Below are 233,537 nucleotides of genomic sequence, written 5' to 3' on the forward strand. Positions count from 1 at the left end.
CTGCTGATGAGGCGGCAAATTTGGTTCTTGCACCCGGGCGGCAGAAACTCTAGGCTCGGCCCTGGCTGTTTATAGTCAAAGTCTTACAACTCAAGCGTCTATTAAAAGGTTTCGCGTTTCGCTTAATAGACTTAATGATTTCTGAGACTTTGAGTACTTATACTTTCTCTTCCTTTGCTCATATATCTAAGTCTCTTTGAGAATAATGGATGATTATTTCAAATACAATCATATGAAACCAAAATGTTCTATTTATCACAATTAAACGAAGAGCTTTGATGTTTCTGTTTGCCCCGAATGAGGCCTAATATAAGGCGAAACATTGGCAATTAAACAAAAAAATTCGAAAAGCTTGGATTTCTTTCTTTTGACCATTTATCCAACTAAAGCCTTAAAAATTACAAAAAAATAATAAAAAATTGGGGTCCAGAGATGATGATCACAGCCCAGGGGGGCGGGAGGGAGGCGCAATCGCAATCTTCTCTGGAGCGTCGCGGTGCCGGTGCCAAAATGCCGACGCCGCTCAGTCTGTTAACGGACGCCAACCAAGGTCTCGTATTAACGGGGGCGTCGCTACGCTCTACACCATCAGCTCAAACGACGCTCAATCTCGCTGAATAAACATTTTTTTTTTCGGTCCGTTCGAGCGTTTCTCGTCTTTGATCGAGGGTTTTTTTTTTTTTAGTGTTTTTTATGACTTTTGAGGGATTTTAAACGAGATATATGTATTTTTTTTCTTTCAGTGTTACGTGTTTGGTAATGTTCGCGCGATGTTAGTTTTTGAGGTAGAAATTGTTTTTATTACGTAAGTATCGAAGAATGTATAAGAGAGTTTGGAGTTACAATGTAGCGCAAATATGAATTTATTTTGTTAAAAGAGGATCGAATTTATCGAATTAAATGGGTATTTATGAGTGAAGTTCTCTTATAAGGTTAAGTTTTGGTAGTCTCCTCGCCACTCTTCCCATTCATCAACCAATCCGAAGGAATGTTTTTAAATAGCACTAACGATAATAATAATATAAATGTCTTTATTAAGAAAAATGCAATATCAAGAGGAAAAGTATATTTTTCTCAAAAGGCGAAGCCTAGCTGACTTTAAGACCAGCTACTCAACATTAACCCTTAAATTTCATATAACATAATAAATTAAATATAAAACAATACTATATTAAGATTTCTTAAATTAACTAGATTAATATATAAATTTTATTTAACAATTTTTTAAATAAACATTAATAAATACGATATTATCTAATAGCATATTAACAGGCTATACCTCAACAATGTTTTGCTAAGAATTAAAGAGAGTATTATTGAGAGTATTTCTTGAATTTTTTTGTGAAATGTAAGTAAAGATTTTTTAAACTAAAATGTTTGATATACTTAGTATACAATGATACTATATTATATGTAAAACAACGTTGAAAAATTGCCTTGTGATGATTCGGCATAGAAAGAGTATAAGAAAGAGTATCTAATGGGTACTATATGAACATCTTGTTGAAACAATAATTTAGGACTTAAATACTGCGTAACACATGTTTTTACGAAAAAGAAACATTAAGCCACTGTAGCTGATTAATTTTGTAAGAAATGTGATCGAATTTATTTAAGTTGTAAATAAATCTACCGCAATTCTTTTGGATTATTTGCAATCGTTGTCTATCTACAAAACTTGGATAATATAAAATTAGGCAATAGTATACTTTGAATAAAACTCTTTGTTCGCATACAGTACCTTTAGCGACAAGTAGCAGGCCTTGCATAAGTTATATACGGGGTGTTCGAAAAATAGACGGGGATATTTCAATGGGTGATTTCTTGTAAAAATGTATTTTTAAATTCTTAATCAAACAGAAAATATTAAAGTTAAAAAAAGGCAGTGGTGTACATTTTTTTGCCAATAATATTTGCTAAGATGTCCCCCGGGATGCCACTGGACCTTATAATTTTAATCTAATTTGGACTAAATTAGCCTCTTAATACAACAAGTAATACTGCCAAATTTCAAAAGAATCAAGTAAATATTTTTTTTATTAATAATAAAAAAATAATATAAAAAAAAATTATTACCCTGTATCTTGAAAACTGTGCGTAAAGTCTGCTAAATTTTATAAAAAAAAATATTTTTTTATTCTAAAACTTCGACAAAATGTACATAATTCAAAAATTTGATCAGCTTTAGTTTTGAAAATTTGTACACATATTCTATGGAGAATTTCATTGGACACCTATTTCAGCGTTTTTCAAAATTTGTACAAGATTTTGAGAAAATTTATATAAAAAAAATTAAATTTTTTATAAATAGAATTGTTTATTCTGAAAATTCGACAAAATGTGCATAACTCAAAAATTTGATCAGCGTTAGTTTTGAAAATTTGTACACATATTCTATGGAGAATTTCATTGGACACCTATTTCAGCGTTTTTCAAAATTTGTACAAGATTTTGAGAAAATTTATATAAAAAAAATTAATTTTTTTATAAATAGAATTGTTTATTCTGAAAATTCGACAAAATGTGCATAACTCAAAAATTTGATCAGCGTTAGTCTTGAAAATTTGTACACATATTCTATGGACAATTTCATTGGACATCTACTTCAGCGTTTTTCAAAATTTGTACAAGATTTTGAGAAAAAAATATTTTTATAAAAAAAATAATTTTTTATTCTAAAAATTCGACAAAATGTGCATAACTTAAAAATTTGATCAGCTTTAGTCTTGAAAATTTGTACACATATTCTATGGATAATTTCATTGGACACCTATTTCAGCGTTTTTCAAAATTTATACAAGATTTTGAGAAAAAAATTATTTTATAAAAAAAAATAATTTTTTATTCTAAAAATTAGACAAAATGTGCATAACTCAAAAATTTGATCAGCTTTAGCTTTGAAAATTTGTACACATATTCTATGGATAATTTCATTGGACACCTATTTGAGCGTTTTTCAAAATTTATACAAGATTTTGAGAAAAAAATATTTTTATAAAAAAAAATAATTTTTTATTCTAAAAATTCGACAAAATGTGCATAACTCAAAAATTTGATCAGCTTTAGTTTTGAAAATTTGCACACATATTCTATGGAGAATTTCATTGGACACCTATTTTAGCGTTTTTCAAAATTTGTACAAGATTTTGAGAAAAAAATATTTTTATAAAAAAAAATAATTTTTTATTCTAAAAATTCGACAAAATGCGCATAACTCAAAAATTTGATCAGCTTTAGTCTTGAAAATTTTTACACATATTCTATGGAGAATTTCATTGTATACCTATTTCAGCGTTATTTAAAATTTGTACAAGATTTTGAAAAAAAAAATATTTTTCTAAAAAAAAATAATTTTTAATTCTAAAAATTTGACAAAATGTGCATAACTCAAAAATTTGATCAGCTTTAGTCTTGAAAATTTTCACACATATTCTATGGAGAATTTCATTGTATACCTATTTCAGCGTTTTTCAAAATTTGTACAAGATTTTGAGAAAAAAATAATTTTATAAAAAAAATAATTTTTTATTCCAAAAATTTGACAAAATGTGCATAACTCAAAAATTTGATCAGCTTGAGTCTTGAAAATTTTCACACATATTCTATGGACAATTTCATTGTATACCTATTTCAGCGTTTTTCAAAATTTGTACAAGATTTTGAGAAAAAAATATTTTTATAAAAAAAATAATTTTTTATTCTAAAAATTCGACAAAATGTGCATAACTCAAAAATTTGATAGCTTTAGTCTTGAAAATTTGTACACATATTCTATGGAGAATTTCATTGGATACCTATTTCAGTGTTTTTCAAAATTTGTACAAGATTTGGAGAAAAAAATATTTTTATAAAAAAAATAATTTTTTATTCTAAAAATTTGACAAAATGTGCATAACTCAAAAATTTTATCAGCTTTAGTTTTGAAAAATTGTACACATATTCTATGGAGAATTTCATTGTATACCTATTTCAGCGTTATTTAAAATTTGTACAAGATTTTGAAAAAAAAAATATTTTTCTAAAAAAAATAATTTTTAATTCTAAAAATTTGACAAAATGTGCATAACTCAAAAATTTGATCAGCTTTAGCCTTGAAAATTTGCACACATATTCTATGGACAATTTCATTGGACACCTATTTCAGCGTTTTTCAAAATTTGTACAAGATTTTGAGAAAAAAATATTTTTATAAAAAAAAAATTTTTTATTCTAAAAATTTGACAAAATGTGCATAACTCAAAAATTTGATCAGCTTTAGCTTTGAAAATTTGTACACATATTCTTTGGACAATTTCATTGGAAACCTATTTTAGCGTTTTTCAAAATTTGTTCAAGATTTTGAGAAAAAAATATTTTTATAAAAAAAAATAATTTTTTATTCTAAAAATTCGACAAAATGTGCATAACTCAAAAGTTTGATCAGATTTAGTTTTAAAAATTTGTACGCATATTCTATGGAGAATTTCATTGGACACCTATTTTAGCGTTTTTCAAAATTTGTTCAAGATTTTAAGAAAAAAAATATTTTTATAAAAAAAAATAATTTTTTATTCTAAAAATTCGACAAAATGTGCATAACTTAAAAATTTGATCAGCTTTAGTCTTGAAAATTTGTACACATATTCTATGGACAATTTCATTGGACACCTATTTCAGCGTTTTTCAAAATTTATACAAGATTTTAAGAAAAAAATATTTTTATAAAAAAAAAAATTTTTTATTCTAAAAATTTGACAAAATGTGCATAACTCAAAAATTTGATCAGCTTTAGCTTTGAAAATTTGTACACATATTCTTTGGACAATTTCATTGGAAACCTATTTTAGCGTTTTTCAAAATTTGTTCAAGATTTTGAGAAAAAAATATTTTTATAAAAAAAAATAATTTTTTATTCTAAAAATTCGACAAAATGTGCATAACTCAAAAGTTTGATCAGATTTAGTTTTAAAAATTTGTACACATATTCTATGGAGAATTTCATTGGACACCTATTTTAGCGTTTTTCAAAATTTGTTCAAGATTTTGAGAAAAAAAATATTTTTATAAAAAAAAATAATTTTTTATTCTAAAAATTCGACAAAATGTGCATAACTTAAAAATTTGATCAGCTTTAGTCTTGAAAATTTGTACACATATTCTATGGACAATTTCATTGGACACCTATTTCAGCGTTTTTCAAAATTTGTACAAGATTTTAAGAAAAAAATATTTTTATAAAAAAAAAAATTTTTTATTCTAAAAATTTGACAAAATGTGCATAACTCAAAAATTTGATCAGCTTTAGCTTTGAAAATTTGTACACATATTCTTTGGACAATTTCATTGGAAACCTATTTTAGCGTTTTTCAAAATTTGTTCAAGATTTTGAGAAAAAAAATATTTTTATAAAAAAAAATAATTTTTTATTCTAAAAATTCGACAAAATGTGCATAACTTAAAAATTTGATCAGCTTTAGTCTTGAAAATTTGTACACATATTCTATGGACAATTTCATTGGATACCTATTTCAGCGTTTTTCAAAATTTGTACAAGATTTTAAGAAAAAAATATTTTTATAAAAAAAATAATTTTTTATTCTTAAAATTTGACAAAATGTGCATAACTCAAAAATTTGATCAGCTTTAGCTTTGAAAATTTGTACACATATTCTATGGATAATTTCATTGGACATCTATTTCACCGTTTTTCAAAATTTATACAAGATTTTGAGAAAAAAATAATTTTATAAAAAAAAATAATTTTTTATTCTAAAAATTTGACAAAATGTGCATAATTCAAAAATTTGATCAGCTTTAGTTTTGAAAATTTGTACACATATTCTATGGACAATTTCATTGGACACCTATTTCAGCGTTTTTCAAAATTTGTTTAAGATTTTGAGAAAAAAATTATTTTATAAAAAAAATTTTTTTTTATTCTAAAAATTCGACAAAATGTGCATAACTCAAAAGTTTGATCAGCTTTAGTTTTAAAAATTTCTTCACATATTCTATGGATAATTTCATTGGACACCTATTTCAGCATTTTTTAAAATTTGTTCAAGATTTTGAGAAAAAAATATTTTTATAAAAAAAAATAATTTTTTATTCTAAAAATTCGACAAAATGTGCATAACTCAAAAATTTGATCAGCTTTAGTCTTGAAAATTTGTACACATATTCTATGGACAATTTTATTGGACACCTATTTTAGCGTTTTTTAAAATTTGTTTAAAATTTTAAGAAAAAAACATTTTTATAAAAAAAAATAATTTTTTATTCTAAAAATTTGACAAAATGTGCATAACTCAAAAATTTTATCAGCTTTAGTTTTGAAAAATTGTACACATATTCTATGGAGAATTTCATTGTATACCTATTTCAGCGTTATTTAAAATTTGTACAAGATTTTGAAAAAAAAATATTTTTCTAAAAAAAATAATTTTTAATTCTAAAAATTTGACAAAATGTGCATAACTCAAAAATTTGATCAGCTTTAGTCTTGAAAATTTGCACACATATTCTATGGACAATTTCATTGGACACCTATTTCAGCGTTTTTCAAAATTTGTACAAGATTTTGAGAAAAAAATATTTTTATAAAAAAAAAATTTTTTATTCTAATAATTTGACAAAATGTGCATAACTCAAAAATTTGATCAGCTTTAGCTTTGAAAATTTGTACACATATTCTTTGGACAATTTCATTGGAAACCTATTTTAGCGTTTTTCAAAATTTGTTCAAGATTTTGAGAAAAAAATATTTTTATAAAAAAAAATAATTTTTTATTCTAAAAATTCGACAAAATGTGCATAACTCAAAAGTTTGATCAGATTTAGTTTTAAAAATTTGTACGCATATTCTATGGAGAATTTCATTGGACACCTATTTTAGCGTTTTTCAAAATTTGTACAAGATTTTGAGAAAAAAATATTTTTATAAAAAAAAATAATTTTTTATTCTAAAAATTCGACAAAATGCGCATAACTCAAAAATTTGATCAGCTTTAGTCTTGAAAATTTTTACACATATTCTATGGAGAATTTCATTGTATACCTATTTCAGCGTTATTTAAAATTTGTACAAGATTTTGAAAAAAAAAATATTTTTCTAAAAAAAAATAATTTTTAATTCTAAAAATTTGACAAAATGTGCATAACTCAAAAATTTGATCAGCTTTAGTCTTGAAAATTTTCACACATATTCTATGGAGAATTTCATTGTATACCTATTTCAGCGTTTTTCAAAATTTGTACAAGATTTTGAGAAAAAAATAATTTTATAAAAAAAATAATTTTTTATTCCAAAAATTTGACAAAATGTGCATAACTCAAAAATTTGATCAGCTTGAGTCTTGAAAATTTTCACACATATTCTATGGACAATTTCATTGGACACCTATTTCAACGTTTTTCAAAATTTGTACAAGATTTTGAGAAAAAAATATTTTTATAAAAAAAATAATTTTTTATTCTAAAAATTCGACAAAATGTGCATAACTCAAAAATTTGATAGCTTTAGTCTTGAAAATTTGTACACATATTCTATGGAGAATTTCATTGGATACCTATTTCAGTGTTTTTCAAAATTTGTACAAGATTTGGAGAAAAAAATATTTTTATAAAAAAAATAATTTTTTATTCTAAAAATTTGACAAAATGTGCATAACTCAAAAATTTTATCAGCTTTAGTTTTGAAAAATTGTACACATATTCTATGGAGAATTTCATTGTATACCTATTTCAGCGTTATTTAAAATTTGTACAAGATTTTGAAAAAAAAAATATTTTTCTAAAAAAAATAATTTTTAATTCTAAAAATTTGACAAAATGTGCATAACTCAAAAATTTGATCAGCTTTAGCCTTGAAAATTTGCACACATATTCTATGGACAATTTCATTGGACACCTATTTCAGCGTTTTTCAAAATTTGTACAAGATTTTGAGAAAAAAATATTTTTATAAAAAAAAAATTTTTTATTCTAAAAATTTGACAAAATGTGCATAACTCAAAAATTTGATCAGCTTTAGCTTTGAAAATTTGTACACATATTCTTTGGACAATTTCATTGGAAACCTATTTTAGCGTTTTTCAAAATTTGTTCAAGATTTTGAGAAAAAAATATTTTTATAAAAAAAAATAATTTTTTATTCTAAAAATTCGACAAAATGTGCATAACTCAAAAGTTTGATCAGATTTAGTTTTAAAAATTTGTACGCATATTCTATGGAGAATTTCATTGGACACCTATTTTAGCGTTTTTCAAAATTTGTTCAAGATTTTGAGAAAAAAAATATTTTTATAAAAAAAAATAATTTTTTATTCTAAAAATTCGACAAAATGTGCATAACTTAAAAATTTGATCAGCTTTAGTCTTGAAAATTTGTACACATATTCTATGGACAATTTCATTGGACACCTATTTCAGCGTTTTTCAAAATTTGTACAAGATTTTAAGAAAAAAATATTTTTATAAAAAAAAAAATTTTTTATTCTAAAAATTTGACAAAATGTGCATAACTCAAAAATTTGATCAGCTTTAGCTTTGAAAATTTGTACACATATTCTTTGGACAATTTCATTGGAAACCTATTTTAGCGTTTTTCAAAATTTGTTCAAGATTTTGAGAAAAAAAATATTTTTATAAAAAAAAATAATTTTTTATTCTAAAAATTCGACAAAATGTGCATAACTTAAAAATTTGATCAGCTTTAGTCTTGAAAATTTGTACACATATTCTATGGACAATTTCATTGGACACCTATTTCAGCGTTTTTCAAAATTTGTACAAGATTTTAAGAAAAAAATATTTTTATAAAAAAAATAATTTTTTATTCTTAAAATTTGACAAAATGTGCATAACTCAAAAATTTGATCAGCTTTAGCTTTGAAAATTTGTACACATATTCTATGGATAATTTCATTGGACATCTATTTCACCGTTTTTCAAAATTTATACAAGATTTTGAGAAAAAAATAATTTTATAAAAAAAAATAATTTTTTATTCTAAAAATTTGACAAAATGTGCATAATTCAAAAATTTGATCAGCTTTAGTTTTGAAAATTTGTACACATATTCTATGGACAATTTCATTGGACACCTATTTCAGCGTTTTTCAAAATTTGTTTAAGATTTTGAGAAAAAAATTATTTTATAAAAAAAATTTTTTTTTATTCTAAAAATTCGACAAAATGTGCATAACTCAAAAGTTTGATCAGCTTTAGTTTTAAAAATTTCTTCACATATTCTATGGATAATTTCATTGGACACCTATTTCAGCATTTTTTAAAATTTGTTCAAGATTTTGAGAAAAAAATATTTTTATAAAAAAAAATAATTTTTTATTCTAAAAATTCGACAAAATGTGCATAACTCAAAAATTTGATCAGCTTTAGTCTTGAAAATTTGTACACATATTCTATGGACAATTTTATTGGACACCTATTTTAGCGTTTTTTAAAATTTGTTTAAAATTTTAAGAAAAAAACATTTTTATAAAAAAAAATAATTTTTTATTCTAAAAATTTGACAAAATGTGCATAACTCAAAAATTTTATCAGCTTTAGTTTTGAAAAATTGTACACATATTCTATGGAGAATTTCATTGTATACCTATTTCAGCGTTATTTAAAATTTGTACAAGATTTTGAAAAAAAAATATTTTTCTAAAAAAAATAATTTTTAATTCTAAAAATTTGACAAAATGTGCATAACTCAAAAATTTGATCAGCTTTAGTCTTGAAAATTTGCACACATATTCTATGGACAATTTCATTGGACACCTATTTCAGCGTTTTTCAAAATTTGTACAAGATTTTGAGAAAAAAATATTTTTATAAAAAAAAAAATTTTTTATTCTAAAAATTTGACAAAATGTGCATAACTCAAAAATTTGATCAGCTTTAGCTTTGAAAATTTGTACACATATTCTTTGGACAATTTCATTGGAAACCTATTTTAGCGTTTTTCAAAATTTGTTCAAGATTTTGAGAAAAAAATATTTTTATAAAAAAAAATAATTTTTTATTCTAAAAATTCGACAAAATGTGCATAACTCAAAAGTTTGATCAGATTTAGTTTTAAAAATTTGTACACATATTCTATGGAGAATTTCATTGGACACCTATTTTAGCGTTTTTCAAAATTTGTTCAAGATTTTGAGAAAAAAAATATTTTTATAAAAAAAAATAATTTTTTATTCTAAAAATTCGACAAAATGTGCATAACTTAAAAATTTGATCAGCTTTAGTCTTGAAAATTTGTACACATATTCTATGGACAATTTCATTGGACACCTATTTCAGCGTTTTTCAAAATTTGTACAAGATTTTAAGAAAAAAATATTTTTATAAAAAAAATAATTTTTTATTCTTAAAATTTGACAAAATGTGCATAACTCAAAAATTTGATCAGCTTTAGCTTTGAAAATTTGTACACATATTCTATGGATAATTTCATTGGACATCTATTTCAGCGTTTTTCAAAATTTATACAAGATTTTGAGAAAAAAATAATTTTATAAAAAAAAATAATTTTTTATTCTAAAAATTCGACAAAATGTGCATAACTCAAAAATTTGATCAGCTTTAGTCTTGAAAATTTGTACACATATTCTATGGACAATTTCATTGGACACCTATTTTAGCGTTTTTTTTTATTTGTTCAAAATTTTAAGGAAAAAACATTTTTATAAAAAAAAATAATTTTTTATTCTAAAAATTCGACAAAATGTGCATAACTCAAAAGTTTGATCAGCTTTACTTTTAAAAATTTGTACACATATTCTATGGATAATTTTATTGGACAACTATTTCAGCATTTTTTAAAATTTGTTCAAGATTTTGAGAAAAAAATATTTTTATAAAAAAAAATAATTTTTTATTCTAAAAATTCGACGAAATGTGCATAACTCAAAAATTTGATCAGCTTTAGATTTGAAAATTTGTACACATATTCTATGGATAATTTCATTGTACACCTATTTTAGCGTTTTTCAAAATTTGTACAAGATTTTGAGAAAAAAATAATTTTATAAAAAAAAATAATTTTTTATTCTAAAAATTCGACAAAATGTGCATAACTCAAAAATTTGATCAGCTTTAGCTTTGAAAATTTGTACACATATTCTATGGACAATTTCATTGGATACCTGTTTCAGCGTTTTTCAAAATTTATACAAGATTTTGAGAAAAAAATATTTTTATAAAAAAAAATAATTTTTTATTCTGAAAATTTGACAAAATGTGCATAACTCAAAAATTTGATCAGCTTTAGTTTTGAAAATTTGTACACATATTCTATGGAGAATTTCATTGGACACCTATTTTAGCGTTTTTCAAAATTTGTTCAAGATTTTGAGAAAAAAATATTTTTATAAAAAAAAATAATTTTTTATTCTAAAAATTCGACAAAATGTGCATAACTCAAAAATTTGATTAGCTTTAGTTTTGAAAATTTGCACACATATTCTATGGATAATTTCATTGGACACCTATTTTAGCGTTTTTCAAAATTTGTTCAAGATTTTGAGAAAAAAATATTTTTATAAAAAAAAATAATTTTTTATTCTAAAAATTTGACAAAATGTGCATAACTCAAAAATTTGATCAGCTTTAGTTTTGAAAATTTGCACACATATTCTATGGAGAATTTTATTGGACACCTATTTCAGCGTTTTTCAAAATTTGTACAAGATTTTGAGAAAAAAATAATTTTTAATTCTAAAAATTCGAAAAAGTGTGCATGTGAACAACTTGATATGAAACGTTTTGCTGATAAATTCGTTCGTTTTTATTCCAGATATTTGAAATCTTTCATATTTTTTGGAAATTTTAAAAAGAAATTATTGTAAAGTCAAAAATTAAATTTTTATTTTTCCAAAAGTTTATCGTAAAGTACGTTATTTCTGTATTCTTTGAGAATTCGCGTTCCTGATCCTCTTATAAAATGACGATTACACCGGTTAAAATTGGAAAATATATTCTTTTGCGCAGTTCTTTGTAAACTGTCACTATCACTGGTCATCTGTCAAAAATTATTGCAAAGTTTCACGTCAAACTCGTTTGTTCTAAAAATAAGGTTCATATATAGGTATTAGGAATTTGATGTAATTTTTTCGCCATTTTGGACTAATTTTCATTGACGTAACTTTTGGCGATTTTTTTTTATTTTTAATAAAGAATTATTATAAATTTAATATAATTATTAAAAAAAATTTGTAATTTTCAAATTGTCTTTAATATTTCAAGTTAAACATATCAAGATTCTTTGGCTTCTGTCCAACATTTTTGCGACTTTTGCAAAAATTTATCATAATAAATAATGATCTTTGCGAGTAATTTAATGTCACCAAAAAATCCGGCTCAAAGGAGCGCTCATGTTAAGGGCTTTCTAATTTTTAAAAAATTTCAATAATATTTGCAATGAAGCTTTCTTTAATTATCCAAGAGTTTCTTTCAATGTATTTTGAATTTTTTAGAAGATCTTCCAATTTTTAAGGATAATTAAAATAAAATGGTTTTGGAAACCTTAAGTTATTTCTTTCGTCCAAGCATTTAAAGTAATTTTTATGGATAAAAAGCGTCAATGTTTACGTATTCAGTTTTTTTATTTCAAAAATACCTAGAAGACTAAAATAATGTTTTTCTTCCAGGCATTTTTATGTAATAATGTTTTTTTATTTCATCAACGCCTGGACTAGTCGGGCTTTTACTGAAAAGACGTTTTTTCAAAAAATTATAATTTTAATACTTGTTCCGCAAATATCCGCTCTGAGGACCGAATATACTACAAATTTCTCAATTTGGAAAAAAAAGAGCCTAAAATGGACTCGAACTTTTGCATTACTTCAATTATAACCCAATCACAGTACAACAATTTCAAATTTCCCTCCAAACCTAAACTACTCACCGTCGAATTACAGTCAAAACATTTACGAGTCATTTGATTTGTAGGAATCCGTTAACGCCATTTATTAGGAATGATGACTATCTTGTAATAAAATAAATGGAGAGGTGATGAGGAAGAGACATAGTACCATCATATGATTGAAGTTTTTAATTTTGTTTTTTTTTAATAAAAAAATGTTCAAATCGATTTTCCCCGGGTAATTTAATCAATAATGAGTCTGAAAACCCGAATCTTTTTTAATTCCTTCTATTTTCATCATAAATAATCGACTTTTAAACAGAAATTTGAACAATTCAACAACGTGTAAGCTTCGTTCATATTTTCAATTAAACTTTCTTCAATTATCCAAGAGCTCTTTTCAACTCTCCGGAAGAATTGAACATTTTTATATTTACATTTACTCAAAAATTCGGCTCCCATTATGCAAATAATAGTCACTTTCAAACGGAACATTTCCTCTTCCTATTCAATGAAAAAGTAACCATAAACCGATTAAACAGATCCAAAGCTGAAGAATATTCTCTAACAACTTAAAAATCCTTAATCAATTCCAAATATTTTACATCAAAGTTCCTCTAAAGTTACTTAAAACTCGTGAGTTTCCTTTAGTGAAGTTTCCGGGGCGCGGTAATTAAATCAACTTAGAAACAACCTGCCCACCTCCCCGCTACATCTGTAACATCATAAATCTGCTTTCTAACTCATTTAATTACGGTAACCGAGAAGTTTTCTCCAAGTATTAAATACTTTTACTACTATTTTGGATGTTTTAGTTAAAATTCTGTGCTTACTTGAGAGCACAGGGATTATTTTATGATTTAATTAATTTTTAGTTTGTTACGATTCGTGCACAGGGTATTAATAGATCAATAAAACTCTATCAGGTGCTACTAATGTAAATGTATCAAAATCTACTACTTTAATTAACTTTAGCATAATACGGAACAGACGGAGTCAGGAGTTGCCCAAAGCGTAATTTGTTATTCAGGCATCTGTAGTACATGTTGCCTTGATCCAGTAGGAATGTGTTTGCGAAGTTAACATGTATGTTCAAGTTTACTGCATATGTTTCTGCTGCCCCATTACCAAAGTTATCAGGCAACAAAAAAAGAGATTTTTAAAGGAAACTTATTAAGGTTCAGCTCTTAGAGTCGGTCAGTTATCCGGTCCTTTGTTCGATCTTTCCACTTATAGGCTTAAGGGATTTACGTATGATACAAAAGGAGGCATATAGGAGCTATTTATATATAGGGAGGTTTTCGATCTTAAGAAGGTATTTTTTCTAATGTAAGCTACTTTTATTGGCCCAAGAATCTTGACTCTACTACAGTAATATATTTTGAAAACCCAATAGAGGTTTTGAGAGAATTTTTTCGGTTTGAGTAGAAAAGGGTCAAATAGGCAATTTCTATTCATGAACCGAGCGAGTTTCTATTTATTAAAACATCGAAACCGTCGTTTTTAAAGAAGCAAATACTGCAGTTAAACGATATTGAAATGCTCGAGATGGCTGCGTCTATTGTTCGAACTCGGAATACAGACAGACCGACCTTGTATGCTAAAAGTCCGGCTCAGTTTATCCTTCAGAGAAAGTATATTTATAGTTATTTTATATGTTTAGGGTGAGAGGAAAAAATGGAAATTCTTCTCAACAGATTATCCAAACTTAAAGACACACATAACGGTGAATGGAAAAAAATTGAATTATGTTTTCAAACTAAAGAGACTGAAACATTACGTGTATACACATGGTCCTTCGAACCGCTAATAAAGTTTAAAAGAATATAGGTGCGGTGTCTTAAGGGAATATGGTGTCTACGAATATAAATTTATGAATATAATCTATGAATATAATGGTGTCTTCTCCAAGAATATTTGGGAATAACTAACTGTCTAAGAAATTACGAGTATAGAATAATATAGTTTTTTTTTAATTTCATATACATAAAAAAGGCCTAAAGGGTTTGGAAATTATGTTAAACATTTACTCCTGAAAGTCTGAAGAAAAAATGTCATTAAAAACATGGAAAAAAAATTTTGGTTTTATTAGAGGAAATTTTAAATGCCTGGAATAAAACAAAAAATTAATTCAAATGCCTATTTGCAGTTCATGGAAGACATCCAATGCCTGGAAAAACAAAAATTACTTCTTGTTAAAAAATATCAAAATATCTATTTAAAAATCAAAAATTTACTTTAAATCCCTAAAAGATATGAGAAATTATGAATGAATGAAGAAAATATAAAAAGCTACTCCAAAAGTCTGGAAAAAGGTGCAAAAGTATTTCGAATCCTTATGTAAGAAAAAATTACATCAAACGTATGTAAGATAGAAAATTGCTCAAAAACCTGGAAAACATTTTAAAAACTTGTTAAGTGGAATAAAAAAACCAATGGCTACAAATGCCTGGCAGAAAATAATAAATTTATTTAAAATCCTGGAATCATTTTAGAAAAACATGTAATTTCCTGGAATAAAATAGTAAATAGTCATTTAGGACGAAAAATAATCTACCATTCCTGGAAAGCCTGTAAAATGAAAAATTATTACTATAGAAGTATGGAAAATCATAAAAAACTTCTTCAAGTGCCTGAAATAAAACAAACAATAACTTCAAATGCCTAAACAATATGAAGAACTATTTTGAATTTATGCATGAATGATATTAAATGTTTGGGACGAAACAACAAATTTATTTGACATTCTTAAAAAAATAATTTCTTTTCATAAAAAATACCTGAAAATAGAAAATTACTGGTATATCTATTTATTTTAAAGGAGTGCACGTTTATGTGGTTGTAAGGTCATGTCGGTTTGTTTATGTACATATTTTTTCTAACGTATCCCTTCTGTTGTGACTCAAAAGTCCCTATGTTGTGCCGATATCTATGTTTAAGCCTGTGATGTCTTTTTCTTTAATAACGCAAGAAAACTATAATTTCGATTTATATTTTGTGATCTAAAGCTCTATGACCTATAGAACTTATTTATTTTTTTATATTTGTTTGTTATGGATTGTCTTCCTATGATTTTTACGAATGAAAATGTTGAGATGTGCATTAATTTTGACACTCAGTGTAATTTATATTTTTATTTTAAATGTTATATCTCTACTACACTTTGAGGTATTTTTTTTCTTCACATTTAAATTTACCTATCTATATTAACTTATTGTTTAGTCGATGTCTCTTTTTTTACTTTTGTTACTTTTGTCCAAAAATTACCATCTTCTTTTATCCTATTGCAGAGCCCTGAGGATGAATTAAGTATAATTCGAAACGTTGGCCTAGAAAAAAAAATGTTTTCTTTGGTCTGTGACCAATAAACCTACAACTACGTCATTTACTTATAGAAAATTACTTTACATGCGTAATCCTCTAACTTAAATCCCATCGAGCAAGTTTGGGATATATTGAAAATATATTTATAATTAATGTTCTGCATTGTATCGGAAATATTGAGAACAAATTATGTTAAATGCCTGGAATATCATTTCTAAATAACATACAAAAAAACTTGCCTAAACTAAAAATTCCTGGAATATTACTTTAACTGCTTAAAAAATTTGTAGTTTATGGAAAATATCAAATGTATGCAAAAAAATGATTTTGTTGAAATGCCTGGAAAATATTTAAAAAAATACTCCAAATGCCCTGAAAATGCAAGCAAAAATTCATGTCAATGGAGAATTACTTCAAAATGTTGGAAAATATTTCCAACTAGAAAACAAACAAGATTTCATCACAGGCTTGGAATAAAAGAAAATAATACTTTAAATGTCTAAAATATACGGACAATTATTTCCAATTCATAAAACTTCTTTTACTTCTTCTACTAGTGCTTATCGTCTTGGGATGTTAGCGATCACGTTAGTCCCGAATATCTTGTTGCAGTGCATAAATAATGTATAGAATACATGAAACTTATTAAAAAATAACCCAATTTCTAGGAAAGTTGTAAAGAACTCTTGGAAAGTAAAAAGAATCTTGATGAGAGCATCTTGAAAACCAAAGAATCCTAATCCAGAAAAATTCCGTATTAATATTTGGAAAACACTTAAATAAAATGGTCCTTCGAGTCTAGTTTTTTTTATAAAATAATTTAGTGAAACTCGTTAAAACTAGAAATTCGTCTATTTAATATTAATGTCTATTTTTTCCTGGAATTTGGAAAATTGTTGAAAATCCTGTGGTTGCAAAACATTAATTTTCCTTTTTACCTTGATAAATTACTTGAAAGCATCATGAAAATTGAAGAAAATTCGTCGAAAATTTGCAAAATTCTTTTTGAAATTCGTGAAAAAAATCTTAATATTTGTTAACATAGTTGGCGGTTTGAACGGGTTCTGAGTAAGGAATTTTGAAAAAATTACAGAACAAAAAAATAATTTAATTATCTTTAAAAAAATGGAAAAGGACAAATAGGAAGGATTATAAGACAGGCTTCTAGGGTTGTAAACTGTTTTAACCTTGTAACTATTCAAACCTTGATAACTCAGAAAGCTATTATCCTAGAGTCACAAGTTTCATATCAAAATACTCAAAAAAAAGCATGTTCCAACTCTTGTTATCTAATCAGGAAGGTCTAAGCAGAAACTTCTGAGTTATTACTTTCATTTATATAAGACTTTATTTACATATTCCTTATTTATATAAGGAATATGAACTCTTTTAAGCTGAGTTATCTCAGAAGGTTGTTATCCTATATGCACATGTTTAGTACTCAAAAGAAAGTACTGTGCCATTTTTATTCTATACTCAGAAAGATTTGGCAAAAGGTTTCTGAGTCATCAAGGGTCTTACGTGGCTTTTCATTTTAATAAGATTAAGTCTTCCAGGGATCTGAAGTATAAGTTAACTTAAAAAGTTGTTATTCTAGAATTATAAATTTAGTATCAAAGTGCTCAGAAGACAGTACTGTGCAACTTTTTTTATTTACTCAGAAAGCTTTGGTAAGAAGGCTTCTGAATTATCAAGGGACTTACTTGACTTTTCGTTAATAAGATTATGTTTTCCTGGCTTGCGGACTCCTTTAATCTAAGTAAACTCGGAAAGTTAAAATTCTATGGCAACAAGTTTAGTACCAAAGTACTCAGAAGAAAATATTTTGCAATTCTTCTTATATACTCAAAAAGCTTTGATCAGAAACTTCTGAGTTATCAATGGTCTTCAACCGTCTTTCATACACTGTGAATTTTAATGTGTCCTCCTTTTAACCAGATTTTCTTAGAAAGTTAATGTCAAATATATACAAATTTTATACTAAATTACTCAGGAGAATACAAACTTTCATTTCTATAAATTACTCAGGGCGCTTCGATCAGAAATTTCTCAGTTATCAATTGATTTTCACCAACGTTTACTTTAAAAACATACTGACATCCAATGGAGTGACCCTTTTTTAAAGTAGATTTCAGTTAGAAAGTTATTGCCAGTTTTATGGAAATTTAGTACTAAAATGCTCAGAAGAATACAATTTTATAAAATTTCAATTAGAAATATCTGAGTTATCACTGGTCTTACACCGATAATATTCACTTTAAAAAATGTTGCCTTCCAATGATGTGCCCTCCTTTAAAATAAATTTTCTCAAAAAGTTATTGTCAAATATAATGAAATTAAGTACTCAAACCTGATAAGAATATAAGCTTTAATTATTATATAATACTGAGAAAGTTCCGCTCAGAAATTTCTGAGCTATTCAATGATGCTTTTCACTTTATCAAAGGTCTTACCTTTGTCGCAGGATGCAAACTCCTTTAAGCTATATTATCTCAGAAACTTGTAAACCCATAGATACCAAGTTAGCACCAAAATACTCAGAAAAAAGGACTGTTCAGTTTTTCTCGCATACTCAGAATGTTCTGAAGAGCAGTTTCTGAGTTAGCAAGGGTCACACATAGATTTTCATTTTAATAAAACTAAGTCTGCCAGAGATGTGAAATCTTTTAATCTAAGTTTACTAAAAAAGTTTTCATCCTACAGTAAAATGTTTAGTACTGAAATACTCAGAAGTATTATTTAGCATTTTTACATACTCAGAAATTTTTGAAAGAAGAATTTTCTTAGAGTTATTAAAAGACTTACGTGGCTTTTTATTATTATAAGACTTCTAGGGCTGTAAACTATTTTAACCTTGTAACTATTTAAATCTTGATAACTCAGAATGCTATTAACCTAGAGTTACAAATTTCATATCAAATTTCATATTAAAATCCATTTAAAAAATTCTTTATTATATAAAACAGCATTAAAAAACATCAAAATTTTTATACCAAACATGTTAATTCTAATTCAAAATATTAATCTTTTTTAGTATAAAATTAATAAAAAAGTCCTTATTTTTATCCTCGAGGGTCTTTATATTGTGACATAGAGGCCAACGAGGGTGCAAACACTTGACTTCTTAGATTCATTATTACTTTTAAAATAAATAATTAAAATATAAAATTTAATACACGGTAAAGTGGATAAAATTTGATGTCAAAAGGAGTGCTTGAATTATTGACCCAATTAATAAAAATAGTTAATTATAAGATAGCTCTATTTATTTTGAATTTGAAGAAGTAGTCCATTCTTGCAGTGGAGTTAATAGGTCAATGGATAACTAAAGATACTTCGGTCAACCTCCACTGAATTTATTTAAAAAATGTTAATTCGGCATGTTTCAGATATATAACATCATCAGGGATAACAAATTAATGGGTTCCGTCAATACATCTTATAGATCTAGTGCCTCAGACAAGGTTCAAACGAATTAAAATACATGAGAATGGGACCAAAAGTTTTTGTAAATCCATGTTTGGTCCCATTCTCTTGTATCACGAAACATGTCGGATTAATATTCTTTAAATAAATGTAGTGGAGGATGACCGAAGTATCTTTAGTTACCCATTGATTTATTTATTTTGTTAATACTAAATCATGAACGTCCTCCGACATGTATATGTAACGTTCGGCCTAAAATATGATGTGATTTGTCGTTTATTCAAAGCGATAAGGGTCACGAATCGGTTATTGTGAGCAATTTCGAGTAAAATTGTATCGATTCCGGCGCATATTTACAAAACAGATTGAAAAACATATTTTTAAAAAGGTTTTTTCTTATCCATTTAATCGCGTATCGATATTATCGCGAGCAAACAAATTTCCCCTATGGACCAGGAAAGTTTCTTTGAAATAAAATGGCCACAAAAGTTTTCCAAGAAGTTTTTCCGATTCGCTCCGGTGAATAAGTCTGGGAAATTCCTTGTGGTGTTTGAGGCGTCCACGACATCCGTCGGTCCATTAGGAAATTAGGAAACTCTGGAAAAGTTTCTTACTGCCCCCTCCCTATTATGATCTTATAACTTTAGCCGTATATATAGAAACAGTTTCCTTTATATACCAGATTTGTCTTCCATTTTCGGTTCAAGATTCAAGATGGCGTGCAATAACAATGGTTTCACAATCATTATGGTAAAGTATAAGTAAAGGGAATAAGGATGATTGCTTATAACATATTAATTGTGATGAACCAGAAAGTGAGGTTACGATCGAGACTATTAAAGCAAGGTGCCATATCCTTGGTGTTCCAGAAACACAGTGTCCAATATTTTTAGGTAAATTAAAATAAGTTAAGGCAATAGGAGCAAGGTGAAAAAATTATAACTCTGAATGCTCAACTAATATTAGTAAAATAAAATAATATGATCGGCAATCTGAATTCTCTTGTAGTATGCTTAACTGAAGCCTATAGAAGTAATGTAATATAGGATTCAGAGTTGTTAAATTTCTCAATTTAATTAATAAGAAATGATCGTCAAAATCTTAGGGGTGGTGGTATTGTTGCCTATGTCCGGAATGGTTTATCATATGAAATTATTTTATCTGAAAGTCATGATTTTTTTGAAAGTTTATGGGTAAAAATTTTTATTAGTAAGGAGCCATACATTTTCGGCATAGTCTATAGGCCTCCAAGTTCAAATATTCAGAGTTTTTTTTTAACTTTAGAGGAAACACTAATTGACATTTTTTCAAATTTTAATAATATAACGTGTCTAGGTGATTTTAACATTGATATATCTAAATTAAATTACAGTCATGCAACTCAGCTTATTTCTTTGTGTGAAACTTTCGATTTGAAGCAACTTATAACCGAGCATACTCGTATGACCAACAACACTAGTTCAATTATAGATCTTATTTTTACAAATCATGTTGGCATTTTGAAATCTGGCATAATAAGCTCTACATTTTCTGACCATTTTGGCGTTTTTTGTGAATTTAATGTGACGGAGTCTATTGTACAACCGCACATTGTATCTTATAGATCCTTAAAAGATATAAACCTAAACAACTTTCAAGAGGATTTGGAGGCTGTTCCATTTCATTTAATATATGAATTCGAATCCATAGATGATAAGATACATTTTTTAAACAATAATTTACTCAAATTATTCGACAAGCATGCTCCTATTAAAACTATAGTTGTTCGAAAAAAAAAAGATTCTCCGTGGCTGACAGATAATATTAAACTATTGCAAAAATTAGGAAATAAGGCATTAAAGGATTTTAAAACAACTAAACTGCCAGCTAAATGGAATTATTACAAACAGCTTAGAAACTATACAACAACAGCGATTAGAGCGGAAAAAAGGGCTTTTTATAGTGATAAATTTGAGAATTGTACATACAAGGACAAGTGGCGTGAACTAAGAAAAATATTGCCATCAAAGCAGAAGCAAATTCCTAAATCTTTTGTAAATACCAACAATTTTAATTCATATTTTATAGATAGTACAAGAGTGACAAATATTGATAATTGTGATGAGTTAATTAATTTTTATGATCAGAATGCATTACCAACCTTAAATAAGTTTTCTTTTCATCCCACTGATTATAATACTATTTCTCCAATTATATTACGTATTAAGTCTAAAGCATTCGGGGTGGATAATCTTAATATTACGTTAATTCAACTATGCTGTCCTTTTATTATACCATTTATTTTACATATTGTTAACGAGTGTATTAATAAAAACTACTTTCCCAAATGCTGGAAAGAAGCCTTTGTGTTGCCATTGCCGAAAGTGCATAATCCAACTGATTTTAGTCAATTTAGGTCTATTAGTATTTTACCAACGTTTTCAAAAATTCTCGAACGCATTCTAGACTCTCAAATTCGTAGTTTTCTTAATAATAATGATATTTTACCACCTAAGCAATCTGGATTTAGAACAAATTATAGTTGTACTTCGGCTATGGCGGACGTTATTGATGACGTAATTCGGGCTAGGGATGAGGGTAAGATTTCTGCTCTGGTGTTGTTGGATTATACTAAAGCTTTTGATTTCGTTAGCCACTCAATTTTAAAGTCTTTGTTTCATTATATTGGCTTTTCTGATGCTGCTATTAATTTAATTGCCTCTTATTTAAATAATAGGATTCAACGTGTTAAAATAGATAACGACATATCTGATCCTTTGGAAGTTGAAAGTGGTGTGCCTCAGGCTAGTATTTTAGGACCCTTGTTTTTTATCATTTACACGTCTAGATTTTATCTTTAATTAAAGCATTGTGCCCATCATTTTTACGCAGACGACACGCAGTTATATTATTCATTTTTACCAGGAGATTTTAAAATGGCTGAGTTTAAAATTAATCAAGATTTACAAGCTATTTGTGATGTTTCTTCAAAGCATTTATTAAAATTAAATCCTTCGAAGTCATCTATAATGTTCATAGGTAATCGAACTAATGTAAATAATATTTTAAATGGTATAAACATTAAATTGGGGGATGAAAGAATTCCAGTTGTTGACAAATGTAAGAGTTTGGGCCTTATAGTAGATAATAATATTCGTTTTAAACATCACGTGTCTAATATTCTTAAAAAGGCATATCTTGCTTTGAAATTAATTTATTTGCATAGACACTATTTAAGTAAAGATATTAAGAAGCTTTTATGTGATTCATTGGTCCTTTCACAATGTAATTACTGTGATGTAGTGTATGGCTGGTGTCTTGATTATGAGGATAGGGGTAGACTGCAAAAGCTCCAAAACTCTTGCATTCGACTAATATTTGGCATTCGTAGGAGAAACCGCATTTCCCATAAACTTCACGAACTTGGATGGCTTAATATGCATAATCGAAGAATTGCTCATTCTTTAACATTTTTTTATAAAATTTTAATATATCGTAGTCCGCCCTATCTCTATCAAAAAATAACTTTTAGAAATGATGTACACCATTTAAATTTAAGAAGAAATACTATTCTCATTCCGAGACATAAAACACAGTTATTTAGACGATCATTTTCTTACAATTTTGCTTATCAAATAAATTCTTTAAATTTGGATCCGGACCAATTATTAATTTCTTGTAATACTTTTCGTAGGAGGATGATTGTAAATCTAATGAATCAGCAGGGTATATAATTTAAGTTCTTTTTTTTTAACTTTTTGAATGGTTGTTTTCTTGAGTAATTTATTACAATTTTTGGTATTGGGATCATTTTATTTATTTATTAATTGTCTGCAATAATTTTTCTATTTTTTGTTATTTAACAAAAAATTTAATCTGTTTTTTGGGTATTTGCAGTGTGTATTGTTTTGCTTGATGTTAAACTGTCAAATTTAGAATTTAGAACTCTTATATGTAGGTTTATTAGGTATATGATTAAAGAAAAAGCTGTATTTAATCAGTTATTAGTTAAGCGTTACTGTTAATGAGCGTTACTGAAATTACCATTTTTTTTTAATGAAGTGTGGGGCCACAATGTTAAAGACCAGAATCTGCCATGGCAGAATTCTGAATTTGTAGGCCTTTTATTTGCCTAAATTTATTGCTAGATTTTGTAAACTTGTATTTTTTTTTGTTTCTTCTATGCAAATAAAAAATATTTATTATTATTATTATTAATATAGTAAGAATAGACTTAGAGAGTATATAAAAAAATTAAATAGCTTCTACAATAACTATACAGGGTGTTTTTTATATATTGCGACAAAATTCAGGAACGTGTTCTTTGTACAAAAATTCGTAAAAAAGTTCCTATAAACATAGGTCCTAAACCTTTTAGATTTTGAGCTACAGGGTGGTAAAGTTTTAGCAAAAAAATTATTTTTTTTCGATAACTCAAATACCCCTGTAAATATTTTTCCAAAGATTGGTATGCAGGATCTGTGTATCCAGAGCCATTTACCAACATACTTTTAACATTTTTATGTTCTCCAGTGGCGTGTGTGCGGGTTTTCCGCTGAATACTTTTATAAAGAAAAATGGTACGCCACTGGTTTTTCTTGTATTAAAAAATATTCTTAAATTCCCCGTATTATTTGCAACATTTTTGATCCCTTGGATTTTGTCCGTTAGATGCACAGTTTTCGCACAAAAAATTAAAAACCATGGACATGTTGCTCAGATTTGATTAGACTTTCTTTATTCTAGTAATTATTCGTTTTTATTAGTTTATTGCAATTTTAATAATAAATAATAAAATTTTTATTAATTAATTTAGTACCAATAAAAGCCAGCCCAATTTAATTAAATTGTAATTGAGGATTTAAAACTTTTGCTTCAACAATCTTTAATTTAAAATACAAGTTTTTAAGTGATAAAAAAATATTTCATTTTTTATTATTTATTTAAGTAATATGATTATTTTTACAAAAATTGTGCAAAGTGTGCTCCTCCAACATCAATACAAGCATCTAATCAATGTCGTATTAATTGGCGGACACGTTCAAAAATTCCTGGTGTCTGCCGAATTATGTCACAAGACGTTATCATGCGATTACGCAATTCCTCCACTTTATCAATTGGATTTCTATAAAAAAAAATCCAGCGGATTTAAGTCGGGAGACCGCGGGGGCCAATACTTCTCCGGACCTATCCAACGATTTGGATACGTAATATCCAAATACTGCCGAGCCACTAAACTAAAATGGGCTGGAGCACCGTCATGTAGAAAAGAACATTTGCTGTCTCAGCTGAATGGGGACATCTTCTAGCATCGCTGGTAATTCATTTTCAAGAAATTCTTGATACACTTGTCCAGTCGACCTTGCTGGTAAAAAAAATGGACCGATAAGAAAGTTTTCAATAATGCCGACCCATACATTAAGTGAAAACTGGTGCTGATGACGGTTTTATGCCACAACATGTGGGTTGTCATAATGCCATACGTGGTTATTGTGGAAGTTCATAATTGTGTCCCTGAAGAAATTAGCCTCATTGGTAAAAAACGGCGCATCTTGCCTTATGAGTTCTTGCATCCAACGACATAAAGCCGTTCTCTTCGGAAAATCGCCTGGCAAAAGTGCCTGCACCCGCTAAATATGATACGGGGTGTCCCATGGTTTAACAATAGGGTTAAAAAAGCTTAAAAAAATAAATCCATAGTTACGATGCATGTAACATTTTAAATATGCCTGAATTATGGTAACATTATAAAACTTTGCAGAATTAGGCTTAAGTGTATATTAAGCGAGCAAGAAAAGCTTTTTGATGAACAAAAAAATTGACTGCGTTAAAAAAATGTGGAAGACTCTTAAATCCTTAATAAATGATAGCAGTCCTGAATATAAAAAATTGTCTCTATTTGAATAACATTCAGGACATAGTCCACTCAGTAGACTCTATATTGTTTAATAATAATTCAGTTAAACTTTGATCAGTTTTGTGACATCAACACTTACATAAATGACACGACTATGAGCAGATGAATTTGTCAGATTTGAGAAAATTAGTGCGGTTAATAAGTTAAGTTTTGATCAAATGGACTTCATTTTTCTTAAACTTAATTGTTGAATCTTATACACTCAATTTTGAAAGTTGGTAAAATGCCAAAAGATCTAGAAGTGCTTAAAAGCATTTCAAAGGGAGGCGTTTAAAGAAATTGACACGGGATTGGCTTATTTTATTGGGTATTATGTCACTTATAGCAAAAATCAATTTAGAAAATACTATCACACCCTCAAAATTTTTTGAGTTTTTGATTTTAATTTTAATAAAAGCCTTTTTCGACATATTATGGTTTCGGCAGCTCGTTTAAAATCGAAGAACACAACTCCAATGGTCTCACTATTTTCCCTTATGTGGTTCCAAGTATGCAAAAGCAGCCATGTATGCCAGGCTCATATGAATGATAACTTCTAAATCCAGATTTTTAGTATAGAATTCTATTAGCTGTTCATAAATAATTAATTTAATTAATTTTTCAATTGCTAGAAGTATGATTATTGGGCGATCATGTTGCGGTTCCCTAGAGTTGTGTATTTAGTAATCGAATTTAAAAACTAGAATAAAAAAAACTGAATTTTTACTTATCTCAAATAAGTTTATTTATTTATAAAATAGAGAAATAGTAAACCTAATAAAGTAAACTTACTAAACATCGTCTAATTCCATCAGAACTCTTGCTAGAAGGACCATATATGTTACAAATATAAAAGTTGAATTGTTTTTTCTTATAAACAATTTTTTAAATAAATATTTTCAGCTTTCCAGAATAATTCAATGAATAAGAGTCCCGAAATATCGATTTTTTTTTTAAATTTTTTATTAATTACTTTGAGCACCTTTTAAATTAATTATTAATTATTATTATTTATTATTTAGTATTTTTTAACGTTATCCAATAATTTTTTTTTCCTTAGTTTTTAATAAAGTTATTTATTTTTTAATTTTGATAAAATGGTGCCTTTTGGGAAAAAGATGCAGGATACCTTTTTTTCTGTTAAATAAACCAAGGATTCTTAAAATTTTTGATTATCAGTGGCGTACTATTTTTTTTTATTAACAAATTACTCTAATGTGTATCTGATCTACGCCACTGGTTGAAACTAAAACATTTACTTTTTACATTTAAAGCATCTTTATTAGGTAGCTTTATTGAGAAGATTTGACACCGATAACTTAAACAGTCAAAAAACTAAAAATTAATTTCTTAATTTTTTTAAAAAATTTAACCCCTTGTATTTTGCTTCTGAGGCATTTCCGACCCATAGTGTCTTATATTAAAAGTTATATTTGAACGTCCCCTATCATCCCCCAAAAGCATGCACCTTCTTACAAAAATCACCCTGTATAATTATGTCAAATTTAAATTAACAAAAAGTGTTATTAGATTAGATATTATTGACCAAACCAGCTGTTATTTATGCGTATTATTTTGGAAAACAATGATTTTTGAAAATAAGTTCTTACTGATAAGTTGTGTGGGGTGGGTGGGGGGTAAGGGTAGGGTTAATGAAAAACGAGTTTTTTGCAAAAAATTCTTGCCTTAGAGAAGAAACTTTGTAATTTACTAAAAAATTCAAAAAAATACCATTTAAAATATTAATTTAATAAAAACTATACAGAGCTTTCCATGCTGTGTATAAGTGCTTAGAAGTAAAGAATAATATAAATTATAGTAAATTTTCTGTAACCTGAGACACTAAATTATTTAATAAATTAATTTTTTTTAGACAATAATTTTATGCAATAAAAACGTTTTTTATTAACACTACCCTTACACCCCCCACCCACCCCAAACAACTTACCAGTAAAAAATTCTTCTGTAAAATCCCTATTTTTCAACGTGATACGTATGGACCAGAGAAGTTCTTATTTTATGTTATACTACTATATTTGTTTCATACAATAAATTTTAATGTAATTTTGCCTGTACGTTTTAAATTTTAATAAGTAAATAACCTCCTTAAAATAAGTCTGTGCAAGTAAACCAGCTGTTTATTCATGCGTAATATTTTGGAAAACGATGATTTTTGAAAACAATTTCTTACTGGTAAGTTGTGTGGGGTTGGTGGGGGGGGGGATAAGGGTAGAGTTAATGAAAAACTATTATTTTTTGCAAAAAGTAATTGCCTGAGAAAAAAATGCTTTTAAAAAAAATTATATTTATAAAAAAATCTACACTTTTTGTATTTATACTTTTCTCACAATACTTTAAGGTTTTCCAGTGAAACATAAAAAAACTCCATTTTATTTATCAAAAGCAAAGCATATCGCTATGAAAATTACAGCAAAATAAGTAAAAATTTTTTTTTAAAGTACAATAAACATTCAAGACCCTCACCTCAACTACAATATGCCGGCAAACCACAAAGAAATTGGCTTTTCCATACAATAACAACAAAAAAAAAACTTTCACATGATAAATATATGAGACCCGCTGCTGGAAAAACTTTTCTCCGGCTAACTTGGCGTGGAACGCGACTTTTCCCGGTTACTTTAACGGTGAAACTTTCGGGCGTGAAACTCCTGTGAAAATAAATAATATTTTCTATGCCGGTGTGTGTGTGTATTACAATAGTGAGCAGGGGAGCGAGCGAGCGCTTAATGCAAATCTCTTGTAATGCAGAAGTTTAAAGAGTGTGAAAAAAATTCAATAATTCAACGTAACAAGTTCAGAGTCTCGATTTCAAGAAACCATTGTAGTAGTAAAAATCGTTTATTTGGAAAAATATTATTAATACAAAATTTGATAAGAAGAACAATCCTCAATTAATTTTAATAACATAATATAATAAGGCCTAGATAAATTGTTATACAGTATGGATTTTAAAGAATTTCATATTGGAAATATATTAGACTTTGGTAGTAATAAACATAAAGCAACAAAACCTACACAAAGGTACTACCAAGATTATGATCATCGTTTGTGTAGACTTACAAACACTCTATATGGCATAAAATTTGATTCGTTCTTATTTTTACAGGTTTATGCTGAAAATGTCGGTCGCATACAATTTCAATATGGCCGATGGGTGCCATCTTAGACCAGTTTAAATTTCGCCTTCCTTAGAAACAGCCCAAGAATTTAAATAAATATCAGAAAGATTTTTTTTTATTACAAGCTGTTCATTGGTTACAACTTGATCAAACTTTAAATCATTTAAAGAATTACAGGTTTATGTGCCTAAAGGTGGCCAGATAGTGTTATGTTTGTATTATTTACATAATCAGGAAATGTACCTCTATTTTCAGCTATTTTTAACATTTTTAATTGCGTAACTCAAATGCCTAGAAGACATCCAAACGAGTTCAAAAGCTGTGAATAAAATTAAAAATTGTATCGAGTGCCTGGAAGAGTGAAATAATTATTCCAAATGGCTGGAACGTAAAAAAATGACTGCAGTAGCTTGAAATAGAGGTAGACAAGGCCTGGATTGTGTCAAAAATTAATTCAAACCTCTAGAAGGTTAAAAAAATTAACCAAAGAAGTCTGGAATAAAATAAAAAATTGATGCCCAGAATGTGAACTTAACCAGCCGTAAATTGAGAAAACTTAGAGAAAATAGTTGCCTTGACTGCTTTGCATCCCCTAATAACAGTTCAAAGGCATTATTTTCTCAATTTAATTAGTTTGAATTTTTTAAGTTTAGTGGTTTTTGAGATATTGGAGTTTAATTAGATAGTTGCTCCATGAAGAAACTCATAAAAATTATTGCAGAAGTCTGAAATTTAGTCAAACACTTTTGAATACCTGGAATAATGTGAAAATTATTTAACATGCCTGAAAGGGTAAAAGAAAGAAAAAATTTGATGACATTCTTCTGGAAAATTACTGTTTTTTGTCCATATTATTCAACCTTATAACGCTGTTTTTATATTATATAGGGTGTTTGGCGGAGGGTTAGCCAAACTTGGTGGGCATATAGATAGGCTCAGATAGAAGATATTTTCTTAATAAACTTGGGTTCTAAAAGTCTCGGGTTTTTTTATATCATTGATTTCGTGTTATTTTCAGGATTTTCAAAAAATTATGCCTTTTGACATCTTTAAATTTTTTCAGCATAATTTTCACGTTTTTTTTACATTTGTATTTAGTCTGTAATGTATCCTGAATCTAAAAAAATCAATATCAAGTACAAATAATACCGGAATAATTCGTTTTGAGCTCAAAAAGTAAAGTAGCAAAAAAGTTATGAAAGGTAACTTTACTTGACGCAAAAAAAAAACTAAAATCTATCAAGATGTTCAGGTAGTTTTAAAAACATTTCCAGCTAATACTCTTTTCAATGATATACGATGTGTAACACAAAGCCGACTAACTTGCCACGATTCATGACTTTAAAGGAAAATAAAGTAAAAAAAAATAAATTTTTTAAATTTGATGTATTTATTTCAAAATTACAAATTTTTTTGAAACTGCGCTCCACTGGCTCTTATACATGCCCTACATCGCCGTCGCATTTCTACTGTCGTAAGGCGCAGTCGCATCTCTTCTCTGACGGTTAGAAAAACAACATTGATTCTTTGAATTAGGTGGTCTAGATTGTCAATTTCCACCTCGTACACGAGTTCTTTCGCACGTCCCTATGCGTAAAAATCGAGAGGGGTTAAATCAGGGGACCGTGAAGGCCATGCGATGGGAACTGTTCTTCCGATCCACGAATTGGGAAAAGTATTGTCCAGAAATTCTGTCACGCCGACCCGATAGTGTGCAGGACGCCCGTCATTCTGGAAGACGATTGGCCCTCATTGGGTTGGATTGGTCTTCATTAAATATGGGTATGACAGGATTTTTCTTGCATTTCTTGCAATACCAACAGCGTCTTTCCAGACTGGTGCAGCATACAGAATTATTGACTGCACTGCTTATGCCATAATTTTTGTTTAATCTGCCGACGGTCCACCAATGTTTGGTAAAAGTGCTTTTGCAGTTTTCTTTGCTTTTTCCACTGTTTCATTTATATGGTTCGAGAATCCAAGGCAGTAGTTCAGTATCACATATTTCACGGTTTTCTCGGGGACAATAGCATGTCTTTCTAATCTGAAACGAATGTTTCTTCGATGGATGTAACTCCTTGAGAAAACTATAGCTGCTGTTTTTTCAGGAGCTATGTTTAGTTTATTTCTTTTCATCCAATCATTTATGTTTTTCAGCGTTTTATTGCCAAGTTCTATAGTTTGTTGAATTGTTTTTGTTCGTATGAGAACAGCCAAGTCGTCCGCATAGCAAATTAGTTCTACTTTGTTTGAGGGTGAGGTAGTCATGACGTCGTCATACATGAAGTTCCATAGCGTTGGCCCCAGAACCGAGCCTTAGGGGACTCGACCTTCTACTTCAAGATTGTGGTCTCTGTCTAATTGTATTCGTCTATTTTGGAAGTATGATAGAATCATGTTGATTAGGTATTTCTCTATTCCTTTGTTTCGTAGCTTTTCGATGATGATTTGCCAAGACGCGGTATTAAATGCATTCTTTACATCAATACAGATAAGTGATACAATTTCCCTTGGAGTTTTTTGGACAGTTTTTATTATTTTTATTATGGGGTCAACCGTACTTTTATGTTTTGTAAAACCAAACTGATTTTCATTTAGTCCTCCCATCTTAGAAATGTCGGTTTTTAGGCGTTCATTGATTATCGTCTCCAATGTTTTTCCTAGGATGTTGAGAAGGCAGATCGGTCTAAATTTCCTTATGTCGTCCTGTCCTTTTGCTGGCTTTTCTAGCAGAATTAATTTAGCGGTTTTCCACTTTTCTGGAAAGTATGTCGATCTTAAGCATTTTGTATGAAGCTCACAGAATACGCGTTTGTGTTGCATTATCATGTCCTTTGTATGTTCAGGAAGCATCCTGTCCGGACCCGGCGCTTTTCGTAATTTTATTCGCCCGATAGCGAACTCTAGTTCTTCCTGTTTTTTCTTCCAACCCAACCCAACCCAAACCAAACCAACCCTTTTTTTTTATAGAGGTTTGGGAAAATCTGCAATCAGACGACCCTCTGAGCATTACTGTTCTATCGCCCAGAGGAGTGTGGGGTTGGAGCTCACTTAGACCCACTAAGAACCCTATCCTCTCTAGCTGATACAATATTACCAGGAACTGTCATGGAGTTGACTAAACATCTGATAATATCTAGCTTTGCCTTTTATCCTTCGTTGTTTCTTTCAATCTGTAGTTCGTACTCTATCTTAGTTTGCATGATTTTCGACAAGTGTCCATTTTTTCTTTGAGCTTAAAATTTTTTTAATTAGATTTTCTGGGTTAATTGTCCCAATGTTATTTATCAAAGTAGTCCTCATTTGTGTAAACTTTGTGCATGTAAATATCGTGTGCTCTGCGCTGTCTTCTTGTTCACAAAAGAAGCACAGTGCATCTTGTTTCTTTTTTATTTATTTTAGATAATTGCCGAAGGTGCCATGACCCGTGAAGCATTGTGTCAAGTGGTAGTTTAATTTCCCCCATTTTCTATGGATCCATGTCATAATATTTCTTATAAGTCTTCGTGTCCATTGGCCATTTGTCGAAATGTCCCATTCTTGTTGCTCTTGTTGCTCTTCAGTCGCCTTTTCGGCAGCTGTGGTTGTTCTTCCATATCGGAAAAGTCTGGCTCTCTCTTCAGCCAAGAGATGGAGTGGGGGTAATCCTGCCAGTACCAAATTAGAGTCTGTAGAAACGGTGCAATAGGCGCTGCATACTCTGAGAGCCATAGGCCTTTGTATAGTTTTTGTTGCCCTGACTATTCTTTGACTTGCTAATGATGCGCGCCATATTGGTGCCCCGTACAAGATCACGGACTATACAGCCATTGCCAATATTTTTCTTTTTTGGTCTGTCGACCCTCCAATATTAGGGAGAACAGCATTTAGTGCCCTTATTACTTTTTTGGCCTTGTTGCATGTGACCTCAATGTGCTTGCCGAATTGCAGTCGTCTATCGAGGATTATTCCTGGGTACTTTACCTGCTTTTGTGGTGTGACATTCTCTCTTCCTAGTCTGAAGTATATATCAATTTGCCATTTATGTCCCAGAAGAATAGCTTCTGCTTTTTCAGGCGCAATTTGAAGCTTGTTTGCCATCATCCACATCTCTATTGTGTGGAGAGCTTCATTTGCTTTCCACATCAGTTTATTTTTATTTTTGGACGAGATCATCACTGCAATATCGTCGGCATAACAGATAAGCTGCACATTTTCGGGCACAGCAATTCTCATTATGCTATCATAAAGGACATTCCACAGTGTGGGACCGAGGACCGATCTCTGTGGTACTCCTCCTCCGACTTCTTCTTCACAGTTTTTGTCTATAACTATTGTCCTGTCGCTTAGATAAGATTCTATTATTTTAATTAGATAATCACTAATATATAGTTCTCTTAATTTTTTTATAATAATTTCCCAGGAAGCAGTGTTAAAGGCGTTTTTAATGTCCATCGAATCGTTGTATTTTTTCTATTGCATAGACTGTACATTTGCCTTTAACAAAGCCATACTGTGTCTCACTAAAACCTCCTATTTCTTCTATTTCTCTTAGTAGAAATAGTCGTGATTTTATTAGATGTTCCATTACTTTTGCCACAGTATTAATGAGACATATTGGTCTGTATTTTGTGGATTCTGTTAGAGTTTTCTTTGGCTTTTCTATAAGTATAAGTTTTGCTTGCTTCCATTCTCTTGGGAATGTACCAGAGCGCAGTAGTTGGTTAAATAGTTCCCTGTAGTATTCAGTATTGTGTTTAACAAGATGCTTTATCAGCTCCGGAGATATCCCGTTTGGGCCCGGGGCTTTTTTAGGCTTCAGTTTTCCCGCTGCTTCTAAAATTTCATTGGTATCGAAAATATCACAGTCATTAACGCTATCACCCATAGCTTCGTTATCACAGTTATTCTTTTCAAGGGGTAAACCTGTTTCTTTTTCAGGGAGTATAAAGAGCTCTTTAAAGATTAATAGTTTCTCGATTGCGGTTAGCATTGTCTTGGAAATATGCTGCTTCAGTTGACTCATTACTATTTTATACGCCTGCCCAAATATGTCGCCATCACATAATTTCTTCCATGAACGCTTCTTTGCCTTATTGATTGCTTTCCTTAGCTCCTCCAACCCAACCCAACCCAACCCAACCCAACGCAACCCAACCCAACCCAACCCAACCCAACCCAACCCAACCCAACCCAACCCAACCCAACCCAACCTAACCCAACCTCCCAACGGGGAGCGTAAGCGGCGAATTACATCGTATCATTCTGCCACCTAATTTTTTTTGGGTAAAATTAGGCCTTTAAAAAAATTGTAAAAATACGAAAAATTTGATGAGCGGTGCTTGAGCAATTTAAGAACCAACCCAACCTAAACCAAACCAAACACAGTTTTTCGTTCGTTATATCCAATCTAATAGCACTATTTTTGTATTAAATATTTATTAATAGACATATATATAATTATACCAAATTTAAACAGAAAAAAACTGTGTTATTATATATTAACGATAAAATCTATTATTCATGCATATTAATTTGGAAAACGATGATTTTTTAATAATTGCCTGAGGGAAAAATGCTTTATAAGGAAATTATAGGGAAAAAATTTATAGTTTTGGTATCCATACTTTTCTCACATAACCTTAAAGTTTTCAAGTAAAACGTGAAAAAAATTATTTCTCGAAAGCAAAGCGTATATTTATGATTGCAGTAGTTATGCTTATTTTGGTTCTTTTGGTTCTTGAGAACTTTTCATTATTTAGGTTCAAAAATACAGTTTTTAACTTAAAACTATTGGTATTTTTATTAACCTTATATGATTAAGGTATATTTATTAAACTGTAGAATATACGTAGATCATATACGATTCTGTGTACAAAAGGGGGAAAATTTCGGAATTTAAATAATTGACAAGGTTTTTACATAGATAGCCTTTACACACGGTCACTACATTTCAAATATTGAATAAAATGACCTCGATATCACATATATGCCACTATGTAGAATACAAAATACTTTTTATCATACCTTTTAGTGTGATAATAATGAAATATCATATACAAAGAAAAAAATAGAAAATGCATTAATTTGTATGAAATAATAATTATACCAAATAAGATACAAATAAAAAAATCTTAAAACTAAACAAGGATTTAAAAATTAAATTTATTTTAGAAAAATGCAGTGGTGTACTTTTTTTTTTGGTTAAATAATGTTTAAGATAAATCCCTTATGGACGCTATTGCTAAAAATTAATTTTTTTCGTTGTACGTCGAAAAATGCCCCCTGATGGATAAAACACATCTGCAAATTAAAAAAAAAAAAAGCATTTTATAAGCGTCTTTAAATAGTATACATTATACCACACTTTAACTTTTATAACATAATAATTGTATACGCGGATATTTATAGTAAAAGTTCAACCAAAAATTAATAATATCTGGCGAAAGCCAAAAATAAACGTTAATTTAACTGTCGTGTGTTGCTTGGGCCATATGCAATCAACAATTTTATTTACGTTTTTTTTTAAAAATACATTTTTTTGTTTAGAGAACCAAAAGCAAACTAGATACCGCAAAAATACAAACCAAAAAAAAGAAGGTAAACTTACACACGAGACATCGACCATTCGCCCTTCGGCCATCGGTTCCTCGGTAAAAGGAATTCCAAATTGTGTATCGTTTAAATAAGACGAGCATCCCTTCGAGCAAATTGATCCCTTGTTCTTTTGTACGCGCTTATATGAATTACGAGAATTACTTAAGCCTTCTCTTTATGGGGCTTTTTTTTTTGGAAGAGAATATTATATTTTTACTTTAAGTTGCAATAAAAATAAATTTTGGATGGACTCTCCTTAAATGAATTTCTTATATTAAAACGTCTTTTTACAGCTTCGACGGTGCATAAAACACTTCCTGACAATGTATTTTTAAAGAGGCAAGATTAAACTTTAGGACGTAATGAAAAAGCTTCATTTCTCGCTTACTTTCTTGAGATATTACTTAACTCATGTAGTTTGTAGCCTTTATTTGGTTGTTTTATGAACTAAACAAATTTATATGTTTTAACTAAGTGAGCTTACTTAAAAGCATTATTAAATCTATTTATACAATTTAATTAATTAATATTATTAGAATGAAAGGGACATTTCTTAAGAAACCATGGCAAGGGTTCTTAAATGTTGTAAAAACAAGGAATTTCATAAAATTAAATAACGTCTTTGAAAAAGATTATTTAAGATAAAAATATAAGTATTGAACGTATGTAAAGTCTGTGAACAGGAAGTTTTTGATGCCAAAAAACCATTTTCTTTACAACTTGATACAAAGGAACTCTTTAATGGAAGCTAAAATTAATGAGTTAAAAAATGGGGAGGTGCAGACAAATAAGGAATTAATAACAATATGATCATGTTTCGGTTTTCTAAGGTTGTGCATTTAGTAATCGAGTTTAAAAACAATTTTTTTCCCTTTTGCAAACAAAATCGTATATTCTACAGTTTAATAAATATACCTTGAAGATGTATGTTTGATCAATATACCATTGGTTTTAAAAACTGTATTTTTAAAACTAGATAATGAAAAGTTGTCTAGAATAAAAAAAACTGATTTTTTTTCAAAACTTATTTAAAAAAAAACTGAAAACTGAATAAGTTTATTTATTTATAAAATAAAGCATGGTCTTCTACCTTCATATTGCAGAAAAAAATATTGAAATTCATAGTTATCAGATATCAGATGACTTAAAATTGATTTGTTTGAAAAAAAAAACACAAAAATGATTTAAAAAAAACTTACTGAATTTGCAATAGTTATTATCTCAGTTACGTTAACAAATTGTTGCTGTTGAATGATTATTATTTATACTGGTGTAAACACTATTAAAGAGAGAAAACATAGCATCATTTGTGCACTCGTTACTCAAGAATCCAAATTGGTGAGGAGTAAGAATTTTATATTTAAACAGAAACGATAAGAGCCTTTTTTTAAACAATCGTTCAATGATCTTTGATAAAGTGGGAAGGAGTGCGATTGGGCGATAGTTTGAAGCTTGTTGTTTATCTCCTCCCTTATGCAAAGGAATAATTATTGCAGTCTTAAGGCAGGTAGGAAAGACTCCATTTTGGAATGACTTGTTAATTAAGTTTGTTAGATGGATTAAGGTGCAATTTGGCAGATTGGAAAATATTTTGAGAGTGGGCCCATCTGTACCAGATGATGATTTGTTTTTTATTTCATTAATTGTAGTTTGAAGCGCTCTGTTGATACAATGGGGGTAAAAAAGAAGCTGTGTAAATTTTCATTTGGGAGATATGAACGAGGATCGTGAGAAGGTGTTACATTAACAAAGTAGTGATTAAAGTCCTCAGGTGAAGTAGGCATAGTGCTAGATGAAGAAGTCTTATTTCTTAATTAATTTACAATAGACCATGTTTCTTTGACAACATTACTTGATTCGATCATCCTTTTATTATAATAAGTTTTATTATAAGTTTTAAATTTTATAGTCTTATGGTACATTTTTCTATAAAGCTTGACATAGTTATGAAAAAATACGCTGTCTGTAAATTTTTTCAGGTGTGATAATGAGCGCATGTTTTTTGCAGAAACACGTAAGCCTTTAGTGGTCCATGGCTTATGATGTTTAATTTTGATAGGTCTAAGAGGAAACGACTTATCTGCAATACTTGATGAAGACTTTATAAAACTAGAAAATTCACTATCTATATCGTCAGTAAGAAAATCCCAATCAGCCGTTTGGCATAAGTTCTTGAATTGTAAGAATTGTTATTTTTGCCAAAAACACGGCTTAATTTACGTAACGTGTTTTTGCCTTTAGAATTTATGGAAAATTTAGTTAGTGCAGCTTCATGATCAGAAAATCCGGAATTAAAAACCGTACAATCTACGAGTTCAGGAGCAAAAGATGATACGACATAGTCGATGGTACTAGAACTATTTCTAGTTATTCTGGTAGGAAAGTTAATATGCATTACTATACCCATTGAGACGAAAATAGAGTGAAGAGATTCTTGAGCAGCACACACACTGAATAAATCAATATTAAGGTCGCCACACAAAATTAATTTACCTTTTAAGGGCAAGGATCCTAGCAAGCTTAGTAGTTTTTGAAGGAAAGTCTGTAAGTATAACAAAAGTAATAAACAGTACATTAAAATTCAACAATAGATAAATCCTGGCCTAAGTTTCAAAATCAGTTATATCCACAGCATTTTTTTAAATAAGTGTTTCAAATTAAGAAAAAAATCATTAATTCTTTGCTATATTTTATTAAGAACCCATCACCTTTCGGTTGGTCCAATATTAGACCAATAATATTGTTTATAAATAAATGGCAGTTTTTTGCAATTATGTCAGTTTTATTACAAAGTGATATATCTGGTTTGCATCTAGAGGACTTAATTTAACTCTGATATCTCAAAAACACTAAAATTAAGAAATTTAAACTAATCTTATTAGATTGAAAAAATATTGCCCTTGAAAAGTTATTAGGGGATGCAAAGCAGCCAAGGCAACTATTTTCTCTAAGTTTTCTCAATTTACGTCTGGTTAAGTTCACATTCTGGGCAACAACAATTTTTGATTTCATTCCAGACTTCTTTGGTAATTTTTTTAACCTTCCAGAGGTTTGAATTAATTTTTGACACAATTCAGGCCTTGTCTGCCTCTATTTCAAGCTGCTGCAGTCATTTTTTGATGTTTCAGGCATCTGGAATAATTATTTCACTCTTCCAGGCACTTAAAAATAATTTTTAATTTTATCCACAGCTTTTGAAGTCGTTTGGATGTCTTCCAGGCATTTGAGTTACGCATATAAAAATATTAAAAATAGCTGAAAATAGAGGTAAACTTCCTGATTCTGTAAATAATACATCGAATACCATTTAATCCATTCTACAAACATACACTATTTGGCAACCTTTAGATACAGAAACCTGTAATTTTTCAAATTATTAAAAAAGTTTGATCAAGTGACCAATGAACAGCTTGTAATGAAAAAAAAATCTTTCTGATATTTATTTAAATTCTTTGGTTGTTTCTAAGGAAAGCGACGTCTAAGATGGCACCCATCCGCCATATTGAAATTGTATGCAACCGTCATTTTCAGCATAAACCTGTAAAAATAAGAACGAATCAAATTTTATGCTATATAGAGTGTTTTTTTTTGTTTTAATCAATTAAACTTTAAAAGTCTTTATTTTTATTCTTCGACGGTCTCTAGGCTGTTGCTTGTATCATAGACAAGCCGCACTAATACATTTATATAAGATACAGACCAACAAGGATGCAACCAATTAACTTTTAGATTTATCTAAAAATAGAAAGAAATAAACTAATAAATTTTGTACTATAAATTAATTTGTGTACAAGACCAAAAAAGGCCTTGAAAAAAAATTATTTCTTTATATTTTTAAACAACAATACTTTTAAAAATTTAGAGGTTAGGTCCGTAATTAAAGCTTCGTCTAAGCTAATAAATTCCCATTAACTAACATTGTCCTGTACTAATTTAACCCTTAAAATCAATCCTTGTAAACAGGGCTGTACTAAAGCGAATGCACCATAATTATTTAAAAAAAAAATACTTTTTTAAATCTGTGGGTTAAATTAATAATTTTTAAAATATAAAACTTTTTGAATTATTTTTGATCCAAAATCTAAAAGAAAAATGATGCCCACGCTCCCATTTTGCTCGTCAAAGACAGTAAAAGAATTTTTTATGGACATATCCCATTAAATCATAATTAAAATGTGATTAAGGGCTAAATAAACAAACGCCCGACTTTATCACGCGTTTAATCCTAAAAAAAAAAATGTTTTTTTTTTAATGGTTTTTAGATGCTTTTCATCGCTAAAACTGAATTATATTTAATTTAAAAGGATGTAAAGCGCGATGAGGCTTTTAAACTTCGTCTTTTATTAAATACAAAAGCGGCAATAGCTTGTGGCAATACGAAGGGAGGATGGGGGAAGGACTTTTTTCTTTACTTGACTTATTTTATCGTGTTTGGATAAAGGACGGGTTACCACTTTCCCAAACAGCACAGATACGTAATACTAGTATAGTACCTAATAGTACTAAATATAATAATAGTATAGTAGTATATACAAATATAGTAATAGTACTAAAGACGTACACAGTATGTACCCCAAAAGACGTATTACGTACGATTCTACGTCATATGTATGTATAGGACATAATTTGACGTATCTAGGATGTTCACTCTACTCCTTTTATCCTGTAGTAAAATATATTTGTGAGAAACAACTCATTTATAAAAAAAGAGTATAAAAAAATATAAAAACAAAAAATGAACGTCTAAGAAAAAAAAATCATTTGCTCTATTGTGAATTTCAAAGTCTTCAAGTGCTTCCAATCTCTGCTTGTAGTGCTGCACCTTATTATATTTTAAAATAAGCAAATTATCAAATAAGTAATTCATTACTACTAAAATATATTCGTTTACCGTGAATTGGGCTTGATCGTAGTAGATCTTTCCTGTTACTAAGTCAACATTAAAACTTAATTGAAATGTAATAAAAACATTTTATTATTTTTAATGTTGTTAATTTACAGGAGTGTAAATTTAAGGGACAACCCACCTTAAGACGCTTGACCTAAACACTGTTAACAGTGTCAACTCCCTCATGTTGCCAGTTATTTATTTGATCGTCAGTGGGGCCAAACAGGCACCGTTTGCGAACGATTTTCTGTTTTTAGCTGTTTTAAGAATCCTATTCCTAATTACTTTTCGATCAGATCAACATGTAAATTAACTCGATTTGAGGGAATCTCGATTTGACAATTGTAATTTATCTAAATTCCTTGACATTTTCTATCAAAGCGAAGAAGAATAAAAATGGAGTTTTTTTCTGTTTACCCTACTGAAATGAGAAATATTGGAAATAAAACTAAGTAAAGTATTTAAAAATACGTATATTTATAAAAAAATTGCTTTCCTGGCATAGTTTTGTATATTAACAAACATTTATATGTTTTTTTTATTCTTGTATAATCTATAGATGATTCTATATAATCTATAAAACACTTTCTAAGCATTTATATCGAAAAGTACATCGGTACTAAATACGTTATTTTTATAACAATGAACGTATGTATATGACATAAAAATTATTCTTTAAAACTGTTTGTGCTTAGGTTAGTGTTTTTCAATTAATAATTTGTCCCTTGTCAAGATCAGTAGTACGCCGAAATTATCATTATTAATTGAGAGAAAGCGCTTCAAAGTGACCGCGTATCATCATTAGAAACTGTGGCACTATCCAACTGATAAAGTGAGTCATAATGGTGTTGTGGCCAAGCCATACAAACGGCATCAGTCAGTCACTCCAGTCGACCGATATATTATGCACAATGTGCTTCGGCCGCATTTATACTTGAAACAATAGGACCGAGTACAAAGGGTAATTGATCGGAGAATAAGCTGTCAATTTCCGTCATTGTCCTCGTGCCGTATGTGAACCGTATCGAAAAATCAATGGATCCACTCAATCCAGAATCGGGATCCTTTGGTCTGTTTGTCTTACGCTTGGATTTAGTTGGAAGTTAGTGCAGTAAAAGTGTTCTTATTGAACTTCGGTGAAAAAATCTCAAAAAAATTACAAAATTAGCTTCTTTTATTAATGAATGTAATATTTCAAATATTTATTTTTAAAATAAAAATAAATCTAAAAGTCAAGTTTTTGCGCCCTCGTTGGTCGCTATGATATAATTAAAAAAAACAGTGACCATGGAGGGATGAAAGTAAAACTTTAAAAGAATTGATTAGTGGGTCCAATCCAATTTATAAGTCAAGTTTTTGGACCCTCGTTAGTCTCGATGTAAAAAAAAGGTCCATTAAGGAACAATTGTGATCGACGAGGGATAAAAATAAAGACCTCAATGAATTAATTAAAAAAAAGCAGAAATTTAACCCTAATTAAATTTATTAAAAAAAAACACTTTAACCAGTTTAATGACAATAATAATAATAAAAAAATATTACATTGTGAAAAGTCAAATTTTTTACTCTCCTGTGTATGTTATAAGTGGAACAAGAATTAATTATTAAAAAAAAAATTAAAAGTTCCAATTATTTATTTTTAAAATAAAAGTAAATCTAAAGGTCAGGTTTTTGTACCCTCGTTGGTCGCTATGATATAATTAAAAAAAAACAATGACCATGGAGGGATGAAAGTATGAACCTTTAAAGAATTGATTAGTGAGTCCAATCCAATTTATAAGTCAAGTTTTTGGACTCTCGTTGGTCTCGATGTTATGTAAAAAAGGTCCATTAAGGAACAATAGTAATCGACGAGAAATAAAAATAAAGACCTTAATGAATTAATTTAAAAAAAACAGAAATTTAACCCTAATTAAATTTATTAAAAAAAAACACTTCAACCAATTTAATGACAATAATAATAATAATAATAATAAAAAAATATTACATTGTAAAGAGTCAAATTTTTTACTCTCCTGTGTATGTTATAAGTGGAACAAGAATTAATTATTAAAAAAAAAATTAAAAGTTCCAATTATTTATTTTTAAAATAAAAGTTAATCTAAAAGTCAGGTTTTTGTACCCTCGTTGGTCGCTATGATATAATTAAAAAAAAACAATGACCATGGAGGGATGAAAGTATGAACCTTTAAAGAATTGATTAGTGAGTCCAATCCAATTTATAAGTCAAGTTTTTGGACTCTCGTTGGTCTCGATGTTAGGTAAAAAAGGTCCATTAAGGAACAATAGTAATCGACGAGAAATAAAAATAAAGACCTTAATGAATTAATTTAAAAAAAAAAACAGAAATTTAACCCTAATTAAATTTATTAAAAAAAAAACACTTCAACCAATTTAATGACAATAATAATAATAATAATAAAAAAATATTACATTGTAAAGAGTCAAATTTTTTACTCTCCTGTGTATGTTATAAGTGGAACAAGAATTAATTATTAAAAAAAAAATTAAAAGTTCCAATTATTTATTTTTAAAATAAAAGTAAATCTAAAAGTCAGGTTTTTGTACCCTCGTTAGTCGCTATGATATAATTAAAAAAAAACAATGACCATGGAGGGATGAAAGTATGAACCTTTAAAGAATTGATTAGTGAGTCCAATCCAATTTATAAGTCAAGTTTTTGGACTCTCGTTGGTCTCGATGTTAGATAAAAAAGGTCCATTAAGGAACAATAGTAATCGACGAGAAATAAAAATAAAGACCTTAATGAATTAATTTAAAAAAAAACAGAAATTTAACCCTAATTAAATTTAAAAAAAAAACACTTCAACCGATTTAATGACAATAATAATAATAAAAAAATATTACATTGTAAAAAGTCAAATTTTTTACTCTCCTGTGTATGTTATAAGTGGAACAAGAATTAATTATTAAAAAAAAAATTAAAAGTTCCAATTATTTATTTTTAAAATAAAAGTAAATCTAAAAGTCAAGTTTTTGTACCCTCGTTGGTCGCTATGATATAATTAAAAAAAAAAAAACAATGACCATGGAGGGATGAAAGTTTGAACCTTTAAAGAATTGATTAGTGAGTCCAATCCAATTTGTAAGTCAAATTTTTGGACTCTCGTTGGTCTCGATGTTAGGTAAAAAAGGTCCATTAAGGAACAATAGTAATCGACGAGAAATAAAAATAAAGACCTTAATGAATTAATTTTAAAAAAAACAGAAATTTAACACTAATTAAATTTATAAAAAAAAAACACTTCAACCGATTTAATGACAATAATAATAATAAAAAAATATTACATTGTAAAAAGTCAAATTTTTTACTCTCCTGTGTATGTTATAAGTGGAACAAGAATTAATTATTAAAAAAAATTAAAAGTTCCAATTATTTATTTTTAAAATAAAAGTTAATCTAAAAGTCAGGTTTTTGTACCCTCGTTGGTCGCTATGATATAATTAAAAAAAAAAAACAATGACCATGGAGGGATGAAAGTTTGAACCTTTAAAGAATTGATTAGTGAGTCCAATCCAATTTATAAGTCAAGTTTTTGGACCCTCGTTGGTCTCGATGTTATGTAAAAAAAGTCCATTAAGGAACAATAGTAATCGACGAGAAATAAAAATAAAGACCTTAATGAATTAATTTAAAAAAAAAAAACAGAAATTTAATCCTAATTAAATTTATTAAAAAAAAACACTTCAACCAATTTAATTACAATAATAATAATAAAAAAATATTACATTGTAAAAAGTCAAATTTTTTACTCTCCTCTGTATGTTATAAGTGGAACAAGAATTAATTATTAAAAAAAAAATCAAAAGTTCCAATTATTTATTTTTAAAATAAAAGTTAATCTAAAAGTCAGGTTTTTGTACCCTCGTTGGTCGCTATGATATAATTAAAAAAAAAAAACAATGACCATGGAGGGATGAAAGTTTGAACCTTTAAAGAATTGATTAGTGAGTCCAATCCAATTTATAAGTCAAGTTTTTGGACCCTCGTTGGTCTCGATGTTATGTAAAAAAAGTCCATTAAGGAACAATAGTAATCGATGAGAAATAAAAATAAAGACCTTAATGAATTAATTTAAAAAAAAAAAACAGAAATTTAATCCTAATTAAATTTATTAAAAAAAAACACTTCAACCAATTTAATTACAATAATAATAATAAAAAAATATTACATTGTAAAAAGTCAAATTTTTTACTCTCCTCTGTATGTTATAAGTGGAACAAGAATTAATTATTAAAAAAAAAATCAAAAGTTCCAATTATTTATTTTTAAAATAAAAGTTAATCTAAAAGTCAAGTTTTTGTACCCTCGTTGGTCGCTATGATATAATAAAAAAAAAACAATAACCATGGAGGGATGAAAGTATGAACCTTTAAAGAATTGATTAGTTGGTCCAATTCAATTTATAAGTCAAGTTTTTGGACTCTCGTTGGTCTCGATGTTATGTAAAAAAGGTCCATTAAGGAACAATAGTAATCGACGAGAAATAAAAATAAAGACCTTAATGAATTAATTTAAAAAAAAAAACAGAAATTTAATCCTAATTAAATTTATTAAAAAAAAAACACTTAAACCGATTTAATGACAATAATAATAATAATAATAAAAAAATATTACATTGTAAAGAGTCAAATTTTTTACCCTCCTGTGTATGTTATAAGTCCAATTTAAATAGCGAGAAACAATTCATAATTAAGAAATTAATAATAAATGTCCTCATATTGGACAAAATTATATTTATTATTTATTTTTATAATTAGGTACTATGTTCTTTTTTCTTATGTTCGTTGTTACCGTTATCTTTTACAAAAATAATTGTTTGTCAAGGAGTCAATATTGAAATGCATTTATTTACTCAAAAATTATAATATTTCATTTTATACAAACCTTCAATTTAAATTAGCAATGTATTCTGAATAAATAAAATACAAAGATAACACACGTGTAATTCAAAAGATTGATAACAAGAAATTCATATTGGAATTAATTCTTAATTTTATACGCAGGTAATAGTGACACTATTACCATTTAATTTTTTCAATATTGAGAAAGAGTACTGCAGTATTGTAAATTTCCATAATTCTTCAATTAACCCCAGTATAGTGTATCAAGTAACAATCGGGGAATATCTTAATATGTAATTTCATAGCTTTTGTCCTCATTTATTCTGTAAATAATTTAGGCAATTAATTGTTCTTGAATTTAAGTTATCCATTTGTTCTATTTTTCATGCATTTTTCACGTTTGAGGAAATACTTTTGGTACGTACCTGACGTTTACTGAAACCATATGAGGAATATCTGATTGGAAGTCGGACTGGGTAATATAAGAACTCATTTTATTTATTTCCCATACAAAACAATGTGCAAATTATAGTTGCTCCAAATATAATCAGTCCGTAATGCAAAAATGACTAAACCTCGAAATATTTATTATTTAAATAAAAATTAATATAAATACCTAAATGTTAATCGATCAGATCGATGGTATTCTTTGTATAATTATGAAAACAAAGTCAGCAGGAAAAACGCATTAAAAATCCTGGAAAGAAGAATCCTTATGAACTAAGGTGCCCTCTGTAATGACCCTGGGATAATTATTACAAAAAAAACAAGCTTTTGAATTTTCGGGAAAATTTAGCATACACCCATGTAATCCTCCAACTGATTGAAAAGGGTTCATTATATCGAGACGAATGTTATTATTTTACACAAAACAGAACTCTCCCTCCGGCTACAATACGTAATTCTCATAGTAAAATGGACTCTATGCATGTATTTTGCGTATGAATTAAATCCATATCCAGGGTGTTACACTGTGTGACTGGGGATGATAAATACCTTTTAATATGCCTCCGACCCACTGTGCGGATGTTTAATGGAAGCGAAATTCCATTTACAAGGTTGTGTAGCAACCTTTTGTGCGTATATTAATTAATTTTCAGATAAATAATTGGAAACGGTTCTCAGGGCCGGCATCGGACCTCATATACCAAAATCCGTAAAACGGATTTTTTTTTAATAAGATAAAGAGGCATAAAATTGCTGTTTTTGGAAAATAACTTAAGCCAGTCAGGTCAAGGCAAAATATGCTTTATTATTTGAAGACTATACAAAATTCTTTACGTATTATAATATCTACTAGACAAAATAATGCTTAAATGTAATAGAGAGAACAAAATATAAATGGAGAACGATAAATGCAATATGTACAGGTTTAAAATTTTGAAGAATATGGTATGTTTACAAGTAAAATCATTATATTCAAAACTTTTAGAATTAAGAGCATTCTTTATGCATTCAACATGAAGCATTATCATAGATCCCCCATGTAAATGCTTATTTCTGCGAAATTTTGAAATAATACGATAATTAGGGACACGAATAAGTTCCACCATAGTTCTGTAAATGAAGCGCTAGGGGCAACAAGGTAGATAAGCCACATTCAGTCACTTTTGAGAAAAACGACTTTGAAGGTGGTAAAATAAAACTACACTTTTTGTTACTAATAAAATACATTCAAAAATGATAGTCGGTAACTCTTAGCAAAAGAAGTTTTATAAATTCTTTATTAAGCATATTTTTATATATCAATAGTTTTAAAAAATAGTAATCGTGGCGAACAAATGTATGAAAACATTTTTATAATTTAAACAAAAAAAAACTACTTTCTAATTTGGTTTTCCCAGTAGGGTCAAAAATTCTTTATAGGGTTCAAATCAGGTGATCGGGAAGGAAGTTCGATCGAATCCAATTTTTTCAGGTGGCAACAAGTTTCTCTCCAATATGTATATAATATTAGCTGCTTCTAAGTTAATTTTTTTTTAAAAATTGGTTATTGGACACCAAAATAAATCTTTTTTGAGATTTTTTAAGACACAATTTTGTTTGGTTATCGTTATTTTAGATTCAGGTAGTCATTTAAGGTCACTATCAGTTGGATAATAATCGCCATGGCCCATAAATTTTAGATTTCGATACTGCACACCAAAAGTTCAGCTTAGAAGAATCTCTTTCAAATTCGTTATACACTCGTGGATTTTCATCTCCCCAAATTCGGCAGTTATGCTTATTTACCCGACCACTGATGTGAAATGTTGCTTCATCAGACCAATTTTTTATATGATTTAGTCAGCAGTAGGTAAATATTAGTATAATTTTATGTTTGCAGGCTACTGAACTCATTATTTACCTAATAATTAAAAAACTGGAGTACTGGTGAGAGAGATTCATGGTGTCAAATTTCTGTCAAAATTTATTAATTGCGTCCTAAATAAACTTCAAATACCATATTTCAACCCAATCTGATCTTTAAATACTATTAATTTTTTACTCTATTTCTTATTTCATACAAAAAGATATTTGGTACATTAATTTGAGTTGTTCAAAAAAATGTAGAAAAAAGAGCTCTTTTGTTAATTTACTCAAGCTTACCTAATTTTTTTAATAAAAAAAAACAAGCAAAGTAATAAAATAAAAAAAATAATAAAGAAATTAAACAAGAAAATCGAGAAACCTAAAAATATTTAACAAAAATCCTTAATAAAACCGGAAATAATACTCGTAGAGCAACGCTTTTGACTCCTTTTTTTACTTTATTCTCGATTTTAAAAAGTTATTTTGTTTTTACCTTCAATTGGCTGGAGTAGCTCAAAAATATTAATTTCTTTAATAAAAAGAAATGCTTGGGTGAGATAAATAGATCTGGAAATCTTCAAAAAATGGTCTTAATTCCCTGGAAAAAACTCGCTTTAACTGCAAGAAAATTAAAAAATATAACAAAAAAATGAACTTACCTAAAAGTGCCTAGAATTTTCTTAAATGCTTGGAGAAATTACAAATATAGATTTATATATCTCCAGAAGTAAGGAAAAAAGTACAAATATTTCCTGAACTATAGAAATATAAATTTTAGAATTAAAAAAAATCTAAAATTGAAATTTTAATAATTTAAAAAAAAATAAATTTAATAATTTTAAAAATTGTCTTTTATCAATTTAATAAAAATTTTTACGATCGCCCGGGAATGTTAAGCTTTTCCTACTAGGTATACAATATTTTTTTTTTTTATATTTGAAGAACAAAAACATGTATTTATATGCATGAGCAAAAAATTTCTTGGATGCCTCAAATTCAAGAAAAAAACGAATTTTTAAAAACAATTTTCCTCTTACAGACAATTAGATTTATATTTTTAGTTATTATCATTTGGCAACAAAGGCCAATTTTTTTCCAAGCCAAATTTCCTTTAGACATTTTTTCTTTTAATATTATTTGTTTTCCAGACAATTATGTGAGTTTCAGAAATTTTTAATGTAAGTTTTCACTTGCAGAGAACTGAAATAGAAAACGTATAATCATATCTACTTAAGTTATGCTTAAAATTATATTTTTTATAATCCTTAACAGGTTTTTATTGTTATATGACTCTTCTAGGCATTCAAATGCCTAGGATTTGATTTTTTTGATAATATAAAGTAACACAGATCGTATCCGATATTTCAAAGTGTGTCCAGTGTTTGATGATGAAAACAAGACGCTGATATAGTAGTCCAAAATCGAAAAAAAATCAATTATAGTGACAATATATGTATATAGCAATAAACTATACTCAGTTGAACTAAAATGACTATCAAACAAATTGTCCGAACGCTTTGTTGTTGACTGAAAATATCCAATATATTCTGCATAGGCAGGAAAGTAATTTGAGTTCTTATTAAATTACTTTGAAAATGGCTCGTGACCTCCTAAGTCCAGTTAAATGATTGGGGGCCTTTTGCGTTAATGAAAAACGGTTTTTTTTAGCAAATAATTTCCTGAAAGAAAAATGCTTTATAAGGAAATAGTTTATATATGTATTAGCGAGATAGCTTACTATGTTATTGAAAGACCGAAAATGTTGAATCGGCAAAATGCTATATGTAGTGAAGATTAAATTTAGGAGCCCGTGTTTTTACAGTTAGTCTTTGTATAACCTTTTACTGTAACGTTCGTATATGAATAAATGTTTTTACAAATTAAATCGTGTACGTGATTAATAAATTCACCTGCTCACAACGACCAAATCGCAACAGGTTATGGGCCTAGGTGCGTCGTGTCCGTCGACGTCGGTGTGAGTAAAGTGCGTGAATAAGTGACGCGAGTTATTCGGGAAACATGGAATCCGATAAAAACAAAGATTGAAAAGTTGCGTGACACGGATAATTGATTACAGTGGGTATTTTGCTGGATAGTGACAGTGCCTTAGAAGTCTGTACTGGTGCGTTTGCAAAACCAACCCAGCAATCTACACAGTATGAGAGTGAACTAAAGAGATAGACAAAGGCCAACAAAGCAGCGAAGAAGCTGATTGTCACAACATTAGAGGCTTCTTATGAATTGTGAGACAGCTCAGGAGATTTGGACAAAATTTCATAGTGTCTACGATATGAAGTCAGACGAGAGTTTGTAATTAATACAGAAGCAGTTCTTTGACTTCAAGTGGGATCCAGCTAGTAACAATTCTCAACATATTTCCAAGTCCAAAGACGCGCGCGACGAATCGAGCAATAAAATCAAGTTTTTCTGCTGTAAAACAAAGCAAACAAGTGCCATAATTTGTGTCCAGTGTGGGAGAGTGTACCATAAATCCTGTGCATACCGGGATTGGGCTGAAAAAATACGTTTCTTAGATGAAACGCAAGTTGAGTTCCTAGAACATGACCTAACGTCAACAGAGGTAAATAAACAAAGGAATAATAATTTTTTTTTTCAAGCAGAAATTTTACTTTTAAAAGAACTTATATGCGAATTAAAGAGCAAAAATGAAATTCTTTGTGAAAACAATGGCCTCTTAAGAGAGAAAGTTGAATTTCTTGAGGGAAAAATAAACAAAAACAATGAAGCAATAAACAAAGGCCCCAGCACCTCAGCTGGGGTAGAAGAGGTCCACAAACCAGCTAAGAATTTGAAGCAACATCAGATCCAGCTGAGTAAGAGCCCGAAACAGGAAAAGACAAACAAGGCCACCAAAGAAAATATAACAACATTTTTTTTTTTAATTTATAACATCATATTTATAGTTACACAGTTATAATAAGTTATTACAATATCAAAATAATGCAGTTATATTCCCCTAGATGCAAGCATCTGTATGGGAAGTAATAAATGAACAGTGTACAATAAACATTTTTTTTCTGTTCAACTTATTTAAAGAAAAAATATATACATTAATATGAGCTCCTAAGTATATTTATAAAATAATAACAGTGAGGTAATAAAGTACCTAAACAATTTAACAAGGAAAGGCATCTACTAATATTAGGATACAACAGACTTAAACTTATTAAGATTGTTTACAATATAAAATACAATACAAAATTTTTTATTTTTGATGTTTCTAATATGTTTAGGCAATAAATTGTACAGTTTTGGTCCTATAAATTTAATGGATCTCTTTCCGAACTCACTATAGCATACAAGAAAAATTAGTTGATTATCTTCATTAGATCTAGTGTTTTGGTTATGGTTTATTGGATATCTAATATTTTCACGATTGTGTATGAAGCAACAAATAGTTATACAGAATAAAGTTCTTATGTTTATATAGGTTTCATTATAAATTTCTTTAGTAGGGTATAAGAATGGTTTTTTAAGGATTATTTTTAATATTTCATTCTGCATTATCTGAAGAGGATTCAAAGAATTGTAATGCATACTGCCCCAGAGTAATATTCCATATCTTAGTATTGATTCCACTAAACTTTGGTATATGGTTATTGGAGCAATTGGCTAAAAAAATGAAGGCGCTTGGTGGTAAAATTCCTGACTCCATGCTTATCACTAGGATTTTGTCAACTTTGCCATCGAGGTTTAATTATTTCCATAGTGCCTGGGATTCGATGGATTTATCAAAAAGATCCTTGGATTGTTTGACAATAAGACTGATGACAGAAGAGCTGCGTTTACAAAAACAAGAAAGTGAGCCAGAAAGTTCAGTAGTGGCGTTACTTTCTAAGATAAAGGAATCAACCAAACAAAAGAGTAAGGTAACGTGCGCTACGTGTGGAAGGTATAACCATCTTAGAAAAGACTGTCGTGGTTGTTATTCGTGTGGATCGAAAGATCACTTAATGAAGAAAGGTCCAAAAATGGTAAATTTTCAAAGATACCGTGAAAATAAACCATCTAATGAACAACAGCATGCATTTATCGGGACTATAAGCAAAGTATATAGATTTCAACATCAATATTATATAGTTAGACTGTGCTATAAGTGATAATAAATATAAAGACGTATGGCTTATCGACTCCGGCGCTAAATGGGAACCCGGTATGATATATGATGTATTGTATGTATCCGAAATAGCTGGGTAACTAAGAATAATTTTCTCTTAAAATATCGACGTGACTTAACCTAAAAAAAAATTGCTGCTTTAATGCTGAAACTCTTATTCGAAGTCCAGGCCTAATTTAAATGAATAAAATTGTCCAAATTTATCCTATAATACTATAATATCCTATATTAATTCCGTACACGTAGTTAGATTTGGAACCTAAACGCTCTATAAATCGTTACCTTCGTGCATGTACGAAGCCCGTATATCGATATAAAAGCGGGAACTTCACCCGCACATAAATAGCTAATGGCTTTTCTAAATATATCCACAGATTTGCGTGGGATTTACGATCAACGCGACGGGGTAGATGAAGAAAAACTCCACTACTTTCGATTACCATCGGTGTAAAATCTATAAGAGTTTAAATGGAATTAAATAGGGAGAAACCTTCAACGTACGAAGGACGAAGACTTTGACCTTCGTATAATTTATTGAAAAAATGAACTTAATGGTGTCATGCATAATTTATAAACACCCTTGTGCTGTTTGACCTACATTAGGGTCATTTATAGACGGTATTTGGACAAAGGTTAAATAGACACAGGAAAAGGGATTTTTGGAGAAAAATTCGATTGAGGGTAGAATGACCCTTTGACTGTTGTATTTATATCAGTTCATAGATGAAACTTGGATTTTGTACAAACGTAAGGAAAACAGTCATGTCTCTCAATTAATTTTTATAACAAACATTATTTATATATAAATGAGTTGACGACAACAAATTATGACTTTTATAATAGGGTTACATTTTGGCGCCCAACGTGAGAACTATAAATAATGGCTACGTTTATAACGCGTGTACCAAATATTAATTAATACTTGGATCAAATGACGTCACGAGGGCTATTTTTTTGGTATAAATGGCAGCGCACTAAAATTTGGAACACAAATTTGATTCTTCGCAAACAAGGTAGATTAAATTTATTTTTTTTAACGCCTATTTTGAAGTACCAAAATGACTAGTTTGTCATTTTATTGGATGTTAGCTTACGAGGTTTTTATTTTTGCACACAAAAATAAAGAAGAGGAAGAGAAAGACAAGCCTAAGCTTAAACTTTAACTATAAATATCGAATAAAATATCCGCGTATACAATTATTATATTATAAAAGTTAAAAACTATATTTTTGAACCTAGATAATGAAAAATTTTAGAACCAAAAAAAAAACTTGAATTTTTTCAAAACTTAATGAATTATCTTAAAAAAAATTGAATGTTCACTAATTTGCAATAAAAAATAGTACAACTGCTGTAATTTTTATAGATATACACCTTGCTTTCGAGAAATAACTTTTTTCAAGTTTTACTCAAAAACCTTAAGGTTATCTAAGAAAGGTATGGATACAAAAACTATAGGTTTTTTAATCAGCTATAATTTTTTTAAAAATCATTTTTTTCTCAGACTATTATTTTCTGCAAATACACCGTTTTTCAATAATCCTACCCTTACCCCCCCACCCACCCCACACACCTTACCAGTAAGAAATTGTTTTCAAAAATCATCGTTTTCCAAAAAAATACGCATGACTAAGAGCTGGTTTTGTTGTTATTATCTAATCAAATAACAGAGTTTGCTTATTTAAATTTGATATAATTATATATATGTATATTAATAAATATTTAATACAAAAACAGTGCTATTGAATAGGATTTTACAGATGAAAAACGGTGATTTTTCAAAAGAAGTTCTTACTGGAAAAATGTTTGGGGTGGGTGGGGGGGGTAAGGGTAGCGTTGATAAAAAACAATGTTTTTGCAGAAAATATATATTCAATATTTAATTTAATAACACTGTTTATTTAAATTTAATATAATTTTATATATAAATATTTAGTATAAAAACAGAAGAGAGATTGAATAATATGGACGAAAAACAGTGATTTTTCAGAAGAATTTAATCAAATATTTGAGGTGTAGTAATCAAGTTTAAAAACTGGATTTGTAAATCATTTATTATTATATATTTAGTAAATTATTTAAATGTAATTTTACATTTTAATAATTTAAATTCTACAGTTAAATAAATATACATTGACCATATACGGTAGAAAAATAATATACCATAACCAAGAATTTACTAAAAAATCTAATAATAATATATGATGTGTTACTTGGAAAGAAAAGATAAATTATTTTGTTTCTTACAGGCACTCCTGGACTAAGAATTCCATTATCTTGACCCTTTGTGAATGGATTTTAGTGATTTTTTCAAGAAATCCTTTGGAATATAAGATAGATATAGTATGACTATAGATAGATATAGATTATATTTTAGTTTTATTTTAATTAATAATATACAGGGTATCAAAATGTTTCTATAGACTTATTTTAAGCAGGTTATCTACCTATTAAAATTTAAAACGTTCAGTCAAATTTACATTAAAATTTATTGTATGAAACAAATATACTGTATAACATAAAACAAGAACTTCTCTGGTCCATGCGTATCATGTTGAAAAACAGGGTTTTTGCAGATGAATTTTTTACTGGTAAGTTGTTTGGGGTGGGTGGGGGGTGTAAGGGTAGTGTTAATGAAAAACGTTGTTATTGCATAAAATTATTGCCTTAAAAGAAAAAATTTAATTTAATAAATAATTTATCATGTGTCTCAGGTTACAGAAAATTAACTATAATAAAGCGTCATTATTATAATTTTTTTTTTCACAAATGTTTAATAACAAAGATACAGGGTGTTAAAGATAAGAATAATTATTTGTTTATTTATCGTAACTTTTAAACTATCAACTCAATTTTAATTAAATTTTCATGCTGGTTATTGTACTGAATTGTCAATTACTGATGAAGCCAATTTAAAAAAAAATCGCCAATGACGTAACATACGGACGGATTTGGTCCTTTTTTGTCTCAAATTTGTGAGGCGATAAAATATTTTTTATAAGAATTCAACTGTTCTCCATTAATAGATTCTCCATTTAATTTGGAGAAAAAAGTTACTCTTGCAAAATTATAATTTAAGGCACTATTTTTAAAATATCTTAATTTAATTGTTCAGAAATACTTGCTAAAATGTTGCAAAAATTTATAAAAAAAGGAAATCGGGCGTAAATTTGTAAAAAAGTTGAATATAAATAATGATTAAAAGTTACCTTAAGTCATTAATTAATTTGACAGGTTTGATTTAAGATTCAAGCCTAATTTTCTTTCTTTTTCAAAGTTTTTGTAGCATTTTAACTGGCGTTTCTCTACAATTAAACTAAGATATTTTAAAAACAGTGCCTTAAATCGAAATTTTGCAAAAATAACTTTTTCTCCAAATTAAATGGAGAATCTGACAGTTGACTTCTTATTAAAAAATATTTTATGGCCTCACAAATTTGAGACAAAAAAGGACCGAAAATTATGTCGTTGACATAACATTTATCCAGTGCCCTGTTTAGGCACATTTTATCATGCATCTTAATATGCCCTTTTTGTTTATTGTTAGTAATTTTAACCTTTGACCTTGCCAGAAGCACTGTGGTTTTTTTATGTGTTGTGATGAAAACCCTCATTGTATATCCCTTAGTTACCCTTTGATTTAAAATTAAGTTAGTAGTTTAAAAGTTATGATAAATAAATAAATAATTATTCTTAACTTTAACACCCTGTATCTTTGTTATTAAACATTTCTAAGAAAAATGTTATAATGAAAGTCTATTTCTTTTTAAATTCTCTACCACATATTAGAATTAATGACATTTAAACCGGACCACCCTGTATATTATTCTTTATTTCTAATCGCTTATACACAGCATGGAAGGCATTGAATAGTTTTTATTAAATCAATCTTTCTAAATGGTCTTTTTTTGAATTTCCTTAGTAAATTACAAAGTTTTTTCTTTAAGGCAATAATTATTTGTTGCAAAAAACACGTTTTTCATTAATCCTACCCTTACCCCCCCCCCCACCCACCCCACACAACTTACCAGTAAGAAATTGATTTCAAAAATCAATGTTTTCCAAAACAATACGCATGCTGGTTTCGTCATTAACATCTAATCTAATAACACAATTTGTTTATTTAAATTTCATATATGTATATTAATGAATATTTAATACAAACATATTGCTATTACATTATGGACGAAAAACACGGATTTTTCAAAAGAATTTCTTACTGGGCAAAGGTTTGGGGTGGGTGGGGGGGGTAAGGGTTGTGTCAATAAAAAACAATGTTTTTGCATAAAATATATATTCAATATATACATTAATAACACTATTTATTTAAATTTAATATAACCTTACATATAAATAGTTAATTTAAAAACAGTGTGACTAGATTGGATAATGTGGACGGAAAACAGTGATTTCTCAGAGGAATTTAATTAAATATTTGAGGTGTAGTAATCGAGTTTAAAACCTAAATAAGTAAATCCCGTGTCACTTTTTTTAATACCGAAATTTTCTCCCTTTTGTAAAGAAACCAGTATATAATATACGTATATTCTATAGTTTAATAAACATATATTTAACGATAATAATATATGAAGTGTTGCTTGGGACGTTTGTATTAGGTCTATAAATTTTTAGACTATTTGCAGACCATAATATACAGTGCGTCGGTCTTCCATAAAGCCTAAAAAAATAAGGTTAAAAATTTCTAACCTTTAAAACAATGGAATGCCATTCTTTTTATTTTATTTTTAAGACCGCCTTAGGCTACTTAGTATATGAGCTAAATATGGCTGCCTTGTCATGCGCAGTTTGACTGCAATAATTTTTTTTATAAAAAAATCTAAAAATCATCATTTAATTTCATTTTGATACTAGAAATGTTAATTCAATATCAATATTGGACTTAAAGGGATTCTAGAAGAATGGAGAATTACTTTGACTTAAATTGTTTCCTTCTGTCATATACAGGGTGTTCGTAGTTAGCAATGATATTTTACCAAGTTCAAAGCTCCATTTCTCGCTTTTTTTTAAATGGAACACCCTGTTTATTTTTTATCCATTTAATGAAGATTTAATACATAAACATTTTTTATTATGTAAACGTATTAGCTATCTTTAGTCGTTTTTAAAATATTCACGATAATAATTAAACAAGCATATTAAAAATATTTATCATTTTATTATTATTACATTAAGTGTTCAATATGCCTCCGTTTTGTTCAAAACATAAATTAATACGTTCCTGAAAACTTCTTTCTACTTCATGTAGTATTTATGGAGTTACTTGAGCAAACGCATCCCGTATTCTCTGCTCCATATCTACTGCCGTTGTACGTGGATTTCTACTATAAACAATTTCTTTTACAAAACCCCATAAAAAAATCTAATTTTGTTAGATCCGGTGATCTGACTGGCCAATTAATAGGTCCATTCCTTCCAATCCATTTTTCTTCAAAGGTTACATTTAAATGTTCAGTGACATTTCGAGAAAAATGTGGAGAAGCTCCGTCCTGTTGAAACCACATTCGGCCTCTAGTAATTAATGGAACATCTGCAAGTAATCTAGGCAGTTCATTTTGTAAAAATTGAAGGTACATTTCTTCATTGAGATTACCATTAAAAAAATAGGGACCGATGATGGTGCTTCCAATAATTCCACCCCACACATTTAATGACCACCTATGGTAGTCGATCTGCCGCATAAAATGGGGGTTTTCGGATGAATAATAATGAAAGTTATGTCTATTTAATAATAATAATAATAATAATAATAATAATAATCGTCTTTTATTCAAAAAAAAACAATAGATTGACAAATATTACAAATGGAAAAAAAAGGCGAAGTCTAGCCTAAGGCTACTCAAAACTTAACCCTAATAAATAATAAATAAATTTCGGTAATCATACATAATAATAATAAGAAAAATAATATAAAGATGAAATATTATAAAGAAACAATTGTTCACACCAAAAAAATACTTATACCCAACACGGAGGAGATATAAAACTCACAACCTGCACCAAAACAAGACTGTACACAAACAAATACCTCTGTATGCAATCGTAGAGAACCATCATATTACCTCTGGAGCACACCATACTAGTGAGTTAAAGAATAGGAGCTCAACTGTTCTCTAAACAAATACAACCTAAATCCTGACTTAAACTTAGTAAAATTATAAAGTAGTAAATCATTGTTTGGCAAGGAATTACATGTTTTAATCGCATTATAAGTAAAAGACTTCTTGTATGTTCTTGTATTATGTCGAGGAATAATATATTTAAATTTATTTCTGGTATTTATATCATAGACGCTCAAATTGGTTTTAAATTTATTTTTAGAGATTTAGATATGAATTTTGAATTAGTAATTAAACCATGCATAAAAAGACCTAAATGTTGAGTTCTACGATTTGACATATTTAACCAGTTCAACTCATTAATTTTATGTGATACGTGATCTGACTTTCTTAAATTAAAAATTAGACGAATACATGTATTCTGCACCTTTTGAATACGATATTGTTCCGCTTGACGAAGACAAGGGCCATAAATAAAATCAGCATAGTTAAAGTGAGAAAGTACGAGAGTTTCACATAACATTGCCATTAACTTGGTACCTAAAAGGTTTCTATTGGAATATAGTTGCTTAAGCGATGTAAATGACCTTTGTAGAAGTAACTTAATATGATCGGAGAAATTAAGCTGACAATCAAGTATAACACCTAGATTACGAGCAGAATTACAAAATGGTAATATTTGGTCATCTATTTTGATTTTAATATTATTTTTTAAATATTCGTTTTGATTTCTTTTGCCAAACAGCATAAGTTTTGATTTAGATGGATTTAGTTGAAGGCCATGTTTTTTAGAGAGATCTTTTAGGTTGTTTAGTTCATGATTGATAGTTTCGTTACAAGTAACAAAGTCTTTTGAAGAGAAGTGATAGTACAACTGGGTATCGTCAGCAAAAGCTTGTATCTTTCCGACATGAAGAGAGCTTATAAGTTCAGAAGTGTAAATAATAAAGAAAAGGGGGCCAAGGATAGAGCCCTGAGGTACTCCTGATAGTATGACACTAGACTCCGAGTACACACCATTAACAAACACTTTTTGTGATCTGTTAGAGAAGTATGATGCGATGAGTGACAGTGAGTCGACGTCGAAACCGTAATATCTTAGCTTTGCCAACAAGAGTCGATGATTTATAGTGTCAAATGCCTTGGAGTAATCTAATAGTATAAGAATACTTTCAAGTCCATGATCCAGTGCCTCAATTATATCATCAGTTACCACAGCCAAGGCGGAGGATGTGGAATACCCCTTACGAAACCCGTTTTGCAATTCTGAGATCATACCATTATCATTTAAATATGAGTACATCTGGCTGTATAAAATTTTCTCCATTATTTTAGAAATGGCAGGTAAAATTGCTATAATGCGTAAGTCATTGAAGGTCTCTGGCTTTTTTGATTTTGGTAAAGGTATTCCTATTGCAGTTTTCCAACTTTGAGGAAAATAATTTTGTTCTATGCAACTGTTAATAATATTAGTTATGTACGGATCAATAAATGGACTGCAATATTTTAACATAGATGATGTGATTTTATCTGTGCCGCAAGCAGTAGTTTTCATGTTTTGAATAATTTTATGAACATCTTCTATAGAACACATGGAAAGCTTAAATTTTTTCGATGCGCTGAATTTGTTGTTTTCGTAAAATTCTATAGTTTCATCACAGTCGTTAGATCTGTTATTAAAAAATTGAGAAAAATGCTGGTTTATTAAGTTTGGATCTGTTAAATTAGGTGATAACTTGCTATCACTTGAGCTTAGGACATTTAACGATCTTAGTGCTGACCATGTTTTTTTTATGTTTTTTTGTCTAGAAATAAAATTGAGATAGGCCTTTTTTTCGGATCTCAGTACAGAAACTGTAAAATTACGTAGTTCTTTGTACCAGTCCCAATCTTGAGGTTCTTTAGTACGCTTAAATTTTTGTAAGGCTTTATCTCGCTCCTTCATGACAGCCTTCAAATTTTCTGTTAGCCACGGAGCATGAGGTTTTGTCACTCTAGATTCTTTAAAGGGAGCATGAATATCAAAAAGTCTGTTTAAAAAATTAGTAAAAAGAAGTAATTTTTTGTCTATATCGTTCTCATAAACAATGTCCATCCAAGGCAAATTGTAGAGATCAGACAAAAAATCATTTAAAACAAAACCTTTAAAACAACGATACGTAACAAGTTTTGATAAAGGTTTATTAGATTTTAGTTTTAAGTCAACAAAAACGAGTCTGTGATCAGAGATTGTATCGGCAGAGAGTGTACCAGAGGATGCAACTAATGTGGTATCACTGATAAAAATTGGATCTATAAGCTTGCTTGAATTTTGAGTTATCCGAGTTGGTTCGTTAAGTATCTGAACAAGATTATATGAGTCAAAACAGTTAAGGACAACATTATTAAAATCAAAAAAATTAATATTAAAGTCTCCTAAACATAATACCACATCAAAATTTGGAACAACTTCAGATAAAATGTTATCAAAATCTTTCAAAAGAGGACCTATGTTTATATTTGGGGGGCGATAAAAATTACCAATGGCAATAGAAGAAGATTTTAGCTTTATTTTTAAAAAGATATATTCAAGTTCTTTAGTTATTGGGAAATCAAATATAATTAAGTCTACATCTAAGTGATCTTTAACATAGGCACCCACACCGCCTCCTCTACCATCTCTGTTTTTCATATAAAAATTATAGCCCGGCATTTTGAAAACAGATACATCCTGACCATTAGAAAGCCAAGTTTCTGTGACTAAAATAACATCAAAGTTATTTGAATTTACAATCAAAGTCTGAAAGTCATTGAAAGCTGTGTTTATTGAGCGTAAATTAATATGCGCTACTTTCATTTTCACGCCATAAAAATTAAAAAAAAATAAATAAAATAACTGTACTTAAACAAAGAACTCCTTTAAACTAAATATTAACGTAACAAATAACATCATTACATAATAAAGATGGCTCCAGAAGTATCTACCAATCATACGATATACAAAAATATATCAAGAAAATAATAAATCACCCCCAAGTACAGTTTAACAATTATGAATAAAAAATATTTATAAATTGATTATGATTGTATCTGGGCAATAGAAATATGCAGGTTGAGTAATTAACAATTTAAATTTTAAGTGGGTGCAGGTTTTAAGTAATATATGATAAATCCAAATAATAAACACAATTAATGTGAAGAAAATATAAATCTACGCCCTAGTACCTGCTCATATTGATAAATAATATATATTATAACTTTTAATTTACTGATCCGGTTTTATGAAATGTTGCCTCATCCGTAAATAGGACATTATTAAAAAACGTGGGGTCGTTTTGTAATTTATTTCTGCTCAAAGTACAAAATTCAAGTCGGTTTTGTATATCCCTATCAAAAAGTGATTGATGTTCATGGATGTGGTATGGATGAAAATAATTTCTTTTTAAAATTCGTTGCACTGATCTTTCACTTATTCCAACTGCTGCTCCGATATTTGACTGACTTAGGTGAGGATCTTCGATTCTGTACAAACCAGTTGAAATTATTGCTTATTTAATATTCCAGGCAGTTGAAACCAGTTCAATTTTCAGACTATTTTTTACACAGTTAATTATTAATTAATAATAATAATAATAATAATAATAATAAGTGCTCTAATTTCCTTCTTTAATTCCTCTTTACCTAGTTGAGATTCCTTTTGAATAGCCTCATTTTGTTTTTTAATACATGGCGTCAAATTATAATAATCTTATAACATTTTCATACATATTAAGTAGCCCTGGTATTTTAAAATCTGCTGATGATGAATGCGGCTCTGTATTAATGTCAGGCTAATAATGAAATATCTCGATTCTCGTTAATTAAATTGGAAAAATTATAATAAGCAATGATCTAGAAGAATGATTCCTATAATTTATCATGTCAAATAAACCATTTTCGAGAAAATTAATCTCAAACAAGAAAAAACTCAACTTTATATGCCAGAAAAATCATCAAATGTCTCGAATATCGTTGTTTCAATCTTAAAATTTATAAGGACCAACATTGTTAATTAAACCATGATCTCCATCAATAATTGTTATAATTTTTCACGTATAATTAACCACATTTTGGGAATGCGGAGTCAAACATTTTTCAAGGAAAAAACATGCTTATTTTCAATTAATTACCTCGATTTTTGTTGGTTATCAAAATTATTACTTAATTTAATATTTACAAGAATAAATCTTATTATTTTTCACGTAAAACCAACCGTTTTAACAATTTTTCAAGGAAAAATCAACATTTTCAAGAAGCAAATTATTTAAATCATTATTTACAAGAATGATTCAGTCCTATCGGCAACGAAAACTGTTGTAACTAACTTGACAGTTTGACGTGCCTAATTGGACCAATCAAAATGGTAGAAATTGTGGCTAAATTAAGGCGCGAAAATCAAATTTCATTTATTAAAAAATCTCATAGTTTTGTTATGTAATCGCATAGCGCCTTTTTGATTAGGTGTTAGGATAAGATATAGATTTTTTGAGCTTTATTTTATATATTATCTAAATGAGTTATTATACTCAGTTAACAATCGTATACCACGTATCACCAATTTGACATAAAACAAAACCAAGAAAATTGAAATAAAACAATGTTTTTCTTTAATACATTTATTATTTATTTTTCTTTAAAAGTAATTACTTAAGATTATACACATATAATATACAATAATTTATTATAACAGACATTATAAAAATTAAAATTAATTTAAAAATGTTTAAACGCCAACCCAAACAAATTAGAAAAAATCGTTTATTGCTGATTATCAGAACCTTTTAAAGTGTAGATACTACTAATGGATATTTACAGAAAAAAATTATATATATGAAAAATTACATAAAATTTTGTATAGGCAATTTTGTTATATGCATTTATAATGATCAAATGAAAAATTAAATATTTGAAAGCTAAAACGTCTTAATTGAAACCAATTAAACTTGATTTTATTAAAAGCTAAAAATTGATAATGCAAACACTGATAAATAAAATCACATTTCCTTTTGAAACATTATACTTGACACATAACAGTCCCATCAGTCAATGTCAAGAACGTCAATACATGTGGTTCTGAGTCATTATATCAGAAGTGCCACGGCGGGAAATTTGAATTTATCTTTAGGAGATATTCCTTAACTTAAAATAGCTCCAGCCCTTGTAATTTCTTACGTCTGTTTGCGAATGATGACGTAATAAAGAAAAAGCCGCAAAACGTAAAAGAAATATATGAATGGTCGTTTTTAAGATGGCATCTCGTCAGCGAAAATAGGTTTTTCATTTTCTTTTTTCCCTGAAATGTAATTTGGCCATTTGTCATTTTGACGATGTAATACGCGGTTTTTTTTTAAGGCAAATCGTTCATTTATTTTTAATATAGGCGATATTTCTAAAAGGGTCTCTAAAATATGGTAGCTACAGGAAAGAAATTCATTAGGTTTGTATATTTATAATTGAAAAAAAAATCAACGATCCAGCCAAATACGTCAAACGTTTTCGCATAAAATTGGGTATTTTATGAGATACGGGCCTCACGGGTGCAGTTTGCACTCGCATTGTTTTCAATATTTATTGCTTATGTTGCGCGAATCCTTTTTATTTTGCCCGGATCGCTGCAGTTTATGTTTCGTATTTGCATGGAAAGGGTATTTCTGTTTTCCTTTTCTATACAGGGTATCTGGTTGGGTTTAAGGTATTCTATAAGGAATTTAGATTTAAAAAAAGGCACGAAATATCTATAGTACGAATTTAATGTTACATTATTACTAATCAATTTTGTCAAACCAGTTTATATTGCTAAGACGATGAATATAACTAGCAAAAAAAAAATCAAATGTATATGTCAGTACCATCAAATCATTGATATAGTAAATGTCATAGATGATCAGCAATGGTCTATATAAACCCTTATTTCTGCACAAATAAATGAGAGGGTATTTTTCGGAACAATTCAAGTGCTCCGCCCGTAATAAAGCCCGTGCTTCAGAACAAATATAGTGTTTACAATTTCACGTTTTAAAAAAAAAAATAATGAAAACAAAAGGGGGCGTTTCAGTTTGTAAATGGCTTTGTTAGTGCCCGAGTAGCAGGAGCAGGCCACGTAAAATTCACGTAAATTTCGTTGTGAGAAAAGGGAGAATCTGGGTCAGAAGCGCAGCTGGTGCACACACGCCCATGTTGTATTTAATATGCCTCGCCTGGGCGAACCTCGCCAAATAGACAATTCGGGTTAATCCCTTTAGGTAATATTATTAATTAATATATGCGGTATTAGGTTTACTAATGATCTATATTTTGGCAAAACTTTTCAAATTACCCTCGTAACAAATTGTCACGCCCTCTACTCTTGACACAGGCCACGTGATCGAGTGCATATTTATAAAGCAAAGGTCACGTGGCGATCCAAGATGGCCGCCAAAAATGACATACGGGGGTGAAACAAGAAGTCATTAGGCATCAACTTTATTGATGTTTCATGTCACTAGTTATCAATTATTGTTATTAAAAGTTTTAAGCTTTATTAACTTATAAACCGTCTTTGAATATAATATTATGAGTGCCTAAAATTAAGTAATTATTTTTTTTTCCTGACAGCTGAACTAATCCAATTAATACCTGGAAGTAATTAAAATGTTCTTTGTTAATCCAAAATCGGTCCAAAAAATCCTTTTTACGCGAGTTCCACTAAATTAACCCGAAAACTAAATGATAAATCTTTTAAATTACCCTCGTAATAAATATAATTGAAGTCACGCCCTTTACTCTTGACACAGGCCACGTGATCGAGTGCGTATTTATAAAGCAACGGTCACGTGACCGATCTGTCAAGGCTAAGCTCCTCCCAAAATTTCACGTGGCGATCCAAGATGGCCGCCGAAAATGGCATACCGGGGTGAGACAAGAAGTCATTAAGCATCAACTTTATTGATGTTTCATGTCACTAGTTATCAATTATTGTAATTAAAAGTTGCTTTATTAAGTTCTTAACCGCTTTTCAACTTAATATGATGAGTGCCTATAATAAAGTAATTATTTATTTTTTCTTGACAGTTGAACTAAACCAATTAATGCCTGGAAGTAATTAAAATGTCCTGTGTTAATCCCAAATCGACTTAGAACATCTTTTTCACTCCAGCGTCACTAAATTAACCTGAAAATGTACACAAATTCAAAAAAGAAGTCCATTTTTCCCAAAGAGACCTCTTAATAATAAAAATTCAGAGATTGGAGGGCAAAAAAGAGTCCTGTACTGTCTTGTGTGAATGATGTTTTTACCTTTGAACCGCATTTAATTTTTAACAATATTTATCACGACCTGGATAGCACGTAAGTTTAGCGCTTGCCTACGGACCCGATGGTCGCTGGTTCATTTCTCGACCATATTTCACTTTTTATTTTATTTTTTGCTTTACTTTCGTTCTCCCGTTCAACTTAACCTCATTCTGCTTGTTTTGTTTACTTTTATTTTATTTAGTTTTGACACCAGTTTTTGTCATGCAATGCGAACGTCAGCATTATTTTTTATTTTTTATGTATTTATTTTTGTTTTAACTTAAATGTTTGTGTGTGTTAATCCATTGGCTTAACCGGTAAGTTATATCTCAACATTGTAATTTATGTCTATGCATTGTTGTTTTTATCCTAGGGTTGCTTTCTATTTTAGATCTGACGATGCCTTAAGGCGAAACACGTGTAATCGTTTTTTAAAAAATAAACATAATTTTAAACCATTGACCTCTGAATTTTTAAAATGTACACAATGAACTTTTAAAATTACCCTCGTAATTAATAAAATTAAAGTCCCGCCCCCTATTCTTGACACAGGCCACGTGATCGAGTGTGTATTCGTAAAGCAACGGTCACGTGTCAAGGCTAAACTCCTCCCAAAGTTTTACGTAGCGATCCAAGATGGCCGCCGAAATTGATTTAGCAGGGCGAGACAAAAAGTAAAGAGTGCCTATAATAAAGTAATTATTTATTTCTTCTTGGCAGTTAAACGCATTGAATTAGTGCCTAGAAGTAATCAAAATGTCCTTTGCCTATCCAAAATCAGTCTAAAACTTTCCAGCATCACCAAATTAACCTGAAATGTACACAATGAACCTTTTAAATTACTCTCGTAATAAATATAATTGAAGTCACGCCTTCTACTCTTGACACACGCCACGTGATCGAGCGTGTATTTATGAAGCAAAGGTCACGTGACCGATCTGTCAAGGCTAAGCTCCTCCCAAAATTTCACGTGGCGATCCAAGATGGCCGCCGAAAATGACATACCGGGGTGAGACAAGATGTCATTAGGCATCAATTTTATTGATGTTTCATGTCACTAGTTATCAATTATTGTTATTAAAAGTTGTTTTATTAACTTATAAACCTCTGAATATAATATTATGAGTACCTAGAATAAAGTAAATATTTATTTTTTCCTCACAGTTGAACTAATCCAATTAATGCTTGGAAGAAATTAAAATGTTATTTGTTAATCTAAAATTGGTTTAAAACATCTTTTTCACACTAGCGTTTTTAAATTAAGCTAAAATGTACACAATGAACTTTTCAAATTGCCCTCGTAATAAATAAAGTCCCGCCCTCTACTAGCCACGTGATAGAGTGTGTATTCGTAAAGCAAGGGTCACGTGTCAAGGCTAAGCTCCTCCCAGTAAGTTTTACGTAGCGATCCAAGATGGTCGCCGAAATTGATTTAGCAGGGTGAGACAAAAAGTACTTATGCAATGTTTGTTATTAAAAGTTCCTTTATTAAGTTCTTAACCGCTTCTCAATTTGATATCAGGAGTGCCTATAGTAAAGTAATTATTTATTGTTTCTTGGCAGTTGAACGAATTGAATTAGTGCCTTGAAGTAATCAAAATGTCCCTTGCCTATCCAAAATCAGTCTAAAACTTTCCAGCAACACCAAATTAACCTAAAATGTACACAATGAACTCTTCAAATTATCCTCGTAGTAAATAAAATTGAAGTCACGCCCTCTGGTCTTGATACAGGCCACGTGATCGGGCGTGAATCTTTAAAGCAACGGTCACGTGACTGATCTGTCAAGGCTAAGCTCCTCCCAAAATTTCACGTGGCGATCCAAGATGGCCGCCGACAATCATATACCGGGGTGAGACAAGAAGTCATTAGGTATCAATTTTATTAGTATCATTAAGGGTTGCGTTAGTGACCACTAAAGATTGAATATAAATTATTATTAGTGCCTAGAATAAGATAATTATTTATTTCTTCTAGGCAGTTGAACGAATTGAATTAGTGCCTGGAAGTAATTAAAATGTCCCTTGATCCAAAATCGGTTTAAAACATCTTTTTCACGATAGTTTTACCAAATTACCCTGAAAAGTACACCATTAAACCTTTCAAATTACCCTCGTAATAAATAAAATTGAAGCCACGCCCTCTAACACAGGCCACGTGATCGAGTGTGTATTCATTCATAAAGAAACAGTCACGTGTCAAGGATAAACTCCTCCCAAAATTTGACGCAGCAATCTAAGATGGCCGCCAAAAATTACATATCAGGATCACACAGAGTTATCAAGTAACAATTTAATTATTGTTATTAAAAGTTGCTTTATTAACCTCTAAACCGCCTTTGAACATAATATTATGAGTGCCTAGAATAAAATAATTATTTATTTTTTCCTGACGGTTGAACTAATCCAATTAATGCCTGGAAGTAATCAAAATGTCCATTGTTAATCCAAAATCGGTTTTAATGAACCTTTCAAATTACCCCCGTAATAAATAAAATTGAAGTCACGCCCTCTACCTTTGAGTTAGGCCACGTGATTGAGCGTTTATTGGTAAATCAACGGTCACGTGACTGATCTGTCAAGGCTAAGGTCCTCCCAAAATTTTACGTGGCGATCTAAGATGGCCGTCGAAAATAACATACCAGGATGAGACAAAAAGTAACAATTTAACTATTGTTATTAAAAGTTGCTTTTTTATCACTTTTGAACTTTATGATATGAGTGCTTAGAATAAGGTTTTTTAATTATATTCTTCCTGGCAGTTGAACGAATTGAATGAATGCTCGTTGAATGAATGTTCTTTTTGATCCAAAATTGGTCTAAAACATCATTTTCGCACCAGCATCACCAAATTAGCTTGAAATGTCATTGTTTAACGACCCTTTCAAATTACCCTCGTAATAAATAACATTAAAGTCACGCCCTCTATTCTTGACGTAGACCACGTGATCTGGCATATATTCGTAGAGCAACGATCACGTGACTAATCTGTCAAGGCAAAGTTTTACGAAGCGATCCAAAATGGCCGCTAAACAGTAAGAGTTGCTTTATTAACTTCTCTTGAAGATAATATTATGAGTGCCTGGAATAAATAAATGATTTACTTCTTCCTGGCGGTCCAGTAAACTGAATTAGTGGTTGCAAGAAGTAAAACAGTACTTTGTTGATCCAAAATCGGTCTAAAACATCTTTTTCGCTGAACAGGTTAATTTAAACCAAGCACTTTAAATTAACCTGACATAAACCTTTTAAATTTCCCTTGTAATAAACAAAATCGGAGTTACGCCTTCTATGTGTGACGTTCGCCACGTGATCGAGCGTGTATTTATAAAGCAACTATCACGTGACTGATCTGTTAAGTCTCCAAGATGGCCGTCGAAATTAAAAAACAAACCGGAGTAAGCCAATGAGTCATTAGACAACAATTTAACTATTAAGGGTCGCTTTATCAACCTCTAAACCTCTTTTGAACATATTATTATAGCCTGAATGAGTGCCTAGAATAAATAAATAATTTATGTCTTCCTGGCAGTTGAGCGCATTTAATTATCAGTGTCAAAAAGTCCTAAAGGTTTAACTAAATTGAACAGTGGACCTTTCAAATTATCCACGTAATAGATCACATTAAAGTCACTTCACGAACTAATAAATATAATAAACAAAAATAACCGCTGCCTGGTGGAGGCCATTTTTATTGTAGTTGTGGCTTTTTGATGTTGGTCACTCTGAACATTGTCAGTGTTGCCAACAAAAGATATATTAAATAAAGGTAATGCAGTTGACGACGCTGACGTTTGACATGTGATCTGTCATGGGTATAAAAAGTCGTGACGCGTACAGTGTTGTGCACTTTCCTCACTCATAAAAAAGTACCTGAAATTTATATCTTTAAAATATGACTTTTAAGGAGGATATTGTCCATGTTCTGGAAACCTTTCCTCTAAGGAGTATTTGCCAGTAAATAGAAGTTTTGAAACATCTATACCATTTTTTTCTATACCTTTTCCCTGTCCATTCCAGTTGAGTTGTTTAATTTATCTGTAGATATTTTTTTTTAATTTTAAAAATGTTAATCAAGAACATTGAAGTTACAATTATCCCTGTAAGTTAATTGAAACTTCGTAAATTTTAACGAGACTCTTAAATCCAAATCCAACTATCTTAAATTCTTAAACAAGTAGGTGGAACAACGAGGAACATAACCTCGCAAAAACTTCAATTCTTTTGTTTCCCCACAATTGGCACTACTGAAATTTGTCAGAGTGACCTTTATCGAAAAGACACAATAACCCAAAATGGCGGCCACCTATAGTGCAGGTATATTTATTAATAGTTCATTACCCCCCTCCCCCTTTTACTCCTGACACAGATCATGTGATCAAGGCTGTTATTTATATAGCAACAGTCATGTGACTTATCTGTCAACCAAGATGGCCGCCGAAAATGACGTACCGGGGAAAGAATAAAAAATAATTATTTTTTTTTATTTACTAGTGCGTATTTTACATACTGATTCTTAAGCTAAAAATAAAATTTCACTCAAAAGGCTTATTCTCCTTGAAGGATTCGAAAATGTAACGATATTATTTGAATAAAGCACGGTATTGTGCCGAGTTTACCTCGATATAATAATTCGGTCGCGTATTATTGATCTTTCTCTATTTAATGCGAAAGGAGAGTGACACACAAAGCTGCGCCTCTCCATTATTTATTAACGTGAACGAAAAGTGACAGATGAATGACAAGCCAATCGGTTACGAGAAAAATTATATACAGGGTCACAAACTTTTGGGACTAGTTAAACATACTTAGGCATTGTTGCTTTTTACAAATTGTAAAAAAAATTCAAAGTAAAAAATTATTCAGTAGGTGGCGTCAAGTTTTCATTCACATCAATAAAAGCGACGTTATTAGAGGCGCCTGGAAAAGTTTCCGACGTGACCGCGTCGAAGTAGTGCATCCAGGTTTTAAAATAACCCTCATTTCCTACTCCCTCCACCTCCCCGATGACCCTCGGCGAAATCAAGGAGGTAAAGTGATCCAGGTAACTGCGGCAAAGGATAAAAGAGTGCCTCGTTTCCTGGATTTACCGGGATGGATCCGGGTCCATTTCTTTATGCCGCCAGCGACTGGATTAGATAACATCTGCCCCTCGAAATGGGAAGTATTTATTTTCAGGAAATTCTTCGAAATTCGACATTTTTTTTTCTCGGGGCTCTTTTTTAAGATTTTCTGCTTATTCGTCTTTTGATTTTTTTAATTAGGGTAAAGAGAAATTTATTAGTCCTCTTTTAGTCTATACCCAGACCTTGTTCGATTCATTCAAAATACCCTCGTAATAGTAGTATCACCTCTAAACAACTATGTTGTAATCTATAGACGGTGGTAGTATACAGTAGCAGGAACAGCAAAAATTGAACTTATATATTTATTAGTCTTACCGATTTAAATAAAAGCTTGCTTGTTAAAATGCATAACAAAACCATATACGGTTGTCTAGTACTTAGGAATATTAATCGATGAACATCTTAGTTGGTCTTATCATGTACAGGGTGAGTTTTTCAAAGCGCGGAGTAGTATTATGCATTGATGATATTATTTATCGATGACGTGCTCCTGGACTATTATTTGGTTAAGCATTCTTCACATTTTAAAAATATTTTGGACTATACAGGGTGTTCCGAAAAAGCAGGGCACTACAAAAGTTAATTTTTTTAAATGGAACACCCTGTATTGCAAAACATTTTTGAATTCTTTGCGTAATTACCAATCTTTTTTGATAATGGTTTAATAAGCCAAAAATTAATAGTTTAGGAGATAAATCAAATTTTGTTAAAAATTTAGAATTTGCACGCATCTCTTTAATATTAAAATTTAGCACCTAAATTTTGAATACAGACTTAATTTTTATCATCAGAAGTAAAATAAAGTTACTTTGATATGCGTGCTATGTAAAATTATTCATTTTGTTATACAGGGTGTTTTTTTTGAAAGGCCAAACTTGCCCAACTTTAAATATAAAAATCTCTCTTATTTTAAACGAAACACCCTGTATATTTTCATGTCATCTAATAGCTTACTTAAGAGCCTATAAATTTTATTAATAATGTCCTATCTCTATATCTAACAGTTTTTGAGATATCATGGATTTTTCTGTTTTTCTCCTGTAAAAACTGACAATGCCGACTTAAAGTTTTGAAGCACCTCGTATTTTTTATGTATCCATCAAGGCGCCGTGGAAACAAATAAAAAAAATCTCAATAACAAAAAGACAGTTACATTAGTTAATTAGAGATTAATAGTTAGATTTGTTTTAAGGTGTTTTTTAGATATTTGTTTTCAATATTAAAAATGAATTATTTAAGAAATGAATTTATTGATATGATTTTTGTTTTGGGTGAAGCAAATAAAAATTGTCTGCTAGCTCAAAGGCTATATAGAGAAAAATATCCTCAACGGCGCACACCCGATTCCCGCAGTTTTCGCGTTGTTATGGACCGATTTATGACGACTGGTAGCGTGGATCTGCCAAAACGTAATGTTGCTAATAGGGTGGCAAATGAAGGTAAAGAACTTGAAATTCTTTTACAAATTGAGGAGGATCTCCACATTGGTAGACGTAGGTTAGACTTACTTTCTGATGTTTCGCAGACAACGGTAAACCGGACAACACGGAAATATAAATACCACCCATATCACATTAAGTTGCATCAAGAACTTCACAATCAAGATTTTCAGCTACGTGTAACTTTTTGTGAATGGTTACTTCGCAAAATTGAAATTAATCCAAATTTTGTTAACTATATTATGTATTCCGACGAGGCGACATTTAAAAGCAATGGTGCTGTCAATAGGCATAATATGCACTATTATGCAACAGAGAACCCTCATTGGGTACGTCAGGTTCAGCACCAGAATCATTGGTCCCTTAATGTATGGTGCGGCATCCATAATAACCGTATAATTGGACCATATTTTTTTAATGAACCTTTGAATGGGCATTCATATCGAGTATTTTTACAGCAGCAATTGCCTGAATTATTAGAAGAAGTCAATCTCCAGGAACGGCAAAGTATGTGGTTTCAACAAGATGGTGCGCCTCCCCATTTTCATCGTGCAGTAAGGGAATATTTGGATCAAGAATATCCTCAAAGATGGATTTGTTGCATGGCCGCCAAGGTCTTGCGATCTTACGCCGCTAGATTTCTTTCTGTGGGGTTATCTCAAAGATAAAGTCTATGCAATGCAACAAAACCAACTACAAGGGAGGATATGATTATTAGAATTAGGGATGCCTGTCAAACCGTAACACCAGGAATGTTATACCATGTTCGACAAAATATAATTAAAAGAATTAATATTTGTATCGAACAAGGAGGACATATCTTTGAACATTTGTTGAACAGAAATTACCTTTTATTATATAAAAATAAGTGAATTTAATAAAAAGAAACGTCCATAAATTTGTTTCATTTTATAAGAAAAAAATAACACGAAATGAAGAAATATAAGTATATTTCAAAAACTATTAGAGATAGGGATAGAATATTATTAATAAAATTTATAGGCTCTTAAGTAAGCTATTAGATGACATGAAAATATACAGGGTGTTTCGTTCAAAATAAGAGAGATTTTTATATTTAAAGTTGGGCAAGTTTGGCCTTTCAAAAAAAACACCCTGTATAACAAAATGAATAATTTTACATAGCACGCATATCAAAGTAACTTTATTTTACTTCTGATGATAAAAATTAAGTCTGTATTCAAAATGTAGGTGCTAAATTTTAATATTAAAGAGATGCGTGCAAATTCTAAATTTTTAACAAAATTTGATTTATCTCCTAAACTATTAGTTTTTGGCATATTAAACCATTATCAAAAAAGATTGGTAATTACGCAAAGAATTCAAAAATGTTTTGCAATACAGGGTGTTCCATTTAAAAAAATTAACTTTTGTAGTGCCCTGCTTTTTCGGAACACCCTGTATAGTCCAAAATATTTTTAAAATGTGAAGAATGCTTAACCAAATAATAGTCCAGGAGCACGTCATCGATAAATAATATCATCAATGCATAATACTACTCCGCGCTTTGAAAAACTCACCCTGTAGATATGGTTTTAAAGAAATTATCAATTTATGCCCTTGTGATCTGGCAGTTATTTATGTTGGGGTAAGTAACTAGAAGTGGTGAAATTTTACGGCCCAGAAAAAAATAATTAGAACTATTTTATTTGAACCTTTGAGAACACTCTTTCCAGACTTGAAAATTATGCCATTTCCTTGCCTATTTATTTTCAAATCGGCCTGACTACTCTTTGTCTAGAGGTACTCATTATGAACTCAGGGTTAATTTAAATTTAGATTTACCCAAACATAAATTAACCAAAATGGCAAACAGCCCAGTAGTTTTAGCATTTAAATTATACAATAATTCTATTAAAATAAAAAAAAATTGAGAAGATTAATAATTTCAAAGCTTCATTGAAAAGAATTTTAATCAAAAATTCCTTTTATACGGTAACAGAATATTTAAATTGCAGCGTCTCATCCTTACTCCCATAATTCGTATTTGTTTGTTTGTTAAAAGCTGTAGTTTTCTTATATTCTTATTCTTTAGTTAATTGTAGATTTTTTATTGTTTTTTTCTTTTAAAAGTTGTATGTTTAGGTCTTATAGTTTTATTTTTTAACATTATCCGATACTTATTTGTACGAGTCTATGGAAATAAATATTTGAGTATTGAGGATTGAATAGACAAACATAAAGTCACACCCTTTGTAATCAAATTTCATTCGAAAAAATTAATTAATAGTCCCATTGACACCCGTATGCATCTTTTTAAAATTTTAACCTAGTTATCGGATGGCCCTTGTATAAATTTTCTCCCTTTGTAATTTACCTGTCAATTGTCAAAAACTACATTAAAATAATGAAAGTCAACGTCAAGTTTATTGAAAAGCATCATTTGCTGTACAATTAACATAATAAAGTCCTAGTCCTAGATTACTAACAAAGAAATAAATATTTATAAATAAACACAATCAAATAAATAAGACTTAGATGCCTAAAATATAACATATAGAAAGAACATATACATATAGCAACCTTAGTACTACTTTTTGGTTCCTAGCTCATTTTGTAAAATGGCGACGGGACGCCATTTTGAAAATAATAAGTGCTTAGAGATATATACAGATATAGTTTATAAAGAATCTGATTTTTTTGACCCCTACTATGAATTTTCATTACTATCATATAATTTTGTAATGTAATTATTGACTTTCAAAAATGCTTGTTAAAATTAAGATTGAAATTATACATACATATACAGGGTGTTCGAAAAATAGGCGGATATATTTCAATGGGTGATTCCTTGTAAAAAAATATGAGAAAAAGTTTCTATGAACATGGGTCCGGAAATGCACAGTTTTCAAGATACAGGGTGATACATTTTTTAAAAATAATAAATGTTTATGCTTAATGAAACAACAAATATTAAAGTTGAAAAAAAGGCAGTGGCAAATTTATATGGTAAGTGTTTATACTTTAAAATACTCTGTTTATGGTACATATCTTACTTAATAGCCCAATCATGCAGGCTTTCCTAACCCCTCTTGAGTTCCCTATATGATTATTTATGATATTTTTTAGTATCTGGATTAATATAGAATTTAGTGGAATCAAAGCAAACGATCCCCATATGGTTTTTCACCTGGAAATCGTACATCATGTAAAAATAAAAAAGTGTCATTCATATCCATTTCAATTATGCCTTAAGGATTGAAAAACATAATTTTAGCTCAAAATTTAAAATACATATATTACTTTTAAAATGTAAAGTTTAAACTTTAGCAATGTCTGAAAATAAGTACAATTAAGACAGTACACACTATCAATTAAAATAACGAAAACTTTATATAAATATTATTTACACATTAAATACATTTTTTTGCTTAGAACTTATGTATTTTTTACTCCAACTGTTTTGTGAACTGTCTCCAACCAGTTTGCCAGGTATCGTCTTTTTCAACTTCATGATCTTCTAATGCAGATTCCTCTATGTCTATGGGATTGCCTGAAACATACTTACCATCGTTTTTTTTTTTTTTATTTTTTAGAGAGGTTAAAAAAATCTGCTAACAGACACCCCGGGCCGGCCCGGGGTAGTGTGGGGTTAAGGCCTTTTTCAGCCCCGACCCACTAAAAACCATTCCTCTAAGTCAATTTTTCAAGGGAATAAATAGCACGCTGGTTACACGCTTTGTCAATTTTTCAAGGGAATAAACTTTCAAGGGAATAAATAGCACGCTGGTTACACTCTTGGCCAATTTTTCAAGGGAATGAGTTTTCCAGGGAATAAATAACACGCTGGTTACACGTTTGGTCAATTTTTTAAGGGAATAAGTTTTCAAGGGAATAAATAGCACGCTGGTTACACGCTTGGTCAATTTTTCAAGGGAATGAGTTTTCAAGGGAATAAATAGCACGCTGGTTACACGCTTGGTCAATTTTTCAACGGAATGAGTTTTCAAGGGAATAAATAGCACGCTGGTTACACGCTTGGTCAATTTTTCAAGGGAATGAGTTTTCAAGGGAATAAATAGCACGCTGGTTACACGTTTGGTCAATTTTTTAAGGGAATAAGTTTTCAAGGGAATAAATAGCACGCTGGTTACACGCTTGGTCAATTTTTCAAGGGAATGAGTTTTCAAGGGAATAAATAGCACGCTGGTTACACGCTTGGTCAATTTTTCAAGGGAATGAGTTTTCAAGGGAATAAATAGCACGCTGGTTACACGTTTGGTCAATTTTTTTAAGGGAATAAGTTTTCAAGGGAATAAATAGCACACTCATACATGATTTGTCAATTTTATTCAAGGAAGTACACTGATACATGCTTGGTCAATTAATTTTTCAAGGGAAAGTAGCACACTGATACATGTTTTGTCAATTTTATTCAGGGAAGCACACTGATACATGTTTTGTCAATTTTTCAAGGGAAAATAGCACACTGATACATGATTTGTCAATTTTATTCACAGAAGCACACTGATACATGCTTGGTCAATTTTTCAAGGGAAAATAGCACACTGATACATGATTTGTCAATTTTTTAAGGGAAAAAATAGCACACTGGTTACATGATTTGTCAATTTTATTCAAGGAAGCACACTGATACATGCTTGGTCAATTTTTCAAGGGAAAATAGCACACTGATACATGATTTGTCAATTTTATTCAAGGAAGCACACTGATACATGCTTGGTCAATTTTTCAAGGGAAAATAGCAAGCTGATTACACGCTTTGTCAATTTTTCAAGGGAATAAATTTTCAAGGGAATAAATAGCACGCTGGTTACACGCTTGGTCAATTTTTCAAGGGAATAAATTTTCAAGGGAATAAATAGCACACTCATACATGATTTGTCAATTTTATTCAAGGAAGTACACTGATACATGCTTGGTCAATTAATTTTTCAAGGGAAAATAGCACACTGATACATGTTTTGTCAATTTTTCAAGGGAAAATAGCACACTGATACATGATTTGTCAATTTTATTCACGGAAGCACACTGATACATGCTTGGTCAATTTTTCAAGGGAAAATAGCACACTGATACATGATTTATCAATTTGTTTCAGGGAAGCACACTGATACATGCTTTGTCAATTTTTCAAGGGAAAATAGCACACTGATACATGATTTGTCAATTTTATTCAAGGAAGCACACTGATACATGCTTGGTCAATTTTTCAAGGGAAAATAGCACACTGATACATGATTTGTCAATTTTATTCACGGAAGCACACTGATACATGCTTGGTCAATTTTTCAAGGGAAAATAGCACACTGATACATGATTTGTCAATTTTATTCAAGGAAGCACACTGATACATGCTTTGTCAATTTTTCAAGGGAAAATAGCACACTGATACATGATTTGTCAATTTTATTCAAGGAAGCACACTGATACATGCTTTGTCAATTTTTCAAGGGAAAATAGCACACTGATACATGATTTGTCAATTTTATTCAAGGAAGCACACTGATACATGCTTGGTCAATTTTTCAAGGGAAAATAGCACACTGATACATGATTTGTCAATTTTATTCAAGGAAGCACACTGATACATGCTTTGTCAATTTTTCAAGGGAAAATAGCACACTGATACATGATTTGTCAATTTTATTCAAGGAAGCACACTGATACATGCTTGGTCAATTTTTCAAGGGAAAATAGCACACTGATACATGATTTGTCAATTTTATTCACGGAAGCACACTGATACATGCTTGGTCAATTTTTCAAGGGAAAATAGCACACTGATACATGATTTATCAATTTGTTTCAGGGAAGCACACTGATACATGCTTTGTCAATTTTTCAAGGGAAAATAGCACACTGATACATGATTTGTCAATTTTATTCAAGGAAGCACACTGATACATGCTTGGTCAATTTTTCAAGGGAAAATAGCACACTGATACATGATTTGTCAATTTTATTCACGGAAGCACACTGATACATGCTTGGTCAATTTTTCAAGGGAAAATAGCACACTGATACATGATTTGTCAATTTTATTCAAGGAAGCACACTGATACATGCTTTGTCAATTTTTCAAGGGAAAATAGCACACTGATACATGATTTGTCAATTTTATTCAAGGAAGCACACTGATACATGCTTTGTCAATTTTTCAAGGGAAAATAGCACACTGATACATGATTTGTCAATTTTATTCAAGGAAGCACACTGATACATGCTTGGTCAATTTTTCAAGGGAAAATAGCACACTGATACATGATTTGTCAATTTTATTCAAGGAAGCACACTGATACATGCTTTGTCAATTTTTCAAGGGAAAATAGCACACTGATACATGATTTGTCAATTTTATTCAAGGAAGCACACTGATACATGCTTGGTCAATTTTTCAAGGGAAAATAGCACACTGATACATGATTTGTCAATTTTATTCAAGGAAGCACACTGATACATGCTTTGTCAATTTTTCAAGGGAAAATAGCACACTGATACATGATTTGTCAATTTTATTCAAGGAAGCACACTGATACATGCTTGGTCAATTTTTCAAGGGAAAATAGCACACTGATACATGATTTGTCAATTTTATTCAAGGAAGCACACTGATACATGCTTTGTCAATTTTTCAAGGGAAAATAGCACACTGATACATGATTTATCAATTTGTTTCAGGGAAGCACACTGATACATGCTTTGTCAATTTTTCAAGGGAAAATAGCACACTGATACATGATTTGTCAATTTTATTCAAGGAAGCACACTGATACATGCTTGGTCAATTTTTCAAGGGAAAATAGCACACTGATACATGATTTGTCAATTTTATTCAAGGAAGCACACTGATACATGCTTTGTCAATTTTTCAAGGGAAAATAGCACACTGATACATGATTTGTCAATTTTATTCAAGGAAGTACACTGATACATGCTTGGTCAATTTTTCAAGGGAAAAAATAGCATACTGGTTACATGCTTTGTCAATATTATTAGTTAAGTACAGTCAAGTTAGGTCTTTGTTCATTTTTGTAATTTTAATTAAAATTACAAAAATGAACGTTTGAAACAAAATTGATACATTATAAATGCATATGCTGCTTATCTACGATTGGATATTAGTTTATTTAGATCCCATGTAGTTGTAGTTATAAAAACTTTTATTTCAATTATATTATAAAAAGAAAGCAATTTTAATAAGGAAATTTAACGAATAAATTCCTTACAGAAAACCTCCAAGAGTTTAATAAATTCTAAATCCCTTTTTTATAAAATTAGTTTGAAGTGCAAATTTAGCGAATAAATCTGCCAATAAATATTTTGTTCATTATTTTTTAGAACCCCTCATAATAATGTTTGACTATTATGATCTTTATGTCAGGTTTAGCTTATAAGTGAGGTAAATTTTAATAAAGAGGAAATTTAGCGAATAAATTTCCTTAAGTTTTCAGAAAATTTTGAAAAAATATTAGAGTGTATTAAAATCCTTATTTGTATATAACCCCTTAGTGTTTTAGTGTAGAAGTGAATTTAGCGAATAAATTCACACAAGACATTTTTGAGAAAAAATATGAAAGTGTTTTAAAGAAAATGTTTCACTGTTTTAAAAGGTGGAAATTTAACGAATAAACTTCCTTAAGTTTTCAGAAAATTTTGAAAAAATATTAGAGTGTATTAAAATCCCTATTTGTATATAGCCCCTTAGTGATTTAGTGTAGATGTGAATTTAGCGAATAAATTCACAGAAGACATTTTTGAGAAAAAATATTAAAGTGTTTTACTGTTTTAAAAGTTGGAAATTTAACGAATAAATTTCCTTAAGTTTTCAGAAAATTTTGAAAAAATATTAGAGTGTATTGAAATCCTTATTTGTATATAACCCCTTAGTGATTTAGTGTAGAGGTATATTTAGCGAATAAATTCACAGAAGACATTTTTGAGAAAAAATATTAAAGTGTTTTACTGTTTTAAAAGTTGGAAATTTAACGAATAAATTTCCTTAAGTTTTCAGAAAATTTTGAAAAAATATTAGAGTGTATTGAAATCCTTATTTGTATATAACCCCTTAGTGATTTAGTGTAGAGGTATATTTAGCGAATAAATTCACAGAAGACATTTTTGAGAAAAAATATTAAAGTGTTTCAAAGAAAATGTTTTACTGTTTTAAAAGTTGGAAATTTAACGAATAAATTTCCTTAAATTTTCAGAAAATTTTGAAAAAATATTAGAGTGTATTGAAATCCTTATTTGTATATAACCCCTTAGTGATTTAGTGTAGAGGTGAATTTAGCGAATAAATTCACACAAGACATTTTTGAGAAAAAATATGAAAGTGTTTTAAAGAGAGTATTTCACTGTTTTAAATGAAGGAAATTTAGCGAATAAATTTCCCTTTTTCAGAAAATTTCGAAAAAATATTAGAGTGTATTAAAATCCTTATTTGTATATAACCCCTTAGTGATTTAGTGTAGATGTGAATTTAGCGAATAAATTCACACAAGACACTTTTGAGAAAAAATATTAAAGTGTTTTAAAGGAAATGTTTTACTGTTTGAAAAGGTGGAAATTTAACGAATAAATTTCCTTAAGTTTTCAGAAAATTTTGAAAAAATATTAGAGTGTATTAAAATCCCTATTTGTATATAACCCCTTAGTGATTTAGTGTAGAAGTGAATTTAGCGAATAAATTCACACAAGACATTTTTGAGAAAAAATATTAAAGTATTTTAAAGAGAGTGTTTCACTGTTTTAAAAGGTGGAAATTTAACGAATAAATTTCCTTAAGTTTTCAGAAAATTTTGAATAACTATTAGAGTGTATTAAAATCTCTATTTGTATATAACCCCTTAGTGACTTAGTGTAGATGTGAATTTAGCGAATAAATTCACACAAGACATTTTTGAGAAAAAATATTAAAGTATTTTAAAGAGAGTGTTTCACTGTTTTAAAGATGGAAATTTAACGAATAAATTTCCTTAAGTTTTCAGAAAATTTTGAAAAAATATTAGAGTGTATTAAAATCCCTATTTGTATATAACCCCTTAGTGATTTAGTGTAGAAGTGAATTTAGCGAATAAATTCACACAAGACATTTTTGAGAAAAAATATTAAAGTGTTTCAAAGAAAATGTTTCACTGTTTTAAAGGTGGAAATTTAACGAATAAATTTCCTTAAGTTTTCAGAAAATTTTGAAAAAATATTAGAGTGTATTAAATTCCTTATTTGTATAAAACCCCTTAGTGATTTAGTGTGGATGTGAATTTAGCGAATAAATTCACCGAAATATTTGAAAAAAAAAATATTTATTTATATGGTAACCCCTTTATTGATTTTATTTAAATGTGAATTTAGCGAATAAATTCACAAGACACTTTTGAGAAAAAAAATTAGAATTTATTAAACTCCGTATTTGTATTATAACCCCTTAGTGATTTCATGTAAATGTGAATTTAGCGAATAAATTCACATAATTTGTTTTATTTTTTCATGTAAACTAACGCGAATCCAATATCCAATCGTAAATAAACATGCTAAAAAAATCATCACTAACAAGAATTACACAGAATTGGATATGCACTAATAAAAATAAAATAGTAATTTACTTCAGTTTTGTTCTTTAAATATGAATTTAGCCAATATTTAAATTTAATATTAATTAATTCATTCAAAAGCATCTATAATTCAAAATAAATTGCATGCAATTGTAAAAAAAAATCAGTACTTACCGTTTACTCCAACATTGCAGGAACCACATAAAAAACACACACTCACAAAACACTGACACTGTACCACTATAAGAACCACTAATGTTTATATGTTAACCCTGTTATATGTTTTACTGTTTTAAAAGGTGGAAATTTAGCGAATAAATTTCCTTCAATTTTCAGAAAATTTTGAAAAAAATTAGAGTGTATTAAAATCCGCATTTGTATTTAACCCCTTAGTGATTTCATGTAGATGTGAATTTAGCGAATAAATTCACCCAAGACATTTTTGAGAAAAAATATTAAAGTGTTTCAAAGAAAATTTTTCACTGTTTTAAAAGGTGGAAATTTAACGAATAAATTTCCCTTTTCAGAAAATTTTGAAAAAAATATTAGACTTTATTAAATTCCGTATTTTTATTCTAACCCTTTAGTAAACGTGAATTTAGCGAATAAATTCACATAATTTGTTTTATTTCTTCATGCAAATCCAATCGTAAATAAACATACTAAATTGCTACTAATAAAACGATTTTTGCCTCTGTATTAAGCAACTATAATTCAAAATAGCATTGCATGCAATTGTAAAAAAAAATCAGTACTTACCTTTAACTCCAACTTGGCAGGAACCACATAAAAAACAACAACTACAAACGAACCACTTATTTCCAACCTACTCCTACCGATGCCGGAACAAGACTGACTGTAGTAGAATGAAGTACCTTCCAAATGCAGCGTTCCCCCACCCCCGAAAGACTCCACGCTGTCAGTAGACAGCGTGGGGGTAGACAGGGGCGTGCGCGCGTCTTTACTTTCACTTTTCGTGCGTATTTCTTAGTCCAGTAAAATTAGAAATTAAATTTAAAATAAGTTTAAAAAATTATACTTTAGTACAATTTTTTTAATTTACTACACCTATAATCAAAGCAGCTTTTTTAATTTATGAGTACATCTTATATTTTGGGGAAATTCTATTATGCATTTTTGACGCTTGATATATAGGGTCATTTAATTCCATATAAATTCTAACTACTACCCAGTAGATATAATTTTTTTAAAGAGCATAATAATTATGCAGGTACATTTTTATTAAAAAAAAATTATTTACATTGGATTACATGAATAAAAATTTAAACTTTCAACGCATGAAATTTATGGTACTCTATTTCAAAATTTAAAATTTCAAAGTTAAAAAAATTGGTAATTTTAAATAAACATTAGTCACCCTGTCTGTATAAATTATAGCGTTAAGGTTGATACGTTGTTTTATTTGGAAAGAATGCAGGTTTATTTATTATAAATAACTTTTTTTTAAATTTTGCACCATAGAGATTTTACACAGATGAAAAAATGCTTTTTTGATTTTTCTCCCAAGAAATTTTTTTTTTTTTATTAAACCTCAATAAGAACTGTGTCATTATTTTCGCAAAGATACGATTTAGCCGTCAGGGGGCCTGGAATATCACAAGTTCCTTTAATTTTCTTAACACCTGAACTCGAATCGACCCATTATATTTCATGAGATCCAAAAAATTATTATCACAATAAATTTTAAAAAAATGAATTAATAGTCCCACTGATACCCATATGCATCGTTTTAAAATTTAAATCTAGTTATCGGATCGCCCTTATATGAATTTTCTGCCTTTGTAATTTACCTGTTAGTTGCTACAAATTATATCAAAATTATCAAAGTCAACGTCAAATTTATTGAAAAGCATCATCAAGTACAATTGACATAGTAAAGTCTTAGTCCTGGATTACTAAACAAAGAAATAAATATTTACAAAAAAAACACATCAGGATATAAAGACACATAAAAATACATACAGTAGTGGAAAAATGTAGAGCAGCATTTAATAAGTTGCTAAAATAAAATATTAGATGATGACTTTTAGCATAAAATTTCTGTAGATAAAAACAAATGGTACTTATAAATGGTATGCCAATAAAAACTGTTAATTCTTATCTCGTTTTACCAAGGGACACAAAAAAGAATACTTCAGAGTGGAAAAAAGTAAAGCAACATTTTTGAAATATTTCTCAAATCATGCAAAATATTTTACTTAGTGTTAGTTTAAAATGATAAGTTGACGGTATTTGGCTGCTTAAGAGGCCTCGCGGTAAACATTTATCTGTCGATATTAAAAATAGAATTGTTGATTTATACAAAAGTGGTCAAAAGCAGATTGCTATTGCAAAGACATTTAGGTTACATAGTTCTATCGTGTCTCGTATAATTAAGCAGTTTCATGTAAATAGAGATTTATCTGTTAAGAAAAAGTCAGGCAGACCACTCCATACACCGATAAACAATTATCAAAATTTCTAAAAATGAGCCTTTTCTGGGATCCAATAAGATAAAGCACCGCATATCCGAAGAGCTTGGAGTAAATGTGACTTTGAGGACGGTGAGAAATAGACTATTAGAGGCCAAGTTCTTTGCCAGAAGACCTGCCAAAAAACTGCTGCTATCAAAAAAAAATAGACATTCCCGTTTAAGTTTTGCCAAAACGCATCTACATTATACAGAGCATGATTGGAAAAAGGTAATCTGGAGCGATGAATCCAAGTTTTGTTTGTTCAAAAGTGATTATGAATTGTGTATGTTAGACGCCCTGTCAATGAAAAACTCATCCCCAAGTATACCTGTCCAACAGTGAAACATGGTGGTGGACCAGTAATGGTTTAGGGATGCTTTTCGGGCTAGGGTATGGGCCCCCTGTATAAAATAGAAGGTATAATGGACCGGTTTCAATATAAGGACATATTAGAGAGCCAAATGATTTCATATGCTGATGATACTATGCCTTTAAGACATTTATTTTAATAGGACAACGATCCCAAGCGTTCTTCTCGGTTCGTAAAAACTTGGTTCAGAAAGGAAAACATTAATGTAATGGAATGGCCTTCACAATCCCCGGATCTCAATCCAATTGAGAATCTGTGGGACATTTTAGATTCCAAAATCAGAGGAAAATCTTATAAAAATCAGCAAGAATTGTTTGAAGCATTGAAGAAAACATGGGTGAATATGGATCCAGGGATTATTTCTAAGCTAATAAGATCTATGCCAAAACGTTGTGACGATGTAATTAAGAATAACGGGTACTTTACAAAATACTAACTTATGTTTTTTTTTTTATTTATTAAAAGTGAAATAAAAACGAATATTAAAAAACGTTGCTTTACTTCTTTCCACCTAAAAAATAATTTTTTAATACAAAAATACTAAGGACAAGGAAACAGTGTTTTTTTTTCTTAACATTGAATTGCTTGTGTAATAATAAATTACTGGAATTAATTTTACTTCTGGTTTACATTCACTGCTTGAAAAAATAAAGTATTTTCAAATGTTGCTCTACTTTTTTCTACTACTGTACATAAATAGGACTTAGATGCCTAAAATATAACATATAAACAGAACATATACATATAGCAACCTTAGTACTACTTTTTGGTCCCTAGCTCATTTTGTAAAATGGCGACGGGACGCCATTTTGAAAATAATAAATGCTTAGAGATATATAACAGATATAGTTTATAAAGAATCAGTATTTTGATTTTTTTGACCCCTACTATGAATTTTCATTTCTAAATGCATACATATACCGGGTGTTCGAAAAATAGACCGAGATATTTTCATGGGTGATTCCTTGGGAAAAAATATGAAAAAAAGTTTCCATAAACATGGGTCCGGAAATTTACAGTTTTTAAGATACAGGGTGATACATTTTTTAAAAAAATATTATTTGTTTATTAATAATAATTATTTTTATAGGAAAACTGACACTTGTCAATGTCAAACCTCCATGCAGAAATGTTTATTTTTTTACCAAAAATTAATCCAGTGGCATGCAATAAAAGGGTATTTATTTTTTTTGTCGTAAACGAAATGAGATACGAAAAACATAAAAAAGGCAAAAAAGTAGTATTTTTAAATGCTTAATTAAACAACAAATATTAAAGTTGCCAATAATATTTGCTAAGATGTCCCCCGCGACGCCACTGGACCTTATAATTTCAATCTTATTACGGTTAAATTAGCCTCTTAATACAACAAGTAAAACTGCCAAATTTCAAAAGAATCGAATAAATATTTTTTTTATTATTAATAAACAAATTATATTAAAAAAAAATTTATCATTCTGTATCTTGAAAACTGTGCATTTCTGGACCCACGTTTATAGAAACTTTTTGTCATGTTTTTTACAAGGAATCACCCATATGGAATATCTCCGTCTATTTTTCGAACACCCTGTATATTAGTGCTTAATATATGAACTGTTCTTTTCAAATCTATTATAATTTTTCTTAATAACTTATGTATTTTTTATATTACAATCGTTAAGTGCTTTGGAATTATATCAAGTAGTTCCAGTCCAGGCAGTCAAAGGTTCCTCAACTACCTATGAAAGAAGAATTCTTAATGCAACAAGTAAAAGTGTTTAAACTGTAAATGTCTCCAACCAGTTTGTCAGGTATGTCGTCTTTTTCACTTCATTATCCTCTAATGCAGATTCCTCTATGTCTATGGGATTGCCTGAAACATACTTACCATCGTTTTTTTTTTTTTTATTTTTTAGAGAGGTTAAAAAAATCTGCTAACAGACACCCCGGGCCGGCCCGGGGTAGTGTGGGGTTAAGGCCTTTTTCAGCCCCGACCCACTAAAAACCATTCCTCTAAGTCAATTTTTCAAGGGAATAAATAGCACGCTGGTTACACGCTTTGTCAATTTTTCAAGGGAATAAACTTTCAAGGGAATAAATAGCACGCTGGTTACACTCTTGGCCAATTTTTCAAGGGAATGAGTTTTCCAGGGAATAAATAACACGCTGGTTACACGTTTGGTCAATTTTTTAAGGGAATAAGTTTTCAAGGGAATAAATAGCACGCTGGTTACACGCTTTGTCAATTTTTCAAGGGAATAAACTTTCAAGGGAATAAATAGCACGCTGGTTACACTCTTGGCCAATTTTTCAAGGGAATGAGTTTTCCAGGGAATAAATAACACGCTGGTTACACGTTTGGTCAATTTTTTAAGGGAATAAGTTTTCAAGGGAATAAATAGCACGCTGGTTACACGCTTGGTCAATTTTTCAAGGGAATGAGTTTTCAAGGGAATAAATAGCACGCTGGTTACACGCTTGGTCAATTTTTCAAGGGAATGAGTTTTCAAGGGAATAAATAGCACGCTGGTTACACGTTTGGTCAATTTTTTTAAGGGAATAAGTTTTCAAGGGAATAAATAGCACGCTGGTTACACGCTTGGTCAATTTTTTAAGGGAATAAATTTTCTAGGGAATAAATAGCACACTCATACATGATTTGTCAATTTTATTCAAGGAAGTACACTGATACATGCTTGGTCAATTAATTTTTCAAGGGAAAATAGCACACTGATACATGTTTTGTCAATTTTATTCAGGGAAGCACACTGATACATGTTTTGTCAATTTTTCAAGGGAAAATAGCACACTGATACATGATTTGTCAATTTTATTCACAGAAGCACACTGATACATGCTTGGTCAATTTTTCAAGGGAAAATAGCACACTGATACATGATTTGTCAATTTTATTCAAGGAAGCACACTGATACATGCTTGGTCAATTTTTCAAGGGAAAATAGCAAGCTGATTACACGCTTTGTCAATTTTTCAAGGGAATAAACTTTCAAGGGAATAAATAGCACGCTGGTTACACGCTTGGTCAATTTTTCAAGGGAATAAATTTTCAAGGGAATAAATAGCACGCTGGTTACACGCTTGGTCAATTTTTCAAGGGAATAAATTTTCAAGGGAATAAATAGCACACTCATACATGATTTGTCAATTTTATTCAAGGAAGTACACTGATACATGCTTGGTCAATTAATTTTTCAAGGGAAAATAGCACACTGATACATGTTTTGTCAATTTTTCAAGGGAAAATAGCACACTGATACATGATTTGTCAATTTTATTCACGGAAGCACACTGATACATGCTTGGTCAATTTTTCAAGGGAAAATAGCACACTGATACATGATTTATCAATTTGTTTCAGGGAAGCACACTGATACATGCTTTGTCAATTTTTCAAGGGAAAATAGCACACTGATACATGATTTGTCAATTTTATTCACGGAAGCACACTGATACATGCTTTGTCAATTTTTCAAGGGAATAAACTTTCAAGGGAATAAATAGCACGCTGGTTACACGCTTGGTCAATTTTTCAAGGGAATAAATTTTCAAGGGAATAAATAGCACACTCATACATGATTTGTCAATTTTATTCAAGGAAGTACACTGATACATGTTTTGTCAATTTTTCAAGGGAAAATAGCACACTGATACATGATTTGTCAATTTTATTCACGGAAGCACACTGATACATGCTTGGTCAATTTTTCAAGGGAAAATAGCACACTGATACATGATTTGTCAATTTTATTCAAGGAAGCACACTGATACATGCTTGGTCAATTTTTCAAGGGAAAATAGCACACTGATACATGATTTGTCAATTTTATTCACGGAAGCACACTGATACATGCTTGGTCAATTTTTCAAGGGAAAATAGCACACTCATACATGATTTGTCAATTTTATTCAAGGAAGTACACTGATACATGCTTGGTCAATTAATTTTTCAAGGGAAAATAGCACACTGATACATGTTTTGTCAATTTTTCAAGGGAAAATAGCACACTGATACATGATTTGTCAATTTTATTCACGGAAGCACACTGATACATGCTTGGTCAATTTTTCAAGGGAAAATAGCACACTCATACATGATTTGTCAATTTTATTCAAGGAAGTACACTGATACATGCTTGGTCAATTAATTTTTCAAGGGAAAATAGCACACTGATACATGTTTTGTCAATTTTTCAAGGGAAAATAGCACACTGATACATGATTTGTCAATTTTATTCACGGAAGCACACTGATACATGCTTGGTCAATTTTTCAAGGGAAAATAGCACACTGATACATGATTTGTCAATTTTATTCACGGAAGCACACTGATACATGCTTGGTCAATTTTTCAAGGGAAAATAGCACACTGATACATGATTTATCAATTTGTTTCAGGGAAGCACACTGATACATGCTTTGTCAATTTTTCAAGGGAAAATAGCACACTGATACATGATTTGTCAATTTTATTCAAGGAAGCACACTGATACATGCTTGGTCAATTTTTCAAGGGAAAATAGCACACTGATACATGATTTGTCAATTTTATTCACGGAAGCACACTGATACATGCTTTGTCAATTTTTCAAGGGAATAAACTTTCAAGGGAATAAATAGCACGCTGGTTACACGCTTGGTCAATTTTTCAAGGGAATAAATTTTCAAGGGAATAAATAGCACACTCATACATGATTTGTCAATTTTATTCAAGGAAGCACACTGATACATGCTTGGTCAATTAATTTTTCAAGGGAAAATAGCACACTGATACATGTTTTGTCAATTTTTCAAGGGAAAATAGCACACTGATACATGATTTGTCAATTTTATTCACGGAAGCACACTGATACATGCTTGGTCAATTTTTCAAGGGAAAATAGCACACTGATACATGATTTGTCAATTTTATTCACGGAAGCACACTGATACATGCTTGGTCAATTTTTCAAGGGAAAATAGCACACTGATACATGATTTATCAATTTGTTTCAGGGAAGCACACTGATACATGCTTTGTCAATTTTTCAAGGGAAAATAGCACACTGATACATGATTTGTCAATTTTATTCACGGAAGCACACTGATACATGCTTGGTCAATTTTTCAAGGGAAAATAGCACACTGATACATGATTTATCAATTTGTTTCAGGGAAGCACACTGATACATGCTTTGTCAATTTTTCAAGGGAAAATAGCACACTGATACATGATTTGTCAATTTTATTCAAGGAAGCACACTGATACATGCTTGGTCAATTTTTCAAGGGAAAATAGCACACTGATACATGATTTGTCAATTTTATTCACGGAAGCACACTGATACATGCTTGGTCAATTTTTCAAGGGAAAATAGCACACTGATACATGATTTGTCAATTTTATTCAAGGAAGTACACTGATACATGCTTGGTCAATTTTTCAAGGGAAAAAATAGCATACTGGTTACATGCTTTGTCAATATTATTAGTTAAGTACAGTCAAGTTAGGTCTTTGTTCATTTTTGTAATTTTAATTAAAATTACAAAAATGAACGTTTGAAACAAAATTGATACATTATAAATGCATATGCTGCTTATCTACGATTGGATATTAGTTTATTTAGATCCCATGTACTTGTAGTTATAAAAACTTTTATTTCAATTATATTATAAAAAGAAAGCAATTTTAATAAGGAAATTTAACGAATAAATTCCTTACAGAAAACCTCCAAGAGTTTAATAAATTCTAAATCCCTTTTTTATAAAATTAGCTTGAAGTGCAAATTTAGCGAATAAATCTGCCAATAAATATTTTGTTCGTTGTTTTTTAGAACCCCTCATAATAATGTTTGACTATTATGATCTTTATGTCAGGTTTAGCTTATAAGTGAGGTAAATTTTAATAAAGAGGAAATTTAGCGAATAAATTTCCTTAAGTTTTCAGAAAATTTTAAAAAAATATTAGAGTGTATTAAAATCCTTATTTGTATATAACCCCTTAGTGTTTTAGTGTAGAAGTGAATTTAGCGAATAAATTCACACAAGACATTTTTGAGAAAAAATATTAAAGTGTTTCAAAGAAAATGTTTCACTGTTTTAAAAAGTGGAAATTTAACGAATAAATTTCCTTAAGTTTTCAGAAAATTTTGAAAAAATATTAGAGTGTATTAAAATCCCTATTTGTATATAACCCCTTAGTAATTTAGTGTAGATGTGAATTTAGCGAATAAATTCACACAAGACATTTTTGAGAAAAAATATGAAAGTGTTTTAAAGAAAATGTTTTACTGTTTTAAAAGGTGGAAATTTAACGAATAAATTTCCTTAAGTTTTCAGAAAATTTTGAAAAAATATTAGAGTGTATTAAAATCCCTATTTGTATATAACCCCTTAGTGATTTAGTGTAGATGTGAATTTAGCGAATAAATTCACACAAGACATTTTTGAGAAAAAATATTAAAGTATTTTAAAGAGAGTGTTTTACTGTTTTAAAGATGGAAATTTAACGAATAAATTTCCTTAAGTTTTCAGAAAATTTTGAAAAAAAATTAGAGTGTATTAAAATCGTTAATTGTATATAACCCCTTAGTGATTTAGTGTAGATGTGAATTTAGCGAATAAATTCACACAAGACATTTTTGAGAAAAAATATTAAAGTGTTTCAAAGAGAGTGTTTCACTGTTTTAAAAGGTGGAAATTTAACGAATAAATTTCCTTAAGTTTTCAGAAAATTTTGAAAAAAAATTAGAGTGTATTAAAATCGTTAATTGTATATAACCCCTTAGTGATTTAGTGTAGATGTGAATTTAGCGAATAAATTCACACAAGACATTTTTGAGAAAAAATATTAAAGTGTTTCAAAGAGAGTGTTTCACTGTTTTAAAAGGTGGAAATTTAACGAATAAATTTCCTTAAGTTTTCAGAAAATTTTGAAAAAAAATTAGAGTGTATTAAAATCGTTAATTGTATATAACCCCTTAGTGATTTAGTGTAGATGTGAATTTAGCGAATAAATTCACACAAGACATTTTTGAGAAAAAATATTAAAGTATTTTAAAGAGAGTGTTTTACTGTTTTAAAGATGGAAATTTAACGAATAAATTTCCTTAAGTTTTCAGAAAATTTTGAAAAAATATTAGAGTGTATTAAAATCCCTATTTGTATATAACCCCTTAGTGATTTAGTGTAGATGTGAATTTAGCGAATAAATTCACACAAGACATTTTTGAGAAAAAATATTAAAGTATTTTAAAGAGAGTGTTTTACTGTTTTAAAGATGGAAATTTAACGAATAAATTTCCTTAAGTTTTCAGAAAATTTTGAAAAAATATTAGAGTGTATTAAAATCCCTATTTGTATATAACCCCTTAGTAATTTAGTGTAGATGTGAATTTAGCGAATAAATTCACACAAGACATTTTTGAGAAAAAATATGAAAGTGTTTTAAAGAAAATGTTTTACTGTTTTAAAAGGTGGAAATTTAACGAATAAATTTCCTTAAGTTTTCAGAAAATTTTGAAAAAATATTAGAGTGTATTAAAATCCCTATTTGTATATAACCCCTTAGTGATTTAGTGTAGATGTGAATTTAGCGAATAAATTCACACAAGACATTTTTGAGAAAAAATATGAAAGTGTTTCAAAGAAAATGTTTCATTGTTTTAAAGGTGGAAATTTAACGAATAAATTTCCTTAAGTTTTCAGAAAATGTTGAAAAAATATTAGAGTGTATTAAAATCCCTATTTGTATATAACCCCTTAGTGATTTAGTGTAGATGTGAATTTAGCGAATAAATTCACACAAGACATTTTTGAGAAAAAATATTAAAGTGTTTCAAAGAGAGTGTTTTACTGTTTTAAAAGGTGGAAATTTAACGAATAAATTCCCTTAAGTTTTCAGAAAATTTTGAAAAAATATTAGAGTGTATTAAAATCCCTATTTGTATATAACCCCTTAGTGATTTAGTGTAGATGTGAATTTAGCGAATAAATTCACACAAGACATTTTTGAGAAAAAATATGAAAGTGTTTCAAAGAAAATGTTTCACTGTTTTAAAGGTGGAAATTTAACGAATAAATTCCCTTAAGTTTTCAGAAAATTTTGAAAAAATATTAGAGTGTATTAAAATCCCTATTTGTATATAACCCCTTAGTGATTTAGTGTAGATGTGAATTTAGCGAATAAATTCACACAAGACATTTTTGAGAAAAAATATGAAAGTGTTTCAAAGAAAATGTTTCACTGTTTTAAAGGTGGAAATTTAACGAATAAATTCCCTTAAGTTTTCAGAAAATGTTGAAAAAATATTAAGTGTATTAAAATCCCTATTTGTATATAACCCCTTAGTGATTTAGTGTAGATGTGAATTTAGCGAATAAATTCACACAAGACATTTTTGAGAAAAAATATGAAAGTGTTTCAAAGAAAATGTTTCACTGTTTTAAAGGTGGAAATTTAACGAATAAATTCCCTTAAGTTTTCAGAAAATTTTGAAAAAATATTAGAGTGTATTAAAATCCCTATTTGTATATAACCCCTTAGTGATTTAGTGTAGATGTGAATTTAGCGAATAAATTCACACAAGACATTTTTGAGAAAAAATATTAAAGTATTTTAAAGAGAGTGTTTCACTGTTTTAAAGATGGAAATTTAACGAATAAATTTCCTTAAGTTTTCAGAAAATTTTGAAAAAATATTAGAGTGTATTAAAATCCCTATTTGTATATAACCCCTTAGTGATTTAGTGTAGATGTGAATTTAGCGAATAAATTCACACAAGACATTTTTGAGAAAAAATATTAAAGTGTTTCAAAGAAAATGTTTCACTGTTTTAAAAGTTGGAAATTTAACGAATAAATTTCCTTAAGTTTTCAGAAAATTTTGAAAAAATATTAGAGTGTATTAAAATCTTTATTTGTATATAACCCCTTAGTGATTTAGTGTAGATGTGAATTTAGCGAATAAATTCACACAAGACATTTTTGAGAAAAAATATGAAAGTGTTTTAAAGAAAATGTTTCACTGTTTTAAAAGTTGGAAATTTAACGAATAAATTTCCTTAAGTTTTCAGAAAATTTTGAAAAAATATTAGAGTGTATTGAAATCCTTATTTGTATAAAACCCCTTAGTGATTTAGTGTGGATGTGAATTTAGCGAATAAATTCACAGGAATGTTTCGAAAAAAATTTTTTATTGATATGGTAACCCCCTTATTGATTTTATTTAAATGTGAATTTAGCGAATAAATTCACAAGACACTTTTGAGAAAAAAAATTAGAATTTATTAAACTCTGTATTTGTATTATAACCCCTTAGTGATTTCATGTAAATGTGAATTTAACGAATAAATTCACATAATTTGTTTTATTTCTTCATGCAAAGCAAGGCGAATTTAATATCCAATCGTAAATAAGCAAGCTAAAAAAATCATCACTAACAAGAATTACCCAGAATTGGATATGCACTAATAAAAATAAAATAGTAATTCACTTCAGTTTTGTTCTTTAAATATGAGTTTAGCCAATAATTAAATTTAATATTAATTAATTCATTCAAAAGCATCTATAATTCAAAATAAATTGCATGCAATTGTAAAAAAAAATCAGTACTTACCGTTTACTCCAACATTGCAGGAACCACATAAAAAACACACACTCACAAAACACTGACACTGTACCACCATAAGAACCACAAATGTTTATTTGTTAACCCCCTAATTAATTTTATTTAAATATGGATTTAACAAATAAACGCACACGAGACGTTTTTGAGAAAAAAATATTAAAGTGTTTTCAAGAAAATGTTTTACTGTTTTAAAAAATGGAAATTTAACGAATAAATTTCCTTATTAAGTTTTTAGAAAATTAAAAAAAAATTAGAGTGTATTAGAATCCGCATTTGTATTTAACCCCTTAGTGATTTTATGTAGATGTGAATTTAGCGAATAAATTCACCGGAATATTTTAAAAAGAGAAATTTTTATTGATAAGTTAACCCCCTTATTAATTTTATTTAAATGTGAATTTAGCGAATAAATCCACAAGAAACAATATCAAAATATGTTTGACTATTTTTAAAAGATGGAAATTTAGCGAATAAATTTCCCTTAAGTTTTCAGAAAATTTTGAAAAAAATATTAGACTTTATTAAATTCCGTATTTGTATTCTAACCCTTTAGTAAACGTGAATTTAGCGAATAAATTCACATAATTTGTTTTATTTCTTCATGCAAATCCAATCGTAAATAAACATACTAAATTGCTACTAATAAAACGATTTTTGCCTCTGTATTAAGCAACTATAATTCAAAATAAATTGCATGCAATTGTAAAAAAAAATCAGTACTTACCTTTAACTCCAACTTGGCAGGAACCACATAAAAAACAACAACTACAAACGAACCACTTATTTCCAACCTACTTCTACCGATGCCGGAACAAGACTGACTGTAGTAGAATGAAGTACCTTCCAAATGCACCGTTCCCCCACCCCCGAAAGACTCCACGCTGTCAGTAGACAGCGTGGGGGTAGACAGGGGCGTGCGCGCGTCTTTACTTTCACTTTTCGTGCGTATTTCTTAGTCCAGTAAAATTAGAAATTAAATTCAAAATAAGTTTAAAAAATTATACTTTAGTTCAATTTTTTTAATTTACTACACCTATAATTAAAGCAGCTTTTTTAATTTATTTGTACATCTCATATTTTCGGGAATTTATATTATACATTTTTGACGCTTGATAGATAGGGTCATTAAATTCCATATTGATTCTAACTACTACCCAGTAGATATAATTTTTTTATAGGGCATAATAATTATATAGGTACATTTTTATTAAAAAATAAATATATTTACATTGGATTACATGAATAAAAATTTAAACTTTCAACGCATGAAATGTATGGTACTCTATTTCAAAATTTAAAATTTCAAAGTTAAAAAAATTGGTAATTTTGGAAAAACGCTAAAATGGGTGTCCAATGAAATTGTCCTTGGAATATGTGTACAAATTTTCAAAACAATATCTAGTCAATTTTTTGAGTTATGACATTTGTGTCGAATAAATAGAAAAAAAATCGATATTTTCGAAAAAAGTTTTTTTTCTCAAATTCTTGTACAAATTTGGAAAAACGCTGAAATAGGTGTCCAACAAAATTGTCCTTGGAATATGTGTACAAATTTTCAAAGCGATATCCAGTCAATTTTTTGAGTTATGATTTTTGTGTCGAATAAATATAAAAAAAATCGATATTTTCGAAAAAAAAAATTTTTTCTCAAATTCTTGTACAAATTTGAAAAAACGCTGAAATAGGTGTATAACGAAATTGTCCTTGGAATATGTGTACAAATTTTCAAAACGATATCTAGTCAATTTTTTGAGTTATGAACTTTGTGTCGAATAAATAGAAAAAAAAATCAATATTTTCGAAAAAAAATTTAATTTCTCAAATTCTTGTACAAATTTGGAAAAACGCTGAAATAGGTGTCCAACGAAATTGTCCTTGCAATATGTGTACAAATTTTCAAAACGATATCTAGTCAGTTTTTTGAGTTATGATTTTTGTGTCGAATAAATAGAAAAAAAATCGATATTTTCGAAAAAAAAATTTTTTTCTCAAATTCTTGTACAAATTTGAAAAAACGCTGAAATAAATGTACAACGAAATTGTCCTTGGAATATGTGTACAAATTTTCAAAACGATATCTAGTCAATTTTTTGAGTTATGAACTTTGTGTCGAATAAATAGAAAAAAAAATCGATATTTCCGAAAAAACTCGGTTTTTGCCTTGTCGTGTGTTTAAGTTCAATTTTCTCGAAAATTGTTGATTCTACATAAAAAATCATTAGAATCATTCTTGTAAAATATGACTTGGTTAATAATTTTGCTTCTTGGTTTCGTACCTGACCAACGAAACTTGAAATGATTTATCTGGCATTCAAAAAAAAAATTAATTCACTTCACTTTTCTCAAAATAGGCTCAAAAATTCTAGGAGCAACATTATTAGAATCGTTTTTGTAGACCACGAATTTATTAGTCTAACTTTCTAGAAAATGGTTTACTTTACATAAAAAATTATTAACATCATTCTTGTATTTATAATTTTTTTCTATTTGTTAAATAAAAATCGAGATATTTTATAATTTGTTTGAGGTATTGAGCAATAAGAAAGATTTTTTCTTGAAAAATGTTTGAGTCCAATTTTCTCAAAAATGGTTGATTGTACATGAAAAATTAGTAAAATAATTTTTGTAGACCATGAATTAATTAACAATTTTCCTATTTATAAATTTTCCATTTAACCAACGAACATCGAGATATTTCATGGTTTGTCTAGCATTAACCAATAAAGTTGATTTTATCCTTAAAAATTTTTTGACTCCAATTTTCATGATATTGGTTAATTCTACATGAAAAAATATAAAAACTATTTTTGTAGGCCATTATGTATGTTACAGTTTTGCTTCCTATACATTTTTCCACTTGACCAACATAAATCGAGATATTTGGTGATTTCTTCAATGTACACCATTGGAACTTTCATCTCCTTGTTGAAATTGTTAAGATTCCTCTATTTTATAAATTATAACTGGTGTACATGGCCTGCAAACTAATGCCTAGTCTAGAAGACCTACTATTATTACTTGTATTTACTCTAATTTTGCATTATTAATGTGTAAAAAAAAAGAAATTTAAAAAATATAAAAGTTATCAATAATTACAATATTTTATCTCTATTTTACTCAGACCAGTATTTTGTAATTAATTTATTACTTCTTAGCGATTTATAACAGAATTTTTTAAAACTGACTTGATTAGCAACCCAAATATTTTCTTTTAGCCATTAGTTACGATGCTCCTTTTAGTTATTTATTGACTTAAAAATCAATTTCTGCAACATAACAGAAAAATCTCATATAACGCAATCCTTGCTGCTATCAAACCCAAGTCCCGTAAACGTGCTCCGGAAATCCCCCGTTACACCCCCCAAAAGATAATAAAGCGAAATTCAAACGTTTTTATCTGATCTCTTTTATTGACTGACCACGTCTATCAGGGAGAGAACGAGAAAAAAAAACCGAATTAAAAGTTCAACCGTGGAAAAGCAGACGGGGGGCGCGTTTTTCATTTTCATCCCTATCTCCGCCCGTTTCACCCCTCGCCCAGATCGTATTCGGCATCACTAATGAACACCGGTCGGATTTTAATCAAAATGTGGCGGCGCACAGTTCGGTAGTCCAATTTTGTGTGAAAACATCACGTTGAATATTGAGAATCAGTTTTTTTTCATATAAATATGTTTCGGAATTCGTGACCCCAATCGGCTTATAAATAAATTATTTACATATTAAATATAAATTCCGAAAAGGAGAAATCTTATTTCGTTACACGTCCCGTATGTCACGGGGGCATGAAATACGCTTATAGCGAAAAATAAGAAACGGAAGAATGGGGGACGAAGGGGTGAATTTGTCAAAAAGACGACGGCATCGCACTCCCTTAAGTTTGAAATGGGATTAAGAGATGACAAACTGTTGGTGGTGTAAGACGTACGTACATGGGGACTCGGATTTAATCGGATTTGAGTTGCTCAGGGATGAGAAACTGTTTGTTAGGGTTACACAATTAAGGTATCCAGGTCATAAAACATTTAAAGAAACAAGAGGAAACCGTTCAAAATCGCTATATTTAATGATTTGTCTAGGGTAGACCTGTGAAGGTTAGGTCTATCTTTCTCAAAAATGGTTGAGTCTAGAGAGAAAATAAAAAGAAACATTCTTATAAAAAATAAATCATTTAACAATTTTACTATCTAGACATTCAAAATCGAGATATTTGATGCTTTCTCTGGAAAAAGTTTGAGCCCAAATTCCTCGGAAATAGTTGAATTTACTAAGAAAATAAAAAGAATCATTCTTGTACACCATGACTTATTCCACAATTATGCTTTTTAATGATTTTTCTATTTGACCAATATAAATTGAGAAAATTCCAAAAACTATCCAGGGCTATATATACCAATAAAGAATTTAAATATGGTAACATGTTTAGAATCTAGAAGAACTATGACAGCAACTCAAGCATCTGAAAGAACCATATATATATCCATCCTTCCATAAACAATCCTCTATAACTTTGCCAACGATTAGCATACATCAAACGTTTAGATTTTACACTAGATGAAGAAGACTTTTTCAGGATTTTTTAAAGTGCTCTCATTCCCTTAGTTCTGCTCGGATCCTGTTATAACCCAGTGTTGGTATACTTAGTTTGATTTCGAAAAAAATCAATTTTTGGTGAAAAAATTCGATACGGGGGGTACACCCGAAAAGTGAAAAAACCTAAACTTTGAAGGTCTATATCTCGGCTTCTATGGGAGCTATCGGGAAAATTCCAACGGTTTTGTCTTAGTTTCGTCATTCTGAATCCAACAAGACCATCCGCAAGGTCGTAGCTTTTCTAATAGCTGAGATATGGCATTTTTGATGCCCATTTTTGGCCTCAAAAACGGACGTCGAAAACGACTTTTTCAGGATTTTCAAAGTGCTCTCATTCCCTTAGTTCTGCTCGGATCCTGTTATAACCCGGTGTTTTCGTGATCTAGGTGATCAGAATAAAACGTTGGTATACTTAGTTTGATTTCGAAAAAAATCTATTTTTGGTGAAAAAAATCGATACGGAGGGGTATACCCGAAAAGTGAAAAAACCCAAACTTTGAAGGTCGATATCTCGGCTTCTATAGGAGCTATCGGGAAAATTCCAACAATTTTGTCTTAGTTTCGTCATTCTGAATCCAACAGGACTATCCACAAGGTCGTAGCTCTTCTAATAGTTGAGATATGGCATTTTTGATGCCCATTTTTGGCCTCAAAAACGGACGTCGAAAACGACTTTTTCAGGATTTTCAAAGTGGTCTCATTCCCTTAGTTCTGCTCGGATCCTGTTATAACCCGGTGTTTTCGTGATCTAGGTGATCAGAAGAAGACGTTGGTATACTTAGTTTGATTTCGAAAAAAATCTATTTTTGGTGAAAAAATTCGATACGGGGGGGTATACCCGAAAAGTGAAAAAACCCAAACTTTGGAGGTCTATATCTGGGCTTCTATGGGAGCTATCGGGAAAATTCCAACGGTTTTGTCTTAGTTTCGTCATTCTGAATCCAACAAGACCATCCGCAAGGTCGTAGCTTTTCTAATAGCTGAGATATGGCATTTTTGATGCCCATTTTTGGCCTCAAAAACGGACGTCGTAAACGACTTTTTCAGGATTTTCAAAGTGCTCTCATTCCTTTAGTTCTGCTCGGATCCTGTTATAACCCGGTGTTTTCGTGATCTAGGTGATCAGAATAAGACGTTGGTATACTTAGTTTGATTTCGAAAAAAATCTCTTTTTGGTGAAAAAAATCGATACGGAGGGGTATACCCGAAAAGTGAAAAAACCCAAACTTTGAAGGTCGATATCTCGGCTTCTATGGGAGCTATCGGGAAAATTCCAACGGTTTTGTCTTAGTTTCGTCATTCTGAATCCAACAAGACCATCCGCAAGGTCGTAGCTTTTCTAATAGCTGAGATATGGCATTTTTGATGCCCATTTTTGGCCTCAAAAACGGACGTCGAAAACGACTTTTTCAGGATTTTCAAAGTGCTCTCATTCCCTTAGTTCTGCTCGGATCCTGTTATAACCCGGTGTTTTCGTGATCTAGGTGATCAGAATAAAACGTTGGTATACTTAGTTTGATTTCGAAAAAAATCTATTTTTGGTGAAAAAAATCGATACGGAGGGGTATACCCGAAAAGTGAAAAAACCCAAACTTTGAAGGTCGATATCTCGGCTTCTATAGGAGCTATCGGGAAAATTCCAACAATTTTGTCTTAGTTTCGTCATTCTGAATCCAACAGGACTATCCACAAGGTCGTAGCTCTTCTAATAGTTGAGATATGGCATTTTTGATGCCCATTTTTGGCCTCAAAAACGGACGTCGAAAACGACTTTTTCAGGATTTTCAAAGTGGTCTCATTCCCTTAGTTCTGCTCGGATCCTGTTATAACCCGGTGTTTTCGTGATCTAGGTGATCAGAAGAAGACGTTGGTATACTTAGTTTGATTTCGAAAAAAATCTATTTTTGGTGAAAAAATTCGATACGGGGGGGTATACCCGAAAAGTGAAAAAACCCAAACTTTGGAGGTCTATATCTGGGCTTCTATGGGAGCTATCGGGAAAATTCCAACGGTTTTGTCTTAGTTTCGTCATTCTGAATCCAACAAGACCATCCGCAAGGTCGTAGCTTTTCTAATAGCTGAGATATGGCATTTTTGATGCCCATTTTTGGCCTCAAAAACGGACGTCGTAAACGACTTTTTCAGGATTTTCAAAGTGCTCTCATTCCTTTAGTTCTGCTCGGATCCTGTTATAACCCGGTGTTTTCGTGATCTAGGTGATCAGAATAAGACGTTGGTATACTTAGTTTGATTTCGAAAAAAATCTCTTTTTGGTGAAAAAAATCGATACGGAGGGGTATACCCGAAAAGTGAAAAAACCCAAACTTTGAAGGTCGATATCTCGGCTTCTATGGTAGCTATCGGGAAAATTCCAACGGTTTTGTCTTAGTTTCGTCATTCTGAATCCAACGAGACTATCCGCAAGGTCGTAGCTCTTCTAATAGCTGAGATATGGCATTTTTGATGCCCATTTTTGGCCTCAAAAAGGGACGTCGAAAACGACTTTTTCAGGATTTTCAAAGTGCTCTCATTCCCTTAGTTCTGCTCGGATCCTGTTAGAACCCGGTGTTTTCGTGATCTAGGTGATCAGAATAAGACGTTGGTATACTTAGTTTGATTTCGAAAAAAATCTATTTTTGGTGAAAAAATTCGATACGGGGGGGTATACCCGAAAAGTGAAAAAACCCAAACTTTGAAGGTCGATATCTCGGCTTCTATGGGAGCTATCGGGAAAATTCCAACGGTTTTGTCTTAGTTTCGTCGTTCTGAATCCAACGAGACAGAGGTTTTAAGGATGTTATTTTAAATTCGTGACTTTTTTTCTAAAAAGTTCTCTTTCAATATTGGGAGTAGTCTCTTTCAATATGTATGTTTTCATTGATTTGCAGCAAGCAATTCCAGGTTTCTGGCAAGAAAATCTGATTTTATTTATTACTATTATGTTTTTGTATTGTCAATCTTTAGTCTTTAATAAAATCAAATTCAGTTGATTTCAATGAAGAAGTTTCACTAGTCAAGTATTTAATTTTTAACTTGATTATTATAAATACATATTACAAAATGTTTGGCCTCTCATTTTCTATTCCACATTTTACTGTTGCAAATAAAAAACATGATCATCGGCGAATTTTGGATGGAGCCGCTCAAGTTGAAGTTCATTAGGCTGTTCACACAGGTACCAAACTTCATAAATTTCATCCATTCAAAATGAAAATATTGCAAGAGTTAACCGAAGATGATTTCGATAAGCGAGTTGAGTTTTGTGAAAAAATTACTGAAGCGATTAATGATAATACTATTCATGTAAAGAATATCTGCTTCAGCGATTAATGCACATTTTATCTAAATGGATTTGTTAATAAGCATAACTGTAGATATTGGAGCAATGAAAATCATCATGCATTTGTAGAAGGGCATACCCATCTTACTATAACGCAAAATTCCCCGCGAATAAGACAAACAAAACCGCCCGTCCAAAAACGCACTAAACACCCATAAAGTTACTATTTACATTAAATAACTAAATAAAATCACATATCGCATATTCATTCCAGACGAGTGACTCACCATCATCAAGCAAAAACCTTAAACCTACATAAAATTATCTCTGAAACAATAATGCTAATAGATTGGCGAAGGCGTATAATTATTTCAACGCGACAAAACCGCATCTAAGATGCTATTTAAAATAATCGTAAACGAGTTGGCGAAAGTGCCGGGCATATTTTAGATATTTCGATTATTTCAAATTGGCTCGGACCCCCGTTTAAGGATTTGCCGAGAATTATTTGCTGTAAACCGTGAAACCGGCGATAACGTTGCCAATAGAACCGCATTCTTCAATAATCCAATTATTTTTCACGGTATTTCTAGTGTGTTTTTAATAATCTTATATTTAATGAATGTGTGATGCGGCAACATTGCATTCCGGCGCTTGATAGTGTGTATGAGAGTTTATTATACACTATACAGGATGATTGACGACCGACGGTACGTTAGCTGTATATGGAAAACGGAACGTAGCATTTTTCTGAAAATTTGGAATCCATAGTAACAGACAACGCTCTATCTGTATAAAATATTTTCAGCACTGTAGCGTTGCCGCTTATATAGAAAAATGGCAACACCTTTGATTTTTTAAATGGAACACCCTATATATTTTTAGATATTTTGAGTTCCTACTTCATTTTAAGTTTTTTTTAATCATACCTCCTTATACGTATCTCTAGCGGTTTTCAAGAAAAAAAATTATTTTGCGTGTTTTTGCTTAAAAACCAAGGTAGAGTCCCTAAAAACTCAAATTTTAAATATCACTTTAAAAAACCATCTTAATCAACCTTCCATAGGCTGATTTACTCAGCATTATACCGGGTCGTCGAAAATTAACTTACTATCTTTCATTTACTATAATGGCGAAAAGTGCATTTTTTAAATTATACTACTAGTAATACCTTTAATTTAATATAACATATTTATATACTTAATAAATCGCGTTTTAGAAACAAATACATATTTCCATTAAATTTGATGACAATTTTAAACATTTTAATTTTATAAAATCCTTCTTTCTCCTTTGTGTGTACTAGGACTATCTCTTTTCTCAATCACCACATCCCAACCATTGGGGGTTGAAATAGCAGTACCAGTTGGTGGGTGGAGGTTCTTTCGACGTCTGGTTGGAGGTGTGGGGGCAGGTTTAAAACGAAGCAGGAAAGTAACTTCATCCTCATCTTCAGAAGAGGAAGGTGAGCGATGGAGATGAGCCATTTTGCAAATCTACACGGTCATGATTAATTCCACGACACAAATCGGCCCAGACACGAAAAGACTAATCGGTACAAATGTTATACACAGCGCACAGTACGTTTTCCGTAGTAATTTGTTTTTACTTTTAAACATGGCCTCATCATCGTCAGATAAGGATGATATTTTATTAGATTCAAACTTAACAAAGTGGTATTTAATTAAAAATAAATAAACCAAGGATGTCAGTACACCCTTTAAATAAAAAAAGTTACTTTGGAGAATGCCATCACCTTTATGGACGTCGAAAACGACTTTTTCAGGATTTTCAAAGTGCTCTTATTCCCTTAGTTCTACTCGGATCCTGTTATAACCCGGTGTTTTCGTGATCTAGGTGATCAGAATAAGACGTTGGTATACTTAGTTTGATTTCGAAAAAAATCAATTTTTGGTGAAAAAAATCGATACGGAGGGGTATACCCGAAAAGTGAAAAAACCCAAACTTTGAAGGTCGATATCTCGGCTTCTATGGGAGCTATCGGGAAAATTCCAACGGTTTTGTCTTAGTTTCGTCATTCTGAATCCAACGAGACCATCCGCAAGGTCGTAGCTCTTTTAATAGCTGAGATATGGCATTTTTGATGCCCATTTTTGGCCTCAAAAACGGACGTCGAAAACGACTTTTTCAGGATTTTCAAAGTGCTCTCATTCCTTTAGTTCTGCTCGGATCCTGTTATAACCCGGTGTTTTCGTGATCTAGGTGATCAGAATAAGACGTTGGTATACTTAGTTTGATTTCGAAAAAAATCAATTTTTGGTGAAAAAATTCGATACGGGGGGGTATACCCGAAAAGTGAAAAAACCCAAACTTTGAAGGTCGATATCTCGGCTTCTATGGGAGCTATCGGGAAAATTCCAACGGTTTTGTCTTAGTTTCGTCATTATGAATCCAACGAGACCATCCGCAAGGTCGTAGCTCTTTTAATAGCTGAGATATGGCATTTTTGATGCCCATTTTTGGCCTCAAAAACGGACGTCGAAAACGACTTTTTCGGGATTTTCAAAGTGCTCTCATTCCCTTAGTTCTGCTCGGATCCTGTTATAACCCGGTGTTTTCGTAATCTAGGTGACCCAAATAAGACGCTGGTATACTTAGTTTGATTTCGAAAAAAATCAATTTTTGGTGAAAAAATTCGATACGGGGGGGTATACCCGAAAAGTGAAAAAACCCAAACTTTGAAGGTTGATATCTCGGCTTCTATAGGAGCTATCGGAAAAATTCCAACGGTTTTGTCTTAGTTTCGTCATTATGAGTCCAACGAGACCATCCGCAAGGTCGTAGCTCTTTTAATAGCTGAGATATGACTTTTTTGATGCCCATTTTTGGCCTCAAAAACGGACGTCGAAAACGACTTTTTCAGGATTTTCAAAGTGCTCTCATTCCCTTAGTTCTGCTCGGATCCTGTTATAACCCGGTGTTTTCGTGATCTAGGTGATCAGAATAAGACGTTGGTATACTTAGTTTGATTTCGAAAAAAATCAATTTTTGGTGAAAAAATTCGATACGGGGGGGTATACCCGAAAAGTGAAAAAACCCAAACTTTGAAGGTCGATATCTCGGCTTCTATGGGAGCTATCGGGAAAATTCCAACGGTTTTGTCTTAGTTTCGTCATTATGAGTCCAACGAGACCATCCGCAAGGTCGTAGCTCTTTTAATAGCTGAGATATGACTTTTTTGATGCCCATTTTTGGCCTCAAAAACGGACGTCGAAAACGACTTTTTCAGGATTTTCAAAGTGCTCTCATTCCCTTAGTTCTGCTCGGATCCTGTTATAACCCGGTGTTTTCGTGATCTAGGTGATCAGAATAAGACGTTGGTATACTTAGTTTGATTTCGAAAAAAATCAATTTTTGGTGAAAAAATTCGATACGGGGGGGTATACCCGAAAAGTGAAAAAACCCAAACTTTGAAGGTCGATATCTCGGCTTCTATGGGAGCTATCGGGAAAATTCCAACGGTTTTGTCTTAGTTTCGTCATTATGAATCCAACGAGACCATCCGCAAGGTCGTAGCTCTTTTAATAGCTGAGATATGACTTTTTTGATGCCCATTTTTGGCCTCAAAAACGGACGTCGAAAACGACTTTTTCAGGATTTTCAAAGTGCTCTCATTCCCTTAGTTCTGCTCGGATCCTATTATAACCCGGTGTTTTCGTGATCTAGGTGATCAGAATAAGACGTTGGTATACTTAGTTTGATTTCGAAAAAAATAAATCAATTTTTGGTGAAAAAATTCGATACGGGGGGGTATACCCGAAAAGTGAAAAAACCCAAACTTTGAAGGTCGATATCTCGGCTTCTATGGGAGCTATCGGGAAAATTCCAACGGTTTTGTCTTAGTTTCGTCATTATGAATCCAACGAGACCATCCGCAAGGTCGTAGCTCTTTTAATAGCTGAGATATGGCATTTTTGATGCCCATTTTTGGCCTCAAAAACGGACGTCGAAAACGACTTTTTCAGGATTTTCAAAGTGCTCTCATTCCCTTAGTTCTGCTCGGATCCTGTTATAACCCGGTGTTTTCGTGATCTAGGTGATCAGAATAAGACGTTGGTATACTTAGTTTGATTTCGAAAAAAATCAATTTTTGGTGAAAAAATTCGATACGGGGGGGTATACCCGAAAAGTGAAAAAACCCAAACTTTGAAGGTCGATATCTCGGCTTCTATGTGAGCTATCGGTAAAATTCCAACGGTTTTGTCTTAGTTTCGTCATTATGAATCCAACAAGACCATCCGCAAGGTCGTAGCTCTTTTAGTAGCTGAGATATGGCATTTTTGATGCCCATTTTTGGCCTCAAAAACGGACGTCGAAAACGACTTTTTCAGGATTTTCAAAGTGCTCTCATTCCCTTAGTTCTGCTCGGATCCTGTTATAACCCGGTGTTTTCGTGATCTAGGTAATCAGAATAAGACGTTGGTATACTTAGTTTGATTTCGAAAAAAATCAATTTTTTGTGAAAAAATTCGATACGGGGGGGTATACCCGAAAAGTGAAAAAACCCAAATTTTGAAGGTCGATATCTCGGCTTCTATGGGAGCTATCGGGAAAATTCCAACGGTTTTGTCTTAGTTTCGTCATTATGAATCCAACGAGACCATCCGCAAGGTCGTAGCTCTTTTAATAGCTGAGATATGGCATTTTTGATGCCCATTTTTGGCCTCAAAAACGGACGTCGAAAACGACTTTTTCGGGATTTTCAAAGTGCTCTCATTCCCTTAGTTCTGCTCGGATCCTGTTATAACCCGGTGTTTTCGTAATCTAGGTGACCCAAATAAGACGCTGGTATACTTAGTTTGATTTCGAAAAAAATCAATTTTTGGTGAAAAAATTCGATACGGGGGGGTATACCCGAAAAGTGAAAAAACCCAAACTTTGAAGGTCGATATCTCGGCTTCTATAGGAGCTATCGGAAAAATTCCAACGGTTTTGTCTTAGTTTCGTCATTATGAGTCCAACGAGACCATCCGCAAGGTCGTAGCTCTTTTAATAGCTGAGATATGACTTTTTTGATGCCCATTTTTGGCCTCAAAAACGGACGTCGAAAACGACTTTTTCAGGATTTTCAAAGTGCTCTCATTCCCTTAGTTCTGCTCGGATCCTATTATAACCCGGTGTTTTCGTGATCTAGGTGATCAGAATAAGACGTTGGTATACTTAGTTTGATTTCGAAAAAAATAAATCAATTTTTGGTGAAAAAATTCGATACGGGGGGGTATACCCGAAAAGTGAAAAAACCCAAACTTTGAAGGTCGATATCTCGGCTTCTATGGGAGCTATCGGGAAAATTCCAACGGTTTTGTCTTAGTTTCGTCATTATGAATCCAACGAGACCATCCGCAAGGTCGTAGCTCTTTTAATAGCTGAGATATGGCATTTTTGATGCCCATTTTTGGCCTCAAAAACGGACGTCGAAAACGACTTTTTCAGGATTTTCAAAGTGCTCTCATTCCCTTAGTTCTGCTCGGATCCTGTTATAACCCGGTGTTTTCGTGATCTAGGTGATCAGAATAAGACGTTGGTATACTTAGTTTGATTTCGAAAAAAATCAATTTTTGGTGAAAAAAATCGATACGGAGGGGTATACCCGAAAAGTGAAAAAACCCAAACTTTGAAGGTCGATATCTCGGCTTCTATGGGAGCTATCGGTAAAATTCCAACGGTTTTGTCTTAGTTTCGTCATTATGAATCCAACGAGACCATCCGCAAGGTCGTAGCTCTTTTAATAGCTGAGATATGGCATTTTTGATGCCCATTTTTGGCCTCAAAAACGGACGTCGAAAACGACTTTTTCAGGATTTTCAAAGTGCTCTCATTCCCTTAGTTCTGCTCGGATCCTATTATAACCCGGTGTTTTCGTGATCTAGGTGATCAGAATAAGACGTTGGTATACTTAGTTTGATTTCGAAAAAAATCAATTTTTGGTGAAAAAATTCGATACGGGGGGGTATACCCGAAAAGTGAAAAAACCCAAACTTTGAAGGTCGATATCTCGGCTTCTATGGGAGCTATCGGGAAAATTCCAACAGTTTTGTCTTAGTTTCGTCATTATGAATCCAACGAGACCATCCGCAAGGTCGTAGCTCTTTTAATAGCTGAGATATGACTTTTTTGATGCCCATTTTTGGCCTCAAAAACGGACGTCGAAAACGACTTTTTCAGGATTTTCAAAGTGCTCTCATTCCCTTAGTTCTGCTCGGATCCTGTTATAACCCGGTGTTTTCGTAATCTAGGTGACCCAAATAAGACGCTGGTATACTTAGTTTGATTTCGAAAAAAATCAATTTTTGGTGAAAAAAATCGATACGGAGGGGTATACCCGAAAAGTGAAAAAACCCAAACTTTGAAGGTCGATATCTCGGCTTCTATGGGAGCTATCGGTAAAATTCCAACGGTTTTGTCTTAGTTTCGTCATTATGAATCCAACGAGACCATCCGCAAGGTCGTAGCTCTTTTAATAGCTGAGATATGGCATTTTTGATGCCCATTTTTGGCCTCAAAAACGGACGTCGAAAACGACTTTTTCAGGATTTTCAAAGTGCTCTCATTCCCTTAGTTCTGCTCGGATCCTATTATAACCCGGTGTTTTCGTGATCTAGGTGATCAGAATAAGACGTTGGTATACTTAGTTTGATTTCGAAAAAAATAAATCAATTTTTGGTGAAAAAATTCGATACGGGGGGGTATACCCGAAAAGTGAAAAAACCCAAACTTTGAAGGTTGATATCTCGGCTTCTATAGGAGCTATCGGGAAAATTCCAACGGTTTTGTCTTAGTTTCGTCATTATGAATCCAACGAGACCATCCGCAAGGTCGTAGCTCTTTTAATAGCTGAGATATGGCATTTTTGATGCCCATTTTTGGCCTCAAAAACGGACGTCGAAAACGACTTTTTCAGGATTTTCAAAGTGCTCTCATTCCCTTAGTTCTGCTCGGATCCTGTTATAACCCGGTGTTTTCGTGATCTAGGTGATCAGAATAAGACGTTGGTATACTTAGTTTGATTTCGAAAAAAATCAATTTTTGGTGAAAAAATTCGATACGGGGGGGTATACCCGAAAAGTGAAAAAACCCAAACTTTGAAGGTCGATATCTCGGCTTCTATGGGAGCTATCGGGAAAATTCCAACGGTTTTGTCTTAGTTTCGTCATTATGAATCCAACGAGACCAACGGCAAGGTCGTAGCTCTTTTAATAGCTGAGATATGGCATTTTTGATGCCCATTTTTGGCCTCAAAAACGGACGTCGAAAACGACTTTTTCAGGATTTTCAAAGTGCTCTCATTCCCTTAGTTCTGCTCGGATCCTGTTATAACCCGGTGTTTTCGTGATCTAGGCGATCAGTATAAGACGTTGGTATACTTAGTTTGATTTCGAAAAAAATCAATTTTTGGTGAAAAAATTCGATACGGGGGGGTATACCCGAAAAGTGAAAAAACCCAAACTTTGAAGGTCGATATCTCGGCTTCTATGGGAGCTATCGGTAAAATTCCAACGGTTTTGTCTTAGTTTCGTCATTATGAATCCAACGAGACCATCCGCAAGGTCGTAGCTCTTTTAATAGCTGAGATATGGCATTTTTGATGCCCATTTTTGGCCTCAAAAACGGACGTCGAAAACGACTTTTTCAGGATTTTCAAAGTGATCTCATTCCCTTAGTTCTGCTCGGATCCTATTATAACCCAGTGTTTTCGTGATCTAGGTGATCAGAATAAGACGTTGGTATACTTAGTTTGATTTCGAAAAAAATAAATCAATTTTTGGTGAAAAAATTCGATACGGGGGGGTATACCCGAAAAGTGAAAAAACCCAAACTTTGAAGGTCGATATCTCGGCTTCTATGGGAGCTATCGGGAAAATTCCAACGGTTTTGTCTTAGTTTCGTCATTATGAATCCAACGAGACCATCCGCAAGGTCGTAGCTCTTTTAATAGCTGAGATATGGCATTTTTGATGCCCATTTTTGGCCTCAAAAACGGACGTCGAAAACGACTTTTTCAGGATTTTCAAAGTGCTCTCATTCCCTTAGTTCTGCTCGGATCCTGTTATAACCCGGTGTTTTCGTAATCTAGGTGACCCAAATAAGACGCTGGTATACTTAGTTTGATTTCGAAAAAAATCAATTTTTGGTGAAAAAAATCGATACGGAGGGGTATACCCGAAAAGTGAAAAAACCCAAACTTTGAAGGTCGATATCTCGGCTTCTATGGGAGCTATCGGGAAAATTCCAACGGTTTTGTCTTAGTTTCGTCATTATGAATCCAACGAGACCATCCGCAAGGTCGTAGCTCTTTTAATAGCTGAGATATGGCATTTTTGATGCCCATTTTTGGCCTCAAAAACGGACGTCGAAAACGACTTTTTCAGGATTTTCAAAGTGCTCTCATTCCCTTAGTTCTGCTCGGATCCTGTTATAACCCGGTGTTTTCGTGATCTAGGCGATCAGTATAAGACGTTGGTATACTTAGTTTGATTTCGAAAAAAATCAATTTTTGGTGAAAAAATTCGATACGGGGGGGTATACCCGAAAAGTGAAAAAACCCAAACTTTGAAGGTTGATATCTCGGCTTCTATAGGAGCTATCGGGAAAATTCCAACGGTTTTGTCTTAGTTTCGTCATTATGAATCCAACGAGACCATCCGCAAGGTCGTAGCTCTTTTAATAGCTGAGATATGGCATTTTTGATGCCCATTTTTGGCCTCAAAAACGGACGTCGAAAACGACTTTTTCAGGATTTTCAATGTGCTCTCATTCCCTTAGTTCTGCTCGGATCCTATTATAACCCGGTGTTTTCGTGATCTAGGTGATCAGAATAAGACGTTGGTATACTTAGTTTGATTTCGAAAAAAATCAATTTTTGGTGAAAAAATTCGATACGGGGGGGTATACCCGAAAAGTGAAAAAACCCAAACTTTGAAGGTCGATATCTCGGCTTCTATGGGAGCTATCGGTAAAATTCCAACGGTTTTGTCTTAGTTTCGTCATTATGAATCCAACGAGACCATCCGCAAGGTCGTAGCTCTTTTAATAGCTGAGATATGGCATTTTTGATGCCCATTTTTGGCCTCAAAAACGGACGTCGAAAACGACTTTTTCAGGATTTTCAAAGTGCTCTCATTCCCTTAGTTCTGCTCGGATCCTGTTATAACCCGGTGTTTTCGTGATCTAGGCGATCAGTATAAGACGTTGGTATACTTAGTTTGATTTCGAAAAAAATCAATTTTTGGTGAAAAAATTCGATACGGGGGGGTATACCCGAAAAGTGAAAAAACCCAAACTTTGAAGGTTGATATCTCGGCTTCTATAGGAGCTATCGGGAAAATTCCAACGGTTTTGTCTTAGTTTCGTCATTATGAATCCAACGAGACCATCCGCAAGGTCGTAGCTCTTTTAATAGCTGAGATATGGCATTTTTGATGCCCATTTTTGGCCTCAAAAACGGACGTCGAAAACGACTTTTTCAGGATTTTCAATGTGCTCTCATTCCCTTAGTTCTGCTCGGATCCTATTATAACCCGGTGTTTTCGTGATCTAGGTGATCAGAATAAGACGTTGGTATACTTAGTTTGATTTCGAAAAAAATCAATTTTTGGTGAAAAAATTCGATACGGGGGGGTATACCCGAAAAGTGAAAAAACCCAAACTTTGAAGGTCGATATCTCGGCTTCTATGGGAGCTATCGGGAAAATTCCAACGGTTTTGTCTTAGTTTCGTCATTATGAATCCAACGAGACCATCCGCAAGATCGTAGCTCTTTTAATAGCTGAGATATGGCATTTTTGATGCCCATTTTTGGCCTCAAAAACGGACGTCGAAAACGACTTTTTCAGGATTTTCAAAGTGCTCTCATTCCCTTAGTTCTGCTCGGATCCTATTATAACCCGGTGTTTTCGTGATCTAGGTGATCAGAATAAGACGTTGGTATACTTAGTTTGATTTCGAAAAAAATCAATTTTTGGTGAAAAAATTCGATACGGGGGGGTATACCCGAAAAGTGAAAAAACCCAAACTTTGAAGGTTGATATCTCGGCTTCTATAGGAGCTATCGGGAAAATTCCAACGGTTTTGTCTTAGTTTCGTCATTATGAATCCAACGAGACCATCCGCAAGGTCGTAGCTCTTTTAATAGCTGAGATATGGCATTTTTGATGCCCATTTTTGGCCTCAAAAACGGACGTCGAAAACGACTTTTTCAGGATTTTCAAAGTGCTCTCATTCCCTTAGTTCTGCTCGGATCCTATTATAACCTGGTGTTTTCGTGATCTAGGTGATCAGAATAAGACGTTGGTATACTTAGTTTGATTTCGAAAAAAATCAATTTTTGGTGAAAAAATTCGATACGGGGGGGTATACCCGAAAAGTGAAAAAACCCAAACTTTGAAGGTCGATATCTCGGCTTCTATGGGAGCTATCGGGAAAATTCCAACGGTTTTGTCTTAGTTTCGTCATTATGAATCCAACGAGACCATCCGCAAGATCGTAGCTCTTTTAATAGCTGAGATATGGCATTTTTGATGCCCATTTTTGGCCTCAAAAACGGACGTCGAAAACGACTTTTTCAGGATTTTCAAAGTGCTCTCATTCCCTTAGTTCTGCTCGGATTCTGTTATAACCCGGTGTTTTCGTGATCTAGGTGACCAGAATAAGACGTTGGTATACTTAGTTTGATTTCGAAAAAAATCAATTTTTGGTGAAAAAATTCGATACGGGGGGGTATACCCGAAAAGTGAAAAAACCCAAACTTTGAAGGTCGATATCTCGGCTTCTATGGGAGCTATCGGGAAAATTCTAACGGTTTTGTCTTAGTTTCGTCATTCTGAATCCAACGAGACCATCCGCAAGGTCGTAGCTCTTCTAATAGCTGAGATATGGCATTTTTGATGCCCATTTTTGGCCTCAAAAACGGACGTCGAAAACGATTTTTTCAGGATTTTCAAAGTGCTCTCATTCCCTTAGTTCTGCTCAAATCCTGTTATAACCCGGTGTTTTCGTGATCTAGGTGATTAGAATAAGACGTTGGTATACTTAGTTTGATTTCGAAAAAAATCAATTTTTGGTGAAAAAAATCGATACGGAGGGGTATACCCGAAAAGTGAAAAAACCCAAACTTTGAAGGTCGATATCTCGGCTTCTATGGGAGCTATCGGGAAAATTCCAACGGTTTTGTCTTAGTTTCGTCGTTCTGAATCCAACGAGACCATCCGCAAGATCGTAGGTCTTCTAATAGCTGTGATATGGCATATTTGATGCCCATTTTTGGCCTCAAAAACGGACGAAAAAGTTTTGTCTGCGCAGATTCCGGACCGTTTGTGCATTGGTCAAACTTCTGCTAGAACAAACCTAATGTGTAAGATGCTTGGATTTTAGTCCGCGGTCAATTTTTTAATATTATATTCTTTCTAAACATGGACATTTTCGAATGAAAAATAAAAAATAGTGTAAAACATGGGGTCTTACGTATGTTTGTAATGATTTCATAGATAAACTATATAAAATTTTACCATTGAAACATGTATATCATGCGACATAGGCGCACGCACTATTTAGTGCGGCATCTGCGACACATCAAAGATTTCAATAGTTCTCTAAACTGGACTTTACTTGTACATTTATATATTTAATTAATTCTCCCGTAACTGGCCATTTGTAACCAGTTGGAAATAAACCTTATTATTATTATAATCTCGTCTTATTTTTTAGATTTGCACGACGTCTCACTACAACAACAACAACTGCGACTAAACCAGTGCGGCCTCCGACCCAATTGATTCACCACCATTCACCATGATCGTCAACCCTATGGCGTCACACTCAGCCACCATAGCGTCCATAATTCCACACATCGCGACACTGGGTCTCGTGCAAAACATCAGCTCCAATCACAGCAACAACGTGACCAGCTTGGAAGCTTTCAAGCCCCATTGGACCGAACTGTTGCTTCTCATAGTAAAAGGATTCATTTTTTCCACAATAATATCGGGCGCGATCCTGGGAAACGCTCTGGTGATCATCAGCGTGCATAGACATAGAAAATTGAGGGTGATCACCAACTATTATGTGGTGAGTTTAGCGATGGCCGATATGTTGGTCGCCTTGTGTGCGATGACTTTTAACGCAAGCGTAGAACTAACCGGCGCTTGGATGTTTGGAACGGTGATGTGCGACGTGTGGAACAGTTTCGACGTGTATTTTTCCACCGCGAGCATTTTGCACTTGTGTTGTATCAGCGTGGATCGGTACTATGCCATAGTGCGCCCATTGGAGTACCCGATCACCATGACGCATCGTACTGTGTCTTTTATGTTGGCTAACGTGTGGCTGTTACCCGGTTTGATCAGTTTTATGCCGATTTTTCTTGGGTGGTACACCACTGAGGACCATTTGGTCGAGAAGGAGAAGCATCCCGAAATATGCGTTTTCGTTGTAAATAAATATTATGCCATAATATCGAGTTCGATTAGTTTCTGGATCCCTGGCACCTTAATGGTTATAATGTACTGTCGTATATATAAGGAGGCCATAAGGCAACGTAAGGCCTTATCGCGCACTTCGTCTAATATTATATTGAACTCTATCCACCAGCATAGAACCTCGTATAGGGAGAGGTACAGTGATAGATATAGTGATCAGTATTTGAATCCCGATAGTGAAATGACCACGGTGGGGCAGGTGAATGGTGGGGCGAGGAGGAGTACCAGTGCCGGTTCGGCGATTTCTTATGGTACCACCATAACTGAGTTTAATACCATGATGAATAGTCGGGATCCCGCTAAGGCCGCCACTGAATTAAATTTGAACGGTGAGTAGCCATTTTGACTTGCATTTTGAATGCTTTTTTTAATTATGAAATAAATGATTTCCTGATGATTGATGAAAAAATGACTACCCAGGTTGGTCCTTTCTCATCTTTACAAAAATTAAATGGTTTTGAATTTTAAAAATTATTTAAATATTAACGAACCAAATTAGAGTCAAAGTTTCGCACCCTCGTTGGTCTTTCTACTATGGGAATAAATATATGGTATCTATCGTATTCACAAGAAGGTATAACCAACGAATGATGAAAATAAAGACCTATGATTGAACTAATTATTAAGAACCAAATTAATTATTAAATTTAAATTGAGTTTCAAAATAAGTAAAAAAAAACAGGCTGACATTTATTTTTTATTTTACAATAATTAAATTAATTGTGGGTCAAAATTTTGCACCCTCGTTAGTCATTTTATTATAAAAATTATATATTTGTATATAAAGGTGAACCACCTATAATCTTCATAAGACTGCTTATAAACAACGAAGAAGAAAAGTAAAGACCTGTGACCGCTAAATTAAATAAAATAAAAAAAATAAATTGTTAACTTGATCTGCGGCATCTGTAGGTAATCAGTTATCATCTGTAAAGTTTGGACTGTGTATAATTTGTGTTTTATGCTTAGGATTTTAATGGATGATAGATATTTATATAGAAAAATTTAAATCGGTTTAGGCTATTTATATCGTTTCTAGCACCTGTTTTATACTTATTTGCTCAGAATATTGAGTAGAAGATCTAATGTTAAGAGCAGTAGAGTTAGTTTGTTAAAAAATAAATTTTAATTTTAATAAAGAAGGAGCTTATCCAGGTAATTTGGAATAGTAAATAGTCTGGAAAGGTGTATAAATGGCATATTTAGGAAATCGTTCTAGCTGAAATGCGAGTAGTGTTTACTTGCAATTAATCTTTGCTGCTCATTAATTTCATTTTTATTTTCATTTACAAATGATAAATTTTGTAGATCATTAGAGCTGAAATGAGAATAGTGTTCACGTGCAATCAACCTTTGCTGCTGATTTACTTCAATGATCTTTTCTAACATAAATGGGAACACATAATGTACTAAGAGTGCTAATAAGTGAGAAATTTCCACAATGTTCTCAGCAACAAATCGAATAATGCGAATAATGCTCAATTGCAAGACCATGAAGGAAAAATAGCTTTGTAGGTTAAAGGAGTTGGATGTGTATGAAAGATTTAAAGTAAAGGACGGTAGAGTCAGTTTGTTGAAAAAGAAATTTCAATTTTAATGGAGAAGAGCCTTATCCAGAGAATTTAGAATACCGAATAGCCTGGAAAGGTGTGTAAATAGCATATTTTGGAGATCATTATACCTGAAAGGTAAGTGGTGTTCAGCTGCAAGCAATCTTTGCTGCTAATTTACTTTAACGGTGACACTCCTCAGAAGGATGATCTTTGGTTTTCTAACATAAGTGGCAAACGCACAAGGTAATCTCGAGAGGCCAATATGTGGAACAACTCTAAGATGATTTTTGTAGAAAAACCCATAATATTCAATTGCAAAGCCATGAAGGAAAAATAGCTTTGTTTGTTGAAAGAGTTAAATGTGTATGAAAGATTGAATCTTAAGAGAGGTAGAGTCAGTTTTATGAAAAATAAATTTTAATTTTAATGGGGAAAAGCCTTATCCAGAGAATTTAGAATTCTGAATAGTCTGGAAAGGTTTGTAAATCGCATATGTTGGAGATCATTGTAGCTGAAATGAGAAAAGTGTTCACCTACAATCAACCTTTGCTGCTGATTTACTTCAAATACGACTCTCCTTGGAAGGATGATTTTTTCTAACATAAATGGGAACACAAAATGTACTGAGAATGCCAATAAGTGAGAAATGTCTGCAATGTTCTCAGTAACAAATCGAATAATGCTCAATTGCAAGACCATGAAGGAAACATTGCTTTGTTGGTTAAAGGAGTTGGATGTGTCTGAAAGAATAAAAGTAAGCAACGGTAGAGTCGGTTTGTTGAAAAAGAAATTTCAATTTTAATGGACAAGAGCCTTATCCAGAGAATTTAGAATACCTAATAGTCTGGAAAGGTGTATAAATAGCATATTTTGGAGATCATTATAGCTGAAAGGGAAGTAGTGTTCACTTGCAATTAATCTTTGCTGCTAATTTACTTTAATGGTGACACTCCTTAGAAGGATGATCTTTGGTTTTCTAACATAAATGGCAAACGTACAAAATAATCTGGAAAGGCCATTAGGTGGAACAATTCTAAGATGATTTTTGTAGCAAATCCCATAATATTCAATTGCCAAAACATGAAGGAAAAATAGCTTTAAGCTTAAATTTAAGTGCGAAAAGTCTACAATACTCTCAGTAAAAAATCGAATAATGCTCAATTGCAAGCCCATGAAGGAAAAATAGCTTTGTAGGTTAAAGGAGTTGGATGTGTATGAAAGATTAAAGTGGGCGACGGCAGAGTCAGTTTGTTGAAAAAGAAATTTCAATTTTAATGGAGAAGAGCCTTATCCAGAGAATTTAGAATACCGAATAGCCTGGAAAGGTGTGTAAATGGCATATTTTGGAGATCATTATACCTGAAAGGGAAGTGGTGTTCAGCTGCAATTAATCTTTGCTGCTAATTTACTTTAATGGTGACACTCCTTAGAAGGATGATCTTTGGTTTTCTAACATAAATGGTAAACGCACAAAGTAATCTGGAAAGGCCAATAGGCGGAACAATTCTAAGATGATTTTAGTAGGAAATGGAATAATGTTCAATTGCAAAGCCATGAATGAAAAATAGCTTTGTTGGTTGGACCAGTTGAATATGTGTGAAAGATTAAAGGGACAAGAAAGGTCTAAAAAATACATATCTTAGAGATCATCGTAGCTGAAATGGAGGTAATGTTCAGCCACAAACAATCTTCGCTAATAATTATAAAAAAGGGGCTAAAATAAGGGGCTTGTCCAGGTAATTTGGAATACTGAATAGTCTGGAAAACCCTATAAATGATATATCTTATCGTTCATTGTAGCTGAAATAGGAGTAGTGTACACCTGTAAATAATCTTCTCTGCTAATTCACTTCAAATATTAAACTCCTTAGAAGGATGATTTTCCAACATAAGTGAGAAAACAACATATTCTGGGAAGGGCAATAAGTGGAATATTTTTAAAATGATCCCAGCAATAAATCGAATAATGCTCAAATGCAAAACTATAACGGAAAAATAATTAGTTGGTTGGAGGAGTTGGATGTGTGTGAAAGATTAAATGTTACCAGCGGTAAATTCAGTTTTCTGAATAAAAAATTTTAATTTTAATTAAGAAGGGGCTTATCCAGGGAATTTGGAATACTGAATAATCTGGAAAGGTCTGTGAATGACAAACCTTGGGGATTATCGTAGCTGAAATGGAAGGAGTGTTTACCTGCAAACAGTCTTTACTGCTGATTTACTTCAATTGTGAAATTCCCTAGAAGGATGATCTTTTTTTATATAAATGGGAACACAAAATGATGTGGAAATGCTAATACAATAGCTTTATTGGATGTGTTTGAATGAGTAAAATTTAACAGCAGTAAAATCATTAAAGCCTCATAATATTAATTAAAAAATTATTTAATTAAAGTTGAGTTTTAAAATATAGGAACAATTTATTAATTTAAATTATAAAAAAATAGGTTTATCGGGATACTCCGTAAGACGTGCTACCTTTAATGTTTTGAAACTATATCGACTCGGGTTAAGGTAGTATCACACAGAGAGCTTATGCTTCCTTAGTGTGGATGCTGTATTTTTGCTCCAAAACCGGAGTTAATGGAGCTGATTATACAAATTCGTTGTTTGCTCCTGTTCGTAATCCCTTATATTTTTTTTTTAGTTTTTCCTTTGATTCTCTGGTTGCCCTGCCTTGATGAAGCCAAAAAGCAAAAACACGTGTAGACAGGTATATATAGAATATCCCGACAAACCTATTCTTCTGCTATTTAACTCTCCGTACAATCTTTAATTTTTTTAATTATAAAATTAAATAGTCAAACCTTTGAACCATCGTTGGTCCCTAGGTTGTGTGTAAATAGGTGATTGATTATTTATGACCAACGAAGGTGAAAAATAAAGACTCTTTCGAATTTAATTGATTAAAAAAAGGATATTGAACGAGGGCTAAAGACAAAGACTTTAATTTAATAAAATCTTTGTCGCTAGCTTATATACATATTTTGAGACAAATGTTATTTATTTTATGTTCATATATACATATCGTACATAAGTTCAATTATTGACTTAACTCTGTAAGGAAATAAAATGACGCATGTGTGTATATGCAAACTAAGGTGTCTAATATATATCGATATATGAAAAGAAAGAAAATATGAAAATTTTCACTACTTTTTGAATATATCACTAGGACCGCTACCGTTTACTTAAATTAAAACTTTAAATGCCAATTTTGATCCAAAATAAGAATGTTTTTTCCGGTTGTAATTAAAAAAACCCAAATTTGCATTTTATTTTCATTTAAACCCCGAGAAAACGACGAGCACTTTGGCAAATGAAAACGCCGACTGCTCTTCACTTTTATTCAGCTGTTGTTATTGTTGTTTTGTTAAATGTTGGTATTTAAGAAAATTAATTTATATAGAGCAGAGTTTTTTTGCGGAAAATGGACGAGGCATATTTGTTTGAGATGCCTATTTTAATTACAGTTTAAAAAAAGAAAAAACTTCCATTCCAGAGGCAAAAACCTCAAACATCCTCCCACGCGCACCCTCAAGCAAAATTACCCTCCGATTCCGACTAAAACCCTAAGGTCATGCCACCGAAAGGGCAATATTTAACCCTTTTAACGAGATATAAATACAACGGTCGAGGTGTCTGCTGATTTATTTAGCCCTCTTCGTCGCCGTAAGGCATTTAATTTATCCGGCTTACAGTCAATTTAATTAATTGTTATCCCACCTAAAATAATAAGCCCTTTTGGGTTCGGATATTTATCTATGTAAAACCCCACTCTTCAAGGCGTAATCTAGTTTAGTACTTAATGGGGAAAATGAGGTTTTAATTAGGGTGCGGAAAATTGCGTTTTGATGAGTCTATAGAGGCACTTTTTGATATTTTTAGCTATTTAAAATATAACGAGCCCCTACTTATTTTAAGATGAACTCCTACATACTTTTTCATTTCATGAAGTGCAACGAACTTTTATGCTTAATTTATTATGCAGCTAGACGTACTCCAACTCGTCGTCATCATCATTATGTCTGAACAATAATGTTTTTCCGCATTTCACTTCTTTATTACTAAATGAATCTTTTTAAAATTCAGTTTTTATTACGGGAATTAACTCAATTTTTACTGCAAGATTTTATGAGTTTCAATAAAACTTGGATCTGTCGCTAAATTGTGTTTAAATTTTATCCTTCGTAGGGAAATGAATGAATGTGGAAAATTAAGTTTTTTTCAATTTTTAGATCACATTACTTGTTGTAATGTTTAGTCTTTAACACATTTTTGTTTATTAAAAATATGTATTTTCTTCACGTAATTACTGGTTTATTTTTGTGTGATTTTATTTTTTTTTTGTTAAGTGTGTATACAAATATTCAAATTGTTATGGTGAGTAGGTTCTGAGTTATAGATATTTTGTGGAATTTTTGGAAATATTTCCAAAAAAATAATTTTTTTATAAACACCCTGTACACTTTTTTAAAGAAACTTAAATAGGTGTCCAATTAAATTATATAGAGAGTGCGTATACGGATTTTCAAATTTTTATTTAGAGTAGTTTTTTAATTATGGAAATTTTATGAAATTTTTAAAAAAAAATTCTCTACACTAAGAATTGATTTTTTTTTCAAAAATTTGTGTAGTTTTTGAAAATTGCTGAATTACGTGCCCAATTAAATTATATAGAGAGTGCATATACGAATTTTCAAATTTTTATTTGGAGTAGTTTTTGAATTATGGGCAGTTTATTAAATATTTGAAAAAAAAATCTCTACTCTAAAAATTAATTTTTTTCAAAAATTCGTGTCATTTTTGAAAATTGCTGAAATACGTGTCTATAATTAAAAAATAATTATAATTAAATTATATAGAGAGTGCATATACGGATTTTCAAATTTTTATTTAGAGTAGTTTTTGAATTATGGATAGTTCATTAAATATTTGAAAAAAAAATCTCTACTCTAAAAATTGATTTTTTTCAAAAATTCGTGTAATTTTTGGAAATTGCTAAAATACGTGTTCAATTAAATTATATAGAGAGTGCATATACGAATTTTCAAACTTTTATTTAGAGTAGTTTTTGAGTTATGGGCATTTTATGAAATATTTGAAAAAAAAATTCTCTACACTAAAAATTAATTTTTTTCAAAAATTCGTGTAATTTTTGAAAATTGCTGAAATACGTGTCTAATTAAATTATATAGAGAGTGCATACACGGATTTTCACATTTTTAATTAGAGTAGTTTTTTAATTATGGGCATTTTATGAAATATTTGAAAAAAAAATTTCTTCTCTAAAAATTTATTTTTTTTCAAAAATTCGTGTAATTTTTATAAATTGCTAAAATACGTGTCTAATTAAATTATATAGAGAGTGCATATATGGATTTTCAAATTTTTATTTAGAGTAGTTTTTGAGTTATGGGCATTTTATGAAATATTTGAAAAAAAATTCTCTACACTAAAAATTATTTTTTTTTCAAAAATTCGTGTAATTTTTGAAAATTGCTGAAATACGTAGTTTAGTTAAATTATATAGAGAGTGCATATATGAATTTTCAAATTTTTATTTAGAGTAGTTTTTGATTTATGGGCAGTTTATTAAATATTTGAAAAAACAATTATCTACTCCAAAAATTGATTATTTTTTCAAATATTCGTGTAATTTTTGGAAATTGCTGAATTACGTGTCCAATTAAATTATATAGAGAGTGCATACACGGATTTTCAAATTTTTAATTAGAGTAGTTTTTTAATTATGGGCATTTTATGACATTTTTGAAAAAAAAATCTCTACTCTAAAAATTGATTTTTTTCAAAAATTCCTATAATTTTTGGAAATTGCTAAAATACGTGTTCAATTAAATTATATAGAAAGTGCATATACGAATTTTAAATTTTTTTTTTAAGTAGTATTTGAGTTATATGCATTCTATGAAATTATTGACAAAAAAATCCTTTTTCCCAAAAATCTCTTTTTCTTGACACCCTATACTCAAAAAAACACTGAAATAGTCAAATCATTTGAGAAACTTGAGAAACGTACACGAAATTTTCAATTTTTTATTTAATTCACAAAAGTCAATTCTTTAGACCTTCTTTGGTCTTTTTAATTATCCTTTTCTCAGGTAAGTTTTATCAACGAGGTAAAAAAAAATGACTTTATTAAAATTCCTTTACCTCGTTGAATTAAAAATTACTTATTTAGTCTTAGATAAAAAGAAAAGAATATAACTTTTTACAATTAATAAACTAATTGACCGTAAAAAAAATTTACATCCTCATTGGTCCTGCTACTAGGGGACTTTACTATAAATAATGAAAGTTGTCAACCTATTGTTCTATTAGAAAGTTAAAGCCAACGAAGGCCAAATATGAATCGAAGATTCTAAATAATATTAAACAAAATAATTATTAAATGTTAATGGAGATTCAAAATAAGAAAAGACAATTTTTTTTTGTAATATTTAAATTAATTGAGAGTCAACATTTGGACCCTCGTTGGTCCTTCTAGTATGGGAACTTATTATACGCAGTGCGATTATGTTTATCAGAGGTTAAAGTCAACAAAGGTAAAAAATAAAGACCTATGACTAACTATAATTTTTTTTTTAATTTAACAATTTTTTAAATCTCATAATAATAAAAACAAGATTCATTTTTAATACAGGAAAAGAATGGGCCAACTTTTGATTTTTTTATAATTAATAAAAAAATTAAGAGTCAAGATTTTTCGCCCTCATTGGTCCTTCTACTATGAGTATATGTAATGACTAGTCTACCTATAATCTTACCATCTTTATTTTTTGATTTTACCATCTTTACAAGAAGGTTATAACCAACGAAGGCAAAAAATGAAGACCCCCGATTAAAAAAAAAGCAAAAATGTATTTTATTTAATTTTCTTAAATTATTAAATTGTATTGAGTCAAATTGTTGAACCGTCGTTGGTGCTGTTATTTTGTGTAATGATTATGACCAACGAAAGTGAAAAATATAGACTTTTTAGAATTTAATTAACAAAAGCGTGACTAGAGAAAATTGTCTTAAAATTGTATATTTATTACATAAACTGACCTAAATAATTATATAAGTTTTCTTGTTTTATACAAAACAACTAAAAATTAATCATTAATAGGCATTACATTTTTTTTTAGTATATAAAGGATCAGGTAAATTGGTTTGCTCAATTATGGCTTAAAGCCCCATTTTTTCGCTTTCTAAAGACATGCCTAAAAGTAATACATAAAATGAGCTGCTTTTAAAAGAATAATTACAAATTTTGGGAATTTTCTTCCATCAATGTTAATATACTTAAAATTATTCAAGCGCGATAGACTCCTAGTTATTTTAAATCGATCTCCATTTTTTCCAAATTTATCCAATTTTTTCAGCTATCCCTATCTCATGAAAAATATACTCAAAATAAATAAGCTCAAACATAATATAATGTATATTCTTTACAAGTGGTAGCTGAATAGTTTCTTTGAACAAGACAACAATGTTTCACCACATACATCGGACAATGGGAAACTAGTCATACAGTAAAATCCTGGAATATGGTCTCAAAGATTTACCATTCAATTCAGGATTCAACAATTGAGTTCCCAAGTTGAGAGTTCAGGGAGATTCACACTCAAAGCAATCGGGTTCTCACTTTTCCTATATTCTAATCTCTCTAACCTTTAATCACTCAAAACACCTCTCACATCACCTTATTAATGTAAGGGTAACCGAAACCCCGGCAGACCCAATCAAAGCACCCCCACCCCCCTCTTAACTCGCTATAACCAGTTCTAACAAGTTATTAACTGCTTAATTTCCGGTATTAAAAGAAGTCGGCGTTTACTTCCGACATGATACCCGACCCGAACTAAGTCGGGTTCATCAATCAAACAATTCTCGCTCGTAGATACGCGCTCTGGCTGCCTCTGGCGGTTTTATAAGACGTGCGATAAATTAACTTTATAGAGGCTTTATAGTCATTAATTTTGTTCATGGGAACTGCTAGGATTACGGCTTTAATCTTTTTACTAATCTGATTTTGGCACGCTTGTGACGTCCGATTCGGTTGCATAAGATCACGTGTGTATATCGACCAATAATGTCTCATGTAAGAACGGTCTGGTCATATCTCCAAGGCGTTATTATATGAAGAGTTGACATCATGTATATATATACTTAATTGAGGTTCTATAATGAACTCATGGAGTTTTTTTAAGTTTATTTCCTACAGGAATTAAAGTCTAATTGTTCCAAGCAAATCTGCTCAGACGATAATCTTAGGGAAATTCATGAAAACTTCACAATTTAACCAAAAATCAGCAATGTTCATTATATTGCAGCAATAATTCTTTTCATAAATTGCTTCACTACTGTTGACTGAGCACACTATTGTTGTAATATTGTTTACATAAAATTCCAACAATATTTCATTTCAATTTATATTTTAATATTTCAACTGCAATATTGCGTATATACTGTTAACTTTATTTGCACCTATGTTGCACCTGCAATACTTTTGCAATATTTAATAACCGTCACAAATGCGATATATATATCAACGAAATTCGATGTGTAATATGGCAGCCATATGGCTTATGTAAGACATTTAATGATTGATTATATAGCTGATTAATTTCACAGGTATCTGCTAAATTTAGCAGAATAAAAAAAAATATATATTTATATATATATATATATTAAACAAAAAACGCAATTACACAATTTACAAGCTTTATTCCTAAATTAATTGATAATATTCTAATTGGCACTCATACAACTTAATTCATGTGTGAAGAATGGGAAAAGTGACGTAAGTAATAAATGACTTTATCCCAATATATAATATATCCTTTAACTTATTCATTACCTTTCATCAATAATATTATTAATAAGAATGAAATATTAAAATAAATAAATAAATAAATAAATATGCCTTTTATTTTTAAAATTACATAAACATAGCTGAGAAAAAAAAAACATTATTAAAAAGCTGAAAAAAAAACATTATTAAAAAAAAAGTAGCATAAACCACTGGCGCAGTCTAGTTTTGAAGAGCTACTCTACTGAACCAGAAGCTATACTTTACCATCAGTAAATAAATTAGGTAGTTAAAAAAAAAAATTATCTTAGGCAAATTAATTAGTAAATTACAATAAATTATTAATTAAATATTACAATTAGAAGAAACTAGAAGAAACTTGCATAACAAACATTAAATTTGCCAGAAAAATTGCACAAATAACAAAAGCCACTAAAAAAAATCTCCATTGGCTTGCAAATTAAATAGATGTTCCTTGAATTTTATTTTAAAAGATTGAATTGATAAAATAATTAGGTTTGTTCGTACTTTATTAAAAATATTTGCTGCATTATAAGAATATGACCTCTGAAACATGGCACTATGATGAAGTGGAACCGTAATTCTTTTAGAAAACCTTATATTTAAACCATGAACAGTGTCCCGAAAAATTAGTCTTTCTTTAAGGGAGACCGGGGAAGTTTTATTAATTTTGTTATATTTTATCAATATTGCAAATTCAATAGAAAATTAATATAAAATATAGCATCAATATAAATGAAAGATATATATATAAATTACTACAATACAGCACATACATTAATGCAATATTACAGTAAAATACCTCATGAAATATTGCCATAATGTGTTTCAGCAATGTTGCGGATGCAGTGAAAAAATTGCTGCAATATGACTGTAATAAACTAGTAATATATGTGCGCAATATTGGTGCAAGACGCAATATTGCAGATGTAATATTCCTGCAATATAATTTGCCGGCGGGGTGAGGAATTTATGAATTTTTGTGTATTCCAGGCATTTAGGATGAAAATCTATTCATTCTTCTCGGATACATAGCCCTTTCCTTTCTATACCTTTCGGGTTAGACTTTCTTTAATCGCAAATAGAGGCGACAGTTTAAGTAATATTTTCAAATTCTACATAAAATTCTGAAAATGTTGATAGGTCTTATAACCTATTTCAAATGGATAGTTTTCGAGATATAAGCAATTTAACTTGTCTTACAAGTCTGGATTTATGCTTTCTTTCAGGCAGTTAACATTGACTTTGATTTCTTTTAAATATTTCAAGACTTCTTCCAGGTATTTAAAGTAAATATTGACATTTGTCGAGACATGGTGGTTGAAATGTCTTCAAGTGCCTGGAAGAAATTCAGGAATGCCTTGAAATATTTGAAAGAAACCAAGAGTCAATGTTAACTGCCTGGAAGGAAGCATACATCCAGACCTGCAAGATAAGTTTTTCTCTTTTTTAACATTTAAATCGCTTATAACTCAAAAACTATCAATTTGAACTAGGTTATGAGACCCATTAAAATATTCAGATTTTTATGTAGAATTTAAAAATATTACTTAAACTGCCGCGTCTATTTGCGGTTAAAGAAACCCGAACCCCAAAGGTATCATGGGTTATGTATCCGAAAATAATGAATAGATTTTCATCCCAAATGCCTGGAATACACAAAAATTAATCAATACCTTAACTACCCTCAGTGCGACCTTAGTATTAAAGACTTCTACATTATTCTCTAAATGATCCACTATAAACTATTTACTTTCCACTTCTATTTCTCTTGCTATATTGGGTCTCTGATCAACTGATCTTTCATTTGCTCCAAATTCGTTGACACCTCTCACATTTTCCTTGTCAAGTGATTCTCCAGCTGGCTAATTTATCCGTCACGTTCTTCATTAATTTTCTTTTAAAGATGATTGTTACGAAATTTGAATTTACTAGCTCCATCAGGCATCATATCGATCTTCTTGTCCATAATGTCTTTATCAGTGTTCGATCTCACTTTCACTAGTTAATCATGATGTAGTAAGGTCCTTATATAATGCTGGGCAAGGTGTTGGCCATAGATCTTCTGGACAAAAATTTGGTTAAATTTTCAAGTTCTTATGAATTTTCCTGAATCACTATTTTCACGTATTATTCTTATGCAGGGTCAGTCTAAATTGGATTGACGCTTAGTTAGTTTAAAATCTTTATATGTCGCTTATTATAATTTTTTTGGTGAAAACCATAGAGACAAAGTAATTGAGATATAACAGATTTTACAATATTGTTATGGAAAATGTAATTATTTTCATAGTTTCTGTAATATTTCGCTCGTATCTTGTAGTTTAAGCTGATTAATTAGGTTTATTTAGGGTTCTACTTACGGGCCTCATTTAGGTTATATTATTATAAATTTTAGGTAGTTTTTACCTTGGAAACCATTAAACGACAGTCAACGCAAGTTAGGTTAAGGACTTTTTGAGGTTGCCAATAAATGTGTGTTTGCTCTTGAATTTCGTTACAATATTGTGGGTTTAATTAATTGCAGCTTAATAATTTGTTCACTTCTTGGCAGTATTTATTTATACTGCAGCTGAATTTTCAATTATCGGTGAGAACTTCACTTTTGTTACATAAAACTCGAGTTGAATTCAGGCAGTCAAACCCACCAGCCTGGAAGAAGAAAAAAGACAATTCGACTTAGTCGAAATCAATTTTGTACTTAAGGTAAGTGGAATTTTGTTTTTAGGAGCAGTTTATCGTGAAAAACTCTTACTCGACAAGGAACTTTTAATGCCTTCAACTGCCTGGAAGATTTTTTTAAATTTAACCTTAAACCCAAAGAGTCATCAGAAATAATGCCTCCAAAAAAAATTACAAAAAGAGAAGGAAGAAGAATGATGAGTCACTCCTGAATTTCTTCCTGGCAATTAAAGACGTTTCAGTCACTATGCCTCGACAAATGTCAATATTTACTTTAAATACCTGAAAGAAATCAGGAATGACTTGAAATATTTGAAAGAAACCAAGATTCAATGTTAACTGCCTGGAAGAAAGCATACATCCGGACATGCAAGATAAGTTTTTCTCTTTTTTAAAATTTAAATCGCTTATAACTCAAAAACTATCAATTTGAACTAGGTTATGAGACCCATTAAAATATTCAGATTTTTATGTAGAATTTGAAAATATTACTTAAACTGCCGCGTCTATTTGCGGTTAAAGAAACCCGAACCCCAAAGGTATCATGGGTTATGTATCCGAAAAGAATTAATAGATTTTCGTCCCAAATGCCTGGAATACACAAAAATTAATCAATACCTTAACTACCCTCAGTGCGACCTTAGTATCGAAGACTTCTACATTATTCTCTAAATGATCCACTATAAACTATTTACTTTCCACTTTTATTTCTCTTGCTAAATTGGGTCTCCAACTGATCTTTCATTTGCTCCAAATTCGTTGACACCTCTCACATTTTCCTTGTCAAGTGGTTCTCCAGCTGGCTAATTTATCCGTCACGTTCTTCATTAATTTTCTTTTAAAGATGATTGTTACGAAATTTGAATTTACTAGCTCCATCAGGCATCATATCGATCTTCTTGTCCATTATGTCTTCATCAGTGTTCGATCTCACTTTCACTAGTTAATCATGATGTAGTAATGTCCTTGTATAATGCTGGGCAAGGTGTTGGCCATAGACCTTCTGGACAAAAATTTGGTTAAATTTTCAAGTTCTTATGAATTTTCCTGAATATCAAACGTATTATTCTTATGCAGGGTCAGTCTAAATTGGATTGACGCTTAGTTAGTTTAAAATCTTTATATGTCGCTTATTATAATTTTTTTGGTGAAAACCATAGAGACAAAGTAATTGAGATATAACAGATTTTACAATATTGTTATGGAAAATGTAATTATTTTCATAGTTTCTGTAATATTTCGCTCGTATCTTGTAGTTTAAGCTGATTAATTAGGTTTATTTAGGGTTCTACTTACGGGCCTCATTTAGGTTATATTATTATAAATTTTAGGTAGTTTTTACCTTGGAAACCATTAAACGACAGTCAATGCAAGTTAGGTTAAGGACTTTTTGAGGTTGCCAATAAATGTGTGTTTGCTCTTGAATTTCGTTACAATATAGTGGGTTTAATTAATTGCAGCTTAATAATTTGTTCACTTCTTGGCAGTATTTATTTATACTGCAGCTGAATTTTCAATTATCGGTGAGAACTTCACTTTTGTTACATAAAACTCGAGTTGAATTCAGGCAGTCAAACCCACCAGCCTGGAAGAAGAAAAAAGACAATTCGACTTAGTCGAAGTCAATTTTGTACTTAAGGTAAGTGGAATTTTGTTTTTTTCCAGGCAATTTAGGAGCAGTTTATCGTGAAAAACTCTTACTCGACAAGGAACTTTTAATGCCTTCAACTGCCTGGAAGATTTTTTTTAAATTTAACCTTAAACCCAAAGAGTCATCAGAAATAATGCCTCCAAAAAAAATTACAAAAAGAGAAGGAAGAAGAATGATGAGTCACTCCTGAATTTCTTCCTGGCAATTAAAGACGTTTCAGTCACTATGCCTCGACAAATGTCAATATTTACTTTAAATACCTGAAAGAAATCAGGAATGACTTGAAATATTTGAAAGAAACCAGAGTCAATGTTAACTGCCTGAAGGAACACATAAATCTGACCTGCAAGACAAGTTTTTCTCTTTTTTTAAATTTCAATTGCTTGTATCTGGAAAACTATCAATTTGAAAGTGTGTAACTCTCAGCGATAAATACTTCAATTTACTAAACTAGTAATATTCTAAAATCTATTAAAGATAAAAAATAACTTTTATAGTCTTATAGAGAATCTTATACTCAATCATTTTTGTCTTCACCAAAAAAATAATAATAAGCGACATATAAAGATTTTAAACTAACTAAGCGTCAATCCAATTTAGACTGACCCTGCATAAGAATAATACATGAAAATAACAATAAAACCCGACGCATTCGTCAATTTATAAGAGCTACTTCAAATCGTACTGAAGGTACGTTTAGGTTTCTCAATTTCTGTTGTCTAACTCGCTTGGAACGCGGTGACGTAATTTTATTCACGAGAGTTTTACATATTTCAGTGGGATTTAGTATAATAATTACATAATAGTAAAGTGAACATGACGTAAGGTGTTTTTGTGTAAAACGGTGAGTAATTCGTACTGAGTATGTTTAGGAAGTAAGTTAGTTAAATTCAAATATTAGACTTTTCTTAAAATACCATTAGTGTTCACGGATTTTAGAAAAATGTTAATTTATTTCTTACTAATAACGCGTGAAAAATAAATACCCTTACTTCTAGATATTATATTCATTCATTGATATTACAGGATTTTTAAAAAAATATCACTGCCTTTCATATCTCGATGTACAATAAGTTATTCCTCCCTATACATTGAGTAATCACAACTTTTTTGACATGGCCTTTGAAGACGTGGAAGTATGTGTTTGTTCCCCTAAGAAAAAAACACCATGTTTACAAATTCCCTTACTTTTCACTACAAGGTATAAATTGCTTTTAATAATACATAACTAAGTGGAGACGCATAGTTTTCAACTCATTATAACTTTCAGTTTTACGCTTGATAGAAATCCGTTACAGAAAATCGTAATTACAAGAAGAAACTTCTCGACAACTCCACAAGGCACGAAATACTTTAATTAGAAGCTCCCTGGTGTTTTTTTTTTGCTAATTATAAAAGTTTACATAAAAGTCTATGATGGAGTTAAAAAATGGTGGAAATTGATCCCTAGCGGTTTTCTTGGGGAAAAATGGGTTTTTTTGACTAATGGTTCAGTTTTTACAATATCTCTAGTTTAGTAGAATTGGATATTCAATACAAATTAATAATGCAAAACAGGTGTATCCGTTTAGAATATTTAAAGCATGCCAAACTGGAAATTCTGGAATTCACTGAAATATTTCTGTAAGGAGTTTTTAGTGCAATACAATATATATCTATAATATCGTCCTTAGCCTCCTTTTATTAAATTATCGATATTTTGCTTTAGAATTTAAAAACTAAGAAGACTAAAAGTAACTAAGTTTACTTTAGCAAATTGAATTTTTCTCTATTCGGTCTTTGTCTTTAGCCCTTATTGGTCATGATTTTTCAATCAATTGAAGTCTATATTTTTCATCTTCGTTGGTCATAACCTGGTAGGCGAACGTCAATACAAATAAAACAAGGGACCAACGACGCTCAAAAATTTCAAGACTCTATACTATTTAATAATTTAGGAAAATTAAAAGTTGACCCGTAGTTTTCTTGTTTTAAAACTCTAATTTAAATTTAAATATTTATTTTGTTAAATAATATTTTGAATTAAAAATTATGTATTTTTAGTTGGAAATATAGGTCTTTATTTTAAGCCTTCGTTGGTCCTAAGTAACACAGTAGGCAAAGTTAATGAAGAGACCAATGACAGTTGAAAATTTTGACTCAATAAATTTTACTAATGTAAGAAAATCAACAAAAGTTGACCTATTATTTTCTTATTTTAAAATCAAATAATTAGTTTGTTCAATATAATGAGAACGCATCATTTTTATCATTTTTAAATTAAATAATATTTTTTTTAGTTGGAGCTATGGGTCTTCGTTTTTTGCCTTCATTGATTACGAGTTTTCATATATTTAATCCGTTGGTAGAAGGACCAACGAGGGTGCAAAATGATGACTCCTAATTAATTTATTAGTAAAAGCAAATATATTTCTGGATTCTGGAGTTACGTAGAAATTGAGCACTAGCGTTAATTTTTTAGGAAAAAAATTAGTTTATCCCGTTTTCGCCAGTCATTGATTGAGTTCTTACGATATATCCATAAATCTGAAATTGATAATTGGAAATTCCCAATTTCCAAAGATGCTCCAGTATTTTATCCGCCATTTATCTATTTCAATTATCTCGGCTTCTAGCTATAGCCCGGAGAAATTCAATCCAGATATAAACTTAACATTTTCCAGAGAGAAGGTTTAACGATGGTTGAACGGCACGTTTTTCCCGAAGAAAAACTGCTACATTTTCGGGTTTATATAAGGTTCAAGAGCAATTATTATACAAAATAAATAGTACAAAATAAGCAAGTTCTTCCAATTTGTACAATTTTTGCATTTCAATTGAGACACACAAACTTCTAGCCTAAGGTATATTTAGTACAATCGTCAATAAAAAAACTGAATTTCCATTTATTTGCAATAAAAAATTGCTACAATTTTTAGTGTTAAAAACTGTAGATTTTTAATCAACTATAATTTTCTTAAAAAAGCGTTTTTTTCAGGCAACTATTATCTGCAAAAAAACAGTTTTTCATTAACCCTACCCTTACCCCCCCACCCACCCCACACAGCTTACCAGTAAGAAATTGTCTTCAAAAATAATTGTTTTCCAAAATAACACGCATGAAATAACACGGTTTATTTATTTAAATTTAATATAATTTTATACATGTATATTAATAAACATTAATACAAAAACAGTGTTATTAGGTTGGATATTATGGATGCAACATGGTGATTTTTCAAAAGAATTTCTTACTGGATAAACGTTTGGGGTGGGTGGGGGGGAGTAAGGGTTGCATTGATAAAAAACAATGGTATTGCAGTAAATATATTATATTCAATATTTAATGTAATAACACTGTTTATTTAAATTTGACATAATTTTATATATATAAATATTTTAAATAAAAACAGCATTATGAAATTAGATAATATTATGATTTGAACAAGATTATATAGGTTGCCTATCCAGATATTTCTACTTGAATACCATAGGTTCAAAGTTCCAGATAGATTTTTGTTACTAACCTTGAAACCGTGACTTTCTTTCTTTTTTTCATTATAATTATGATGCTACCAAACCAAAACACGTCACAAATCTTCTATCGCCTATTTCTTTAATTACCTCCATCTCTTTTTTCATATTTTATTCTTATTCAAAGATTCCTTGAATGCCCACAAAACAAGTAATAATAACTCATCAAATTTTATTGATTGAATGATTTTTTTAGTAGTAGTAGTAGTATCGTTTCGGAGCAGAACGTGGTGGTGCGTGTGCAAGAATGACCGAAATATTGGGTGGCCATTGACGTGAATTTTATTTTGCCGTCGTTTAAGGTGATCAGTAAGAAAAAAAACGAAGAAGAAAACCAAACAACATGTGAAGAATCATTTGGATTGTTTAATCCAGATTTATTAGGGTCACTAAGCACACAAAAATCTCGTTTAATTATTTAAAAAGTCAAACGTTTGTACCCTCGTTGGTCTCTTTATTGTGGAAATATGTTATATGTAAAATTGGTTGCCTAGGGTTTTTCTAATAAGAAACATTTGATTAGTGATAAAAAATTATATATATAATACAGAATATTAAAGAAGAATATAATCATTTAGTTTTCGAATAACAAAAAGTCAAATTCTTGCAGCCTCGTTGGTCTCTATGTCCCGATATGAAAATTCATTGTTAGTTGCCTATGATAAATATAATGAAGATAGAGGCCCTTGAGGGATAGAAATAAAGCCTTTAAAACAATTGGAGTATGAGTAAAAACTTCCAAAATAAGAATGCATGTTTTATTTCAAAATAGAAATGAATGTAGAAAGTCAACTTCTTGCACCCTCGTTGATCTACAATTCTTTATTTTGTATTACAAGTTGCTTATAATACACATAATAACAGCATAGGGATCCTTGAGGGCTAAAAACAAAGACTTTTAAAAAATTATTGCAGATTGCTTAAGATATAGGTTATGTCATTTAATTCTCAAGACTCGACTTGAATTAACTTAATAAGTCAAAATTTATTTAATTTAAGAATTTGAAAACTCATTATTAATATATTAAATACTCAATCTGCAACTTTTATCACAGTGAAAATTAATTGAGAGAATTAAACATTTTCCAGAGAGAAGAATTAATAATGGTTGAACGGCACGTTTTTTCCGAAGAAAAACTGATACATTTTCGGGTTTATATAAGGTTTAAGAGCAATTAGTATACAAAATAAATAGTACAAAATAAGCAAGTTCTTCTAATTTGTACAATTTTTGCATTTCAATTGAGACACACAAACTTCTAGCCTAAGGTATATTTAGTACAATCGTCAATAAAAAAACTGAATTTCCATTTATTTGCAATAAAAAATTGCTACAATTTTTTTAAATTTAATTATAAGTGTTAAAAACTATAGATTTCTTATCAACGATAATTTTCTTAAAAAAGCGTTTTTTTTCAAGTAACTATTATCTGCAAAAAAAACAGTTTTTCAATAACCCTACCCTTACCCCCCCACCCACCCCACACAGCTTACCAGTAAGAAATTGTCTTCAAAAATAATTATTTTCCAAAATAACACGCATGAAATAACACGGTTTATTTATTTAAATTTGATATAATTTTATACATGTATATTAATAAACATTAATACAAAAACAGTGTTATTAGGTTGGATATTATGGATGCAACATGGTGATTTTTCAAAAGAATTTCTTACTGGATAAACGTTTGGGGTGGGTGGGGGGAGTAAGGGTTGCATTGATAAAAAACAATGTTATTGCAGTAAATATATTATATTCAATATTTAATGTAATAACACTGTTTATTTAAATTTGACATAATTTTATATATATAAATATTTTAAGATATAGGTTATGTCATATTTAATTCTCAAGACTCGACCTGCGTCAACTTAATAAGTCAAAATTTATTTAATTTAAGAATTTGAAAACTCGTTATTAATATATTAAATACTCAATCTGCAACTTTTATCACAGTGAAAATTAATTGGAGCAGAGACTCGTTGGCTCAAATTAACTGCTTTAATTGGTAATTTTTAATCAATTAGAGTGACTTAATTTTGACAGCTAGCTTAACAATATAATACAACAAGGCTTCTCTATACTTAAAATGGCCTATTTTTATTTTAGTTAATTCCTAATTTAAAAGTCCTCCTTTAGAACTCGTCCAGAATTAGTAGGAAATGAGAAAGTTGTTTCGCCTCTGGCCGGTTCCTGCCGTAACGAGTTGATTTCAGTTGCAAAGTGCAGTTCGAGTTATTTCTGATGCGACTGTCACTTGCCAGAGGCACGTACTGATTTATTTGCACTCTGTTAATGTAAACTCAGTCGGTTGCAGATCGAGACACACGACCTACTTTATTTACAACCAACTCGTGAATATTAAATGGCAGTTTGCTTAATTGAAATCATTGGTTAGAGGAGGTACAACTGTTTTAATAAGTTTAGTATATGCACATAAGTCCTTTGTATATATGCTAAAATTAAGCAGTTTTACTTTTTCAGTGAGAGAAACGTTTTAGTGCGGCAGGCGGTCCAATTGGTCTTTCCGAATCTTTTGTCGATAAGAAAAATAAATAATTAATGCGTAAACCGATTGTAAAACATGAGAAAAAAAATCCTTCAACGTTTCAGTGTAAAATAGAAATAAAATCGCGAAAACCATTTTGTCTGAGCTTGCCACAAACATTTACGTAAAAAAAGGAGGTAAAAGTTCACTTTTTGACATTCTACCGCATCTCATCTCTCAGAAACGTCGTGAATCATTTTAAAAAGTTACTTTTCTTACTTCGTTAATCCGTTTACAAATGATAGGCATAATTTCATAGCGATCGTCAATGATTCCTAGGTCTGAGATAAGGGTTTATGTGAAAAAAGGGGGTAAAAGTCCACTTTTTGACATTCTACCGCATCTCACCTCTCAGAAACGTCGTGAATCATTTTAAAAAGTGACTTCTCGTACTTCATTAATCCGTTTACAAACGATAGGCATAATTTCATAGCGATCGTCAATGATTCCTGGTTCTGAGATAAGGGTTTATGTGAAAAAAGGGGGTGAAAGTCCACTTTTTGACATTCTACCGCATCTCACCTCTTAGAAACGTTGTGAATCATTTTAAAAAGTTACTTTTCTAAATTCTTTAATCCGTTTACAAACGATAGGCATAATTTCATAGCGATCGTCAATGATTCCTGGTTCTGAGATAAGGGTATATGTGAAAAAAGGGGGTAAAAGTCAATTTTTTGACATTCTACCGCATCTCACCTCTCAGAAACGTTGTGAATCATTTTGAAAAGTCACTTTTCTTACTTCGTTAATCCGTTTACAAACGATAGGCATAATTTCATAGCGATCGTCAATGATTCCTGGTTCTGAGATAAGGATTTAAGTGAAAAAAGGGGGTAAAAGTCCATTTTTCGACTTTCTACCGCATCTCACCTCTCAGAAACGTTGTGAATCATTTTAAAAAGTTACTTTTCTTACTTCATTAATCCGTTTACAAATAATAGGCATAATTTTATAGCGATCGTCAATGATTCTTGGTTCTGAGATAAGGATTTAGGTAAAAAAAGGGGGTAAAAGTCCATTTTTTGACTTTCTACCGCATCTCACCTCTCAGAAACGTCGTGAATCATTTTAAAAAGTTACTTTTCTTACTTCATTAATCCGTTTACAAACGATATGCATAATTTCATAGCGATCGTCAATGATTCTTGGTTCTGAGATAAGGATTTAAGTGAAAAAAGGGGGTAAAAGTCCATTTTTTTACATTCTACCGCATCTCACCTCTCAGAAACGACGTGAATCATTTTAAAAAGTTACTTTTCTTACTTCATTAATCCGTTTACAAACGATAGGCATAATTTCATAGCGATCGTCAATGATTCCTGGGTCTGAGATAAGGATTTAGGTGAAAAAAGGGGGTAGAAGTCCATTTTTTTATTTTCTACCGCATCTCACCTCTCAGAAACGTCGTGAATCATTTTAAAAAGTTACTTTTCTTACTTCATTGATCCGTTTACAAACGATGGGCATAATTTCATAGCGATCGTCAATGATTCCTGGTTCTGAGATAAGGATTTAGGTGAAAAAAGGGGGTAAAAGTCCATTTTTTGACTTTCTACCGCATCTCACCTCTTAGAAACGTTGTGAATCATTTTAAAAAGTTACTTTTCTTACTTCATTAATCCGTTTACAAATGATAGGCATAATTTTATAGCGATCGTCAATGATTCTTGGTTCTGAGATAAGGATTTAGGTAAAAAAAGGAGGTAAAAGTTCACTTTTTGACATTCTACCGCATCTCATCTCTCAGAAACGTCGTGAATCATTTTAAAAAGTTACTTTTCTTACTTCGTTAATCCGTTTACAAATGATAGGCATAATTTCATAGCGATCGTCAATGATTCCTAGGTCTGAGATAAGGGTTTATGTGAAAAAAGGGGGTAAAAGTTCACTTTTTGACATTCTACCGCATCTCATCTCTCAGAAACGTCGTGAATCATTTTAAAAAGTTACTTTTCTTACTTCGTTAATCCGTTTACAAATGATAGGCATAATTTCATAGCGATCGTCAATGATTCCTAGGTCTGAGATAAGGGTATATGTGAAAAAAGGGGGTAAAAGTCCATTTTTTGACTTTCTACCGCATCTCACCTCTCAGAAACGTCGTGAATCATTTTAAAAAGTTACTTTTCTTACTTCATTAATCCGTTTACAAATAATAGGCATAATTTTATAGCGATCGTCAATGATTCTTGGTTCTGAGATAAGGATTTAGGTAAAAAAAGGAGGTAAAAGTTCACTTTTTGACATTCTACCGCATCTCATCTCTCAGAAACGTCGTGAATCATTTTAAAAAGTTACTTTTCTTACTTCGTTAATCCGTTTACAAATGATAGGCATAATTTCATAGCGATCGTCAATGATTCCTAGGTCTGAGATAAGGGTTTATGTGAAAAAAGGGGGTAAAAGTCCACTTTTTGACATTCTACCGCATCTCACCTCTCAGAAACGTCGTGAATCATTTTAAAAAGTTACTTTTCTTACTTCGTTAATCCGTTTACAAGCGATAGGCATAATTTTATAACGATCGCCAATGATTCCTGGTTCTGAGATAAGGATTTAAGTGAAAAAAGGGGGTAAAAGTCCATTTTTTGACTTTCTACCGCATCTCACCTCTCAGAAACGTCGTGAATCATTTTAAAAAGTTACTTTTCTTACTTCATTAATCCGTTTACAAACGATATGCATAATTTCATAGCGATCGTCAATGATTCCTGGTTCTGAGATAAGGATTTAGGTGAAAAAAGGGGGTAAAAGTCCATTTTTTGACTTTCTACCGCATCTCACCTCTCAGAAACGTCGTGAATCATTTTAAAAAGTTACTTTTCTTACTTCATTAATCCGTTTACAAACGATGGGCATAATTTCATAGCGATCGTCAATGATTCCTGGTTTTGAGATAAGGATTTAGGTGAAAAAAGGGGGTAAAAGTCCACTTTTTGACATTCTATCGCATCTCACCTCTCAGAAACGTCGTGAATCATTTTAAAAAGTTACTTTTCTTACTTCATTAATCCGTTTACAAACGATGGGCATAATTTCATAGCGATCGTCAATGATTCCTAGTTCTGAGATAAGGATTTAAGTGAAAAAAGGGGGTAAAAGTCCACTTTTTGACTTTCTACCGCATCTCACCTCTCAGAAACGTCGTGAATCATTTTAAAAAGTTACTTGCCGTACTTTATTATTCTGTTTACAAACGATGGGCATAATTTCATAGCGATCGTCAATGATTCCTAGTTCTGAGATAAGGATTTAAGTGAAAAAAGGGGGTAAAAGTCCACTTTTTGACTTTCTACCGCATCTCACCTCTCAGAAACGTCGTGAATCATTTTAAAAAGTTACTTTTCTTACTTCATTAATCCGTTTACAAACGATATGCATAATTTCATAGCGATCGTCAATGATTCCTGGTTCTGAGATAAGGATTTCGGTGAAAAAAGGGGGTAAAAGTCCACTTTTTGACTTTCTACCGCATCTCACCTCTCAGAAACGTTGTGAATCATTTTGAAAAGTCACTTTTCTTACTTCGTTAATCCGTTTACAAACGATAGGCATAATTTCATAGCGATCGTCAATGATTCTAGGTTCTGAGATAACGATTTAGGTCAAAAAAGGGGGTAAAAGTCCACTTTTTGACATTCTACCGCATCTCACCTCTCAGAAACGACGTGAATCATTTTAAAAAGTTACTTTTCTTACTTCATTAATCCGTTTACAAACGATGGGCATAATTTCATAGCGATCGTCAATGATTCTTGGTTCTGAGATAAGGATTTAGGTGAAAAAAGGGGGTAAAAGTCCATTTTTTGACTTTCTACCGCATCTCACCTCTCAGAAACGTCGTTAATCATTTTGAAAAGTTACTTTTCTTACTTCATTAATCCGTTTACAAATGATAGGCATAATTTCATAGCGATCGTCAATGATTCTTGGTTCTGAGATAAGGATTTAGGTGAAAAAAGGGGGTAAAAGTCCACTTTTTGACTTTCTACCGCATCTCACCTCTCAGAAACGTTGTGAATCATTTTGAAAAGTCACTTTTCTTACTTCGTTAATCCGTTTACAAACGATGGGCATAATTTCATAGCGATCGTCAATGATTCTTGGTTCTGAGATAAGGATTTAGGTGAAAAAAGGGGGTAAAAGTCCACTTTTTGACTTTCTACCGCATCTCACCTCTCAGAAACGTTGTGAATCATTTTGAAAAGTCACTTTTCTTACTTCGTTAATCCGTTTACAAACGATGGGCATAATTTCATAGCGATCGTCAATGATTCCTAATTCTGAGATAAGGATTTAAGTGAAAAAAGGGGGTAAAAGTCCACTTTTTGACATTCTACTGCATCTCACCTCTCAGAAACGTCGTAAATCATTTTGAAAAGTTACTTTTTTTACTTCATTAATCCGTTTACAAACGATAGGCATAATTTTATAGCGATCGTCAATGATTCTAGGTTCTGAGATAAGGATTTAGGTGAAAAAAGGGGGTAAAAGTCCACTTTTTGACATTCTACCGCATCTCACCTCTCAGAAACGACGTGAATCATTTTAAAAAGTTACTTTTCTTACTTCATTAATCCGTTTACAAACGATGGGCATAATTTCATAGCGATCGTCAATGATTCCTAATTCTGAGATAAGGATTTAAGTGAAAAAAGGGGGTAAAAGTCCACTTTTTGACATTCTACCGCATCTCACCTCTCAGAAACGTCGTAAATCATTTTGAAAAGTTACTTTTTTTACTTCATTAATCCGTTTACAAACGATAGGCATAATTTTATAGCGATCGTCAATGATTCTAGGTTCTGAGATAAGGATTTAGGTGAAAAAAGGGGGTAAAAGTCCATTTTTTGACTTTCTACCGCATCTCACCTCTCAGAAACGTCGTTAATCATTTTGAAAAGTTACTTTTCTTACTTCATTAATCCGTTTACAAATGATAGGCATAATTTCATAGCGATCGTCAATGATTCTTGGTTCTGAGATAAGGATTTAGGTGAAAAAAGGGGGTAAAAGTCCATTTTTTGACTTTCTACCGCATCTCACCTCTCAGAAACGTCGTGAATCTTTTTAAAAAGTTACTTTTCTGACTTCATTAATCCGTTTACAAACGATATGCATAATTTCATAGCGATCGTCAATGATTCCTGGTTCTGAGATAAGGATTTAGGTGAAAAAAGGGGGTAAAAGTCCATTTTTTGACTTTCTACCGCATCTCACCTCTCAGAAACGTCGTGAATCTTTTTAAAAAGTTACTTTTCTGACTTCATTAATCCGTTTACAAACGATATGCATAATTTCATAGCGATCGTCAGTGATTCCTGGTTCTGAGATAAGGATTTAGGTGAAAAAAGGGGGTAAAAGTCTATTTTTTTACATTTTACCGCATCTCACCTCTCACAAACGTCGTGAATCATTTTAAAACCTTTTTTTTCTTATTTCAGTAATCCTTTTACAAATGATAAGCATGATTTCATAGTGATTCGTCAACGATTCCTGTTTCTAGGATAAGGTTTTAGGTCAAAAAAAGGGAGTAATAAAAGTTAATTTCCATAAAATTTGGATATTGGTTGAAATTCCAGAATATATCATTTCGATAGCAATTATCTGGAGCATACCGAAGATTAGTATAATTGCTTTAAAATTACAGCATTCAGGCAACAAAAAAATTCGGAATATCTAATTAACTTTCATAAATATTGTTTTATGCGTACCCTATAAATATTGTTTAAGATACAAAGTGATCATTTTGCCAGAGTTTCTACCGCATGATTTTTGGCGTTCAAAGGCAATTTTTAACGAAAATTATTTAGTCATTTTTCTAGGCTTTTTAAACACAGGGTATCAGTTGCCTTGAGTTAAAGAGCTTGAATTAAGTGCATCAGTCTCAGAACTTCTATCAGTCACTTATTCCAGGAATTTAAATTACTTAAAAGTTACTTACAGGCATCAAGTATGACTACTATAGTAGACATAAAATATACAAAATTATATCAAGTCTAGAGTAATAAATAAATGTATAAAATTTTTGACAATTTCATAAAAAATGCTTTCGAAAATTTTTTTTGGTGTGATCGAGGAATTGACGCTCCACTAATATTTAGAAGTTTTTAACAATTAAATTTAATTGCTCTTAATAAGGATTGCATGTATGTATGTACGATTTTTCAAAAGTCTAACATTTTTTGATTTTTTCAATTTTAATAAAGTAAAGATAAAAAGAGGTTAGAGCAAGTGGTTAAAATTACAGAAAAAAAAATGCGTGCAGAAATATTCCCCATTTTAACTTGCATCCCGGAATGTGTGTCAAGGATCAGCAATGTCAAATTTATGGGATAATTCATAAAGATAACCGGAGGCTCGCGTCCCGACGTCTCAAGGGAACTAAATAATAGAGGAATCGTTCCACGTGGCGTCGCGACGCCCCGCCGTCCAATTTAACCTATTTACGCCTCCGGATAACCAAAGAGATAATCAGGGATTTTTTTTCTTTTATATTCGTGTGAATTCAGTTTAAAATTTTCACTTTATAAGTTAATTAGTGTAGTGAAGTTTTTTTTTAGGGTCAGTACTGTTCTTCTCTGATGAAGACAATAAGATGAGATGTAGATGTAGAGTTGTAATTTTATTTTAATGAATTTTTCCTTTTACCTTGATTTAGTATTAATCGAATCAGCGGTACAATAGCCCCGGAAAATGGACAATTTCCAACAAAAGGGCCATTACCCCACGGTAATCTGAAAATCCATTATTGACGAAGCAATAAAAGTCTTATTAAAGAAAAGTAGGGTTCCTTTATGAATTAAATGGTCGCGCTAAATTACGAGTTTTTTAAAAAATTTACATTGAACTAGGAAGATTATTTTGTTCGGAAACTCTAAAGTAGAATTCTCTAATTAAAATGATCAAATACCCAAGTTAGCGTTTTTTGAGAAAGAGATGATTTTTTCCAAAAATTGAAACGTATACATTTAATACACATATTTTTCTTTTCAACGTCCGTAGCCTGATTACATAAAAAAAACATGAAATAGTGGTTCAGTCATTTTATTGAATAAAATTGTGTTCAAATTTGTATCTCACTTAGGTTCAGAGATATGCCCCTAAATCAACAACCAAAAAACTTAGAAATTTGAGCAAATTTTTTCAAATATATAGAAACTTGATCGAAAAATCCTCTGCTTCAAAAAGGCCCATTATCCCACCGAAATCTCTAAAATCCTAACCAGTGTTCCTTCACAAATTAAATGTTTTATTATTTTTAAACTCCCTCCTTACAGCCCTCTCGTGTTAAAATTCACTTATCTCTCAAGGTAAGAGAGCCGAATCGATGATGGCGGACGCTAAGTTTTTAATGTGAAAGCGCGGTAAGCCTTGGAGAAGGTCAAATCGAAGGACCTTAGCACTATTTTTAGTCGCTTACACGCTTCCCCCCTTTACCTCACCGCCATTAAGGTTTTGTCGAAATTTCTATATACACGAAGGGCAATAATAATTCGCACGCTCATTTATGGGAAAACGTAAACAGGATTTTGCCATAACACGCAATTTTAAGGGTGTTTTTCAATTATATTAAGGATGTTTTTTGTCACCGAATTAAGCGTCTCAAATGCAACTGATATCTTGAAAACCTTAAGTAAAATTACTTTTTACTTACAGGCATTTATAGTTGCCTTAGAACACTTGGAAATGAATTACACTAATTAATTAATTAAAGTCATATTTCATATAATTAGCCTCAACTTAAAGGTTACTTAACTTGGAGTGCCAGGGCAAGATAGCTTGTTGCTCATTTAAAACCACTATGGGACACTTTAGGGTAGCTATAGAGTAATCCAGGTTATTTTGAAATGATTAGGACCTGCAAGGTTGTATTTGTATTTTATTCAATAATTTGGGATCAAGTTTAATGAGGTCTTAAAAGGCATATGTGACAATTTAGACTAACTTGAAATAGGTTCGGGCAACTCAAGTTGCTTTGAGCAACGTTGTATTTTACTGTTTGAAAAATTGTAAATAATTTCCACTGCTTTGGAAACCCTTGCTCAGATGTCTTGGATTTTAAGGTGGAATCATAAAATAATTGAATTAAATTAAAATTTTGATATGTACCTTTCAAAATATAGAATAAGTAACTACAAATTATAATATACAGAGTGTTCTATAATTCACCAACCAAGACTTGAAGCATGAAGTTTGTTCACTTTTGTAGTTTTTTTTTTTAAATACACAGAAGGGAATATCTGAATGTTTTATTGAGCCTCCCTTAATATATTGAGTCTGTATACAAGAAAACTTATTTTTCTCTTAAACCGCATTCAAATTTCCAGTTTTTCCAAATAATATAAAAACCAAAATAATATATTCATGAACAACTCTGGGGGGAAACTTTGGAAAAGTTTCACATATATCCTAAGGCTTAGAAACTTTGTTTATAAATAAAGTTTGATTTACAAGGGAGATTTGTTTAAGACTTTATAAAAAAAATTGTTATAAAATAAATCACATCGGTTGACTGGGAATTTAAATAAAATAAATTTAATACAGTATTTTAATATTGCTAAATCCGAATCGAAATTAAATGTTGTTCCGTGGTAAATAAATGTATTAAAAAGCATTTGGTTTATATTATTCGTTATTAAATAACCATTGGGGCTTATTAAAATTTCTATATTTAATATATAATTTTTTTATGTATCTGTCCACTTAAATATCAAAGCTGTGATATGTAAATGTTAAATCCTTAATACTATAAGTCACTACAGTATTTACTTTAACTGAATGAATTTTTGAGCTAAAAAGTCATGACGTATCACAACGTTTCGTACGTTTAATTCATCCTCAGAGATTGCTTTTAATTTGCGTTAAGGAATTTTGAAAATATCTTTATTGGTTGCAGAGATGCGATGAAATATATGTCTAAAATCGTAGAATTTCAAACTTTTTTCCTTAAAATCTCAAATTGGCTGATTTACAAAAATGCGTATACTTTTAATAGTTTTTGAGGTATAAAAATCGTTGGTACCTCAAAATATGTATCTCGCAGCACCACGTCTTTAAGTAAAAATCTTTTGCAAAAACCTCTATTTTTTTTTTAAATATCTAAAGAACTGTAAAATTGGACAAATAAAAATAGATGTTGTTATAGAATCATTTTGGATGAACGAATTTTTGAGCTAAAAACTCATGCCGTATCACAACGTTTTGTACGTTTAATTCATCCTCATAGATTGCTTTTAATTTGCGTGAAAGAATTTTGAAAAAATGATTTTTTATGCTCAAGAAACAAGGCAAATGATATCTTTATGCCAAGAGTCTAAGGGTTCACTTTTTTCCATTTTACTCAAAAACTATGCAACCTGCAAGAAAAACTCATAAGACTTTTTTAAAGTGAATCAAATTCCCTATAATTTGATATGCATTACGCCTAGGAACTAAGCAAATATTTTATTCGTGCAAAAAAACTAGGGGTACGTAACGGTTCAGTTTTTCCCAATTTACTGGAAAACTATGCATTTTCACGAGGAAACTCATAAGACACTTTTTAAAGGAAATTTAATTTCCCTTCATTTGATATGCGTTACAACCCTCAACGATTTTTTATGCTCAAGAAACAAGGCAAATGATATCTTTATGCCAAGAGTCTAAGGGTTCAGTTTTTCCTATTTTACTCAAGAAATATGCAATTTCCAGGAAAAACTCATAAAACTTTTTTAAAGGGAATTGAATTCCCTGTAATTTGATATGCATTACAACTATGGATAAAGTAAATAAATTTTTTGCGCAAAAGATCTAGGGGTACTTAACGGTTCAGTTTTTTGCCATTTACTGGAAAACTGTGCATTTTCACGATGAAACCCATAAGACACTTCTTAAAGGGAATTTAATTTTCTTTCGTTTGATATACGGTACAACCCTCAACGATTTTTTATGCTCAAGAAACAAGGCAAATGATATCTTTATGCCAAGAGTCTAAGGGTTCACTTTTTTCCATTTTACTCAAAAACTGTGTAACCTGCAAGAAAAACTCATTAGACTTTTTTAAAGGGAATTAAATTCCCTATAATTTGATATGCATTACACCTAGGAACTAAGCAAATATTTTATTCGTGCAAAAAAACTAGGGGTACGTAACGGTTCAGTTTTTCCCAATTTACTGGAAAACTATGCAATTTCACGAGGAAACTCATAAGACACTTTTTGAAGGAAATTTAATTTCCTTTCGTTTGATATACGTTACAACCCTCAATGATTTTTTATACTCAAGAAACAAGGCAAATGACGTCTTTATGCAAGATGCCAAGGGGTTCAGTTTTTCCTGTTTTACTCAAAAACTATGCAATTTCCAGGAAAAACTCATAAGACTTTTTTAAAGGGAATTAAATTCCCTATAATTTGATATGCATTACGCCCAGGAACTAAGCAAATATTTTATTCATGCAAAAAAACTAGGGGTACGTAACGGTTCAGTTTTTCCCAATTTACTGGAAAACTATGCATTTTCACGAGGAAACTCATAAGACACTTTATATAACTATTATATTTAATGGTTGCACAGATTCGACGCAATATGAGTCTAAAAATGTAAAATTTAAAATTCCAAATTGGCTGATGGAATCCTTGGTACCTCAAAATATGTATCTCGCAGCGATACGTCTTTAAGTGAAAATCCTTTGTAAAAATCTCAAAAAAAAATCAAAACATCTAAAGAAATGTAAAATTGGATAAAGATAAGTGGAGGTCGTTAGACTCACTTTGGCTAAGCGAATTTTTAAGCTAAAAAATCATATCATATCAAAACGTTTCGTACGTTAAATTCATCTTCCGAGATTGCTTTTGATTTACGTGAAAGAATTTTGAAAATAGCTCTTTTGGTTGCAGAGATACGCTGAAATATGAGTCTAAAATCGTAAAACTTAAAATTCCAAATGGGCTATTTTACAAAAATGCGTATACTTTTAACAGTTTTTGAGGTACAAAAATCGTTAGTACCTCAAAATATGTATCTCGCAGCGCTACGTCTTTGAGTGAAAATCTTTTGTCAAAAATCTAAATTTTTTTTAAAATTATCCAAAGAAATGTAAATTTGACAAAAAAAAAGGAGAAGTCGTTATAGAAGCACTTTGGATGAACGAGTTTTTGAGCTAAAAAATCATGCCGTATCACAACGTTTCGTACGTTAAATTCATCCTCAGAGATTGCTTTTAATTTGCGTGAAGGAGTTTTGAAAATATCTCTTTTGGTTGCAGAGATACGCTGAAATATGAGTCTAAAATCGTAAAACTTAAAATTCCAAATTGGCTATTTTACAAAAATGCGTATACTTTTAACAGTTTTTGAGGTACAAAAATCGTTGGTACCTCAAAATATGTATCTCGCAGCGCTACTTCTTTGAGTGATTTTCTATTACTTCATTGATCTAAAACAGTTTTTAGTAGCCAAATTCAGTCTGAAGAAATCAGCCTGGGTAGATTAGAATTTGCTAGTAAAGATTTCATTAGTTCAATGCAGTCAGCGGGTGGTATACTGGGAAAAAGATTTTTCACATCTAAGGAAATTAATATTGCATTGTCTGGTATATATATGCCTTTTAAAAAATTAGCAAATTCGACGGAATTCTTAGTGGAAAAACAACTTCAGAAGCCTGTTACCTCTCTTAAGACCCCATTCAACCACGAAGAAAGTTTATAGCAAGGAGAGTCTACAAAAGATACCGCTGGTCTAATTGGCAGTCCTTCTTTATGAACTTTAGGTAGCCCGTAAAAAAGAGGAGTTCTAGGGTTCATAGGACAAAGAGCCTCCTTTCTAATATTAAAAAACTCCAAGGTTAATAAAGATCTATCGAGAACACCTTTCATTTTTGTAAAAAATTTTTGAATTACTCTAAGAAAATGCATATTGTTTAAAGGTTTGTCAAGGTTCTTTCCTACTGTATCGGAAATAATATAAAAATTTCTGTTTTTATATTATAGCTCTCATTAATCAAAAAATTTTGTATTCAGGCTATTTATATTTTAAATCCATAGATTTTTTAAAAGAAAATAAAATTTGTTGTTTTGGCACTAGTTTATACTATAAGTCATATAAGTCACTACAATCACTTTGGCTGAACGAATTTTTAACCTAAAAAATCATTCCGTATCACAACGTTTTGCACATTCAATTCATCCTCAGAGATTGCTTTTTGATTTTAATTTAACGGTTGCAGAGATACGCTGAAATATGAGTCTAAAATCGTAAAACTTAAAATTCCATATTGGCTATTTTACAAAATTGCTTATACTTTTAAGAGTTTTTGAGGTACAAAAATCGTTGGTACCTCAAAATATGTATCTCGCAGCGGTACATCTTTGAGTGAAAATCTTTTTTAAAAATTTCAATTTTTTTTTTAATTATCCAAAGAAATGTAAAGCTTGACAAAAAAAGGAGAAGTCACTTCATCCTTCATCCATCACTTTGGCTGAACGAATTTTTGAGCTAAAAAATCATGCCGTATCACAACGTTTCGTACGTTCAATTCATCCTCAGAGATTGCTTTTAATTTGCGTGAAGGAGTTTTGAAAATATCTCTTTTGGTTGCAGAGATACGCTGAAATATTTTACAAAAATGCGTATACTTTTAACAGTTTTTGAGCTACAAAAATCGTTAGTACCTCAAAATATGTATTTCGTAGCGCTACGTCTTTGAGTGAAAATCTTTTTTAAAAATCTCAATTTTTGTTTTAATTATCCAAAGAAATGTAAAATTTGACAAAAAAACGTAGAAGTCTCTTAGTGAGAAACTACCCACATCTGTTATCCAACCGTTTGGACAAACTTTAGATCTGCTAGAATTTATTTAAAAAAAAAGCGCGGCAGTCTGGAATATATATTTGTTGTGAGCACTCGTGTCTTATTTATAAAATTTTGGTCGTTTACATAATGTTTAAAGTTTATTTTGGCATTTTAATATAAATTAATCTTACCCGATTGACACTCTGTACATCTCGGTTCCTCTAAATCGTTTATTAACCAATCAATTTCCACTACTTATACGTGAATATTATCATTCTTGTTAATCGATAAATAGCATTACTCGGTAAAGCTATTAAGCGGGTAGTGGTAGCGAGTCCCATCCGGCGATTCAGGTGGGTAACTGTCAATTACCCGCTAAATAATGGCACTTTTCACGAGAAAAAAAAAAACCGTAAAGTGTTTTGAATTACCGTTGAAACCCAATTATCGACTATTTGCCGTGGACGTAATTAGGTCAGAGCCGCAGCAGCATCGTCCGTTACACAAGTGGGTACATATTATACACTAAAATACGCTGCTCTATGTTTGATGTATCACATTATTTTGGGAAATTATTATTAGAAATTATATTTGAGTTAAATAAACATTTTAGCCTTAACAGCGAAAAGAGCACTTTAACTAAAATGGCAAATATGTGTATACTATTTAGTGAACCCCCTTTTTATACCCTCGTTGGTCGATAATAAAAAGAATGTGATCAGTGACATTGACAGATCACATTTCCTACTATAACATGCCAACATAATTTGATGAAAAAGTGACATAAACTGAAGGTTTTATGAGGAATAAACAGGATGGTTGTGAAATGAGGGAGTTTTTTATAAATGTAAACAAGATTTTTAACCTAAAACTGGAGCATAAGTATGGGGCCAATGTGACTTCCAATCTAAACTATTAAGGGAATGAATCTGCCTATTTGTTAAATCAGTTTGCGATTTTAACAGGGGTGAGTTATTCTAGGGGTTCTTTTTAGTGAGGATATAGAAGGATAAAGCCCTGGCATTACTTATTAGCATATTAAACCCTAGCTGGCTTTAGGAGGTTTACAGGAGATGTTCAAACAAGTAACTCATTTGCAAATATGGAATTATTCATTGCAGCACCTGCTTGAATACAAGACTTGTCACAGAAAGTTGAGTTTCCTCGAACACTTATTAAAGTCAAGATAATTATTAGCCAAATTTACAAGTTACTTTTCTCACTTCATTAATCCGTTTATAAACGATAGGCATATTTTCATAGCGATCGTCAATGATTCCTGGTTCTGAGATAAGGATTTAGGTGAAAAATGGGGGTAAAAGTCCACTTTTTGACTTTCTACCGCATCTCACCTCTCAGAAACGTCGTGAATAATTTAAAAAAAATACTTTTCTTACTTCATTAATCCGTTTACTAATGATAGGCATAATTTTATAGCGATCGTCAATGATTCCTGGTTCTGAGATAAGGATTTATGTGAAAAAAGGGGATAAAAGTCCACTTTTTGACATTCTACCGCATCTCACCTTTCAGAAACGTCGTAAATAATTTTTAAAAGTCACTTTTCCTATTTAATTAATCCGTTTACAAACGATGAGCATAATTTCATAGGGATTGTCAATGATTCCTGGTTCTGAGATAAGGATTTATGTGAAAAAAGGGGATAAAAGTCCACTTTTTGACATTCTACCGCATCTCACCTCTCAGAAACGTCGTGAATAATTTTAAAAAGTTACTTTTCTCACTTCATTAATCCGTTTATAAACGATAGGCATATTTTCATAGCGATCGTCAATGATTCCTGGTTCTGAGATAAGGATTTAGGTGAAAAATGGGGGTAAAAGTCCACTTTTTGACTTTCTACCGCATCTCACCTCTCAGAAACGTCGTGAATAATTTTAAAAAAATACTTTTCTTACTTCATTAATCCGTTTACTAATGATAGGCATAATTTTATAGCGATCGTCAATGATTCCTGGTTCTGAGATAAGGATTTATGTGAAAAAAGGGGATAAAAGTCCACTTTTTGACATTCTACCGCATCTCACCTTTCAGAAACGTCGTAAATAATTTTTAAAAGTCACTTTTCCTATTTAATTAATCCGTTTACAAACGATGAGCATAATTTCATAGGGATCGTCAATGATTCCTGGTTCTGAGATAAGGATTTATGTGAAAAAAGGGGATAAAAGTCCACTTTTTGACATTCTACCGCATCTCACCTTTCAGAAACGTCGTGAATAATTTTAAAAAGTTACTTTTCTTACTTCATTAATCCGTTTACAAACGATAGGCATAATTTCATAGCGATCGTCAATGATTCCTGGTTCTGAGATAAGGATTTAAATGAAAAAAAGGGGGTAAAAGTCCACTTTTTGACATTCTACGGCATCTCACCTCTCAGAAACGCCGTGAATCATTTTAAAAAGTTACTTTTCTTACTTCAATCTTCCGTTTACCAACGACAGGCATAGTTTCATAGCGATCGTCAATGATTCCTGGTTCTGATATAGGGATTTAGATGAAAAAAGGGGGTAAAAGTCCACTTTTTGATTTTCTACCGCATCTCACCTCTTATAAACGTCGTGAATCATTTTAAAAAGTTACTTTTCTTACTTCATTAATCCATTTACAAACGATAGGCATAATTTCATAGCGATCGTCAATGATTCCTGGTTCTGAGATAAGGATTTAGGTGAAAAAAGGGGGTAAAAGTCCATTTTTTGACTTTCTACCGCATCTCACCTCTCAGAAACGTCGTAAATCAATTTAAAAAGTTACTTTTCTTACTTCATTAATCCCTTTACAAACGATTGGTATAATTTTATAGCGATCGTCAATGATTCCTGGTTCTGAGATAAGGATTTAGTTGAAAAAAGGGGATAAAAGTCCACTTTGTAATTTTCTACCGCATCTCACCTCTCAGGAACGTCGTGAATCAATTTAAAAAAATACTTTTCTTACTTCATTAATCCGTTTACAAACGATAGGCATAATTTCATAGCGATCGTCAATGATTCCTGGTTCTGAGATAAGGATTTAGGTGAAAAAAGGGGGTAAAAGTCCATTTTTTGACTTTCTACCGCATCTCACCTCTCAGAAACGTCGTAAATCAATTTAAAAAGTTACTTTTCTTACTTCATTAATCCCTTTACAAACGATTGGTATAATTTTATAGCGATCGTCAATGATTCCTGGTTCTGAGATAAGGATTTAGGTGAAAAAAGGGGGTAAAAGTCCATTTTTTGACTTTCTACCGCATCTCACCTCTCAGAAACGTCGTGAATCAATTTAAAAAGTTATTATATATTATATTTATACTGTTAAAGGGCCATTTGGTTCTTCCAGGCAATTGAACAGTATTTCTGTCCTTTTTCTTCCTTATTCCAAAAATCGTTTGGTCCTTCTTTAAGGCTATTAAAGACATTTTGTGTCTCTCTTTTTTAGGCTTTAAAGTCATTTTTTCTTCTGGAAAATGAAAGAGCCTCTCTGTCTTACTTCCAGACTGTTAATTAGTTATTTTGTTCTTCCAGGCATTTTAAGACTCTTTCTGTCCTTATTTCAAGAAGTTATAAAAGTGTCTCTGTCCTTCCAGGCAATTGACAAGTATTTCTGTCCTTCTTCCAGGCAGTTAAATAATGTGTCTATCCTTCCTATAAGTAGGAGAGTCTTGCTGTCCTTATTTTAGACAGTTGAGAAGTCGTTATCCTTCTTTCAGGCTTGTATAATCTCTGTCTTATTTATATATGTCTCATATAACTCTGTCCTAATTTAAGCCTGTAAATTAGTCATTTTGTCCCTCTTCTAGACACTTAAAAACTCTTTCTGTCCTTCTTTCAAGTAGTCTACCCTATAATATCCTATAAACTCAATAGAAAATAAATTAAGAAAACATAAGGGATCTTCAAGGGTTATAAGGATCGATCGATGCAGTCCCGGTGACTCGTTCAGAGGTTTATTTTTCTATTTTTCCGACTGCCAGGGCTGAAAGTAAATTGCCCCGAATAATGCGAAAGGGGGAGCAACCGGGAATACTGATTGCAACTACAAAAAGAAATGGCGGGAGTTCGCACCTCTCGCCTTTTATATGCCCGGTTTAACATTGACTCGTATATCCGGGTTTGTTCCGGGATAGATAAAAGATAAACTTCTTTTAATTATATTGTAAATAACAAATGAGGAACTTTTTACATACGAGCTTTCCACTAACAACTAAAACGTGGCTTTATAAATAAATTCGTTATTGTAATATCAAGTAAAACTTTCAAGGGAATTTTTCCTTTGTTTGCCTCATAAAATAAATCGAGAAACGATAGTTAAAAAGTTTTCATATATGGTTTATCGGATAGAGTTTGGGGTGCTTGGAAAACACGTCGGGGTAATAGAAAGTTCCTACCGGGTGCTTTCGAAAGTTTCGCCGCAAGCGTTTTAGTTAGGATTAAAAGTGGGATGCGAGTGGGTTTGTTTGGGATAGCTTAGTTATTTATGTTTATTGGATTTTTAACTTAAGACCGAATTGTTAGCGAAGGAATGCAATAATGTACATTTTTGATATACCTTATAAAACGTAGATAGGTCTAAAGAGATGGTGGACTTTTACTCACTTTTTTTACCTAAATCCTTATCTCAGGACCAGGAATCATTGACGATCGCTATGAAATTATGCCTATCATTTGCAAACTGATTATTAAAGTAAGAAAAGTTGAAAAAAAAATTTTTTTTTGATTTTTTTTTATAATTTGATTGCCCGAAAAGCTTTGAAAAAGTGTGATAAATTTTTTTTAAATAATGTATCAGAAAAAAGTTATAGAATAATATTTAACCGTATATTGAAAAATAAAAAAAGTGTAACAGATTTTTGAAAAATTAAATAAATTTTTGAGTGAAAAATTTGAAATTTTTTTTTTGGGAAAAAAATTGTTTTTTTTTGGAAATTAATAAAATGCCCGAAAGGCGTTAAAAAAAGTCTTATAAAACTTTTTTGTGGAATGTATCAGAAGAAAGTTATACCGAATTTTACTAAAAAAATATTCATAATGGGAAAATGTTCATAATTTTGGTTTTAATTTTTTCTAGTAAACTAGTAATTAGAAAAAAAATTGTTAAAACAAAAGTTGTTTAGAATTTCAATGCGCATCAGATGCAATAGAAAAATAATTTTTAGGTCCAAGAGTGTTCTAGAAAATTGGCAAAAACCTTTTAACAGTTCTTCCTTATTTTCTCGAAAACTATTGGAAATTTTGAAAAAAAAAATTAAGCATTAGAACCGCAATCAAATATAGAACAAATTGTAAAGAATAATATTTAACCGTAAATTGAAAAATAAAAAAGTTATGAAAGATTTTTGGAAAATTAACTGAATAATTTTTTCAGTGAAAAATTTGAAAAAATTTTTTTGGAAAAAAAAAATGTTTTTTTTTTGAAATTAATAAATTGCCCAAAATGCGTTAAAAAAGTCTTATAAAACATTTTTGTAAAATATATCAGAGGAAAGTTATACCCAACTTTATTAAAAAAAAATCTTCGGCAAAAAATCGTAAGGATACACATGAGAAAATGTTCATAATTTTGGTTTTAATTTTTTTTTTCTAGAAAACTAGTAATTGGAGAAAAAAATGGTTAAAACAAAAGTTGTTTAGAATTCCAGTGCGCATCCGATACAATAGAGAAATAATTTTTAAGTACAACTGTATTCCAGAAAATTAGGAAAAACCATTTAACAGTTATTCCTTATTTTCTCGAAAACTATTGGAAATTTTGAAAAAAAGAATTAAGCATTAGAACCGCAATCAAATATAGAACAAATTGTAAAGAATAATATTTAACCGTAAATTGAAAAATAAAAAAGTTATGGAAGATTTTTGGAAAATTAAATAAATATTTGAAAAATTTTTTTTGGAAAAAAAATTGTTTTTTTTTTTTTTTGGAAATTAATAAATTGCCCAAAAGGCGTTAAAAAAGTCTCATAAAACATTTTTGTAAAATGTATCAGAGGAAAGTTATACCCAAATTTATCAAAAAAAAATCTTCGGCAAAAAATCGTAAGGATACACATGGGAAAATGTTCATTATTTTTGTTTTTATTTTTTTTCCTAGAAAACTAACATTTAGAGAAGAAAATTGTTAAAACAAAAGTTGTTTAGAATTTCAATCCGCATCAGATACAATAGAGAAATTATTTTTAGGTCCAACATTATTCCAGAAAATTGGAAAAAACCATTTAACAGTTATTCCTTATTTTCTCGAAAACTATTGGAAATTTTGAAAAAAAAAATTAAGCATTAAAACCGCAATCAAATATAGAACAAATTGTAAAGAATAATATTTAACCGTAAATTAAAAAATAAAAAAGTTATGGAAGATTTTTGGAAAATTAAATAAATATTTGAAAAAATTTTTTTGGAAAAAAAATTGTTTTTTTTTTGGAAATTAATAAATTGCCCAAAAGGCGTTAAAAAAGTCTTATAAAACATTTTTGCAAAATGTATCAGAGGAAAGTTATACCCAATTTTATTTAAAAATAATCTTCGGCAAAAAATCGTAAGGATACACATGAGAAAATGTTCATAATTTTGGTTTTAATTTCTTTTTCTAGAAAACTAGTAATTGGAGAAAAAAACGGTTAAAACAAAAGTTGTTTAGAATTTCAGTGCGCATCCGATACAATAAAGAAATAATTTTTAGGTACAACTGTATTCCAGAAAATTAGGAAAAAACATTTAACAGTTATTCCTTATTTTCTCGAAAACTATTGGAAATTTTGAAAAAAAAAATGAAACATTAGAACCGCAATCAAAAATCGAACAAATTGTAAAGAATAATATTTAACCGTAAATTGAAAAATAAAAAAGTTATGGAAGATTTCTGGAAAATTAAATAAATATTTGAAAAATTTTTTTTGGAAAAAAAATTGTTTTTTTTTTTGGAAATTAATAAATTGCCCAAAAGGCGTTAAAAAAGTCTTATAAAACATTTTTGTAAAATGTATCAGAGGAAAGTTATACCCAACTTTATCAAAAAAAAATCTTCGGCAAAAAATCGTAAGGATACACATGAGAAAATGTTCATTATTTTGGTTTTAATTTTTTTTTTCTAGAAAACTAGTACTTGGAGAAAAAAACGGTTAAAACAAAAGTTGTTTAGAATTTCACTGCGCATCCGATACAATAAAGAAATAATTTTTAAGTACAACTGTATTCCAGAAAATTAGGAAAAACCATTTAACAGTTATTCCTTATTTTCTCGAAAACTATTGGAAATTTTGAAAAAAAGAATTAAGCATTAGAACCGCAATCAAATATAGAACAAATTGTAAAGAATAATATTTAACCGTAAATTGAAAAATAAAAAAGTTATGGAAGATTTTTGGAAAATTAACTGAATAATTTTTTCAGTGAAAAATTTGAAAAAATTTTTTTGGAAAAAAAAAATGTTTTTTTTTTGGAAATTAATAAATTGCCCAAAAGGCGTTAAAAAAGTCTCATAAAACATTTTTGTAAAATGTATCAGAGGAAAGTTATACCCAACTTTATCAAAAAAAAATCTTCGGCAAAAAATCGTAAGGATACACATGGGAAAATGTTCATTATTTTTGTTTTTATTTTTTTTCCTAGAAAACTAACATTTAGAGAAAAAAATTGTTAAAACAAAAGTTGTTTAGACTTTCAATCCGCATCAGATACAATAGAGAAATTATTTTTAGGTCCAACATTATTCCAGAAAATTGGAAAAAACCTTTTAACAGTTTTTCATCTTTTTTTCAAAAACTACTGTGAATATAGAAAATTTTCTTTTAGCATTATACTTCTAATCAAAAATAGAATAAATCATAAAGAATAATGTTTACCCATAAATCAAAAAATTAAAGAGTTATGGAGGATTTTTGAAAAATTTGAAATACACAAAAACACCTGTCACTATCCCTCTGGTTAGGATATTGGTGATGTATTTAACAAAAGCAAATGCAATTGTAGAACCTCTCAATGATTTGGATATTAGACAACCTGATTGGATTATTATTTCCAAAAATTTTTATAACCATACTAAAAGGGTAAAATTAATTGGAAAGAATGTGTCTGATTATTATTTAACACAATATTCTTCTCTATTATATTTTTTTAATGTTCAGTTTTCGTGCTTTTCAATGTTTTTATATTTTTTTCTCCTTGCAAACTTATGCATTTTGTATACTTTTTTTGATACCAGTTTTTTGTATGAAGCCATTATGCCAAATAAACCATATTATTATTATTATTATTATTATATTATAGTATAGCACATTATTCTATTACATATTACCCTTTTATATTACATTCAGAATATTAAGAGAATAGATCTAGTGCAATTCAATGACGATGGGATTTACTTTTGCTAATGTTATCTATACGGGAACACCTATTTTCTGTCTCTCTTCAGCACACAAATTTACATACCGTACATCCCGGAATATTTCGCAATATATCCCGAAAGTAATATTCCCTCTTGTTTCCTCGGACGTATTATTAAATAGGGATCTGGCGGCGTCCCGTGACGCATCCGCACCGGGATAAAGCAAAAGTAAAATATTTGAACGTGCCTATTTTTGATCCTACATTATTACTAAGAGTATTTCCTTTCGTTTGCTTTTTTTTACAAATTATTATGGTGAAAGAAAATCGAATTTTTGAGCAACAATATTAATTTCACCGGATAAGCCCCTAATGATCCTTTAAAGAAACCAGGAAAACGGAGAAGAATGGGAACATGTTCATTTAAAAATAAATATTGGACTAACCAAAGAATCCTCGGGTTATTTACGGGAAGTAGCGGATGAAAAGAGTGAGAAAACCCTCAAATTTCAAGAACCTTTTCGAACAAAATCTCCCCGCATTCGAACCGAGGCCAAATTGAATTTCAGATGAATAATGCGCGGTGTAGAATGCAGCTGATAAAGAAAATAATTGGATGCAGCTCGTATTTTTTTGCATGAGGATTCCTTAGGGCCTTTTAATTACGTGAACAATTTAAATTAAATAGTATGAACTCAACGCTTTGTCTGTCAGTCAGAAGGTCGATGTTTTTTTAGAGCATTTCGGATGGAAAAAGGGTCAAAAGCAAATAATCATTTAAAATGTATCGGTTGTTAAGATGTTAGAAGGACGATGGTTTTATTTAAAATTGATGGTATTTCCATTTATTTTGAAATTAACGTTTTCCAGGCAATTGGATGTGCGTTTTCCAGACAAGATTCTTTTTTTGCATGACAGTAATTTTTTTTTTGTAAATATTTTAAAAATCCTAGAACAAATTGAATGGGTGGATTTGCCATAGAAGGTTTTTCTATTTTCAAGAATATATTTTTTTATCCCATCAAGTTAAATTTTTTTTTTCGTTAAAATTATGTTTTAAAAATTCTGGAAAAAAATTACAAATATTAGTTTGGCATAAAAAAATTTTTTTTTTCAATTTTGTTTCTTAGGAAAACTTTTAGATTCCTCGAAGTTTTCATTAAAATAAATATATTATATATAGTTTTCAATTTTTGTAAATAAGCATATTATTAATTAATTGATTTATTATTAATTATTGGCTTTTTCCAGGCAAAAGCCCAAGATTTCCAGCCTCTTTCAACTAGTTTTGTCCGGAAAATTTTAATAATTTTTTAAAATTTTCTACGTTTTCTATTTAAATTGTATTTACGGTTCTGGAGTAAAAAATAAATGAATACTCATAGTTTTGCCTCGTTCTTTTCAAGATCTTTTAAAATGCATGATTTTTTCCAGGCAGTTCAAAACAGGCCTTTTCCAGGATAATTTTTGCATTTTAATAAATTAAAATAATTTTCCTCGTAAAATCCAGAGATTTTGAAAAACAATTTCAGTTTTTTCCAGGCACCTTGTCAAGGAGAATATGTTTCGTCTTTAAATCCTGGCATGGGAATTTTTTTTTATTTGTCTAATTTTTGAAATAAATAATTTTTTTCAGGCTTTTTCCAGTTGAACTTTAAGGTTTTTTTAGGGAAACCTTTACGTTCCATACAGTCTTTATTTATTTCAAAAATCCAATTTGCTTTCTATGAAGTTGAAAGACCAAGAAGATTTTTGATATTCTAGATATTTGAAATAAATATTATATTCCAGGTAATTGGAATTTTCACCGTTGTCTACTTCTTCCAGGACATGCTAGGAATATTTATTAATACTAAAAATAATAAGAATACTTTTCCAGGTATTCCAAGTCAGGCAGCTTTTTCAGGAATATTTTTTTGACATCCAATTAAATTAAAACATGTTTTTTTTAATCCTGGAAAAAAACAGGATAAGTGGTTTGGCAAAAAAATATTTTCATATTCCAGGCTTGCTTGAGCTATATAATTTTTTTCGAGAAATTAAAAGGCAAATTTCGTACCGTTCCAGAAATATATATTTATTTTTTTACCCTATAAAATGCATTACTTGTTATCCTTAAAATTATGTTTTAAAAATTCTGGAAAAAAAATAGCAATTTGAAATATTTTTTCATTATTGCCCTTTTTCCCAAACCAGTAGACCAAGACGTCAAACTGCTTTCAACTAATTTTGCCAAAGATCTTTTAATAATAATAATTCCTCTTCAAATGCTTTGAACAATGTTGAAAAAAAGTTAAGATGCTCATAAAAATTCTAAGCAATTTCGATTTAAGACAAATAAATAATTTTAAATTTTAAAAATATTGTCTGGAATGCCTGGAAAATATATTTTTTTAAACATGTTAAATGCCTGGAATAAATAAAAGAAAAAAATATACTTCAAAACCTTGAATTTATAGTTTTGCATTGCAATTGCATTCTAATAAATTAAAATAATTTTCCTCGTAAAATCCAGAGATTTTGAAAAACATTTTCTGCTTTTTCCAGGAGAATATGTTTCGTCTTAAATCCTGGCATGACAATTTTTTTTATTTGTCTACTTTTTGAAATAAATAATTCTTTCCAGGCTTCTTCCGGTTGAACTTCAAGTCATAACCTCCAAAAAAATGGAAAATTGTTACCGTCATTTTTGACTCCCTGACAAATATTTTTATTAAAAAACTAAATTTTAATTGTTATGTAATATAATAATTATTATAATTGGCATTTTTGTCCTTAAGGTCCAAAGAAAATTCTTACCATGATATTGGACTTCTTGTAAAATATTTATAATTAAAAAAATTAACTTGAATTTTAATTTGTATAATAAAATTAAATTTTCTTAACAATTTACTGGAAGTTTAAGCAATTTTGGACAATTTTTAAGAGAGTTATGGGTGTTTTTGTCCCTAGGGTCTAAAAGAATTGCCACATTGTTACCATCATCTTTGACTTCCTGTAGAAATTTTTTTATTAAAAAAATTAACTTGAAACTTTATTTTTATAATAAAATGAAGTTTTTTTATTAATGTGCTGAAAGTTTAAGCAACTTTGGACAATTTTTAAGAGAGCTATGGGTATTTTTGTTCCTAGGGTCCAAAAAAATTACAAAATTGTTACCATCATTTTTGACTTCCTGTAAAAAATTTTTTATTAAAAAAATTAACTTGAAACTTTATTTTTATAATAAAATTAAGTTTTCCTAATAATTTGCTGGAAGTTTAAGCAACTTTGGACAATTTTTAAGAGAGTTATGGGTATTTTTGTCCCTAGCGTCCAAAACAATTACCACATTGTTACCATTATCTTTGACATCCTGTAAAAGATTTCTTATTAAAAAATTTAACTTAAAATTTTATTCTGTAATAAAATTAAGTTTTCTTAACAATTTTGAACAGTTTTTAAGTGGTTTATAGGTATTTTTGTCATAACCTCCAAAAAAATAAAAAATTGTTACTATTACGATCATTTTTGACTCCCTGTAAAAATTTTCTTATTAAGAAATTAAATTAAAATTTAATTTTCTGTAATAAAATTACGTTTTCTTAACAATTTATTGAAAGCTTGAGTGATTTGGAAATTTTTTTAAGGGAGCCATTGGCATTTTTATCTTCAAAGTCCAAAAAAATTATAAAATTGTTACCATCATCTTTGACTTCCTGTAAAAAATTTATAATTAAAAAAATTAACTTGAATTTTAATTTTTATAATAAAATTAAATTTTCTTAACAATTTGCTGGAAGTTTAGGCAACTTTGGACAATTTTTAAGAGAGCTATGGGTATTTTTGTCCCTAAAGTCTAAAAAAATTACCAAATTGTTACCATCATCTTTGATTTACTGTAAACAATTTTTTATTAAAAAATTTTTATTAAAACAATTTTTTATTAAAAAAATTGTTTACAGTAAAAAACTTGAAATTTTATTTTTATAATAAAACTAAGTGTCCTTAATAATTTGCTGAAAGTTTAAGTACCTTTGAACAATTTTTAAGAGAGTTATGGGTATTTTTGTCCCTGGGGTCCAAAAGAATTACAAAATTGGTACCATCATCTTTGATTGCCTGTAAAAAATTTCCTATATAAAAAAATTATCTTGAATTTCAATTTTTATAATAAAATTAAGTTTCCTTAACAATTTACTGGAAGTTTAAGCAACTTTGGACAATTTTTAAGAGAGCTATGGGTATTTTTGTTCCTAGGGTCCAAAAAAATTATAAAATTGTTACCATCATCTTTGACTTCCTGTAAAAAATTTATAATTAAAAAAATTAACTTGAATTTTAATTTTTATAATAAAATTAAATTTTCTTAACAATTTGCTGGAAGTTTAGGCAACTTTGGACAATTTTTAAGAGAGCTATGGGTATTTTTGTCTCTAAAGTCTAAAAGAATTACCAAATTGTTACCATCATCTTTGATTTACTGTAAACAATTTTTTATTAAAAAAATTGTTTACAGTAAAAAACTTGAAATTTTATTTTTATAATAAAACTAAGTGTCCTTAATAATTTGCTGAAAGTTTAAGTACCTTTGGACAAATTTTAAGAGAGCTATGGGTATTTTTGACCCTAGGGTCCAAAAAAATTACAAAATTGTTACCATCATCTTTGACTTCCAGTAAAAAATTTTTTATTAAAAAAATTAACTTGAAACTTTATTTTTATAATAAAATTAAGTTTTCTTAATAATTTGCTGAAAGTTTAAGCAACTTTGGACAATTTTTAAGAGAGTTATGGGTATTTTTGTCTCTAGGGTTCAAAAAAATTACAAAATTATTACCATCATCTTTGATTTACTGTAAAAAATTTCTTATTAAAAGAATTAACTTGAAACTTAATTTTTCTAATAAAACTAACTTTTCTTAACAATTTGCTGAAAGTTTAAGCAACTTTGGACAATTTTTAAGAGAGCTATGGGTATTTTTGCCCCTAGGATCTAAAAGAATTACAAAATTATTACCATCATCTTTGACTTCCTGCAAAATATTTCTTAAATAAAAAATTAACTTAAAATTTTGTTTTTTTAATAAAATAGGATTTTCATAACATTTCGGTGAAATTTTGAGCAACCTTGGACCATTTTTGAAGCAGAAATGGGTATTTTTATCCTTATATACATCCAAAAATTGAAAAATTGTTACCATCACTTTTGAATACCAGTGAAAAATTCCTTATTAACATGCAAAATGACCCGCATAATGAGGGGTTTTGTAGGTCAATTACGGCCCGAGTTATTGCAGTTTAAAGTGGCATAAAACTACGAACCCCTATATTTTTTTTTCTGTAATAAATTCCTATATGTTAATAATTTTGATAAGCGAGAAGCATTGGTAGAGGGACAAACCCCTAGATATTTAATTACCAACCCTTATAAACAAAAAAAAAAGTACAAACCTCCAAATATTTACTAGGCACCCTTATAAATATTTTTTTATATAATTTTGAGCTTTATTTATTAATTTGTCAATAGATACGAGCCCCTCGATATTTCTTTAGATCTACTCTTTTTTTAAGCATAACATTAGTTTTTGATAACTTTGCTCCTAATCAACCTAAAAACAGACTTAAACCCTCATTTTGTAGATAATTTATTGGGCTATTTATTATTTCATTTAACAATAAAAAAGCCGTTAAAGGTTTCCTTGGATATACAACCGTTTCCGAGCTATTGCGTAGTTTTTCAATTGATTGGAAAATATCTTGATACTGTCAATGGCTTTAAAAAATCTAAATATTTTAAGAACCTACCTAACAATTTCATTGATTTTAGTTTCATTTTCAAAATATTCAAAAAGGTTTTAGAGTTATTAAGGAGTAAATATTTATGAAAATATTTTAAATAAATAATATATTAAATTACAATTTGAAAATATTGTCCTTCGCTCATTTTAATAAATTTCGAATTTTTACCAATTACCGTAAACTACTTGCAATAATTGAAGTAGAATTTTACAGCCATATAATAAACAAAACTCTCACTCCAGTTTCTATTATGTCACCGATTTTATTGGCATATTAGCTTAATAAAACCATCGACGTTCTATCATCTTTAGAGGACCATTATTCATTAATTTTATCAAAAAAAAAGTAATTTATCCCCCTAAATTCTTCTTTCATTTTAATATTCTTTCAAGCGCAAAATCTGGCATTAAGAACCAAAAAAAAAACGTATATAGTTAATCCCACTTTATATTGCAAAAGAAATGCCCGGATTACGCCTTGTTCGTGGCAACTTTTTCGATTTAATAAAGCAATACAATTACCATAGATTTACATACTTCCATTGGATATTATGAGAATTTCCTCGTGTTATTTATCATTTTATCAAATTTGGATACATTAGATCCATAGAAAAATATTAACTGGCATTCGTTTATTTTATAAAATATCAGTTTTAAGCTGCTTTAATCCGAAATGACTCGTTTCGTAATTTTAACTATTTCAGGTATAATTACGTTTTAATTTCTGATGCCGCATCTATAAATAAAATAACATAATAAATTAATTTAATGGTATTGCCGTATAAATTAGTTGTTTAATTTTAGGGGTAATGGCTAATGGTAAATACTAAAATAATATAAAATATATTACGTAATAGATGGTTATTTACATTTTAAAGGTAGAATTTTTTAAAGCAAATTAAAATAATTTTCTTAATACAGTAGAGTCTCGATAACGTGAACTAATTAGGGATGACTGTGTTCATGTTTTTGAGGAGTTCATGTTACTGGATAAAGTTAATCGCATGATAAAATAACACGTATATGTACTTTGAATATATATGTTATACAGTTAGTAATAAATAGTTGAAAATGTATATGTTTATACATGGTATAAAGAAAAATATATTTATTATATAGGTAAGTATATGTATGTAAGTAAGTACAATGTACATTATTTATATTTAATCCGTTGTTTTTAGAAAAAAGTTATCTAACTTTGTTTGACGGATACGTTGTTTGTTTGAAAGAATAGTTGCACATTCACGTAATTTATGTAAAGACTGAATATCCTCAAAGTCGGCATTGCTTTGCTCCGCCCATTCTAGACCTCTGTTGAATATACGAACTGCCTCAATATGACTTTAATCATAGCCTGAGAAACCTCTGGATCTTGATCCTGTTCGGTTTCTGAATCATTAGACACTGCAGTACAATTCTCATCGTGTTCAACGAAGTCATCTTTATTTCATTCTTCGATATCTCCACGTTCGAAGTCTTGCCCTGGATCAATTTCTTCTAATAAATTGAGGTTAGTCTCTACAATGCTATTCAGGCTTAGCAATTCTTGACGAAGAGTTGCCAAGGGTATTGTGTCTTCAGGATCATCATTGCTTTGGCTTTTGGAAAATATTTTTTCCAAAACTTTTTAATGGTTGCTGGTTCTAATTTATTCCATGGTCGTGATAAGTTTAAAATAGCATCCCTGAGGTTGTATTGTTTGATAATGACATTCATGTCCTTAGATTTATTAGCTACAACCATTGCCAAAAACATGGAGCGATAATGCAGTTTAGTCAACCTAATAACGTTTTGGTCCATAGGTTGAATTAAGGTTGTCACATTGGGACGCATATACATAACTTGAATTAGTCCATCATCAGATAAAAGTTCCTCTACTGGGGGATGACTGGGGGCATTATCCAATAAAAGAAGTGCTTTCTCTGGAAGACCTTGTTTCTTCAGAAACTTTTTCACCTAAAATTAAAACAAACTTTTAGTTTTGAAATGTATAGCTATGGCAGGAAATTTACCTCAGAAACAAAAATTTCTTTGAACCATTGCTTAAAAATTCCGGCTGTCAGCCATGCAGATTGTGAGTTTTTGTAGTGTACAGGAATGTAAGAGTTCTTAAAACTTCGTGGTTTTTTAACTTTCCCTATTACCAAAGAAGTCAATTTATGTAGTCCAGTCGCATTTGTACATGCTAGAAACGTTATTCTTTCTTTGGCTGTTTTTCTTCCAGGGGCATTATTTTCTTCACTAGATACGTAAATCTTTCGGGGTAAAAGCTTCTTCGGTTTCATCGGCGTTGTACACTTGGTTATAGTCTAAGTTTAGGTCCTTAATTTTTTCTTCAAGTTTACGTAAGAATGGTGAAACCACCTCGGGCTGAGAAGATAGTTTTTCACCAGTTATTATTAGGAAGCGTATGCCAAATCTTTTCTTGAACTTTTGCAACCACCCCGAGCTCGCAGAAAAAGTGGAATTTTTGTCGTACAGTTTTTCGTGAAAATATTTGTGTTTCTCTTTTAAAATTAAACCACTTATTGGAGCATTCCTCTCTCGTTGTCGCAAAAATCACTTATACAAAGCTTTGTCCATTAATGGATATTCAGAAGGTCTAAGACAGGCAACTGTTGAAGTAATTTGGTCTTTTTTCTTCTTAATTGCACACACCGTGGATTTGGCTATTCCATACTTTTTTGCTAAAAATATAACTCCGCAACCTCTACTAACATCGGATAAGAGTTAGGGGGCTTTTTTTTCTAGAGTTAAATAATTTACTTTCTTAGTAGACATCGTGCTTGTTTCGTATTGATCGGTGAACAAACACTGAATGAGACGCAAATTTCATATCTCTTCCAAACATGTGCAAACAAGATATACAATTTGGCGACGATAGGGAACATAGCAAATGCCGCTTAATGCCTACGGGTAAAACGATATAAATATTTTTTTGTTCACGTTATAAAGTCAAGATATTTTTGGCGTTCACGTTTTAGAATAGGCTGAATACCAATTAGGCTGTTCACGTTTAGGGATGTTCACGTTATCGAGACTCTATACTGTACATGCATCAGATTAATTTAAAAGAAAACAGGAATCATACGACAAAAAAAGATTTTTTAAATATCTTTTTAAGTGCCCTAGTTAAACGGTTTTCAAAATTTTTTTGCCGGGCACTTTCACCACTTATCAACACATCTTTACCTCAGGAGGTAGTAGTAGTCACGGTATTATAGGGTAACAAGATGACAAACTTCTAGGAATGTTTTTTAGTTATTAATTATATTTTTCAGTTAACTTAAGAAATAATTTTGACTGTTTGGAAAAAATGGCTTTATATTCCAAAACTATAAATTGAAATGGCTTTAAATACTGTTCAAAGTTTAAATGTCTGGGGTTAATAAAAAATTGATTAAATTTTTGGATACAATATACTATTTCTACCCTAAAAAATTAGAGCATACAAACAAATGCTTGAAAATCCTGGAACAAATCAGTCTTTTCAATAAATGATTTTATATTCCAGGAAAAAAAAAAACATTAACATGGCATCACATTAAATTTAGTCTGAATAAAATTCATCACTTCTAAAACAAATATTTAGAGTACACCAAGAATAGCTTTTAAATTAGAGGATTCACACAAAAAAAGAATTTTTCAAATATCTCCTAAACTGCCCTAGTTAAACGGTTTTAAAAATTTCCTTGCCATGCACCTTCACCATTTATCGACACATCTTCACCCCCTTATATCTCGGAGGCTATTAAACCTATTTTTAAAAAATGTTCACGGTATTATAGGGCAAGGAGGTCGTATGCTTCTAAGAATGTTTTTTAATTAAAAATTTTTTTTTTTAGTTCATTTTAGGGACCATAGTCTTGCAATGTTTGAAATAAAATTGACAATGACGTCAAATATATGCTGAATTGAAAATCCTGGCAAAAAATTCAGTATTAATTTAACTGTCTGGAAAAACTAGTTTTATATTCCAGGAATATAAATTGAAATGCCCGAAACACAATATAAATTTAGTTCAAAAGCTTGATCATTAATTAAAATTCCTAAAAGAAATATATCACTTCTATAGAAAATATTTAGAGTAGACCAAGAATAGCTTTCAAATTACAGGATTCACACAAAAAAAGAATTTCTGAAATATCTCCTAAACTACCCTAGTTAAACGGTTTTAAAAATTTCCTTGCCATGGACCTTCACCATTTGTCGACACATCTTTACCCCCTTATATCTCGGAGGCTATTAAACCTATTTTTAAAAAATTTTCACGGTATTATAGGGCAAGGAGGTCGTATGCTTCTAAGAATGTTTTTTAGTTAAAAATATTTTTTTCAGTTTATTTTAGGGGCCATAGGCTTACAATGTTTGACGAAAAATTGACAATGACGTCAAATATATGCTGAATTGAAAATCCTGGCAAAAAATTCAGTATTATTTTAACTGTCTGGAAAAACTGGTTTCATATTCTAGGAGTACCAATTGAAATGCCTGGAATAAAAAAGAAACTTCTTTATAGGTCTAGACCACAAAAAAAAAATGACTGCCTTAAAGTAAATACGAAAATGACTTCAAAAATCTGGAAAAAAAAACAACAATTTAGTAAAAGTACTTATAGAAAATACATATCATTTTCAAACGAAAAACTCGACCATATAAAAAATTTCTTGTAAATCCTGGAAAAATTTCAGGCAATCATTTCAATTGCTGATTTTAAATTTCAGGAAAAAACCCTTAAAATACTTGAAGAATATGAAAAAATATTAGAACGATTTTAAATGGAACAAATTAAAAAATAATTAATAATAATCTTTATTTAGCATAAATAGCTACATACAAAAACAACAAATTTCCCAAAAAAATAATAAAAATAAAAATACATATAATATTAATAATAATGTTCATAAACCTAATTCAACAACATATTTAGTCAGCAAAAGTACCATATAAGTAAGCAATAAATATCAAATGCTGGGTATCCCGATCCCCGACACTTGCAACGCCCTGGTTGCAAGCTTTTATTTATCTTTATATTCTAAAAGTATTTTTTTTTTCAAAATGATGATGTGATATATAATTTGCGCTCGTTAAAACAACATTTAAGGTTCTCAGAAAATTGATACTGCCGAACCGAATCTGTGAAAACTGCTAACTCAGAAACCCGTTTGATTTCTGTTAACGGTACGACGGCGATTAAAGGGGAATAATAAAAAAGCTGACTCAGTACTTAATACGTATTAAAAAATGAGGACACGAAAAACAGGCAATCAGTCGAAGTCTTTGAAGAGTAAAAGTCGATCTAATCTGCCGGTTTAAGATGTAAAGTCGCGGGATCACCAAAAAAGACGGTTTTGGTGCCGTGCAAAAGCTTTATAATTATAACGGGAGAAGACGGCTCCCGGTTTTATAATTTTGAGTATTTTAAAGACGAATTAAGACCTAACTAAGACGGATTTTTAAAATAAATCGAAGACGTAAATATAATATAAATAAAAGACGTTTATATAAATAAAAGACGCTGTCGTGTAGTGTGAAGTTAATTAAGCGAGTTTTATGTAAAACAAGTTTCAATCATATCTCTAGCCAATTCAATAATATCTCTAGCGATAAAGAAAAAATCTACATACATAACCCTAAAGCGCTCTTACAAAAATGTCTGGAACAGATGAGAAATGAAACTGTTTCAAATACCTGGAATAATAACTACAAATAACTAGAGAATGACAAGAAATACTTGTAAAAGAAGTTAAAAATAGAAAATTTGTACAAAATATTCCAGTCGAATATCCAAATGAAAATTGTCAAAATAGAAAAGCGGGTCAACTCGAGCTCCGCCCAACGACGACGCGACGGCCGAAACGTTAATTAAATTTTTGTTGCCGACAAACGAGTAGTAAAAGGGTGATTTAGTAAAGGCTGCGAGGGTCCTTTTTGCATGTCGTTTAAAAGCTTAATTTATAAGCGACTTTAAGTTACGATAAAATGTTGTTGCTGGAAGCAGAATGATTAAAAAAAGTGTTTAATGTAAAGAGGATAAACTATCTTAAATTTAATGGATAAATTCAATCTAGTGATTAAATTATTTTTTTTTTAATTTAGACGATGTTTTTCCAGTCATCTGTTTCAGGTACTAATGTTATTATTTAAATACTTTTTATATTATTATCATATAATATCACTATCAAAGTTTCTTCAGGCTGGATTTCTTCAGACTTTTTAAATAAATTTAAATTTTATTCCAGGCATTCGAGCTACCTTTATATTTATCTGTTCCAAATACTTTCCAGGCACAAAAGTAATTTCCAAGCACTTAACTTCTTCCAGATAGTTTAAATTATATTTTATTTTGACGATTGAAGAAATTTTTCATTTTATTTCAGGCATTAGGGGATTAAGGGACAGTTAATTAAAATCGCCCTTAAAGTTAACTGAAAAAAACGTTACTTAATTAAAAAACATTCTTAGAAGCAGGTCCTCTTGTTGTTCTATAATGCCTTAATTTTTTTACACGTTCCAGTATTTTGGAGTAAATTTCAATTTTTTTCCAGACCAAGCCATTTCATCCTATTTTTGTCCTGGATTTTCAAACTAATCAACCTTAAATTTAGACTAATATGGGTAATAAATAAATAAGTCTTCAAATACTATATTTTTTATTAATTATATTTATAAAACTTAGTCAGATGCAAATATTTGCTAAAATAATAAACACAAAAAAAATCTACAAGAATGTCAGAAACTGAATTTAAAAAAAATAATTCTAATAAAAATTCCAAAGAAAAAAAATCAAAACACTCACTCCTCACTTTTTTTTTCAATTTTTTTTTTAATATGTTTTGCAATTAATTCATGCATACTCTTTTTTTCTCAAAACAACAAAGATAAAAACATAAAACATGAATTCCCTGTGAGAACTCCATCCAGGTACCCTATAAATCGCAACATTTTTGTTTAAAAACTCCGTTTCACGATCGCTCTGTTTAATAACTACTATGATTTAATATTCCCATTTTAAACATGAATAATTCCATGATCTCTAACATACAGGGTGATTTTCAACCTATGCGCATAAACTTGGGAAATGGTAGATGAAGATCAATAATGAGTAACAATGAGAAAAAAATGTAGTAAAATATTTTTGGTTTCCGAAATAAAGTTAAACAAATGTCAACAGAACGTGTATCAGACGAACTTATTTTGTTTATTAATAACTGAGGCATTCGTGCCACCTTCATTTTTATCTGTTCCAGATACTTTCCAGACATAAAAATAATTTCCAAGCATTTAAATTCTTCCAGATAGTTTAAATTACATTTTATTTTGACGATTAAAGAAATTTTCCATTTTATTTTAGGCATTAGGGAAAGAAACGTTACTTAATTATTAAAAACATTTTTGAAAGCATGTCCTCTTGTTGTTCTATAATGCCTTGATTTGTTTTCATGTTCCAGTATTTCGGTGTAAATTTCAGTTTAATTCCAGGGTGTTTTTTTTCTTGGATTTTCAAATTAATCAACCTTAAATTTAGATTAAGATAGGATAAGGAAATAAATTTTTGACCAATATATTTTTTCCTAATTCCCTCATTTGATTTAAAACAACTTTGATGCAAAAATCTATTAAAATAACAAAATCAGACACACAAAATGTCAGACACAGAATTTAAAATAAAATAATTCCATTAAATATTCCAAAGAAAAAAAGTTTACAGCACTCACTCCTCACTTCTTTCTTTTCAATTTTTCTTTTGCACTTTTTCCCCATTTAAATTCTCTATTAATGCCTGGAAACGCATACTCTCTTTCCCTCAAAACAACAAAGATAAAAACATAAAACATGAATTCCCTGTAAGAACTTTATTCAAGTACCCTATAAATCGCAATATTTTTGTTTAAAAACTCCGTTTCACGATCGTTCTGTTTAATAACTACTGTCAATTAATATTCCCATTTTAAACATGAATAATTCCATGATCTCTAACATCTACACAGTAAATCATTGAAATTTAAATAGTTTTCAAAGTTCACCTGTATGTTACTTCACAAATATTATTTTCTCATTTCAAGAATCACTATATGACAACAGCAAAAGGCTGGAGGGCAGAATAATTAAAAAAAGTATTTAATGTCAGAGGATAAACTATTTTAAATTTAATGAATAAAAGCAATCTAGTGATTAAATTATTTTTTTTAAAATTTAGACGATGTTTTTCCAGTCATCTGTTTCAGATACTAGAGTTATTTTTTTTTACATTTTTTTCTTAGTCAAATATTTTTCATATTATTATCATATAATATCACTATCAAAGTTTCTTCAAGCTGGATTTCTTTAGACTTTTTAAATAAATTTAAATTTTATTCCAGGCATTCGAGCCACCTTTATATTTATCTGTTTCAAAATATAATAAACGCCTCTTTTAGTGAAGGTATTTTTCCAACAAAATTAAAAATTAACAAAGTAATCCCCGTACACAAAAAAGGGGATCGGAGCATCATAACTAATCCGCAAGCACTTATCCGATATGTCAGAAAGGCCATCTCACAATTATCCTCTTAGAAACGCAGAGTACGATCTTTATCTACCAACCCCACGATCAGAACTAGTTAAACGATCCATTCTTTACAATGCACAATCATCTCCCATTTGAAATCAAATCAATAACAACTTTTTCCAAATTTCGGAAAGCTCTGAAATCATACTTGCTGGAGAAAGCCTTATACACAGTAAACGACTTTTTTTAATAATTAATATTATGTAATTTTAAGCACGCGCTTCCTAAACACTGGTAAATTTGTTTATGTTGTTATGATAATGTACATAAATAATATTCGTATATTATGTAAACAAATTAATAGTTTGCTAATAATGTTTTTTTAAACAACTGCCTTTTGCCGACTTTGTATACAAGTGAATGTATATATATTTTATAGATTTTAAGGAAATGTGACCTAAACAATTTATAAAATTGTTAAGTTTTGTTGTATTTTTTATTTTTATATATTTGTATTTTTTGTTTTGTCTTTGTGTATATTTTGTTTGTATGATTTATTTAAATAATAGCTTTGTCGACAAAATTTTAAATTTTATGATAATAAAGCATTGATTGATTGATTGATTGAACTAACTACCGGCCTATCTCCAGTCTCTCCGTGTTTTCGAAGATTTTTGAAAGGCTTTTCTATGACAGATTAGTAAAATACATTAAATTTAACAAACTCTTTTCACCAAGTCAGCATGGTTTTTTTCATAGTAAGTCTACAGAAACGGCCCTTTTCGAAGCACTTACCTACATAAATAAAAGTCTAGACTCGGGTCTGGAAACCTTTGGAATTTTCTACGACTTAAGCAAAGCGTTCGATGTAATTGATGGAGAAATACTAAAACAAAAGCTGGAAGCCTACGGCATTTATGGGCCACCTTTAGACTGGCTAATTTCTTATATTTCTGACAGACGTATTTCAATAATACGTTCAAATCACTAACAAACTAAATGAAATGGAAAACCATCCTTTTAAGTCCTTAACACTTGATGTTAAATCTGGAGTTCCCCAGGGGGGAATTCTGTCCCCACTTCTTTTTCTTATGTTTTGTAATGATCTTTCTAATAACATAAATAGCCAGGATTCGCATATTTGTCAATTTGCAGATGACACCTCAATCATAGTCCGCAACCAGACATCCATCCATGCAGTTGCAAGCTGCATTGAGGTTTCTATGAACTTCTCATACTGGAGCAAGCAAAATGGTTTACTATTAAACGCCGAGAAGTCGGTTGTTATGCACTTTAAAAATAACCATTCAACTATTAAAAACCCTCAAATTGCCCTCGTAAAAACTGATAGCCAATCAATAAAAAATAAAAACTTCACTAAATTTGGGACACCCACATCGATCACTTAGCGAAAAGCTTGGCAACGTCGTGCTTTGTTGTAAGTAACCTAACACGTATAGTAAGCACGGATGTTATTCGACTCTTTATTCATACCCACGTTTAAAGTCGACTTTCTTATGGTATCATCAACTGGGGGGCTTCTTCTGAGCTGGAGCGTTTACTTGTCCTACAAAAACGCATGATCAGAACGCTAGATGGAGCTAAGTTTTTAGACCATGCTGCACCTTTGTTTAAAAAACACCGTATAATGACAGTATATTCGTTATACTTCTATAAACTTTTGGTTTTTGCAAAAATATACAGTCATTACTTTACAAGGAACGCAGACTTTAATATGGGTATGCCTACAAGATATCACCAATATCTCAACATTTTGCAGCATAATACGGCTCTATTTGAAAAGAGTGCGATTTTCGTAGCGTCTAAAGCGTTTAATAAATTACCAAACTGCATAAAAACAATTGAAGGTATAAACCAGTTCAACTCAAAAAAAAAGCAACTCCTTTTAGATAATCCTTTATACTGTCATAATGACTATTACTGTTTGAACCTAAAAAATGGAAAATCTGTGCAAGTTTAGTCCCTAGTCTATAGTGTTTTAGCCTTTAAGTCTTCTTTTGTAAGTTCATTTTAATAAGTATTGTTAGTATATGTATGTCTCTATTTAACTTTTAATTATTAATGACTTTAGTGTATATATACATTTAGGTAAGGCTTGAAATTGACGCATGCTATGTTCATTGTTGAACCTTTGTAATGAAGAATTTTAAATAAATAAATAAATAAATACTTTCTAGGCATAAAAATAATATCCAAGCACTTAACTTTTCCCAGATAGTTTAAATTATATTTTATTTTGGCGATAGAAGTAATTTTCAATTTTATTTCAGGCATTAGAATCTGTTAATTAAAATCGCTACTAAAATTAAATGAAAAAAAACGGAATTTAATTAAAAAACATTTTTGGAAGCATGTCCTATCGTTGTTCTATAATGCTTTGATTTTTTTTACATGTTCTAGTATTTCGGTGTAAAGTTCAATTTTATTCCACACCAAGCCATTTAATCCTGTTTTTTCCTGGATTTTCAAACTAATCAACCTTAAATTTAGACTAAAATGGGATAAGTAAATAAGTCTACAAATACTATATTTTTCATTATTTCTCTCATTTTATTTATAAAACTTAGTCAGATGCAAATATCCCCTAATATAACAAGGTCAAACACAAAAAAAAATCTACAAAAATGCCAAAAACAGCATTAAAAAATAATAATTTTAATATAATTTTTTTGGGAGTTAATTCCCATTTAATTTCCCTATTATTGCCTGGAATCCTCTCTTTCCCTCAAAACAACAAAAATAAAAACTCAAAACAAAAAGAAAAGAACTCCATCCAGGTACCCTATAAATCGCAAACATTTTTGTTTAAAAACTCCGTTTCGCGATCGCTTTGTTTAATAACTACTATCAATTAATATTCTCATTTTAAACATGAATAATTCCATGATCTCTAACATATACACAGTGGATCATTGAAATTTAAATAGTTTCCAAGATTCACCTGTTTGTTATTTCACTAATATTTTTTTCTCTTTTCAGGCACCACTATACGACAACAAACAAAAAGCTGGAGGGCAGAACATAAGGCCGCCAGGACCTTGGGGATCATCATGGGGGTTTTTATGTTGTGTTGGCTTCCCTTTTTCCTTTGGTAAGTACCTAGCAAACAGAATGAATTAGACTAAATAACATTAAGTGTTTTAATTAAATACATACACGTTTAATGGAGAATTGGGGTCAAAAGTTTCGTTATCAATTTTTTTTCTTTTGCCAATTTAATCCAGAATGTTGTGCTTATTACCCTCCTGTTGCAACGAAACTGAAAGATGTAGGACGAGAATACCCGTTCCAGAATAGAGTAGACCGAAGAAAACAATTACGAAATCCATCAGCTCGTTGTGGAAGTTCGCGGTATCGCCTTCGAAGTGAACTTCTTAATAAAATTTCGGTTCGCACGCCCGTCGACTCGCGTTTTCTCCTTTTCCCGACCCGACGCGACTGTTATAATGCATTTTTAAGTAGTGTTGCCGAGAAATTTAAATTGAAAGTGTCTCGGGTACTGGTGCCGACTCCGCGGCCCTAATACGCCCTTTGAATAATAATAATAAGAAGAAGAAAAATGCGCGAATGTTTTGCGTGTTTTAAGTTCAGTGTGACACTGTGCTTGTATAGGGATATTGGAACTCATATGATGCACCGAAGTTCTTTATTTGAATATTCTCTATCAATGTTTGTACTCCCATTTTTGGGTTTAAAAATGAGGTCAAAAAATGACTTTCCGAATGTGTAAAGTGCTCTCATTCAGTTAGTACTGCTCGAATCCCTTAAATATTTTTTTTTCCAGGCAATTGAGTGAAGGCTTTTGACTGAGGAGGCCTATAGGTACGAAACTGTCGTAGTGAATAGGCGGTACCTTGGACTATTGTTCTAAAAAATTTCAATTTTCTAGCTAAAGTTGTTCTTAATTAAAAAAAATTTATAAATAGTAGTCATGACCAATTAAATTATGCCACACTGTAATGTTTAAGTTCTAATAACTTTTGACTGATGAGGCCTACAAATACGAAACTTTTAGGGCAAATAGTCGGTACCTTGGACTATTTTTCTAGAAAATTTCAACTTTCTAGTTAAAGTTGTTCTTTATAAAAAAAAATTATTAAGTAACAATTATGAAAAATTAAATTATGCCCCACTATGATCTTTAAGTTCTAATAACTTTTGACTGATGAAACATATAAGCACGAAACTTTCAGGAAAAATAGGCGGTACCATGAACTATTATTTCAGAAAATTTCAACTTTCTAGTTAAAGTGGTTCTTAATAAAAAAAATTATTAAATAACAATCATGACCAATTAAATTATGCCCCACTGTAATGTTTAGGTTTTAATAACTTTTGACTGATGAGGCATATAAGTACAAAACTTTAAGCACAAATAGTCGGTACCTCGGACTATTGTTTAGTATTGTAAGCTTTCAGGGCAAATAGGCGGTATCATGGACTATTATTCTAGAGAATTTCAACTTTCTAGCTAAAGTGGTTCTTAATAAAAAAAATTATTAAATAATAATCATGAAAAATTAAATTATGTCCCACCATGATTTTTAAATTTAAATAACTTTTGATTGATGATACCTAACTAAAAACTTTCAGGATAAATAGGCGGTACCATGGACTATTATTCCAGAAAATTTGAACTTTCTAGCTAAAGTGGTTCTTAATTAAAAAAATAAATAAATAACAGTCATGACCAATTAAATTATGCCTCAATGTAATGTTTAAGCTCTAATAACTTTTGACTGATGAGGCTTATAGGTACGAAACTTTTAGGACAAATAGTCGGTACCTCGGACTATTGTTTCAAAAAATTTCAACATTCTAACTTAGGTGGTTCTTAATAAAAAAAATTATTAAATAACAATAATAAAAAATTAAATTTTGTCCCACTGTAATGTTTAAGTTTAAATAATTTTTGATTGATGAGACCTATAAGTACGAAACTTTCAGAGCAAATAGGCGATATCATGGACTATTATTGCAGAAAATAACAATCTTCTAGCTAAAGTGGTTCTTAATAAAAAAAATTATTAAATAATAATCATGAAAAATTAAATTATGTCCCACCATGATTTTTAAATTTAAATAACTTTTGACTGATGATATCTAAAGGTACGAAACTTTCAGGATAAATAGGCGGTACCATGAACTAATATTGTAGAAAATAATAATCGTCTAGCTAAAGTGGTTCTTAATAAAAAAAAATTATTAAATGATAATCGTGAAAAATTAAATTATGTCCCACCATGATTTTTAAATTTAAATATCTTTTGACTGATGATACCTAAAGGTACGAAACTTTCAGGATAAATAGGCGGTACCATGGACTATTGTTCCAGAAAACTTCAACTTTCTAGCTAAAGTGTTTCTTATTTAAAAAAATAAATAAATAATAGTCATGACCAATTAAATTATGCCTCACTGTAATGTTTAAGCTCTAATAACTTTTGACTGATGAGGCTTATAGGTACGAAACTTTTAGGACAAATAGTCGGTACCTCGGACTATTGTTTCAAAAAATTTTAACATTCTAACCTAGATGGTTCTTAATAAAAAAAAATTATTAAATAATAATTATGAAAAATTAAATTATGCCCCACTGTAATGTTTAACTTCTTAATTTTAAAAAATGATTATATAACAATAATGAAAAATTGTATTATGCCCCACCATGATGTTTAAACTTAAATAACTTTTGACTGATGATACCTAAAGCTACGAAACTTTCAGAGTAAGTAGGCGGTACCATGGACTATTGTTCCAGAAAATTTCAACTTTTTAGCTAAAGTGATTCTTAATAAAAAAAATAAATAAATAACAATCATGACCAATTAAATTATGCCCCACTGTAATGTTTAGGTTTTAATAACTTTTGACTGATGAGGCTTATAAGTACGAAACTTTCAAGGCAAATAGTCGGTACTTTGTACTATTGTTCCAAAAAATTTCAATATTTTAACTAAAGTGGTTCTTAATAAAAAAAATTAATAAATAACAATCATGACCATTTAAATTATGCCCCACTGTAATGCTTAAGTTTTAATAACTTTTGACTGATGAAGCCTATAAGTACGAAACTTTCAGAGCAAATCATCGGTAGCATGAACCATTCTTCTAGAAAATTTCAACTTTTTAGCTAAAGTTGATCTTTATAAAAAAATTATTAAATAACAATCATGAAAAATTAAATTATGTCCCACCATGATTTTTAAATTTAAATAACTTTTGACTGATGATACCTAAAGGTACAAAACTTTCAGGATAAATAGGCGGTATCGTGGACTATTATTCCAGAAAATTTCAACTTTCTAACTAAAGTGGTTCTTAATAAAAAAAATAAATAAATAACAATCATGACCAATTAAATTATGCGCCACTGTAATGTTTAGGTTTTAATAACTTTTGACTGATGAGGCCTATAAGTACGAAACTTTCAGGGCCACTAGTCCGTACCTTGGATTATTTTTCTGAAAAATTTCAACTTTATAGCTAAAGTTGTTCTATATAAAAAAAAATTATTAAGTAACAATCATGAAAAATGAAATTATGCCCACCATGATGTTTAACTTCTAATAACTTTTGACTAATGAGCCCTATAAGTACGAAACTTTCAGAAAAAATAGGCGGTACCTCGGACTATTGTTTCAGAAAATTTCAACTTTCTAACTAAAGTAGTTCTTAATAAAAAAATTATTAAATAACAATAATAAAAAATTAAATTATGTCCCACTATAATATTTAAGTTCAAATAATTTTTGATTGATGAGACCTATAAGTCCGAAACTTTCATGGCAAATAGTCGGTGCCTTGGACTATTTTTCTAGAAGATTTTAACTTTCTAGCTAAATTGGTTCTTAATAAAAAAAATAAATAAATAATAATCATGACCAAATAAATTATGCCTTATTGTAATGTTTAAGCTCTAATAACTTTTGACTGATGAGGCCTATAAGTACGAAACTTTCAAGGCAAATATTTGGTACCATGAACTATTGTTCCAGAAAATTTCAACTCTCTAACAAAAGTTGTTCTGTATAAAAAAAAATTATTAAGTAACAATGATGTTTAAGTTCTAATAACTTTAGACTGATGAGTCCTATAAGTACGAAACTTTCAGGGAAAATAGGCGGTTCCATGGACTATTGTTCCAGAAAATTTCAACATTCTAGCTGAAGTTGTTCTTAATAAAAAAAATAAATAAATAACAATTATGACCAATTAAGTTATGCCCCACTGTAATGTTTAAGTTCTAATAACTTTTGACTGATGAAGTCTATAAGTACGAAACTTTCAGGACAAATAGGCAGTATTAGGGACTATGATTCTAGCGAATTTTAACTTTCTAGCTAAAGTGGTTCTTAATTTTAAAAAATTATTAATTATTAATCATGAAAAATTAATTTATGTCCCATCATGATTTTTAAATTTAAATAACTTTTGACTGACGATACCTAAAGGTACGGAACTTTCAGGATAAATAGGCGGTACCATGGACTATTGTTCCAGAAAATTTCAACTTTTTAGCTAAAGTGGTTCTTATTTAAAAAAATAAATAAATAACAATCATGACCAATTAAATTATGCCCCACTGTAATGTTTAGGTTTTAATAACTTTTGACTGATGAGGCTTATAGGTACGAAACTTTTAGGACGAATAGTCGGTACCTCGGACTATTGTTCCAAAAAATTTCAACATTTTAACTAAAGTGGTCCTTAATAAAAAAAATTATTAAATAACAATAATAAAAAATTAAATTTTGTCCCACTGTAATGTTCAGGTTTAAATAAATTTTGATTGATGAGACCCATAAATACGAAACTTTCAGAACCAATAGGCGATATCATGGACTATTATGGCAGAAAATAACAATCTTCTAGCTAAAGTGGTTCTTAATAAAAAAAATTATTAAATAATAATCATGAAAAATTAAATTATGTCTCATCATTTTTAAATTTAAATAACTTTTGACTGATGATACCTAAAGGTACAAAACTTTCAGGATAAATAGGCGGTACCGTGGACTATTATTCCAGAAAATTTCAATTTTCTAACTAAAGTGGTTCTTAATTAAAAAAATAAATAAATAACAATCATGACCAATTAAATTATGCCTTATTGTAATGTTTAAATTCTAATAACTTTTGACTGATGAGGGCTACAAATACGAAACTTTCAGAGTAAGTAGGCGGTACCATGGACTATTGTTCCAAAAAATTTCAACTTTCTAGCTAAAGTGGTTCTTAACAAAAAAAATAAATAAATAACAAACATGACCAATTAAATTATGCCCCACTGTAATGTTTAGGTTTAAATAACTTTTGACTGATGAAGCCTATAGGTACGAAACTTTCAGAAAAAATAGGCGGTACCTCGGACTATTGTTTCAGAAAATTTCAACTTTCTAACTAAAGTGGTTCTTAATAAAAAAAATAAATAAATAACAATCATGACCAATTAAATTATGCCCCACTGTAATGTTTAAGTTCTAATAACTTTTGACTGATGAGGCCTATAAGTACGAAACTTTCAAGGTAATTAGTTGGTACTTTGTACTATTTTTCTAGAAAATTTCAACTTTCTAGCTAAAGTTGTTCTTTATAAAAAAAAATATTAAATAACAATTATGAAAAATTAAATTATGCCCCACCATGGTGTTTAAGTTCTAATAACTTTTAACTGATGAGTCCTATAAGTACGAAACTTTTAGGGAAAATAGGCAGTACCTCAGACTATTGTTTCAGAAAATTTTAACTTTCTAACCAAAGTGGTTCTTAATAAAAAAAATATTAAATAATAATCGTGAAAAATTAAATTATGTCCCATCATAATTTTTAAATTTAAATAACTTTTGACTGAAGATACCTAAAGCTACGAAACTTTAAGAGTAAATAGGCGGTACCATGAACTATTGTTCCAGAAATTTTCAACTTTCAACTTTCTAGTTAATGTGGTTCTTAATAAAAAAAATTAATAAATGACAATCATGACCAATTAAATTATGCCCCAATGTAATGTTTAGGTTTTAATAACTTTTGACTGATGAGGCATATAAGTACGAAACTTTAAGCACAAATAGTAGGTACCTTGTTTGTACTTTATTGTTCCAAATAATTTCAACTTTCTAGCTAAAGTGGTTCTTAATAAAAAAAATAAATAAATAACAATCATGACCAATTAAATTATGCCCCACAGTAATGTTTAAGTTCTAATAACTTTTGACTAATGAGGCTTATAAGTACGAAACTCTCAGAGCAAATAGTCGGTACCTTGGACTATTTTCCTAGAAAATTTCAACTGTCTAACTAAAGTAGTTCTTAATAAAAAAATAATTAATTATTTATAATTATGAAAAATTAAATTATGCCCCACCATGATGTTTAAGTTATAATAACTTTTTACTGGTGAAAAAATAAAAAATTCCAAACTTTAAAGATCGATATCTCAGCATCTATAAGCACTATCTGGAAAATTTCAAAGATTTTAACTAAGTTTTATCCTTCCGAATTAAATGAGATCATCCGCAACTATCGTGGCCTTAATCAACAATTTATAAACGACATTTAAGGACGTTCATATAAAAAACCGCACTGAACCCTCATTGAATAACTCTAGCCAACAAAAAAAAGGAAATCTACATAAAGCTTCTTGCCGTTCAGACCTAGTATATGTACGAAATTTAATCCGAAACATCAAGCCATAAATTGGCAACGTTCGCAAAAGTAAAAGGGAGCAGAGTTGCCTACAAACTGGCGAATTTGAATTTAAATCCGTTTTGTCTTCGTCTTAACAGATCTCACCTGCCTGGAAATATCCACTACGCGCTCGAATAAGATTAAATTATGTTTCGCGTTTCCTCTCGTGATTGAAATATTTCGTCATTTATCACGGTCGTGATATTAGATGCAACGATTTGTGCGGGCATAATTTAATAACATACGACGCACAATTATGTTTTTATTGATGAAGGTAAATAGACTTTAGAAGTGTTTTGACAACAACGATAAGTTTGCGAGTGTTCTGATCCCTTTTAAGGATAAAATGACGTGCAAACTTGTATTCCATTAACTCCTGTTTGTTCCTGATATTTTAACATGTTGACTTTGGGTGCAAGGGAGGCAACTTTTTGAATAAATTGGGTTCTTAAGGGTTGTCAATTGTTGTCATAGGCTTTGAATTTATGGAAAAAGAACCCTTAGTTTTCCCATAATCGTTTTTACTTTTGTCCTCTTAAAAATAGTACAAAAAATATTGCATTAATAATATTATCCCTTTGAAAATAGCCTAAAATCCCACATAAAAGAATATTAATATAACCCTATTGTTCGTATCACGATAAAACGTCCGAATATAAAACGAAAAAAAAAGGTTTTTAGTTATTTAAAAATTAAATCTACCTGTCAACGTTATTTATCTGCTAAAAGTGCTGCAATTTCTGGTTAAAATTTCATTATTGCCATCCACGTTGTCAATAGGAACTTTTCCAAAAATGAAACAAAAAAAAAACATAATAATGGACATTTATTAAATTAATATTGAAAAGTAACATGTGAAATATGGATAATTGGGTGGCATATGTTGGGTTTAAATAACGATTCATTTCGGTGGAAAATGATTTGACACGTCGGGTAAATTAAATTGTAATTAATTAATTAATTGATTTGGTGGATTGCTGATGAACGAGTTAATTAAAAGAGACGATATAGATAAATAGAAAATGATTATGCAGTTGGAGTTGGTTGTTTTAGATGGGACATCCTATATATTAGATATTAGTTATGTTTTGTTTATTTTAATATAAAAGACTTCTTATTTTTTAAAGTAAATACCTAAGTTAACCATAGTGTATAATGAACACCCTATTTATTTTTGAATATTTGGATTTTTGACGTTGACATTTTGAAGTAATATTTGTTGTTTTTCAAGGTTTAGATGTCGATGTTTAGGATTTAACGTAATTTTCATCAACAGGCACAGCATAAACAAATAAAAAATAAATAGTTAATTACAATTCAAAGGACCAACTCCCATACTGTCAAATTTGACACTCACGTTAGTGTGTATGTATTATGCATAATAATGGAAACAAGACGCACTTAGATTAAAAGTGTATAAGGGGTGGCTTTTGAGTTATGTGGAATTTTTAGGAAAAATTGTTTTTTGAAGAAATTATGATTTTCCTGTACCTTGTATATGTATCTTTAAAAAAATACTGAAATAGATATAAGGTTTTTTAGCAGGATAAGTATTATTAATTTTCTGAAGGCACGGTTTTCTTGGCATGGATATTTTATTAATTTTTTGAAAAGAAAAGTGTTTTTTTAAAAAATTAACTCTTGCTTCACAAAAGTTGTGTTCAATTAATGCCCATTTTAAAGCTGCGTTCCAACTCTCTTTTTTGGTTTCAGAGATATGAGCAGTTTGTCCCTAAGCATTTCTAAAGCTGTAATTTTTCAGTTTTCAAACCAAATTTCCTCATTTTTCAATTTTTTTGGGAAAAACGTTGAAATACGTATTTAATAATTTTCTTAGAGGAAGCTCTATATAAGCTAGTTCAAAATTTCATGTCTTTATCTTTCTTAGTTTAAGAAGATACAAATATGTTATCCCTATAAATTAATTAAAAAATGTTTTCAATTTATTTACATTATAAAAGCTGTATCTAAATTTTTAAAATTTAAGAAAAAATAAGTTAAATTTCGTTTTTCAGTTATAGGCAATAAGTCACTTTTTTGAAAAGAAAAAATAATTTTCTCTCTCAATTTATGGTTTAAACAATAATTTTTCATATAAAAATATAATATCTTATTCTTGGAAATATACAGGGTGTGTTACCAAGGTGTACGGCTAAGATAGCGCCTTAACTATACGAGGTAGAATAAAAAGTTCTACAGCAAAGTTGTAGGGTTGACAAAAACCTACGAACTAAAAATATTTTTATGTATACTGGGTGTGTCACAAAAAAGTTACTACAAAATATGATTTTTTTTTAAATGGTACGCCTTGTCTATTATGGTACTAAAATGTGAGGCAAAAAGAGTACTTTACTTTGGTATATACTTTGGTATATAAGTTTGCCCTAGAATAACTGTGGTACAAGTTTCATAGGCGCAGAATAAATTTTAAGTTAATTATGATTTTTTAAACGAACCCTCTAGAAGGCAAAAAATAACATAAAAAAAAATAATTATAAAAAAAAAATATTTTTAGTTCGTAGGTTTTTGTCAACCCTACAACTTTGCTGTACCTTAGCCGTACACCTTGTTGGCACACCCTGTAAGCCATCAATAAATAAATCCTGAAATAAAATCAAGACTTAATTATTTCAAATGACTGGAAAATATTAGAAAATTATTTCCAATTTATAGCAAAAAAAGGCAATAATCCAAAATCATGGAATAAATAAAAAAATAATTTCATATATTGATGGAAAATGTAAGAATTTTCCCAAAAATCTTGATATAAAATAAAAAAATATTTCAAAGTTTTAAAAATTTAGAATAAAATAAAAAAAATTAACTTAAAATCCTGGAATAAAATCTACACTTAATTCAAATGATTGGAATATAAAAAATTATTTGGAATTAAGCGTTAACTACATACAAGTTATATATATTTTTTTTGCCTATTTTCCAGAAAACTTTACCTGTACTTTTTAAACTATGGACAATTTGCCGCTTTTTTGAAAAAATTAATTTTTGGGTTAAAAATTATTTGGTGCTTTACATCCTGTATATATTTGGCATTCATTCGTGGTTTTTGAGTTCTTTGTTTTATTTTTTAACTTTTGCTTCATGCCCTTTTTTTTTGAAAAAATCCGCAAAAATTGTGTTCAATTAATGTCTATTTTAAAGCTGCGTTCCATAATTCAGTTTTCAAACCAAATTTCCTCATTTTTACAATTTTTTTGGGGAAAGCGCTGAAATACGTAAATAATAATTTTATTAGAGAAAGCTATGTTCCAAATCTCATGTCTCTATCTTTTTTAGTTTTAGAGATATAAATATTTTGTCCCTAGAAATTATTTTTTTTTTAAATTTTCAAGCGTAATTTCTACACTTTGTAATAGTTTTATGACAAAATAGGCATTCAAAGAAACTGTGTTTCAATTTTCAAACCTCTACCTTGCTTAATTCCATAAATATGAGCAATTTATTGTTTCTAGGAGTTTAATTTTTTTCAAGTTATTTTTTCAACTTACAAGGCTTATTTGTACATGTTTTATTAAAAAAATTAAAACGTTGATATGTATCTAATGATTTTATTATTGGAAGCTGTTTTCAGTATATCCCCTCTTATATACAAAGCTATAAAAAAAAACAAGTTTCTATACAAGCCCAATAGAATGAGATCCAAATATACTAGTCTAAAGAGTGTAAAAATTAACAAAATATTAGATGAGTCAAGCCTAATAATTAATTAAAATTGTATGATATTAACAAAATTCACGAGATATTAGTCCAGTCAAAATAAGTAGAGAAAAAATGAAAGTTTACAATAATTCAGGGAAAGTTGAAAATTTACATAGATGTTAAAAATAGTATTACAAATAAAATGGCAAAAATCTCCATCGATCCTCCTTGGGCTAAAAATTTTATTCAAGGTCAAACGTCAAAAATATTGGTTTATATTATTGCAAATCCAAAATTTATTTTGACTAGGCTATATACATATATAGAATAGGGTAAATAAAAAAATTCTGCGGTTAAAATTGGGTAAAACATTTAAATTTATTTGCAACAGCGACTCATTAACACAGATATATATAAGTCAAAACAATTACATTAAAATCATTCACGATATTTTATAAGGAGAAAATTATAAACCTTTAAAGACGATTTTTGGAAAACTAGAGGCACTTTCTTTATAATTTTAACGACCGTGACACACTTTTGCCTTTGAAAGTCTAAAGGAATCATCTGGAGGATTGTTGGTACCTCATCTAGATTTTATAGTTAAAAAGGCGTGAAATAAACCTGTAATTTAAGAACTCATAAACTAGGTGTTCAATTTATTTACATTATAAATGCTGCATATAAATTTTTAATATTTGAGGCGTAGTTTTTGAGTTATAGGTCACTTTTTTGGAAAGAAAAAATTAATAAATCCTGAAATTAAATCAAGAATTAATTATTTCAAAGGCCTGGAAAATATGAGAAAATTATTTCCGATTCTTAGCAAATATAGGCATTAATCAAAAATTATGATATAAATAAAACTGAGATGGATTATATCAAAATCTTGATATAAAATAAAAAAATATTCCAAAGGTTAAAAAATTTCGAATAAAATTAAAAAATTACTTAAAATGCCTGGAAGGTATGGAAAATTATTTTTAATAGAGATGAAGACTTAAAATCCTGAAATAATATCAAACACGTAAATCAAATAATTGGAATATAAAAAATTATTTGGAATTTTAAGCCTTAACTACATACAAGTTATATATATATATATTTTTACCTATTTTCCAGAAAATTTTACCTGTACTTTTTGGATTATGGACAATTTGTCGCTTTTTTGAAAAAATTAATTTTTGGGTTAAAAATTATTTGGTGCTTTACATCCTGTATATATTTGGCATTCATTCGTGGTTTTTGAGTTATTTGTTTTATTTTTTAACTTTTGCTTCATGCCCTGTTTTTTTTTTAAAAAATCCGCAAAAATTGTGTTCAATTAATGTCCATTTTAAAGCTGCGTTTCATAATTCAGTTTTCAAACCAAATTTTCTCATTTTTAATTTTTTTGGGGAAAACGCTGAAATACGTTTAGAAATTAATTTTTCTTAAATTTTCAAGTGTAATTTCTACTCATTGTAAAAGTCTTATGACAAAATAGGCATTCAAAGAAGCTGTGTTCCAATTTTTAAACCTCTATCTTGCTTGATTCCGGAAATATGAGCAATTTATTGTTCCTAGGAATTTAGTTTTTATTTTAAGTTGTTTTTCAACTTACAAGGCTTATTTCTACATGTTTTATTTTAAAAAATGTAATGAGTTTATTAAAGGAAGTTGTTTTCAATATATCCCTATATATTCCTTTTTATGTACAAAGCTATAAAAAAAATAATAATAAAAAAACACTTATAAAAGTTCCTGATGCATGGATTTTTATGATTTGTTCGGTGAACTCTGAAGAACATTCCAGAGAATCTTTTAAAGCAAAAATCAAAGAAATCTAAGCATTAGAAGTGGAGTTATGACACAAGTCACCTGTAACTGACATTCTCCTAGACATGATTTTCAAAAAGTTAAATAAAAAAGCCCCTGATGCATGGATTTCCGTAATTTTTCACCGAACTTTGAAGAACATTCCAGAGAATCTTTTAAAGCAAAAATCAAAAAAATCTAAGCATTAGAAGTGCAATTATGACTCATGTTATCTGTAACTGCCATTTCTCGTAGACATGAGTTTCAAAACGGTGAATAAAAAAACTCCCAATGCATGGATTTTTATGATTTGTTTAGTGAACCCTGAAGAACATTCCTGAGAATCTTTTAAAGCAAAAATCAAAGAAATCTAAGCATTAGAAGTGAAGTTATGACACAAGTCACCTGTAACTGCCATTTCTCGTAGACATGAGGTTCAAAAAGTTGAATAAAAAAGTTCCTGATGCATGGATTTTTATGATTTGTTTAGTGAACTCTGAAGAACATTCCTGAGAATCTTTCAAAGCAAAAATCAAAGAAATCTAAGGATTAGAAGTGCAGTTATGACTCAAATTAAAAATAAATGAAAATGAAATAAACATGAAAAATTAAAAATAAATTATAAATTAAATATAAGATATAAAAAATTAACATTATTAAAATAATAATGAGTTAAAACTGTAAATATAAAAAAAAACAATAAAACATGATGAAAATCAAGCCAGAGGAATAAAAATAAAATCAGGAAATCACAGATACGATAAAACAGCTCTTAAACCGGTTCACACCATCACAGTCCTTACTATTAGCTGGTAATCTATTAAATCAATTAATTTTATTTAAGACATAATTAGATAACTGAAAAACCTTTGGATTTACAGTAAAACCCTTATTTTAGTTTTCAAAATTGTATTTGGATTTTTATAAAAACACGACATACTTTTTTTAGATCTACCGTAAAACTTGTGGTAACATTTTTTTAAAAATAAATTCAACATCAATAAAATCCGTACATCAGTTTCTGATTTATTACTAAATTACGCTAAATTTCTTCTTTCTGAAAAAAAAAATACTCACAATACCATCTTGTTATACTATAAATAATATTCCGGCAAGACTAACCGGTTTACAGGGACTATTTCTAGGGAGTTGAGTTTGTTCGACAGTCTTGATTTAAAAGTTCTAAACAACAAGAACAACTCCCTAGATCTGATAGGTTCCAGAAACCCTGTTAAATTTAAATGATGTAAAAAAAAGAACCTATCAGGCCGGCTTCGTGGGTTCTCTGTATGGTCAATTGTCTCAGTCACACTCACTCACTCAGTAGTGATTAACTTAATTTAATTTAAATAGGGTGTTTATTAAAGTTAATTTCCTACTTTATCAGAGACAATGAGTTAAAGTTGTAAAGCAAACAAAATCTGGTAAGTAAACATACATGATGGATTTAAAAAACAAAAGTGAAAACTCCGATGTATGATGATGCTCCGATAGGAGAGAAACACGTGTAGCGTTTATAATTATATATATTTAATTAGACCGTGATTTGGAGCTTTTACTTTTGTTTTTTGTTTGGTCTCTTGAAGAAAAATGGAGGATATGTTTCTACTAGATGATTTGATCACCAAAAAAGTGTACGGGATATTGCATACGTTAAGACAATATTCCCAATTTTAATTGAACATTTATGAGTTATACGAGGCAAGTCTATGAATAAATATTTAAACAAAAGATAATACATTGAATAAAAAGTATAAATAAACCTAGTGATATTCAGCCTTAAACGCATACACTATATAACGGACCGTAAGGGGGAAAAATGGTCCCATTTTTCATTTGGGATTACGTCCGATCCATTTTTTGTTATTTTCCAGGGGTCTGCTTATTCTTTTTTTCTTTTGTTTGCAGGTTTTCTGGTTTGATAAAGTGGAATTTATGGTTGGGCCGGCCAGATAGCCGCACAACTCTATAATACCTTCAATAATATATTTTACATTTATTTACTGCATGTAAAAAGAGTAGGAGCATATTTTCCTTAAAATTTGATGCACTAAAAGAGAATTTAATCAAAGAAACTCGTTTAATTATTCACAACTAAACAGCATTCAAAATCGCTTCCAAGCAGGCTTAAAATAAAACTTCGGAGTTCCGCTATCTCAGCTCTTTCTTCCTCCCACTTGTGTATTTTATGAAATTATTAAAGCGAGAAGGCATCATTGTTTTACTAAAAGACAATAGATACGTTTAAGACGGTAAGTTTCTAATGATTATTATGTCTCGCTGTTTCTAATTCAACTTTCTGTCGGGTTTAATTATCATTTTGTATGCAAATAACGGCTTTATGGTGTTAATTGAGTATTAAAAGTTTACCGGTTATTTTGGGAAGTTTGTTTGGTTTTTGAGTATTATGGGAAAGTCAAATACTAGGATATTAATGTATACATACATCGTTCGGCATTTTTTTTTAATTTACACCGTATAAAGAAAAAATTTAATTTTTGTCTAAAAAAGACTTCTTGTAAAGGAATTTTTGCAAAAATGTAGGTTGGGTAATAATAACAATTTTTTTATAGAATTTGCTTTAAAGTATTTGACCAACATGCTAAAGAAATTAGAAACTCAATGGTTTTTCCAAGTTACAAATTTTAATAAATACATTTTTCTTGTGTCATTGTATGTCCTCAAGCATTTGGAGTGGAGACATCTAAAGTTAAAAATTATTTAAGATCCAGGTATTTTAAGAGTATTAAAATTTCGTAGTTTATGTACGTTAAAAATGCCTTCCTTAAAAATTCCTTTCGTAGTTATATAATAAGAAAATGAAAAAAGTCAGAAATCTGAAGTCTTTAAAATTATTCGAAAATTAAAAAAAAAAAATTAATTCTTGGTTATTTAAATAATAATAATAATAATAATAATAATAATAATAATAATAATAATAATAATAATAATAATAATAATAATAATAATAATAATAATAATAATAATAATAATAATAATAACGTTTTTTATTTATCATGGAAATTACATAGAATATAAACTTACAGGTGTATTCAATAATTGAGGTAAATAAAAGCCAATGTATGAGACTCCTGCATTGAAAATGCAGGTTATGTTCTACCTACATAGCTACAACATAAAAAACTTTTTAAACTAAACTACCGAATTAAACTAACTACTAGATATAATGTACATACATTACATCTAGGTAGTTGATGATTTGGTACAGATTACAACAATACAACAATTAAATACGGAAGAATATATCTAATACTAGCCATTCAATTACAATTTATAAACAAGAAAAATGAAAAATAAATCTTCTAGCTCTAATATGCATGTTACTGATTATCTAATAAGATTTGCCTTACTTTTGTTTTGAATCTATAAATGGAATTCGAAATATCAGTTATATCGGGTGATAGCGCATTAATGATATGAGAAATATTATAAGAGAGTGATTTTTTGAAAAATTGATTTTTGTGTTTAGAAATAGTTAAAAGATTTACTTCTTAAATTTAAGTGGTTAATGTCTGTCCGAAATGTAATTTTGTTGTATAGGTAGGGAGGACTGCGGTATTTAATAATTTTATAAAATAGCACACTGGAATGTAGCTTATGTCTATTAAACATATTAAGATCATTAAGCTTATGTGATATATGACCTCGCCTATTAATACCATAAATAAAACGAATACAAGAGTTTTGCATTTTTTGAACTCTATAGGAGTCTTGACCATCTAGACAAGGTCCATAAACCACATCACAATGATTAAAATTTGACAACACAAGAGAGTCGCGAGTAGCTCACGTTTAATATTCAGATCTAAGTAATGTCGATGAGGGTACATGGTTTTTAGAGCACAATACGACTTTTTAAGATTATTTGTTATGTGTCCACTAAACTTTAGCTGTGATTCGAGTGTTAAACTCAAGCTCTTGGTGCTCTCAACTACTTGAAGTTTTTGATGTCCAACAAACAAAGAAAACTCTTCATAAATAGTCCTTATTTGAACGTTACTTCCAAAGAGAATAACTACACATTTTTTATGGTTTAATTTTAACATATGCTTACTAGAGACTTTAACAAGTGAATCAAGATCAGCATTTATATGGTTCAAAGCAGTTAAATAATCAGAAGGTGCCAAGGAGTGATACAACTGCGTATCATCTGCATAGAAGTGATACTTACAGTATTCAAGATATTAAGGAATGCATGTTCCTGTTGGAGTGGAGACATTTAAAGTTAAAAATTATTTAAAATCCAGGCATTTTAAGAGTATTAAAATTTCGTTGTTAATGTACGTTAAAAATGCCTTCCTTAAAAATTCCTTTCGTAGTTATATACTAAGAAAATGAAAAAAGTCAGAAGTTAATTAAAGTCATTAAATATTGTATTTCTTCCAATGAAATATATAATGAAAAAAATTATTCCAGGCATTTAAAGCTTAAAAATTATTTTAAACAACATACTAAAACATATATAAACGCCAGGGAAAAAATTGAAAATCACTATTGAAATGAAAGATAATTTAAAAATTAAAAAAATATGTCCAGACATTTAAATCATGAAAATAAAAATACACCGTCGAAATTTGCGTACAACTTCTAAATTTTAATTAATTAAATGTTGCTTTTAATATTTTTTCGAAAAATATCCAGGGTAGCATTAATTTTTTGAAAAAATTAAAAAAAAAATGTTATTTTCGAAGGTGTCTAGAACCAAATATGTACAAGATGTAAAGCGAAAAATGGTCCATAACTCAAAAACTACAACTAAAATTTTCTTTAAAAAAAATATATATAGCTTTTATATTTAGGCAACCCTTAAAATTCCTAATATTTTTTTATATTCCAATCATTTGATTTACGTGTTGATTATATTCCAGGATTTTAAGTCATTGTCTCCTTCTCTATTAAATAATAATTTTTTGGATACCTTTCAGGCATTTTGAGTAATTTTTTGATTTTATTCTAAATTTTTTAATCCTTGAAATATTTTTTTATTTTATATCAAGATTTTGGGTGAATTCTTACATTTTCCAAAAATTGCATGTAATTATTCACATTTTCCATCAATATATGAAATTATTTTTTTATTTATTTTATAATTTTTAAGTTTATTTCAGGATTTATTTATTTATATCTTATTTTTCTAAGAATGATATTTTACATTGCCTCTTTAGATTTACTTACTAAAACTAGATTGCAAAAAATTACAAATACTTGTCGTAGATGTGTTTGCGGAATAAAAAAGTATGATCATGTTTCTGAAAAACTGGTTAAGCTAGAATGGCTTAAAGTTGATAAATTGCATATATATGCCTATTCAATTTTTATATACCGACTAATTCTTTCCACATCACCCCAATATCTCTATGATAAACTTGAATATCGCTATAATGCCCATAACGTTGCCTTAAGATACAGTCATAGATTTAGTATACCTCATTTTCGTCACGCATTTTTTAAGAATAGTTTCCTCATACATCTCTCCATCTATCTATAACTCGCTAAATGACAACTTTAAGAATATAAGCCTATTGAAGTTCAAGAAATCGATTAAAACCTTTCTTCTATCAAGTGAATAGTTACTATCTGCTAAGTGTGTTGTATTTCTTATAATTGGTTGTTTTAAATATGTGACTCACGAATATCGGTCACGTTAAAAATGTTATTTACCTGCTTAATAATACTTTATTTTATAAGTGTTGTTGCATGTTAGATTTAATTTAATTTTAATCTTTCGCTTTTTTTTTATTATGTTTCTCTATGTTAGACTTAGTTAATGGTTAAGTAGAGTAGCTATGTAAAGCTAAACTTTGCCTTTTTTTGTCAAACATATGTTTACAAGGATAAAGACATTTATTATTATTATTATTATTATTATTATTATTATTATTATTACATGAAAAATAGTTGTTTCAACCATAAATTGGGAGAAAATTATTTTTTCTTTGCAAAAAAGTGACCAATTGACTATAACTCAAAAACTACGCCTTAATTTTTTTAAATTTATATACAGCTTTTATAATGTAAATAAATTGAATACCTAGTTGTTTATTTCACGCTTTTTTAACTGTAAAATCTAGATGAGGTACCAACAATCCTCCAGATGATTCCTTTGGATTTTTAAAGGCAAAAGAGTGTCATAGTTGTTAAAATTAAAAAGAAAGAGCCACTAGTTTTCCCATAATCGTCTTTCAAAGTTTATAATTTTGTTCCTCATAAAATATCGTGAATGATTTTAATGTAATTATTCTGACTTATATCTGTGTTAATGAGTCGCTGTTGCGAATAAATTTAAGGGTTTTACCCAATTTAAGCCGCAGAACTTTTTTATTTGCCCTATTTTATATGTGTATATCCCACTGTAAATTTTACAATTGTTATGTTATGTTTATATGTTATACAATTTTAATTAGTAATTAATAGCTTTCAATCATCCAATATTTGTTTCCTTTTTACCCTCCCTAGGTTAGTATATCTGTATTTTATTCTATTAGGCTTGTATAGAAAAAACTTGTTTTTCTAAAATATTCTTAATAATATAAAATATATGATGTTTTTATAAAAATCAAAAAGTAATATAAGGATTTTATTAATTTTAGATTTATTGGAAAGCTGCTAAAAGCGTTTACAAAAAATGTTATTACAGTTTTTACTGTAGATCCAAATACTTGAGTTAAATGAGTGTTAATGAGTTATTCAATTATTTTTGAAATAAAAAAGGTTATATCGTATTTTTATAAAAATCTAAGTAATTTATAAAATAATGCAGGGATTTTATTGATATTAATTTTATTCGAAAGCTACTAAAAGCCTTTACAAAAAAACAAAATAATACAAATTTTACCGTACTGGACTAAGAATCCTTGAAAAAAATAATTTCTTATCAAACAATTATTACTTATTACAAAAGACAAAATTTTAATTTGAAATTATGGTAAAATATTTAATTTGTAATTAAATAATTTATAAAAAATCTGTTTTCTTCAAATTCAGGTCAATCAACCACTCTTCAATTACTCTTCTAAGAATCCTTAAATCAATATAGATAATTAGATAAATATCTCAGCAGTCATTTTTTTTAATAAGATAATGTTACTAACCAATCCATCATTTTTTTACTTTTTCCATAAACCACCCATGAGATTGTATACTATTACAGATTTTATATATTATTATGGTAGCAGCTTCTAACGTAAATAACTTTTTTTGTAATACATTTAGTACCTCATGAGCATTTATTATATGAAATATCGAATCTGTTTATGGGCACTTTGACTATCAGTAATTCTACAAATACCACTTTTATTATCATTCTTACTGTTTCTGTAACATCAAGAAATGCTGGTTACAAATTTGTATACGAAACGCCTGGACTACAAAATGCATCACGTGGCGTATACCCGTCTCTCTCGCGCTCACGGTCTGTTGTGCCTAGCGTTACATTAGTCCAGGCGTTTTTAAGAAAAATTTTGAAGATATTTCAATAATAATAATATTATGTGACAAAAAATTAATTAAGAGAAAAATCGGATATAAAGATAAGAATGCGATGAAAACAATGTATATTACATTTAATTGACTTAAAGGGTTTTCACTTCAAATATATTATCGAGAATTGTGGTGCGCATGATATTCCAATGACGCATTAAATTTGATGTATTTCCGAAGCTTTTGATTATGACGAGTGTTTTAATTCACACCTTAACGAACGGTAAAAATTCCTTAAAACATTTACTTTATAAAGTTACAATTTATTTAAGAATATTTGAACACTAACTAAAACAGTCAGTTCATATGACAAGGAATCTCAAAAAAAACCCTGCTGAGATAAATATTTATCCTAGCAATGATTTTAAGAATGTATAATACCATCAATGTTAAAAGACGTTCAGAATATATCACAGCAGTGATTTTTCATCTAAAAATGGTAAGGAGTTTAAATAAGTAGTTTGTTAATTCCAGGCCGACTAAAAAAAAACTCCTTTTACAGTAAATCACAGCTGAAATAGAAATTATACCTATATAATATTTTAATCTATATATATTTTGAAAATGTAAATACCATAATTTACCAAATATCCGAAAAATTTGCCTGGCATTTTTAAGCACTTAAAGAAAACAACAAGATCGTCAAAAACACGAAAATTTAATCAGTAAGATGAGGCAGCCTCTTATAAATAAAATCCATAAAGTCCACCGTGCTGACTTGCCCGGAATTCCTCTCGGATAACGTCGCTTCTCCCATATCGCCCCCATGGAAACTCTGTCGGGATAGAAAAACATCCAACAAAATTTGTTTTCACATCATTATCATAATAAATTAGTGAGATGTAACCTTACTTACGCTCACCTTATAAACGGGTGTCATGCTCCCATTAATCATTTCCATGACGGTTTCTTCGATAATTTCTTGCATGTGCTCGTCGTCGTTTATCGAAGGCGACTGATAAATATTGTTCGGAATCGACCATAAGTTCGGGTAAGTCTGGTTGAATAAGATGAACTCGGGGGTTACCTAAGAAAATATATTGGGTATAAAAAGAAGTAAGTACAAAGTTATTTTTACTCTGAGACCAGCTGACATATCAAAGGATTTTTCTGTTAAGTTTCTTTAAGGGAGTTTTATTGGATCATCTACTTCACTGGCATTCCCATATTAATATTGTTGCCGGAAGGCTAAAAACATCTACATATATATGCCCTTCGTCGCCTAGCTGGATGATTATGTGAATCTGGCGTGAGAACAGCCTATTTTGGCACCTTCCATCCTTTAGCCACATATGTTATTCTAGCGTGGGGTCATGCCCCACAAACAAAAAGGTTGTTTTCACTACAGAGAAGGGCAATCAGAATTTTGGGTAGGCTGGGTTGCAGGGAGGATTGTAGATCTGTTTTCTGTCTGAATACTTACCCTACCTTCCGTATATATATTGGAAAATCTTTTATGGGTACACAGGAATAGGGATCTGTATAAAGTACATGGTGATATACACTACGATGGTACTAGAAACATAAATAAGCTAGTTCCAATTTACCAACGCTTAACAAGGTGTCAGAGTGGTCCCGGATTTCTAGCTATTAACTTATATATTAAACTTACTACCGACTATGTGGATTTAGATTTGGAACGTTTTAAGAATGAAATAAAACAAATTCTAGTCTCTAATGCCTTCTATTCAACTGAAGAGTTCTTAAACTTCACATTCTATCTGTGATACTGAGTACCTACCATTTATATTGCGTTTCATTTAAGACATATTGTGATTGTGTATTATTCATAGTATGTATATCAATCACTGTGTTTTGGTTTTAATGAGTTTTATGTAGTGTTTTAGGAAAAATTTTATTATCAATTTTTATAAACAGTCACCCTATTTTTTAACTGTATATTGGCATTAATAAATTGATTGATTAATTGATTGATTGATTGATTGAATATACCAAAAATTTACAAAAAACGATAATAATATATAATGTGTTGCTTGGATAACCTCGTAAGCAAAACACATATCGAAAATAAAAAAAAGAGTTTTAGTTAGTGATAAAACAGTTTTCTGTGCCACACCAAAGATTCCCACCATAACCATGACATGTTGAGACACACTGTTGAAAGCACTCACCTCATATTGCTTCAATAACCTCAAAAGTTTCACCACTATCCCGGTGGTGGTACTGTACACGCTCTTCGGCACACCCTCCGCTTGTAAATAGTGCTGAAATATCCCGAAACAACCCGATTTGCTCATCGCGTCCAGAGCCTGGAACAGTCTCTTCCTAATTTCTTTATCGTCCATCCGGATTATTTTCTTATGCTCCTTCGAGAAGATTACGGAGGGAAACTCGCCGTCCGCCATGCCTTTAATAGAAAATCGATGTCGGGTCGTGAGTTTTGTTGTTTTATCAAGATAATGATTTACCTTGTTTATATTTTTAATTTATATTTTTAATTTACTTTAATTACCTTGATGATAACAGTAGTAGGTATAACTACCGAAATGTTAGTTCAAATTAGGTACTTTTTAAAATGTAGGTCTTTTCGTTGTTTTTATCGTTTTTTAATTGAGCTCAGAGATTAATAGATTAAACCTCAGCTCCTAGGTATATAAAAAAAATCTATTATACCTCAAGTAAATTATTGTATTTAAAACTTATTAAAATTAAATTAAGTATATCGAACGGTATCATTATAGAGACTTGAGTTCATATTTCTTTTAAATACGTGCATAAGTCTATTTTCTTCTTCTTTTCAATTTTTTGAGCGTGTGAGATAGAGTAATTTCTAAATTGCCATAAGTTACCCTTAATTTAATTAAATAATTTAATAATAAACAACAAATTCATTCTATTTTTTTTCTGTAATAAATTTGGCGCCCAACGTGGGACGCATTCGTCACAACAATCCTACAGATTTTACTTAATGATTTACCTTGTTTTTCTAAATGTTTTACGGTGACGTGTTCCCAAAACGTCACCGTTTGCTCCTGGACGTCCTGCGTTTTCTCCCTGAGGGCCACCTTTACCATCACATTGTGCATTTTCGATTTATCCTCTTTGGTGTTCCATTCGGATTTGTAGATTTGGGTGATCAGCGTGATCGCCTCTCGGATGATCACGGGTTCCTCCTCTTTTAAGATCAGCTTCAATATTTTGTCCTAAAAGAGAGGTCAATATAATAAAATTGATCTGCATCTGATCTGATTTGTTACCAGTAAGTGTCCACCAAGGATTTTTTCTCCTATGTCCTCCATTTTGATCATCTCTTGTAGGCATTTTAGGGCGGTGGCCTTCACTGATCGGTCAGAGTCGGTTAGTGTCATGGTTAGGATTAAATCGTGGGTGAGAAACTCTTCTAGGATGATTTTGTATGAGGAGAATCCTAAATTAGAAGAAATCTTGATTGTATCAAAAGGAACGAATTTTATCATTTTGGAGTTATTGAGGAAATTTTAATTTACCTCTCGTTTTATAATTTTTTATTAAGGATTTAACTTGAAGTGTTATTTTTGCAATAAAATGAAGTTTTTTTAATAATTTGGTGCATGTTTAAGCAAATTTGGATAATTTTTGAGAGAGTTATGGCTATTTTTGTCCTAAAGCTTTAAGAAAATTGAATAATTGTTACCATCACCTTTGAATCCCTATGAAAAATTCCTTATTAAGAAAATTAATTTGATATATCGTTTTTATAATATAATAAAATTTTCTTAACAATTTGGTGAATGTTTAGGCAATTTTAAACAATTTTTGAGGGAACTATGGGCGTTCTTGTATTCGAACTCCAGAAAAAATTGAAATATTGTTACCGTCAATTCTGACTTAATGTAAAAAATGTATAGTGATAAAAACTAGCTAGGAATCTTATTTTTTAATAAGACGAAGTTTCTTTAATAAGTTGGTGGAAATTTGAGCAATTTTGGACAGTTTTTGAAGCAGTTGTGGGTGTTTTAGTCCTTCAGGGCCAAAAAAATTGCAAAATTGTTATCATCATCTTTGACTTCCTGTAAAAAGTTTTTTATTAAAAAAACTAACGTGAAATGTTTTATTTTTATAATAAAATAAAGTTTTCCTAATAGTTTAGGAAAAGTTTAAGCAATCTTGTAATAAAATGAAGTTTTCTTAACAATTTTGTAACAGTCTGAACAATTTTGAAGAATTTTTAAACGTACAAATGTTAAAATTATTACCATCATCTTTAAAGTTTTGAAAAAAATTTCTTGTCTAGAAGATTAACTTAAAATGCTGTTTTTAATATAAAATAATAAGTTGTTAATAAATTAGTGAAATTTTTAACAAGTTTGGACAATTCTTGAGGCAGTTATAGGCGTTCTTGTACTTGAACTTTAAAAAAATTAAAAAAATTGTTATCATCACCTTCGAAGTCTTGTAAAAAATTTCTTGTTATAGAAATTAACTTGAAATATTATTTTTGTAATAAAATGAAGTTTTCTTAACAATTTAGTGGAAGTTTGAGCAATTTTGGACGATTTTTAAGAGAGTTGTGAGCATTTTTGTACTTGAACTCCAAAAAAAATTAAAAATTGTTACAAACACATTCAAATTTTTGCGAAAAATTCCTTATTAAGAAAATTTACTTAGAATAATAATGTTAATTAAAAATTGAGTTTTTTTAATAATTTGGTAAAAGCTTGAGTAATTCTGAACAGTTTTTGAAGGAGTTATGGGTTTTTGTGTCCTTAAGGTCTAAAAAAATTACAAAATTCTTTGTAATTTATAATTATAAAAATTTTTTTACAAATTTTTACCATCATCTTTAAATTCCTGTAGAAAATGTCTTATTAAAATAGTTAACTTGAAATATTATTTTTGTAATAAAATAAAGTTTTTTTAACAATTTGGTGGAAGTTTGAGCAATTTTGGACAATTTTTATGGGATTTATGAACGTTTATGTTCTTAAGCGCCAAAAAAATTGAAAAATTATTATTATCATCTTTAAAGTTTTGTAAAAAATTTCTTGTTATAGAAATTAACTTTAAAGTTTATATTTATAATAAAATTAAGTTTTCCTAATAATATGGTGGAAGTGTGAGCAATTTTGGACAATTTTTAAGGGAGTTGTGGACATTTTTGTACTTAAACTCCAAAAAAAATTAGAAAATGTTACCACCAACTTTAAATCTCTGTAAAAAAATTATTATTAACAAATTTAGTTAATATGTTGTTTTTGTTATAAAATAAGGTTTACTTAACAATTTGGTGGAAACTTGAGCAATTTTGAACAATATTTGAAGGAGTTATGGGTTTTTTTGTCCTAAAGGTCTAAAAAAATTATAAAATTGTTACCGTCATCTGTGAATTTCTGTAGAAAATTTTTTATTATAATAATTAACCTGAAATATTATTTTTGTAATAAACCAAAGTTTTTTTGATAATTTGGTGGAGGTTTGAGCAATTTTGGACAATTTTTATGGGATTTATGACTGCTTATGTTCTTGAGCTCCAAAAAAATTGAAAAATTGTTACTAACACATTCGAATTTCTGTGAAAAATTCTAAATTAAAAAAATTTACTTAAAGTGTTGTTGTTATAATAAAATAGAGTTTGCCTAACAATTTGGTGAAAGTTTAAGAAATTTTCGACAATTTTTAAGGATGTTATAGGCGTTCTCGTACTTTTGGTCCAAAAAAATTGCAAAATTGTTTCCATAATCTTTGAAGTTTTGTGAAAAATTTCTTGTTATAGAAATTAACTTTAAAGTTTATTTTTATAATAAAATGAAGTTTTCTTAATAATTTGGTGGAAGTTTGAGCAATTTTGGACAATTTTTGAGGGAGTTGTGGGCATTTTTGAACATATACTCCAAAAAAAAAGAAAAATTGTTACTAACACATTTGAATTTCTGTGAAAAATTCTAAATTAAAAAAATGTACTTAAAGTGTTGTTGTTATAATAAAATAGAGTTTGCCTAACAATTTGGTGAAAGTTTAAGAAATTTTCGACAATTTTTGAGGAAGTTATAGGCGTTCTTGTACTTTTGCTCCAAAAAAATTGCAAAATTGTTACCACCAACTTTAAATCTCTGTAAAAAAATTATTATTGACAAATTAAGTTAGTATGTGGTTTTTGTTATTATATAAAGTTTACTTAATAATTTGGTGGAAGCTTGAGCAATTTTGAACAATTTTTGAAGGAGTTATGGGTTTTTTTGTCCTTAAGGTCCAAAAAAATTATAAAATTGTTACCATCATGTTTGACATCATGTAGCAAATTTCTTATTAAAATAATTAACTTGAAATATTATTATTGTAATAAAATGATGTTTTATTAATAATTTAGTGGAAGTTTTTGGAAAATTGTTACCATCAACTTTAAAATCTTTATAAAAAAATCTATCATTAAAAAATTTAGTTGATATATTGTTTTTGTTATCAGATAAAGTTTTCTTAACAATTTGAGGGAACCTTGAGCAATTTTGAAGAAGTTTTTGTGCTTAAGATCCAAAAAAATTAGAAAATTGTTACCATCGCCTTTGAATTTTTGTGAAAATTGTTTTATTGAAAAAATTGACTTGAAATATTATCTTTATAATAAAATGAAGTTTTCTTAACAATTTGGTGAACGTTTAAGCAATTTTGGATAATTCTTGATGGAAATATCGGCGTTCTTGCACTTAAGCCCCAAAAAAATTGGAAAAATTTTTACCATCATCTTTGACTTCCTGTAAGAAATTTATAATTAAATAAATTAACTTAATATATTATTATTTTATTAAAACAAAGTTTTCTTAACAATTTGGTGAAAGTTTAAGCAATTTTGGACAATTTTTGAGAGAGTTATGGGCGTTTTTGCCTGCTTAAAGTTGTCCACAAAATGAGTTCTTTACCAGGTTTATAGGTCAGCAAGGCCCAATTTATTGCTGTTTAACGTTTAATAAAACTACAAACCCTTACATATTTTTTTTCCTGTAATAAACTCCTATATTTTAATAATTTTGTTAAGCGAGAAGCATTGGTAGAACCAGAAACCCTACTACGAGCCTCTAGTTATTTAATTACGAACCCCTATAAATTAATAAAAACTACCAGATATTTACGAGAAACCCCTATAAATATTTTTTATATTCTTAAATATTAACTTTTACCAACCCCTAGAAAGTTTTTTAGGTGCCGCTACTCTTTTTTCAACCCTTGATAACTTTGCCCCTAATAAACCTAAAAACCTCGCTAAACCCTTATTTCGTAGAAAATTTAATGACCTATCCGCAGAAGACTTTACTATTTTATTTACCATCAAAAAAGTCATTAAAACTTTCTTTGTAACTATAATCGTTTCCGAGGTATTAAGTAGTTTTTTCATTGATTGATAAAAATTTGGATTCTACAGTATTGGGAAAAATATCGCGCAAAACTGCTGAACACTTACTTGCCAGGCATTATTCTTTATAAAACTTAATATATAGCCTTGGAATTCCATTAGAATAATAAGAATTCCATTGAATTGAGGAGGAGTGAGGTTTTTTATTCAATAGGATTCTTATTTTTGTAATGAAAATACCAGGAAATTCATTAGATTTTATGTGGAAGTCATTTAGTTTGCTGTGGAATTTCTTCAGAAGTAATGGATTTGTTAATTCCTGGAATTTTTAATTTTGCAGTGTAATTCCAATGAAAATAATTAGATTCTATGCAGAAATCCATTATATGGAATTTTCTTTTACTGCATCACTAAAAAGGTCCTTTGGAAATACAATAAATAAGAAGTTATTGAGGAATTTCTCAATTAGTTGCAAAAAATCATGATACAGTCAAAGGCTTTACAAAAATCTAAATAACTTCAAAACCCATGCAACGATTTTAGTGATTTAAGTTTCGCATAAAAGCCAATGAGTTTCCTCACCAAAAAGCCCCTTACAAATTTTCTTGGAAATACAACCATTTAGGAGTTATTGAAGAGTTTCTCAGTTAGTCGCAAAAAATCATGATACAGTCAAAGGCTCTACAAAAATCTAAATAACTTCAAAATCCATGCAACGATTTTAGTGATTTAAGTTTCGCATGAAAGCCAATGAGTTTCCTCACAAAAAAGTTTCTTACAAATTTTCTTGGAAATACAACCATTTAGGAGTTATTGAAGAGTTTCTCAGTTAGTCGCAAAAAATCATGATACTGTCAAAGGCCTTACAAAAATCTAAATAACTTCAAAACCCATGCAACGATTTTAGTGATTTAAGTTTCGCATGAAAGCCAATGAGTTTCCTCACTAAAAAGTTTCTTACAAATTTTCCTGGAAATACAACCATTTAGGAGTTATTGAAGAGTTTCTCAGTTAGTTGCAAAAAATCATGATGCAGTCAAAGGCTTTACAAAAATCTAAATAACTTCAGAATCCGTGCAACGATTTTAGTGATTTAAGTTTCGCATGAAAGCCAATGAGTTTCCTCATAAAAAAGTTTTTTAGAAATTTTCTTGGAAATACAACCATTTAGGAGTTATTGAAGAGTTTCTTAGTTAGTTGCAAAAAATCATGATGCAGTCAAAGGCTTTACAAAAATCTAAATAACTTCAAAATCCATGCAACGATTTTAGTGATTTAAGTTTCGCATGAAAGCCAATGAGTTTCCTCACTAAAAAGTTTCTTACAAATTTTCCTGGAAATACAACCATTTAGGAGTTATTGAAGAGTTTCTTAGTTAGTTGCAAAAAATCATGATGCAGTCAAAGGCTTTACAAAAATCTAAATAACTTCAGAATCCGTGCAACGATTTTAGTGATTTAAGTTTCGCATGAAAGCCAATGAGTTTCCTCATAAAAAAGTTTCCTAGAAATTTTCTTGGAAATACAACCATTTAGGAGTTATTGAAGAGTTTCTTAGTTAGTTGCAAAAAATCATGATGCAGTCAAAGGCTTTACAAAAATCTAAATAACTTCAGAATCCGTGCAACGATTTTAGTGATTTAAGTTTCGCATGAAAGCCAATGAGTTTCCTCATAAAAAAGTTTTTTAGAAATTTTCTTGGAAATACAACCATTTAGGAGTTATTAAAGAGTTTCTCAGTTAGTTGCAAAAAATCATGATGCAGTCAAAGGCTTTACAAAAATCTAAATAACTTCAAAATCCGTAAAACGATTTTAGTGATTTAAGTTTCACATGAAAGCCAATGAGTTTCCTCACCAAAAAGCTCCTTACATATTTTCTTGGAAATACAACTATTTAGGAGTTATTGAAGAGTTTCTCAGTTAGTTGCAAAAAATCATGATACAGTCAAAGGCTTTACAAAAATCTAAATAATTTCAAAATCCATGCACCGATTTTAGTGATTTAAGTTTCACATGAAAGCCACTAAGTTTCCTCACAAAAAAGCCCCTTACAAATTTTCTTGCAAATACAACCATTTAGGAGTTATTAAAGAGTTTCTCAGTTAGTTGCAAAAAATCATGATGCAGTCAAAGGCTTTACAAAAATCTAAATAACTTCAAAATCCGTAGAACGATTTTAGTGATTTAAGTTTCACATGAAAGCCAATGAGTTTCCTCACCAAAAAGCTCCTTACATATTTTCTTGGAAATACAACCATTTAGGAGTTATTGAAGAGTTTCTCAATTAATTGCGAAAAATCATGATACTGTCAAAGGCTTTACAAAAATCTAAATAACTTCAAAATCCATGCAACGATTTTAGTGATTTAAGTTTCGCATAAAAGCCAATGAGTTTCCTCACCAAAAAGCCCCTTACAAATTTTCTTGGAAATACAACCATTTAGGAGTTATTGAAGGGTTTCTCAGTTAGTTGCAAAAAATCATGATACAGTCAAAGGCTTTACAAAAATCTAAATAACTTCAAAATGCATGCACCAATTTTAGTGATTTAAGTTTCACATGAAAGCCACTGAGTTTCCTCACTAAAAAGTTTCTTACAAATTTTTCTGGAAATACAACCATTTAGGAGTTATTGAAGAGTTTCTCAGTTAGTTGCAAAAAATCATGATGCAGTCAAAGGCTTTACAAAAATCTAAATAACTTCAAAATCCATGCAACGATTTTAGTGATTTAAGTTTCGCATGAAAGCCAATGAGTTTTCTCACTAAAAAGTTTCTTACAAATTTTCCTGGAAATACAACCATTTAGGAGTTATTGAAGAGTTTCTCAATTAGTTGCAAAAAATCATGATACTGTCAAAGGCTTTACAAAAATCTAAATAACTTCAAAATCCATGCAACGATTTTAGTGATTTAAGTTTCGCATGAAAGCCAATGAGTTTCCTCACTAAAAAGTTTCTTACAAATTTTCCTGGAAATACAACCATTTAGGAGTTATTGAAGAGTTTCTCAATTAGTTGCAAAAAATCATGATACTGTCAAAGGCTTTACAAAAATCTAAATAACTTCAAAATCCATGCAACGATTTTAGTGATTTAAGTTTCGCATAAAAGCCAATGAGTTTCCTCACCAAAAAGCCCCTTACAAATTTTCTTGGAAATACAACCATTTAGGAGTTATTGAAGGGTTTCTCAGTTAGTTGCAAAAAATCATGATACAGTCAAAGGCTTTACAAAAATCTAAATAACTTCAAAATGCATGCACCGATTTTAGTGATTTAAGTTTCACATGAAAGCCACTGAGTTTCCTCACTAAAAAGTTTCTTACAAATTTTTCTGGAAATACAACCATTTAGGAGTTATTGAAGAGTTTCTCAGTTAGTTGCAAAAAATCATGATGCAGTCAAAGGCTTTACAAAAATCTAAATAACTTCAAAATCCATGCAACGATTTTAGTGATTTAAGTTTCGCATGAAAGCCAATGAGTTTCCTCACTAAAAAGTTTCTTACAAATTTTCCTGGAAATACAACCATTTAGGAGTTATTGAAGAGTTTCTCAATTAATTGCGAAAAATCATGATACTGTCAAAGGCTTTACAAAAATCTAAATAACTTCAAAATCCATGCAACGATTTTAGTGATTTAAGTTTCGCATGAAAGCCAATGAGTTTCCTCACTAAAAAGTTTCTTACAAATTTTCCTGGAAATACAACCATTTAGGAGTTATTGAAGAGTTTCTCAATTAGTTGCAAAAAATCATGATACTGTCAAAGGCTTTACAAAAATCTAAATAACTTCAAAATCCATGCAACGATTTTAGTGATTTAAGTTTCGCATGAAAGCCAATGAGTTTCCTCACTAAAAAGTTTCTTACAAATTTTCCTGGAAATACAACCATTTAGGAGTTATTGAAGAGTTTCTCAATTAGTTGCGAAAAATCATGATACTGTCAAAGGCTTCACAAAAATCTAAATAACTGCAAAATCCATGCAACGATTTTAGTGATTTAAGTTTCGCATGAAAGCCAATAAGTTATCTCACTAAAAAGTTTCTTACAAATTTTCCTGGAAATACAACCATTTAGGAGTTATTGAAGAGTTTCTCAATTAATTGCGAAAAATCTTGATACTGTCAAAGGCCTTACAAAAATCTAAATAACTTCAAAACCCATGCAACGATTTTAGTGATTTAAGTTTCGCATAAAAGCCAATGAGTTTCCTCACCAAAAAGCCCCTTACAAATTTTCTTGGAAATACAACCATTTAGGAGTTATTGAAGAGTTTCTCAGTTAGTCGCAAAAAATCATGATACAGTCAAAGGCTCTACAAAAATCTAAATAACTTCAAAATCCATGCAACGATTTTAGTGATTTAAGTTTCGCATGAAAGCCAATGAGTTTCCTCACAAAAAAGTTTCTTACAAATTTTCTTGGAAATACAACCATTTAGGAGTTATTGAAGAGTTTCTCAGTTAGTTGCAAAAAATCATGATGCAGTCAAAGGCTTTACAAAAATCTAAATAACTTCAAAATCCATGCAACGATTTTAGTGACTTAAGTTTCACATAAAAGCCAATGAGTTTTCTCACCAAATAGCCCCCTACAAGTTTCCTTGTAGATACAATCGTTTTGGACTTATTTAGCATGTTTTCTAAACTTTCTTTACTAAATATTTCTAAAACTCCTCCAAAAACTGAAAATTGATACATGTTCCCTTGACAAGAAAGAAGAAAGTTAGACTTACACACGCACTAAGTCTCTTTACCTTTATTAACCTTTTGGCAAATGGTACAGACAACAATCAAAGAGGCATTCCGTACTTCCGGATCGCAATTGAAACACTTATCGAAAAGCATCGAACCCAAATCGTTTATCGACGTATTACTATTGTCGACCAGTAGGGCCATATTAGGGCTCATATGTTTCGATATGGTAATGTTTAGAGCCTTTAGGGCCTTTAGGGTAATCTGAAAAGAATTTATAAAATATTTAATGTATTCAAGAGTGAGCTTTTACCTCAGCAGAGCAATTGGTGTAGTAATACAAGAACTCGTACACAAGATTGGCCAACTCGATACTGCCGATGCTCTCCCTCCAAGATAAATCGAAATTTTCCAAATAAACCAAAATCGCTTCCAGTAAAGAATCCGCTAATAAATCGTCGTTTTTTATCGCGCCATGTATCGAAATTCTTTTCAGGTACTTTATAAAGTCCCTAAGGGAATAGATCATCGACTGGAACACTATGGCCATATTTTTTCTGGAGTACATCGATTTCGACTTGATTATAGTTTTCAGTGCTTTCATTTCAATTGATAAAGGGCATTTGACGATTTGCTCTCTTATTTCATAACCTAAAACGACACTATACTCATTAAATTTTCTAAGTCAATTAACAAAAAAAATGTCACTCACCTAACTGTAAACAATCCTGGCTATACATATTAAGCAGATCGGATAAGTGGCATTTCCTCAATTCCTCCTCACTGGTTTGAGGTACTCCCAAAATTTTTTCCCCAATAATAACCAGGGGTTCAACCTGGAAGGACATTAACTCGTTTTCGATGTCGATGGGTTTTTCTTTTAGGAAGTACTGCGGCATTTTCCGGCAGACGTTTTTCCAGTATTTGAGGGCGTAGTAGTATAGTTCGTATATGGTTTCTAGATGACCTGAAATACGGGACATACTAGAAATATTGTAATAATATTGTACTTTTATTTGGCATAAAAGGTGTGGTACAATAATATAATAGTGATATATGTTATTTATTTTCAAGTATCATACCGTATATTAATTTGTTATACAATGAATTATTATTATTGTTAAATATTTATGCAATACTATTGCAGACGTATGCACGACAACTATGTAGAACACTGTTTTTAAAATAACTACGAATATACCAGATATCATCGAAGAGAGTAATATACAATGGTGGAAGCGCATTTGGCATTTTTATTTATAATTCCTAAATCGAACCTTCACATCATATACGGTTGACAAATCTACCAAAACCAAAAACTCAATAAATAATCATTGAATAAACATATATTTAACGATAATAACATATGACATGTCGCTTAGGATTATTCAATAAATTACTTACTCTTTCTCAACTCCCTCTCGATAATCCTCAAGAACCCGCTGAGCGCAATCGGATCGTGGTTCACCACTTTAATACCATCGAACAGCTCGGTCATCTCATAGAAAGACAGAATGATCAAAACCCGATTTAACTGCAACGACATCCCGCTATCGTTGGACAAAATGGCCAAAGTGTCCGATGCCTCGCGCACTTGCAACTTTAGGAAAAACTTTAGTGTTTCCGGCACGGCACTGGCCAGTAGTCGTTCCAGAGTTTCCACCAAACAAGTCATGGCCGGCATCAAGTCGGTTAATTCCTGATTATTTATGAGTTCTATGGGGTTTTTTCGGGTTTTCGGCAGGTGCTTATGGGCGGTTGCTACGGGGGTCTGGATCATCTGCTTGATTACGTGCAGACAGACTTTTGGGGCTACTCGAGAGGTCTTTTGAAGAAACTGGCAGAGGGTCGTGTACCTAAAACAAGAATTTCCAGTTGGAAATCATATTGACGCAAACCATTACTTCTATCCCCTATTTATTATTATTATTTTAGTCACTAGTCACAGAAAAGCTGGGCGTGGTTGTTTTTTTTGACGTAAAAATCATCAGATTGACAAGCCTCATTCATTTGACATAATAAAACTTACTTATTTTGAAGCAAAAATGACGCTGCAATCACCATTTTGTCACAATTGAGTTAAGTGGACGTAATATACTAAAATATCAGGAAAAGTAGCTTTTTTGTATTAGTACCAGACAATTAAAAGAGATTTTTACTTATTCCAGGCATTTGACGCAGCTGCGGCCTGAGAAAAATAATCAGCTCTTATATAAGGGAAATAAATGGGGAAAAACCTGCCACGCCCCTTTTATAAAAATCAATTGAAGAGTTAGGTTATGTATTGCATTACTGGAAACTGAAATGTATGGACCTTTTAATGGGAGTTGATGTGATTGAGACTAAAAAACGAAGACTTACTCTAATAGTTTTATTTGTTGAATTAATTGGTTAAGAAAAATAAGGGATTCATTCTCGACTAATAAATTCCCAAAAATTAATGACAATATTAATTTTGAAAAATAATTATAAATTGAGGTTTTAAAAAAGTCAATTTTTTGTACCCTCGTTGGTATATAAGTCTATACAAGACAAGCCATAACAATATCCGACCTTCGAGGACTAAAAACGAGGACTTTTAGTAGTTTAATTTTTAGAATTTATTAAATTAAAAAAAATTAATGTCAACGAATAAATTTAAAGAAAAAACATAAATTAATAACAATAATAATTTTGAAAAATTATTCTAAGTTGGATATTTATGAGATTTAAAAAAAAGTCAATTTTTTGCACCCTCGTTGGTCCGTAAGTCTCTATAAGACAAACCATAAAAACATAGTGACCTTCGAGGACTAAAAACAAAGACTTTTAATAGTTTAATTTTTAGAATATATTAATTAAAAAAAAATTAATATCAACGAATAAATTTAAAGAAAAAACATAAATTAATAACAATTATAATTTTGAAAAATCATTCTAAATTGGCCATTTCTGACATTTAAAAAAAAGTCAATTTTTTGCACCCTCGTTGGTTCGTAAGTCTCTATAATACACACCATAAAAACATAGTGACCTTCGAGGACTAAAAACGAAGATTAGAAAAACGAAGAGTTTTAAAGATTTAATTTTTAGAATTAATTAATTGAAAAAAAGGGTTTAATGTCAACGAATAAATTTAAAGAAAAAATATAAATTAATAAGAATAATAAATTTGAAAAATAATTCTAAATTGGACATCTATGAGATTTTCAAAAAAAAGTCAATTTTTTGCACCCTCGTTGGTCCGTAAGTATCTATAAGACAAACCATCGAGGACTAAGAACGAACACCTAAAAGTTTTAATTTTTAAAATTAATTAATAAAAAAAAGGATTTAATGATAACGAAAAAATTTACAAAAAAAAAAGAAATAATTTTGAAAAATAATTCTAAATATGAAATCTATGAGATTTTTAAAAAGTCAATTTTTTTCACCCTCGTTGGTCCCTAAATTTATCTATTAAGTTATCCAGATGTAATGCAGATTCTATCATACAAACTGTAACAATATAGTGACCGACGAGGGCTAAAACAAAGACTTTAAAAAAAAATATTTCCTTTAAAAAATCAGAATTTTTTGCACCCTCGTTGGTCCTTAAGATTACATATTGGGTTATACGGATGTATTGCAGGTTGCCTATAATAAAAACAATATTAACATAAAGACCCTCGAGGGCTAAAAACAAAGACTTTTAAACAAATATTTCATTAAAAAAAAACGACCAATTTAACCCCCAACTGAGTTTACAAAAAAAAACATAATAAAAAAAAAAACAATAATAATTTAAAAAATATAGTGACCTAATAATAATTGTTTATTTTTACAATTTAAAAAAAAAACAATTTTTTAAAACCTCCTTTAAAAAAAAAGGGCGTGGCATTCATTTACGCGTTTTTTTTTAACAAAAATCATGGCGCATTCACCATTTTACATCTATTTAAAATCAGGGCGTGGCTAATTTTTTAAAATAAAAATCTTCAACTCAATTAACTCAGACTAGTCTAATCATTTGTTTTGTATTCAAAATGGCCGCCGTCTGCCATTTTAAATTTTACGTCAATTGAGTGTCGTTTCTAATATAACTTCAAAATATTCCAAAATAATCGCCATTTTGAAATAAAAAGGGGATTATATAAGAAAATTTTTAGATAGTGGTGTCCAAGAAGCCGGTTTGATCTATAAGGTGAAAACTCACTTTAAGGCCCAATATCTTAATAACTAATTGAGCTATTTGGATGAAATAAAAACCATAATAATTAGAAAAGTTTTGTTTAAGTTGTTCTACATAATTCAATAAAATCCTGGAAAAAGTTTACGAAATATCGACCTTTTTAGGTCGTGGTGTCCAATAAGACGAATTGATCTACAAGGTGAGCACTCACTTAAGGGCACAATGTTTCAATAACTGGTTGAGCTATTTGGATGAAGTAAAAACCATAATTATTAAAAATGTATTGTTTAAGTTGTTCTGTATTATTCAAAAAAATCCTGAAAAAAGTTTTTGAAATATTGGCCTTTATAGGTAGTGTTGTCCAAGAAGACAGTTTGGTCTATAAGGTGAGCACTTAGTTTAAGGCCCAATATCTCAATAACTAATTGAGGTATTTTGATGAAATAAAAGCCATAATAATAAAAAAAGTATTGTTTAAAATTTTCTACATAATCCAAAAAAATCCTGGAAAAAGTTTTCGAAATATCGACCTTCTCAGGTAGTGGAGTCCAATAGGACGATTTGATTTTTATGGTGAGCACTCACTTTAGGCCCAATATTTCAATAACTGATTGAAGTATTTGGATGAAATAAAAACCATCGTATTCAAAAAGATATTGTTTACCAATGTTCCTTATAATAGAAGAAAATCCAGGAAAAAGTGTTTAAGTTATTGACCTTTTTACGTACTGATGTCCAAGTAGCTGACCAAGAGTCCCCTTTTTTGAACTTTAATCATCAGTCAGTTTTCCAAAAAATGTTTCAAACGTGCCACGCCCCTTTTTTGTATTTCAACCATAAAAAATTCATAAATCGCTTCAACTGCCTGGAACAAAAAATCCTTTAATTAAAATAAGGAGAAAAACCTGACAGGCCCCTTTTTAATCATCAACCACTGCACAGCGCAATCACCATTTCATCAAAATTATAATTGAAGATAACCTATAAAGTAAATAAATTTTTTTAAGTAATCCAGACAATCAAATGCATTTTTCACATTGTCCAGGCCTGTGACGTACTGCCTGGAAGAGTGCATTAACCCTCAACTGCCTGGAAGAAACCATAAAGTACGTTCTTTCCTATTTTACTAACCCCTAGTCACTGAAAAAATTGGTAATAACTAAAATGGCTTCTATTCAGTTTTTTTTTTCAAGATGGCGTCCCTCAGCTTTCACTCTAACCCCTCATAACTAATACACTTACACTCTCTCGGCCACACAGCTACTCATTCCCTGACAGTTGAGCACCAAATCGTAAATCTGAGTCCAATGGTTGTTCTCCAAGGACCATCTCAAGCCGGCATTATGCTCAAAAAACGAGCATAACATATCCATATATCGGACTTTCACTAGACAATCGGTGGCGGGTTCGGACACCTCCGCCATCTGTATGAGGGTCTTGTAGATGCCAGTGGTGCTCATTTGCAAGAAGTTCTTTTCATTTTGTGAAATATGAGCGGATATTGCCAACACGAGCATTTTCTGTTTAGGACTCGGCCAGTAGTTCAGTTTGGCGTAGACCTCCTGGATCTTCGATAAAAAGGCGAAGTAACGTTCTTGTTCGTGTTTGGTCACTTCGAAGTCTACACCGTTTTCTACAGAGACAAAAATCTGTTATTTCTTTATTAAAAAATTGAAACGTTTATTACCGGAGTAGCTGAAGCACGGATTGTTCTCTTTGTATTCTAGTTTTGGGTCGGCCTGTAAAGCGTTTTGGAAGAAGTTGTTCCACTCGTGGTCGCCATCTGTTACGATCTGCTGCATGTCCATGTTGATTATTTTGCGTTTTTTCGATCTAAAACTCAAATTCTAAAAATATTATTAATTTTGATCCTTTTTTTTTTAATTTAATGATGTATTAAAAGAGATTAGGGTGCAGATAAGAAATTTCCTACTGTGCAAAAAAAAAACAAATTTTATACTTGAATAGACTTAATTATCAGTAAATGCGATAACGTTTGCAGCAATAAATACGTTATTGAAGTTGAAAAACTATTATCATTAGACTTATATTATTTATGTATTTTTTTATTATAAATAGTAAAGAAAAATTCTCTTCAGTGGTAACACTCCTAAAAATCGCATTGCGACTTATGGGGGTGGCTTCACACAAGTTTTCTCTCTTGACATTTTTTTAAAACTTTTAATAAGATTCTTTCCCTAAAAAACTCATTGGGACATAAGGAAACATTAAAACTTGATCAAGCATAATTTTTCAAATCTACTTTTAAAGTCAAAAATATAACAAGCCATTGGGGCAATTTGCACTAAACAAAAAGCATCGTATTTAGAAAAGTATGTTTGATAAACGTTATATTCGGTCCAAGTCAATTCAACCATTGGTTTTGAAGATAATGAACTTTATGTCCCAATGTACAAAAAGCATGATTGATCTTCAAGGTAATCAATCACTCACTTAAAAGCAAAATATCTCAAAAACTGCTGACATAATTTTTATGGAATAAAGAGTAGGATATTAGTCAAAGCATGCTTAATAAATAATGTTTGGGGTACAAGTCAGGTCAAGCATTAGTTTTGAAGATAATGAGCTTTATGTCCAAAGACGTCCAAGAACCATTATTGATCTTCAAGGTAATCACTCATTTTGAAGTTGAATATTTCAGGAACTGTTAAGGCAATTCTCATTAAATGAAAAGCATGCTATTTGTCAAAGCATGCCTAATAAATATCACTCTAGTTTAAATTAGTTTAGGAATTAGTTTTGAAGATATGGAACTTTGTGTCCAGTGACATCCAAAAATCATGTTTCATCTTCAAGGTTAGTTCAACTTTAAAGTCAAATAACTCAGGAACTATTAGGAAAATTCTTATAAAATAAAAAGCATGATATCAGCCAAAGCATGCTCAATAAATATTACCTTAGGTACAAATCAGTCTAAGCATTGGTTTTGAAAATATTGAACTGTTTGTCCAATGAGCGTCAAAAATCATGATTCATCTTCAAGGACTTATTTTACAGTCGAATGTTTCAGAAACTATTGGGACAATTCTTATCAAATGAAAAGCATTATTTTCTTCAAACGTGCCTAATAAATGCTTCTTTATTTCCAATCAATTTAAGCATTAATATTGAAGATACTGAACTTTTTGTTCAGTGACCTACAAGAATCATGTTTTATCTTTAATCACTCATTTTAAAGTCGAATATCTCAGAAACTATTGGGACAATTCTCAAGAAATAAAAAGCATGATATTCATCCAAGCATGCTTAATAAATGTTGCTTTAGGTTCAAATCAGTTTCAGGTTCAAATCAAGCTTCAAATCAAAGCAATCAGCTTTAGGGTCAAATCAAACTTCAATGATATTGAACTATTTATCCAGTAATGTTCAAAATATCTTCAAGGTATTCACTCACTTTAGAGTCAAATATCTCAGGAACTGCTGGGACAATTCTTATAAAATGAAAAGCATGATATTAGTCAAAGCATGCTCAATAAATATTACCTTAAGAACAAATCAGTCTAATCATTGGTTTTGAAAATATTGAACTGTTTGTCCAATGAGCGTTAAAAATCATGATTCATCTTCAAGGACTTACTTTAAAGTCGAATGTCTCAGAAACTGTTGGGACAATTCTCATACAATAAAAAGCATGATTTTCTTCAAAGCATAAATGCTGCTTTAGGTCCAATCAGTTTAAGCATTAATTACAATGATATTAAATTTTTAGTTCAGTAACCTCCAACCTCCTTCACCTTTGATCACTCATTTTAAAGTCGAATATCTCAGGAAATATTGGGACAATTCTCATGAAATAAAAAGCATGATATTTGGTAAGCATTCTTAATAAATTTATTATTTTTTAGTTATTTTAGGTTCAAATTATTCTGAGCATTAATTTTTATCATATTGAACTTTTTATCCAGTAACGTCCAAAAAACAGGTTACATCTTCAAGGTTATCACTCACTTTGGAGTCAAATATCTCAGGAACTGTTGGGACAATTCTCATGAAATAAAAAGCATGATATATATCAAAGCATGCTTAATAAATGTTGCTTTAGGTTCAAATCAATATAAGCATTAATTTTGAAGATATTGAACTTTTTGTCCAGTGACCTCTAAGAATCATGTTTTATCTTTCATCACTCATTTTAAAGTCGAATATCTCAGGAAATATTGGGACAATTTTCATGAAATAAAAAACATGATATTTGGTAAGCATCCTTAATAAATGCTATTTTAGGTTCAAATCATTCTAAGCATTAATTTTTATCGTATTGAACTTTTTATCCAGTAATGTCCAAAAATCAGGTTACATCTTCAAGGTAATCATTCACTTTGGAGTCAAATATCTCAGGAACTTTTGGGACAATTCTCATAAAATAAAAAGCATAATATTCATCAAAGTATGCTTAATAAATATTGCTTTAGGTTCAAATCAATTTAAGCATCATTTTTGAATATATTGACCTTTTTGTGCAGTGACCTCCAAGAATCATGTTTCATCTTTCATCACTCATTTTAAACTCGAATATCTTAGAAAATATTGGGACAATTCCCATGAAATAAAAAGCATGATATTTGGTAAGCATCCTTAATAAAATGTTATTTTAGGTTCAAATCATTCTAAGCATTAATTTTTATCGTATTGAACTTTTTATCCAGTAATGTCCAAAAAATAGGTTACATCTTCAAGGTAATCACTCATTTTGGAGTCAAATATCTCAGGAACTGTTGGGACAATTCTCATAAAATAAAAAGCATGATATTCATCAAAGTATGCTTAACAAATGTTGCTTTAGGTTCAAATCAATTTAAGCATTAATTTTGAAAATATTGACCTTTTTGTCCAGTGACCTCTAAGAGTCATGTTTCATCTTTCATCACTCATTTTAAAGTCGAATATCTCAGGAAATATTGGGACAATTTTCATGAAATAAAAAGCATGATATTTGGTAAGCATCCTTAATAAATGTTATTTTAGGTTCAAATTATTCTAAGCATTAATTTTTATGATATTGAACTTTTTATCCAGTAATGTCCAAAAATCAGGTTACATCTTCAAGGTAATCACTCACCTTGGAGTCAAACATCTCAAGAACTGTTGGGACAAGTCTCATGAAATAAAAAGCGTGCTATTCTTTAAAGCATGCCTAATAAATGTTGTTCTAGGCTCAAATCAATTTAAGCATTAATTTTGAAGATATTGACCTTTTTGTCCAGTGACCTCCAAGAATCATGTTTCATCTTTTATCACTCAGTTTAAAGTCATATATCTCAGGAACCATTGAAACAATTCTCATGAAATAAAAAGCATAATATTTGGTAAGCATCCCTAATAAATGCTATTTTAGGTCCAAATCATTCTAAGCAGAAATTTTTATAATATTTAACTTTTTAGCGAGTAATGTCCAAAAAACAAGTTACATCTTCAAGGTAATCACTTACTTTGGAGTCAAATATCTCAGGAACTGTTGGGACAATTCGCATGAAATAAAAAGCATGTTATTCATCAAAGCATGCTTAATAAATGCTTGCTTTAGGTACAAATCAGTTCAACGATCTGATCTACTAATTGTTTTGTTAAATGAGATTTTAAAAAAGTCAATTTTTTGCACCCTCGTTGGTCTTTAAGTCTATATATAGATATTGTGTTATGCAGATTACCTGTGACACAAACATACACAAACTATAACAACATAACGACTACCGAGGACTAAAAACGAAGACTTTTTTTTAAGCATTAATATATTAAAAAAATGAGAAACTTAATGCTAGTTGAATTTAAAAAAAAATAAAAATATTGCAAATTTATTTAAATAAAATAAATATTTATAATTAATTGTTAATTTTAGTCATAAAAAATTAATTGAAAAAGTCAATTTTTTTTACCCTCATTGGTCTTGAAAACCATAGCAACATAAAGACCGTCGACGACTAAAAACAAAGACTTTTAAGAGTGAAATTTTTCGAATGGATCCATTAAGAAAAATTAAAGTTTTTATTCCAAATAATAAATTGTAAGCAAATGTTAAAACATTAATAATTTTCATAAATAATTATAATATCTGATTCAATAATTGATCATTTCTAAAATAAAAAAGAGGTTTATGAAAATGTTAATTTTTTGCACCCTCGTTGGTCTTTAAGTCTATATATCGTTTTATACAGATGTATTGCAGGTTGCCTATGATACAAATAATATTAACATAGAGACCCTCGAGGGCTAAAAACGAGGACTTTTAAAAATAAACTTCAATAACTAATAACTTTTCAAAAAAAGAAGTAATTTTCAAAAATAATTATAAATTCTAAATGTTTTATTTTTAATAGATTTTTTTTTAAAGTCAATAGTTTGCCGTCGTTGGTCTCTCTTAATTTTCTCTTAATTAAATTTATTTTTCAAATATTTAAGGAGAATAATAATGAAAGATTAAATTAAATGTTTGATTCCATAGATGACCAACAAAGAAAAAAAAGACTTTATGGTATTAAAAACATTTGTATATGACTAAAGAGAGCTAAAAACAAAGACCAAGTCTAATATTATTGTAACAAGTTGAACAGTCACTGATAGAAATAGAACCTATTAATTTATTCTTGTATGTGGCAAAGGTTATTTATTTTATTTCCTACATACATACATATGTAGGTACATGCATTAATTGGTAACCTAACCTTGTAAGTAAATAAAAATATTTATTAGTATATAACATATTTTTATTATTTTAACAGCTCAAGTTATAGTTATCAATAGTTTTTTAGAACGATAACAGTGTGACGCAACGACTAAATACCCAGGAGCAGATGTTCGAAATTTATTTATATGACCAGTTTTTTGATTAAATTTCATTATATGAACACCTTTATTAATTAACATCGTTGAAATTACAGTCGAATTAACACTGAACATCAATTTGTTGTGTCAGCATTTCATATATTAAGTCATTGTACCTAGAATGCAATTTTACATCTAATGTACATAAAAACCTGCATATTTTTGGTGCCCAACAAAAAAATATATATAATTAAATTCCACTGTAAAATAACACCCATAAAAAAACAAAATAAACAGTGGGTTTACTAACCTCAAGTCTTGCGTACGACCGTCTGACATCCTTGTTTTAGGAATTCTTACGAAATCCGATGACAAAACAGTTTCGCACTAAAACAGCACTATCGAAATTAATTATTTAAAACACGAACGTAGAATTTACGTTTTACTCTGCGTGTGATACACATCGTGCACAACGTACACACGTTCGAAAACCAAAAAAAAAAAAATTGCAAGTCAAAGTGATCAGATAAAAGCTGGTCGACCTTGTTATCGGAATTTATTAATAATTTATTATTACGTATTATTCGCAGATATCTTTGAGAATTTTTGTTGCGGAACGTACTTTCATTTGCGCAACACTATACTATTTTTATGTAGTTGTAAATTTGTATCAATGAGTGCTCTTGTAGCATTAACAAACAACAAAATTATTAATCAATCATTCTTAGATCGCGTTTGTCTAAGAGGCTTTGAGTCCACATGATATAGTTAATTATGATATATTGCATCAAAATAGTGTCATCTGCAAATAGAATTAATCTTTGTCCAGTGGTAGTGTTAGTAAAATGAGAGGTAGAGGAGTTAATAGAGACCCATTGTCTCGTTATACAAGGTGGCCATTTATGGAGTGGTATATATGGAGTATAAAGTAATATAACTTAGTGAACTTTGAGGACTAAAAAAATAATAAATTAACCTCCAAATAAATTTCACACTTCATAACATTATAGTCAAAAAAAAAGAAGGGAGAAGAATATAAAAAGTCTTTAGTTTTTGCACCCTCGTTGATCTCTTGATCTCTAAGACATTACGTTATACAGATGTATTGCGGGTTGAATAGGGATCCTTGCGGGTTGAAAATAATTAATAAAATTGCAATTAAATTTGAAAAATACCTACCTTTCATAATTGAATAATTAGTGAAAATAATATTCGAAAATATGAAAGTCTATAAATTGCACAATGAAACAAATAGAAGTCTTTTCAAATATTTAAAGTAATTTAAGTCGGTCCATTAAGGGAAGTGTTATTAAGCCTGAAACATTAAATTAATATAAAAGTCCAATTTTTACACCCTCGTTGGTCGCTTTATTGTGAAAATATATGAAGGTGTAAAAATAGTTGCCTATACTGTCTTACTCGCATGACGTGTTACGAAGGACCAATGACGGCAAAAAAATTAAATCGTAATAAAAAATAATAAATAAAAATACAAATTATTTTTAAACCCAATAAAATTTAATAAGAATATATATTTCATAATATTGAAAATAAATAATTCATTTAAAAATAAAAACGTGTAATAAGTCAACTTTTTACACCCTCGTTGGTCTTCTAAGTTGTCTTAATGCAAATCGTGACCCTTGAGGTATGAAACCAAAGACCTTTAATTATTTCTATATTTAAACAATATACACTATAAATAGTTAGTAAAAATGTAATAATAAATTGCGGATCTAACAATATTGAAGAAAAAATTATAAATTATAGCGGGAAAAGTCCCGTATTTGTACCCTCTGCACTGTATTATATAAAATCATTGCGGGTTGCCTATAATAGAAACAAGAAGTGCATAGTGATCCTTGAGGGCTAAAAACAAAGACCCAAAAAGAATAAATTGAAAAATAAATATAATAAAATTGCAACTAAATTTGAAAAATTGACTTCGTAATTTAATATTAAAAAAAATGCTAAAAGATAAAAAAAAAAGTCCAGATTTTACACACTCGTTGGCTTCCAAGATCTCTTCATTAGTTAAACAGATGTATGACGGGTTGCCTATAATACAAACAATAAGAACATAGTAATCCTTGAGGGCTAAAAACAAAGACCCAAAAAGAATTCATTGAAAAATAAATATAATAAAATTTCAACTAAATTTGAAAAATTGACTTCGTAATTTAATATTAAAAAAAATGCTAAAAGATAAAAAAAAAGTCCAGATTTTACACACTCGTTGGCTTCCAAGATCTCTTCATTAGTTAAACAGATGTATGACGGGTTGCTTATAATACAAACAATAAGAACATAGTGATCCTTGAGGGCTAAAAACAAAGACCCAAAAAGAATAAATTGAAAAATAAATATAATAAAATTGCAACTAAATTTGAAAAATTGACTTCGTAATTTAATATTAAAAAAAATGCTAAAAGATAAAAAAAAGTCCAGATTTTACACACTCGTTGGCTTCCAAGATCTCTTCATTAGTTAAACAGATGTATGACGGGTTGCCTATAATACAAACGATAAGAACATAGTGATCCTTGAGGGCTAAAAACAAAGACCCAAAAAGAATTCATTGAAAAATAAATATAATAAAATTTCAACTAAATTTGAAAAATACACTTTAATAATGAATAAAAATAATAATTAAAAATGTGAAAATAGAACGTAAAATAATGAGAGCCAAAAAAAAAAATAAAAACTTTTAAAACATTAAAATAAATTTCATTAAATTTGGTCAGTCTATTAAAAGAAATTTTATTCAACTTGAACATTTTTGGAATCAGTAAATTATTTAAGAAGTCAATTCTTTAGACCCTCATTGGTCTCTTTATTATGGAAATATATCATATGAAAAGAAGATTTTCCCTTACAAGAATATTAGGACCAACGACGGCAAAAAAATTAAATGTACGATGAAAGTATGAGTCAAATATCAACTTAACTACATTTTACAAATAATGTATTTTTTGCATTTAAAATTGTTTAAATCTCATAATGTTAAATTATGATATTAAGTATTTAACAAAAAATATTATAATAAGTCAACGTTTTGCACCCTCGTTGGTCTTCTATTATGCCTTGTCTACAATGCCAATAAAGAGGACTAAAAACAAAGACTTTTAAAAATTATTAAATTTATATAATGTACTTTAAAATTTTATAATTGCCAAAAATAATTAATAAAAATTTATATAATAATAAATTCACATCTCACAATATTAAATAAAAAATCATATTGAGGAAAAAATAAAAATAATATGAAAGGTCAAGTTTTTGTACCCTCGTTGGCTTCTAGATCTCTCTATAATACAAACAATAACAACGTAGCGATCCTTGAGGGCTAAAAACAAAGACTTTTAGAGCATTAAGTGAACCAATGACAATTAAAAAGAATGTCATAATAAATATTTAATTTCGCACTATTATTGCTTAAATTTTTACAGTATTATTAAAGAAAGGAGTCATTAGTTGAGTAGCCAAGTTAAGGACCCTTACAGATAAATTCAGAGTAACGCTTAGTAGCTAATTGTGTATTAAAATCAGCAGCAGGTATAATTAGGCTCATATATGCACTATTCAATAAAAATAGAGAAGCTATTTAGGTTATCTAGGCGATAGGTTACCCGTTAAATCGCAATTATATACACAAAACTCATAATTTACATTAGTAGTGCTTATTTTCCGTTGAGGTTCCAATTTAATACATAAGTTACAGTTCTCTAAATAGCGGTTAAATTTCTCTAAAGCATTTACTTAGTTAGAGTAATTAACTTGATTCCCAGTTTATTTCGTTTATTACATAAAAGTTTACCCATCCACTTTACGAGCTAATTTCGGATGCTTTAGCTGTAATTTAAAATTTAACCGAGCGGAACCTAGAATTATAAAAATTAAAACTTGTCGAGGACGAAGATGAAAGAAAGTGGTTATTTTTGTATATATTGAGTTTTTTACTAAATAATTTTGCAAGAAAAAAATTTTATTTGCATTTTTTTAAGCCCTCATATACATTTTTAAGGTTGAAATTTTTGACTTTTTGAAGGCACATTTTCTTAACCAGGAAATCCAAAATGTCTCGATGGTCAGTATTTTTTTCAAAAAACGAATAATAAATAAACCAATCAATAGATTTAGGGGTTAAAAGTCCAGTTTTTCCAAATTTAAATCGATATTAAAAACAAGTTTATTTATCATGTAAGTTACAGTTACTGACAGTAATAATTTGTATATATTTAGTTGGATAATATTCCTAAATATATGTATGTGTGGCGTTACATTCTATTCACAATGTAATAATTATGTCAAAGATCTAATAATTCTACTAAACACGCATATGTGCAAAGATTGCTGCAATTATAAAAATTTAAAAACTCAAAGTAGTAAAACAACTATAAGGAGAATATACAGAGTAAGTTATAGATTTCTATGGATTAAAAATAATTTAACAAATATTTGCAAGTTATCATTATTACTAAAATAATAAACTAAGTATCCAAACGAGCCTTCCAAACACTTCACCTCTACCAAAAATGTGTAGTATAATGTGTTTATCAAGAATAATAGTATTGCATATACACTATCGGACAAAAGTAGAGCAACAAAGTTCAATTTTATTCATGTTTGAATAAAAAAAATTATTGGGTTGTGATTTTTCGCTAAGCTTAATGTCACACTATCCTTACACTGAAAGTAATATTTCAGTATATTTTGGTGTACTTTTAATCATTTTAAGAACGGTAAATATTAATGATTATAAAAATTGATAAGAATGGGGGCGACAAAAGTAGAGCAACGAATTGTATTTAACAGTATTTTTAATATTTAATATTTAACACATTTAACAACAAAAAAAATTGAAAGTAATACATTAGTAATTGACAGAATATCCATTATTATTAATTACTTGCTGACAACGGCGTGGCATTGAAGCAATCAACTTCTGAATGACATTTTCGGGAAGACTTGTCCAAACTTCACTAATTTTATTTATTAAGGATTGTTTAATTGGAAACATTTGGGTACGAATACGACGTTCAACTTCTTCCCAGAGATTCTCAATGGGGTTAAGATCTGGGGATTGTGCTGATTACTGTAAAACACGAACATTATTTTCCCGAAACCACTGTTGAACAACTTGTGAAGAATGTTTTGGATCGTTGTCCTGTTGAAAAATAAAACGCAATGGCATTTCCCATTCTGCATAAGGAAGCATAACATTCTGCATGATATCCCTATAAACAAATCGGTCCATCGTATCATTAATAAAGTGCATAGGGCCTACCCCATTCCATGAAAAACAACCCCTTAAAAATACACTACCTTTACCATGCTTAATTGTAGGTGTTACGTATTTAGGATTAAACCTTGTATTGATTGGTCGCCTCACACGCCTCATTCCATCAGAATTGAATATTTTGTAGCGCGTTTCATCACTGAATAGAACTTTTTTCCAGTCATTGACGGTCCAGTTTAAATGCCGGCGTGCAAATGCCAACCTTGCTGCTCTATTTCTTATTGAAACTAACAGCTTTTTAGCTGGACGTCTACTAAATAACTTTGCGTCTACTAACCTTCTTTGTACTCTTGAGTTTAGTTGTGGGATGGGATCGAAGGAATAAAAACAAACGTCACTTTATGTACTGGCCAACGTTTCGCAATAATTTTATTGCTTCATCAGGGCCCTAAGGTAACAAAAAAGACACAATAAAAAAGGGTTATTATATATAAACAAAATTTAACTTTTTGGGGTTATGTTGATACCACCAAAAAAAAGAAAAAAACAGAAAAACAAAAAAAAAACAACAAAATCTTAGATTTAAATTAAAAAAAAAAAAAATTACACAACAAAAAACAAAAAATGATAAAATTGCTTACATAACAGTGTGATTTTGCTTGTCATAAAAAATCATGTTTACAGGACACACAGGTAACATAGAATATATAAAATATTATTTTTTTAACAAAAACGGTTTAAATTGATGGGTTGTATCACAGACAGTTGCTTTAAAATTGATTCTACGGTGTACAATAATAATTTAGCATCTAGCCAGAAAAACCGGGTATGCGAGAACACAATAGACGCATTCTTTTTAGTGATAAGAACCAAAACAGTCCCAAAAGTTTACATTTTGATTTGATCTATTAGATTAAAATAAGAAGAACTTAGATTGTCTATATCCGTTCTTTTATTTACCGCATTATTATGTTTTTTTATGTTTATCATTTCGGCTAGAAGTCTCTTTTTAAAAGGCTGCTGTTGGCCTATAATTGTAGCCTTGCCAAAATTAAAATTGTGTCCTGTATTCATTTTGTGCTCAGCTAAAGCAGTAGGGTTTTTTTTAAGGGCTAAATTCCTACAATCATACTCATGTTCGTATAGGCGCTGCCTCAAATATCTACCCGTCTGACCAATGTAACACACATCACACCCAGAGCAAGGTATTTTATAAATAATGTTAGAATGTAAATCAAAGGCGTCTTTAGTTTTAAGCTTCGTAAAGAAATGTTTTCTTACCGAGTTTTCACTTCTTTCTGAGATTTTAATAACATCAGATTTTGATTGTATGGTCTTTTTAATTTTATGAGAAAGTGTGTTAATGTAAGGAATCTTGAAATAAGCCAATTGATTATTTTCATTGTTTCGTGTAATATTTTGAGTAATGTTCTCGGTGTCGGTAATTATTTTTTTAATAATTGATAGGGGGTAGTTGTTTTTCTTTAAAATTGTCTGAACATAATGAAGGTTTTTTTTATGATATTCTGGACTAGAAAGTCTCAAGCACCGATGTTTTAGGTTTTTTATTACATTTATTTTTTGTGTCATAGGATGTTCTGAAAAATAATTTAAAATGCGTTCTGAAAAAGTTGGTTTTTGATACCAATCTGTTTTTATGGTACCATCTGTGGATCTTATGACTTTAACATCCAAAAATGGAAGACTACAGTTAATTTCTTGTTCGATAGTGAATTGTAAACGTGGATGGAAACTATTGAAGACTGATAGAATTTCGTTTTCTTTTTTATTTGGAATTGCCGTGATTATGTCATCAACGTACCTACAGAAAAAAGGTACATTAAAAGATAGTTCAGAAATACACTGATCTTGTAGTTGTGCCATTACAATGTCTGAGCATATTGGGGACATGCAGTTTCCCATTCCTAGGCCAAAAATTTGGGTATAGAAATTTTCACCATGTTGGAAATAATTATTCTCAATACAAAAATTAAAAAGAAAAACAACTGTTTCAAGGTCTAGCGATGTATTAGGCCGGATAAGATGCCACTTTTGGGTGATTATATCAGTTACTAGGTCCACCGGTATATTAGTAAATAAAGAAACAACATCCAACGACACAAGAATATAACCTTCAGGGACTGTTTGCTCTTTAATGTAATTAGCGAAATCAAAAGAATTTTTCATATATCGTTCATCTTTTATAAAAAAATGTTGTAAAATGTTGGACAAAAGTTTTGTTAAATTGTAAAGAGGGGAACCAGTAAAAGAGACTATGGGTCGTAGTGGTGTCCCCAATTTATGAATTTTTGGTAAAAAATAGATTTTGGGAGCGACACCATTATTAATTTTTAACCATTTTTGTTGTTCAATCGATATCATTTTCTTATCAAAAAGTTGTGATATAATTTTGTTAGTTTTACTTTGAATGTTCATGGTAGGATTTTTATTTAATTTTTTATAAGTTTCAGTATCATTGAGAGCATTAACTATCCTTTGGTCAAAGTCATACTTGTTTTGGATTACGGTGCAATTACCCTTATCTGCTTTCGTGATTACAAGCTCTTTATGGTTACGTATAAATTGTATAGTTTTACTTGTACTTTTCTTGAAATTATTGTTAGTATTTTTGCAAAATTTGTTTGACTTAATATGGTTTGTAATAATATTTATACATCTATTACGCAAGTCAATCCTAGTTGGTTCATCAAATTTTTCAAAAATGTATTCAATGTCTATGATCAACTGTTCGATTGGCACTTTGTTAGTGGGGTAAGGAAGATTAAATTTATCTCCTAAACTTAATAGGTATTTTACATCATTCGGAATGTCTATATTTGTTAAATTGATAATCCATTTATCATTAACATTGTAACTGGACATGCAACTATCATTACGTTGTTTGTTAAGTAAAGATTTGAACTTTTTTATTTGATTATTTTTTAATTTATTGCAAGTGATATTAAAAAAACGATCTTGAAAATTGCAGAAAGTTTGGAACATTTCATTAGAAATAATACCATGCACTGTATTTTTTAAAGTATTAATTGATTGTTTAATTTTATTGCATTTCCAGTGACTATGCTCGATTTCTAAGTTAATAATGGATTTTTGAAATTTAAGTAGAACTTTATGAAATTTGTTAGTAAAAGGGCTGTTATCTAACATTAAATTTTCTAAACATTTTGAGGTTTGTAGAATATGATTAAGTAGAACATTATTACTACGACATCTAAGTAAAAATTTTTTTCGGTTTGCATAACTCGCCAATTTTTTTTTATTTTTTTATTTTTTTATTATTTTTTTTTTAATTCAAATCTAAGATTTTGTTGTTTTTTTTTTGTTTTTCTGTTTTTTTCTTTTTTTTTGGTGGTATCAACATAACCCCAAAAAGTTAAATTTTGTTTATATATAATAACCCTTTTTTATTGTGTCTTTTTTGTTACCTTAGGGCCCTGATGAAGCAATAAAATTATTGCGAAACGTTGGCCAGTACATAAAGTGACGTTTGTTTTTATTCCTTCGATCCCATCCCACAACTCAAGATTTCAAACCTATAGGATCGCAACTAGAATTTATTGAAGCTTCTTTGTACTGTTCGTATACCAACCGTAATTTCTGGAATTTCGGCAATAATTCGAGGTGCGGACTTCCAAGGATCATTTTGGGAAATCCTTGATGCGTCTGTCAGTCCTTACTGATGTTTTCCTTGGCCTTCCCCATTTTGGCAACTTCTCTAAATGTCCCCTTTTATTATACGATGATATTATTTTGGACACAGTGTACCGGGGTAACTCAAATTGTCTTAAAATATCGGCTTGTTTGTTACCTTCCATGAATCCATTCACAACTCTTTGCTTCAAGTCTTTTGAAATTGGAATTCCTCTCGACATGATTAATCTTACACAGAAATGTTCTAAAAAACATAAAAATCACCTTACACAATTATTTTATCCCTTTACTTTTGCTAAAGCCCTTCTTTTGAACAAATTATTTGAATGTTGCTTTACTTTTGACGCGTCACTATGAAGCATTTAAACTTAAACGTTAAAATAAAATCATTTGTTTTGATTGCGAAAATTTTTTTTGCGAAGATCAATTGTTTTGATTGCATTTATAATTTTATTTGCAAATATTTCTGGACACGTTGCTCTACTTTTGCCCGATAGTGTATAATGATTAATACAATATATATGCAGTCGATAGAAAATATCTAAAAATTTTAAAAAATATCTAAAATATTGACCTTACTGGACTTAAAAATACATCTTTCAAAATAACCGCTGTATATAGATTGCACCATCAACAGATGTATATGTATTTAATATTGATTTGTCATGCTATTTATCCAAATTGCCTAGGTTGTATGTTCATATATATTATGTTGTTTGTGGTGATGTCAATATTTTGAGAAACAAGATATGAACTATGTTTAGGCACTCTTTGGTGCAAATTCTTATATTTGTTATTGATAAAGGAATTGACACGAATCCTGTAACCATTTTAGAGGTTATAACTCAGGAATAATATTGATAATAAGGGGCATAATTATTATAAACTATTAGAAAAAGATGCTCGGTCAATAGATTGGAATTTTTTGTGCTTTTGTGAGCACCTAGGTGGCACTTAGAGATAATATTAAAAAAAATAGAGAAATGTATAAAATGACACAATTTGGCTAAAGGGACTGTATTAGAATTTAAAAATATTTCCATATCATTGATTTTTTAAGTAAAACAATAGATGTAAAACAGGCCTTGCAAAATTCGTTAATGACTCAAAAAAGTAATATTTTAAGAGTTTAAATAAATACGACAAAATAAAAATTATCAATGTTTTCAACAAGAGAAATAGCCAATTGATTAAATGAGCATTATTGCACGCTAGGAGAAAAATGTGCCTAAAGAATAAAAAGACCTCAAAATGTTATCTATTATTACTTCTTAATCTTATTCATTATGAATTGCTCTATTTTCGATTAGGAGTAAAATGATATAAGAAAATTTTTCGTATTTCCAATAGAGGATTTTTCCCATTCTCTGGAAAACTATTCGACTTTAAAAATATTTTTCTATTGCTTCTGATGTCATGCATTGACATTCCAAGCAACTTTTGTTTCGACAATTTTTTTTTCAACCATAAAAAAAGCATTTTTCTCTCAGGCAATTATTTTTTGCAAAAAATAAAACGATTTTAATTAACCTTATCCTTACCCCGCCACCCACCCCAGTTAACTCACCAGTAAGAAATTGTTTTTAAAAATCATTGTTTTCCAAAATAATACGCATGAATAACAGCCAATTTCGTCGTTAATATCCAATGTAATAACACAGTTTGTTTATTTAAATTTGATATAATTATTTATATGTATAATAATAAATATTTAATACAAAAACAGTGCTATTAATTTATTTCTTACTGGGCAAATATTTGGGGTGGGTGGGGGGGTAAGGGTTGTGTCAATGAAAAACAATGTTTTTGCAGAAAATATATATAAATATTTAATATAAAAACCGTGTTATAGATTGAATAATATAGACCAAGTGCAGTGATTTTTCAGAAGAGTTTTATCAAATATTTGAGGTATAGTAATCGAGTTTAAAAACTAGATATGTAAATCCTTTGTCAATTAAATGCCGAAATTTTTTCCCTTTTGTAAACAGAATCGTATATGATATACGTATATTCTACAGTTTAATAAATATACCTTGACCATATACGTTCAATAGTTTTAATTAAAAACTGTATTTTTGAACCTAGATAATGGAAAGTTGTCTAGAACCAAAAAAAAATGATTTTTTTTTAACGTAATGACTTATTTGATTTGGTTGAGAAATTACGATGATATGATACGATGGCTGTGTAATAATAACTTGAGTATTAATGCAGCTAAAACAAAATTTTGTCTGTTTGGGAGCAAAACTTGGTTAAACCAAGTAAATTTGGATCTAATAAAAGTAAAGATAAATAATGAAACAACATCCTACCAGAAAGAAATTAAATGTTTGGGTGTTGTTTTAAATCCACATTTGAATTTTGATTCTCATATTAACAGCATAACAATATTTAATATAGTTTTTAATTTTATATTAATTTTCTTTTTACACATTTTTGGTTTTATATTGTTAATTATGAATTTGTAGTTTTTCGAATCGTGGCTTATTACCCTGTATGTAGCAAAATAGCTAACTAAACAAATTATTATTATTATTCTGACTTATTTTGAAAAAACTGAATATTCACTTATTTGCGATAAAATATGGCACAACAGCAGTAATTTTACAAGTAATATAATAAAAGCTTTCGAGAAATAAATTAGGGTTTTTTCATGTTTTACTCGAAAACCTTAAGGTTATGTGAGAAAAGTATAGATACAGAAACTATAAAAATTTTTTTGAATTATTTTCTGCAAAAAAAAAACGTTTTTCATTAACCCTACCCTTAAACAATTTTCAGTTTCGTGTTTGTGACCCAGTATCTTCAATATTGCAAAGGGTTGTTGGGTGGGGTCAGAAATAAAACAAAAACTTAAATGTCGACGTTTCGACTTATATTAAGTCATCCTCAGGACACTGGTTGGTTTTACATTGTAAAAGAAAACACTTTCGTGATTTCTGTAATTCGCAATTTGTCTGCTGATGTTCGCCCATTTCTTCAAGTATTCATAGGTTTGGATTCCATGATTACGTTTTATATTTTCCAAAACTCCCATGTTGTTACGTTCCAGTCTACCGATGTTCCAAGTTTTGGTTATTTTTTTTACAATGTTTGGTTAATTTGCTTTTACAATGTAAAACCAACTAGTGTCCTGAGGATGACTGATATAAGTCGAAACGTCGACATTTAAGTAAACAAGTTTCTGTTTTATTTCTGACCCCACCGAACAACCCTCCGCAATATGAAAAACAATGTTTTTGCAGAAAATATAGTTTATTCAATATTTAAGTTAATAACACTATTTATACGAATTTGATATAATTTTATATATAAATATTTAGTATAAAAATAGCGTTAAATATAATAAAAAGCGTTATTAGAATAGATTATATGAAGGTTATTAACCTATAATTCTCTTAAAAAACATTTTTCTCGTGAGCGATTATTTTCTACAAGAAAAACCGTTTTTCATTAACCTTATCCGTACCCCCCCCCCACCCACCCCACACAATTTACCAGTAAAAAATTGTTTTCAAAAATCATTGTTTTTTAAAATAATGCGCATGAATAACTGGCGGTTTCGTCTTTAATATCCAATTTAATAATACAGTTTGTTAATTTATTATAATTATTTATATGTAAAATAATAAATATTTAATACAAAAACAGATTGGATATTATGGACGAAAAACAGTGATTTTTCAAAGGAATTTTCTACTGATCAAATGTTTAGAGTGGGTGGGGGAGTAAGGGTTGTGTTGATGAAAAACAATGTGTTTGCAGAAAATATATATTTAATATTAATTTTAATAACAATATTGATTTAAATATGATATAATTTTATATATAAATATATAATATAAAAACAGCGTTATAAGATTGGATAATATGGAAGAAAAACAATGATTTTTCGGAAGAATTTCATGAAATATTTGAGGTGTAGTAATCAAGTTTAAAAACTAAATCTGTTAATTCCATGTCAACTTTTTTCAACGTCGAAATTTTCTCTCTTTTGTAAAGAGAACCGAACCGTATGAAATATACGAATATTCAACAGTTTAATAAATACCTTGACCATATCCGGTTGATAAATAAACCAAAACCAAAAATTTACTAAAAAAATCGTTAAATAACTACCTATAAATTTAAAGATAATAATGTTTATAATAATAATGTTAATATTTAATGATATATGATGTGTTGCTTGGGTAATATCGTAACGATATTCCAGGTACGTAATAACCACCCTGTGCGGCGACCACTGTCCCACCCCCGACTGGCTGATCGGGATGCTCTTCTGGGTCGGCTACTTCAACTCGGCCCTGAACCCGCTGATCTACGCGTACTTCAACCGGGATTTCCGGGAGGCCTTCAAGGACACCCTCCTGTGCGCCCTGCCCTGCTGTTTCGGCCGTTGGAAGACTCCCCCGAGATTCCTGTAGCCACCGAGGGAGTCCGCGCACGAGAATGTTGTTGTTACAGATGAACGGCTGTGATATATTTAGTTTTCGCTCTATAGATATTTAAGGCGTATATGTATGTAGATCGTAGGGCCTATATTAAGTAAAAACAGTAGAACGTTTAATGGTTATCAGTTGTTCTATGTTTTAACTACGGAGAAAGGGACTTAGGAATGGTTAGGCAATGTTTTGAATCTTATTGCAAAAGAACTTGGCGTTCTGTGAATAATAATATGCGAATTTAGGGATCCTACCGACTGCACCAAGCCCCTTTATAACATTCTCAAGTTTAATAGTCTTATCAGCATAAATACTCATTAGTCCAACTAGAATCTGAAGAACCAGTTAAGGTATGTTCATGATAAAAGCGACTAAGCATTGACAAAAGCATGCTTAAGGTGCTGTGAAACTTTCAATCTAGTCCAAGTAATTGTTTTGGATTTATAAAGCCTTTTGTGCTGATGTGTCCGATCAGGAGGTTTAATTTTTGAAGATGACCGCTCACTTCGACGTCCAAAATCTTGAAAACTAATAGGAGTATTGTCATAAAACAAATAGCGTAGAGTTCAGAAAAGCCTGCTTAATAAATTTTGTACAACCTTCAAAGCAGTTTAATCAATGGTTTTAGAATTATCGAGCTTTTTGGGCGGATGTGCCCAACAAGCAGGTTTAATCTTCAAGGTGACCACTCACTTCGAGGTCAAAAATCTCGAAAAGTAATGGGAGTATTTTCATAAAATAGACAGCATAGAGTTCAGAAAAGCATGCCTAATAAATATTGTAGAAGGTTCAAAATAGTTCATTCAATAATTTTAGAATTATCAAGCTTTTTAGACAAATGTGTCCAATAAGCAGGTTTGACCTTCAAGGTGACCACTTACTTCGAGGTCCAAAATCTGGAAAACTAATGGGACTATTTTCATAAAGCAAATTGTATAGAGTTTAGAAAAACCTACTTAATAAATATTATAAAGGGTTCAAAGCAGTTTAATCAATGGTTTTAGAATTACCGAGCTTTTTGGACAGAAGTGTCCGTTAAGCAGGTTTGAACTTCAAGGTGACCACTCACTTCGAGGTCCAAAATCTCGAAAACTAATAAGAGTATTTTCATAAAACAAACAGCATAGGGTTCAGAGAAGTATGCTTAAAAAATTTTGTTAAGAGTTTAAAGCAGCTCAATCAATGCTTCTAGATTTATTGAGCTTTTTGGGCAAATGTGTCTGATGAGCAGATTTGATTTTCAAGGTGACCACTCACTTCGAGGTCCAAAATCTCAAAAACTAATGGGAGTATTTTCATTAAATAAACAGCATAGAGTTCAGAAAAGCATGCTTAATAAATATCGTAAAAGGTTTAAAGCAGTTCAATCAATAATTTTAGAATTATCGAGCTTTTTAGACAAATGTGTCCAATAAGCAGGTTTGATCTTCAAGGTGACCATTCACTTCGAGGTCAAAAATCTCGAAAACTAATAGGAGTATTTTCATAAGACAAACAGCATTGAATTCAGAGAAGCATCCTTAACAAATGCTATTAAAGGTTCAGAGCAGTCTAATCAATAATTCTAGAATTATCGAGCTTTTTGGGGCAGATGTATCTAATGGGCAACTTTGATCTTCAAGGTGAACATTTGGGATCAATATGATGCTTAATTAATCTGCTCTAGTTATTTTTTATTTTATATACTAAGACATTATCTCTTAAAATTACCCAAATAATATTGATTTAATCAATTTTAGACCCTTAAAGCTCCATGAGAGTTATAATAAATATTTCGCTGATTTCGAACGAATGCTCTTCAAGCCACTTTGATAGATTCAGGTTGATGTGTCAATCAACAATAATTTATTTTATTGACGTTTACTTAATCAATTCCAAGTGAATAATGCACTCTTATTTGAATAATAACAATTAATTATGTTAATCAATTTTAGACAAATAGAACTTTTCCTATTACATTCAATTGAAGAATCACTGTGACAATTATAACTTATATGCCAAAATTGACTTGTTAGTAATCAAAAATCTATCAAATCAATTTTTAGAACAACAGTCCGTTTCTATAATTCGTTAAAATCACTACATTGATTATGTAACCAAATCCATCATGTCGTATGCTTTATATCAAATTCTGGGCCTAGAACTTTTGATGATTTTTTTTTAAATAATTATTATGCATCAATAATCAGTAGGTGATTAATTCCAAACCGATAGCCATAGACTAGAATCCTTATAATCAATTCCAAACTAATATGGCATTAACTTGCATGAGGCCTAATAGTTTTGCCGATTTATACTCTGATAAATTAGACTTAATGAATTTTACACTGTTCAGGGTTTATCTTAGTCAATAACAAATACCTATTTCATAAAATATATTCAATGATGATGGTCCACTACAATAATCAATAATTTTATTGATACCGGTCCTTTAAAGTTACGACTCTGCTGTTTGATGCATCAATTCCAAGCCCATAGGGTCGTATAAGAGTAATGACAAATTTATTGATTCTGTGTGTCAATCGTGTAATAATAATTATTTCAGATTATCAAAAAAAAAATATTTTATTAGTCAAAGTGGTGACACGTGTTTCGCTTCGAAGAGCATCATCAGACACATAAAAAATAATTCCAACAAAACCATAAAGTAAAGCGAAAAAGTCTTTTTGTAATTTTAGTTGGTTTTGTTGGAATTATTTTTTAAGTCTGATGATGCTCTTAGGAGCGAAACACGTGTCACCACTTTGATTAATAAAAGAATTTTTTTAGACCGAGATTTGGTGTTACTGTCTTTTGATTTAGTTATATCAAAATCTCTTTGAGAATATGGACGACTTCTTTCTAATATGATAATAATTTAATCAATATATCAGATCAGTGGTTTACTAGAAATATTTTAATGATTATTTAATCAATTTATGTCAATGCAATCATTATTGCACATATTATTAACTTTTAATCAATTACAGGCCAATAACGTTTTGATTGTTTGTTTTTTTTTTAATTTTTATTGATTTCAGAATGATTACAGAATAAAATCGTTATGGTTTCTTGATTAACTTTACAAAGATAATAAGTGGTTTGAATCATATAAAAATTTAATTGATTCGAATCAGTCCAATCAATAATTTCAGAATTATCGATCTTTTTGGGCACATGTCTCTAATTTTCAAGGTTACCACTGACTTTAAAGTCCAAAATTTCAAAAACCTGTGAAAGTATTCTTATGAAACAAAAAGCATAATATTCAGAAAAGCATACTCTAAAATTTTATTTATGATTAAAACTAATTGACACTATTGTTGTGGAATTATTGCACTTTTTGTGTAGTGATTCTAGTGACTATAAAGCATTAGTTATTGGTTGGTGCAGTCGGTAGGATATATGATATAAACCCAAATTTAGTTTAGACTTTTATCTGTAGTTAATACCTTTTTTGCAAAATTTTATTGTAAATAAACCTGATGTAACCGATGTCGTATCGTAAATACCTAATAATAGAAAATATGTATACCAAAAGCAATATGCGAAAGACTCACTTACGTTTTCGAGTAAATTATAGTATTTAAAAAAAAAATATGGACAGAACAGTATATTATTCTGTCTTTATTTGCTTACCTTTTTTCTGTGATAAAACATTACTATGTTCTTATTATATGGCTGAACCTTGGCTAAGTGCTATCTAAAAATTTATTTATGCCTAGATAAACCTAGCCAAGTTTATCCTATAGTTTTGTATAAGTTATCTAAATCAGAGTATATAAATGTATTAAAGATCAGATTTTTTTTTTAATTAATTTAATATGAAACAGTCCATGCTGTATTAAAGGAGGAATATAGTAGGTGCTTTAGAAAGTTTCTCTAGCTAGCTTAAGTCTTCCTTTTAGCATTTCTTAATAATGTATAAAATTGATTATTTTAAAGTGGTGGTTCCTTAGGTAAGTCACACAGTCAAAATCAGAAAAAAAATAAATAGAAATTATAGAAAAGAGACTTGATATTGAAAATTAATATAAATCTCTGGAAATGCTCAATATTTGTTTTGGAAAACATAGAATTTGTCTCCCGAGGTCTTTTAATTATCATTTAAATTATCTGAAAAAAATCATGTCGAGTGTCTGAACTTGAAGCCTCTAGAAAAACGTTTAAAAAATGACATAAAAGAAACCGTTGCAAAAAAAAGCTTCTTGAAATATTCAAAAAAAAATACTTAAATGCTTAAGTTAGAATTATGCAGAATAATGGAAAATTCAAATCCCTGAAATAAATAAATATTTGAAATGCAAGTGAATCACGACTGCACCAGAAGTTGAAACTTTTATTTTAGATAAGTGGAAATATGCAAGAAAATTTATTTCGAAAGTCTGAAAAGCACGAAATTCGATTTCAACTTTCTGGAAAATATTAAAAAACCGAAACATCTGAAAATTGTTTCGAATATCTGTGAACTAGAAAACTGTAAAATCCTGGAAAATTCTAAAAAAAAGATAAAATTATTGGAATAATTGTCAAATAATTATTGGAATGATAAAAGATGCTTGAAATGTGAAAATTATAAAAAGTTACTTACAATTGAAATAATTCAAATTCCTAAAAAACATTAATAAAATTACAAGTGCATTTGAAGTCACTTTTATTATTGAAATGATTTAACGATTTTAATTTTTTTAGTCTTTTTTAGGGATTTAAAATTTTTCATGCCTTTCGAACTTCTGAAAATTTATTTTAAGTAACTGGAAATTTTAAATATTACCTCCGAGAGTCTAAAATAATAATTTGAAATTATTT

At 30.1% G+C, this 233,537-nt stretch overlaps 4 protein-coding genes across 5 annotated transcripts; 1 reads left to right on the forward strand and 3 right to left on the reverse strand.

The window, feature by feature from the left end:
- Nucleotides 1–564: 564 nt before the first annotated feature.
- Nucleotides 565–233,045, forward strand: LOC126740130 (octopamine receptor beta-3R-like). The gene is made up of 4 exons (XM_050446047.1): nucleotides 565–805; nucleotides 112,885–113,983; nucleotides 172,814–172,925; nucleotides 228,521–233,045. Exons 2-4 carry the CDS (start codon nucleotides 112,969–112,971, stop codon nucleotides 228,729–228,731), a joined length of 1,338 nt encoding a protein of 445 aa, XP_050302004.1. The 5' UTR covers nucleotides 565–805; nucleotides 112,885–112,968; the 3' UTR covers nucleotides 228,732–233,045.
- LOC126740167 (uncharacterized) lies at nucleotides 32,009–32,326 on the reverse strand. Its single transcript, XM_050446096.1, has one exon. It carries the CDS (start codon nucleotides 32,324–32,326, stop codon nucleotides 32,009–32,011), a length of 318 nt encoding a protein of 105 aa, XP_050302053.1.
- Nucleotides 193,118–215,892, reverse strand: LOC126740128 (uncharacterized). 2 transcript variants are annotated; one of them, XM_050446044.1, is made up of 12 exons: nucleotides 215,704–215,892; nucleotides 210,301–210,446; nucleotides 209,856–210,246; nucleotides 205,868–206,319; nucleotides 205,176–205,430; nucleotides 204,777–205,114; nucleotides 204,526–204,727; nucleotides 195,697–195,866; nucleotides 195,417–195,642; nucleotides 194,611–194,846; nucleotides 193,341–193,505; nucleotides 193,118–193,253 (listed from the first exon to the last, which is right to left on the reverse strand). In XM_050446044.1, the coding sequence occupies exons 1-12, from the start codon at nucleotides 215,730–215,732 to the stop codon at nucleotides 193,137–193,139; spliced, it is 2,727 nt and encodes a 908-aa protein (XP_050302001.1). In that variant the 5' UTR covers nucleotides 215,733–215,892; the 3' UTR covers nucleotides 193,118–193,136. The 2 variants fall into 2 exon arrangements, with proteins under 2 accessions (XP_050302001.1, XP_050302002.1); XM_050446045.1 differs by having other exon boundaries at nucleotides 210,301–210,460; nucleotides 215,704–215,872.
- LOC126740129 (uncharacterized) lies at nucleotides 219,799–223,534 on the reverse strand. Its single transcript, XM_050446046.1, has 2 exons — nucleotides 221,274–223,534; nucleotides 219,799–221,080 (listed from the first exon to the last, which is right to left on the reverse strand). Exon 1 carries the CDS (start codon nucleotides 223,513–223,515, stop codon nucleotides 221,521–221,523), a length of 1,995 nt encoding a protein of 664 aa, XP_050302003.1. The 5' UTR covers nucleotides 223,516–223,534; the 3' UTR covers nucleotides 219,799–221,080; nucleotides 221,274–221,520.
- Nucleotides 233,046–233,537: the final 492 nt, after the last annotated feature.

Source organism: Anthonomus grandis, chromosome 9, assembly GCF_022605725.1.
Source record: "Anthonomus grandis grandis chromosome 9, icAntGran1.3, whole genome shotgun sequence".
NCBI classification, from domain to species: Eukaryota; Metazoa; Arthropoda; class Insecta; order Coleoptera; family Curculionidae; genus Anthonomus; species Anthonomus grandis.

Excerpts from the sequence above, each read along its gene's own strand:
- LOC126740129 (XM_050446046.1), bottom strand. The coding sequence starts at position 223,515 with ATGTCCAGTTACAATGTTAATGATAAATGGATTATCAATTTAACAAAT.
- LOC126740167 (XM_050446096.1), bottom strand. The coding sequence starts at position 32,326 with ATGGCTCTCAGAGTATGCAGCGCCTATTGCACCGTTTCTACAGACTCT.
- LOC126740128 (XM_050446044.1), bottom strand. The coding sequence starts at position 215,732 with ATGTCAGACGGTCGTACGCAAGACTTGAG. Across the intron at positions 205,431-205,867 it reads CGAGAGGGAGTTGAGAAAGA|GTCATCTAGAAACCATATAC; the intron begins GTAAGTAATTTA and ends CCCGTATTTCAG. Across the intron at positions 205,115-205,175 it reads CCAGGATTGTTTACAGTTAG|GTTATGAAATAAGAGAGCAA; the intron begins GTGAGTGACATT and ends GTGTCGTTTTAG.
- LOC126740130 (XM_050446047.1), top strand. The coding sequence starts at position 112,969 with ATGATCGTCAACCCTATGGCGTCACACTCAGCCACCATAGCGTCCATA. Across the intron at positions 113,984-172,813 it reads CACTGAATTAAATTTGAACG|GCACCACTATACGACAACAA; the intron begins GTGAGTAGCCAT and ends TTCTCTTTTCAG. Across the intron at positions 172,926-228,520 it reads TGGCTTCCCTTTTTCCTTTG|GTACGTAATAACCACCCTGT; the intron begins GTAAGTACCTAG and ends ACGATATTCCAG.